Consider the following 288,358-nt stretch of genomic DNA (forward strand, 5'->3'; position numbering starts at 1 on the left):
ACTAACCTCCTTTGTTCTGGCTAATGCAGGTTCACATAAGAGGGGTCGCTTGGTCGAGTGGGTGGAGAAGGCTTCATTCGACCGCCTAAACAAGCTATTCAAGATTACTACCATCGAGAGACACCACCAGACGCTCCTTTCTGCCCGGAATCTATTGGCGGTTGTCCAGGAACCTCAGCCATACGTCCTCAACATCTTTCTTAGGCAGCTACCAAAGGTTGTGGTTCCTGGGGAACACTTCGTGTTGAAGGATCTCCCCTTTTACGAAAAGGCTCGTGAGGAGGATGCGAAGGCATGCCAAGAGCGCCTTGATCAATGGGAAGAGAAGAGGTAGGAGGGGACGTTGAGGAAAGCGCCTAGTGAGAAAGCACCTAGTGAGAAATGTCGCAGTTCGTCCCCAAGCGGCGAAGAAGAAAAAGAAGACCATTGCATAAGCACTCAAGACCGTGTCCCCAACTCCTGATCTTTCGTCTTCTTCCTCAGATTCAGCGTCCAGCCGATCAGGCAGCCCTGCCCAGGCACTCGAGGATAATTCTAGCTCATCTCAGCTTGACACTATCAATTTGGGGACTGGCCCTTCCCAGCCCCAACCGGAATTCATTGGCTTGAGAGTTGTAAACGATCCGAAGGAAGAAGAAGACATCAATGATTTAAGAACCAGGTTTTTGGAGAGGCATCGCAAGTGGTTGCATGAAGCTATTGACATTGTCCCTCCCCCAGCCAAAAGGGCTTGTCCGGAGAAGGCTCAGGAGGATCCGGCAGGAGGGGCTTCTCTATCGAATGTGCTCCACTCAGACGAAGCGGGTCCTAGCACAGTGGCTGCGATCCAGCCAGATGTAGCTACGCCTAGCAATGCTCCGACCGCAGAGGAGGAAGCCCACGGGACGAAGGCAGGTCAGGATGTCGCTGTTGCGAGGGAGCTCTGGATGAGAAGAGTAATCCAGCCCTTGCAGCTCCTCCAAGCTGGGAGGAACTCATGGAGATGTTGAAGGGAGTGTCATGTTTCACGGACGTTGAAGCTCCCTCCACGAAGATGTCTGACTTCTTTCCCCTCACCAAGCAGGTATCTGTAAATATGGGTGGCGATCCTCCTACCTTTGTTTCAGCCTGGCTCCCTTTTGGCACCCCCGAGTCCGTCGTGTCTTGTATCCAGCATCTGCAGGAATGGATGGTGCCAAAGACTGCAGAAGTGGTAATCCTTTTTCATCTTGCCTTTTTCTTCTTCTTTTTTAGTAACGCATACTTCATCACCTTGTACTATATTTGGTTGTTGTTGCCTTTTCTAGGTTGTAGTTGGCATCCGCTATATGATGCGTACTCATGCGCAGCTTTTCAAGCGGTTGGAAGTGGCAGAGGCTATGCGAGCCTTCATTTCCCACCACCCGGGCGACATTGAAGAAATGCGCTTGAAGTTAGAGATGGTGGAAAATGACTTGGCCGCCGCTTAGAAGGTTGTTGCGGATGGGACGGAGATGCTGAAACTGGCTAAGAGGGAGAATGAAGCTATTCGGGATGAAACGGACCAGTTGAAGGAGGAAAGGGAAGCCTTGGAGGCTAAGTACAAGGGGGTAGAGCAGGAGAACTCCCAACTGAAGAAGGATGTGGATGAACTCCGGGTCAGTCTTGTGGCCTAAAAGAAAGAGACGAAGAAGTTGCAAGTGAGCCTGCTTGCCCAAAGGAAAAAACTAGAGGCCAATTTTTCCGCTCAGAAGAAGGAATTGGAGACAGAATATCAGAGGCAGGTAGACGAGATGTTCTTCTTCGACTACCATTTTTGTACGAAGAAGAATGGTATTATGCACGATATTCCTTCCCTTCCTTCTGATGATGAAGATGCGATACCCGAAGGCCCTCCGCGATGAGATGTTTTTTACGTGTAGTTCTCTTTTATAGTTTTCTCTTTTACCGTACATGGTTCGGCCAACTTTGCAAAGACAATTTTTAGTGCTATTTATAAATGTTGCATTCCTTTGTTCTTTTCTCACCCCTTGTTTCTCTTTACTAATAATATTGCTTAAGGTTAGATACATTCCATGAATGGAGTAACGGGGTTCCGTCTAGCTTTTGTAAATGGTAACCCCTGTTTTGACCTGTTTTAGAGACAATGTAAGGGTCTTCCCAATTTGCTTGGAACTTCCCGACTCCCTTTTCGGCGGTGTTTTCGAAAACTTTCCTAATGACAAGTGTTCTGACCTTGAAGACTCGGGGCCGTGTCTTGCGATTGTAATAGCAACTGCCCTTTGCTGGTAGGCGGCTATCCGGATGTACGCATTTTCTCTCACTTCATCCGCCCAGTCTAGGTTCCTTTCAAGCTCTAGGTTTTCATCCTTCTAACCTCGTATGATAGTCCGGATCATGGGAAAACCTATTTCCGTGGGGATGACTGCATCCATGTCGTATGCAAGAGCGAAAGGAGTGTTACCCGTGGGTCGCCCGGGTGTGGTCTAGTAGGCCCATAAGACGTCGAGCAATTTCTCCACCCATTTTCCTTTGGCTTGCTCCAGCCTTTTCTTTAAGGATGTCTGTAGGGTTTTGTTCATTGCCTCTGCCTGTCCATTGCTTTGGGGATAGCGTGGTGTAGAGTACAAATTTTGGATTTTGAGTTCCGAGCAGATATTTCGGAAGGAGATGATATCAAACTACGGACCGTTGTCGGCTATGATTGCTTGAGGGATTCCAAACCGATAAATGATGTTCTTCAAAATGAATTTCGTGATATCTTTGTCCTTGATGCTAACATACGTCTTTGCTTCTACCCATTTACTGAAGTAATCAGTGGCAACGAGTAGGAATTTCTTCTAGGCAGCTGCAACGGGCAGGGGTCCCACTATGTCCATTCCCTATTGCACGAACGACCAAGGGCTTATTATTAGGTTCAACGTTTCACATGGCACATGCGGGACTGGTGCATGCCTTTGGCATTTGTCACATTTCTTGACATAAGCCACCGCATCCTTTTTCATAGTGGGCCAATAGTACCCTTGTGAGTAGACCTGATGCGCCAAAGATCATCCTCCGAGGTGGTTGCTGCATACACCCTCGTGTAACTCTGCTAATGTATTGGGCTTCCGAGTGGTCTAGGCACCTAAGGTAGGGGCCTGTGAAAGATCGCTTGTAAAGGCATTCTCCAATCAGGGCAAAACGGGCAGCCTGCACTCGGATCTTATGCACCTGCTTGGATTTTTCAGGTAGAGTGCCTGTCCGAAGGTACTCTTTTATAACTCTCATCCACTCCTGGCTTTCTTTAATAGCATTGCAAGCGGGCGCTTCTGTGATGGAGGGACTAGTCTGCACATATATGGGCAATAATATGGTTCTTTGATGGGAAGCGAGGCAACTATTCCTACTAAGGCGTCAGCACGTACGTTGTCAACCCGGGGGACTTTTTCGATAGTCCACTCGCCCAATCGTTGTAGGGTGTCTTTTACTTTTGTTAGGTATCGGGTCATGCGCTCGTCCCTGACTCTGTATTCCTCCTGTATGTGTCTCACAACGAGTTGAGAATCGCTATAGATTCTGAGCTTAAAGACAAATAGTGTGAGTACGAGGTCCAATCTGGACAGAAGGGCTTCGTACTCGGCTTCGTTGTTCAACACAGGGAATCCCAGCCAGATGGCTTGCTCCAGTTGTTCGCTAGTTGAAGATTGTAGCAGCAGTCCCACTCCGGATCCTGACGACCGAGAGGCTCCGTCGACTTGTAAGGTCCACCATTCCGCCTTGTCCAGTTCCCCGCCTCGAGCAGGTTGTTGGGGAGATTCTACCACAAAGTCAGCCATTACCTGCCCTTTCATGGACAACCTCGGTCGATATTCGATTCCATACTCACTCAACTCTATGGCCCATTGGAGCATTCTTCTGCATAGATCTGGTTTGTGCAGGATGGTATGGAGGGGGTAGTCGTTAAGTATGACTACTAGATGAGCTTGGAAGTATGGGCGGAGCTTCTGGGCGGCACTTCGCAAGGCTAAAGCAGTTTGCTCTATCTTTGAATACCTCGTCTCTGCATCGGCCATTGCTTTGCTAACATAATAAACAAGCTTCTGCTCCTTGTGTGTTGGACAACGAAACAAAATAGCGCTAACCACCCAATCTGATACTACTAAATACATGTACAACTGTTCTCCAGGCTAGGGGCTGCTCAGGATGGGTGGTTGTGTGAGGTAATGTTTGATTTTCTCGAAGGCACTTTGACAGTTATCCGTCCACCAAGTCGTGTCAGCTTTCCTTAGCACCAGGAAGAAGGGTTGTAATTTGTCAGTGAATCGGGCTATGAACCGTTCTAGTGCGACGAGTTTGTCAGTGAGGCGTTGCAACTCCTTTTTGTTCTTGGGGGCGGGTGCCTCCATGACTACCTTAATTTGATTAGGGCTAACTTTTGTTCCTTTTTGGGTGACCATGAATCCCAAGAATTTCCCTGCGCTTACGCCAAATACGCATTTGGATGGGTTTAGATTCATGTCGTATCTCCTTAGCAGGTGGAAAACTTTTTGCAGGTGGTGCGTATGATCTTCTCTAGTTTTGTTTTTAACCACTATGTCGTTAATGTATACTTCTACTGTGCGACCAACCAAGGGTCTGAAGATCTTTGTCATCAGTCTCTGATAGGTGGCGCCGGCATTTTTGAGTCCGAATGGCATGACTTTGTAACAATAAAGCTATACGAAGTTATAAAGGCAGTTTTTTCTTCGTCTACGAGGACCATAAGGATTTGATGGTATCCGAAGAAGGCATCTAGAAAGGATAGCATCCCCTGCTCGATAGTGGAGTCCACAATTTGATCTATCTGTGGTAGAGGGAAGTTGTCTTTTGGGCATGCATTGTTGAGATTGGAGTAATCAACACACACTCGTCACTCCCCTTCCTTTTTGGGGACCACCACCATATTTTCCAACCAATCGATGTACTCAACTTCCCTGATGAATCCGGCTTCCGATAACTTGTCCACCTTATCACGAATAATCTTTTGCCTGTTCAGGTGAAATCGCCTAATTACCGAACAAGTCTCAATGAGGGCTAGATGTTAAGTCGGTGAGAGGCAACTGATGGATGGATTCTGATCATATCGGAATGCGCTCATGCGAAAACGTCTTGGTTTTGTCGGAGCACTTCCTCGATACTTTGAGCCTCCCCAGGTGCCAAGAAGGAACTAATATAGGTGAGATGATTTTTCTTCTCCGAGATTTGGACAGTTCACAAGGGATCTGCCACCAGGGGATCTTTATCTGTCGAGTTCTGTAATTGCTATTGGTCAGGTGCATTTGCAGGCTCAGGGAGTGACTCATGATCTTTGTTGGGCCCGGCCTATCGTGCTATCTGATAGCACTGGTGGGCTGCTAACTGGCTGCCGTATAGATCGATCTGTACATCTTCGATGAGGAAGCTCACCATTTGATGGTATGTGGAAGGGATGGCTTTCATGTAATGCAACCAAGTGTGTCTCAAAATGGCGTTGAAGGAGGATAAATATTCTACTACTGAAAATTGTACATTAAGGATGACTGGGCTTGCTTGGACTGGTAGCACAACGTCTCAAAGGAAAGTGGTCGTCGCTCCATTGAATCCTGATAAAATTCACCCCGGGTTTTCTAGGCTAGAGGGCTCAAGTCCCATTTATTTGATTACTGATGCCTGCAAGAGGTCGGTCGAGCTACCTGGGTCGACTAGGATCCGTCTCACGTCGAAGTCTCCAATCCCAAGAGTCCTGTGTCACGGTATGGTTGCAATATTCAGGTAGGGTCTACTAGAGGGAAAATGATTGTCCCGTCTATTGGGTGGGTGCTCCCGCCGGTTAACCAGGGATGGATGGAATTGATACGTTCCCATATGGATGCTGCCCGCATCAGCCTTTGCCTCTTTCGTTTAGAGTCGTACTCCTCATCCAGGGGTCCTCCATGGATGTATTTCATTACAGCCTTGGGGGCGATTGAAGCCCTGGGGGTTCCGGAGGTTCGACTCCAGGAAGTCTCCCCTCCCCTGGCTTCTGAGCGGATGTACTATTTCAGGTGCCCCGCTTTTATGAGCCTTTCTACCAAGTAATGGAGACTCCTGCATTACTCCGTAGTATGCCCATGCTCTTTATGATAAGCACATTTCTTGTTGTGATCTCTCTTGGTTGGGTTCGCTTTGATGGGTTTGGGCCACCTGAAGTCGGACAGATCGCGGATCATTGGAAGAAGCTTCTCATATGACACGGTAAGGGGTGTTAGTAATGGCAACTCCAGGTGGCTTTGCTCGCTCGCCTTGTCTGCGTCCGGGCGGCCTCTGCTAGTTCGGAGGTTTGGAACTCCTTTCCGCGTCATTTCTGGCCTGTTGTCTGGTAACCAGGATTTGTTGGGTGGTTGCGCGTACATCAACTTCCAGCATTGAGTATTTGTTCGCGCACTAGAACAGGTCGTCCATAGTTGTGGGAGGCTTTTTAGCAAGTGATTCGAAGAATGGTGTGCCTGGGCATATGCTTCACTTGAAAATTTGGAGGACAAGATCCATGCTATAGGCTTCTACTTGCAATATAGCCTGACCAAACCGTTTTACGAATTCCCTCAAGGACTCATTTTCCTACATTTTTATGTTTTGCAGGGTGCTGATATTCTGTTTATGTCGCGTGGAACACAGGTATTGTCCCACAAAAGCTTTTGATAGATCCTGGAAGTTATCAACAGAATTCATAGGGAGTCGATGAAACCATGAAAAAGCATGGCCTTGTAAGCTAACGGGGAATACCTTGCACAACAGCGCGTCATTCCCTATATCAAGAGTCATGAGTTATCGGTAATGCATGATATGATCAAACGGATCATTAGACCAGTCATAAGTAGAAAATTTCGGAACGAGAAACCCTCTTGGAGGCTCGTAATTGATAATACGCGAGCTAAAAGGCGTGGAGAGCATGTCATCCAACCGCCTACTGATGGAGCCTAGGGGGTTCATTTGATGAATTCCCTTCAGTTTTTCGTATTGCTTGATGTGGGGGATTGCCTTGGGTGGTGGGAGTGACTGGGGGGTTGGGGTACACCTCCCAGGTCACGGCCGTAGGTGGCCTCTCTTTACCAGGTGCCTATGGTCCTAGCCTCGCACGCATTGCGTTTGACAACTGGGGTCTTTTGTCACGTTGTCTCTTTGATGAGACACGAGTGGAGTCTGAGCTTTCATCCTATGGAGCATGATACGTAGGTAAGGGTCATTCACCAGGCCGCTCATTACGCATATCAGGGGCGACCCCGGCGGTTCCAGGATACACTGCCCCTTGGTTATGCCTAGAGTTTACCCTTGACCTCTCGATCGCTGGTCGTGAGGAGGTCCCGAGGACGAAACCTGGATCTGTAACACATCATTTTATTCTCTAAGCCTCCTTGTTTCTTGGAGCATGGCTTGCATTTTCCGTTCACTTTCCAATTGTCGTCTTTCCATGGTTTCGCGCCAGTAAAAAATAGCCTTCATTTCCCATGGCTGACGAACGGCTTCTGGAAGGTGTGGACATCTTTGCCAATGCTAGTTTCCCACAAACTGCTCCAATGTTGAGGGTTATTTTTACCAGAACCACTGTCGTTGCTTACTGTACTCGCCTCCTCAACTGAAGATGATACTTCCTTCATTTGACCTACAAAAGATGTCTGGACAGGGGGTCCGAACATACCCTCCGATGCCTTTGTTAGTTTTGCTTTCTAACATCTTGATATTTTTATGGGACTCTTCTCCTTAGGAATGCTTACCTTCTCTAACTATGTGAGGGCCTTTTATAGTGCCAGGAGCATTGTCCTTTGGAATGGTGGGAAGACTTTTGGTTGTCATGATGGTGCTTAGAGGGTGGCAGAGCCATCATTATCCTACAGGCGGCTATCAGAGATTGTTGGAGGGATGATTTGTCATCATCCTTGTCTTTTCGCTCTACAGGCGGCGTAGGGCAGGTAGTGGTAGGTCGCCTGAATTGACCCAGGAAGGTCCTGTCGATCATGCTTTTGGTAAAATGAATAATGATTGGCCATAAAATACGGTCAAGACTCTTGTTTGAGACGTTAACCACTGAGTCCGGACAGGGGAGGTGTATATCGCATGCCAGTCCCATGATCGTCCGGATAGAGGGTTGAACGTGCCACATGTCAGTCCATGTGCACATCCGGACGGAGGGTTGGACGTGCCACGTGTCCAAAGGAGGAGTGCTTTGTGAGGCCGCCACGTGTACGCTTAGGGGTGGTCCCTATAGTTTTGGGAGAAAGTGATTCTCAGATTGAGAAGGAAAGAGGAAGAGGTAGAGAGAGGACTTCACCAGAGAGTTGTCGAAATCTAAAGTTCTTCCTGGTTGTTGTGGATCGAAACCAGGTGGAAGCATGGTGAAGAGATGGGGAGGTAGAAGGGTGGTGAGATAGGCAGCCTGGAAAAAGAAATAATGCAATTCGGGATTTTGAAAAAAAGAAAAAAGAAGTTGGAGGACCATCAGGTGGGTCTTCTTTGCATTGTGTATCTGGTTTGTTTGCAGAGAAGAGAGAGAGAGAGAGGGGGTGGTGAGATTTGTTGAGGCCTCATGTTCCTGATGATCCACGTAGTTGCCAAATGGATGGACGCACGATCTCAACCAATATAGATTCCTGGTTCAGCCATTCCTACAAAAGGCATCCGGACAGGGTGTCCGGACACACCCTCTGATGGTTTTGTCAGCCATGGAAAGAGAGATAAATCAGTTGGCCTTTTTCTAGGTATAGCAAGCTTACCTTTCTCTTTGTGTGAAGGTTCATATATATATATATATATATATATATATATATATATATATATATATATATATATATATATATATATATATATATATATCGTATCAGGAGCTTTGTTTCCCTCTTTAATGGTAGGGAGATATTTTGGTTTGTCATGATGCCACTAGGTGGTGGCAGGGCCATCATCACCCTATGGGCGGCTGACAGAGATCATGGGAGACGTCGTGGCTGTCAGAGATCGTAGGAAGTAACTTGTCGTCACTTCCTTCCTATCCTTTTACTTTGCAGGTGGCGGAACGTGGGTCATGGCAGGCTGTTATGATGACATGCAAGACTCGCTCACTTCAGTCAACGATCCGGACAAAACATATCCGGATAGTATATGTCGATCGTCCGGATGTGATGTGGCGGTCGTCCGGATGTTATGTTTGTGAGTGTCGTGTGCCTCTCCTTGAGGGAGTCCGGATAGGAGAAGTCGCGCCATATGTACTCTTGGGGAAATCCGGATGAGAATACGTGCCACATGTCATCAGGAAATGTGTGCCACGTGGCATCAGGGGGAGGGGTCCCTACAATGCCCCCTTTTTAACTTGCCGATTTTGCCCGAGCAAAATGGGCGGGTTAAAAAATGATTGTTTTTCTGAAACTGAAGTTGACTTTTTTTTCTTGATTGGGCCACGTGGCGAATAGGGGCGAAGAGGCAGAAAAGCATTTATGATGAGCTGCCGACTCTAGGTATTCCCAGGCACCGTGTCATTTCAATGATGGCGTAGCTGAACGGTTAGAATACCGAGAAGCTTGTCTCGCTATAAATGGCAGACTATTCCTTCCTCTTGCATTTTTTCCTTCTGCATTTTTTTCTGTTAATGCTTTATCTTCAGCCTTTTGCGTACCTTCGTTCTTGAGTGAAGCTCTAGGGTTTTCTTCCGGCAATACTCGCGCCGTGACGGTGACTGCAGTGTGGTTTTCAATCTTATTTTTCCAGTTTACACTCGGTACGTGCGCTTTATTTTTGTCTTTTCTTCGCTGTGTTTGCTTTGTAGTTTGTTGTTGGTTTGTTGGGCAAGTTGCTTTGCGACTGGGAGTTGGTATTTGGTTTCTAGGGCTTTTTCGGGGGGTATTGACTGTGTTTTGGGTGTGTCTAGGATTTCTGTTGCCCCCTTGTGCCTTTTGTGGGCCATCGATTCTTCTTTGGGGTAGAGTTTAAGGTTGTGGGGTTGGATTGTTGTGTTTGACTGTTGGCCTTCTTCCATGCAAATTCCATTTCAGCCCCAGGATAAAAAATGTATGCGAATAAGGAAGCTGCCTCATCTAGCTCGTCCAAAGATGCCCGTGCCGAGAAATCTGTGGATAAATTGAGTGTGAAGGAGTTCCGCGAACGTTTTTGTATTCCAAATGGCGTGCTCGTGGAATCGATGGACAGAGAGGTCGTGGCGACTGAGAAATCGAAGGACAATGCCATCTTTTTTACAAAGGAGCAATTCAACGCTGGGCTCTGGTTCCCCCTTCCGTCGCTGTTCAAGGAATTCCTTCACTTCACTCAGATTCCACCAGCTTACATCCACCCCAATATAGTCTGGGTGCTGATGGGATGCAGCATTCTTAGCCTGCTGTTCAACTTGGACCTCTCGCTGCTGGAGGTTCTTTTTGTCTACTCCCTCAAGAAGGGGAAGAATGACATTTTTAGCATGGCTGCCCACCTGTCCTCTCTTCAACTGGTGACTGAGCTATCGGATTCGACGAAGGGAGGAGCCAAGGGACATGTGTTGGTCCGGGGTGCCTGGGCTGGGCTATTGGAGCATCCGGAGATGCCATTTTCACCAAACCGATCGTTGGTGCTTCCGGGTAAGGCAGTTTGCGGGTTTTATCCGGCATTCATCTTGTTGTACTTCTAGCGGGGGTTATCATTTTGGCTTAATATATTTTGTTGTTGATAATGCAGGTCCGGACAAGAGGGGTCGCGTAGTCGAGTGGGTAGAAAAAGCGTCTTTCGCTCGACTGAACAAGCTATTTGAGATTGTTGCCACTGAGAGGCATTATGAGACGCTGCTCACTGCGCGAAACCTGTTGGCCGTTGTATGGGAGCCCCAAGCGTACGTCATCAATATTCTCCCCAGGAAGCTGCCAAAGAAGGTAGTGCCTGGGGAGCATTATGTTCTAAAAGACCTCCCTTTCTACAAGGAGGTGCGCAAGGCAGATGCTGAGAAACGCCAAGCACTCCTCAACGATCTGGAGGGGAGGAGAAAAGAGGGAACCCTGTGGAAGGCTCCTGGGAAAAAATGCTCCACATCCTCTCTTCTCGCTGGAGCCCCAGCGAAAAAGAAGAATAAGAGGAAGCCAGCTCTCAATAAGAGGAAAGAAATAAAACTTCCAACTCCCCCAAAGGAAGTGATAATTCCTCCTTCAACTTATGTGAAGGAAATAACAATAAGGGAGCCAGAGGTCCCCCCCCCCCCCTTGCCCTCTATCTCAAGCGGCTCCGAACGCCTCGCGGGGCTGAACCATTCGGGGCCTTCATTGTCAGTGGCTGGACATCTGGCTCTCCTGGCTGAGGAATCTACTTCAATAAATCAACTCGGCTCTCCTCATCCGGATGCGGATGCAGCCGGGGCTTCTTGTGCTGCCAAATTGTCTCCTTCGGCACCCTCAACAGAAGAAATGGGGGCAGATAGTCAGGGTTTGCCTCCTTGCGAGCTGAGCCCCCTTACCCTCGTACCGGTGAAGGGGCCAGCTACAAGGAGGTCGCGTCCGGTGCGTGACTTGAAGTCTGGCCTCATCGGGCGACTTCAGGATCGCTTTCTGGAAACCATTGAAGTCAGTTGTTCGTCCGTCCAGGAGGATCACCCAAAGGGTAGCGAGACGGAGATGGCAGAACAGAACCCAGCCACCCCAGTGCTGGTCCTGGATGGGGGTTCACCCAGAGAGACCCAGCCGGTCGAAAATGAGGGGGCCCCAGGCCCGAATGAGGAGTCACTTTCTAACGCCTCATCAGGGGGGAGTCCTGTTGATGATGCGGCTTGCATCTCCGCTAGCTCTTTCACCTACGCGGAGTTGGAAGAGAAGCTGAAATGGATTCCACCCGGCTCAGACGTTGCCATGCCTTCAGCAAAAATGTTCGATGCGGTGGAAACGGTATAGTTTACTTCTTGATTTTTCTTGCCATACTGATGTGTTTGTGGCATGGTTTGTAACTTTGCTCTTCTTGTTTATGTGTTTTTCTGCAGCTGGTGAGCGGTCTTCGCGGCATGGCCCAACAACATGATCTGTTTTCTGACCTGCTGCGGACTGCTGATTATACGAAGGCCTTCGTCTCTCAGCGCAAAAATAATGAAGAGAAGCTGCGCTTGAGACTAGAGCAGGCCGAAGCCAGTTTATCCGCCGCTCGAGGAGACAACGAGGCTCTCCGGGCAGAGCTAGCTGAGGCAAAGAGCCGGGAGAAATCTGTGGACGCCCGCCTGCATGAGGCGGAGGATGAGATGGCCCTTCTGAGGGGGGAGGTGAGGCAACTCCGGACGGAGGTATCTATCGAGAAAAAGCAGAGAGAAGATTTGCAGCTGCGTTTATCAGCGCAAAAAGAGGAGCTGGAGGCTGAGTTTGCTACGGAAATGGAGGAACTTGAAGCGGACTACCAGAAGCAGGTAGATGAAATGTACTTATTCGGCTATCATTGCTGTATGAAGAAACATGGTATCAAACGGGACGTCCCTTCAATTCCCCCGGGTGAGGAGGAGAAGCTGCGCGGCAAGCCTGCTCAATGAGAGCTTTTCTTTTTGTAATTTTTTACTGCTATCTTCTCTTTATATCTTGTAGTCCGAAGAACTCTTTGTATACAACTTCACAAATATCAATAAAACATACTTTTTCATATTTGTACTTGTCTTTTTCTTTCACTGGTAATATTGTTTTAAATTAGACACATTCCATGGTCTGAGTAATGGAGTTCCGTCTAGCTTTTGTAGATGATAAGATCCACTTCCACTTGACTTAGATACTATATAGGGTTCTTCCCAATTGGCTTGAAATTTTCCCGCTCCTATTTCAGTAGTATTTTCAAAAACTTTTCTAAGGACCAGCGTACCATTTTTGAAGCTTCTAGGCCTTGCTTTGCGATTGTAGTGAGCTGATGCCCTTTGTTGATAGTCTGCCATCCGGATGGATGCAGTTTCTCTTACTTCGTCTGCCCAGTCCAAATTTCTTCCTAACTGCTCATTTGCATTATCCTACGTTTATGCCTCGGTCCGAATAGTGGGTAGCCCTATTTCAGTAGGAATGATTGCGTCCATACCGTATGCAAGGGCAAAGGGAGTGTTTCCTGTAGGGCGTCCGGGTGTGGTTCGATAAGCCCATAAGACTCCGGGTAGCTCCTCCACCCACTTTCCTTTTGCTTGCTCGAGCCTTTTCTTTAAGGCAATGATTAACGTCTTGTTTGTGGCCTCTGCTTGGCCATTACTTTGAGGATAACGCGGTGTGGAGTATGAATTCCGGATGTTTAGTTCTGAACAGAAATTCCGAAATGCGATACTATCAAACTGCGGACCGTTGTCGAATATAATGATTTGGGGGATTCCGAAGCGGCAAATGTTTTTCCATACGAATTTGGTGACATCTTTGTCTTTGATGCTAGCGTATGCTTCAGCTTCCACCCATTTACTGAAGTAATCCGTGGCGACGAGCAGGAATTTCTTTTGAGCGAGTGCGGTTGGTAAGGGACCTACTATGTCCATGCCCCACTGTGTGAAGGGCCAGAGGCCTGAAATTGGTTTCAATGTCTCTGATGGCATATGCGGAATGGGGGCATGCCTTTGACATTTGTCACATTTTTTTACATAGGCTACCACATCTTTCTTCATTGTGGGCCAATAATATCCTTGCGAATGGGCCCTATGCGCCAGAGATCGTCCTCTAGAATGATTTCCACATACTCCTTCGTGCAACTCAGCTAATACGTACAGGGCCTCTGAATGGTTTAGACACTAAAGGTAGGGACCTATGAAGGATCGTTTGTACAAGTGCCCCCCAATCAGGGTGAAACGGGCGGCTTGCACCCGGATCTTGTGTGCCTATTTGGGATCCTCGGGTAGAGTGCCTGTCCGGAGGTACCCTATAATGTCGTTCGTCCACTCTTGGTCGTCTGCTTGTTTTGCCTCAATGGTGTTGCAAGTGAAAGCTTCCGCGATGGAAGGGTTGGTTTGCACATGTATAGGTAACAATATGGCTTCTTTGATGGGGAGGGAGGCAGCTATGCCTGCCAAGGCGTCGGCGCGCCCATTTTTAGTTCGTCTAATTTTTTCGATCGTCCACTCGGTGAATCGTTGTAAGGTGTCCCTTACTTTAGTTAGATATCGCGCCATGCGCGCATCCTTAGCTTTGTATTCGTTCTAGACATGTCTTACCATAAGTTGGGAATCACTATAAACCCGGAGCTTGGAGACGGATAGAGCCAGGGCGAGGTCCAATCCGGATAGGATGGCCTCATATTCCGCTTCATTGTTAGAGGCAGGGAACCCCAGCCGGATGGATTGCTCTAGATGTTCTCCTATTGGGGATTGCAGGAGGAGCCCTACCCCGGATCCTGACGATCGGGAGGCTCCATCGACTCGCAAAGTCCACCATTCTTCTTCGCTTGGTTCCTTGTGTTGGATGGGCCTTCGGGAGTATTCTAGCACGAAGTCAGCCATTACTTGGCCTTTCATGGACAATCTGGTTGGAACTCGATTCCAAATTCGCTCAATTCTATGGCCCATTGTAGCATTCTTCCGGTTAAGTCTGGTTTGTGCAGAATGTTGTGAAGGGGTTGGTCAGTTAGAACGACCATCGGGTGGACTTGGAAATAAGGGCGGAGCTTCTGGGCGGCACTTCGAAGAGCTAAGGCCGTTAGTTTCATCTTTGAATATCTGGTTTCTACGTCCGCCAATGCTCTGATGACGTAGTAGATAGGTTTCTGCTCCTTGGGTGAGGGGCAGCGGAATATAACAGCGCTGATCGCCCACTCTAACACAGCCAAATACGTGTACAATTTTTCTTCAGGGATGGGGCTGCTCAGGATAGGCGGTTGCATAAGGCAGTGTTTAATTTTATCAAAAGCACTTTGACAACTGTCTGTCCATCCGCTTGCTCCAGCTTTTCATATTACCAAGAAGAAGGGTCGCAGCTCATCAGTGAAGTGGGCTATAAAATGCCCTAACGCGATGAGCTTGCCTGTGAGGCGTTGTAATTCCTTCTTGTTCCTGGAAGGTGGTGTTTCCATGACTGCCTTGACTTGATCCGGGCTAACCTCTATCCCTCTTTGGCTGACCATGAATCCCAGGAATTTGCCAGCACTTATGCCAAAGACGCATTTAGAAGGATTCAGCTTCATGCCATACTTCCTCAAGAGGTGAAAAACTTCTTGCAAGTGGAGGACATGCTCCTCCCGGGTTTTGCTTTTAACCACGATATTGTCAATATATACCTCTACTGTGCGGCCGACTAGAGGTTTGAAGATCTTTGTCATCAGTCTCTGATAAGTGGCGCCAGCGTTTTTGAGTCCGAATGACATGACTCTGTAGCAATAGAGACCATGTGGTGTTATGAAGGCTGTTTTTTCTTCATCGGTTAGAGACATGGGGATTTGGTGGTATCCGGAGAAGGCATCCAAGAAAGAGAGCATCCATTGCCCAGTAGTGGAATCCACAATTTGATCTATTCGTGGCAAAGGGAAACTGTCTTTTGGGCATGCATTATTGAGGTTAGTATAATCGACGCATACCCGTCATTTGCCTTCTTTTTTGGGTACCACTACTACATTTGCCAACCAGTCCGGGTAATCCACTTCTCTGATGAATCCGACTTCTAGCAACTTGTCAATCTCATTCCGGATAATTTTTTGTTTGTCCGAGTAGAAACGTCTAACCCTCTGTCGGATGGGTCTGGCTGTTGGCAAGACATTAAGTCTATGAGAGGTAATGGAGGGATCAATTCCCTTCATATCAGAATGTGCCCATGCGAAGACGTCATGGTTTTGTCTGAGGGCGTTCTGCATGTTTTGGGTCTCTTCCGGTGTCAGGGGGGAACTGATATTCGTAAGATGAGTACCTTCTTCTGAAATTTGGATTGTTTGCAAGGGATCCGCTGCCGGGGGATCTTTGTCCACCGGACCCAATAATTGTTATTGGTCACATGTATGGCTGGACTCAGGGAGGAATGCATCCTCCTGGCTAGTCCCTGCTTCCCTTGCTATCTGGTAGCATTGGCGAGCGGCTAACTGGCTGCCATATAGGTCAATTTGCCCATCCTTGGTAAGGAAACTTACCATTTGATGATATGTAGAGGGGATGACTTTCATGTAATGTAGCCATGTGCGCCCCAAGATGACATTGAAGGGCGATAAATCTTATACCACCAAAAATTGTACGTTGAGAGTGACTGGGCCAGCTTGGACTGGCAGTATAATGTCTCCCAAGGAAGTAGTTGACGACCCGTTGAATCCGGATAGGATTCGCCCAGGGTTTTCGAGGCCTATAAGATTGTGGCCCATGTGGCTAACGACCGATGCTTGCACAAGATCGGCCGAGCTGCCCGAGTCAACTAGGATGCATCTCACGTCGAAGTCTCCTATTTCTAGGGACATGATGAGAGCGTCGCGGTGCGGCTGCAATATCCGAGTGGGGTCTACTGGTGGGAAAATGATTGTCCCATCTATGGGGCGGGGGGCCCCTCCAGTTATCCCAGGTCGGATGGAGTTGATACGGTCGCGTACTGATGCGGCCCGCAACAACTTTTGTCTCTTTCGTTTGGAGTCATACTCCTCGTCAGATGGGCCTCCGTTAATATAGTTTATAACGGCTTTGGGGGCGGCTGGGGCCTTGGGGGCTCCAGTGTTGTGGTTTTGAGAAGCGTTTCTACCTTCGACATCTGAGCGGAGGTATTGCTTTAAGTGTCCCGCCCTTATGAGCCTTTCGACCAAATAATGGAGGCACCTCCATTCTTCCGTTGTGTGACCATGCTCCTTGTGGAAGGCACATTTTTTGCTATGATCTCTTTTGGATGGGTCCGTTCCGAGAGGTCTAGGCCACCTGAAGTTGGACATGCCTTGGATCATAGGGAGAAGTTTCTCATATGATATGGAGAGAGGTGTGAGGGGCGGTCTTTTCGGGCGACCTGGCCCTTCCTGCCTTCGATCGGATGGCCTTGGCCGGTCCGGAAGTTTGGTATTTCTATCCGTGCCACTTCTAGATGCCTATCCAGCAACCAAGACTTGCTGGGTGGCTGCTCGTACGTCATCTTCGAGCATTGAGTATTTGTTTGCACGTCTGAACAAGTCGTCCATCGTTGTTGGAGGCTTTTTAGCGAGTGATTCGAAAAATGGGGTGCCTGGACAAATGCCTCGCTTGAAGATTTGCAGGACAGCATCCATACTGTAAGCCTCTACCTGAAGTACGGCTTGACCAAACCATTTCACAAACTCCCTTAAGGATTCGTTATCTTGCATTTTTATGTTTTGCTGAGTGCTGATGTTCTGCTTATGTCGAGCGGAGCATAAGTATTGTCCCACGAAAGCCTCCGATAATTCCCTGAAATTGTCAACAGAGTTGTGAGGTAGGCGATGAAACCATGAGAGGGCCTGCCTTTGTAGGCTGGTGGGAAATACTTTGCATAGCAGCGCGTCGTTGCCTATATCGAGAGTCATGAGCTGTCGATAATGCATGATATGATCGAAGGGGTCGCTGGACCCATCGTATGTGGAGAATTTGGGTACGAGGAATCCCCTTGGGGGCTCGTAATGAATGATATGAGAGCAGAAAGGCGTGGAGAGCATGTCGTCCAGCCTTTTGCTGATGGAGCCAATGGGTGGCTCATTTGGGAAGTTTTTCCCAGCTTGTCGTACCACTAGGTGCGGTTGAACGTTCTGCACCATAGGGGTGACCATAGGGTCACGGTGCGGGAAAACGTTCTGCACCCTAGGGTCAGGGTGCGCTCCCCAGGTTGTGGCTACTGGCGACCTTGGCCTCCTAAGCTCTTGTGGGCCTAGTCTCGCGCGAATTGAGTTTGACAACTGGGGTCTTTTATCGCGTTGTCTTTTTACTGAAAAATGAGTAAAGTCTGAGTCTTCCTCACGGGGAGCTTGGTGCATGGGAGTGTGTGGCTCATGTGGCCTAACATTGCTTGTTTCTGGGACGACTCCTGCTGTCCTAAGGTATATTGACTCTGGTTCTGGCCTCGAGTTTGCTATCTGGCCTCTTGAATGCTGACGACGGGGAGGCCCCATCGATGTAGCCTGGATGCGTAGCACCGCGTTTTCTTCTCTTAACTTTTCTGTCTCCTGGAGGAGAGCTTGCAGTTGTCATTCGCTTGCCAACTGTCTTCTTTCGATGGCTCGGCGCCATTCAGAATTATCTTCCTCTCCCTTCCCAGATGAACGGCTTCAGGAAGATGTGGCCATCTTTGTTGGTGACCAAATCAACGACCTTCCCACAGACGGCGCCAATGTTGAGGCCTCGCGTTCCTGATGATCCACGTAGTTGCCAAATGGATGGACGCACGATCTCAACCAATATAGATTCCTAGTTCAGCCATTCCTGCAAAAGGCATCTGGACAAGGTGTCCGAACACACCCTCCGATGGTTTTGTCAGCCATGGAAAGAGAGATAAATCAGTTGGCCTTTTTCTAGGTATAGCAAGCTTACCTTTTTCTTTGTGTGAAGGTTCATATATATATCGTATCAGGAGCTTTGTTTCCCTCTTTAATGGTAGGGAGATATTTTGGCTTGTCATGATGCCACTAGGTGGTGGCAGGGCCATCATCACCCTACGGACAGCTGACAGAGATTGTGGGAGGCGTCGTGGCTGTCAGAGATCATAGGAAGTGACTTGTCGTCACTTCCTTCCTGTCCTTTCACTCTGCAGGTGGCGGAACGTGGGCCATGGCAGGCTATTATGATGACGTGCAAGACTCGCTTACTTCAGTCAACGATCCGAACAAAACATATCCGGATAGTATATGTCGATCGTCCGAATGCGATGTGGCGGTCGTCCGAATGTTATGTTTGTGAGTGTCATGTGCCTCTCCTTGAGGGAGTCCAGATAGGAGAAGCGCGCCACGTGTACTCTTGGGGAAATCCGAATGGGGGTAATCCGGATGAGATCTCCTTGAGGGAGTCCGGATAGGAGAAGTCACGCCATGTGTACTCTTGGGGAAATCCGGATGAGAATACGTGCCACGTGTCATCAGGAAATGTGTGCCACGTGGCATCAGGGGGAGGGGTCCCTACATGATTTATTTTGGATCTTCGATTCATGCCACCTACGCTATTATCATCGAAATGGTGTAGGTTGTTTGCGCGTAAAACCGTCGTGAAGCAGTGGTGTAATACCACCACCCCTTCCCATTACCACCATATGAGCTGGTTTGATAAGCTGCATTGTTCTTCTCACTTCAGCCGCTTCATTGTCGACCTTCTCATCTTCATTCTTTACCATTCCTTCCAGTTAGTCTCCAACTTCTTGATTCCTATACAGCCTTAATTTCAGAAGTACTCGTTTCCATGGATTCCAAACAATCTCTTCAAGGTGCTTTTGTCTCATTCATTGAGAGGCGACGTAGGTCACTCTCTTCAATCCCTTCAGTCATTGTGATTGGTAGTGGTATTTCAGGGATAGTTGCTGCCTATACTTTTCATAATGTATCTTTTTAGGTGGTCTTGTTGGAATCACGGGATAGACTTGGTGGCCACATTCATACTGATTACTCATTTGGTTGTCCAGTATATATGGGAGCATCATGGCTTCATGGTGCTTGCAATGAGAATCCCTTAGCTCCATTGATATGTCGTCTAGGCCTTACATTATACCGTACTAGTGGGGATGATTCTGTGTTGTATGACCATGATTTGGAAAGTTGCACACTTTTTGATATGGATGGTCATCAAGTTCCTCAGAAGATGGTTATTGAAGTTGGAGAGACATTCAAGAAAATTCTGAAAGAAACAGAGAATGTAAGGATTGAACATCATGATGATATGTCTGTTCTACAAGCAATTTCTATTGTGCTGGATAGGCACCCAGAGTTGAGACAAGAAGGGCTTTCCAATGAAGTGTTGCAATGGTATATTTGTAGAATGGAATCTTGGTTTGTTGTTGATGCAGATATGATATCACTGAAAAGTTGGGATCAGGAGCATATACTTTCTGGTGGTCAAAGACTTATGATACAAGGTTACGACCTAATAATAAAGACCCTCTCTAAAGATCTCAATATACATTTGAATCATAGGGTTACAAATATATCATATGGGTGTAAAAAGGTGGTGGTCACTGTTGAGGGTGAAAGGAACTTTGTTGCAGATGCTGCCATTATAACTGTTCCCATTGGAATTCTTAAAGCCAATTTAATCGAGTCCAACATGATTCCAGCTAGTATGCGTGAATTGTGTGAATTGTTGATTTTAATAACAGTAGTCTATTGCAGTATTCACCTATGTACTTTTTCTTATTTCAATATCAATTTTTATGTACATTTTATTCCTAAAATGAATTAAATGTATGCAAGAGAGTAACATATCTTTGTTTTGTACAGTCTTCTATTCTAATCATTTTCTGACTTTTTTTATGTGAAATAACCCCTTTGTGAATAAATTTGTTATTGATTGGAGTATAATCGATTAACTTGGCCTATTGGATGTTAATCTAGACATGTTAAAGATGTTACTTAATTTTTATTTTGGTGAGATAACCTTTCTTGATACCTATTTGGAGTTTATTTTGGTGAATCGATATTCTACCCTTTTAATAATATTTCATTGGCTTTTGATAATTTAGTCACTTTTGATCATAATTGCAAACTTTCCTTGACTTGAAACATCATGCCATCCTATTGGCAATTGGCCACCCTCCAATACACCACACAGGAGCCACTTGTCATCCTATTAATTTTTTTTTTCTTCTTTTAATGTTAAATTTTTTTTTTTTTTAAATTTCTTCAATTCTCAAATAATTTTTCAAAATTCCAATTTCCTAATTTAATTTTTAAAGATTCCAATCTTTAAACAATTTTCCAAAGTTCAAATTTCCAAATTTAATTCCATTCTTAAATAATTCTCAAATTTAATTTTCCAAATTTCCGTTTTCAAATAATTTTCTAAAATCTTAATTCTCAAATTTAATTTTCAAAGCATCCATTTTCAAAATAATTTTTCAAAATTTAATTTTAAATTTAGTTTATGAAAATTTTAATTCAATTTTCAAAAATTGTAATTTCCAAATTTAATTTTTATTCTCCATTTTTTTAAACAATTTTCAAATAATTTTCCAAAATTCCAAATTTAATTATTTAAAATACCATTCTCAAATAATTTTCAAAATTTCCCAAAATTCCAATTTGCGAAATTTAATTTTCTGAAATTCCATTCTTGAAATAATTTTCCCAAAAATTCCAATATTTGAAATTTAATTTTCCGAAATTCTAATTCTCAAATTTAATTTTCAAAACTCTCATTTTCAATTTTTTTTTTAATATACAAATGAATAAGTTTTCATAATTCCAAAATGATGGAATTTATGAAAATTAATTCATATCAAAATAAATTGGGCTTTGGTGGGAGCCCAACATTTATAACATTTCTTTTAAAAATAATTCAAGTAAATTGTATAGGTGATTTTGTTTTATTTTGATTTGGTTTTGTGTGAGATTTTTTTACACTTGTCATTGTACACTAACATTGTTTTTTTTTTACACTTGTCATTGTACACTAACATTGTTTTCATGACAGTGCTTTATTACCTGCTACTAAGGTACACTCTCACTCTCACTTCGTTAATTATTTCATTATCATGACTTATTTTTGAACTATGATTATTTTGGTTAACTGTCATGTCTGTTTCACCTTATTTAGTAGAAACCCATTTTTTAAGGGCTTAGAGGGGTGTTATGGTTTTTACTGTACCTTCCCAATAAGTAACCTAATCCCCAGATCCAAACTCAGGTTTTTCGTAGATAGCTTTTCCAAAAAAAAAAAAAAAAAACCAATAGTCCTTTTAGGGGTTTTATTCTTACTTGTTTTTCCCTTTAAAAATAAATAAAAGTACGTGGAGACTCCAAGTCTTTTCTAAAAATCATATTTTTCACCAAATACATGAAAAGAGAGTCTTGCCAACCAAGTGGGAACGCATCGAAAAGAAAATATGGGGTCCACAACAAGATTAATAGGATATATGTAGGCCCAAGGCTTAGAGGATTGAATACCAAAATTTACCCTAAAAATAAAATCTTAATTTTCCAAAATGTGAACTGTCAGATCTGGTAACTCCAAGATCGAGTGCTTTAGCGGACTAAACCATTGTTTGAGCACTTGAATAAGCATTAGAGTGTTTGCTTCAGCACTTGAGCATTGGCTTCAACGCTCAAGCGCTAGCCAAAGCGCTTAAGCGCTTCAACATTTCCAAAACTACAATTTAAAACATTTAAGCTTAATTTTAAACTTTCAATCCAACCCGTACCTTTTCAAAACTAACCTAACTTTACCCAAACCTTCTCAAACTTACCTATGATGTTTTGATTGATCAATCGACAATCTCGAATATTCAATGGAGAGTAAGTTGAGAGTAAGTCACTATCTCATGCCAAAATGAAAGGAACAAAATTATCAACAAACAAAATACAATGCATAATGCACTAACATATTTGTTTTAAACATTCCTAATTCATTTTTGAAAAATAAATATACTTGATCTCTACCCCTTATTAGGCTTTCAAGCTAACTCCTTTTATTAAATGTTTTTAGGTACATTTGATTACAGGAAGAAGTGATATGGGTAGGAAGGGCTTGAAGAGTTTCTTTATTTCTTTAGCTATGAGACTAGTTTATTTGGATATTAGTGGTTTATTTTACTATTACTTTGGGAGAATTATCATAATTTTGATTTATGGATTTTTGCATGAAAAAACGAATTTCTAATGAAGAGTTTTTGGTTAGCTTAATTACTACTTTAGACATGTTTTAGGATTAGTATGTTGCTTACTCTCATGTCAAACCTCTTGGCTTCACATGTAAAATGACCATGATGTCCTAGCCTCTATGTTTGGGTCGTCATAGAGTGTAAGTTCTTAATGCTATATATGTATGTGTTCTTTTTAACCTTGTAGACATGTTTAAAGTTGTGAGAACCCTTTCAGGCATAGAGCGAACAATATCTACATGATTAAGAGCAAGATGTTTAAAAAACATCTATCAATTCTTAATTCAAGAATCACTTTGTAATTGTCTAGATTTTAAAACTTTATCAAACATATATGTTATGTTTGGTTTTCGAAAAGTACTATGAAAAAAAAAATGTTGATGAAAATGATTTTCTTATGTTTGATTGTATTATGGAACTTATAAAAAAATATAATATAATTAAAATTAATGTGAAAATGATTTATTTTTAAATTATTTAATATTTATATAGAATAGTTAAAATAAGTTAGACGTGTTTGAAGTAGTATATATAAATAATTTATTGACCATAAATCTATTTTTTATTTGCCTTCACTTTTTCTTTCATTTTACCTTTTCTTTCTATTTTCTTTTCCTTCTATTTTCCAGCATATCTTCCAAGAACCAAACATGGCGCTAATATTATAAGATAGCGCTTAAAAAAAAATAAAACAGAGCTTGACAAAAGTTCTCCTCAATGCGTGAAACGCATTCTGTTCAAAGCAAAATGATGAGACTTCATGCTCTGCAACCCAATCTTGCTTCAGAGAAATTGAACAATGAATTTCAAGCATTCCATCAAGCAAATATCAATATTCCAACCATCAGTACCCATTTTAAGTATTTAGAATCACTCCCCAAAGGCCTCTAATTCCATCATTCAAAAGGAATTCTAGCACCAGACTTGAAACCTTACAAAAGAGGATTAAAATTTAACCTCTCGGCCTATACAAAGCAAGAACAGGTAGATCCAGCAGTGCATACAAATCTAGAATGAATTTCTACTCTACTCGATTTATGTTGTCATTTTGTCATAATGTGTATGGAGTATCTAATAGAAGTGTTCATAGAATTTAATAAAAAAACTCCTAGTTTCCTACTACTATTACATACAAGATACAACATCATGTGTAGTATTAGTATACATGCAAACAATGAAGCTTACTACAAGCTGTTGAACTGGGTATTGGACGTGTTTGCACGGCTCAGACACTTCTTCCTGTATCTCCATACTACTTGAATCCGGGTTGCTGCAAAAGTTCTCCAGTAAGGGGATTGATACCTGCCATTAGTAAAATCAACATCACTACATGGGGTATGTGGATTATAGAAAAGAGCAATGTTTTCTCTATCTGATTAAAGACCTGAAACTACTGCCTATTTTTGAAAATAAGATATGGGGATCCATGATGTATGAATTGAAAGGATTGTAGCTTGCATACTATACAAAGAGAGGGACCAATAAGATAATAATTTATTGAAAGTACATTTTAGAGCATGGTATATATTATAGGCTCAAATCCTAACAACTTAAGCTTTTAGGAAAGCTGGTAACTCAACATGGTATCAGAATTCTGATTAAATGGAGGCCTCTCTCGGCTCCCAAGTCCTTTACCCATTGCAACATGTTTTAATTTTTATAGAATGGGAAACATTGGAGCCATCACAACTGAAGGCTTCCATCATGTAAGGTTTTGCTATCATTTGTGAAGCAGGCTGTCATTGCCCAAAAAAGATGGGTTTGTACATAATTAATTATATATAAAATGCAACATAGAAACTCAATTTCCATGGGAAATCTGAAAGTGCTATATTTTAACTTCAGGTTGAAACTGGGTAGGCAAGATAAAGGATAAGGTTTTCAGTAAGTAAAACCAATACAGCTACCTATATGAAAAAATGATAATAATAACGAGGATTCAATCTTTTCATATTTCAGGAGGGCTTGAGGAAGAACAGTATGCAGGACCTCAACTTTGCTCACCCATCAAGTTGAGACAAAGTATAACAACCCTGTATTTTAATTTTCAAGATGCTAAATAAAAACCCTATTAGAATGGTAGTACAAAGGAGGCAAAGGTACCACAATAAACATAAAACCATCTGTCTATGAGAAGATGAAACTAGAAAAAAAGATAAGGTCACAACACTAAAGAGCTTTGAAGAAAGCCACTGAAATCCAATCATTTTCAGATATCTGACATGGTGAAGATGGGATAGCATGCAGATCTGTCACCTTTGCCTATCCATCAATGGGTTAGGACAGACTTTTTATTATTTCAGTTTTCTAGGTGTTAAACACAGAAAGGTCAAGTAATTTAAGCTTAACTGTTTTATGAAGATCGTCAAGAAAATGGAGCTTTATTCTCCTCCAGCTTCCGTGTAGGAAGTCCATCAGTCAATATTATGCTCAAAGGAATTTTAAGTATGATTGCATTCAGTTTCCCAGTTGGATGAATCTGTGGTAGTTTCAAGGACATGTTTATGGAACAACCCAGTTAATGTATCATGGATGTTAATGAATCAGATTGGGTTGTTTCAAAGCTGCATGAGCCTTACGCCTTGGAGGTCAGTCTCAAGGAGACTGCTTCATGGCTCAGCACAAACCAAACAAAAGAGTAGATCTTACACTCAGAGGGCCGCTACGAACCACATGCCTAATGCATAACAAAATCAAACATTTTTGAAGGCTAAACCCAAGCCCAGGAATAGAATTCACTTAGAATGAAAACAGTTTTAAAAGAATTGTCCAGTATTAAGAAAAAAACGTCAAAATTTCTTTCAAAAATTTCACCCTTTAATTCTATTTTTACTATGCCCTAATTGTGCAATATAAATATTAAGAATCAGATCATATAAACCTGTCTGGAGCTTTCATTAAGCAGTTAACTAATGAAAAGAATAAAAAGCTAAAATAAAACCTTAAACATGCATTTTTAGTAAACAACTAACAGTCTAATTGGTATATCCATCCAAAGTATCCATCTTAAAGAATTGAGAAATTTGAGTTGTCACAGGAAAAACCTTATGGCTCCTTGAACCTTTGGATTCCGCAAAAATCTTGAGAAAATACCCGTGACTTCTTCAATATCTGCAGCTCGGAGAATAAATGCTTCTACATTTGTTAAACACACTACATCCCTGTTGCTCAGCAATCTCTGTCCTGGAAACCTGATTTTTTTACCATCTGCATAGGAAATCAATCTGACAAAATTATACTGTTCTGTTTATGCTAGCCTCCAAATTCATGGTCAGAAAATCTCAAATGAACTACAAAAGGACCCTAAATACCATAGAAATACATACAGGAAGAAAAAAAGAGATAACTTTGCCTCTTCTATCTATATAAAAAAAAAAAATTAAGTTATTAGGAACCCAGAATTGCAATGAACCTGAGTGGTGATGGTGTAGGAAGATGCTTTGGCCATCAGTGATGTGTTTCATTCAGGACCTGGTTGATGTTCAGTAACTAACCCAAATAGGTGCCCTATTTTTGGTTTCGGATTAATATAAGATTAGTAACTAATACTTTACATGCCATTTAATATGATGCAGTAACTTACCGGATTACATGATTCCAGCTAGTATGTGTGAATTGTGTGAATTGTTGATTTTAATAACAGTAGTCTATTGCAGTATTCACCTATGTACTTTTTCTTATTTCAATATCAATTTTTATGTACATTTTATTCCTAAAATGAATTAAATGTATGCAAGAGAGTAACATATCTTGGTTGTCCAACATACTCTATTAGTCTTGGCAAGCAATGAGAGTTCAATAACTGTTGACAGTCAATTTTAGACTGGAAATTTGGAATAACTGATACAGCTCATGCAGGCTAAAGGGTAGGATGTGACATTGTAAAATTCCCCTCATACCAAGTTGGTGCCAGAGGGAAAATGGCACCTGATCATGAACACCCACTTGAATGCATAGAGATATCTCACATGTCTACAAAAATGGGGGGTCACCATTTTGGTGCTTGCCTGGGGAGGATTCTGAATGCACAGCATACTGATCCTCAAATGCTTGTTTGTGTGAGAGCAGGGCTCAGGGAGTTTTGAATGAACTCAATTCATCACTGGAGTTTTTGGACAAACTAAATGCATCTCTAGCACAGGTTTGGCCTCTGACCCTTAGGTCTTGAGGTGTTTTGGGTTCTTGTTTTAACTGGGCAGCTTGAGTAGGAGACTTCCTGCAGTGGTTGTTATGAATGTGCATTCCAAATATAAAGCCTGCCACAGTCCATTCAAGAGAGGAGGATCCTCTCTCTGTGCTGTGTAGGTGTCAGCTTCACAGTATACAACTTTTGGTACTATTGCTGACAGATTATGCAACCTGGGATTGGCTGATGGGGCCTCATGCCACATGATAGCATTGGCAGGCAGTTTCTGAATCCTAGTCCATATGTGAGGCTGACATGGCCATAGTTCAATCAGTCCAGGAGTATTAGCTCACACAGGTATCTTACTAATTATTGAAATCATTAGAGATTGCAACCCCTGGGTTCCATTACCACTCTCTACCCTTGAACTTCATCTCAGACTGCTCCACTTTCCCTTTGAGTTGAGGCAACTGATTATCCATGTGGTTGATCTCCTCCTCCAATAAGAACCTTCATTAGCCTTCTGGCCATGTCAGAAGGATCCTTGCAAGATGGTGAACACCAGGAAGCAGTGTTGGGGTAGGGAAGATGCTAAGTACTTTGGTGAGCCTGGGGCAGTAAGGAATGGGGTAGCTGAGTAATTTGGTGAGTCCAACAAGCTGGCTGGTGCCCACTACTCTATGAAATTATACCTGCTCAACTATATTTTAACAGCTGAATACGAAAATAAGCAAGCTGAACCTACAGTCTGAATCTTTCTATTCCACGCAAGGTAATGGGTCAGGATAATATCCATTCTCCCATCACAATGGGTCGTATCAGAGTTGATGGTAGCTAAAGTAGCAGTCTTACTATAAAAGGAATGAACCAAACTCACTCCTCAACCTTCTCTCAAGTAGGACTTTGTCTGATGTACCTACCCTATAGACTTTGGCTAATAAGCCGACCTTACACCTCAAGGAACATTGCAACAACTTTTGTCCTCGTTAATGTGTGCACTGGAAGAGAGTATACATACTACCTTCTTGGATTCACTCGAGTTCATGCATAGCTACAACCCTCCAATAATGAGAATACTCCAAGTCTCTTACTGACAAGAGCTTGACCTGGTTTTCAATTGCTGCAGATGCAGTATAATCCAGGATAGGACCATAGGAGACTGTCCCTCTGTCATAGCAAACTTTCTAGTGTTGATGAATGCCTAACCTCCATCGCCTTAAATAAACAATGGTATTGTTTCACAGAAGATTCTGAGTGGACCATAGAGTTTAAGAAAACAGCACAAGAACCAAACTCTTATGGGCCTGCATGTTGGCCAGTATGCTTCTGAAAAATAAGAATCAACTTGATAACCTGATTATAAAATTTTCTCATACCTCTATGAAGCCATTTGATGCATGAGTTGAATTTGGGTACTAATAATGCTTAAAAAACTGGTAGCATGAACCTACAACTCCGATTTTGGCAACAGCCAAGAACCTTGAAAATGGCATCTGGGCACATTGCATTGGAGAGAAGGGAATGCAGAATTTACATCACCCTTTCACTTGATATGGAGAGTCGGGGAGGTGACCAATATCTTAGAAAAGTGGGTCTGGTATCAATTCAAAGCCAATCGATGGCCTGAGAAGTTGAGTGAAGGGAGTGGAATAAAAATTTCCTGTTAAGGTTTAGTTTGTTTGATCTTTTTAACCTAAAAATTCCACTTTCATAGCCACCAAACCCATTTCAACTTTTCTGTCACACCCTACTCAAAAGGATCCAGAGGCATCCACACATCTCCATCAATGGATAGAAATCCTTGGAGTCATGTGGAGTATTCTAAAGAGTCCTTGTAAGCTCTTGTAAATGATTTATACATAGCTTGTACAAAGAAGCTTTTAGAATTTTAAGGAACTATAAAAGGTTCCAAAGAGTTCCAATGATGCCTATAAATAGGTGATGGCACCATTTAGCTAGGCACTAAGCACTTAAGAGCTTCCAAGGCATTGTAAAGTGTTCTTTGAGTGATAAAGCCTCATTCTGTCAAACCCTTCAAGAGCTACTTTGCTCAATCTGGTTTTTGTGTTGTGTAGCATTGCTTAGCACAAGAAGGGAGGTTAGGGGAACACAGACTTAGTAACTTCAAGTGTCTTGAGTTGTCTAAGTGCCACACATTTTCTTAGCAAACACCAAGTCCATGACATTTAGCCCATCAACCAAAACACGCTAAAACTTAACATGGGCATTGCCCAAAGGTTGCTACAACTTGTGTCCTGGAATTCCATAAATATCTTCATAATTTTCTTTCAAATGCTAACTATTGGATTCCATATTCAAAAACACTCCTCCTAGACCTTGACTCATTAATGTACAAATTACAAATAGTTTTATGCAAGTTCTAAATTCCATCTAATGTTAAGAAGTTAATTGAATTAAAATTGAGTTACCTTTATTCACTGAAGAATTCTCAATACACCAAGCAAGAAGTTCCTCACCACAAACATCCCATTCACCTAAAGGAGTTGCAACTCCAATGCTCGACATCTGCCCGCGCACAATAAAAACCATCTTCTCAATTAGACCTCCATGACATAAAATTTTGCTTCCCATGATGTATGTTTTTTGTCTTAGCCTCTCACAAATGGCATCTAAGATCGTATCACCCATCTTGGAATCGCCCATCTTAGAAAAAATGTGGATCTACAAATTCAAAAGATTTGTAAATTATATGAACAAAGATGATAAATTTATACCAAGTATCACATAAAATCATCATTTAGATCAATAATGTTTATTACCTTTATGCATCACTTGATGGCCCATGGAGCTTGAATGAATCTACCATGTTACTTAGCATTTGTATTTAAAAGTCCATCCAAAATGGGAGACCACTCCAAAATGTATGGTTTTGGATCAATTTTAGGTTTTCTTGAATCTAATAGCATTTTATGTAATGAACCTATTAATCTACTAATTAGACCCAATGGCTTAAACTGTTAGATAATAGATCAACTATGTACATCATGCTAACTTATTTCGGCTAAATCCCTAAAACCCCACCTTAGAGGCAGCCTTCTTTTGACCTTGCTGATTAACACTCAAAATTGAGGTTTGCTTATACATAAAACAAGGATTTTAAATACATTTTGAGTGTTAATCAGGTCATCTTAGCTTGAATGTGTGCTGAGTTCACATTTGAGGACTAATGTTTATATCTAGCATAAAATGCAACAAAAAGAGGATGAATGGTGCAAATTAGGTGTAATTCAAGGTATTAAGTTGAGACCAAGGTTGATGGAAGCAACACCAAGAGCAAGAGAAAGACTTGGAGTTCCAATGAAACTGATTGAGTATGAAAAAGGCACGACGTCAAAATACAGAGTCCAAATTGATTTAAAAGTGTTTTGAAGAGCCAAAACAATTTTAGAGAAGATGGAGAATGGAGAAGATAGAATCTTAAATTGAAATTTTGATTTGAGAATGCTGAAACCAATTTCATTTTCGATTTGAAGGAGCAAGGAAGAGGAGGCAGTAGCTCCAATTGGAATTCCAATTTCAAACTGATTTGAAGGAGGCAAACTGATTTGGAGCTACAAGGGGAATGCATTGGCAGTGCCTAAAATCAGAATTCTAATTTCAAACCAATTTGAGAAGTTGATATCAGAATTTTGATTTCAAAAGGATTTTAAACCAATTTGATAAATGCCAAACCGACTTCAGCAGAAAATTCTGATTTCAGAGCCTATTCCCACTTGTAAACTTCTGAGGTGGGGTTTCCAAGGTTTTTTTATGGAATTTTGTAATAGTTTAGGGCTTTGCTATGTATGTGTATATATATATATGTATATAAATATATATTCTCATTGTTAGGGTTGGGATATATGGGTACATGGGGAGACATTATCATTCTCTTTAGTTCAATAAAGTTTTAGTTTTCTCTTATCCTTTTTTCTTCTATATTTTTTTAGCAACCAAACATTAGTTGTGAGAGCCACCATGTTTAGCTAATTGTATATGATTCAGAGAAAGAAACAAGCGAGATGGAGAATCCATATGAGAAATTGGGTAAGGGCGGTAATGTTCATATCTTTTTTTTTTTTCATTTAAATTATGATTAATTATATCCTCTACATAGTTCCTTTTTAATTAGGAGACGATTAATACTTAACTTGGTTTCAATGATACTTGATCACTGCTTGATCATTGAACAACTTATGTTGATTGATCGTGCATGAGATTGAGATGAATTAAAAGAACAAAAAAAGTTGGGATTAATTCAAAATACTATTGAGATCTAGACTTTATTTTCAAACCAAAGTTCAAATTTAAACCAATCTTAAGATCTATTTTAATCTTGGATTAACTCTTTGATCTTCAAGGTTGGTAAAATTCCACTTTCTTTTAATGGATTTGAAATCAAACTTGTGACATTATCTGGATGTCTTTTTTTTTCTTTTGTTAAATTTATTACATATCTTAGAAAATCTTCATTCATACTTTTATTCCTACTTATTTAGATATAGGGTTTTATTGAGATCCGAAAAACAATTGGTTCTTTTTGACTTAAATAACTAAACATATTAGTGCTAGTCCTTGATGACCACAATCCGGATACTACAAGCCATAATGATCCTATCTTTGGTTTCTTGACCATGATTACTATATACTTAGACTTTAGTATTTACACAATTGAGATTAATGGTAACTTTTTTTTTTGGTAGATTTAACGGTAACTTGCACATAAGCTTAATGAATAGAGAAAATAAACAAGCTATAAGGAAGGTTCAAACTTAAGGTTATGATATCATGTTAAGCTACCAAGATCATATAATGAGTATGAATATCATGCCTACTTAGTTAGGTTAAATCCCTAATAGAACCCATTCAAATGATGTCAATTAGGTTAAATTTGGTTCTACCTCAAATTATTCAATCTAAACCACCATATATGTTTAATTATGGAAATGCGACATTGATTATTAGATTAACTTGTCAACTCATATCTTATTAAAAGATTAAATTATATAATTAAATGATAAACTACACACTCAAATAATTATGAATCCACAAATTCCAATTTTATTACTTTTTCTAGGTTAGTAGTCTTTAGCTTACTAGTTATAAAGTCATCATGAACACATGAGCACCAAACAACATAAATGCATTATGTAAGAGAAACTTAATAGCAATTCTAGTAAGCTCCAAATAAACATATAAATTACTAAAAAAAGGTGAGAATTTACAATATCATTAGCATCAAAGATTCATCTGAGGATTTCTATGTTAAGTATTTTAAAGCTATGATACTTAAGATCCTCCAAAAGTGTTGACATGACACAAAATAAGTATAGGTATGGGATCCTTATAGGATATTTCTATTTTGCTTATGATCTAGCTATTTATTTTTTATTGAATTTTTTTTTTTTTTTTGTTCAACTTCCTTAACAAATAATTCCATTGAAAAAGGAGAGTTTGTTGAAAGTGAACTTTTATAAAAACATTTAGGATAGGAAAGAAAAGATAAGGATCAATAAGAAAAGAAGAATTCTTATAAAAAAATATCTTTATTTTCATTGATATTTAACTGATTTTTCATTCTTTTTTCGTTTTATTATGTTATATCCAAGTGTTTATACCCATTATTGAGATCCTTTTAAGTCAAATCCCTATATCCTAAAATATATAGGTGTAAAGGATCAAACACCTAGACACATAGTCGTACTCAACACTTGCACCCGAACTCATACAACATAGCTTTAAAGGAATAAAACATATTATCCAATGACATAAAATTTTCACATGCCAAACAAAACTAATCCCAATGTTAGTCTAGAATAGATTATAGGTCCATTTCCTAATAGCTTAAACTTTTGGATCAATTTTATATCTTAAGATGGTATCAGAGCTCTTGTTAACCAAAGTTCTCATGTTCAAGTATCTCTCAAGTCTTCTTGTTTTTTTTATTCTTCCATTTGCTTATCTATAATACACAATCTATAATTTGTCTCTCCATGTGTGGGTATAAGACTACATATGAGAGGAGGTGTTAGTGTGATATGCATTGTGGGTTCATTCTCTAAAAGTTTAAGCATTTCAATCAAATTGGTACCTTAACACCAAGGTTTAAGTAAACAATAGGAGTTTCTACAGGCCATTACTAAATTAATACAAGCTATAAAGCTGAATTAAAAGTCAAATATTAAAGATATTGTGATTTCACAAAGAAAAATCCATACTGGCATAATCAACATTGTTCAATAAGTGAGACAGACTATGCACAAAGGTGCATTTAACGCCCGTTTCATCAGATAACTGAATCTACACAAGCAAATAGATTCAAACACTTAGCAGCCAACAATTTCAATGAGGGAAGTAACAACAAAATCATTCATATCCACATGTAGGATTCCAGAAAGGGTAAGATATACTCCTCAATATTTTAACGGATAAAATATATAAAACCGTGAAAGGTTTTTTTAGATAAACTATTATTTTATTGCTCTATCTTTCAAAACATAGATAATTCCTAATCTGAATAAAACTTTGACTACGTACAAAAAAACAAAAATTCAAATAATTCCTCAAACCAAGGAACCTATCCATTCTAAAATTTGAGTCCAATCTGAACTAGTCTAACCAAACTAACTTTCCAACACTCCCCCTCAAGTTGGGGCATAGATGTCTATCACACCCAACTTGTCCACATAATTTTCAAAGTTTTCTCTTGGGATCCCTTTAGTTAAAACATCAGCAATCTAGCTTTTGGATGGCACATATGTCATGCATATTTCCCCTTGCTCAATTTTTTCCTTGATGAAATGTTGGTCCACCTCAACATGTTTTGTTCGATCGTGGTGGACTGGATTGTGGGAGATGCTTATAGCTGCCTTGTAGTCACAATACATCATAGCTGGGGGATGAATTGTAATCTTTAGTTATTCCATTGTAATCTTAAGTTATTCTAATACTCTCTTGATCCACAAGACTTTACAAATTCCATGAGCGAGCACTACTTCTTGCCACCACATTTTGTTTTTTACTTCTCCATGTGATGAGATTTCCAAACACAAATGTACAATAACTAGATGTTGACCTCCTATCTTCTATAGACCCTGCCCAATCTGCATTTGTAAGGGCCTCTATTTTGAATTGGTCATGCCTTCCAAAGTGAAGTGCTTTTCCTAGGATTTCTTTGAGATATTGCAGCATTTTATAGACAACATTCATGTGTGTTTCATATGGAGAATGCATGTACTGACTGATTGTGCTTACTGCAAAAGCAATATCCAACCTAGTGTGAGAGAGGTAGATGAGCTTTCCAACCAGCTGTTGGTATCTTTCTTTGTCAACTGGATCCCCTTTTTCAGCTAGGTCTATCTTGTGTCTTGAATCGATCGAAATGTCGTTGGGCTTGCAACCAAGCATCCACGTTTCCTTGAGTAAGTCTAAAGTGTACTTTCTTTGAGAAACAGAGATTCCATTTTTGTTTTTGGCAATCTCCATCCCTAGAAAATACCTTAGTGCACCAAGGTCCTTCACCTCAAACTCCTTAGCTAGGATCTTCTTCAAATCTTCAATTTCTACATGATCATTGCCCGTTAAAATCAGATCATCAACATAAACCATGAGAACAGTTATTTTACCCTCATTAGTAGATTTGAACCATGCCTGGGGTGATTGTTTGTGACCATAGAGAGCTTTCTTCAATTGACAAACTTTATTGGAGCTTCCTTGTTCAAGTCTTGGTGGTACATCCATGTAAACCTCCTCCTCTAATTCCCTATTGAGAAAAGCATTTTTTATGTCTAGCTGCTGAAGAGGCCAATCATAGTTTGCAGCCAAAGAAAGAAGAATTCAGATTGTGTTCAGTTTTGCCACCGGTGCAGAAGTCTCCTGGTAATCTATCCCATAAGTTTGAGTAAATCCCTTAGCAACCAATATTGCCTTGTACCGAGCCATCAAATTTGTATTTTATTGAAAAGGCCCATTTACATCCCATAGTTCTTTTACCTTTCGGTAGGGTAACAAGTTCCCACGTTCCATTTTTTTCCAAAGCTTTGACTTCCTCCACAACCGCTACTTTCCATCTTGGATCACCATATGCTTCCTTTACATTTTTTGGAATTTCTATGGAAGAAAGGTGAGAGGTAAAAGCAGAAAAAAGATGAGGATAATCTATGATAAGAGACAAAATTAGATATGGGATGAATGGCACAGGAATTAACACCTTTCCTAAGTGCTATCGGGAGATCTAAGTCACTAGGAACTAGGTCTACAGGAAGTGAGGAATGTGAGGGGGATGAAGAATTATCCAAACCTGATTCAGGCATTATCTCCGATGTGGCTTCATGGCAAGGCATGAGTGTATCAGGTACTCTACACCTCCTTGAGTAGACTTTGAACTGTGGTGTAGACTGGGCTATTGGTGGCAATGCTTTATCTCCCCCTGCATTTGACAATCTATCATGTATTGGAACTATTGTTGGGTTCGACTGAACGAAAGGAATGGATGGAGAGATTTGAGTAGACATTGGACTGGTTGCTGGTAGTAGACTGTTTTTCGGACTGGTTGCTGGGAGTGTGGGGACCAAAAAAGGAGATTGTGGAATTTCCAATGACAAAGCTTCACTAGAATTCTCCCCCTGAAGCGAAGTGTAATAGGGTTGTTGTTCAAAGAAGGTTACATCTTTAGAGATGTACAGTTTCTGATTAACAGGATCAAAACATCCATATCATCTTTTAGTTGTTGCATATCCTAAAATTAAGCATTTTATAGCACTAGGATCAAGTTTACCACGATTATGTGAATGAACATGTGCAAAAGCAGTGCACCCGAAAATTTTAATTGGTAAATCTTGGCAAATTTGGGAATTTGGGAATGAAGCAAGAAAAACAACAATGGGAGTTTTAAAATTAAGAATTTTTTAGGGCATCCTATTGATCAAATATGCTACTGTAAGAATGGCATCCCCCTAATGTAGTTTTCTAACATTCATTGAAAATAATAAGGACTGTGCAACTTCTAAGAGGTGTCTATTCTTTCTTTTGGCAACTTCATTCTGTTGTGGAGTATCTACACATGATTTTTGATGAATAATCCCATTAGATGATAAAAATTCTCCAAGAACAACATTTATATATTCACTACCATTGTCGATTCTAAGAATTTTAAAGGACGTTTGAAATTGATTTTTGATCATTAAATAGAACTTTTGAAGGTTTGAAAGACTTGAGATTTTTCTTTAAGGAGGTAAACCTAACAAATTCTTGAATGATCATCGATGAAGGTAATGAACCATTTTGCACCAATTAGATTTGTTACCTGAGATGGTCCCCAAAGATCACTATGTATGAGAGTAAAAGGTTTAGAGGACCTGTAAGGTTTAGCAGGAAATACTGATCCGGTAGGCTTTGCCATTTGACACACTTCACATTGAAAATTGGATAGCCTTTTATTTTTGAAAAGTTTTGGAAACAAGAACCTAAGATATGGAAAGCTAGGGTGGCCCAATCTATAGTGCCATAACATTATTTCATGATCAAAAGGAAAAGATAAAACATTGCTACAAGCACCAGCGGCTTGTCCTTGCACAACTTCACGGTCATCAAAGCGGTATAAACCTTCACACTCACATGCACTACCAATTGTCCTCCCCGAAGCTAAGACCTAAAAAACAACACCAGTAGAAGAAAATTTAGCTACACAATTGAGATCTCTAGTGAGTTTACTAATGGACAAGAAATTACACGACAAATTTGGGACATGTAAGATTGATTCAAGAGAAAAAGTTTTTGTCAAGGAGATGGTTCCTTTTCCAGCGACTGGGGTATATGACCCATCCACAATTCAGACTTTCATATTACCAACACATGGTACATATGTTGTAAATGAAGTAGATGACCCTGTCATGTGATCTGTAGCTCCGGAATCAATGATCCACGGTTTATAAGAATTGGCTAAGGCACTAAATGGGTATTGAGTTCTACCTGATTGTGCTAGAGAGCAAGATGGTGAGGGATCAACATTTGGTGAACTTGAGACAGAAGTGGATGCCATTTGTGGATTAAGGAGATGTTTCAAGACCTCTAACTGCTCCTTGGTGAATGGTGAAGTGGTTGTTTGGTTGTTAAGGTTCTTGGATTCACTATGGTAGGCTTTGGAATTGCGGTTGAGTCTCAGGTTTCTCCCAATAGGCGGCTTTCCGTGGATTTTCCAGCATGTATCTCTTGTGTGGCCTCATTTTCGACAGTGGTCACACCAAGGACGATCACCCCTTTTTCCTAGTCGCTGGTCATTTGGTTGAAAGGTCTCCCCACCATGAATAACCAGGGCAGAAATCTTAGATTGGCTGGATTGTTGTTCTCCCAACATCACTTTTTGCCTACTCTCTTCCCGTTGCACCTCAAAGAAGATCTCCCTTATAGATGGCAGCAACTCTTTTCCTAGGATTCAGCCTCGAACCTCATCGAGTTCCTTATTGAGTCCTGCCAAAAAATCAAATGCCCTTTCTTTTTCAAGAATCTTGCAATAATAGGCACTGTCTTCAACACACTTCCACTCCATATGAGAGAATAAATCAAGTTCTTGCCATGCATTTTGAAGGGTATTATAGTATTGTGTAACACTATAACTACCTTGTTTAATATCTTTCAACTTAGTCTTAATTTCAAACCTTTGAGCAGCATTACCTAGATCTGAATAAGTCTCTTGGACTGCATCCCACAGGTCCTTGGCAGTAGGAAAAAAGAGATAGGTCTGCACAACAGCTGCCTCCATGGATTTGATTAACCCAGCCATTACCATTGAGTTCTCAGAATCCCAGGTTTGGTACGCAGGATTTTTTGGATTGGGTGCTTTGTTAGCACTTGTGAGATAACCCAACTTTCCTTTTCCTCTGATGAACAACTTCACTGATTGCGACCATTGAAGAAAATTACGTCCATTTAATTTATGGATCGTAATTTGTAGGGTTGGATTCTTTGTACTACCCGGATTTGTTGTTGGAAATTGTAGCTGTGAAGTCCCAGGTGATCAGATTCCTCCCTATGAATTGCGCCAGTCATAGTAGTCTTCACCATCCTTCTACTCTCCATTTTTTTGTCTCTGGCTCTGATACCATAAAACCGTGAAAGGTTTTTTTGGATAAACTATTATTTTTTTGCTCTATCTTTCATAACATAGGCTACATCCGTTTAAATAACCAGCAGATAGATGATTCCTAGGCGAAAAATAAGGAAACTGAAAAACAAATCTGATTCTAATCCTAATCTGAATAAACTTTGACTATGTACAAAAAAACTAGAATTCAAATAATTCCTCAAATCAAGGAACCTATCCATTCTAAAATTTGAGTCCAATTTGAACTAGTCTAACCAAACTAAATTTCCAACAATATAAATATATTAATAATAAATCAATAATATGAAAATGTGAAGCTTGTACTAAATCTTCTTTTGGGATTAGTGCAGAGGAGGTTTGATTTTTATTATGTAAAATATTTTATCATTGTTCAAATGCTTTGTAAAAATTCCCCACTATTCAGCATGGAATAATAATGACATATAATTTTATTGTAAAGTATAACTAAAATATGTAGCATAAAGAGTTGCCCATTCCATCTACTCTATATATTAATTGATGTCTATTCAAGAAGGTTACATGAGTTGCCTACAGTAATAAACCATGATGACAAGGAGAAAAGAAAAATGATTAATTAATAGATTGCTATTGCCTTAGTGAAAAAAGGTGTTTTAAACTGGGATATTGAGCTTCATGGATGTAAACTACAAAGTATAAATTATGCAATCATTAAACATGTAATAATTTCAAAAAATAAAATAAAATAATTCTGATATTCATAATTGAAGCTCACATTCTTGATAAATTTGAAGAGATGGCGTCGTATTTCTCGTTGGAGATCTTCAGGCAAATTTTCCATTAGCATCTCTTCATTTACCCCTCTGGTGGCAGCCCAATTATAACGTTCTGCCTGACGTACTTGCCTACATAATATAACCACTTACCTAGGTTAATGCTAATCAATTTGAGCAAATTTTGAATATAATTTTGTATCTTCTCCAAACTGTACAATAGATCACTTATATACAATAGGAATGACATAAGGAAAATTTACATTTATAATATTCCTAAATTACAATCAGAAATTAAGAAGAAAAATTTGTACAAAACAATAACAAAAGGAAAAGGCAAACTTGGAAACTATCTAGATATAGTTGATCAATCAACCTAGAATCGAGGAAGTAAATCAAGTAAGAAATAAAAAAATAAAAATCTAAAGGTTGACTTTCCACACTCCTCAAGCTAGTTCAAAAAAGTCCATTATACCCAACTTGCTTACTAAAGAGTGAAACGCTTGTTTTGATGAGCCTTTTGTGAGAACATTTGCTAACTACTCTTGTGTTGTCACAAGTAGAATACAAATTAAACCACTTTCTAACTTTTCCTTGATGAAGTGTCTATCAATTTCAACATGTTTGGTACTATGTTCAGATCAAAAGATCAACAATTTTTCTAGGACTTATCTCTTTGAGAATACACCTACAACTCATATGGCTCTTTAATTTCAGTTTTGTTTTGTTGGGATAAACCCTTAAAAGTATGACATGATGTAATAATAAATGGATTTCTTTAATGATTTTAGTTCTCCTTTCATCATCCCATTTATGCATCATCTATGTTGAGTATTAAGTTCTACATCGCTTATATTATATATGGTTAGGATGCATTAAGAGTTGCGTGGAAGATCCAAATCATGAGTTCCTTACAAAAATAATGAGTTATTCAAAGTTGATTTGTAGACTTAGGCAATCCATTTGAGACTATACTGGACTACCTCCTAATTGGAGAGATGACTTGTCTTGGTTATCAAAATGAGTTTCCCACAGTAAGGGTATAAGTGTGTATGGTTACGTATTAGATAAGACCTATAGTGAATCATGACATTGATTATTTTTTTGATTGGAAACGCCACAAAGATATATTAATATAAAAAAGAAGTACAAGAAGAAGGATGAGAAATCCTCCCACCAAAGACAACTAAATTACAGGAAAATACACATAAAACAAACGACCTCCCACTAAGAACCAATCCCTATGGAGTACACACCGCTATCCAATCCAGTTGAATCACATTAAGGGGAATCCCCTTAAATGCTTTGGAACAGAAAGCCCAAAGGGAAGCAAGGAAAACAATAGAGTCCCAAAGAACCCTGAATTCCTTGCTTTATCCTCGAAAATCCTTGCGTTTCTTTCCCACCACACAACCCGAATTAGAGCTATGCTCGCAACTTGCCACAAAACTATCCCTCTCTTAGAATTACCGAAGCCTTTAAATTTGATGGACATCATGTCATATATGCTCCTTGGGGGAACCCAATCCATCTTAGCTAATTAAAATAACCTGTGCCACAACCCAATCATCAAGGAGCAATGAAGAAAAAGATGATCTGCTGATTCCCCATGCTTCATGCACAGGATACAAATATCAGGACTAAGGGCTTTGTAGGGTCTTCTCACTTGTAACATATCATTAGTATTCACCTTCTTGTGTGCCACTAACCAGACAAAGGACTTCACTTTGAAAGAAACTTGAGAATTCCACACGAACTTTGAAGGAAAGTTCTGAGGAGATCCAAAAGATTGAGATAATGTTAGAAAAAAGGATTTGACTGAAAAAAGCCCTGAAGAGGATAATGGCCATAATCTGGCATCTGGGACAGAAGGAGAGAGATACAAATCATCAAGAGACCGCATGAGGCCTTCTAAGTCCTCAATCTCAGAATCTGACAGGTTATGGCGGAAATTCAAATTCCACAAGAAAGGCCGAGATGGACCGAGAACTGAAGAAATAGAAATGTTTTTATCCACGACTACTCTAAATAGTCTTGGATATTGGGTTCCCAAAGGTTGGTCCCCCCACCACAAATCTTCCCAGAACCGAATTTTTTCCCCGTTTCCTACCACATACCGAGTAATCAAAGAAAACCCCTGAAAGACTTGAGCAATAGCCTTCCAAGGACAGCGATGTGACCATCTTACTAAAGTGTTAGCATCCCAACAATTAGAGTGTGAACCATAAATGCTTAAAATGACCTGATGCCAAAGAGCTGATCCCTCTCTAGGATACCTCCATAACCATTTCCCTAGAAGAGCGAGATTCCTCCAAGAAATATTCCCCAAACCCAAACCCCCTATTGTCTTCAGTTTGCACACAACATCCCACCTCACTAAATGATCCCTTTTGCCTTCCCCAACCCCTAACCATAAAAAATCCCTTTGCAACCTCTCTATTTTTGCAGCCACTGAAGCAGGAATTTTAAATAAGGATAGGAAGTAACTTGGCAAATGGGTAAGACAAGATTGGATAAGAGTTATCCTCCCCCCAAAGGATAAGTAGGTCTTTTGCCACCCATCTAATCTACTTGAGATTCTCTCAACCACTGGATCCCAAAATCCACACGCCTTAGGATTCCCGCCCAAAGGGAGACCCAGATAGAGAATAGGCCATCCAGACGCCTTACAATCAAGCATCTCAGCCAATCTTGAAAGATGAGCCTGATCAAGATTGATGCCATAAATACTACTCTTGTTAAGATTGACCTTGAGCCCAGAAATGTGCCCAAACACTGACAAAAGACTCTTCAGAGTAAGTAGCTCTTCCTCCCTTGAGTTAGAAAAGAATATGGTGTCATCAGCAAATTGCAAATGGGACACCCTAGTTCTATTTCTACCCACCCTGAAACCCTCCATCATATTTCTTTCCTCAACTCTCATAAGCATCCTGCTCAGTACATCTGCGACTAAAGTAAACAAAAAAGGGGATAAAGGGTCGCCTTGTCTTAATCCCCTTGATGCCTTAACCCACCCTTTAGCACTATCATTCACCAAGATTGCATAAGATACTAAAGATAAACATCCACTCATCCATTTCCTCCATCTAGGACTGAACCCCTTCTTTTCTAACACATGATCCAAAAAATCCCACTTCACGTGATCGTATGCCTTTTCAAAGTCTATTTTGAATACGACACCTTCCTCCCCTGACCTTCTTCTCTCGTCCACTATCTCATTCGCTATAAGAACCGCGTCCAATATTTGTCTCCCTTGAACAAAAGCGCCTTGAGTATAGTGGATGGTCTCATGTAGAACCCCTCTTAGACGCCCAGAGAGCACTTTGGCTATTATCTTATAGAGACTAGTGATCAAACTAATGGGTCTAAAGTCTGATATTCTCTTTGACAAACTCTTTTTGGGTATTAGAACAATGAAAGAGGCATTAGTGCTTTGATTGATAATTCCGCTCCTATGAAATTCAGCGAACACTCTCACCAAATCCTCCTTAATCACATCCCAACACTCTTGGAATACGGAAATAGTAAAGCCATCTGGCCCCGGAGCCTTATCCCTATCCAACTGAAAAATGGCCTTAGAAATCTCTTCTTCGGTGAAAGGGGAGTCTAACCTTAACGCGCTCTCTTCCAAAATAGGGGACCAATCTAATCCTTCAACACCCCAAGACTCTCCTATAGGATTTGTGTAAAGCTTCTCAAAGTAATGTAAGATCTCCTCTGTGATACTCTCGGCATTCTTCAGCACTAAGCCCCTCTCATTCTCCAACTCCTTGATATATTTCCTATTTCGCCTGCCATTAGCCACTTTATGATAAAACTTAGAGTTGCAATCCCCTTCCTTGACCCATTTCACTTTGGCTTTTTGTCTCCAATGAATTTCCTCCCTCAATATTAATTCCTCTAGCTCCCCTTTTCTTGAGGCTCTTTGGCTTAACAAATCAGGATTGAGACCCCCTTCCTGCTCAATGGAGTCAAAGTTAGCTAAATCATTGAGAATACTTTTTTTCTTTTCTTTAAGCTCTCCAAAAGAAAACTTATTCCACTCCTTCAATTTAGCTTTAACATATTGAAGCCTCCTCATGAACTTATGACCTTCCCATCCGTTTCCTTGAAACCCACTCCACCAATCTCTAAAGTTCTCCTTGAAATTAGTCTGTTGTAACCACATATTCTCAAACCTAAAAGGTGTTGGCCCCCACATAAACGCGTTGGTATCCATAACAATTGGCCAGTGATCCAATGTCCTTCTAATTAAGGCTTCTTGAAGGCCTTGGGGAAAGAGCAGCCCCCACTCATTTGAGTAGAGAAAACGGTCCAATCTCTTACACACGAGAGACTCTTGCATATTTGACCAAGTGAATGAAGCATTCTGAAGAGGTGGGTCAAGTAATTCACATTCTCTAATAAAACTATCAAAGTCCCTCATGCTTGGAGTTAGGCTAGAACCCCCCATTTTTTCTGAGCTTCTCCTTATGACATTAAAATCACCGTCCACACACCATAGCGGATAAGTTAATCCATAAATGTCAAAAAGTTCCACCCAAAAATCCTTCCTAAGTGAGGGACTGTTTGGACCATAAACAGCAGAAATCCAAAGAGGTCCACAACCATCCAAAGAGAACTTGACTGAGACCGAGAAAGATCCTATTACCACCTCCTCTCTACGCAGATTTTTTGAATCCCAGATGATCAAAATCCCACCTGATGCCCCAGACGCCGGAAGAGCAACCCAATCCTTATTTCTGACCGTCCAGACACTACCCACAAACCTTCTATCACAATTCTCCTTTTTTGTTTCCTGAATCATCACAACATCCGGATTCTCTGACCTAAGAAAATCTTTAACCATCCTACGCTTATTCCTTGAACCCAAACCCCTAACGTTCTAGCTAATAATTTTCATGGGAAAACACAAAGACCCTAACCTTCCGAGCCAAAACCAACATGTCTCAATGCCCTGTGGGGCCTCTGCTCTTCCTCCTAGAATACACCTTAATGTCAAGAGAGCATAATACCTCTCGCACTTTGGCCATTTTCCCGGGGGACAGACCATCAATAAGGAAATCACCCGAAACCTCCTTATGCGACCTGACAATAGAATCCTTAGGGTTACAGCTCTCTGTCATCTGGTTAGATAAAGCACACTGGTTCTCCTCCTCAACATGATCAGGTATGTCACCATGATTTAAATAGTCAACACCACCTTTTTCATAAAAAAATTTTGAGATGCCTTGGTTTTCCGTAGGAGACTGAGGAAGAGGGACTGAATTGGGAAGAATTGGACCAGATGGATTCGTCAAAGGAGAATCCGGACTATAGGAAGGAAAAGAAGGTGACTCGGGAGGCTTAGAAGAAGAGGGCTGACATGCCTCCAAGTTTTTGGCTCTCGGAATTTTGCAAAACCCCTCAAAGATGAGTCCTTTACCTCTGATTATTGAATTAGAAGGTGAACCCATGACTGAATAGCCACGAGGATCAAACCCCACTCGTCCCGTTAGCCCTCCTTTGACTTCAACGCGGCTCGCCGAGGTGTCCTCCTTCGAAAGATTACCAAAAAGAGGACATTTGGAGAGAGGATTCACTCTGATTCCTCGCTCCATCTGAAAGCCTCGCTCCATCTGAAAGCCCATCCCAAACTCCTCTTCCATGTTGCGGTCTTCACTTGACGACGACGAACCCCGTGTGAAAATAGGCTCACTGCAGCACCGATGTCCCTGTTGTCGATTGGCGCTTGGAGGGAAGAGGGTAGACCACATCTTCTTTGAAATTGCCGTCTCTTCCTCCTGCGTAGCATCTCTCATGTGAACCGCGGGGGCTTTCCCCTTCCTCGCTTCGATTTCTTCCCTTCGCGACCAGGCTTCCATACCAGAGGGCTTCGTTCCTCCTAAGTTTTGGCCCAACCCCGATGGGCCTTTAAACTTACAGCCCACGGTGTTGTCTGACAATGGCCTAGGGTTGGGAAAGGACTGGGCCTTTAGCTCAACGGCCCGACCTTCTTCTCCAAAGAAAACCTCGGCGTCGGCCCTTGCACCGTCTGGACAGAGCGTCGCGATCGCCTTTGTAGAAGAAGTAGCTCGCTGGGGAGAAAGGGACGAAGCCGGTGCAGACTAGTCGGCTTGAGGGGCATCTGGGCCATCATGAAGCCCACGATGCCTCATCCCACTTTGGGCCCTAACCTTGAGGGCTTTAAAAGAGGACTCATGCTCGGGCCCAATAAAATTTGCTTCAGCTTGGCCCGATCTGCTCCATCCCCCTCCTATCTTCCCTTTATCCGCCAAACACGTCCTTGATTGCCGATAACATGCCCGGGGAAGACGCCTCTTTCTGTAGCACTCAATGTCCCTAACGCTACCTTGTAGCCCTTCTGCAGCTTTTGACAACTGAGAGACGCAACCTCCCACTCTCACCCACTCGTTCCTGCTACGGTTTATCTCAGACGTGACAGCGTCGGCATCTTCGTCTTCTCCGGTGACTGAAACTGCTACTGTATAGGACCATTCCCCATCTTCCACCTCAAGCAACGCTGGTAACACGACGTTTGGAAGCATCTCCACCCACAGCTTCGCCCTCGTCAAGTCCACCAGCTTCAAAGTTTCCTTTGCCACCTTCGTTACCCTTCCCCATTTCTTCAAAATGAAATTCAACTAAACTTCATCCCACAAATGGAAAGGGAGACCTTTCAATACTAGCCAACCTCTCCTGAACTTTCCTTAAACCACCATATTTTCCTTGGGCGACCATTTCCTTAGCAGAATCGTCCTTCCTTTCACTGAAAGTCTTCCTTGATCATGAACTCTTTCCACTCTCCTTGTTGAACTCACAAAGAAGCATCCTTTGAAAGCGGAAATGGGGTTTATGGACACCATTCCTTTCATCCCCATCATCCTCACAATGGCTCTTCCTTCGTGAGTCCAGTCTTGGACTTTTTCTTGGCTTTCACATATTACAGCTCTGGCCCATTTTCCAGCTGACAACGTACCTCCAGTCCTCAAACCAGCCTCTGCCACCACTTCTGCATATGACCTTCCTCCTCTGAAAGTGTCCCTATTCATCCGGATATCACCATTCTTCTCCTTCGAAGCTCCTCCATCTCGTTCAGAATACTCTTGCACTGATAGGATCGCCTTCCTAAGATCTTCCCATCCTTTCCCTTTGACGCCCTCGGGGACGACAAGAAATAAAGGTTTCCTTTTTGTAACAAATTCTGTAATTTTCATGAACCTCCCTCTGTTATTAAAGCATATCTCCATCAAGAGGGTCTTAGTCTTGCCCCTGATTTTCTTACAAAACCCCTGGAAGCCTCCACCTCCACAGCTTTCTTCAAATGCTCCATCAACCAATCTAGCTCCTCCATGTCAAATCCTATTGAAACTACGAAACCTCGGCTCCTCTCTGTTACCGATACCCAAGTTCCACCATTCAAACCTTCAAACTCTACCTGAAAATACTTTTTCTCCACAATAATCCTTTCAACTTTGCACTTCATCTTTTTTACTTCTTTTGTACACAAATCCCAATATCATGTAAACTATCATGTAAACTATATTTTCATTTCCCACTGGAAAAACCAAAAAAGAATGAAGCTTTGGAATTCAGAAGTACTGCAAGATGAATGCATATGCATGACATTGATTATTGGGTAGTCATTATTCATTAAGCTACTATATCGCATGGGCTCTCAACCATGAGAGACTGTCAAGCTAATGCTGAGGTCTTCAATGACTTTGACTTACAAGTGAGACCCTAAGGTGGTTATATATTCCATATGGATTGGGTTACTATTGATTAAAGCATGTGATAATAGGTATTATTAAGATAGACACCATAATATCTCATAAGTTTAAGATAATATGTCCCTTTGGGTGATCCTAAGGACATGTAATCATAAAATCTATGATTGTAGTAATTTCTTAACTAGAATTTGACATATGTTCTTATAGAGTTATAGTATATCAATTGATTACATAATAAAAGGATCTAAGACTTAAGGATTGCAGAAGTAAACATTATCAACCTCTCAAAATTCCCTCTACAACCAGACAAATCATCATTCTAGGACCAATGGGGCAACATTTCCTGTTAGGTAATTTGTTCAATTCTGTTGAAATAATGCCAAAGTTAGGATTTTAATTTAGGAAAGTATTTTAGGAATAAAAAAGGATAGATCATTTAGGATATTTCCTTATGATTCAGTTTCCTAATTTTAGGAGAAAATTAAGCTAGATTGATTTTTTCTTATTAAGTCATTTGTGTATATATATGTGTATGGTGTGTACCGAATATAATCAATAAAGGAGTTCAGAAATTCTTCATGGTATCAGAGCCAGTTTTCTGAAACCCTAATCCCTTCTGGCCACCTCTTATTCAGGCCATCATTCATTCCGGCCAAATCTCTCTGGCCATCTCTCAATCCGACCATCTCTCTCTCTGGCCATCTCTCATTCCGGTCATCAGTCCCTATTCTCAGAGTCAAGGGAGAAAACGCTTTCCGGTCGGTCGAATCGTCGTCAGAAAACATTCACCGCCGGCAACTTTTCCGGCGAACTTTTCGGTGAACTTTTCCGACGACGGTTTTTTTTCTACACCGCAAGGAGCGCCTGGAGGAGATCTCCAATTTGTCCCAAAGCACCGGAACCAGAAACCCATCAACGAGCCGTCCACGCGCGTTTTTTTCCGGCCGGCGACTGCATCTCACGCGCCGGCACGTGAGGGCACGTGAGACACTTTCCGGCGACGCGCTTCCTTCTCCAAGCTCGCCTGACGCCGACCAGCCACCCTTCTTACCTGTTTTTGCCATCCGAGCCCTGCACGTGCCTCTTTTGGGGTTCTTTTGCTTCCGTGGGCCCTTCGATTAGTTTTTCCGGCGTCCTCCGGCTATTTTTTCTCAACTCCAATCCCTGCACGTGCCTTGGGAAGTGTTCTTCTACCTTTCCGGTCCATGACAAAATACGGAATGGCATCATCACAAGTATCCAGCGTCACGTCACCAGAATCAGGGGGCAGATCTGAAATTCCAAACCTTGGTGGCAATGATTCCTCTCCTATTCTCATCACAGGACACAAATTAAATGGCCATAACTATTTACAGTGGTCACAATCTGTGTTGCTGTTCATTTGCGGTAAAGGAAAGGATGAGTACCTCACTGGAGAAGCAGTCATGCCAGAAACTACAGAACCGGGTTTCAGGAAGTGGAAGATTGAAAACAGCATGATCATGTCATGGCTTATCAATTCCATGAACAACGACATAGGAGAAAATTTCTTGCTGTTTGGGACTGCAAAGGACATATGGGATGCAGCCAAAGAAACTTACTCAAGTTCTGAAAATATTTCAGAACTTTTTCAGGTTGAATCAGCCCTACATGACTTCCGCCAAGGAGAGCAGTCAGTTACTCAGTATTATAACACACTCACAAGGTATTGGCAGCAACTTGACTTATTCGAGACTCACTCATGGAAATGTTCGGATGATGCAGCAACATACAGGCAAATTGTGGAACAAAAGAGACTGTTCAAGTTCTTCCTAGGACTAAACAGGGAATTGGATGATGTTAGAGGCCGAATCATGGGCATTAAACCCCTTCCAAGTCTCAGGGAGGCTTTTTCAGAGGTTAGGCGTGAAGAAAGTAGAAAGAAAGTGATGATGGGATCCAAAGAGCAACCTGCCCCAACATTGGATGGCTCTGACCTTGTTGCTCGGTCATTTAATAGTAGTGGTGGAGATCGTCAGAAACGAGATAGGCCTTGGTGTGATTATTGTAAGAAACCAGGCCATTATAAGGAGGCTTGCTGGAAGCTTCATGGCAAACCGGCTGATTGGAAACCAAAGCCACGGTCTGACAGAGATGGCAAAGCACACGTGGCTGCCAACTCTGAGAGCACATCTGTTCCCGAGCCGAGTCCATTCAACAAAGAGCAGATGGAGATGCTACAGAAACTATTAAGCCAAGTTGGCAGTGGCAGTACTACCGGGATAGCCCTCACTGCTAGTCGAGGAGGAATGAAGCCGTGGATAGTGGACACAGGTGCTTCTGATCACATGACAGGAGATGCTGCCATTCTTCAAAATTACAAGCCAAGTAATGGTCATTCATCCGTCCATATTGCTGATGGTTCAAAGTCAAAAATTGCCGGGACAGGTTCTATAAAACTTACTAAAGACTTATATCTTGACTCTGTCCTCCATGTTCCAAACTTGGATTGTAATCTTTTGTCCATTAGCAAATTGGCTCGTGATCTCCAATGTGTTACTAAATTCTATCCAAACTCGTGTGTTTTTCAGGACTTGAAATCGGGGAAGATGATTGGCAGTGCTGAACTGTGTTCCGGGCTCTACCTCCTCTCATGTGGCCAATTCTCAAACCAAGTCTCTCAAGCAAGTTGCGTACAGTCTCAGAGTATGTTAGAGTCTTTCAATTCTGTGTCAAATTCTAAGGTCAATAAAGATAGTGAGATTATAATGTTACACTATCGCCTTGGTCATCCTAGCTTTGTTTACCTTGCAAAATTGTTTCCCAAATTATTTATCAATAAAAATCCAGCATCTTATCACTGTGAAATTTGTCAGTTTGCAAAGCATACTCGAACAGTATATCCTCAAATCCCATACAAACCTTCGACTGTTTTCTCTCTAGTTCATAGTGATGTGTGGGGTCCCTCCCGGATAAAAAATATTTCTGGCACTCGATGGTTTGTGACATTCGTTGATGATCATACTCGGGTAACATGGGTTTTCCTTATGAAAGAAAAGTCAAAGGTCGGGCACATTTTTCAAACCTTCAATCTTATGGTTCAAAACCAATTCAATTCCAAAATTCAAGTCCTCAAGTCAGATAATGCAAAGGAATACTTTACTAGTAGTCTCAGTACTTATCTTCAAAATCACGGCATTATCCACATAAGTTCTTGCGTTGACACCCCACAACAAAATGGGGTGGCTGAACGCAAGAATAGACATCTCTTGGACGTTGCCCGGTGCCTTATGTTTTCCTCTAATGTTCCAAACTATTTCTGGGGGGAAGCTATTCTCACAGCTACCTATTTGATTAACCGTATGCCATCCAGAGTGCTTACCTTTCAATCCCCACGTCAACTTTTCTTAAAACAATTTCCTCACACCCGTGCCGCCTCTTCTGATTTACCACTCAAAGTATTTGGTTGCACGGCATTCGTTCATGTGTATCCTCAAAATCGTAGCAAATTTGCTCCTCGAGCAAATAAGTGCATTTTCCTAGGGTATTCTCCAACCCAAAAAGGGTACAAATGCTATTCTCCAACCAACAAAAGATTTTACACCACCATGGACGTCTCTTTCTTTGAACATGTCTTCTTCTATCCCAAATTTCATGTTCAGGGGGAGAGCATGAATGAACATCAAGTTTGGGAGTCTCGTCTTGAGGGTGTACCTTCTTTTCACTCAGAGTCACCAAATCCTTCCCAATTCGCGCCCATTGAGTTGTCCACACCCATGCCGTCATCAGTCCAGCCAGCCCAGCACACAAATGTTCCTTCTCCCGTGACCATCCAGTCTCCCATGCCTATTCAACCTATAGCCCCACAACTTGCTAATGAGAACTTACAAGTTTACATCAGGAGGAGGAAAAGACAGGAATTAGAGCACGGATCACAGTCAACATGTGGCCAATATATTGACTCCAATTCAAGTCTTCCTGAAGAGAACATAGGTGAGGATAGGGCTGGAGAGGTGTTAATTCCCAGCATTGATGATTCTACTCTGCCGATTGCATTGAGGAAGGGTGTTAGGAGATGTACAGATCATCCAATTGGGAATTATGTTACGTATGAAGGGCTATCACCATCTTACAGAGCATTTGCTACTTCTCTTGATGATACTCAGGTTCCCAACACAATACAAGAGGCATTAAAAATTTCAGAATGGAAGAAGGCAGTACAAGATGAGATTGATGCACTTGAGAAGAATGGGACGTGGACTATCACAGATTTGCCGGTTGGGAAGAGGCCTGTGGGGTGCAAGTGGATTTTCACCATAAAATACAAAGCAGATGGATCAGTCGAGAGATTCAAGGCTCGTTTGGTAGCTAGAGGGTTTACACAATTCTATGGGATAGACTATCAGGAGACTTTTGCTCCTGTTGCAAAACTGAACACTATCAGGATTCTTCTCTCATTGGCTGTCAATCAAGATTGGTGCTTGCAACAACTGGACATAAAAAATGCGTTTCTAAATGGTGACCTAGAAGAGGAAGTCTACATGGAAATACCACCTGGTTTCGAAGAAAGTATGGCAAAGAATCAGGTTTGCAAACTCCAAAAATCCTTGTACGGCCTTAAACAATCTCCCCGAGCCTGGTTTGATAGATTCACAAAAGCAGTCCTAAAGCTGGGTTACAAACAAGGTCAGGCTGATCATACTCTATTTGTCAAGAAGTCTCATGCCGGGAAAATGGCCATATTGATAGTCTATGTCGATGATATTATTCTATCTGGGAATGATATGGAGGAATTACAAAATTTGAAGAAGTATTTGTCAGAAGAGTTTGAAGTTAAAGACCTTGGAAATTTGAAATATTTCCTTGGTATGGAAGTGGCTAGATCAAGGAAGGGAATTGTAGTCTCTCAAACAAAATACATACTCGATCTTCTTAAGGAGACCGGTATGCTTGGATGCAAACCAATTGATACTCCTATGGATAGTCAAAAGAAACTTGGTATCGAGAAAGAAAGTACACCGGTAGACAGGGGGAGATATCAGCGGCTTGTCGGGCGCTTGATTTATCTCTCACATACTCGGCCAGATATTGGCTTTGCAGTGAGTGCTGTAAGTCAATTCATGCACAGCCCCACTGAGGAACACATGGAAGCAGTCTACAGGATTCTTAGATATTTAAAAATGACACCAGGGAAAAGTCTATTCTTCAGAAAGACAGAGAACCGTGACACTGAAGTATACTCAGATGCGGATTGGGCAGGAAACATCATTGACAGGCGGTCCACTTCTGGATATTGTTCTTTTGTCTGGGGAAATCTTGTTACCTGGAGGAGTAAGAAGCAATCAGTTGTAGCCAGAAGTAGTGCAGAAGCTGAGTACAGAGCTCTTGCACAGGGAATCTGTGAAGGGGTTTGGATAAAAAGGGTTCTTAGTGAACTGGGACAAACGAGTTCATCTCCAATTCTGATGATGTGTGATAATCAGGCAACTATAAGCATAGCAAAGAACCCCGTGCATCATGACAGGACCAAGCATGTTGAGATTGACAGACACTTCATCACAGAGAAGGTGACTAGTGAGACGGTTAAATTGAACTATGTTCCTACCAAGCACCAAACCGCAGACATCCTCACCAAAGCTTTACCTAGGCCTAACTTCGAAGACTTAACTTGCAAGCTGGGATTATATGATATATATTCTCCAGCTTGAGGGGGAGTGTTGAAATAATGCCAAAGTTAGGATTTTAATTTAGGAAAGTATTTTAGGAATAAAAAAGGATAGATCATTTAGGATATTTCCTTATGATTCAGTTTCCTAATTTTAGGAGAAAATTAAGCTAGATTGATTTTTTCTTATTCAGTCATTTGTGTATATATATGTGTATGGTGTGTACCGAATATAATCAATAAAGGAGTTCAGAAATTCTTCAAATTCACTTGAAGAATCAAGCATTTATATAAATGGAGTTGGTGGCAGAAATATCACTGGATTTGTAATCAAGAGATGAATGCGGCAGCCTTGAAATCAGCAAATGTTCATAACTTTGGGGCACAGGGAATAGCACAAAGAAGGTCCTCTCCTCGTGCATGTGATCCATGCATGCATGGCCACCCGAAGCCTTTGCCCCATTCAAATCCCTCTTCCACCAACATGTGAATCCCGACAAACCCACATAGAAAGGGAACTTGTACAAAAGAGCTTGGTTTGAACCTCAAAAGGGTAAAAGCAGTTTCTCATATGGGCATGGTTCATGCCTCGTTTACCTTATTGCCCATTATATTTCTGAAAAGTCATTAGCAACAAGCATGTGAGCTAATCCCCGACTTCAATGAACTCGAAGATCATTTGGGTTTTATTTTGGGTTCAGTTTCATCTGTTATAGAGTTATTCTATTCTTTAAATGCTGATCCAGGTTGGGAATTTTTTGAAGGCAACAAGCCAAATGACACCACCGCTCGAAAACCCCATCAAATAATTGTGGACTGGAATGAGTTCAGAGTGACTCACTTTGCTCCAAAATGAGGCTTTAGTTGTGGTGCAACAATTGGAAATTGATGACCTAGACGGAAGTTTCTCTATTATCCGGATTAGACAGATCAAAGTTTGAGAAACGAAAGGAGTCTTATGAAGTTTATGGCAGAATGGGCTAACAGTAATTCCAAAATTGCAGTTTTGCAAGCTAAAGATGCTAGCTTGGACATAAATTATGCACTGGAAGGTTTGGGGTTTCTTCTTTTCTGGTGAACCATATCCTGTCTCGTCAAATATCCCTTCTCCCGAGATGAAGCAAGGACTTGAATATTGGTATCCATTTGATCTTCGTGTCTTTACTTGAAGGCCATATCCAGAATTCACTTTCTGTACCTATCCACTCCCTTACCATGTGCCTTTCCGCATAGGCCATGCACGACCATTGATTAAATTGCCCAAATGCATAAATGCATAGGTTCAGATACGCAAAGGGGTATAGCAGTGGGGAATTTGATTACATTGCATGAACAAAAACTTGATGGAACCCCTACATAAGAAAATTTTTCAAAACTTTTCCTTGCTGCCAGTTTTCACTCAACCACTGACCCTTTAGATTTAAAATTCGTTTCAGCAACTTCAAAATATTTTTAAAAAATTTCCAAAAGTTGTATGATTTTCCTCACTTCTTGAACTTGAATTTAAAATTTCTTTTGAGTTAGAAAGCAATTCTAGAATAGAAGATATAAATGAGTCTTTAGGGGGGGGGCTCTACTTTCACCTAGTTCTGGACGCTCGAGATTTTTTTGTAAAAATGAAATAACACATGACTTTTTAAATTTGATTCGATATTTTTCTTTAATTTTTGACTTCTTGAAATTGATCTTAGACAAAATATTAAAAATTATGCATTTTTGAGGGAGATATGATTTTTCAAAGTTGTACCTATTGTACATGATGGATTCTAAACATCTGATTAGCTAGAGTGTTTTAAAAATACTTTTGAGTACTACCTGACCTTGGATTCATTTTTTTTATGATATAGACACTTTAAACGATGTGTGCTATTTTTTGTACAATTTTTTGTGATCTCTTATTATTTTAAAAAAATTTGTTTATGCATGTCACTATTTTTTACCAAATCTAGACTTTCTGGAACTTTTGGGTGTCTTTGCTGCAATTTGTCATTTGAATGAGTGTTTGGCTTTTGGTATCTTGTTCTAGATGTGTAGGAGTTGTTTCCTAAATTTTTTTGTAATTAAATTCCACTCCAAGATATTTTTTTAGAAATTGTTTCATGATGCTCCCTTTTCTAATTGCATGTTGATGATCTCGTACTTGGCTTGAATTTGTTATTTAATTTTGGAGTCATTTCACTTATCTTGACTCAATTTTGGCTTTGGTACTGTATATTAGACATAATAAAGATGTTATATAATTTATACTTGTCCTAATTTTTGGTGTCGAGCCAATTGGATTCAGGTTCGTCCAACTTCATTGGAGTCAAGCGGACTTCTTCCTTGCACAGAAGGATGTCCAGACAGGTGGTCCGGGCATGCTCCTCCAAAGCTGAGGTAAAAAATCACTGAGGATAACTTTAACTATTTTTGTGGGAGAGAATGAGCATGTGTACCTTGTTCGTGCTTCTTAAGGGGTTTATATAAAGCTGATGACACCGTCATTATAGCGCTGGTTATGCACTCTAGCCTTTCTTGTAATGATGATTGCGTGGACTGTCAATGTCGTCACTACTGCGTGGATTGGGCAATCACATCAAGTAAGGGTTGCTGACCGGTGCCATTTGCTGACTATCGTGCCAAAATCTCGAACCATGTAGCTGACTGTCCATTTAGTTTGCCAATGTCTGGGATTGTGTATAACAATTAATTGACATTGACTTTTGGGTGCAAATGGCGTCTAGTCCGACGCTCAAACATTAGGCGTTTAGGCCGGCACTTAGACATCAAGCGTCTAAGCCGTCGCTCGGACATCAGATGTGGTTAACCACGCATGTTAGAAATCCTGAGGACTTGACTGGATTGATTTGCCCGTCTAAAAGGTCCAGCCGGCTTGGTCTGTCCATTCCGTCTAGCATTGTGGGCCCATCTGAAAGGTTAGCCAACTTGGTCTGTCCATTCTGTCTAGCATTGTGGAAAAAGGAAAACTTCTCACTTCTGGTGCCAAACGAAGCTTATCTTGGTCCAGACGGAGTGATCTTAGACGGGTTATATGTCTACCCTGGTCGGCCAAAGGGTCTTGAGTCTAGGAAGGACATGTGGAGGGAAGCCCCTCCACAATACCCCCTAATATGTTTGCCTTTATCCGATAAGGTAGCTATCGGGTTGAGGCAGGACGAATTATCTGTTTTCAAGTTTTTGAGCGCCAAGGGGTGTGTGCCACTTCGGCATGGCTTTCGTACGCTACTCCGGATATTGCTATTGCTTGTATTCTCCATATGTAGGACTACACAACTTTTGATATAGCAAAAGTGGGAGTCCGTATCCCCCTTTTTCGCTTATTTTGCCTTAGTCTCTCGTTTTATAATGATCTCTCTATTGCCCCCCAGGTGGTAGCTAGAGTCCGAAACCTTATGCGACAGCGCGCTCACCTTTTCCACCGGCTGGAAGCAACCGAGACCATGAGGGCATAGGTTGCCCATAATGTGGATGGGAATAAGAATTTTCTTGCCAACTTGGAGACGACAAAGAGTGAGACTGTTGCTGCCCAGGAGCTAGCTGAAGAAGGTGCCAGTTTGCTGAGGAAGGCCAAGGAGGAGAAGGAGGCATCTCAAGCTGAAGCTCGCCAACTGGCTGAGGAAAATGCAGTTATGGTGGCCAAGAAAGAGCAGACTGAAGAAGAAGTTGTCCGGTTGAGGCAGGAACTGCAAGATCCCCAGACAAGGTTTGATTCTTTGTATTTCTTTACTATGGCCGGCTGAAGCCTAGTCTTTCATACTTGTAATAAGCAATTTGACTGATAATATAGCTTTAGGTTGGTCACATTCCATGGGTGGAGCAAGGGTACTCCATCTAGAGTCTGGAGGTGGTATGCCCCCGAGTCTCCTGCCTTAGTTATAGCATATGACCTTTCCCAATTAGATTGTAGCTTTCTAACTCCTACTTCAGCTGGATTCTCGAAGACTCTTCTGAGAACTAAAGATCTTGGCAAAAAAAACCGTGGTCATGACCTTTTGTTGTACTGAGAAATTGCCCTCTGATGGTATGATGCTATTCGGATAGCTGCGTCTCCTCGTAATGCATAAGCAGGGAGCTGGTATAGGTGATTTGATCTGTGCCATATGAGAGACACAATGGCTAGAGTGGATCAACTATAGATGGATCTTTTTCTACCAGGCTCAGTAATTACTATTGATCCCTTGTATTTGATGATTTTGGACGTGCCTCCTTACCGTTTGGGTGTTTGGAGTCTAGCGCCACTTGATAGCATTGGCGCGCGACTAGTTGGCTACCAAGGAGATCGACTTGTCCCTCCTCCATGTGGTAGCTTACCATCCGATGGTATGTAGAGGGAATGACTTTCATTTTGTGAAGCCATGCACGTCCCATATTGGCATTGTACGAGGACAAATCGTCGACCACTGAGAATTGTACGTTCAGGGTGATTGGGCCAGCTTGGACGAGTAGCACAACGTCACCCAGAGAAGTCGTCATAGCTCCATTGAACCCGGACAACAAACGCCCTAGGTTCTCTAGGGAAGATGGTGAGTAGCTCATCTGCTTGTAGGCTAACATTTGCAAGAGGTCAACTGAGCCACCTGGATTAACCAAAACCCTTCTCACGTCGAATCCGCTTACCCCTAGTGTTAGGATTAGGGCATTTTCATGCGTTTGCAATACTCGGTTATCACCCATTGGAGGAAAGGAAATTGTGTCGTCAATGGAGCGCACACTCCCTTCCGAAAAGTTGCACTGAACTGAGTTAACCCGCTCTCTTACAGAGGCTGCATGGAGCAACCTTTGCCTTTGCCACTTAGAACTGTGTCTATCGTCTACAGGGCCTCCATCTATGTAGTTGATGAAAACTTTGAGAGCTGTCGGAGATGTGGGGACTTAGATGGCTAGCTCTTGCGCAGTCTCTCTTTGCCCGCTAGTTGTGCTGACATACTATTTTAGGTGCCTGACTTTGATTAGTTTCTCCACCAAGTAATGGAGACTCTTGCATTGCTCGATGGTATGGTCGTGATCCTTGTGATAAGAGTACCTTCTGTTTCGATCCCGTCTAGTTGAATCTATCTTGATCGGCTCTGTCCATCTGAAGTCAGACAGATCGCGGATCATTGGGAGGAGTCTCTCATATGAGATACTGAGAGGAGTCAGTCTCGCTTGATTCTGTTGCTGTTGGCCAACCCGCTTCTTACTAGCTTGCCTCGATTGGTTCGAGGGCTTAGAACTTCCTGCCTTGTCGTCCTTGGTCGGACGATTGGTGACTAAGACCTACTGAATAGCTACCCAAACATCGTCTTCGAGCATGGAGTATTTGTCTGCTCGTCTGAACAGGTCATTCATTGTTGCAGACGACTTCTTTGCGAGAGACTCAAAAAATGGCGTGCTCGAGCCGATGCTTCGCTTGAAAATTTGCAGGATGACATCCATACTATAAGACTCCACTTGGAGCACGGCTTGCTCGAACCGCTTTATGAAGTCTCTGAGCGATTCGTTCTCCTGCAGCTTGATGTTCTGCAGGGTGCTTATATTCTCCTTATGGCAAGCAGAACATAAGCAGTGCCCCACAAAGGCTTTCGATATATCCCGAAAAGTGTTCATGGAATTCTGAGGGAGACGGTAGAACCAATTAAAATCTTGGTTGTAGACCTTTCACAAAAGTGCATCATTCCTTATATCGAGGGTCATAAGCTACCTGAAGTGCATGATGTGATCGAATGGATCGCTTGTTTTGTTATATGTCGTGAATTTTGGCACTATGAACCCCTTAGACGGCTCATAGTTAATAATATGAGGGTCGAATGACGTGAAGAGCATGTCATCCAACCGTCGGCTGACAGAGTCGGGCGGAGCTCAAATCGTCGGGGCCTCAGCTTACTGCTGCCTTGGTGGCTGAGAGGGCTATTCCGACATAACTACTGTGGGTAAGGCACCTAGACGGGCCTTCAGGGTTTCTAATATGCATGGTTGCTCCTCCACACCTGGTGCCTGAGGTCCCAATTGGGCTTGCATCGCATTTGACAAATCTGACCTTCTACCACGCCTCCTTTTCATTGATGCCTAGGTAGAGTCGATGCCTTTGTCCAGCTGCGTTTGGCGAGCTGGCAAAACCTCCTCCTCAAACCGTCTCGGTAGCTGCCAGACAAGAACTCTGTGTTCTCGGGGAAAAATGCCTCATCGGTCCATCTTGAGGCTATTTGTTGGCTTTGAGGGTGCCGACTTTGAGAAGGGCCCGATGCTGACATTTGTGCTCGCAACTTCATTCTCTTGTTTGAGTCGCTTCATTTGGCGGAGCAGAGACTACATCTGCTGATCATTCTCTTGTTGGTGTCTCTCCATCCTTTCACGCTAAACAAAGTAGTCTTCACCACCCATAGCTGATGATTGGTTTCTGGAGGGTGTTGACATCCTTAGTCGTTCCCACAAACGGCGCCAATGTTGGTGTCGAGGCAATTGAATTCAGGTTCGTCCAGCTTCGCTAGAGTCAGGCGGACTTCTTCTCTGCACAGAAGGATGTCCGAACAGGTGGTCCGGGCACGCCCCTCTAAAGCTCAAGTCAAAAATCACTGAGGTTAGCTCTAACTATTTTTGTGGGAGAGAATGAGCGTGTTTACCTTGTTCGTGCTTCTTGAGGGGTTTATATAGAGCTAATGGCAATATCATTATAGCGCTGGTTGTGCACTCTAGCCTTTCTTGTAATGATGATTGTGTGGACTGTCAATGTCATCACTGTTGCATGGACTGGGCGATCACATCAAGTAAGGGTTGCTGACTGGTGCCATTTGCTAACTGTCATGCCAAAATCTCGAACCGTGTAGCTAACTGTCCATTTAGCTTGCCAATGTCTGGGATTGTGTGTAACAATTCATTGACATTGACTTTTGGGTGTAAATGGCGTCTAGTCCGGCGCTCAGACATCAGGCATTTAGGTCGGCGCTCAAACATCAAATGTCTAGGTCGGCGCTCAGACATCAGGCGTGGTTAACCACGCATGTCAGAAATCCTGAGGACTTGACTGGATTGATTTGCTCGTCTAAAAGGTCCAACCGGCATTGTGGAAGAAGGAAAACTTCTCACTTCTAATGCCAGATGGAGCTTATCTTGGTCTAGACGGAGTGATCCCAAACAGGTTACTTCTGTCTGCCCTGGTCGGCCAAAGGTCTTGAGTCTGGGAAGGACACGTGGAGGGAAGCCCCCCACACTAACCACTGTAGCATTTTTTGAGGAATCTTATAAATTATGCATGCTATCTTGGTACGCTCTCTATCACTTACTTTTTGGAATTTCATGAACATGCATGTTGTTACGAGCCTTATCTATGTTTGATTCCATCCTTAGGTGCTTAGATGTCTGTTCGATTTGCTCTAATTAAATACATGTCGTGTGCCAGTAGAGACCTCTTTTAAGGCTTAGAGGGGTGCTACCTATTTGAAGTACCTTCCCAATAAGTAACCTAATTCCTGGACCTAGATTTAGGTTTTCAAAGACGCGCTTTTCCAAAACTATGGAGTCACTTCTTTAGGACTTTCTTTCTTATTTTATTTTTCCTTTTAAAATAAATTAAAATAAGTGACGACTCCAACTCTTCCAAACTAATTTTTCACCATTAAAAAAAAAAAAGCAAGTTTTGCCATTGAGTGAGAACGCATATGAAAAACGCGAGTCCACATACTCTCTAGATTTTTATTTTTCAAATTTCCTTACTACATTAAAAGGTTGTGGTTTTCGATAATTTTTAATGGAATAAATTATTATGAAAATAAGATTCCATATCTAAGAATATTTAATAAATTGGAAAGGATAGAAATAAGGAAAATTAAATATTATGAGGAATTTTGAATTCTAAAGCTAAAGTTCATTTTTCTAGATTTATTCTTCTGGATTTTAAAGAATTTTTCTTTAAATTTATTTTTTGGAAACCTTAAAGAATTAAATATTTTCTAATCGGATAAAGTGCTCTCAAAGTTTCAAAACTTTCATAAATTGGAAGTTTCCTTATCACATTAGAGTCTCCAATTTTGAGAATAAATATTTTGAAAATTTTCATAAAATATAATTTATCATTAAAGGACAATACTAAAATGGTTTAAGGAAATAGTAATTTGATGGAAATGAATTTCTTTGAGAACATTTTCAAGATACAATATTGATTAAATCATAATTATGTAAAGAAAGAGAATTTTTTATGAAAAATAGATTTTAAAATTTGAGAATGAAGATTTTTCTCAAGTCAATTTTGGACAAACTACTCACAAAAATTTTAAATTTTTTAAGATTACATTATCTTATTACACTAGGCTTCCAATTAGGAAATAAATATTTTTAAAAATTTTCATAGAAAATTTATTCAATGAGGAAATTTCTGAAGTTTTAAAAGCTTTGATTATTTCAAAATATAAGTGAGAGATGGCCTTTGGCAAGCCCATAACTTCAAAGATTGAGCCCATATTGATTTGGGTCATCACTATCCTAAAGATGGGTTGACCAAGGAATCAAGGGATATAGGCTTTCATCATCCTCTTAAAACCCAACAGTGGGTTAGGCCAAAGAATTAAAGAATGTGGATTTTCTTAAGGATAAGACTCGATATGTTAGAAATGGGAATGATCAATCCTAAAAAATGGAACTTTTCACTTGGTAACAATGATATCAAGGATTTTAGTTACACACTTAACTTAGATATGAAGAAGTAGAATCACTTAAAGTGGTCCCACTAGAATAGTTTAAGAGTTAAACATAAAAGATATGTTAATCTTAGGAAACTTTCTAAGATTAAAGCAAAGAGATTAATTAGAGAGGGTCTCCACCTAATAATACGATCATGATTTTCCTAAAGTAAACTGGATTCTTATGATACTAGGATATCTTGCATAAATGAATATAGTAATTAAAGAGCACAATATTATTTCTAAATTTACCAATTGCCATGAATGCTCATTGATTAACGCATGGGGTTATTTATTGTTATGGATATCATATCTTTCTATTATTATTGTTGTCGCCTCGCGTATCCGGTGATCCACGTTGCTGCTAGAGGGATGGACACGTGATTCTCAACACACAAGGGGTTCTTGATTCAGTGATTACACCTGCAAAAGGCATCCGGACAGGGTGTCCGGACGCACCCTCCGATGGTTTTGTTAGCCATGGCGAAAGAGAGATATATAAATCAGTTGGCCTTTTACTAGGTATCAAGAGGTTACCAGGGGATCCCCCCTTCTTCTTCGTGCGAAGGTATATATATCCAGCTTCAGGGGTACTGTTCCTCTCATTAATGGTGAGGAGATCTTTTCTGTTGTGATGATGACAATAGGTGTTAGTAGGAGCACTATCATCCTACGAATGGCTGTCAGAGACCATGGTAGGTGATGCGGCTGTCAGAGATCGTGGGAAGCGATTATGCAGAATGATCGTGGGAAGTGACTTGCTGTCACTTCCTCTTGTCTTCTCATTCTGCAGGTGATGGGATGTGGGCCATGGCTGCTTGTTGTGATTGCGTGTAAGACTCGCTTTACTTTAATTGACCATCCAGAAGATTTATATCCGGATGGCTCATGCTGATTATCCGGATGTGTTGTGGAGACTATCCGGATGTGTACGCTCTGCCAGCGTCGTTTGCTCTTCCTTGGATAGGAGAAGATGAAACGTCGTTTGCCTTTCCTTGAGGCGGTCCGGATAGGATAACTGCACCATGCATATCCTTAGGGGAATCCGGATGATGATGGTCCGGCTGATAACACGTGCCACGCGTCACTATGAGCTGCGTGCCACGTGTTTCCCAAGGGGAGGGGTCCCTACATTGCCCCCCTTTTTAACTTGCCTATTTTGCCCAAAAAATGGGCGGGTTAAAAATAACTGGCTTTTGAAAACTGAAGAAGTCCCTTCGTCTGACTGGGCCACGTGGCGAGTGGGGGTGCGGAAGCCAAAAAGGCATTTATGACGAGCCGCCGACCCTGCGTATCCCCAGACAATATGTCGTTTCAATGATAACATGGCTGTTGGTTTGGCTTTCCGAGGGGCTGTCCTGCTATAAATAGGGCACTGTACCTCTTTTTGTATTTTTTCCTACTGCATTCTCTTGAGAGCCTTCCTTCTTCTTACTTTTTCCTGCGTCCTTTGCTTTTCTGAGAAAAACTTCGAACGACCTCGCTTGTTTGTTGCCGGTGATTTTATACCGAGAGAGTAACCGTTCTTCTTCTTCAGAGCTCTATTTGGTACGTACCTCTTTGCTACTGACATTCCTTTGGTTGCATTTGCTGGCTCTTTAAATTTGTTTTCTGGCTTGCTTGGGCGTTGTTTTGGACGAGTCGTTTCCAATTGTTGTTGAATGTTGGTACTTTGTTGTTGTTTGGAGGGGTTTTTTAGGGGGTTTTTCTAACTGTTTTGAGTTAGGGTTTGTGTATTTTCTGACTGCTTGGTTTGATTCGTTGTATTGCTTTTGTATGTAGATTTTGATTTAGCTTTGTGGTGAAAAATGGCTCCAAAAAAGGCTGTTTCATCTGTCCGGGTTAGCGAAGCTAGCGAAAAGGCGATAGACAAATTAAATGCGAAGGAGTTCCGGGAGCGATTCCTGATCCCCCATGACGTATTGAATGACCTGGTGAACGAGGAGGCGGCTATGCCCACTGAGAAAGGTGGAAAAAACGCTATCCTCTTCACAAAGGAACAATTCAACGCGGGGCTCCGGTTCCCTCTGCCAGCCTTGTTCAAGGAATTCCTCCACTTCTCTCAGATTCCACCCATCTTCATTCATCCCAACCTTGTCCGGGTGCTGATGGGATGCAGCATTATCAACATGCTGTACAGCCTCGACCTTACGCTACTGGAATTGTTCTTTGTCTATTCCCTGAAGAAAGCAAAGAATGATATCTTCAGTGTGTCCGCTCACCTGCCCTCCCTTCAAATGGTGACAGAACTGCCAGATTCGACAAAGGGAGGGGCGAAGGGGCTGGTGGCAGTCTGGGGTGGATGGGCGGGGCTATCGCAGCATCCGTCGAGGCCTTTTTCTCCGAATTATACCTTAAAAATTCCGGGTAATCTTGTTTTGCGATTTTTTTATCCGGATTTTGCTTTGCTGATTTTTTCTGATTTTTCCGGACGGAATTCTCACCTTTTGTTGCTGACAATGCAGGTTTGGAATTGAGGGGCCACCTTGTGGATTGGGTGGAAAAGGCGTCCTTTGCCTGTGTCTGCAAATTATTTGAAATAGATCCCAAGGAGAGGGCCTACAAAACATTGCTTTCCGCACGGAACTTGACAGAGGTCGTCCGGGAGCCCCAGGAATATGTTATCAATATTCTTCCTAGGAAACTGGCAAAGGATGAGATAGTGCCTGGGGAGCATTATACTGTGAAGGAGCTCCCCCTCTATCAGGAAGCTAAAGAGGCTGACGCTGAAAGGCGGCGAAAGCTCCTGGAGGATAGAGATCAGAAAAAGACTGAAGGCACTATCCGGAAGGCTCCCGGACAGAAGCGGGGTCCGGACTCTCCTCCGAAGAAAACTTCAGGAAAAAGGGGGAAGCTGGTGAAGAAGCATGGGAAGGATGCGAAGGAACCCACTCCTCCCAAGGAGTTTCCTCCTCCACAAACTACCTATGAGGGGGAAGTAATGATAGAGGAGCCAGTAAATGCTGCTCCGCACTCTATCTCAAGCGGCCCCGGACGCATGTCGGGGTTGAATCACTCAGGTCCCTCCTTAGTCGCGGTTGCGCGTCTGGCCAACGTGGCTGAGGAAGCTGCATCTATCAACCATCCGAGCAACCTTAATCCGGATGATGATGCAGCTGAAACGGCCCCGTTGGAGGAAGCGGGGGCAGAAAGCCAAAGTCAGCCTTCCGACGACCCGGATCGCTTGGCCATAGTCCTGGTGAAAGGGCCTCCCCTCAAGAAGCCGCGTTTGACGCGCGATCTACAGTCCGGACTCTTTGAGCGGCTTCAAGAGCGGCAGCAAGAGATTGAAATTAGCTGCGCTTCTGCCCATGACGCTCATCCGGATGGAGGCGAGGTGGAGATGGCTACTGAGACCTCAGCCGCTCCGGCAATAATTCCGGCTGAGGATGCATCCGGACCTATGTGCCCGGACGAAAATATGGGGGCTCCGATTCCGGGACACGAGCTACCCTCTCCTTCCTCATCCGAGGAGGAATCTGCTGACGATGCCGCTCCCGCTAGCCCTTTCAGCTACGCGGAGTTGGAAGTTAAGTTAAAGCAGATTACTCCTGACTGGAAAGCCATCAAGCCCTCTGCTAAGATGTTTGATATGATAGAAACGGTACACCATTGTCTTGTGTTTTTGTTTTTTGACTTTTTGTTGCATTGATGTGTTTGTTGTAGTATGATTTATGTTTTTGCTTTTCTTGTTTGTGTGTCAGCTGGTGAGGGGCCTCCGCAGCATGTCTCAACAACACGATCTTTTTACTCAGCTGCTGCAGACTGCAGACTATATGAGGACCTTCTCCTCTCGGCGCCAAGAGATTGAAAATCAGCTGCGTCTGAGAATGGAGGAGGCTGAGGCCAATTTATCCACCATGCGAGAGGAAAATGAAGCCCTCCGAGCGGAGCTGGCTGAGGCGAAGAATCGCGAAGAATCGACTGCGGGTCGCCTATATGAGGCGGAGGGTGAGGCAGCCCGGCTGAGGGATGAAGTGAGTCAACTCCGGACCGAGGTTTCGAATGAAAAGAAACAGAAGGAAGACTTGCAGCTGCGTCTAGAAGTGCAAAAAGAGGAACTTGAACGGGAGTTTGCTGTGGAAAGAGAGGAACTTGCAGCGGATTACCAGCAACAAGTGGATGATACGTTTATTTTTGGGTATCGCTGCTGCATGAAGAAGAACGGCATTAAGCGAGATACCCCTTCAATTCCTCCGGGTGAAGAAAAGAAGCTCCATGAGAAGCCCGCTCCCTGATAGTTTATCCCTTTTTGCAACTTTTCTGCTGTAATTTTTCCTTCTGTATTTTTTTTGTGGTCCGGAGATCTCTTTGTAATTACATTTATTCATATCAATAAAACATACTTCTTTCTCATTTGCACTTGTGTATACTTTTTACTGATAGTACTACTTTAAATTGGACACATTCCATGGTCTGAGTAACGGAGTGCCATCTAACTTTTGTAAATGATAGGATCCATTTTCGTTTGCCTTAGACACTATGTAAGGTCCTTCCCAATTGGCTTGGAACTTTCCCGCGCCTACTTCAGCAGTATTTTCAAAAACTTTTCTAAGTACTAGCGTACCATTTTTGAAGTTTCTGGGCCTGACTTTTCGATTGTAATGCGCTGATGCCCTTTGTTGATAATCTGCCATCCGGATGGACGCGCTTTCTCTGACTTCATCTGCCCAGTCCAAATTTCTTCCTAGTTCCGTGTTGGCGTCTTTTTGCTTTGCTGCATCAGTCCGGATAGTAGGAAGACCTATTTCGGTGGGAATGACTGCATCCATTCCATATGTGAGGGCAAAAGGAGTATTTCCTGTTGGTCGTCCGGGTGTGGTTCGATAGGCCCACAGGACGCCGGGTAGTTCCTCCACCCACTTCCCTTTGGCTTGCTCCAGCCTTTTCTTTAAGGCATTGACTAGAGTTTTGTTTGTGGCTTCCGCCTGGCCATTGCTTTGAGGATAACGTGGCGTGGAGTATGAATTCCGGATATTCAATTCCGAACAGAAATTCCTGAATGCAATGCTGTCAAATTGTGGACTATTGTCAGCTATGATGATTTGGGGAATCCCAAAGCGGCAAACAATGTTCTTCCATACGAACTTGGTAACATCTTTATCTTTGATGCTTGCATATGCTTCAGCTTCTACCCATTTACTGAAGTAATCAGTGGCGACAAGAAGGAATTTCTTTTGGGCAGGTGCTGCTGGGAGGGGTCCCACTATGTCCATGCCCCACTGCGCGAAAGGCCATGGGCCTGAGACCGATTTTAATGCGGCTGATGGCATATGTGGAATGGGAGCGTATCTTTGACATTTATCACATTTTTGGACATATGCTGCCGCGTCTTTCTTCATTGTTGGCCAATAGTATCCTTGTGAATGAGCTCTATGTGCTAGGGATCGTCCTCCCGTATGATTTCCGCATATTCCTTCATGTAACTCAGCTAGCACATACTGGGCCTCTGAATGCCCAAGACAGCGAAGATAAGGCCCTGTGAAGGATCGCTTGTACAGGTGCCCCCCAATCAGGGTGAAACGGGCAGCTTGCACCCGGATTTTGTGCGCTCGTTTAGGATCTTCGGGTAAAGTTCCTGTCCGGAGATATTCTGCAATATCATGCGTCCATTCTTGATCATCCGCTTGGTCTGCCTCAATGGTGTTGCAAGTGGAATTTTCTGCGACAGAGGGATTGGCTTGTACATGGATAGGCAATAGAATGGCTTCTCTGATGGGGAGGGAAGCAGCTATACCGGCCAAGGCGTCAGCGCGCCCGTTGTCAGCTCGCTTAATTTTTTCAATTGTCCACTCGGTGAATTGCTGTAAGGTGCTTCTTACTTTGGCCAAGTATCGCGCCATGCGTGAGTCCTTAGCCTCATATTCTTTCTGGACATGCCTTACCACTAGTTGCGAGTCGCTATAGATTCGGAGTTTGGAGACGGATAGCGCAAGAGCGAGGTCCAATCCGGACAGGATGGCCTCGTATTCTGCTTCATTGTTAGACGCGGAGAATCCCAGCCGGATGGCCTGCTCCAGATGTTCCCCAGTTGGGGACTGCAATAAGAGCCCAACTCCAGAGCCTGATGAGCGTGAGGCTCCGTCAACTCGTAGAGTCCACCACTCCTGTTCACCTGATTCGTGGTGCTGGTCGGGTCTTCGTGAATATTCGAGCACGAAGTCGGCCATTACTTGGCCTTTTTTGGATAATCTGGGTTGGAATTCGATTCCAAATTCGCTCAATTCGATGGCCCATTGTAGCATTCGCCCAGTTAAATCTGGTTTGTGCAGAATGCTACGAAGGGGCTGGTCGGTCAGTACAATCACTGGGTGGGCTTGAAAATAGGGGCGGAGCTTTTGAGCAGCACTTCGAAGAGCTAAGGCTGTTAGCTCCATTTTTGAATACCTGGTTTCTACATCTGCCAAAGCTCTACTGACATAGTAGACAGGTTTCTGCTCCTTTGGCGAAGGGCAGCGGAATAGAACTGCGCTGATTGCCCATTCTGAGACAGCTAAATACATATATAGCTTCTCCTTTGGGATGGGGCTGCTCAAGATGGGCGGATGCATAAGACAATGTTTAATTCTTTCCAACGCGTTTTGGCAATTGTCCGTCCATCCCTGCGTTCCAGCTTTTCGTATCGCTAAGAAGAAGGGTCGCAACTCATCAGTGAAGCGGGCTATAAAACGTCCTAACGCAACGAGCTTGCCTGTGAGGCGTTGTAACTCCTTTTTGTTCCTGGGAGGAGGTGTCTCCATGACTGCTTTGACTTGATCCGGGCTGACTTCTATGCCTCTTTGGCTGACCATAAATCCCAGAAACTTGCCAGCACTCACGCCAAAGGCACATTTGGAAGGATTTAGCTTCATGTCATACTTTCGCAAGAGGTAAAATACTTCTTGTAAATGGAGGATATGCTGCTCTCGAGTTTTGCTTTTAACCACGATATCGTCAATGTATACCTCGACCGAGCGGCCTATCAGAGGTTTGAAGATTTTAGTCATCAATCTTTGATACGTGGCGCCAGCGTTTTTGAGTCCGAATGGCATGACTTTGTAGCAATAGAGGTCGTGTGGCGTTATGAATGCTGTTTTTTCTTCGTCATTCGGAGACATGGGAATTTGGTGATATCCGGAGAAGGCATCCAAGAAAGAGAGCATCCCTTGCCCGGAAGTGGAATCCACAATTTGATCTATCCGTGGTAAGGGAAAACTGTCTTTTGGACATGCATTATTGAGATTGGTGTAATCAACACAGACTCGCCATTTGCCCTCTTTCTTTGGTACCACTACTACATTTGCCAACCAATCCGGATAAGATACCTCTCTGATGAATCCGGCTTCCAACAATTTGTTAATTTCATCTTGGATAACTCTTTGTCTATCCGGGTGAAAGCGTCTAATCTTCTGTCGAATGGGTCTGGCTGCTGGAAAGACGTTAAGCTTGTGAGAGGCGATAAAGGGATGAATTCCCTTCATATCCGAATGTGTCCATGCGAAGATGTCATGGTTGCTTCGAAGGATATTTTGTATGCTCTGGGTTTCTTCTTGTGTCATGAGGGAACTGATGTTTGTGAGGTGATCATTCTCTTCTGAGATTTGGATTGTTTGTAAGGGATCTGCTACCGGGGGATCCTTGTCCACCGGACCCAATAATTGCTATTGGTCGCGCGCAATGCTAGGTTCAGGGGGAGATGCATCCTCCTGGTTAGCGACTGCTTCACGTGCTATTTGGTAGCACTGGCGAGCGGCTAACTGGCTGCCATACAAGTCAGTTTGCCCTTCATTGGTGAGGAAACTCACCATTTGATGATATGTGGAAGGGATGGCTTTCATGTAGTGAAGCCATGTGCGTCCCAAGATGACATTGAAGGGTGACAATTCTTGCACCACCGAGAATTGCACGTTGAGAGTGACTGGTCCAGCTCGAACCGGCAGTATAATGTCTCCTAAGGATGTTGTTGATGATCCGTTGAATCCGGATAAGATTCGTCCGGGGTTTTCGAGACCCGCGAGACTATGTCCCATATGGCCAATGACTGATGCTTGTACTAGATCGGCTGAACTGCCTGGATCAACCAAGATACGTCTTACATCAAAATCTCCTATTTCTAGAGAGAGGATGAAGGCGTCGCGATGTGGCTGTAGCGTCCGGGTGGGATCTACTGGTGGGAAAATGATTGTCCCATCTATGGGGCGAGGGCCCTCTCCAGTAAGACCCGGCCGGATGGAATTAATGCGCTCGCGTATTGACGCGGCCCGCAGCAATTTCTGCCTTTTACGCCTGGAATCGTATTCCTCGTCAGACGGGCCCCCATTGATATAGTTTATGACAGCCTTGGGGGCGACTGGGGCCCTCGGGGCCTCAGAGTTATGATGCTGAGATACGTCCCTTCCTCCAGTATCTGAGCGGAGGTACTATTTTAAATGTCCTGCTTTGATGAGCCTTTCAACTAGATACTGGAGGGATCGACATGTCTCTGTTGTATGACCATGGTCTTTGTGGAAGGCGCATTTCTTGCTGCGGTCTCTTATGGATGGGTCCGTTTCGAGGGGTCTAGGCCACCTGAAGTCGGACAACCCTTGGATCATTGGGAGAAGTTTTTCGTATGATACGGATAGGGGTGTGACGGGCGGCCTATTCGGACGACTCGGCCCGTCCTGTCTCCGGTCAACTGGTTTTGGACGGTCCGGAGGCTTGGCATGTCTGTCCGCGTTATCTCTAGAAGCCCGTCCGGCAACCAAAACTTGCTGAGTGGCTGCACGCACGTCATCTTCGAGCATTGAATATTTGTTAGCACGTCTGAACAAATCGTCCATCGTTGTAGGAGGCTTTTTTGCCAGTGATTCAAAAAATGGAGTGCCTGGACAAATGCTTCTCTTGAAGATTTGTAGGACAGCATTCATGCTGCAAACCTCTATTTGGAGTACGGCTTGGCCAAATCGTTTCACAAATTCCCTCAAGGATTCGTTGTCTCTCATTTTTATGTTCTGGAGGGTGCTGATATTCTGCTTGTGTCGAGCAGAGCACAAGTACTGTCCCACGAATGCTTCAGAGAGGTCCCTGAAATTGTCAATAGAGTTAGGAGGTAGGCGATGAAACCATGAGAGGGCCTGCCCTTGAAGGCTGGCGGGGAATACTTTGCATAACAATGCATCGTTGCCAATATCGAGCGTCATAAGTTGTCGATAGTGCATGATGTGATCGAAGGGGTCGTTGGTCCCATCATATGTGGAAAACTTTGGTACGAGGAATCCCCTTGGGGGTTCGTAATGAGTGATATGAGAGCAAAAGGGCGTGGAGAGCATGTCATCCAGCCTTTTGCTGATGGAGCCAATGGGTGGCTCGTTTGGGAGGTTTCTCCCAGCTGGTCGTTCCGCTAGGTGTGAGTGAACGTTCCGCATCGCTGGGGTGACCATGGGGTCACGATGCGGAGGTACGTTCTGCACCATGGGAGCGATCATAGGATCGGGGCGTGGCGCCCGGGTTGTGGCTGCTGGTGGCCTCGATCTCCCAGGCTCTTGTGGGCCTAGTCTTGCGCGCATAGAACTTGACAACTGTGATTTTCTATCACGTTGTCTTTTTGCTGAGAAATGAGTGGAATCTGAGCTTTCCTCACGGGGAGCTCGAGGCATGGGTGTGCGTGGCTCATGGGGCCTTGCGTTGTACGTTCCTGGGACAGCTCCTGTTGACCCAGGATATATTGATTCTGGCTCTGGCCTTGAGTTTGCCACCTGGCCTTTTGAGCACTGACGACGAGGAGGTCCTGATGTTGAGGCTTGAATGCGTAACACAGCGTTTTCTTCCCTTAACCTCTCCGTCTCCTGGAGGAGAGCTTTTAGCTGTTTTTCGCTCGCCAACTGTCTTTTTTCGATGGCTTGACGCCATTCGTGATTATCTTCTTCCTCTCTACCAGATGATCGACTTTGGGAAGGTGTGGCCATCTTTGCTAGTGACTGAATCAAAATAAAAAGTAAAAGTTTCCCACAGACGGCGCCAATGTTGTCGTCTCGCGTATCCGGTGATCCACGTTGCTGCTAGAGGGATGGACACGTGATTCTCAACACACAAGGGGTTCTTGATTCAGTGATTACACCTGCAAAAGGCATCCGGACAGGGTGTCCGGACGCACCCTCCGATGGTTTTGTTAGCCATGGCGAAAGAGAGATATATAAATCAGTTGGCCTTTTACTAGGTATCAAGAGGTTACCAGGGGATCCCCCCTTCTTCTTCGTGCGAAGGTATATATATCCAGCTTCAGGGGTACTGTTCCTCTCATTAATGGTGAGGAGATCTTTTCTGTTGTGATGATGACAATAGGTGTTAGTAGGAGCACTATCATCCTACGAATGGCTGTCAGAGACCATGGTAGGTGATGCAGCTGTCAGAGATCGTGGGAAGCGATTATGCAGAATGATCGTGGGAAGTGACTTGCTGTCACTTCCTCTTGTCTTCTCATTCTGCAGGTGATGGGATGTGGGCCATGGCTGCTTGTTGTGATTGCGTGTAAGACTCGCTTTACTTTAATTGACCATCCAGAAGATTTATATCCGGATGGCTCATGCTGATTATCCGGATGTGTTGTGGAGACTATCCGGATGTGTACGCTCTGCCAGCGTCGTTTGCTCTTCCTTGGATAGGAGAAGATGAAACGTCGTTTGCCTTTCCTTGAGGCGGTCCGGATAGGATAACTGCACCATGCATATCCTTAGGGGAATCCGGATGATGATGGTCCGGCTGATAACACGTGCCACGCGTCACTATGAGCTGCGTGCCACGTGTTTCCCAAGGGGAGGGGTCCCTACAATTATCACCTCTACTCTCACAAATTAATTGGACCTAATCATATGGACTAGAGAAATAATATGGATATGGTAACTAATAACGCAAAAGCTAAAATAGGTAACATTTAGAGCTAGCCATTCCTTATTAATAAACCTACAATAGTCATAATAGGTAACTAATAGAACTATACATACGATTTATGCCAGAAAAAAAAAAAAAATCAAAACTAAAACAAAAATAATAAGAGAATCCTTGAGAGAATACCTAGAAACTCTAATATAGCTTTGATACGATGTGCAAAATTTGAATATAATTTTACATCTTCTCAAACTTGTACAACAGGTCATTTATATACAATAGGAACTGTGGAAATCAAGAAGATACAATTGTATTGTCGACTGTACTGCCAGTTATACCACACAGCTATATCGCACAACTATATTGCATACAATTGTTTCATATTCCAATTTTATTTCCTAATTTTATGAAAACCTTCTCTTAAAATCAAGGATTTGATTTATTTTTATTTTTTTTAAGGTAGATGACCTTAGTCATTTATGTATAAATATTGATGCAAAAATCAGTTTGTACGTAGAAAGTGAAAAATAAAAGAAGTATTTTTTTTTTCTTTTTCTCCCTCAAATTTCTTCATGGAATCAGAGCTACCTCTGAACCATTCAATTCATCTATGACAAAATACAGAATGACCACTAAGGACTCCTCAACCTTAGAAGTCACCTCTACTCAAGAACCTCCTATTCCAATCAACAATGGAGGATCAGATGGGCTCTTCTCATTACTGGACACAAACTGAATAGACAAAACCATCTTCAATGGTCCCATGCAGTCAAGATGTTCATATGTGGCAGAGGAAAGGATGATTACCTCACTAGTGCAATACCTTGGCCTACGAAAGAAGATCCGAAATTCAAAGGATGGAAGGCTAAGAATAATATGGTTATGTCTTGATTAATTAACTCAATTTACAATGACAGAAGGGAAAATTTTATACTCTATGAAATGGTGCAAGAAATCTAGAAAGTAGCAAGGGAGACTTATTCCGATACAAAAGACATAGTAGAGGCATTTGAAATAGAAGCGATCCTCCATGATTTACACCAAGGTGAGTTGTCTGTCACTCAATATTTCAGTCTTTTAACTCGACATTGGCAACAATTGGACATGTTTGAAACTACCAAATGGGATTGTCGAGGTGTGTTCAGGACTCTATATCTTCAATGCGACTGATTATATTAAAAGATAACCTCAACCAACAGTTGGTGAAAAACGATCTTTTTCTATCTTTAATTCTAATAAAGAGAGTGATGTTATGTTATGGCACTATCATATAAGACATCCTAGTTTATTTTATCTCAAAAAACTCTTTCCATCATTATTTACTAAAAGTTCGGATGGTTTTTAGTGTGAAATTTGTCAATTATCCAAGCATGTTCACAAGCCTTATTCAATTCAACCATACAAACCATCTCATCCTTTTTCCATGATACTTAGTGATGTTTGGGGGCCACCTAAGATAAAGAGTATAACAGGGAGTAGATGGTTTGTGTCCTTTGTAGATGATCATATTAGAATTTCTTGAATATTCCTGATGAAAGAAAAATCAGAAGTGGATCAAATTTTCAAAAATTTTTATAACATCATCCAGACCCAATTCCATGAAAAAATACAAGTGTTGAAAATTGACAATGCAAGAGATTATTTCAATTCTATCATAGGGGAATTCTTATTAAAAGAAGGTATAGTTCATCAAAGTTCTTGCATTGATACTCCTCAATAAAATGGGGTAGTCTAGAGAAAGAATAGACACTTGTTAGAAGTTGCAAAGGCCCTTATGCTCTCCTCCTATGTCCCAAAGAATTTTTGGGGAGAAGTTGTAATTACTATAGCTTATCTCATTAATAGAATGTCTTCTTGGGTCTTGAGTTTCAAACACCATGCAAAGTCTTTCTCAAATCTTACCCTAAGACTTGACTTATTTCCTCCATTCCACCGAAGGTATTTGGTTACTCAATCTTTGTTGACATTCCCCAACACCATCAAAGTAAGTTTGATCCCAGGGCCACTAATTGCATTTTCCTAGGATACTCTCCAAACTAGAAGGGCTACAAGTGTTACTTTCTCATAAAAAAAAAGTTCTACAACTCCATGGATGTAACTTTTTTAAAAATCAGTCTTATTATTCCAAAATCGATATTCAAGGGGAGAATAGAAACCAAGAATACCAATTTTGGGAAACAGAGACCATGATTGAACCTCAAATACTTGAGTTTGTTAGTGTTCACAACTTTAATCCTATTTCTCCTACTCTAGGTATGCCTCTCCAATTTATTGAATCCGTAGACACTAAGCCAAGTACTCCTCTTCACCCAAACCAATCTTAAATTGTCAATAATAGTGAGTTCATTGTCTAATTAAGGAAAAAGAAAAAGTCTTAAGAAGATATAGAGCAATGAACACATCTTGGACCAGTATATGAAATTGAACTGAATTCAAAGGGTATACCGTTGCTATTCTCCTGAGAAAAGAAAATATTATGTCACTATGGATGTCACCTTCTTCGAAAATCAACCTTCTCAGCTTTAGTCCACAATAGCAATCGAACCTTCTCAGCTTCAGTCCACAACAGCAATTGAACTTGTAGTGCCCACAACAGACCACAATATTAGGCCGGGGGGAGCTCAACAACATCAACAGGAGCTTCGTGTTTATTCTTGATGTATCCAACCAAGAGAAGTAGAGTCCACCATGGTTTTTCAGCCCTGTCAAGAGTCGGATACTACAGTTCTTCCTGAGGTAAATGATCTTAATCTTCCAATTGCAGTAAGAAAAGGGACCAGGTCCTATACACAGCATCCTATCACTAATTATGTTTGTTACAATCATCTTTCACCTTCATTTCAAACTTTTATATCAAGACTTGTAAAAACAAAGACTCCAAAGAATATTTATAAGGCCTTGAACAAGTCAGAATGGAAGAAAGTAGTCTTAAAAGAAATGGTTGCTCTTGAGAAGAACCATACATGGGATATTGTTAACAAACTAGAAGGGAAAACACCAGTTGGATGCAAATGGGTGTTTGCTATAAAATACAAATCAGATGGATCCATAGACAGGTACAAGGCGAGATTGGTAGCAAAGGGATTCACACAAACTTATGGAATTGATTATCAAGAAACATTCGCCCTGGTTGCCAAACTCAATACCGTAAGAGTTCTACTATCCATAGCAGCGAATCTAGACTGACAACTTCAACAACTAGACATAAAGAATGCTTTTCTCAATAGAGACCTGGAAGAAGAAGTCTACATAGACTTACCACCTGGTTTTGGTAAGGAGCGGAAAGAAGGAAAAGTCTGTAAACTAAAAAAATCTCTTTATGGACTAAAAACAATCGCCTCAACATGGTTTGAAAGATTCACGAATGCCATTTTACAACAAGGATATAAGCAAGCTCAAACTAATCACACCTTGTTTTTCCGCCAAAAAGATGGTAAAATTATTATATAATTGTATATGTGGATGATATTACACCGACAGGAAATGATTATGCTGAAATGGTAGAATTGAAAAAAAGGCTAGCTGTTGAGTTTGAGGTTAAAGATCTTGAATCTTTGAGGTATTTCTTAGGAATGGAAGTAGCAAGAAACAAGAGTGGCATTTCAGTCTCTCAAAGAAAGTATATCTTAGACTTATTAAAAGAGACTGGGATGCTTAGTTGCAAGCCAGTCGATACTCCAATGGATCCATTGAAAAAGATCGGGGAATCAGAAAAAAAGTACTCCCATTAATATTGGAAGATATCAACAATTGGTGGGAAAATTAATCTATCTTTCCCATACAAGACCTGATATTGCTTTTTCCGTAAGCGTGGTAAGGCAGTACATGCATGCTCCATGTGAGGAGCATTTGGAAGTTGTACACAGAATCCTAAAATACCTTAAAGGGTCTCTGGGAAAAGGGTTATTTTTTAAGAAGGGTGAAACTCGAACCATAGAAGGCTATATAGATACAGACTGGGCAGGTTCTGTGGAAGATAGGCGGTCTACTTCTAGCTATTGTACATTTGTTTGGGGGAACTTAGTAACTTGGAGGAGCAAAAAACAAACTGTAGTTGCAAGAAGTAGTGCTAAGGTGGAACTTCGGGCGATTGCTCATGGCATATGTGAACTCTTATGGTTGAGACGTTTGTTAGAAGAGTTAGGTGTAACAAGAATTATGCCAATAAAGATGTATTGTGATAATAAAGCTACCATAAACATATCTCACAATCCGGTTCATCACGACCGAACTAAACACATGGAGGTTGATTGTCATTTAATAAAAAAGAAGATTGAAGATGGAACTGTCTGCATGATCTATGTGCCACAAGTGAGCAAGTTGCTGATTTACTTACAGAAGCTCTCATAAGAAGACCGCTTGAACAACAAATTACCAAGTTGGGCATGTTCAACCTATATAGCCCAAATTGAGGGGGAGTGTTGGAAGTTAGAGTCAAATATCATTTGAATTCCTTTAGTTTCATATAAGTTATTTAAATTAATCTTTGTAGTTTAAATTTTATGCTTACCAGATTAGGAGTCGTATCTAAGTTTGAAACTAAAGATGGCTATCTATTTGATAGTTATCCTTTTTTTTTTCTTTTTTTTTTAGTTTAAATTCTGGTTTCCTAGATTTTGAGGATTCTATTGAAGAGTCCTAGTATAAATTAAGGTTGTATGTTATTCTTTGAAGTAATGAAGATTTAATTACGGTGCATACTATTTTTTCTTCTTTCCTGGTGACAAAAATAAATAGCAGCAAAACCTAATAAATCTGTCATTTTAAAGTGCATCTTTTAACGTATCTAACAGAGAAAAGTTATGAAGACCAAACCAACTCAAGGCTAGAAGTTTGAGCCTAGCCCAATATAAATCAATCAAGACAAGGATCAATTTTATGAAATTTTGGATCTAACAATGGTCCAAATGTTTTGATGACAGATCTATGCAGAAGAAAAGTATATTCCAAAGAATAAATAGAAGATATAAAAATTTCTCCTACAAAAATATGCCAAGTTTTAGAGAACTAAGGTAATTAATAAAGAGAAAAATCATAAGATAAAAGTATGAGAAGCTAAAAATGGATTAAAATCCTACCTTCTAAGATATTCAGGCAACCGTCGATGGCTCATCCACTGCTCAACATCACGACGTCGTAGTGACATTTCTAACCTTCTGAAGAAAGAGAACAAATGACACAATTAGTAAAACTTTCCAATTAGAGAATTAAACAGGTGCAACTAAAACTTCAATAAGAATGTTGAACCACAATATTGAAAACATAGACTTGTTGTATCTTAACAATGGTATTGAGCTTGTAAAGAAAGGTTTTACTTCCCAAGCAATCACAGTGAAATTGAAAGGTCCAAAACCTTCTATTTGTTTTTCATGTTATGAAATCATCATTCTAATATGTGGTACATTACTACAATGGAAGTACATCATTTACCAGAAGTAACTTCTAATGCTGAAGACTTAAACATACATGTGAGAACTTTCATAACTTGATATTAGTCTCATATTACCCCTACAAACCATTTTAAATACCTACATTGTTGGTTTTAGTTGCCAAACAAAATTAAAGATTGGAATGATGTAATGAGCCCAATAACTGGAGGACACTTTAGAAAATAAAAATCATGATCAGGGTTAACAGTGTTATAGCTAAGGACTTAAGGATTTAATTTAAGCTTTTACTTTTGGAAACAAAAGGAAATTACCATAACAGAAAACAACTCCAAAATTTCTATCAAAATTTGAGTAAATAATGCCCAATAAAACTTATAGATCAAATAAAAAATATCTATACTTTTCCTTATTTCTTTTTCCACCATAAAAAAAAAAAAAAAAAAAATCATTTGGAAACATGCTATGAACAATTGGCTTTCATTTTTTTCTTGTTATCCATGATCCATCACATGAAAGTGTCAATGTGATCAAGACAAGGTTTCCAATGCATGGATGAGATGGTATAAGAACAAATTTACACTTCAGAATCAACTTCTCCAGTTCCTCTTCCAAAATTTGACTCCATACTTATTTGGCGCAAAGGAAGACTCCATAGGCTAGTTCCTAGAACCAAACAAATGTTATTTGGTTAAAATCAAGCATATTTTTCTAGAATCAGATCTTTGAACATTTCAATGGAATGGTTACAGCTGTGTTGGAATATTAGAGAACTCCACTTAACTCCATCCTACACCACCAAAGCAAAGAACTGGCCAATCTTCTTTACTTTTTCCTTAAAACCAAACATCAACAAAGAAGCAAAACTTCCCTCCATTTTAACAAAATTTAGGTGGATCTTCTCTTAACATAGACCTAATGACAATTTATTTGTCTTGCCTTCCTCAACTTATTAACAACAAAGTATAAAAAAATTTTTGAATAAAAAAATGCAAGGCAACAAAATCTTGTTACCTCCATTAATCTATTGTTTCTTATCATACTTTGAACTACCTTTCGGGGTATAATTTTCAGCTTCATTTCCATCTATAATAATTTCAACAGTGGTTTCATATCTTACAATAGTGCCTAAAGCTTTGCATGATCTCCACAATTTTAAAATTTAACTCCTATAAGATATTGCATTTTACTTGTGGAAGAATATAATTAGGAAAGATTATAATTGTATAATTTTTTAATTAAGGAGAGAATTAGGACAATCCCGTAATTAAAGGGATATAGTATAATTAGGTTAGGAAGGTTTTTATTTTTTTGTGTTAGGAATTTTTGTATCAATATGTGGGTCTATATAGGTTGAAATCAAGGATGAAATTTATTCTCTTACTTTCCAATTCTTCATATTCTACATGGTATTAGAGCTTTAGGCTTGTAAATCTGGGAAGAGAAGAAAATTTCAGCCTTCATTGCCGAGTTGAAGATTGTAATCAACCATCATTGTCGACCTTAAGGTTTCCCTCTCACCTGAGTCGCACCATTATTTGTGTTGCAAACATAGCTTTGCACTAAAGCAACAGACCTAGATTGTGAACTCAACATGAAAGCAAGCAGAGACCTCAGCCATTGTCCTTGCGTCATCGCCTTCACAGAAGGAGGGGATGAGTGGAAGACGACTTTTAAGACTAAAGGTGGTCTTTATGAATGGCTAGTGATGCCATTTGGGCTATCAAGTGCGCCAAGCACATTCATGTAGTTAATGAACCTAGTTCTTTGTCCATTTATTGGAAAAAATTTGGTAGTTTATTTTGATGATATTCTCATCTATAGTAAGAATAAGGAGGAACACTTATCACATCTCAAGATTGGTGGTTTATTGGAAGATTGGTGATAATGCTTACAAGATTGATCTTTCAGCTAATACAAATATTTCCAATACTTTCAACGTTGTTGATATCTTTGAATACTTTCCTCTGGATTGGTTTTCTTTACAACCACAAAACTCATGGATGAGTTTTCTTCAACTGGAGGGGATTGATGCAGCACAAGATCATCATTAGTTTCTATTTTAAGTTCTTCATTAGTTTCCTTTTTAAGTTCATCATTAGTTTCCTATTTCTTTCCTAGTTTTCCTAGTTTCTAATTATCTTCGTTTCATATTTGTAGTTTCCTATTTAAGTTATTTCCTTTATTTTTGCATTGCAAACATTATTTAAAAGCTTATTGTAATTGTTAGGAGTTTAATAAAAAATTTCAGAATTATACCCTAATTTTCATATCCTATTGTGATCTTTGTATTTGTTCTTGAATGTTTTTTTGTTTCGTTTCAAAACAAACCTTCTGTTGCTCCAAAATATTTGAAATCTTTTAAATATTTTATTAATTGGATTAGATTTTGGATCATAGTTTATAAAATTGATATGCATTCTAAGTCAAGTTTCATTTCACTTAGGCATGTGTCCTAGATGAGCCTTACACCTTTTAAAACTATGCCTACAGTGTGTTGAAATGCCATGACCTAGTTCTTTACCTCAAAAATTTCCAACATGGTGTGTTGAGTAAAAGATAAATTTGTAACCACAAAAAACAATGTGAAAGAAAAAAATGATGAGAATTGTTATTCATCATTGGCAATGAAGATTGATAGACACATAACTCTTTGAAACCAAGAAATAACCAAAGAATGAAAGAGTCTAAAGATTTGATACGATGAAGTTGAATATACCTATTAGTGTATTTTGGATAATGATTCAATACAATCTGATAGGCATCTATATAGAACTACAAAGAAAAAAAAAACTAACATCCTAAAATCAAAGAATTTGACATGGAAAATATTGGGAAAAAAAAGAAGTAATTTCCTATATTTGAAAACCAGCTAATAATCAGCCTTTGACTTCCCTATTCTATAAGGATTCTTAACTGATGTGTCAACACTTTGATAGGTGCTCTTTGGGTACCTAGGACAATTACACATAAGTGGCATGCTTACAAACCATCAGGTGCAATGTTAAGAGGTTACTTTAAACTTGCTAAAGAGGGTTTGGCCACTAAGAAAGGGGATGTTAATTCTTAGGCCTTTCAAACCTAAGTGTCAAGAGAGATTCTACCATTATTAATTTTTGGGCGTCTAAGCGGAAGAGAGGTTAGTTGAAGTTTAATGGATGACTTGACTAGATATTTCTAGAAAGTTGGGATGTTCTTTTACTTGTGTTCTATGCTCAACTAGTCAAGTTTTGAACCATCTAGCCAAACAAGAGTAAAGTAGTTGGCCTCTTTTCTAGGAGATTTTTTACCTCGTTGAATGTGTAGTGTTTTCTGCACATGGACTATTTTTCTCGCCTAAACCTATGCCTTTATTTTTTATTTTTTTGCTGCAATTTAGGCATAGTTTTAGCTTTTTGATCCGTCATTGTATGGTTTAGAAAGCTTTCTTGTCATTCGTTGTGCTTAACATTTCAATATAATGGAGTTGTTTCTAATAGAAATAAATAAGTTTTACTACATAATGGGGCCCCAAAAAGTATTTAATATTGCAAGTTAAGCATTCAATAGATACATATGGAAAAAAGGCAATTACATTGGGAACTAAAATGGTTTTAAGTGAAACTAACATTGCAAACTTTGCATCATATAGTCTATTCTTGCAGTTTTAAAGGTCTACATATACATAAGTTTAGAATGCATACATTTCCCTTCCAAGCTTTACAGCTCGCACTTTGTAAATTCAAATATTTAGAATTGAAGAAAAGTGTTAAATCTTACAATTCAATGTGAAACAACATGCTCTTTAATGAATAATTACAAGTGGGATACGCACATGCCATTAGTTCTTTATTATCAAAAAGTATTCCATACAATTCATTCTTTTCATAATGGTGATCAAAAATCACAAAAGAAAAAGGAAAAAAAAAAACAAAGAAAAAGCTCTAAGGAAAAGATAACATTACAAACAACGTTGCGCATGTAAGGATTAGCATGTCCCAATCAAGATCTATACAGGTACAAACATTTAAACAAGCAACTGTTATGGTGAAAGTTGTACCTCCGTCCAAGAGCCTGTAGGAAGTTCTGCATATTTCCAATTAGAAGAGCAAAGAGCAACAGGCCTAGACCAATAATGGCCATAGTAAAAATGACTTCCCAAAGAAAATAGCTTGGAGTTTGATTCCCAGCCAAAGTACTGATTTGCTTTAAAAATCACCATATTCAGAGAATATTGTCATGAGAGTTATAGATAGCATATGCAATTCATAATGTATCTATCTGAATCAACAATGCAAGTAATCTCTTATCACTCCAATAATATAATGGCGCAAGAAGTAATATTTTACTAAACAGAAATGGCTGCAGCAATACAAAAAGGCATAGCTATAAAATTTGGGATATAAACATTATACAATTTTACGCAATCTTTTAGGGATAGAAACATTCTTAAGGCGCTTCTCTCAATTACTACTAAATTTTAGTTAGCATGTAACAAGAGGTCATTAAATTGTATTGGAAGCTATTCTAGCTTGAAGATGTTAACTATTGAATTTGGTGGTGAAGTTGTAGGATGATCTCATTTGGGAAGTGAACCATCACAAAAATTGGACAAATTTGAAAGGGCAATACAATATTTTACATTATAAAAGGCACAACAAGAATGTGTGTATAGATGTATATGAACTATCTTGAAAGAAGCAGTCTGAATTAAGGTGTAATACTAAGGTATTAAGCACATGCCTCAAGCTTCCTCTCTCCTTGGAACATGATAGGCCTCCTATACATTATGTGTATGCTAGAAAAGGGAAGAGAAATGTACTGCCACCTGGCAGTTAGTTGTAACAGTCTTAGTATAGGTTAGGTAACAATCTTCATACAAGCTAGAATGGTTTAAATAGGAAAAAGAGGGAATTAGTTAGGGCTGGTTGTTCTATGAATCTGGTAGGAGAGTGACAGCCTCTCGAATAGCTATCTTAGTATCAGTTTGGTCTTTTTTTTTCTTGTAATTCTTGAAATTCAATAACAATTCTCCATTATATACCTATCAATTTGGTATCAAAGCATCGATCCAGATGGCTCAAAAAAAGAATGAAGGTCGAGTGGATTCTCTAGAGAAGGAAGTTGGAGAAATCAGAGAGGAGATGTAGCGCTTACCGAGAATGGAAAAGACAGTGATGGACCTTGCCCAGAACGTAATGCAAGTTCTGCAGTCGTTGGAAGAGACACAGAAGGAGATGGCAGCATTGCCATTGGGGCAGGTCACGACGACTGCTGCTCAACGAGAAGACCATGCAAAATGGATCCCTGGAGTTGGGGGAACCAGTGGGGATTGGATAATGGCGGATGAGATGAGGTGAGGTGGAAACGGGGAATGGCGTGGCAGACGGCGATTGGAGATGCTTGTATTTACGGGAGAAAACCCGGACGGCTGGACCTTCCTAGCTGATCAATACTTCGCGATGTATGGACTCACGAAAGAGGAGAAATTAGTCGTCGTTGCAATGAGTTTAGATGAGGACGCACTCTCTTGGTACCAATGCACTAATTCGAGGGAGGCGTTTGGGAGTTGGGAAATTATGAAGAGGTGACTGTTGCTTTGCTTCCGTCCGACTCAAGAAGGGAGCCTTTGTGAGTAGTTTCTGGCAGTGCAACAATAAGGGATAGTGGTAGCATACCAGCGGGAATTCGAGATTCTAGCGACTCCCTTGAAAGGGATTTCTAAGGAGGTAATGGAAAGCACGTTTATGAATGGGCTGCTTCCTAAGATTCGGGCTAAGATAGGTCTTCGACAACCATATGGGCTGGGCCACTTGATGGAAATGGCCTAACGGGTTGAAGATAGGAATTTAACCCTGAGGGCGGCCTGTGAACCAAAGGACCCAAAGAGCACCAAAATGTTGTCATCTGCAAATTGAGGTGATTGGAAGATTGGGGAAAATTTTCAAACTAAGGCAATGGCTGTTAGCGAGAAGACGATGAACCAGCGATGTGAGATTCCAATAAAGAGATTGACGGAATCAGAGCTTCGAGCCTGTAGAGAGAAGGGGCTCTGTTTTAAGTGTGATGAGAAGTTCTCACCTGGTCATTGTGTAAGAAAGAATTAAGGGTTTTATTGGTGCACGAAGATGAGGAGGAGGAGGATATTCAGTTTGACGACAGAGCAATTGAAGAACCTTCACTCATCGAGCTGAAAGACGCTGTGGAATTATCTCCAAATTCCATGGTTGGTTTAACTATGTCGGGGATTATGAAAATCAAAGGGATGATCGGATCAAAAGAGGTAATCATCCTTGTAAACAGTGGGGCTACCCACAATTTTTTATCCCTTGATTTGGTTCAACAATGAGCACTTCCATTAACTACAACAACTAGTTACGGGGTGATGATGGGAACCGGGATATCTGTGAAAGGGAAGGGCATCTGTAGGGGAGTTTGTATTTCGATGCAAGGGCTCACTGTAGTGGAAGACTTTCTTCCACTTGAATTAGGCAACATTGATGTAATTCTGGGAATGCTTTGGTTAGGGACTTTAGGAGACGTGAAAGTAAACTGGAAGATGCTAACAATGAAGATCAAAATGGGGAAGGCAATGATAGTGTTAAGGGGAGACCCAAGCCTTAGTCGAACTGAGGTGTCTCTTTAAGGAAATGGCTAGAGCATTGCAGCACCATAGCCAAGGGGTATGGGTGGAACTCTGTCAGACTTCCACCACTTCGGGTTTGAGTGAAGGAGTACAAGAGGTCCCAAAAACAGTCAAAGAAGTGTTAGCTCAACATCAACTAGTTTTTGGGCCAATGATGGGGTTACCACCAAGTCGTGATATTGACCACGCCATTCAATTAATTCCGTGAGCATCTCAAATTCAAGTGCATTGGTGAGACATGTCTATGATAACGCTGCATATTGCAGCGTGATGGACTAACCTAATGGAATTTAAGTCAAAGTGAAGATTGTTCAAAAGTTATCTCAAATTCCTGTTTGGTACATATTCCTTATAGTAAAGAATATTGCACAAAATATATCATATATTAATACTTTTTTTGTAAAAATATGTTTCCTTTCTGGAATAAGAAGAAAGCGTTAGAAATATCTCTAAAAATATTCCAAGTCATGAGACGGAAATATAAATATAGAGTTGATATAGAATAGGTAGAGATATGAGGAAAAGTAAAAGGCAACTGGTAGAGCAAGGCTGCATTTAGGGTGCAGATGCTAAAAGCAGGGAAAATGGGATTGTTCAAGGGCTTGGCATTTAGAATTTTTTTTTTTTAATTGTAATTTCTCTTTGTATTGTAGATTAATTATCTCCCATCCTTGAATGTAAGCATGATTACTCGAACCACACTATGTATCTTTGTTTGGGTTGCTTTGTTTTCATCTATATTGTATAACACATGGTGTAAAAGCTTCTGCTGTAACAGCACACCATCTTTCATGAAATTACTGGATTTTAAGCTTCTAAACCTGCACTTTGGTGCGCTTTCTTGATCTTTGTCTCTAAGTAAATAAGAGTTTCAAAAAGACCTATTGGAACTAACTTCGGATAAAGATGTAAACAAAGTACATAAATCAATAAGCATAAATGAGTCTTTGCTAAAATAAATATCCAAAACAAAGAAGTTATAGAACGAATACCTGGAACCCCCAAAACAATGAATATGTATATCTTGTCACAATGCTATGTTTTGTGGTAAGATTGACAGCTTGAGTGTAGATCCCATATGGGAAACCATCATCACTGAAACAAGCACTAGCATTTTCATTGCTTTTCCAGAGCGGCCATCCTGGAAGTGGCATAAAATCTCCGATTTTGTCCCCATGACCACAATCAATGAAATCCATACACTTATCGATTTTGGAGTCATGGCAGGCATCTCGAAGACACTGATTTACTCTCTGGGCCAAGAAATAGTAAATAGAAAAAGAAAGTGAGTACTTAGAAACCAAATCATCAACTATGTTCTAACAAACCAAGGGCAAAAAATATGTAAGTTACTGACAAAGAGAGCAAATATATTATACTGTCAAATTGAAATATCCAGATTCTATTATTCTTGACAAACTATTATCTAACAAGAAATTAAATCCAAAAATAATGAAATTTTGTTATAAGTATATCAAATAAAATAAGGAATCTATTTTGATCAACTTCAAGTAGTTAAATATGTTGCATAAATTCACATGCAGTATAAATTTATGATGGTAAAAGAAGTTGACTGATAACATGTTTACGAGCACAAAGTTTTACAGGTAATTAGAGCTATAAACAGAGGCATATGCAAGAATGCTATTACATAAAGAAACATATAGGAAGCAGGAAAGGACTACATACACAGATAAAGGCCTATTACATGTGGGATATTTCTCTAAATAAATAATTGGTGCATTGGACAGTTTCATATTATACTCATCCTCCCCTAAGTCTGCTGACAGTAGAAACATTTGAAACTCACTCTACTGTTATTTATTTTAAAAATTTGAACAAGAACAAGGGAATTATGCTCTTCCACTGAAAGAGCAATTACTTTCTTTGTCATTCATTCTTTGAGGTTCTAATACGTACGAATGCAAACTCTATTAAAAATAACTCTCTATGTTTAGCTTAGAAAATGTACATTCACACATGTACCTGTGCATGAGCCTAGATTTTTTAAATTACTATATCCATGTCAGAACAGCAGACAAATTTTGGCATACACAGATAACAGATATAAAGATCCCCTACAATTCTTCTCCTTAAGTTGGAGAACAATTGTCCATGACAAGCAGCCATCCTAATATTAGTAATAATCAAGTTGCCCTAACTCTTTTAGTGAAACATCTACCAATGTTTAGTTGTAGCCAAAAGAGGAAAAACCTGCACAGCATTCACTACTACTTTGATTAAATGGAGAATTGCCAAGAAAATGAAAAAAATAAGGAGAGAAGATTTGAACCATGGGACAAAAAATTTTGAAATCAAGGAAAAAGATGGGTGTGGAAGAACATGGCTAGTGGTTATGAAATGGGGCAATGACCCACTGATAACACAGGGATTGAAACAACAAAGAATTCATCATAGTTTAGAAGCAGAAGGTTAGGACTGCTACTGGTGGGATTCACTTGAATCTTCTACAAAAGCTCTCATGTTGTTTTGTATCATCACCATCTTCATGGACTATATCCCTATACAGTTACCAAAATGCTTACTTGAGATATTTTTTTGTAGGAAAAGGTCAGCCACATTGATGTTTGACGTGTCCAAGTTTTTCATAGGAAAAGGTCAACTGTTAGCCCCTCAACATGGAGCATGGGGCACCAAGGCTTCATGGGGCAGCACCTTAGCCTCATGAGTAACCTATGACAAAGGCAAGGTGGCACAAGGGTGCAATGCCTTGTGCAATAAGACAGCTTGGTGAGCCATGGGTGCAATGTCTTGGCCTGTTGCAGCACCAAGATAGACTTAGATGAGGCATAGCAATGCAGCAACAATGAAGCTGACTCAGATGGGATGCTTGATGCTTGGCACAAGGGCGCAATACCTTGTGCACGAAGATGAGGAGTCATGGGCACAATGCTATGACCAGTTACTGCATCAAGAAGAGGGCATGGGCAAGGTAAGGAGTTGTAGTAGAAACAAGATGGATGCAAGAGCAGGTTGCCTCAACACGGACATGATCTAGATGTAATGGGAACACTTGAGCATGGCTGGCCGGTATGCTTAAGAAGCAACAAGGGCCTACAAATGCACACAACAGGCTTATGGGGGCATGTTGTGAGGTGTGCGGGCCAAAAGAGGGCTTGACACACACACAAGCTGCATAGGGAGTGTGCAGCAGGTTGCCTAGAGGCACTACAACAAGCTGGTGAGGCATGTTGTGAGGTGTGCATGCCAAGAGAGGGCTTGGTACGCACACGGGCTGCAAAGATAGCATGCGGCAGGTTCCCTAAAGATGCTACAATAGGTTGGTGAGGCATGTTGCGAGAGGTGGAGGCCAAGAGAAGACCTGACACACACATGAGTTGCATAGAGATGCATGTAGTGGGTTGACTAGAGATGCAATGGCAAGGTGATCGGATGCATGGCCGATTCAAGCGCATGAGTAGGCTGACTCAAAGTACAAAAATGAGCAGATTTGATGCAGAACACAAGAGAGACGTCTTGAGATTAGGGCAAGCCCAAGGAAGACATGTTGCACCACAAACTAAGGACTTGAAGGGTTAACATGTGGACTGATGTAAGCAGCAGTAGCAGCATGAGGAGTTTCAAATGGATGAGGAATGGGTAGAAGACATTTGAAATCTTAGAGTTGGATTCAAAGTGTGATTGCAATTTGAGTTTGAGTAGGAGTTCAGATTCTTATTGTGATTGTAGTTTGAGCAGGACTAAGATTGTTTGTCCTTAGTTCAAATAGGACTAGTTGATGTCATAGCCTATGAATAAGAGTTTGGGTAGGACTAGGATTATTGATTCCTAGTCAAAATAGGACTGGTTGGTGTCACACTTATAAAAAGAGGGATGAAGTACCTTTCGAAGGATCATGAGAGGGATCACGAATGAGATAGCATGAACTAACCAACGAGAATGTGGGAATCTTGCTAAGCTAAGTCTTGTATTGTTATTTAGAGAAGAAATAAAATATAAGCTGGGGGGGGGGGGGGGGGGTTGAGCCCAGTGACCTTGTGTTTCTTATGGATTTTCTTCATTGCAACCTTGTATGGGTTTCAGTAGCCTGGCTTAAAGGGCTTCTAAACATCGCACAAACATGGACAACTTGTGGGAAAGTCCGTGCCCGTGGCATCAACCACAATGATGTTCAGGTGTCTAAGTTTGAGGACAAAGCAAAGCAAACTCAAAGATGGAAAAGAGATGGCAAGTATGAAGCAGTTGCCTAAATGATCAATCAAGTCTTAGAGAATTTTGCAATTAATCTTCTGAGTGAGTTTTAAATTGATCAAAATATCTTTTTAAGTGTGACGAATTTACTTATAAGAGTTATCACAATGAGAGCTAGTTAGGCTGCTATAGCACCACACAAGTAACTAACTGACCTAAGTGGAAAATCCAATGTTAGCAATATGTGATTCAGGATGATGGTGGTTTCCCTCTTCCTCTTAATCCTGTCAAAAAGGATTTGGCTATTCTCAAGCTCTTCCTATCTATGCAGGCTTCGAAGTCTTATCACCTAAAAACGAATGTCAAATCACCTAAGACTATCAAATCATCCATATGGTCAATGGAAGGATAGGCCAAGCTCACTACAAAACTACAAGTGATATCAACCTCTTTAAGCCCTACTCCTTAAGCAAGCGTAAAGCATGTGCTTTTTATATTGTGAGGCACTTTTAAGGGAAGTGTAGGAGATGCTCTGGATGCAATAGAGATATCCTCATGAAAGCCAACTCTCCATCCCTTACAGAGGTTAGAAGGTAGTACTAGTAATTCAAAATACCCCCTCAATGGGGTGAGGAAAGGCAAGTAAAGCCATCAAGTGAAGATAGGAATTGATCTCCAAGCTTAGCAAACTGGAGATTGACCACCTATCTAGGGTGCAACTTGGTGAAGTTAGCCTGGTACAGCTGAAACCTAATCTGACCTTCAAATGGACTTAGGAAACTAAATTTGTATTCAGGTTGGTTTTGTTTTGAAAAATATTTTCTGATTTTATAATTTATTTTTCATTTAATAATTAGTATTATTACTATTTATATTATATTTTAAAATTCTTAAAGAAAAACATGTTGAAACCAATCCAACATACAACCTCAACATGATCAAACCTAAATCTAACATTTGTAACCCAAGGATAGCCTAAGCAACACCAATTCAAGTCAAGCTTAATCCAAGTTTTGAAAATGATGTTGAATTGAGCTTGAGGTGTACCTCAACCTAGAGCTTAGCTTGCATTAGGCTGTGGTTGCTAACCTAAGGCAACTTGTTGAGTTGAAGCCTCCTCCCAGTCTCCCACCTTAGCATGTTGCAGGTGACCTTTCTTTCATCCACTTTACAAGGTGACTTCTTCCATCCTAAGACGGTGAGACTACAAACCGGCATTTACGGAGCTTGACTATTCACTCAAGCAATGGGCACCCACACCAAGTTTCCACCATGTCCTACTGTAGGGAAATCCAAAAAATATGGTTGTAGGAGCAACATGGGGATGGAATGCACGTGATGGTTTTGTTAGAACCTCCACATGGAATGAGATCACTAATAACGAGGCTACTCAAGGTGCTTGTGTCACTTGTTGTACATTTTAGAATGAATACATGGTGCAGACTTTTAGATCTATGTTGTGTCAGCAGGAAGTTGGAAACGAACAATAACTAAAATTGAACCTCATATCTTGATTAAGGGAAACCAATTTTTCTATGCATTTTTAGTGACTTGAAATGAGAGGCATTTCCTTGCATTATTAATTTAAACTGGATGGAACAAGTAAACAGTAAGCCAGTTCTCAAGCTTTATGATGGGAACAAGTATAAGCTACTTCCCCTTAAATTGTTGTATCCCACACCCTAAAACAACTGTAAGCTTATTTTTAAACCAACAAACTTAAGAAGGTTACAAATCCCTATTTTTTTTTTTTTTTTCCATTCTATACTGGAACAAAGGCTTCAAAGAACAAAACTAAGCAAGACTTAGCCAAGGAAAAGAAAAAGTAAGCAATAAAGCATCTCGTTGCAGATTTTATGTTCTTCACCACTGAAGGTAGCGAAGATGTACAAAAATCAATTTTCCTAAAAGTTTAAGCTTGCAAGATTTGGTCCCACAATATATATCATGCTCTCAAACACCCTCCTTTACATGTAGTTTCCATTTTTGAGCTTACATGATGGGCTTAATAAATTAGGGAAATAAACATGTGGTGGTGAGGTTAAAACACTTGACCTTCTGCCAAACGAGGCTCTAATATATCAATTTTCCTAAAAGCTTAAACTTATAAGATTTGGGCACACACTGTATGTCATGCTCTCCAAGAGAATATTCTATATACAACTAGCCCTAAGTAATGGTTGACACCAATTTTTTTAAGTGTCCACTTAGATAAATACTCTTGATCTATTAAAAAAAAAAATCCAGATGTGAGGTTTCCCACACGAAATGAAAACAACAAGTTGTTTCCCCTAATGATGTTGATAAATCTCTTTTAAAACTGATCAACAAAAACCGAACAGGATCCATCTCTAATTTCCAATGCCACTCCTCTCACCACTTCTCATGATCTTATCTCTTCATCTTCACCAACAACCTCTATGCAGAACAATTTGTCTTCCCTAGGTTTGATCTGGTCTTCAAGAAAACCTTTTAAACATGAATCAAGAAAGCTAAGATTTGGATGGAAGAAGGAAACCAAGATAAAATTGAAATTTGTGAAGGATTGCTTAGATGAAAGGAGAAAATCCATAGAGTTGTAAAGATGTGAAAATAGAAGAAGGAAATGAAGAGGTGATATGAGCATAGGTTTAGATGTAAGAACGAAAGTAAGACAATGATTGGAACATGAGGATTGAAGAAGGTAAAGAATATAGCAATAGAAGCATCAGGTGAGCTTGGCAAAGAACTGGAAATCTTTTTGGCATTTCTTGTTACATGGTCTAATGGCAACAGTGTTGCCATTAACTTCTCAAGCAACAAAAATGAGGTGCTAAAATGATTTCATAAGATGACTTAGATTATTTACTCTTAGTTATTGTGGCCTTGCCAAACACTAGAGGACAATTGGGTCTTTTTGCACTTGAAGTGAGGTAAACCCTATATTGAAGGTCTTCTAGCAACCTTCAAAGCAAGGGAAAAGGCAAAGCAAACCCTCCACATCATGTTGTGGGCCCTGGAAAAAGCTATAGCTGATATTACAACCATGAGTTAGTCAACCCTAATCACAGTGGCCAAAGACTCTCCAGGTTGCTGAAACAAATCAAAAAGATAAAAATCCACTTCTACAGTTGACATTATGTAAAGATCAGAGAACATAGGACAATGTGGAGTTGAAGATTTGGGAGCTTAGAGTTTGAAGATCAATTTTCCATGTAAGATTTTAACCCCTACTTTAGATCTGTTAGATATTTTGGAATACATTAAAAATTCTTTGGAAAATCTCAATCTAGATTAGGGCTTGTTTAATTAATTTTTAGATTAAAAAGATTGAAAATTTATAAACATAAGTAGAGTTACTAATAAAGCTTGAAAAATTTTCGAATATTTGAATTAATAGATCTAGAAAAAAAAATATAGAAGAAAATAAACTATAGTTTTGGATGTGGAAAATAATAATAATAAATAAATAAATAAATTAAACTTGTGAGTATGGAGGTTGAAAGATTTGAAAGTTGAAAACAAAAAATAAAAAGGTTTTGTGGTTGTACATGCCTCCATAGTAGGAAAAAAAATATTAAATTAAAAATATTACAAAAGTTGCTTGCAACAAGATATTGCAGGAAAAAAATGCTTTGGATGTTGATTTTTGTGAGAAAAAAAAAACGAAAACAAATAAAATTTGGACTAATGCAAGAGAGAATAGGTAGCAGTGGCGGAGTTTGTGGAGTTGTTTTAAAAGCAATTGAGGATAATTGTTGGGTAACAGTAAGTTATGGGATAATTGTTGGGTAACAGTAGGTTATGGGGTAACTGTTAGGTAACAATAGGTTATAGTATGATATTGGAAATAATAATAATAATTGTTTTTAGTAAAAGTTTTAATTAAGTTGAAGTATATAAAAGAAATAAATGGTTAGAATAAGATTTGGAAGAAAAATGAGTTTTACAAAAATTTGGAAATTCACTAATTTAAATTATTATTATTATTTAGGAAGTTGAATATAATATAAGGGATAACAATATTAACATAGAATTTTTTTTTTAAGATTATAAAACTTAAATTTTTTTTAGATAAATGGTAATAACTATTTTTTTTGTTATGTTAGGTTCTTTAAGGTTTGAGTGCTTATTTGAGGTAAGGGAAATTAATTTGATTTTGTAAAAGAAAATAATTTTCTTTTTATATGTTATTTTGAAATGTGTAAAATGTTATTTTTGTTTATTTGCATGGATAAAACATATTTTGTATGGAACATATGTTAGGACATTTTTTTCATTTTGTTTATAACAAAAAAAAAAAAATTGAAGATATTATGTTTTATAAGTTTGAATAAATGAAACAAAATATTTGACTATGATTTCTTTTGCCCTAGTCAACGGGATATAACAGTTGACCTTTATATTTCATGGTAGGGAATGTAATTGATTTAGACCCTACCCTCTAAGGGTTTGATTAGAAGTTACTAGTACTAATAGTGTTTGCTTCGGTCCACCTTAAAAGGAACAAATTTGAGGCTAACCATCCATTTGTAAAGTCCCACCTAACTGGGCACCATTTGTTATATGATAATCAGAGTAAAAATGTTTTAAATGCATTTGATTTGAATTTGATATGAAATTGTTTTGACATAAATGTAACATCCCTAGTTTTCAATATTAATACTTTTGAAGTTTCCTTTTAACCACCTTCTTACTAAGCAAGCAAAAGCATCACTCTCTTGTCTATCCCTTACCAAGCTTAACGTATGCATGCCAACTAAGGATGGGGTGTTGGAAGGCACGCAACCAACCATTAAGTGTCAATAAGGATGCAACCAAGCACGAGGTTTCGAAGAGAATGCAACCAAGTATAAGGTGTCAAAAGCATGCAATCAAGCATGAGGTGTCCAAGTATGCAACCAAGCACGAGGTGTCCAAGGCATGCAACCAAGCATGAGGTATCCATGCATGCAACCAAGCATGAGGTGTTGCAATGAATGCAAACAAGCATGAGGTGTCGAAATGCATGCAACCTAGAGGACACTAAGCCACCTTCATTGCTTGACACCTAGTATGGCATGGTGACTTAGCAAGCTACTGCACCTGCCAAGTAGCTGCAAGGATTAAGCACATGCCACATGTCGTCTCCACCAAGTTGCTGGACCTACTAAGCAGTTATGAGGATTAAGTACATGCCATGTGTCATCTCCAACAAGCTATTGCACCTACCAAGCAGCTATAAGGATTAAGCATGTGCTACATGTTGTCTCCGGTAAGCTGCTGCACTTGCCAAGCAATTGCAAAGATTAAGCATGTGCCACATATCATTTCCATGCAATAAGGGAGACACTAATCCCTTCCCTTTGATTGACACCTAGTAATGAGTCACCTATGTGTTTACTTACCTTAGGTCTCTATAAATAGGGTGTTCACCAACTAAGAAAGAAAAGGAAAGAGGTAATGGAAAGCCTCCTATGGTGGTGCTATTCTAGAGATTGGATATTTGAGTCGTCATAACGGATATAGTGCAACAGTTTCAGTCTAAAAGGTGAATGATCTTATAATACATGATTTTACATAGTTTTAGAATTATATATCTCATGTTTAAAATGTTATATGTATTCATTAATTTTTTAATATCATGAGATATGCTTTGAAAATGTGTTGGTAAAATGTTATGTTTATATTAAATATATGTTCCTTGGATCCTTGATATACATGCATATAAATAGTTAAGATGATTCAATGATCATGAAGGGATGGGTACAGTTTAGGGAAGCTCTGTTTAAGGAGGCTGGGTTTTAAGTGGGACCATTGTGACCACTCCAGTCTTTCTTAGGAGCTTACCTAGTACATACTATTCATTGAAAATCATTGGTATTATCATTATGGTACTTTACATTAATTGCTTTGGATGTGATTATAATATACCCTAGACCTATATCGTGTCATAGAGATGGAGGGGTACACTATAGCCAATTGACCTAGTGATCTTTTGTGTCAAGAGATGAAGGGGCACTGGAGCAGTTTGTATGAGAAACATGCCAAGAGATGTAAGGGCATTGTGTCTATAAGGCATAATGATATGTGAGACATATGTCGCTTACGGATGCATATGTGATATATGCCGATGGAAGAAGGGGCATTGTAGCAGTTATATTGCATGATATTGGGATGTGTCGAGAGTTAGAGTAGCACTATTCTCGTGGATTATGCATGTGTTTGATTGATAATACATCGGGTTGTCCGATGTTGTACACTTACTTGATTGATATACTATATATTATCTATGTTGAGTGTTACATGCATGATGAAACATTTTTTTCTATTTTGGACCGATTATCCTAAAAAGTGCATTATATGATCATTCACTAAGTTATACTCACTTTGAAGTTCCCAAAATTTTTCAAATGAGAACCTAGTAGAATCATATACCAAGCAAGTTCCAAAGGACAAACAACAAGGCATATAGCCATTGTTGTCCTTTTCTTTTTACTTCTCTTTGAATAGATCATTGGCATGTAGCCATTTCCTTAGGTATGTACAAGTTTTTGGTCCCTTAAGGCCAACTTTTATGTACTAAAAACTTTGTATCTCGGAAGAGTAATGATTATAAAGTTCCTTTAATAGGTTTCTTTGTATTACTCTTAACACAGTTTTTTGATCACAAATTAATTTCCCTTCGTAGGATAGTATCTTCATCTCAGTCTTTAGACTAAAGAGGCATTGTCTTGCGGGGATGGTGCCTGCAAGGGCCGAGTCATCACAATAAATATCAAAATGTTTGGTTGAAATTTTTTTAATGTATTAACATGTTGAACCTAAAAGTTTTTATGAAAAGGTTTATGCGTTATATCTCATATTTGCATTTATAATTAAAAATGTTTGATCCATGAAAATGTATTAATATTCCTTATTGGGCTTTGAGTTCATTCATTTTCGTCGATAGTTTTTTCGGTACACTCAATTCGGGCGAAAAGTGACAGTTAGGATGAGATTTTGGTATTATTAGCACTTTTGGTTTAAACTTTTTTTTTTTTTTTTTTTAGCATTGTTTAAAAGTTAGAATTTAATGACTAGTTGAATTGTTAAGTTTGAAGTTGTCTGGACAATAACACTTTAGTTAATGTGTTAATTTTAAAGTTGAGATTTGAAGATTATAGAATTTTATTCTACTACTCTAAACAAGAATTTGGTAATTGGTAACCTCCAATTACAAGATGAATATTTGTGTCATTTCCACTTTGAGCCTTTAGGCTTGAAATGTGAAAGCACCGTCACACCTTTGGGGTGGGTCTTGGGGCTTGACACACTAAATGAGTTAAAAACCCTTAAATAAGTCACAAATCAACATCAAAAAGCCCTAGTAGATAAAATGGAGAAGTTAGGATTACATGGAAGCGTCAAAACCTCAAGACATCAATTGTCAAGTTCAACTACTTTAAGGGTCCTCTCGTCTTATCACATTGAATCCTAGATTGTACTGGCTCTATACCAAGCTGATATAGGATTCAAAAAAATTAGCTCAAAGGGAAAAGAAAGAGGAGGGTAAAAGAAGAATGACATAAACAAACAAGAGAAACTTGGTTCTTTTTGGTTGGATATTGTATTGATTCAAGGGCTGCAAAAATCTTATATGCTTAGAAATTTAGCACCAATCTAATAATTTAGGTAATTTTAAAAATTTTAGGAAATTGCAGAATATTCCAGAAAAATTCTTTTAAATTCTTGTTTCCACGCCTTCAGGCTATACCATGGCCCAAGTAGTGGATTTGAAGACAAAAATTAGATGAATGCATCAGTCTCAAGAGCATGGATTTCATTTTAATGAAAGATCCTTGAATGCAGGCATCTGTGTGTGTATGTAGATAGGAGAGTTTCTTGGGAGATTCAGTTAATCATTGATCACAATAGAGCCACATACTTCCCTTTGTATGAGGAAGTTTTGGAGTCAACAACTTTTCTGCTACCATTTTTGTTTGTTCTTTAAGACCTCTTGAAATCTTGACTTCCCCTTTAGGATGAAGAGGGCTAGTTTTAAACTTTTAACTTAGCTTTTGGAAAACTCTTGACAATATTTATGCTTTTCGTATTAATCAAAGTGAAATTCTCAGTTAAACATAAGGTGCCTTTGATAGGAAGCTTTTGTGATGCTGATTTCAATTTTTCTATAAGAAAATTTCTTCATATCATAAGAGAAAAGTATATTACTATGCACACACACACACACACACAACAATTATTGTTGCCTTTCCATAAAAAGGATATGAATCAAACCACAAAACTAGGTTTGCAAAATGGTGGTAAGAGATATGCACCTTTCTAGCTTAGCAATTTCTGGTTTTTCAAGCAACACAGCAATCAAAATTCATGAACTCAAACCTAAAAAGTTCATGAATTCACTAATAGTCTGGACGAACCTCCATCTACCCTATTATATCTGGTAGTGTTTGCTTGGAGATCTATCTTTTCGCTACATATTTAGTTAAATTTACTCTTTTAAAATCATACAATGTAATAAAAAAAGTGAAACATTTTTAATGGTCAAAATGCACCTCCTAAATTACTGAATCAACTTTGGCAACAATATGGGATAGGGATGTTCCCAGACAAGAGTTGTGGGAAAACATAGTCATACTTTGTTTAGATTAACTCACATAAATTGTTTGTTAAGTAATGAATTATGCTTGCATTCCCTCCTTTATAGAAGGTAATAACTCTTGTTGAAGAGGTAGTGTTCAACAACTAAACATTTGTAGAGATGCATAACATAACAAGTATGATATAATCTAGAGGAACTTCCAGAAACAGAAAGAAATGGAAAACAGAGGAAAAGAAAGAAAAGCTCAATAAAAAGCTTTCTATGTAATAATGACCTCCACCCACCTGTAAACCAAAGAGGTACCAGCATGATCCCACGACATGACCAGACAACACAAAAGTGAGAAGATTTATAACAAAATTCGTCCATGCTGACTCAAATATGAAACCACTTGAAGACTGGCCAGCGAGGAAAGGGAGAAACCTGTACAACCTGGGAATGTACTGAACAAGAACTGCTGTGCGCAAAAGATTCTTTGCATAATTTGCGCCAGATGATCCCAAGGACATGGGTAGGACCAGCAAAATCATGATCTGCAGTCAATTGAAGGAAATTATTTATGATGAGCTTGTTCTTGCTACTATCAGTATATGATAATATATCAATGCAGTGCTACAGATAACTATTCCACGAAATATTATACAAAACTAAGTTGAAGATGCATATTCCATGCAATGTTATACAAGCAATTATATGTTAAAGAATAAGTTGATCAAGAATGTTATAAAATACACTTCCAAGCAATAAGTAAATCTAGAACATTATAACATACACTTTCACAGGCACTTGCACATACACAACTAGATAAGTCATTTTCTGGCCTCCACTACACAAACGGAATATAATAATAAACCTTCTTCCAATAACTCCTTTACATGGTTAGGAATGTCAGAAATCTCCATGGGCCTGCTCCTGCTTCTATCAAAGCTCTTTGATCTTATTGAACTCAACCAACATTTTTAATAAACTCTATGGTATTACTTCTAAAGTAAAGCTAATGTTAACAAAAAAAAGGGGGGCCTAAATTTCCAAAAGATATTGAAAGAAATTTCAGTAGTCCAAGAATTTGAATTTTCCACTCCTATGTCAAAGAATCTAGCCCGTGGGACTGTTTGTCCATGGTGAAGATTTTAGGGATTAATGCCTTCTTGTGGAAGGGGATGCACCCAATCTCATATCTTATGGAAGAAGAGTGCTTGTAAATAGGGTCCTTGGATTTGCAAAATCTTTGATATCTTAATACAGATGGGATGCTTGCAGCACTGATGCCCCAAGTAAACAACCAAGTAACGGATGTATTGGCAGAGCATGAAGCATGAAGCCTCTTTGTTCCAACTAGGTAACAAATAGGGTTTCTGAACTTATTAAATTTCAAACTCTTTTTGCCTTTGGTTTGTGATTTCTCATTCTTTTTTCTTTAAAAATAGCTCATCCTCCATTTTTGTTTTTTTTTTTTTTCAGTAACACAATTCTTGTTTCCTATTTAACACAATAATTTTAATTCCTAAATGCCAATGGTTATTCTCAATAGTTTTTCTAGCAGTTTTTCCTTCTATCCTCTCTACTTTTTTTTCTTCTTTTTTTTTGCAAAGAGAATAGTATCAACAGTTGTAGTCAATTTCAAGCTGCTCGAGAGTTGAATTCATTTGAGGTATGTCTGTATTGGAAGTATTGTGGCAAGTTCAATGGCTATGGAAAATCAGAGAAAAAAAATCATGAACATGTGGAAAAATGAAGCAAAAAGGGGTAGACATTCAAACATTCTGTTAGGGGCATTCACTCCTGAGGGAGGCTCAAACGTCCTGCTGACGGAGGTTCAAACATCCTCTTGAAACGCCCCCTTGCGAGCAGTTTGAACCCTCTAAATAATTTTTTTTAAATGATTTTAAGGTTTTTATCAGATTTTTTGGTAAATTAGCTTTGAGAAAACCTTCTCCAAACAACCAATTAGGGTTTTAACATAAAAACCAAATCTTTAGACTATGACGGTATGCACGTAATCTCATAGCCATTGTTTTACCCTAGCACTCCTAACTCTGAAGAGCTTGCAAAAACTTTTCTTAGAAGTCCTTTCGATAGAATGGCATAGTGCATCGAACCACTAGCCTAAGCATGGGATTCAAGTAATCTATTAAGGAACATAAGGAGTCAAATCATGCAAGTGAAAGACAAGTGCAGATGTTGATCAATATAAGAACCATGGGAGTAGGTGTGTTCAAATTAGGTAAAATTATATACCTTCTTTTTATATTTAGTATATTATAACACTTGTAAAGTTCTAGGAGACTTTGTAAGTGATTTTTTCATGTATATCCGATGTTACTTTGTGCCAACTGTTTTTCTATTATCTCTTATTTATTTAATTGATAATTTAGAAATTTTGAATATAACTTAAAAATTGGTTAAATTAAAAAAAAAAAAAAAATTGCGATTCCTACTATTTGATTCTTGAATTATAAAATTACAAAGAGTTAGATCCTTCATCAATTATCCTCTATTTGAGTTAGATCTTCCATCAATTATCCTATACTTTTTTATGGGAATAAACTACCTTCACTAGCGGGTTAGGTCAGAATGGCATTTTTCCTAATAATGCAAGGAAAGAGTGTTTGGAACATGTTAGCTGTATCTATCTATACTTACCATAATTAAGTTGTTTCCTTTCTTGTAGGCTGATTCTTAAGGATAATACCTTCCTAATTTAGGACTCTTAATTGTATATATATGTGTATTATTCCTCTAATAAACATACAGTAATTTCTCCAAATACCTTTGTTGAATTACATGGTATCAGTGCCTCCTGCGACTGGAAGCTGAACACGTGAGTCTCACATGCCTTGAGAGTGACCTGGTAGTGTCACTGCCTTCGGAGAGGAAAGTGCGGTATCAGGATCGGCCGGTACCCAAAGTCCGGCAACTGGAAGCTGAATGCGTGAAACTCACGTGCCCTGAGAAGTAGGACGTGTCAACTCACGCGTCGGCACGCGTCGGCACGTGGAGGAGCGTGGCAGCTTCTTTTGACCTTCGACCAATTCCATTGGCGTCGCAATCCCGTTTTCCAACCAGTGTGTGGTGCGGTGATCTCGTTCTTGAGGTTCCAAGTCTTATTCTTGTTGGAATCTCTGTCACCCTGATCATCAAGGCGAGCTCTCATCCGACCCTTGAAAGCTTTTGAACAACCCAACCCTTTGCTGCTGATCTTGCATTCCAATCTTGCCACAAGTATTGCTCTTCATCGATTGATCCATCTCTATCCCTCTCCACTGACTTTGGCGTCTCAATCCAAGACTCGTCTTGCAACTAATCCATCTTTTCCTTCATAGACCAATCACCATTTGGCTTATGAATACGATCGTGATCGCAGTTCAGGCATCACGAAACCACAGGCGTATAAAGTCGTTCGACGATGCTATCTCTTCGGCCCTTGAATTCTTCGTTGTAATCCACAGACGCTACAGATACTGCTCTTCTACCTTTCCCATCATCACCTTCGTCGCTACCTCCCATCGGACTATTGATTGGCTTCAAAGAAAGCCTATTTTCCCATAAACCACTGGAGCCTAAACCTTGCCTCTCTTCGCCCTCACAAGGTACAAATTCAACCATCAAACCCTTGACAAAAAAAAACAAAGAGCACCCCACCCCTGCAGTTGTGAGATTCTGTTATTGGGATTTCAAGTATTTTTGTTACTATTTTTGTTTGGTCTACAAGAGGCACTTGTCTCTTTCTTTCTTCTTGCTGTGGTGAATTGCAATTTCTGGTCTGGGCTGCTCTTATCTGGGGGTAAAATTACTTTGGAGATTAAATTTTATTGCCATGGAAGAGAATAAGAATCTTGTTGCTGATATAGTGTCTGTTGTGTCAAAAATAACTGAACACAAATTAAATGGGTCTAATTATATTGAATGGAGCAAGACGATCAAATTTTATCTGAGAAGTGTTGCTAAAGATGACCACTTGACTAAGGAACCTCCTAATGATAACACTAGAAAACTTTGGATGCAAGTTGATATACGGTTATTTCTGCAGATTAAAAACTCTATTAATAGTGATATTGTTGGTCTGCTAAGTCATTGTGAATTTGATAAAGAACTAATGGATTATCTAGATTTTCTTTACTCTGGAAAAGGAAATGTATCTCGGATGTATGATGTATGGAATGTCTTCCATTGTCCTCAGAAGGGAGTTAAATCCCTCACTACATACTTTATGGACTTCAAGAAGGTATATGAGGAATTGAATGCACTTATGCCTTTTAGTCCGGATGTTAGAGTACAACAGGCTCAAAGGGAACAAATGGTTGTTATGAGTTTCTTATCCGGTCTCCCATCTGAGTTTGAGACTGCAAAATCTCATATTCTTTGTGGTTCTGACATTGGTTCCCTTTCAGGAAGTGTTCAGTAGAGTTCTACGAACTGAGAATGTCCCGTCTTCTCAGCACACCAATGTTCTTGCTGCAAAAGGAGGAAATGCAGAGAATGCAAGGAGGGTGAATAACAGGGGCAGAAACAGGGCATTTGAAAATCGTGGCAATGATTCAAGTACCATTGTGTGTTTTTACTGCCATGAGGCTGGCCTTACCAAGAAGAACTGCAAGAAATTGCGGAATCGAAATCGGAGAAATCAAACTACCAATGTTGCTACATCTGATACTGCTACATCTTTAGACTCCTTAGACAAGATCGTCACAATGATAGCAAAAGAGTTTGCTAAATATTCACAGTATCAAGAAGCACTGAAAGCATCTACTCCTGTTAGTGCTCTGGCAGAGTCAGGTAAAACATGTCTTGTCTCCTCCTCAAACAAATGGATAATTGATTCAGGTGTCACAGATCATATGACAAGTAATCATAAAACTTTCTCTACCTTCAGAACACATTCTGCTCCACCTGTTACTGTTGCTGATGGTTCTACTTATGAGATTAAAGGGTCTAGGACTGTGAAACCAACATCTTCTATTACTTTATCTTCTGTGTTAAACTTACCAAATTTGGCCTTTAACTTAATCTCTGTCAGTAAACTTACTAAAAATCTGAATTGTAGTGTCTCATTTTTCCCTAATCATTGTGTGTTTCAGGATCTTATGATGAAACGGACATTTGGTAAAGGACATGTATCTGATGGGCTCTATATTCTTGATGAGTGGGTACCTCGACCAGTTGCGTGTGTCAGTACTGCCTCTCCTGTTGAAGCTCATTGTCGGTTAGGACATCCTTCTCTACCGGTGTTGAAGAAATTATGTCCTCAATTTGATAATTTACCTTCATTAGATTGTGAGTCGTGTCATTTTGCGAAGCATCATCGTAGTTCTTTAGGCCCAAGGATTAATAAACGGGTTGAGTCTTGGTTTGAGTTAGTACATTCTGATGTTTGGGGTCCTTGTTCTGTTACTTCTAAAACTGGGTTTCGATATTTTGTTACCTTTATGGATGATTTTTCTTGAATGACTTGGATTTATTTTATGAAGAATCGTTTAGAAGTATTTTCACATTTTTGTGCATTATCTACTGAGATTAAAACCCAATATGATGTGTTTGTGAAAATATTAAGGAGTGATAATGGAAAAGAATGTGTCTAACTCATTTCAGAACTACATGAGTCACAATGGGATTCTTCATCAAACATCTTGTGTTGATACTCCTTCTCAAAATGGGGTTGCTGAAAGAAAAAACAGGCATTTACTTGAGACGGCTCATGCACTCATGTTTCAGATGCAGGTTCCAAAACAATTTTGGGCTGATGCAGTTTCCATGGCTTGTTTTCTGATCAACCGTATGCCCGTTGTAGTGCTTAAAGGTGATATTCTGTACAAAGTAATACATCCACAGAAATCACTCTTTCCAATTGAACCAAGAATTTTTGGATGTACATGCTATGTTAGAGATACAAGGCTTTCTGTTACTAAACTTGATCCTAGGGCGTTAAAGTGTGTTTTCTTAGGGTACTCAAGACTGCAAAAGGGCTATAGATGTTTTTCGATTGATCTCAATAAGTATCTAGTATCAACGGATGTTGTGTTTTCAGAAGACACATCATTTTTCTCTTCTCCCACAAGTTCTGCAAGTGAGGAGGAGGATGAAGAATGGCTTGTGTATCAAGTGGTTAATTCAAGACCAATTGTTGGGCAATCAAGTATGGTTGATTCTAATGCATCTCTTGCTCATTTGGGTACTGTTGTTGATGTTCCTCCTACTCCAGTCAAACCACCAATTGTACAGGTGTACTCTCGTCACCCAGTGACAATAGATACATGTCCTGCACCAGCTCCTTCGTCATCTGATCCTTCCAGTGATCTCGACCTTCCCATTAGCCTTAGAAAAGGTAAACGACAATGCAAATCTACCTATTCCATTGCTAACTTTTTGTCTTATGATCCCCTATCATCTTCCTCAAGTGTTTTTTTAGCCTCTATAGATTCTATTTCAGCACCTTAAACTGTTACAAAGGCCCTGAATCATCCTGGTTGGAAGAATGCAATGCTTGAAGAAATCCGTGCATTGGAAGACAATCATACATGGAAACTTGTTGATTTGCCTCAAGGAAAGAAAGTTGTTGGCTCCAAGTGGGTCTTTGTGGTAAAAGTTAATCCTGATGGCTCTGTAGCAAGACTGAAAGCTAGGCTTGTAGCTAGAGGATATGCTCAGACATATGGAGTAGACTATTCTGATACTTTCTCTCCAGTTGCCAAACTGAATTTAGTTCAACTATTTATTTCTATTGCTGCTTCCCATCAGTGGATGATACATCAGTTAGACATCAAGAATGCTTTTATTCATGGTGATCTAGAAGAAGTCTATATGGAGCAACCTCCTGGGTTTGTTGCTCAGGGGGGGTATGGGAAGGTTTGTTGTCTGAAAAAGCTCTCTATGGATTGAAACAGAGTCCTCATGCTTGGTTTGGAAAATTCAATAAGGAGACTCAAGCATTTGGCATGAACAAGAGCAAGAAAGATCATTCCATTGTCTACAAGAAATCGGCTGCTAGTATCATACTTCTTGTGGTTTATGTTGATGATATAGTTATTACAGGAAATGATCATGCAGGAATCTCTGATCTTAAGGCATTCATGCATTCCATGTTTCATACAAAGGACTTGGGTGAACTGAAGTATTTCTTGGGAATAGAAGTATCAAGGAGCAAGAAAGGGATGTTCTTATCACAGAGGAAGTATGTGCTTGATCTGCTTGAAGAGACTGGTAAGATAAAAGCAAAGCCATGTATTACCTCGATGGTTCCTAATGTACAGCTTATGCCAAATGATGGAGATCCCTTCTACAATCCTGAGAGGTATTGGAAGGTGATTGGGAAGCTGAATTATCTCACCGTGATGCGACCAGATATTGCATATGCAGTAAGTGTTGTTAGTCAGTTCACATCTACGCCTACAGTAAAGCATTGGGCAGCTTTAGAGCAGATTTTGTGCTATCTGAAGAGGGCTCCTAGTCTAGGCATACTATACAGTAGTCAGGGACACACTCACATTGAGTGTTTTTCTGATGCGGATTAGACAGGTTCTAAGTTTGATAGAAGATCCACTACAGGTTATTGTGTGTTCTTTGGTGGGAATCTAGTGGCTTGCAAAAGTAAGAAGCGAAGTGTTGTATCCCATTCGAGTGCAGAATTTGAGTATAGGGCCATGGCACAAGCTACTTGTGAAATCATATGGATACATCAACTCTTATGTGAAGTGGGAATGAAGTGCACAATGCCAGCGAAGCTTTGGTGTGACAATCAAGTCGCTCTTCTTATTGTTGCGAACCCAGTCTATCATGAAAGAACCAAACACATTGAGGTCGATTGTCACTTCATTCGTGAAAAGATTGAGGAAAATCTAGTCTCTACTAGCTATGTGAAGACTGGAGAGCAACTTGGGGATATTTTTACAAAAGCTCTAAATGGAACTCGAGTTGAGTACTTTTGTAACAAGCTGGGCATGATCAACATCTATGCTCCAGCTTGAGGGGGAGTGTTAGCTGTATATATCTGTACTTACCATAATTAAGTTGTTTCCTTTCTTATAGGCTGATTCTTAGGGATAATACCTTCCTAATTTAGGACTCTCAATTGTATATATATGTGTATTATTCCTCTAATAAACATACAGTAATTTCTCCAAATACCTTTGTTGAATTACAGAACACAATTGAATATGGATGGTTACCTCTCGTATCCATGGACAAGAATGAAAAATCAATTGGCGAAACTAAGCCTAAGCACAACGAGAGCTTGTTTGGAACACGATGGAATATGAATGGTTACCTCCTACTTTTGTGGATAAGGATGGAAGATCAACTAGTGAAACTAAGCCGAGTAAGAGTGGGATAAGATTAACAACAAAGGTAATGAAACTAATGCCAAGGTACTTTATTGCATTTTAAATGATGTAAATCATGAAGAATTGAGACGGATAGTGACATGTAAATATGCTAAGTAGGTCTGCGATATATTGGTCGTAACACATTAACACACTTGTACAATGAAGTTATCTAAGCTCTAAATGTTAATTGCTAGAGAATAAATGATGATGAAACTTTTTCTAAATTCTATACTAAACTAAGCGATATTATGAATTCATGTTTTAAGTTTGGTGATTTTTTTTTATATTTTATTCTAAGGTGGTTAGGAAAAAAGTTGAGAACTTTTATTGAGAGATTGAGGCCTAAAGTAACTACTATAAAAGAAAGTAAAAAACTATAGATAACTTGGGAGTCAATGAGTTGATACTTTCCCTATGAACTTATAAGATGACTCTTCCCTCATCAAACAGATCTAAAGGATCAATCTTAAATGCTTCTTCTAAAGAAAAAGTCAGAGTCTAAAGATGAGAGTGAACCAGTTCTTGGTCAAACTAAAATAACTATATTTATTAATAAATCTAAAATTTATATGAAACTTCAGAGAGAAAAAAAAACGCAAACAAGGGAGGATTAAAGAAAGGAAAAAGGAATGTCACCAATAATAAAAAGCAAAAAAATAATTCATCTAAGTCAAACCCTTAGTTGCATAATCAATAACAAACTTTCAAGAATGTCCACTAAGGATATTATGAATGCTTATGTTTCCATGTGCTACTCAAATGAGACAATGAGAATTTGTTGATTTAAAATTTGTTTATTATGTGGAGAATTTTCTATTGCTTCTTTTTGTGATTAATGTTGCAATTCTTTAAAGGGTTTTCCTAAATTTGAAAAACTAGTGGGAAAGGGGGATTGTCATTTTAATTTGTTGCATATATTTTTCTTATTGTTTTCTTAAAGCATTTCTTACTTGAGGGGGTAGTTGTTTAAAATAGTTTCTTCTAGCAATATTATAAGGAGAAAAATAATCTAATTTAATCTATTCTACATCAAGAACAAAAGGATGTGTTTTTCTCTTAATGTTTCGTTTTCTAATAATATTTATGTTTAAAGAAGGATTATCAAAATGAGCAGGAAGTGTTGACTCAGATTCTTCTTCAAAAATAGGAATTTTTGGAACGAAGTTTGACAAATTTGAAAAAAAATTCAATTGATTTTCAATTTGAGTCATTTCTATGCCTAGTTTTGAGTTATTAAACTTTATGTGATGGGATGATGACTCTAAATTTTTATCATGTTGATTGTATGATGCAGCTAATGAATCTTCAATATTTTTAGGATTTTCTAATATAGATGAAGAACTATCTAATTTTGCAAATTCATCTAACTTACATGAGTAACTGGCTAGATTATATGCACTGTCTAAATTGAATGCATAATTATAAGATGCATAACTTTCTATCCTAAGAGATCTGGATGAACTAGCTCTGCTTAATTCCTTCATAACACTACTCATTGTCACAAAAATTAATTACAATCTTACCCTTTATTAATTCAAAAAATCTTATGAACAGGGATCACCATAAGCAGATCAACACAGGACTTACACTCCTTTTGTCCTTCAAACACCGCTATCTAGGTTGATCAAGCCGTTCACAAAAAATTTAATTTGAACTTAGGACTAAACCAGTGATTACAGACTGTTCCAAGTTGTAATATCACTCAGTTCTTAAGTAGAACTTGGCTCTGATATTATTTCAACTCAGGATATAAAACAGTTCATAAATCAAAAGATAAATTCTACAAACAAAATTTAAAGCATAAAATGAACAGAGAAATTGAACACTGGAAAGGTTTTTAAAAGGAGAGGGATTACAAAAAATCTAAGAGAATTTTTTGAAACACTCATGCTAGCTCTAATTGTCTCTTGTTCATCTCTGCCTTATGATGAACTTAATGACTTTATTTATAGAGAAATTTGATGAACTTGAAACTTGTTGAAGTCTACAGAATTGAAACTTGTTGAAATCCACTAATTTATTGGAGTACACAACTTATTGCAACTCTTACATCTTGAAGCTTATCCGGGTTCTTGAACAATTCTTGGAAGGATTTGATTTTTTATCTTATTCACATCACCTTTCTACTATTCACATCTTGTAACTTTTGTCTCACGTTTTTTTTTATCCATAGGATATATACAAGGTTTACATGGATTATGAAAATAATTATATGGATTGACCCATAGGTCCACCATAAAGGATTAATTCTAGGTCTGCGTATGAATCATCTGAAAAGGCTATGTCTTTATTTTCTTCACTATTATGATTATCACTGAACTACTTGAGAGTTTGAATAAGTCCTTGTTGATATTGTTCTAGATTTGTAGCAACTGCTAATGAAACTTGACATTTGCTTTTCATAGTTAGAAATTCTGTTTGAGTTGGCCCTTGCGAGGAACTTGCTAAATTTTTTGAATTTGATGATCCTGGTCTTGAAATTATTTGTAAAATCTTTTGTTGACACACGAACTCTTGATTAAAGTTGTCCCACCATTTGATGTTGAATTCTCTGGAGAGAGAAAGGGGGAAGGGAAGTGGTTGCTCTTGTTTCTTGATAAAATTCCAACTAAGAATCCATACAATTCTTAATCCGGAGCAAAAAGTCAGGAGTCTCAGTTGAGTAACAGACTGAGTTGAAGTCTTACTCTTGTAGAAGTTGAATTTTTCTTGAATCTCTAAAGGAAATAATGTCTCAAGTAGACCAAAGAAATTCCACTATTTTTTAAACCAAGCAAGAAATTTGGCATTACGACCTCTTGAAAATTGCATAAACCATGAATGCTGATAACTATGTAAATAAATCATATTGTACCAAACATCCATATAGTCTATATAGTTGAAGCTCATGGGATGGAAAGGTTAACGAAAAACTTTGTAAGTGAAGGGCTTTTTATTCCAATCAGCAATGGTCATAACTCTTAAGAATTTGACATTTGGAGAATGTAATTCTCTAAGGATTGTTTCTATTAATACTATGAGTAATCTTGATTGAATTAGTATCAACCAAGATAAACTCATAAAATTGACAGGTTTTCAAATGATCATTTGAATTGAAGTTGACTCCTTGAGGAAAGTTATAAGGAAGCATTCTATGAATTTCTTCAAAATTGAACTCAGGCTCAATGAAAGCAATTTCTAATGTTTTGGGTTTTTTGAAATATTGATTGTTTGGAAAAAAAAAGAGGAAGAAGGAAGTGTTGAAATAGTACTAGGACTGGATTGACTTTGAACAAGAAAGCTCTTGTAAGTTGATTTTGAAGCTTGAATAAAGCTTTTTGAAGGCTGAAGAAGAGGAAAGTCTGAACTCGGGACTTGAAAGGAATTTGAGGTTTCTAAAGGAAAAGAAGGATGGATATTTTAGAGATTTGAAGTCATGACGTAAGAAACTTTTGTTTTCTTAGATGATGAAAGAAGTTAGTTCCTAACAAGAGTACCCATTAGGGTGGAGAATCCTTACCTTGCAAAAACTCCTGAGTAAGGAAGTCAAGAAAGGAACTCAACTCTCCTTTGATAAATTCAATTTCAAAATCAAAGTTTGAAAGTAAAGTTTGCCATCTTGCAAAAATTTGTTTTGAAACCAATTTTTTAACTCTCCTTTGATAAATTCAATTTCAAAATCAAAGTTTGAAAGTAAAGCTTGCCATCTTGCAAAAATTTGTTTTGAAACCAATTTTTTAACATCCTTTTGTAAGATATCTTTTGCAACTTTGCAATAAATTTTTAAAAGAAAATTTTTGTTTATCAAATTACTTTGAAATGCATAAAACTATTGATAAAACTCCTTTTTTGACAATTGAATAGTTTATTTTAGCACCCAACCAAATTCTTGAATGATTCCTATCTATATGTACTTGACTATTATATTCTTGTTTTAATATGCCTCCATAACCTATATTAGAGGCATCTGATTCTACAATGAGTAATGCATTAGGATAAGGGATGCTTATGCATGGTAAATGTTTGACTCTTTGTTTAATTTTTTTGACTAACTCAGTATGAGACTCGATCTATGCAGGTGCATTTTTCCTAAGTCTTTTGTATAAAGGTTCACAAATGATTCTTAAATCTTTGAAATAATAAGAAACATAATTTAAACAACCTAAAAATCTTTACAATTGTTTTTTGTCTTTTATTTCATTAGGAAACTTATCAGCAAATTCTATTGATCTTTGAATCAATTTTGTCATTCATTGATTAATCTCATGACCTAAAAATCTAATTTTTGTTTGAAACAATTTCATTTTTGGTGCAAAACATGTCATTTCATTTGCTTTGATTACCTTGAAAAACGTTTTAAATGCACAAAATGTTTCTCTAATGAGTTAGAAAATACTAAAACATCGTCAATGCATACCAATAATGAATTGAAAATGAAGATTGAAAATATCATTAATAATATTTTGAAATTCAAAAAGGGCATTTTAAAGACCAAGAGGCATAACATTCCATTTATAATGATCAAAAGCGATTGTAAAAGCAGTTTTGTATATCTATCTTGTTCTTTAATTTGTAGTTGCAAAAATCCTGATTTCATATCAAATTTTGAATAAATTACTGCACTATGAAGCCTTTTGAGTAAATCTTGTATATTAGGAATAGGGTATCTTATCCATTGTAATACTTTGTTTATAGGCTTATAATTAATGACTAATCTACGTGCACCTCTCTTTAGCTCAACAGTATTTTGAACATAAAAAGCGGCATAACTCTAAAGAGATTTTAAAGATCAAATTAATTTCTTCTTTAATAATGAATCAATTTCTTGTTTACAATATTCTGGAAGTTTTTCATTCATTTGTATAGGTCTAGCTTTAGTGGGTATTTTGGACTCATCAAAATTTTGACTATATGGTAAACTCACTTCATGTTTCTTTCTTGACCAAAAAGCATTTGGAAGATTAGAACAAATTTCTTTTTGAAAAAGATCTTGAATTTCTTTTTTTTCTCTTTTCGACTTTATCTTCTAAAAGTTGTTCTTCTATTTTCTTATATTGAATTTCTTTTAAAAAAAAACTTGTGTGAGCTTACTTTCTTTGAATTAAATTTATCTTTTTGTTTATTGAATCACTTTAGACTTGATGTATCTCTTTTTTAGTTAATGGATATATAAAAGGGAAAAATATAGTGTTACACCTTCATCACTTACTTGAAAAGGGTAAAGTAATGTAATAAAAGGGATTCTTAAAGTTAAAGGTTCAGTCATATTTTGTACAAACATAAATTGAGTTCTAAAACAACATTTATTTTAACATATGTGAACATTTTGAAATTTATATTCTATTTCCAATTTACCTTTACTTGCGGCAAAAGTTTGTCCTATTTTTTCATATTATTGAGTAGGGATTATTCCTTTTTGTATACAATTCATATCAGCTCCTAAATCTACTAGTGCTACCATTTCTATTTCAAAGTCTTCAACTATTAATCTTAAATTTGTATACCATCTTTGAAAATTTATTTTAGATATTATATTTATCAATGCTTCTATTGGAGTTTGTTTATCTGGGATTATGATTCCTGGATCAGATGTTTCAACAAAATTTTATTGTATTAAATTTCTTATTTGTTCGGTTTCTTGTTTCATTTGTTTGTTTTCTTGTTTTAGTTGATCTATTTCCTTTTTCATTTCTTATATTTCCTCATTCAAATCTTCAATAGTTATGAGTTTTTGAATTTTTTTAAATCCATTAAATATTTCGTCGTAGAGTATTGAGTTGGTCTAATTTCTTGAGTTTTATTTGTGTTTTCCGTGAAAATTAAATTTGTTAAGTTTTGTAAATATTTTTTGTCTCTTCATCATCTATTTTGCCTATAACATCAAAAAAATATTTGTTTATCCACTTTTGAAGAAATCATGTTCATTGTTTTGTTTTTATTTTGAATTTATTTATTTCTATTGAGTTGTTGTTTTCTATTTTGTTTGTTTCTTTTTTTTTCAATTTTTTCAATTCAACTATCTCATCTTTCTCAATCTTTTCAACCTTTTGAATCATTTTGTCTATTGATGTTGATGTTTCTCCTACCACACTTATATCCTTATCTTTTTGTTTTATATGTGTGTGTAGTAGATTCTTTTGGTACTTCATCATTTATTTCACATGTTTCAACTTTTTGAATTTTTTCACTACTTGTTTCACCTTTAATTATTTCACTTGATGTTTCTACTTTTTCCAATTTTTATGTTTTTTGTATTTCTTCCACAACAGTTCATAAATAAAAAGGATATAAAACAGTTTATAAATCAAAAGATAAATTCTGAAAATGAAATTTAAAACATAATATGAACGCAAAAATTGAACATAGAAACACAAAAATTGAATCTGAAAATTGAACTTTATATTGAAAATTATGTCTTGATATAAAGATGTTGAATCTTTGATTACAAGTTTGTTGACAATAAAGAGTTTGATTACAAAGGAAAGGTTTTTGAAATGAGAGAGATTACAAAAATGCAAAGAGAATTTTTTGAAACACTCTTGCTAGCTCTGATTGTCTCTCGTTCACCTCTGCCTTGTGATGAACTTGATAACTCTATTTATAGAGAAATTGACAGGCTTGAACTTGTTGAAATCCACGGAATTGAAGCTTGTTGAAATTTAAAAAATTATTGGAGTAGACAATTGACTACTTCTTGATTCAGAAGGACGGTGAAAATTTTTCCCAGGTCAGAAAGCCTTTAGGTAAGCTTCAAAAGGAATAAATTCCTTTTACACCTTTTCTCCATGTCTTCTTGAGATAATTGAGTTACTTTTTTAAAGTGAATTCTACTATTTGAAGACTTGATTTTTTTTTTTTTTTCAAATTTACATCCATATGTATCTATGCTTTTTTTTTTTTTTTTTGTTAATACTAGATAAATATAAGATGTGTAAAAAACTATACTAACATTTAATTTTTTTTTTCTTACAGATGGAGCAAGAATGGATTAATTTTAGAAAATTTACTTTTCCAGTATTTGCTAAAAGTAATGTCATTTCGGATTCATAAAGATGTGAAAAATTTAGACAGATCACAAAAATGCATTTTGGACAAACTCTGTAATGCACAAAGTGATATTCAAAATTTAGAAGTTTTAAATGCATTATCTTTTTGTTTTAAACAGATGAATGATAATTTAGACAAATCTTTTAATGCTTCAAGTTTTGATAGACATTGCACCCCAATGGATATAGATCTTGAAATTTTCAATTGCAAGAAACAAAGAAAAATTTGTGAAGAAGAGTCAAAAGCTATATTTTTAAAAAATCCTCATTCAAAAAGTCTTCAACACTTTCGAAATGATTTTTAAAATGAATTTCCAGAACTTTCAAAAGAGAGTCAAAAATTTTAAAAAGCAAGATTTTTTTTTTATCAACAAATATTTTTAAATCTTCCTCAAGACCTTAGACATATGATAAGTTTAAAGGCCCAAGCTGCAGGAGAAGCAAAGCAAAGCAAGAACACAAAATGCAATTTCTTGCTGACTATAGCACTTTTGGAATTCTTATTCAAGGAATGAGTTTTATTTGACACTCTCATTATGGCAACACCAAAAATGAGTGTCCAAAGCTCAATCCCTTGTGTAGAAAAGTTTTATTAGAAAGGCAAGATTGTAAGTGTGCCTTCACTTATGGTATTTGCAAGGTCAACATTGACCTAGATAGCTATCACCCAATAGTCTTCAGGTTTAACAATAAGCCAATAAAGTTAACCCTTGCTCTCCTCATGGATTATGGGGTAATTCATCAATTAGTTTTCTCCAATCCTAAGTAAACCAATGGATTTGGAAGAAAACTAGTAGTATATATTAAAATTCCTTTATCTAAGGATTTAAATTAGTTGAACTCATCATTGAAAGCAAACCTCTTGAGTGGTCAAACGATGGAGGAGTTTACCCTACTCAACATATCATCTTCCTCAAAGCCCGTTCAAGAAAACATCATTTGTTTGGTACAGAGACCCCTTGGCCCTGTAAATTCAATCTCAAAAAACAAATCCATTGTTGTAGATAAAAATTGATTGCAAGAGATTTAGATTATGAGATTTATAGTTCTTTTAACCATAAACTCCTTGCTGAAGACAATATTCAAAAAACCATCTCTACAAATGACTTCCCTGAAGTCGCTTTCCTTTTCCAAACTCAATTCTCTTATCTTGTAGATATGCACAAAAGAGAATACATTAAAAAAAAAAAAAAAGCAAGCTAGAAGAGAATTTGAAAAACCTCTCTTAGAAATGATGAGATAAAAGATTTGAAGAATCTTTTTATACAATTGTATCTTTCAAATCTTTATACCCTTGTCTTCTTGTATTTATCCAGTAAAAAAAAATAAAATTAAGTATTCAAATAATAGAATTCATTTTAAAAAAGTAACTCTCATTTATTCTCACAAGAAGACAACGTGGAGAAAAGGTGTAAAAGGAATTTATTCCTTCTTAAGCTTACCTGAAGGCTTTCTAACATGGGAAAAATTTTCTCTGTCCTTCTGAATCAAGAAGCAACTAGTTGTCTACTCCAATAATTTTGTAAATTTCAACAAGCTTCAATTCTGTGGATTTCCACAAGTTTCAAGCTCATCAAATTTCTCTATAAATAGTAAGAGTCATCAAGTTCATCACAAGGCAGAGGCAAACGAGAGACAATCTGAGCTAGCAAGAGTGTTTCAAAAAATTCTCTTTGCTTTTTTTGTAATCCCTCTCATTTCAAAAACTTTTCCGTTGTAATCAAAACTCTCTATTTTCAACAAGCTTGTAATCAAAGATTCAACATCTCTGTATCAAGGTATAATTTTCAATATAAAGTTCTATTTTCAGATTCAATTTCTGTGTTTCTATGTTCAATTTTTGCGTTCATTTTATGCTTTAAATTTCATTTGCAGAATTTATCTTTTGATTTATGAACAGTTTTATGTCCTTTTTTATTTATGAACTATTGTGGAAGAAATACAAAATGTATTAAAATTGGAGAAAGTAGAAGCATCAAGTGAAATAATTAAGGGTGAAACAAGTGGTGACAAAAGTCAAAAAGTTGAAACATGTGAAATAAATGATGAAGTACCAAAAGAATCTACTACACACACACAAAACAAAAAGATAAGGATACAAGTGTGGTAGGAGAAACATCAACATCAATAGACAAAATAATTCAAAAGGTTGAAAAGATTGAGAAAGTTGAGATAGGTGAATTGACAAATTGAAAAAAAAGAAACAAACAAAACAGAAAACAACAACCCAACGTAAATAAATAAATTCAAAATAAAAACAAAACAACGAACATGATTTCTTCAAAAGTGGATAAACAAATATTTTTTTGATGTTATAGACAAAATAGATGATGAAGAGACAAAGAAAATATTTACAAAACTTAACAAATTTAATTTTCACGGAAAATACAAATAAAACTCAAGAAATTAGACCAACTCAATACTCTATGATGAAACATTTAATAGATTTAAAAAAATTAAAAAACTCATAACTATTGAAGATTTGAAAGAGGAAATATAAGAAATAAAAAAGGAAATAGATCAACTAAAACAAGAAAACAAACAAATAAAACAAGAAAATGAACAAATAAGAAATGTAATACAATACAAACAAGTAAATTTTGCTGAAACATTTGATCCAGGAATCATAATCCTAGATAAAGAAACTCAGATAGAAGCATTTATAAATACAATATCTAAAATAAATTTTCAAAGATATACAAATGTAAGATTAATAGTTGAAGACTTCAAAGTAAAAATAATAGTACTAGTAATTCAGGAGTTGATATGAATTGTATACAAGAAAGAATAATCCTACTCAATATTATGAAAAAACGGGACAAGAACTTTTCGCCGTAAATAAAGGTAAATTAAAATAGAATATAAACTTCAAAATGTCAAGTTTCATTAACCGTTGCTACAGATCTGGAACAATATCGACAAGGACTTATTCAAACTCTCAAGTAGATCAGTGATAATCAAAATAATGAATTATCATTGATTTCCTTGAGATAATCAAAATAATGAAGAAAAATTATGGTCACACAGATGTCCTTGGAAGACTATTGCTCAAATTTTCCAGGATTTCTCCCCTTTTGTCCGCTTAGTGGTGGGGAACGGGGAGAGAATCCGTTTTTGGGAAGATCTTTGGTGGGGTATCCAGACTTTGTGCTCTCAATTTTTTGGTCTTTATAAAGTTATTTCTGTGAAAAACCTCACTGTCTCAAATGTCCTTGGCAATTCCTTTCCACTGTCTTGGAATTTTAATTTTCGTCGTAATCTTACTAATACAGAAATTGATCTACTTTAGAGAATCATGTCCTCCCTTAGTTCAATGCTTTTCTCTCCTTCTTTGGTAGATTCAAGAGTTTGGTCTTTGTCATCATCAAGCTTGTTTTCGGTGAAATCTTTTTCCTTGGCCTTGTCAAAAGTCTCAAATCCTATCTTGTTCCTTCCGGCCAAGTTTTTGTGGAGTTCAAAAGCCCCCTCAAAGGTTAAGGCCCTCACTTGGTTAGTAGTACATGGGAAGGTAAACACCAATGACAAGTTGCAATTGAAAAGACCCTAGAAATCCCTCTGTCCTCAATGGTGCATTCTTTGCAAAGGAAATGGAGAATTGATCGACCACCTTTTTCTTCATTGTCCCATTACCATTGGACTCTGGCACAAGCTGTTCAATCTAGCAGGGTTGGCTTGGGTCCCTCCAAGGAGTATTGGGGACATGATGGTTATTGTTTTTAAAGGTATGAGGAATTCATTAAGAGGCAAGACACTTTGGCAAATCGCTTGCCTTACTTTGTTATGGATGGTGTGGTAAGAGAGAAACAATAGGATTTTTTAGGATAAGGGGAGAACGGAAGAGATGTTATGGGACTTGCTTCTTTTCTATTCCTCTCTTTGAGCCTCTTGTACTGCAGCTTTTAGCGGAGTTCCTCTTAGTGTTTTACAACTCAACTAGACTACGGTTTGCGTTTCAAAAGTTTGAGAGTGTTGGGGTTTTTCTTTGTATTTAGTTTTCTAAAGTTGAGTGATTTCTCTTTTGTTCAGTTTTTTTTTTTTGGTCGGAAGAACCTCTCATCCTTCTATTGTTTCTTCTCTTTCTCTTGTATCTCTTCTTTCTTTTGTATCTTTTCTTCTTTTAATATATTTTTCTTCGTTTCTGATAAAAAAATAATAATAATAATGAAGAAAATGAAGACAACTCTTTCAGATGATTCATATGTAGGCCCAAAATTAATCCTATATGGTGGACCTATGGGTGAATCTAGATAATTATTTTCATAGCCCATGTAAACCTTATATATATCCTATGGATAAAATAAAAAAATATATAAAAAAAAAAAAACCGTGAGACAAAATTTACAAGATGTGAATAGTAGAAAGGTGATGTGAATGAGATAAAAGATCAAATCATTCCAAGAACTGTTCAGGATTCCTTATAAGCTTCAAGATGTAAGAGCTACAACAACACAAGTTGTCTACTTCATTAATTCAATGGATTTAAACAAGTTTCAATTCCGTGGACTTCAACAAGTTTCCAGTCCATCAAATTTCTCTATAATTAGAGTCATCAAGTTCATCACAAGGTAAAGGCAAACAAAAGACAATTAGAGCTAGCAAGAGTGTTCCAAAAAATTCTCTTAGCTTTTTGTAATCCCTCTCCTTTCAAAAAGCTTTCCTTTGTAATCAAAACCCTTTGTTGTCAATAGCTTGTAATCAAAGATTCAACATCTTTGTATCAAGGCATAATTTCAATATAAAGTTTTATTTTCAGATTCAATTTTTGTATTTCTATGTTCAATTTATGTGTTCATTTTATGCTTTAAATTTCATTTGCAGAATTTATCTTTTAATTTATGAATTGTTTTATGTTCTAGGTTGAAATGGCATCAAAGCAGTGGAACATCATTTGTTAGAGTGGGAACTTAGATGGCTTAAATATAGATTGCACATTGAGGTATCTATCTCCAAAGTCTCTTCCAAGCTTGGATGGAAATATATTTATGATACCAAGGGCTATGTAAGTTCAACTATCAGATTATGTTGTAGAATTGTGGGAATACGAATGAACACTCAATTTCAACCTCCTAATTCTAATTCTGAAAATTAACCTAAATATATTATTTCAACCGATATTAGAGTTAATTCTTATTCCAAGCTTAAAAAAAAAAATACCAATAATAACTTCATAAGGATTAAGAGGCCATGGATTGCCCTTTCTCCAAGCATTTAATTTTGCTTCTCTAATAATTGATAACAGAGGATAGCATCTTCCTTCAATGTTCTGTTTCTTTGGAGTGAAGGCAAAAAAATTGAGGTAAAACCAACAGTAGTTTTGCTCTCTATCAACCATAGTCCACTCCAGCCTGCTGGAGAGCTTTATGGCTCTCAGGTCTATTTCCTCAATTTTGCTTGCTGCTGAACCAAATATGATTGGGTTTCAAATAGCAAGTCTTTAGACCTTTGTTTAAAGATGTATTGCTTTGGCATCCATATGAACAAGAAGAATTTAATGAGAAAACCCTAGGAAGGGAGGAGTGACTCCAAGCCTCCATCTCATCCAAATCCCTAGATGTTTCAAAGATTAAAATCCTAATCTCCATCATCCCCAAACATTAAGGGTTGATATTGAACCTTGAATCTCAATATTTACTGGGTATGGAAATTAGCATAAACCTTCAAACAAGCATTGAGTTGATAAATAAGCCAGGATGGCTTGAAGACAAAGAACAGAGGATTTGACTGCCTAAGGGCAGTAATCAATATTACCAAATGTAAGTCGTTCTTATTTTTTAGATTAGGCACTTGATTTGATTATTCTTTTGCCTAATACAGCAAAATGTATGACCAGTACAATTCTAATTTTTTTGTGTCATTTCATGTTTTATTCAGATTGATTCTTTGATAAAAAGTAAAGTTTCACTCTCCATGCTTGACATTGATATCTTATTTGCATTTTGTTTAAAGCTTGTGTGTTTATATATGAAGTTCGTTCCTTGACCTGTATTTCACAGAAAACCAGTAACTTTACAAGTAGATTAGGAAACTGTTTTCATCATGCATCTTTGAAGTACAATTCTTATTTTTTTTTTTATTCTTTTATCAAAGATGGTTCCACTGCATATGAGTTGGGTAAAATTCACAAATCTGGAGGTTATTTCCATCTTTTGTGCTGGTGTTTTAAACAACCTTAAGAACACTATTCAAAAGTATTTTAAAGTCCCAAATAGAGCCGTGTATTTTCTTTGAAGTTTGGTCATTTGTTTCATCTTTTCTGAGCCACTTTTTAAGCATACCTACAGTACTTTTCCTACTACAAGAAAACGTTCTAGAACACCAACATATATATTGGAAAAGTATCATAGGAAGGTTTAAAAGAGACGGATCCAAGGGAATATGGTTTTCCTTACTGGTCAACTGTACCAGTATCAACTTCAGCATCTTTACAGATGTAATCAGTGAGTTTTCTAACCTCCTGTAGCCCCTGATTAGGATTCTTTGATTCAACTCCATAATAACATTGACCCATGACTAGTAGTAAAATTAGCAGGATCTAGGAATGGAAAATGGAAGGAAGAAGAAGAAGAGAAAAAGGTGAGTGCAACTTCATGAGTCAACCTTGACCCCTCTCTCAACCCTATTTTTCCTTACAGCAAGCAAAGACACTAGATAGCTGCTCATCCCAAAAACTCTCACAGAATTTTAAAAACATCAAATATCAAGTTCTTGATTCTCTAAAGAAAATGCCCTACACCTGGAAACTATATTTAAAGTTCATGAATACCAGAAAAGTATAAAATCAAGGGAAAAGGAACTCATCGGATTCTTTTCGCAAGCAATGGAAGTCCAATCTTACTTGATTTTAATTTAGATCAAGACAACTTCTAAGATTCAGAGATGGAGAAAAAAAATTTAGAAAACAGATTCCCAACCATGAACACAATCAAAAGATACAAAATGTTTTTGCATGACAGCCATGACAAGCTTGTCTCTTAACTCTCAGTAGAAGATTTTTAACATCAATGACAAAATAAACAAAAGTACCAAGTTGTGTGAGAAAAATTAAGACAAACAATTTCTCACAAAACCTTCTTGTTCAGTCTATCAATAAATGGTCCATCAAAAACTCGAAGACATTTATTAATGTGAAGTAAAAGAAAGATAAATTTGAAATAAAAAACTAAAAGTTACATGTACATCCTTCAATTTAGTAATTAATGTTTCAATCTCTCAAAATGAATTAAAAGTTATCTGAAAAATAAACATCAGCATAGATCCTCATTAAAAAACCAAAGTCAATTTCAAGATTTCTATTTATTTATAACAATGTGAAAATATTGAGCATATGGATCTTAAAACTTCAAGCAAAAGGATGTCAAGGAAAAAACATCATCGTTCACAAAGAAACAATCAATTGACTTAAAGCAAAAGCAAAAGGAGGTCAAGAAGAAAACGTCAGCATGAAAGAGAGAAGACTTACTTGAGGAAGCGGTAAAACAATAAATAAATCAATTAAAAAATATCCATGAAGGTAATGGATAGCAATTTTTTTTGGATGGTCAACTAAGTCGCCGGCACCAACCACTCTAGACTCTGGAGCAACATAGGCCAGCCTAAACTGCAGAATACAAATTGGATACATCAGTCATGCTTAAGTTTACAGAATTCCATTTGAAGATATTGAAATAGACAATAATACCATAATAAACACCAATTGATAATAATGATTTCAGACATTTGAGTTTTCACAAGCAGTTGAAATCCATTTCCTGCATAGTCCTGTTTCCAGGGTTTTCAGAGGATACACTGGTAACGGCCCTAAGCTTTGGCATTTTTGCATGAATTGAACATGCATAATATTTAAAAGAAGAAAGAAGCTAATGCACTGTTCCATAATGTGTTGATTAGCCTAAAATGAGTATGATATTCTTATTCTGAAGAAAATATTGATCTTTCTTCAACTTGTACCATGTTTTCAGAACTGTGAATAGGTCTCAGCATAAGAGGAATTCCTACAATATGCAGTATATGACAATATTACAGCAGTAGGAAAAAGAAATTCATATCACAAGGATCAAAATTAGTGTCATAATCATAACATTTTCTTTCATTACTCCAAGTCCCAGTGTTAATGGCCAACCATGTCACTGATATCATCAACATAGCAACAAGGGACAGTAAATAAAAATCCATTTTGTTTCTGAAATTTAAAAATAAAAAATGAAAATGAAAAATAAAATCATTGCATAAATCTTTAAAAAAAAATGTCAAAAATTATTAGTGTTCATCTTGTTGCTAAAGTACTGTTTTACATGGGTGAGCTTGGTTTTGGAATCCCAAGGTCCATCATTTGGTGCATCAGGTAACTTCCATAACAATTTGAAAAACAGGTTTGGAGGCTTCAAATCCCCTCTTCAACTTAACCTAAATAGGTGTCATTGCAAAATCCGTGACAACAGGGATTGATCAGAAGCCTAACATTGTTGATAACAAAAAGACTGATTGATCAAGGGCTTCAAACCGTGACAACAGGGATAACTTATGGTGCATTTACTGCCAAAAACCTAGACATAAACGGGAGAAATGTTAGAAACTTCATGGTAAGCTAACCACATCTAACAAAGAATGGGGTTACAATGGAGGGTAACAAAGGTATAATGGGCAAGCAAACTTGTCTTCTATTCAACAAATTAAAGAAAAATCCTTGGAATAAGGTAGATTCAATCAAGAGGAGATTGAAAATTTGAGAGCTTTGTTGGGAACTCTTGAGAAACCTTCAAGTAAGAAATCTTCAGGTACCTGTTCACTGGCACTTTTAGTTAAGTTTCTTATTTTCATTGGAGTAAAAGTCTCAGATAAAACTTTTGCAAATTCTTGGGTTTTAGATTCAGGTGCTACAGATCACATGACTCATTCATCACACCAATTTAACAACTATAACCCTTGTCCAAGCCAAAGGAAAATAGCCATAGTAAATGGTTCATTTACCACTATCACAGGTGTAGCAAATGTCCAAATTAGCCCTACGCTCACACTTAGAAATGCACTTCATGTTTCTAAGTTGTCCACTAATCTTGTCTCTATACAAAAGCTTACACAAGATCTAGGTTGCAACGTGACTTTTTACCCTACTCACTATGCATTTTAGGTTAGGGAAGATGATTGGATTGCCTAAGGAACAAAACAAGCTATACTACCTTGAGACACCAAGCGAGTCATCTGTATCTCTTCCTTCTGAGCACTACCTTGTCAATAAACAAAAAATTTGGCTTCATCATCGTAGACTTAGACATCCGTCATTTAGAACTCTTAAATTGTGTTTCCTTCTTTATTTAGGAAATTAGATGTTGAGAGTTTCCATTGAGATGTATGTGAACTTGCCAAACACAAACATTCAACCTTCCCCACCAATAATAATAAAAAAAGTCCAAAGCCCTTTCATCTAATTCATAGTAATATTTGGGGCTCTACCTTATTCCTAATATATCTAAGGAATGTTGGTTTGTGTCTTTTATCGATGATTGTATTAGGGTCTCTTGGATTTTCTTACTTAAACACAAATCCGATGTGAGTTTTGTTCATCCAAACTTTCATAACATGATAAAAAATCAATTTGGTGTCACTATCAAGAGGTTTCAGTCCATCAATGCCAGAAATTATTTCAATCAAGTCCTAACTCTATACTTTCAACACGAGGGAATAATTCATGAGTCAACACCCTATAGCAAAATGGAGTTACTGAGAGGAAAAATGGTCACCTTCTTGATACAACATGAGCTTTTTTGTTTAAAAAACATATGCCTAAATCTTATTGGGGGGAAGCCGTCCTAACCACCACACATCTCATAAACGGATTACCTTATAGAGTTTTAGGTTTCAAAACTCCCATGGATATACTTTCATCGTTTTATTCTAATATGAGAACCACAAACCATCTCATTCCTAAGATATTTGGCGTGTGTGTCCTTTGTACATGCTCACAATCCAAACAAGGGAAAATTGGACCTAATAGCGGTTAAATATATTTTTGTGGGATATTCCTCAACTTAAAAGGAGTATAAGTGTTACCATCCACTATCCAAAAATTCTTTTGTCTCAACAAATGTTACTTTCAACGATTGTGAGTCCTATTTTCCTGCTCCTTATCTTCAGGGGGAGAATTCCATCAAGGAAGACAAGGATCAGGATTCCTATCTCATTGACCCTTCTGCAGTCTCTAGTCCAGTGTTTGATCCAGTATTTGTACCCTACTTCTCTAAACCAGAGTCATTGCCACTTAAGCCTACTCCTAAAAATCGAATGACTAGCAAAGTGTACTTAAGGAAGAAAGTTACAATCCCTAAACTTATACAAGCCCAAAAATCTGAACCACCTTCTAGAAATGAGGTAATAGTTTCTCATCCTTCCTCACAAACCGAGTCAAAACTTCAGTCTAAAAAATCTATAGATCAAAATCACCCTATTGCCATCAGGAAGGGAATGAAGGAATGCACTAAATGTCCTTTATATCCACTTTCACATGTGGTGTCATTTAAAAAGTTGTCTCCATCCCATAGAGTTTTCTCACAAGTTCGAACAATATTCATATTCCTACTACTCTATCCAAGGCTTTATCTAATGAAAATTGGAGACAAGTCGTGAATGCATAAATGCAGGCCCTAGAAAAGAATAAAACTTGGGAGATGGTAAATTTCCCTGTAAGAAAAAAACCAATAGGATGTAAGTGGGTCTATACCGTTAAGCATAGAGCAAATGGGACACTAAAAATGTACAATACAATACTAGTAGCTAAAGGATTCACTCAAACATATGGTGCGGACTATTTAGAAACATTTGCTCCGATTGCCAAGATGAACACAGTCAGAATTTTGTTATCATTGGTAGCAAATTATAATTGGGATCTACAACAATTTGCTGTAAAAAAATGCATTTATGAATGAAGATATGGAAAAAGAGATTTATATAGAAGTCCCTCCTAGATTTAGTAGTGACCCAACCACTAAAAAGGTGTGTAAACTGAAGAAAGCTTTATATGGGCTAAAACAGTCTCCAAGGGTGTGGTTTAAAAGGTTTGCAAAAGTAATGAAAAACATGAGACATAAACAAAGTCAAGGAGATCATATGTTGTTCATCAAGCATTTGGATTCAAGAAGAGTTCCAGCTCTTTTGGTATGTATATGTAGACATCATCATAACGGAAAATGATGAACTAGAGAGGTAGACTTTGAGACAATACTTGGCCAAGGAATTTGAAATTAAATAGTTAGAAATGTTGAAATACTTCCTAGGAAATGAGGTGCACATTTTAAGCAGAGAATTTTTACTTCTCAACACAAATATGTAACAGACCTTCTTAAGGAAATAGGGAAGTTGGCGTGTAAACCAACAAGCACACCAATAGATCCTAATCATAAACTTGGAGAGGCTGAGGAAGATACTATGGTAGATAGGGGGGATGTATCAACACCCGATGGGAAGACTCATTTATCTCTCTCACACAAGACCCGATATAGCATATGTTGTGTGTGATTAGTCAATTCATGCACAATCCAAAAGAGGTTCATCTGCAAGCTGTTAACCGAGTGCTACAATACCTTTAGGGGTCTCTGGGAAAAGGCATCATATTTTAACGAATCCCAGGACTAGTACTTGAAGCATACATTGATTATGTTGGATTTTTGGTTGATAGAAGATCAACTACTGGGTATTGCACCTTTCTTAGTGGGAATCTGGTGACATAGAGAAGTAAGAAACAAAGTTGGGTGGCAAGGTTCATTGCAAAAGTAGAATTTTGAGCAATGGGCCAAGGAGTTTGTGAACTACTATGGTTAAAGATTATTTTGGAGGATTTGAAAATTAAATAGGATAGGCCAATGAGACTTTATAGCAACAAAAAATCTAAAATCAACATTGCATATAATCTAGTGCGACAAGATCAAATGAAACATATAGAAATTGACAAGCATTTTATCAAGAAGAAACTAGGTAGTGGATTCTATTTACTGCCAACTTGCAAGCATACTCATAAAAGGTTTAAGCAGTACAAAGTTTTAAGCAAGTGTATCCAAACCGAAAATGGAAAACATCCATTCACCAACTTGAGGGGGAGTGTGAAAGAATGAAATTATGGAAGTTGTGATTTTGTAGAGAGAATTAGGTAATCCTGTGATCAAAGGGATTTGTTGTAATTGAGTTAGGAAAGTTCTTAATTTAGGTACTAGGATTTTTTGTATATAAATATGTGAGTCTCTGTATAGAAAAGAGTTAAGGAAAAGAATTTTTACCTTGTATTCTTTCCATCTCTCTTCTACAAGTTTAAATCCTTTCCTTTCAATTTCCTTCCAAAAACTCAAATGTCTTCTTCTCACATTTATTTCTCGCTAGTTTGGCACCTTGACAGAGAGTATCAGAATGCTTTCTAGTCCTAATCCTCATCAGTAATCGATAAATAACCTTGCCTATGAGTAATAAATTAGAATCCAGCTGCTGCTATAACTGTACAGATAATAAAGCCTTAAAGATTAGTTTTAGAATGACTATGCTCGGATTTTTGGTGCTCAACTGACTAGTTGTGACCCTTCTTTAACACAGAGTTGCAACTGGATATCTGAACCAAAGCCACCCAATCACTACCATTCTTGCAACAGGAAACTTTCAGACAAAAAGGGATCAGATTATCAATCTTTCAGTGAGTATCAGTCAAGAAAAACAATGAAAAGAAATTAACAACATAGAAGGAGCTTCTGTATATATGATCCAGATGACATAAACATAAGAATGATAATAATAACAATAAAGAGCTTCAAAAGAATGAAATGAAATTAACAACATAGAAGGAGCTTCTGTATATATGATCCAGATGACATAAACATAAGAATGATAATAATAACAATAAAGAGCTTCAAAAGAAAGAAGCAAAAGACTAGTGCACCTGTAGAAGCATGTTCAACAAGTAAATGAAATCAGTCATGCTTCTGAAAGCCACAATTGTTTTTGTCAGGGACAAGTCAATAATTATGCACTTATTTTCCTGTTTTCAAAGACCAACAAACAAATATAATTAAATAGAAAATAAATATGCGTAGCAAATCAAACAAGAATAACATCTATAAAAGAATCTCCTGTTCATTAATGATAGAAAAAGAAATGCCATCCCTCTCATGGATCTATGAATATGTAAAGGACTTAGACCAATATGCCTTTTACAGCCAAACATAAGAAACAAAGAATATAGAAGAATATAGAATCAGTTTGTAAACCAATAAAATTATGTCTAAAATTTATTAAAAACAAGATCTGAAGTGTTTAAACCCATGAATAAGACCCACAGACCAACACATAGAAATTTAGGAAAACTCTATACTAATACAAAAGAAAAGGAACATGTAAAATGTTGAACAATCAATTTTCCTAAAATCTTAAGCTATTAGGATTTGAGCCAACAATACATATTACACTCCAATACCCTCCCTCTTGCATGGCCCCATAACCACTCTGAGTGGGGCATAGACCGTATAGTGGCAAAAAAAAATCACATTTTTGTGATAAAAAAATTTAGATAGAGTAGAAAAATTATTCTTTGACTTTCGAAAATTAAGGCCAAGATTTTTTGCTAATTTAAACATAATATTTTTGGGCAGTTAAGGATAGGATTATGATTAGAAAAATAAAGATTATTCTTTAATGTATTTCCATGTATATTACAAATGATTTCTAAGAGTTCTAGTTGTACATATTTTTTTTCTTTTTCCTATATATTTTGTATCTATTCATATTGTAAAGTATCAAAAAAAGTCTTCCTCAATAAAATCTTTTATTCAAGTTGTTAGATAGTGTACAATTATTTAGGTTATTTACTTTTCTTTTCCTTTTCTTTCCTTATTGTATTGTGGGTCCTACTAACATGTATATATATACCCAAGTCCAATGTGTATTATTAACAGTTTTTCAATAACAAGAATTAGGGATTCTCCCTTTTCTCTCTTTTCACATGGTATCAGAGCCTAGGGAGAAAAAAACCCTAATTATTTCCGGTTTATCCGTGAATCAATTCTGGGAAATCTTTCAGTGACCGTGTTTCATTCCGGTCACCTTTCCCATCTCCTAAAGCTTTCCGATCAACCGTATCGCCGTCAAAAAACCCTCACCACCGGCGACTTTTCTGGCAACCTTTTTCTGACGAAGTCTTTTCCGACACCAACCATACCATCAGGTGCGCAAGGAGGAGATCTTCAAGTTTTCTCAAAGCACCGGAGGGAGATTCTCACCCACGCGCCGCCCAGCGCGTTTCTTCTCCGGCGGCCTGAATCTCACGTGCCGGCGCATGAGGGCGCGTGGAGCACTTTCCGGCCACGCACTTCCACCTCCAGCCTTGCCTGACGCCGTCTAGCCACCCTCCATCTATGTTTGTGCCATCCGAGCCCTGAAAGTGCATTTTTTGGGGTTTTTTGGTCTCTGCCGGCCCTCTAAACAGCCTTTCCGGCAACCTCTGGTGACTTCCTTTCCACCCCGAGCCCTGCATGTGTCTTAGGAAGTGTTCTTCTACCCTTCCAACAGTGCCACATTTGTTTTTCTTTACTATTTGGTCTCTCACAGCCGCAGATCCTCGGATTTTTCTTCTTTCAGCCGCGATCTGAATCCGTATTAGGGCTCTCTTTAATCCAAACATATTTCGTTTTCCAGATAAGTAGATATGGCTACTAAAAGTTCCACTTTTTCCTCTGTCATATCTGGATCTCCTATGATTACTTTGGAGAAATTGGTTGGCAGTGAAAATTATTTGTCCTAGTCTACCTCTGTGGAGCTTTGGTTTATGGGTCAAGGTTATGAGGATCACCTTGTTAAGTAGGAGGCGGATATCCCTGAGGTTGACAGAGTACAATGGAGGAAGATAGATGCACAGTTATGTAGTGTGTTATGGCAATCAAGTGATCCTAAGATTTTGCTTCATCTTCGGGCCTCCAAAACATGCTTTAAATTTTGGAATCGGGCGAAAGGGCTATACACAAATGATATCCAACGTCTTTATAAGGTGGCTTCTTCTATTGTCAATGTCAGACAACAAGACATGGATTTATCTACTTATATTGGCCAGATTGCCTCTCTTAAGGAGGAATTCTTGACCGTGATGCCTCTTACTACTGATGTTGGGGATCAACGAACACAGATTGACAAGTTCTTCATGGTTCTTACGCTTATTGGCCTCTGTCCAGATCTCGAGACCGTCCGATATCAGATTCTTGGCAATTCCTCTGTTCCATCCTTGGATGATATGTTTGCTCGCCTCCTCCGTATCTCCTCCACTCGGCCTTTGCCATCTGATAACACTCCAGATTCTTCTGTGTTAGTTTCTCAAACTAACTCTCGAGGAGGACGCAGTGGTAACCGAGGTAGAGGCCAACGTCCTCATTGCACCTATTGCAATAAGCTTGGCCACACTCGTGATCGGTGTTATCAGTTACATGGGCGGCCTCCCCGCACTGCCCACATGGCCCAGTCATCTGATCCTCAGTCGCCTCAGCCTCCCAGTTCCTCCACATTTCAGGGTATTTTCCTCACTGACAATGAGTATGATGACTATCTCCGCTATCAAGCCACCAAGTCAGCTTCTGTTGCCCAGACTGGTAATGTTTCTGCTTGTCTTACCCACACATCTTTTCTTGGACCTTGGATTCTAGATTCTGGCGCTTCTGATCACATATCTGGTAATAAGGATTTTTTCTCTTCTATTACTACTACCTCTGCCTTACCTACTGTTACTTTAGCTAATGGTTCCCAAACTATGGCTAAAGGTTTTGGTTTCGCTCATCCTCTCCATTCTGTCCTTTATGCCCCTGAGTGTCCTTTTAATCTTATTTCCATCAGCAAAATAACTCGCACTCTTAACTGTTCTATCATTTTCTCTGATAAATTTGTGACCTTGCAGGACCGGAGTACGGGGAAGACGATTGGCATAGGACGTGAGTCTCAAGGCCTCTATCACCTCACCTCGCCTTCAACTCCTGCAATTTGCATTTCCACTGATGCTCCCCTCCTCATCCACAGTCGCCTGTGCCACCCTAGTCTATCCAAGTTCCAGAAAATGGTCCCTCGTTTTTCATCTTTGTCGTCGCTTGCGTGTGAGTCCTGTCAGCTTGGGAAACATACTCGTGTCTCATTCCCAAAGCGTTTGAATAATCGGGCAAAGTCTCCTTTTGAACTTGTCCACACTGATGTTTGGGGTCCTTGTCGGACCGCATCTACTTTAGGATTTCAGTATTTTGTCACTTTCATTGATGACTATTCTCGATGTACTTGGTTATTTTTAATGAAAAATCGAGCTGAGTAATTATTCTCTATTTTCCAGAAATTTTATGCTGAAATCCAAACCCAGTTCAATATTTCTATTCGTGTGTTGCGCAATGACAATGCCAGGGAATATTTTTCTGTACCATTTACTTCATTTATGTCCCAACATGGGATCATTCATCAGTCTTCTTGTGCTCATACTCCTCAACAAAATGGGGTAGCTGAACGTAAGAATCGACATCTTGTTGAGACAACTCGTACTCTCCTTCTCCATTGTCATGTTCCTTTTCGTTTTTGGGGGGATGCTGTTCTTACAGCATGTTATTTGATTAATCGTATGCCCTCATTTGTATTACATGATCAGATTCCTCATTCCCTTCTTTTCCCTAACCAACCACTTTGGGCCTGTTTGTTTAGTGTTTTCAAGAACTGTTTTCTGTTCTTGAAAACAAAAAACACCAAAAACTTGTTTGGTTGAAAGAGTCATTTTTGTTTTTGTTGTTCCCCGTGTTCTCAAAATGGCACTATTTAGAGAACAACAAAATGTTGTTTTCCCCGTTTTTGTACTGTTTATAGAACAAAATTAAAGAACAAAAAACACATCTGTTCTCCGTGTTTTTCTTTTTCTTCCCGTTCTCATCTCTCTCCAGCACAGTCGCGGCGCCTCTTCTCCAGCACAGTCGCGACATCTCCAGCAAGAAACAAAGGTAATTTCCACAGATGTTGAAGTTATTTTTTATAGATCTAATAAAATAGGTTTTTTTTGGCAATATTTGTTGAGGGAAATGTTAGATCTGATAAAGAGATATCAGTTATGTTATTCGAATTTTTTTTTTATCACCTGCTGTTAGTTTCTTTTTTTCCAGTTTATATTTTCCTGTTTGGATGCTGAGAAAAGTAGGAAACGAGAATGAAAATAGAATGAGATCTGAGATTTTTTTGATCACCTGTTAGTTTTTTTTTTTTTCGTTTATATTTTCCTGTTTGGATGCTGAGAAAAGTGGGGAACGAGAATGAAAATAAGCCCAAAAATTCCTGATTTTTTCCCGTTTTGATTTTTGTTGAGTTGTTCTGTTAAAAAAAAACAAAAACCTTACTTAAAGACATGGAAATCAAACGGGAAAATCCAAGCTTGAGTCTTGACGGATGAAATACCTCAAGGAAAATGGAAAAAATAAAGAGAATCAGAAGAGGATGAGGTGTTGAATCACCAAGAACCTTTTCTCTCTGTAGATCTGCTCTTCCTCTCTCTCATCCAGACTCCAAAGCCCGGTTAACCTCTACTCTTTGGGCCTGTTTGGATGCTGCACTAAACAAACAGACCTTAAGAGTTGGGGGTTGAATGCAGCGTGAAGCAACATACCCTCCACATGTTTGAACTTTGAACCTGCCCTTTATAAATTCCAAATTCCCACAGCTCACCAAACATCCTTCATAAATTCCAAATTGTTGTTGCATGTTGTACCCTTCATAATTGGATTCGTCTATCAACTCGAAATGATCAATTGTTTAGAGAATATGAGGTAGAAGACCTTTCAATCGAAGGTGAAGAAGAGAGCACAAGTAGCAGAAACCATTCAATTGATTTATCAGATGAGAGTGCAGCAGCTATGGCAGCTTGAAGAGATCAAATTGCTGAAGTGATGTGGGCAAATTATATTAATGTCAATCCATGACTTGTCTTATTTTTAATTTTAAATATTTGTCAACACTTTAGTGTTTTGTTAGAATTTATATATATTTGTTAACTTAACTAGTTCTCATTAGTGTTATGTGATGTTTGTTTTAATTTCTAATGATTAAATATTGCTTATAAATTTAATTTATAATTGTAAAAGTAGGATGGACAAAAGACCCATGTGAAATACATACATCATATTTTATTTTATTTTTAATAATTTATCAACTTATATAAAAAATTTAAAATTAAATAATTTTTTAAATTTAAATGAAATGTGTATTTAAAAATATTTATAAATTTATAATATAAAGTTACTTGAAGAAAATATTTTATTAATTGAAAAAGAAAAAAAAACATCTTTCAAACATGTTTTTTTATTAACTAAGCCAAACATGTTTTTTTTTTGTTTTTGAGAACAAAAACTGTTTTTCAAAATTCAGTTCCCAAACACAATTTTTTTTCTAAAAACACTAAAAACTGTTCTTAAAAACTGTTCTCAAAAACTGTTTTCCAGAACAATTTTTAAAAACAGCAACCAAACAGGCCCTTTATTTCCTTCCTCCTCGTGTTTTTGGTTGTACTTGCTTTGTTCATATTCTCACTCCTGGACAAGACAAACTTTCTGCCAAAGCCATAAAATGCATATTCTTGGGATATTCCAGACTTCAAAAGGGTTATCGTTGCTATTCCTCTGAGACTCATCGCTACTTTTCTCCGCTGATGTCACTTTCTTTGAGGACTCACCGTTTTTCTCCACATCTGAGTCTCTTCTTGTTTCTGAAGTCTTACCATTCTCTCCCCACCTGATCCAGTGCCTTCTCGTCCACTTCAAGTTTATCATCGCCGTCATCGTGTCGCTGTTCCTCCTTCTTTGGCCGAGGTACCTGCTGACTCACTTCCTATCCCTTCGGCTTCTCGTGCCCCGGCTCTGCCTCCTTCTGCTGACTTACTCATTGCTCTTAAGAAAGTAATCGATCTACTCGTAATCCTCATCCCATTTACAATTTTTTGAGTTATCATCGATTATCTTCACCCTATTCTGCATTTGTTTCTGCTATATCTTCTGTTTCTCTTCCCAAGAGCACCTCTGAGGCTCTTTCCCATCCAGGCTGGCGACAGGCAATGGTAGATGAAATGGCTGCTTTACACTCCAATGACACTTGGGATCTTGTTGTTTTACCCTCTGGTAAATCTACAGTTGGTTGTCGTTGGGTCTACACAGTTAAGGTTAGCCTTGATGGTCAGGTTGATCGCCTTAAGGCCCGCTTAGTTGCTAAAGGCTATACTCAGGTTTATGGTTCTGATTATGGTGACACTTTCTCTTTTGTTGCCAAGATAACTTCTATTCGTCTATTGCTCTCCATGGCTGCTATGCGTTCTTGGCCTCTTTATCAGTTAGATATTAAAAATGATTTCCTTCATGGGGATCTTGTTGAGGAAGTTTATATGGAGCAACCACCTGATTTTGTTGCTCAAGGGGAGTCTGGTTTAGTGTGCAGGTTACGCCGTTCTCTATATGGCTTGAAACAATTTCCTCGAGCATGGTTTAGCCGTTTTAGTTCTGTTGTTCAGGAGTTTGGCATGTTCCGCAGTACAGCTAACCATTCCGTTTTCGATCATCATAACTCTTCGGGGCAGTGTATTTCTCTGATAGTTTATGTGGACGACATCGTCATTACAGGTAGTGATCAGAATGGTATTCAGAAACTAAAGCAACACCTTTTCACCCACTTTCAGACTAAAGACTTTGGGAAACTCAAGTATTTCTTAGGGATTGAGATAGCTCAATCCAGTTCCGGTGTGGTTCTTTCCCAAAGGAAGTATGCTTTAGACATCTTGGAAGAAACCGGTATGTTTGACTGTAAACCGGTAGACACTCCTATGGATCCAAATGTCAAACTTATACCAGGACAGGGGGAGCCTTTAGGAGATCCTAGGAGATATCGGCGACTTGTAGGTAAACTGAACTACCTCACCATTACTCGTCCAGACATTTCTTTTCCTGTAAGTGTTGTTAGTCAATTCCTACAATCACCATGTGATAGCCATTAGGATGTCGTAATCCGCATTCTTCGATATATCAAAAGCACACCAGGCTAGGGTGTGTTGTACGAGAACAGAGGTCATACCCAGGTTGTTGGTTACACAGATGCAGATTAGGTTGGCTCACCTACAGATAGATGTTCCACTTCCGGGTATTGTGTTTTTATTGGAGGTAACCTAATATCCTGAAAGAGTAAGAAACAAGATGTAGTGGCCAGATCTAGTGCTGAAGCCGAGTATCGAGCTATGGCTTTGGCAACATGTGAACTCATATGGCTGAAACATCTTCTTCGAGAGTTGAGATTTGGAAAGGATGAACAGATGAAGCTCATCTGTGACAACCAAGCCGCTTTGCATATTGCATCCAATCCAGTCTTCCATAAAAGGACCAAACACATTGAAGTTGACCGTCACTTCATTAGAGAGAATATCGCATCAGGATGTGTGGCTACTAGTTTTGTCAATTCAAATGATCAACTAGCAGATATTTTTACTAAATCTCTCAAAGGTCCTAGAATTAAATACATTTGTAATAAGTTTGGTGCATATAACATATATGCTCCAGCTTGAGGGGGAGTGTTAGATAGTGTACAGTTATTTAGGTTATTTACTTTTCTTTTCCTTTTCTTTCCTTATTGTATTGTGGGTCCCACTAACATGTATATATATACCTAAGTCCAATGTGTATTATTAACAGTTTTTCAATAACAAGAATTAGGGATTCTCCCTTTTCTCTCTTTTCACACAAGTTTCTCCAAGGCTACACACATTTTTGAGATAAAAAAAAATAAAAAATAAAAAATAAAAAATAAAAAATAAAAAATAAAAAATAAAAAATAAACCCAATTAGATAGATAGTTGATGAGAGGACTTGAACCCGGGACTTCCAGTTAACAATGCATATCATGCTCCAAAATGAAAAATCCAAAGTTTCTTCGTCTTCCGTAGAAATTGATTCATATCTTTCCCTCCCTCTCACATGATGTTAAACTAGCATTGTTTTAGTTATTTGAGAGAAAAAGGTTTCCATCTTAATAAGAAAATAATACAAAACATAAATGTAGCTTTTAAATAACATAAAAGACTAAACAAGCACTTCTTAATTAAAATCTTCCTAAAGCTTTAATAAAAACATCTTCCAACTGATCCTGAAACTTAATGTAGTGAACTTATCACTTTCTTGCTCATTACTATTTCTCCGATAAAATCATAGCTATTTAAAAACAACAAAGAAAAAACTAAAGAAAAGAAGAAAAGAATGAGTAAACAAACATGAGGACTCTGCCTATTGCTAGACACCTTATCTTTATATATTTATAAAATGCAATATAAAAATTCCTTCATATTCACAAATATATATACACATGGATATAACTTATCTGCATAGTGACCAATTCAGGAATTTAATCAAATGGGGATTAAATGGGCCCCTCTACCATATCTATACTACGTTCATACAATACAATATGAGATTAAGTTGAATTCTTGTTGAGGATTTATATTGAATTTGAATGTGTCTTACTCAAACATTGGATTGAGGCATTTTCTCTACCCCTTCTTACCCTGAAAAAGAAGGGTCAAGGATCAGACTAATGGTGTATACAATACTTGAATTCTAGATATAGATGCTACATAGTTGGTTCTCATCTTTCAGAGACTACGGGGAGTGAAATAGAACATGAAACCGTAAGTTCTAAAGTTACCCTTTAACTGATATAAGACATAAATACCTTCAATATTATACTTTAACTCCTACTCTAGTAGATAGAGCAAAGATATTTCAAACACCTAGCTTAGAACACACATTAGAGAGATTAATTTTCCTGAGGCTTTAGCAAATATATCTCCAACTTGATCTTTTCACTTGATATAAGGGTCACCATCTTCTTACTCATAACAATGTTCTAATGGCAATGTGCTTCAATATCCTTAGTTCTATAATGAAACTGGGTTTACTAGTTACATCAATGGTAGCTTGATGATCACAGCAGTGAGGCTTGTCAGGTGAGAAACAAGCTCCTGCAGAAGATTCTTGAACCATATGAGCCATAGCTCTATGTACTAGACCTTGTCACTGCATTTTGTTTTTGACTTGTCCATGTAATCAAGTTTCCACCAACAAATGCATAACACTCACTAGTAGTAGAGCTTTTATCAATAGTAGAGTTTGTCTGATTATTATCTGAAAAGCTAATAACATCCAACTTTAGATGTTTTAATCTACAGAAAATCTAAACCTATTGCACCTTTTAAGTACCTCAAGATTCTGCACCTAGCCTGCTGATGAATCCACTTAGGATTCATAAATTGACTTATAGCACTCACAAAGAAACAGAAATCAGGCCTGATATTGTCAATAAATTAGTTTTGCACCAAATCACCTTCAAGTTTGACATTATTTCTGAAGGAATTCCTGCAGGTTTAGAGCTTAACATACAGGTTTCAGTGAGTAAATAATGTATATACTTCCTCCAAGGAAAATCAATATCATCTTTCCACGAGCAACTTCAATCAGAGAAACACCACAAAAGTAAAAGATCCTTAGTTTGAAATTTTCCTTGTAATACTATTTTAGCTGCTCAATATGTGCACAGTCAATTCCAGAATACACTGTCATCCACATAGACAGGAAGAACTATAGTATTAGCTTTTCTCTTCAATAGAATGACAACTCTAAGATACAAAGGATTAGAAAATTTTTCAACTTATCAAACCAGGGGGCATAAATTGCCTTTTTTTAAGTTTGTAAACCCTGACAGAAGCCTACCCCAAAGCAACAACCCAGTTGGCTATTTCATATACATTTATTCAAATCTTCATACAAGAATGCATTTTTCACATCCAGCTGATATAGTTTCCTACCAAATTTACATGAGCCCTACAGGAGAGTCTTGGGGTGTTGAAGGATTAGATTGGTCCCCTATTTCGGAAGAGAGCGTGTTAAGGTTGGATTCCCCTTTCACTGAAGAAGAGATTTCTAAGGCCATTTTTCAGCTGGATAGGGACAAGGCTTCGGGGCCTGGGCCTAATGGTTTTACTATTGCAGTATTCCAAAACTGTTGGGATGTGTTTAAGGAGGATTTGGTGAGAGTGTTCGCAGAATTTCATAGGAGTGGAATTATCAATCAAAGCACTAATGCCTCTTTCATTGTTCTATTACCCAAAAAGAGTTTGACAAAGAAAATATCAGATTTTAGACCCATTAGTTTGATCACTAGTCTCTACAAGATAGTAGCCAAAGTGCTCTCAGGGCGTCTAAGAGGGGTTCTACATGAGACCATCCACTATACTCAAGGCACTTTTGTTCAAGAGAGACAAATATTGGATGCGTTTCTCATAGCGAATGAGATAGTAGACGAGAGAAGACGATCAGGGGAGGAAGGCGTCATCTTCAAAATAGACTTTGAAGAGGAATACGATCACGTGAAGTGGGATTTTTTGGATCATGTGTTAGAGAAGAAGGGGTTCAGTCCTAGATGGAGTAAATGGATGAGTAGATGTTTATCCTCGGTATCTTATGCAATCTTGGTGAATGGTAGCGCTAAAGGGTGGGTTAAGGCATCGAGAGGTTTAAGATAAGGCGACCCTTTATCCCCTTTTTTGTTTACTTTAGTCGCAGATGTACTGAGTAGGATGCTTATGAGAGCAGAGGAAAGAAATATGTTGGAGGGTTTCAGAGTGGGTACAAACAGAACTAGGGTGTCCCATTTGCAATTTGCTAATGATACCATCTTCTTTTCTAACACAAGGGAGGAAGAGCTGCAGACTCTCAAGAGTCTTTTGTTAGTGTTTGGGCACATTTCTGGGCTCAAGGTCAACCTTGACAAGAGCAGTATTTATGGCATCAATCTTGATCAGGCTCATCTTTCAAGATTTGGCTGTGATGCTTGATTGCAAGGCGTCCGGATGGCCTATACTCTATCTAAGTCTTCCTTTGGGTGGGAACCCTAAGGCGTGTGCCTTTTGGGATCCAGTGATTGAGAGAATCTCAAGTAGATTAAATGGGTGGCAAAAGGCCTACTTATCCTTCGGGGGGAGGATAACTCTTATCCAATCTTGCCTTACCCATATGCCATGTTACTTCCTTTCCTTATTTAAGCTACCCGCTTCAGTGGCTGCAAAAATCGAGAGGTTGCAAAGGGATTTGTTATGGTCAGGGATTGGGGAAGGCAAAAGAGATCATTTAGTGAGGTGGGATGTTGTGTGCAAACCGAAGGCAATAGGGGGTTTGGGTTTTGGGAATATTTCTTTGAGGAATCTCGCTCTTCTAGGGTAAATGGTTATGGAGGTATCCTAGAGAGGGTTCAGCTCTTTGGCATCAGGTCATTTTAAGCATTTATGGTTCACACTCCACTAGTTGGGATGCTAACACTTTAATCAGATGGTCACATCGCTGTCCTTGGAAGGCTATTGCACAAGTCTTTCAGGAGTTTTCCTTGTTTACTCGGTATGTGGTAGGAAACGGGGAAATAATTCGTTTCTGAGAAGATTTGTGGTGAGGGGACCAACCTTTGGGAACCCAATATCCAAGACTATTTAGAGTAGTCGTGGATAAAAACATTCCTATTTCTTCAATTCTCGGTCCTACTCGTCCTTTCTCTTGGAATTTAAATTTCCACCGTAACCTGTCAAATTCTGAGATAGAGGACTTAGAAGGCCTCATGCGGTCACTTGATGCATTGCATCTATCTCCTTCGGTCCTAGATGCCAGATTCTGGCCATTATCCCCTTCAGGGCTTTTTTCAGTCAAATCCTTCTTTCTAGCATTATCTCAATTTTCTAGATCTCCTCAGGACTTCCCTTCAAAGTTCGTTTGGAATTCTCAAGTTCCTTTCAAAGTGAAGTCCTTTGTTTGGTTAGTGGTACACAAGAAGGTGAATACTAATGACATGCTACAAGTGAGAAGACCTTACAAAGCCCTTAGTCCTGATATTTGTATTCTGTGCATGAAGCTTGGGGAATCAGCAGATCATCTTTTTCTTCATTGTTCCTTGACGATTGGATTATGGCACAGGTTATTTCAATTACTAAGATGGATTGGGTTCTGAGGAGCATATCTGACATGATGTCCATCAAATTTAAAGGTTTTGGTACTTCTAAGAGGGGGATAGTTTTGTGGCAAGCTGCGAGCATTGCTCTAATTCGGGTTGTATGGTGGGAAAGGAACGCGAGGATTTTCGAGGATAAAGCAAGGAATTTAGAGTTTCTTTGGGACTCTATTGTTTTCCTTGCTTCTCTGTGGGCTTTCTGTTCCAAGGCATTTAAGGGGACTCCCCTTAATGTGATTCAACTTGATTGGTTAGCAGTGTGTACTCCATAAGGATTGGTCCTTTATAGAGAGTTCGTTTGTTTTCTGTGTATTTTCCTGTATTTTAGTTGTCTTTGGCGGGAGGATTTCTCATCCTTCTTATTGTACTTCTTTTTCTATCAATATATCTTTGTGTCGTTTCCAATCAAAAAAAAAATCTACCCCATATTGAATATGTCCTTTGCCACTAATTTAGCCTCAAGTCTTTCAATGGTTCCATCAAGATGGTACTGTATAACATAGACCCCACCAGGAACTAAAAGTGTTTTTAGCTTGTAGCAAATCAATGAGCTCTCACATACCTCCACTGATGAGGACACTCATCTGTTCTTTCATAGCTTACTTGCAGCCAGGGTGAAGAGAGCTTCTTGATAAGTTTCAGGGATAGAGACAAAATAAAGCTAGAGTGAAGGATTTCAATGAAGAAGAGAATCTTTAACCTCCACATATTTCAAGATTAAGGTTACAAACAAAATTTAGCAACCTAAAACACTTCCCTTTTCCTTTTCTAAATATCAATACCAACAAACAACGGTTGATCCACACTCAATTCTTCCCACAACCCTTTAAGGGATGCACGATGTTCACTTAGAGGTTTCCTGGTCTGCTTCACACTAAAAATATCCTTATGCAACCGATAGATTCTAGAAATAATTTTTTCATTGGAGAATGCCTCTCTAATTGTTTCCCACATCTCCTTTACGGTTTAAAAACATTAAGTTAGAACTAATATATGGATCCATATTATTCCACAACCATATTATTGTCATGAAGTCATCCTCTTGCCACTCATCAAAACTCATAGATTATGGAGATGAGAATCTTCAACGAGATGCTTTCGTTTCCCCTTTTCCCTAACTTACATCTTCATGGCTTTAGCCCACAGCAAATAAGTAGGTCCTTTTAGTTTCACAAGAGCAACATGAATTCCAACACCATCTCCAGATTTCTCATCACTTCTAAACACTTTTAATTATTAAAGGAAGAAAACAAGAACTATTGAAGCAAACAGATGTTAAGCAACTTCAACATTGATAAAAACTTGTCCCGTACTTGCATAACACAGCACAACCACTGATACATCTGAAAACACATCTCACATACCAGCAATCATGGAGAAGGATTGTTGTACTACAGATGTAGGGATGCTACTTGCATCACACAGGCACAAGGAGTGACTTAATACTTGGACCACAAACTTCATAGCATGGGTATTGTAGCATGGGAAGAAGAAAATGCAGCTATCCACCATTAGAACTTCAGCATATTATCTTAATGCTAAGCATAAGTTTCCTTGTAATTATACTTCCATGTTAACATTCTCTGTATTCCAGAAATCTTGAAGGATGGAGCAGTTTGAACTTAGTTAAACTTCAGAATATATTAGAAGAGGACTTAAAGCAATCAGAACTTATTAACATTTTTCTCCTCTGGTTTTCCATTGGTTCAAGTTGTACAGGACATGAGGCTTTTGATAGTTGTTTGATAGTTGCTACTTAACAGATAGGGTAACAGTTCTTCCACTTTTCCCTATTCTCCTATCCTTAAAGAGGAAGCCACTCGCTCCCTACGCATTTCATCCTTCATCTTCCTTTGAACTTTCAATAACTTTCTTTATTTTCCAAGAAAAGAAAGCAAATTTGAGCACACTTTTGGAAGCACGGATGTTATTAAGGACTTCTAAGATATCATGCGTTATGTACTTTCCAATTTCAATAATTGAAGAATAACAATCCCAATACTAGCAAAAATATAAACCTTGTCAAAGCCATTTTTAACATTTAAAGTTCAATTCAAGTGCAGTGCCCCTAATCCTTAAAAGCCAATCCACATAATACTTCCATATCAAGAAAGAAGCAAAACCATACCTGTTGCACAGACAGCAAGAGGAAAAATAAAGGGTCTACAAAAATTGCCAACAAGCAAGAAATGACAAAAAATCTATTCCATTGTTGAACAACTTTAGTATGAGGGTTCATGATTCCAGGAACATATGATTGTAGAGAAGAAAAAAATCTCCTTGCCCATCCTCTAGCATCTCCATAGAAAGCATTATGAAACTGTAGACAAACATAATAATTCAGAACGCATGAGTATGCTTTATCAAGATATGTCAAAGTTAATCTATCAAAATATAAAAGTAAATCTTCTCATACTTGAAATGTTCATACTTATCCCCTCTATTCTAGCATCTTTCATGCATTAAAATAACTCCATTTTACTAGTACAAAGGAAAAAACATTTTTTAATAAGAAACTATGGTTGTATTGAATTTAATAAAAATAAGAACTTGTACAAAAGAACAAAGGATGAGGGGGGTTTGTTTTCTTTTTGGCAGTTTGGGGGGTGGGGTGGCAGGTGGTGGGGGAGACAAAGCTCCTTTCTTGACCAGCCTATTAGCTCTTTCTTATTAGCCAATCTAGGCTTCCACAAGAAAAAGCAACCCAGCCCACTACCATTGTCCACAATCCTCTGCATCCAATAGTCATATCTCCAACATCCTATGTTACCATTAACAACTCAAACAAATTGTCATTAGATTCCCCTCCACTAGTAAATTGGTGACAATAAACTCTCTTGTAACTTTGAGATCATCAAGAAAATCCATTGAAATTAAACTTAAAATACAAATTGACAAACCATGCAACTTGTATGTTTGCATTCTCCTAATTGGAATGCAGACTAGATTTCAATCTCATAAAATGATGCTAAAGGGAATGTTCAAGAACTTTTTGCTAACTAACCATTGGTTGGAAAAACCAATTCATTCTTTGATTTAAAAATAGTTCACATATGTATAATAGTGTCTAAGAGTATAACACACGATTTACAGCTGTTTTAATCACTGATTTACAACCATCCTAGTCAATTGTTGATTGTTACAATTATCCTAATTTTTACATTGACTGAACAACTCTACCAGCTTATATACACCAACTATAGCTCCTTTAGAACTAATTGGGACATAAGATTAGGGGATTCTATTGATTTCCTACACTCCCCTCAAGTTGGTTCGAAGATATTCTTCATTTCTGGCTTGCACGGCACCAAGTTGAAGCTTGGATTAGACACTCCTTTGGTGAATATATCAACCAACTGCAGTTTAGATGAAACAAAAGGAGTGCAAAAGAAACCGTTATCAATCTTTTCTTTGATGAAGTGTCTATCCATTTCAACATGTTTAGTTTAGTTGTGTTGAACTAGATTATGTAAGATGCTTATGGCCACCTTATTGTCGTAATATAGCCTCATAGGCTCTTCAACATCTACTTGTAATTCCTTTAATAGAGTTTTGATCCACATAAGTCACAAATACCTAGGGTCATAGCTTAGTAATTAGCCTCAGCACGATCTAGCAACTATCGGTTATTTTTTACTCCTCTAAGTCACCAAGTTGCCCCCTAGAAAGGTGCAATACTCCTAACTAGATCTCCTATATATTATAGATCCGGCATTAGTGTAAGCTCTACTTGCATGTAACTATTTTTAGAGAATAACAATCCCATGCTTGAAGTAGCTTTTAGATATCTCAATATCCTCATTATAGCTGCTGGCAAATTCTAAATAATTTTGTATTTATTTATTTCCTTTTCTTTCTTTGGTAAAATATGATTTATGTGAGAGATTATAGGATAATAGATGGTAGGTGAAAAAGATCCCTGATTTATTGGAGAGATTTTAGGAGAATCTCATCCCCGATTGTGTATAAATAGGATGTACATATTATATTCTAAAACAAATTTAAGGAGAGCAGAATTTGTTTCAAATTTATTTCATGGTATCAGAGTTAGAGCTCTCTTTTGCACCTTAAGTCTTTTCTATTCTTAGCCTTAATTGCTGAGAATTTTGCTACACTTGTACAGCCTTATCATTGCTAGCATCAGTAATTGTTCATGCCCATCTCCTTCCTCTGAACTTTTTGGTCTACATAGCCTCATAAAATTTTCCCCTCTCAGATTTACAAAAATTATTTCTAATTTGCACCAATATGTGCGACAGATCAGAAATCATCCATATCTCCAAACTTTGCTCCCAACCTGACTAGCAATAGCCCTTATACAGAATATCAAAATTTGCAAAATCCATTCAAACTCAATGGCTACAATTAGTTGATGTGGTCTCAATTGTTGCAAACATTTTTTAAAGGAAAAGGAAAACTGAGTCTTCTAATTGGACCTGTTCCAAGTGGAGACAATCCAATGTTCATTACATGGGATGAAGATGACTCAATGATTATGCCATGGTTGTGGAATTCAATGCAACTAGAGATCAGTGGGATGTGCATGTTCTTGACTATAGCTAGAGATATTTAGGAGACTATTCGACAAGCATACTCTAAAGTGAGGGATGTTGTCCACATCTACGAAATAAAGACTAAGATTAGTGCTACCAAGCAAGGTACTTCTTCTGTTATCAAATATTATAATATCATGAAAAGCTTGTAGATGGAATTAGATTACTATCAGAATATTAAGATGAAGTGCAACAAAGATACGACCATGATGCTCAAATTTGTTAAAAGGGAAAGGATATTTGATTTCTTGACGGGTCTTAATGTGGAATATGATAAAGTCAAGGTTCAAGTCCTTGGAAAGGAAGATCTCCCTCCCCTAAATGAAGTCTTCTCCATTATAAGAGCAGAGGAAGGAAGGAGGAGTGTTATGCTTGACACTCCAACAACAGAAGGTTCAGCTCTTGTCACTATGAAGCCAAACTCCACGCTGCCAAACAACAATTATGGAGGAAGTGAAGTGTTCAGATCACCAGTCAACAAAGATGCCTTGTGGTATGTCTAATGTAAAAAACCGAGGCATACCAAAGAGACTTGTTGGAAACCCCATGGAAAGCCACAATCATTTAGTAGAAGAAATGGAAATCAATATGCACAATCTGGACAGCGGAATGGTTAAGCCCATATTACCCAATCTGAAGAGAATTCCCAACCAGAAATCTCAGCCTCTAATGATTCAAATGATGGTAGATTGAATAAAGAAGAGATTGAGAGACTCCGTAGCCTTTTAACTTCAATGGATAACTCTATTGCTTCATGCTCTCTCGCCTAAGCAGGTAAGTATCCCATTTCTCATGTTCTTGGTGTTTCAAAGTACTATTTTCCAAGTACTTTGGTCCTTGACTCAGATGCTACTGACTATATGACCTTTTCTTCATACCGTTTTTCTTCTTATAATCCATGTTCTGGGGATTAAAAAAATACACATAAAGTTGTTGATGGCACACTAGCAACTATGGCCGCCCAAGGGAAAATTGCTTTGACTTCAGATCTCACGTTAAAATCCGTGTTATATGTTCCAAAACTTTCAGCTAACCTCTTGTCAATACATCAAATTACTAAAGATTTGAATTGTACAATCACCTTTTTCCCATCTCATTGTGTGATCCAAGACCAAGCCATGGGGAGGACAATTGGGCATGTTAAGGAACAAGAGGGTTTGTATCTACTTGGATCCAGTTTTGGCAATGGTGATCGTATGCCACTCTCTCATTTTCCAGAAAAATTCTCATTGATCAAAACCCAAATATGATTGCATCACCTTCGTTTAGGACATCCATATTTTTCTTTGCTGAAAAAAAAAAATGTTTCCTTTATTATTCAATAAATAGGATGTTAACAGTTTTCATTATGAGGTTTGTTAATTAGCTGAACATCATCGTGTTCTGTTTCCTTTAAGTAATACCAAATCAACATTCCCTTTCTTATTAATTTATACTAATGTTTGAGGTTCCTCTCAAATCCCGAGTCTTTCTAGAGAAATGTGGTGTATGTCGTTTATCGATGATTGTACTAGGGTGAATTGGTTATACCTCATGAAAAACAAATCAAACATTAGTTTTGTGTTTTCCATCCTTCACAAAATGGTTAGCACACAGTTCGGAGTTAAAATAAAAGTCATTAGATCTAATAATAGGAAAGAGTATTTTAATCAAGTGTTATCTCCTTTTCTTGGAAAAGATGGGATTATACACCAATCTTCATGCACCAAATTCCCTACAACAAAATGGTGTGGCTACTAGGATTAAGAAGAAACTAGACAAAGAATTCGAGAAAAAAAAATTGAATTCTTGGTTGAAACTAGCTTAAGGAGATGACTTTGAAAAGATAGAAAGACTTAAGAGAAACTAGCTAAAGAATTTGAGATAAAAGACATGGGAAGACTCAAGTATTTTTTGGGGATTGAAGTGGCTCATTCAAGGAAGGGTATTTTTATCTCTCAGCAGAAGTACATTTTGGATCTTCTTAAGGAAACAGGCATGCTTGGTTGTAAGCCTACTGACACCCCTATTAAATAAAATCATACGCTAGGGGAAGCTTGAGAAAATGTAGCAGTAGAATGTCGAATGTATCAACGTCTAGTTGGAAAGTTAATCTACTTATCATACACTAGGCCAAATATAGCCTATGTTGTCAGCGTTATAAGCAAATTCATGCATTCTCCTAGGGAAGTTCGTACATTTTGGATCTTCTTAAGGAAACTGGCATGCTTGGTTCTAAGGCTATTGACACCCCTATTGAAAAAAATCATAAGCTAGGGGAAGCTCGAGAAAATGCAATAGTAGAATGTCGAATGTATCAATGTCTAGTTGGAAAGTTAATCTACTTATCATACACCAAGCCAAATATAGTCGATGATGTCAGTGTTATAAGTCAATTCATGCATTCTCCCAGTGAAGTTCATCTAGAGGCGATATACAAGATTCTATGTTACTTAAAGTCTACTCCAAGAAAGGGAATTTTCTTTAAGAAAAATGAAGAGTTAAGCCTAAAGGCGTACACCAATGCAAATTGGGCAAGATCAGTGGTAGATCAACGTTCTACCTTTGGTTACTGAACATTCTTAGGTGGCAACTTAGTGACATGCAAAAGTAAGAAGCAATTTGTGGTAGCTCAATCAAGTGCAAAAGTAGAGTTCAGAGCTATGGCACATGAAATTTATGAATTATTATGAATAAAAAAATGTCCTTGATAATCTAGGAATCAAGTGGGAAATGACAATCAAGTTATATTGTGACAACAAATCAGCAATCAATATTGCTCACAATCTAATACAACATGATCAAACGAAACATGTAGAAGTAGATCAACACTTCATCAAGGAGAAACTCAATAGTGTTTTCATATGCACACCCTATGTTTCAACAAAAGGGTAACTTGCAGATGTGTTGACCAAAGGATTGACCAGTCACCAATTTCAAATAATTACATGCAAGCTGAGAATGGACAACATCTGTTCTCCAGCTTAAGGAGAGTGCTAGCAAATTCTAAATAATTTTGTATTTATTTCTTTCCTTTTCTTTCTTTGGTAAAGTATGATTTATGTGAAAGATTATAGGATAATAGATAGTAGGTGAATAAGATCTCTGATTTATGGGAGAAATTTTAAGGGAATCCAGTCCCCAATTGTGTATAAATAAGATGTATGTATTTGTAGAGAATCGGTCAAGAATCTTTTTTCCTTAATTAGAGTTTTGGTTATAATTGTATATTAGCTGGCTGATTTGATTTTTAGTCAGGATATTATAGGAAATTAGGTGTATTAGCTGTAGATATACATTAGTCCTCATAGTCTAGCTGGTAGTCTCAATTTCCCTTTTTTATTCTTAACAATACTGTGTATATATTCAGCCCTGTCTACCAATTTTAATATATGAAAATTTGGAAATCTTTTCCTAAGAAAACCACATGGTATCAGAGCCAAATATTTGGCCAAAGAGTGAGCGATATCGTCATCTTCCTGAAAGAGAGATGGCAGAGAAAGGATCTGAGGTAGGAGAGAAGCTGGTGACCAGTTCCAATCCCTCTTCGACTGAAAACCCAACAATTCAGATAACAGCCCTTAAACTGAACGGAGAAAATTTTCTCCAATGGGCATAATCAGTAAGATTCTTCATAAGTGGTAGAGGCAAGATGGGGTATTTGGATGACACACACAAGCCTGTTTTGCCCGAAAAAGCTGGGTATCAAACCTGGTTTGTTGAAAACTCAATGGTGATGGCTGGGTTGATCAATTCTATGGAGCCAGAAATCAGCCAAGGGTATATACTTTACAACACAACAAAGGATATTTGGGATGCAGCTAATCTAATGTACTCAAATCTGGGAAACGACTCCAAACTCTATGAGTTGAGTGAGAAGGCAAGGACAATTCAGCAAGGAGACTTGTTGGTAATGGCCTATTTCAATTCTTTAAATATTCTGTATCAAGAAATTGATTTGTACCAGGATATTGTGTGGAAAAACCTGGAGGATCATGCCACTTATCTAAAGTTGATTGAAAAGGAAAGAGTCTTTAAATTTCTTTCTGGTTTGAGATATGAATTTGATCAAGAAAGGGGCAGGATTTTGAGTAGCTCGCCCATTCCATCTCTTCGGGAGGTTTTCAACTTGATAAGGAGAGAAGAGAGTCGCATAGGCTTTATGATGAGTGGACTGAAATCAACAACAGCTGAAACATCTGCATTATCAACAGCAAATCAGCCAACTGCAGGAAACAAAAATATTGGAGCAAATTCGGTCTACGTTGCAGGGAAAAATGCGGGGAAGAAGGATGACAAAGATAGTCTATGGTGCGACCATTGCCAAAAACCACGACACACGAGATAGCTGCCTGAAAATTCATGGGAGACCAGCGAATTTACCCCAAAACTTTGGAAAAGGTCGTGGATGGAATAATGGTGGTGGAGGACGAGGCTGGAACCCAGCATCAGGTGGGGGCCGCGGCTTCCAAGCAGTAGCAGATTTTTCAAAACAACCCAAGCAAGGAGATACTGGAGTTCCAAAGCCTACCAAGGAGCAACTTGAGCAATTCTATAAGTTTATATTCCAAAATTCCCAAAATCTTACCTCTGCAAATTTGGCCCAGTCAGGTAATTTTAGTACAGCCCTTTCTACTAAGTACTTGAAATCTGACTCCTGGATCTTGGATTCAGGAGCAACCGATCATATGACTGGGAATTCAAGTCTGTTTTGTTCTTAACACTCCTTGTAATGGGACTCAAATGGTAAAAATTGCTGATGGTTCCTTAACTAAAGTAAAAGGAATAGGCATTGTTCAAATTTCTGAGAGCTTGAGTCTTCAATCTGTATCACATGTGCCTAACTTGTCTTGCAATTTGTATCACATGTGCTTAACTTGTCTTGCAATCTTGTTTCCATTAGCAAACTTACCAAAGACTTGAACTGCATTGCTAATTTTCACCCAAACCATTGTGTTTTTCAGGATCAGTGTACGGGGAAGAAGATTGGCAGTGCTAAGGAGGTTGATCGACTATTTCTCTTAGAAGAAAAAATGCAAGGTGATGAAATAAAAAAAGTGTATCAAGCTGAAAGTAGTATAGCAGAGAATAAAGAAGTCTGGTTGTGGCATTGTAGACTAGGACACCCTTGTTTCTCTTATCTAAAATTGTTGTTTCCTAGTTTATTCAAGAATAAAGAATTCTCAATTTAAATGTGAGAATTATGAGTACGCCAAACACCATAAGGCTTCTTTTCCCATTCAAATTTTGTCCTTTCATGTTAATTCATAGCAATATTTGGGGACCCTCTCATGTTAAAACTAATACCGAAGTTCATTGGTTCATAACATTCATTGATGATCACACAAGACTATGTTGGGTATATTTGTTGAAAGAAAAGTCTGAAGCTGCTGGTGTGTTTAAACAATTTCACAAGATGATCTTAAATCAATTTAAAACCAGTATTAAGATCCTTCGCACAGATAATGGGAGAGAGTATTACTCAAATATTCTAGGAGAGTATCTACAAAAAGAAGGAATCATTCATCATTCATCATGTATTGACACTCCACAACAAAATGGAGTGTCAGAAAGAAAAATCGTCACCTTCTTGAAGTTGCCCGTGCCATGATGTTCCAAATGAACATTCCAAAATTGTTCTAGGGAGGAGCTGTTTTGACAGCATCATATTTGATCAATAGAATGTCAACTCGTGTCCTAAAATATGAAACTCCCATAAATACCCTAAAACAATGTTTTCCAGCCTCTCATCATTTGTTTTCATCCCTAACTCCTAAGGTTTTTGGTTGCACAGTTTTGTCTATATCCATGGCCACAATCGTAGCAAGTTTGATCCTAGGGCAAATATATGCATTTTCCTTGGATATCACCCAACCCATAAAAGGCTATAAATGTTATCACCCACAATCACAAAAGTATTTTACGTCTATGGATGTATCTTTCTGTTGAAATTTGGCATTCAAAGTTAGGATTTTAATTTAGGAAATTATTTTAGGAATAAAAAAGGAGAGATCATTTAGGATATTTCCTTAGGATTCAGTTTCCTATTTTTAGGAGAGAATCAAGATAGATTGATATTTTCTTATTCAGTCATTTGTGTATATATATGTGTATGGTGTGTACTGAATTATTATCAATAAAAAGGAATTCAGAAATTCTTCATGGTATCAGAGCCAGTTTTCTGAAACCCTAATCCCTTCTGGCCGCCTCTTATTCAGACCATCATTCATTTCGGCCATCTCTCTCTCTGGCCATCTCTCATTCTGGCCATCAGTCCCTGTTCTTAGAGCCAAGGGAGAAAACCTAATTCTTTCCAGTTTCCCCGTGTCATCAATTCCGGGAAACGACTTTCCGGTCGGTCAAATCGTCGTAAAAAAAATTCACCGCCGGCGACTTTTCCGGCAAACTTTTCCGGCGACGTCTTTTTCCCCCACCGCAAGGAGTGCCTGGAGGAGATCTTCAATTTTTCCCAAAGCACCGGAGCCAGAAAACCACCCACGCGCCGGCCACGCGCGTTTTTCCGGCCGGCAACTGCATCTCACGCGCCGGCGCATGAGGGCGCGTGAGCCACTTTCTGGCGACGCGCTTCCTCCTCCAACCTCGCCTGACACCGACTAGCCACCCTTCATACCTGTTTCTACCATCCGAGCCCTGCACGTGCCTCTTTTGGGGTTCTTTTGCCTCCGCGGGCCCTCCGAATAGTTTTTTCGGCGTCCTCCGGCTATTTTTTCTCAACCCCAACCCCTGCACGTGCCTTGGGAAGTGTTCTTCTACCTTTCCAGTGGTGCCACGGTTGTTTTTCTTTTCCATTAGGCCGGTATCTCTGGTTTCGGCTGTCTTCCTCATTTCCATGACAGAATATGGAATGGCATCATCACAAGTATCCAGCGTCACGGCACCAGAATCAGGGGGCAGTTCTGAAATTCCAAACCTTGGTGGCAGTGATTCCTCTCCTATTCTCATCACAGGACACAAATTAAATGGCCATAACTATTTACAGTGGTCACAATCTGTGTTGTTGTTCATTTGCGGTAAAGGAAAGGATGAGTACCTCACTAGAGAAGCAGCCATGCCAGAAACTACAGAACCGGGTTTCAGGAAGTAGAAGATTGAAAACAGCAGGATCATGTCATGGCTTATCAATAAAAGATGATTCGAAATCAGTCGGTTGTAGTGGAGAGAAAGATTTTCCAGGTGAAGTCTGAAGATTACAATGGAGGAAAATGGCTTTCAATAACAGAGAGAAGCCGAGGTTTTGTGGTTTCTTTAGATTTTGGAGAGGAGGAGACGGGTTGGCTAGTGGAGCAGTTAGAGAAAGCTGTGGAGTTGGAGGATTCGAGGGGTTACATTCGAAAAATGAGGGGCAAGACCAGGACTCATATGATGGAGATATGTTTTAATAGAAGAGGGTGTTATATGAAAATTACAGAATACAGTGCAAAGAGAAAACCTTTGGTCTTAGTTGTTCCAAGAGGTGTTAATGGCTGTGGGTGGGAAAACCTCAGGAAGGTGATTGCTTCAGTCCAAGAGATCTCTGTTCAAGTTGGGAGAGAATCGCAGGAGACGCAAAACAAGCTTCAAGAGAGCAAAGGAATGTACAGAGGTGAGAGGACCTACGCTGAGGTGGTTGCAGAGAAAGGAACAAGGAATGGTGCAGGGATGCCAGTTGGAAAATGGGCAAGAGCGGTGGTTTGTGAAGGCAAAGGAGAAATACGAGACTGGTGTGAGGTTGGAAAAGCTATAGCGAGAAGGGTGGGGATGAAAGGAATGGTATCTGTAACACCCATTTCTGCTTACAAAGGGTGTTTTTTTGTGGAAAATGCAAGGAAAGCTCAGTGGTTTCAAGAAAGAGGTAGTTTCACAGTGAGAGGAGAGGTTTTTGCTCTGAGGAGATGGTCGCCAGAAGAGAACTCAGTGGTTAGGGGAAAATTTAGACGGGGGTGGCTGGAACTAAGAGGTCTCCCTTTCCACCTGTGGGATGAGGTGCAGTTGACTCACGTTTTGCAGCAGTGGGGGAGGGTAACGAAGGTGGCAAGAAACTCCTTGAAGTTTGTTGATTTGTCGAAAGTAACATTGCGGGTGGAAATGCTTCCAAAGGTCGTGCTTCCAGCGCTATTAGAGGTAGAAGATGGAGATCGGACATACACGGTTGCAGTTACAGTCACCGGAGAAGATGACGGAGAAGACGACGGAGGAGACTCTATAAAGCCTGAGTCGAGTCGTAGCAAGGACGAGCTGAGGTCAGCCGGGGGTTGCGTCTTGCAGAAGCCACAGATGGTTGAGGGGCTACGAGCTATTGACAGGACTAGTGACTGCCAAAGATGGATGCCCCGTCATCGTCTCCATTTTAGCTCTTCAGATTCAAAATCGGCTAAGGGGGAGAAAGGAAAGGGAAGATGGGTGTTGGGCCCAATGGCGGGAAGTAATTTCGGGCCAACACCAGACGTCCTTGAAGCCCATTCTGTTTAGGCCCAAGTTGGGGCGAAGGATTTTGGGCCAATAGCGGGTCCAGCCCATAAAGGATCTTCAAATGGTGGCCCAGTTGTTTCTTCGTCTTCAAAGCTCCAAAGACCAGGGCTCTCTGCAAAGAATAAAGCGTCGGAAGGTCTTCCTCAAGTGTCGTCAAAGACGAAGGGGGCGCAGAGCAAGAAGTGGGCCGCCGAGATTTGACGAGGCGTTTTCTTCCCCGAAGCGTAGCTTTGAAGGAGGTGGCTCACTGGAGACAAATCGAGACATTTCTCGAGGCAAATCTCACTCCAGAAAGAGCGATTTCTCCACTGGTTTGGAAACATCCAAAGTTTCCACCGGCGAGACAGAGGGAGAAGAGGGGATTTTGCAATGCAAATTGATCAATGAGGTGCGTAATCCTATCTCAGCTGTTTCTGAGCGAGATCTTCCTCTGTCTGGGGCTTTTGAGCCAAATCCTATTCCCGAAACCTCGGTTTCTTTGTTTCATCCTTTTTGTGTTCACTCTTCTTCTTCGTATCCGTTGGAGTCAAGCCACGCTTTTCAGCGTGGGTCTGTTTCTATCTCTCCTGTGGTGTATGATAACCATCGTGGTGGTGCGTCCTGTTCGAACGGTGTGGTGGTACCCCTAGAAACCTCTAACCAAAAATCTAAAGACCGACCTTTCCTTAGGGAAACTCTTAGCAACCTTGAGGTGCATGGTGTCTCAGGTGAGGCTTCGTTCCCAGTGCAAGAACCTTCCACTCTCCCACTGGAAGGTTTTCAGGTTGAGGGGCTTACGCCTCGGAAGATGGTCAAGGTTCAGTCGGTTCTGGAGAGATTGAGGGTTAGAATTGTCAGGGATAATGGGAAAGGTGTGGAAGGAGAGAACAGGAATCCTCTCTCTGCGGACAAGGTTTATTCCAGAAGAAAGAAGAAAAAGGATTCTGGAACTCGATGAGAGGATTAGTCCTGGGTGCGGGTTGTGTTGGGTTGTGATTGTTCTCATGAAGATTTTAAGCTGGAATACAAGAGGTTTAGGTTCTAGGAAGAAAAGGAGGACTGTGAGAAGGTTTTTAAGTACTCAAAACCCAGATGTGGTGATGCTTCAGGAAACAAAGCGTGAAATTTGGGATAGGAGGTTAGTGAGTAGTATTTGGAAAGGTAAAAGTCTGGATTGGGTTGCTCTTCCTGCTTATGGGGCATCGGGGGGGATTGTGATCTTGTGGGATTCAGTTAAGTTCAATTGTTCAGAGAAGGTGTTAGGATCCTTCTCTGTTACTGTAAAATTGAACTCTGATGAGGAAGAGTCTTTTTGGTTAACCTCGGTGTATGGCCCGAATAAGGCAATGTGGAGGGAGGACTTTTGGTTGGAGCTTCAAGATCTACATGGTCTGACTTTCCCAAGGTGGTGTGTAGGAGGGGATTTTAATGTGATCAGGAGGATATCTGAGAAGATGGGTGATTCTAGGCTAACAGTCAACATGAGGCACTTTGACGAGTTTATAAGGGAAAGTGGTTTGTTGGACCCCCCTCTTAGGAATGCGGCTTTTACATGGTCAAACATGCAAGTCGATCCTATTTGCAAGAGGTTAGATAGGTTTTTGTTCTCTTCTGAGTGGGATTCTTTTTTCTCTCAAAATATTCAAGAGGCCCTTCCTAGATGGACCTCTGACCATAGCCCAATTTGCTTGGAAACTAATCCTTTTATGTGGGGGCCGACTCCTTTTAGGTTTGAGAATATGTGGTTGCTCCATCCTGAGTTTAAAGAGAAGTTTAGAGATTGGTGGCAAGAGTGTACGGTTGAAGGTTGGGAAGGTCACAAATTTATGAGGAAACTAAAGTTTATTAAATCAAAGTTGAAAGAGTGGAACACAAGGGTCTTTGGAGATTTAAGAGAGAGGAAAAAGCATATTCTTACGGACTTAGGCAGAATTGATAGAATTGAACAAGAAGGGAATTTAAATCTTGAGTTGGTCTCGGAAAGGATCTTAAGAAGGAAGGAGTTAGAGGATTTGTTATTGAAGGAAGAGGTACAATGGAGACAAAAATCTAGGGTTAAGTGGATTAAAGAAGGGGATTGCAACTCTAAGTTTTTTCACAGAGTGGCCACTGGAAGAAGAAGCAGGAAGTTTATAAAGTCTCTGATTTCTGAGAGGGGGGAGACTTTAAATAACATTGAGGTTATTTCTGAGGAGATTGTAAATTTCTTTGGGAATCTTTATTCCAAACCTGAAGGTGATTCTTGGAAGATTGAAGGGATTGATTGGGCCCTTATTTCTGAAGAGAGAGCAATTTGGTTGGATAGGCCATTTTCGGAAGAGGAGGTTCGAATGGCAGTTTTCCAATTGAATAGGGAAAAGGCCCCTGGCCCTGATGGCTTTACCTTAGCAGTTTATCAAGAGTGTTGGGATGTGATGAAAGAGGATCTCATGAGGGTGTTTTTTGAGTTCCACACTATAGGGGTAATAAATCAAAGCACAAATGCGACTTTCATTGCTATGGTGCCTAAGAAAAGCCAAACTTTCAAAATCTCAGATTATAGACCTATTAGTTTGGTTACAAGTTTACATAAGATAATTGCTAAGGTCTTATCAGGGCGTTTAAGCAAAGTTCTTCATGAAACAATCTTTGGCTCGCAAGGAGCCTTTGTGGAAGGGAGACAAATATTGGATGCTGTATTGATAGCCAATGAAGTGGTGGATGAGAAAAGAAGGTCAGGAGAGGAAGGGGTAGTTTTCAAAATTGATTTTGAGAAGGCCTATGATCATGTGAAGTGGGGCTTTTTAGATCATGTGCTTCAAAGGAAGGGGTTCAGCCAGAAATGGAGATCTTGGATGAGGGGTTGTTTATCTTCTTCTAGTTTTGCTATCCTAGTTAATGGGAATGCAAAGGGTTGGGTTAAAGCCTCTAGAGGATTGAGACAGGGAGATCCTCTCTCTCCTTTCCTTTTTACTCTAGTAGCAGATGTTCTAAGTAGGTTAATGATTAGAGCTGAGGAAACTGGGATAACTGAGGGTTTCCTTGTGGGGAGGGATAGGACTAGAGTGTCCTTGTTACAGTTTGCTGATGATACTATATTTTTCTCTAAAGCCTCTTTGGATCTTCTTCAAAACCTTAAGATTATCCTTTTGGTTTTTGGGCAAGTATTTGGTTTAAAAATCAACTTAGAAAAAAGCACCATTTCAGGTATTAACACTAGGCAGGAAATGTTGTCTAGTTTGGCTTTGGTTTTGGAGTGCAGAGTGTCAGAGTGGCCTTTGTCTTATTTAGGCCTTCCTTTAGGAGGGAACCCAAAGACAATAGGATTTTGGAATCCAGTGGTTGAGAGAATTTCGAGGAGGTTGGATGGGTGGAAAAAGGCCTATTTGTCTTTGGAAGAGAGGATTACTCTAATTCAATCTTGTCTGTCTCACATCCCTAGCTACTTCCTTTCCCTCTTCAAAATCCCTGTATCTATAGCTTCAAAGATTGAGAAGATGCAAAGGGATTTTCTTTGGTCTGGGGCCGGGGAAGGGAAGAGAGATCACCTAATCAGATGAGAGGTTGTCAGTAGACCAAGGGAGATGGGAGGTTTGGGCTTTGGGAAGACTTCTATGAGAAATAGTGCCCTCTTAGGGAAATGGCTTTGGAGGTTTCCTAGAGAAAGGAGCGGTCTTTGGCATAAGGTTATTGCGAGTATATATGGGACACATCCTAATGGATGGGACGCCAACATGGTGGTTAGATGGTCTCACAGATGTCCTTGGAAGGCTATTGCTCAAGTTTTCCAAGAGTTCTCCCCTTTTGTTCGCCTAGTGGTGGGCAATGGGGAGAGAATTCGGTTTTGGGAAGATCTTTGGTGGGGAAACCAAACTTTGTGTGCTCAATTTGCTGAACTCTACAGAGTTATTTCTGTGAGAAACCTTACTGTCTCAAACGTCCTTGGCAATTCCTTTTCATTGTCTTGGAATTTTAACTTTCGTCGCAATCTAACGGATTCAAAAATTGATCTCCTTCAGAGATTAATGTCCTCTCTTCATTCTGTGCTTCTTTCCCCTTCCTCATCAGACTCAAGAGCGTGGTCTTTGTCTTCGTCAGGCTCGTTTTCAGTGAAATCTTTTTTCTATGCATTGTCAAGAGATTCAAATCCTTTAATGTTCCTTCCGGCCAAGTTTTTATGGAGCTCAAAAGTCCCTTCAAAGGTTAAGGCCCTCGCTTGGTTAGTAGCACATGGGAAGGTAAACACTAATGACAAGTTGCAATTGAGAAGACCCTACAAAGCCCTCTGTCCTCAATGGTGCATTCTTTGCAAAGGAAATGGAGAGTCGATTGACCACCTTTTTCTTCATTGTCCTGTCACCATAAGACTTTGGCACAGGTTGTTCAATCTAGTAGGTGTGATTTGGGTTCCTCCAAGGAGCATTGAGGATATGTTGGTTATTTCCTTTAAAGGCTTGGGGAACTCAGTAAGAGGCAAGATTCTTTGGCAAATTGCTTGCCTTACTTTGATTTGGATGGTGTGGCAAGAAAGGAATAATAGAATCTTTGAGGATAAAGGGAGAACGGAAGAGGTGGTTTGGGATTTGATTCGGTTTTACTCTTCTCTATGGGCTTCTTGTACTGAAGCTTTTAGAGTAGTTCCTCTAAGCATTCTACAAATCAATTGGATTGGGGTTTGCGTTTCAAGAGTTTGAAGTTTGTTGGGTTTTCTTTTGTTTTTAGATTTCTATTGTTGGGTGTTTTCCTTGGTTCTTGTGTAGGAAGGACCTCTCATCCTTCCCTTGGTTTTTTTCTCTTTCTTTTGTTTCTTTTTTCTCTTCTGTATTTGTTCTTTTATTAATATAATCTTTTTCGTTTCTGATAAAAAAAAATGTCATGGCTTATCAATTCCATGAACAATGACATAGATGAAAATTTCTTGCTGTTTGGGACTGCAAAGGACATATGGGATGCAGCCAAAGAAACTTACTCAAGTTCTGAAAATACTTCAGAACTTTTTCAGGTTGAATCAGCCCTACATGACTTTCGCCAAGGAGAGCAGTCAATTACTCAGTATTACAACACACTCACAAGGTATTGGCAGCAACTTGACTTATTCAAGACTCACTCATGGAAATGATCGGATGATGCAACAACATACAGGCAAATTGTGGAACAAAAAAGACTGTTCAAGTTTTTCCTAGGACTAAACAGGGAATTGGATGATGTTAGAGGCCAAATCATGGGCATTAAACCCCTGCCAAGTCTCAGGGAGGCTTTTTCAGAGGTTAAGCGTGAAGAAAGTAGAAAGAAAGTGATGATGGGATCCAAAGAGCAACCTGCCCCAACATTGGATGCCTCTGCCCTTACTGCTCGATCATTTAATAGTAGTGGTGGAGATCGTCAGAAACGAGATAGGCCTTGGTGTGATTATTGTAAGAAACTAGGCCATTATAAGGAGGCTTGTTGGAAGCTTCATGGAAAACCGGCTAATTGGAAACCAAAGCCACGGTTTGACAGAGATAGCAGAGCACACGTGGCTGCCAACTCTGAGAGCACATCTGTTCCCGAGCCGAGTCCATTCAACAAAGAGCAGATGGAGATGCTACAGAAACTATTAAGCCAAGTTGGCAGTGGCAGTACTACCGGGATAGCCTTCACTGCTAATCGAGGAGGAATGAAGCCGTGGATAGTGGACACAGGTGCTTCTGATCACATGACAGGAGATGCTGCCATTCTTCGAAATTACAAGCCAAGTAATGGTCATTCATCCATCCATATTGCCGATGGTTCAAAGTAAAAAATTGTCGAGATAGGTTCCATAAAACTTACTAAAGACTTGTATCTTGACTTTGTTCTCCATGTTCCAAACTTGGATTGTAATCTTTTATCCATTAGCAAATTGGCCTGTGATCTCCAATGTGTTACTAAATTTTATCCAAACTCGTGTGTTTTTCAGGACTTCAAATCGGGGAAGATGATTGGCAGTGTTGAACTGTGTTCCGGGCTCTACCTCCTCCCATGTGGCCAATTCTCAAACCAAGTCTCTCAAGCAAGTTGCGTACAGTCTCAGAGTATGTTAGTGTCTTTCAATTCTGTGTCAAATTCTAAGGTCAATAAAGATAGTGAGATTATAATGTTACACTATCGCCTTGGTCATCCTAGCTTTGTTTACCTTGCAAAATTGTTTCCCAAATTATTTATCAATAAAAATTCAGCATCTTATCACCGTGAAATTTGTCAATTTGCAAAGCATACTCGAACAGTGTATCCTCAAATCCCATATAAACCTTCGACTGTTTTCTCTTTAGTACATAGTGATGTGTGGGGTCCCTCACGGATAAAAAATATTTCTGGCACTCGATGGTTTGTGACATTCGTTGATGATCATACATGGGTAACATGGGTTTTCCTTATGAAAGAAAAGTCAGAGGTCGGACACATTTTTCAAACCTTCAATCTTATGGTTCAAAATCAATTCAATTCCAAAATTCAAGTCCTCAAGTCAGATAATGCAAAGGAATACTTTACTAGTAGTCTCAGTACTTATCTTCAAAATCACGACATTATCCACATAAGTTCTTGCGTTGACACCCCACAACAAAATGGGATGGCTGAACGCAAGAATAGACATCTCTTGGAGGTTGCCCAGTGTCTTATGTTTTCCTCTAATGTTCCAAACTATTTCTGGGGGGAAGCCATTCTCACAGCTACCTATTTGATTAACCGTATGTCATCCAGAGTGCTTACCTTTCAATCCCCACGTCAACTTCTCTTAAAAAAATTCCCTCACACCCGTCCAGCCTCTTCTGATTTACCACTCAAAGTATTTGGTTGCACAACATTCGTTCATGTGTATCATCAAAATCGTAGCAAATTTGCTCCTCGAGCCAATAAGTGCATTTTCCTAGGGTATTCTCCAACCCAAAAAGGGTACAAATGCTATTCTCTAACCAACAAAAGATTTTACACCACCATGGACGTCTTTTTCTTTGAACATGTCTTCTTCTATCCCAAATCTCATGTTCAGGGGGAGAGCATGAATGAACATCAAGTTTGGGAGTCTCTTCTTGAGGCTGTACCTTTTTCTCACTCAGAGTCACCAAATCCTTCCCAATCCGCGCCCACTGAGTTGTCCACACCCATGCCGTCATCAGTCCAGCCAGCCCAGCCCACAAATGTTCCTTCTCCCGTGACCATCCAGTCTCCCATGCCTATTCAACCTATAGCCCCACAACTTGCTAATGAGAACTTACAAGTTTACATCAGGAGGAGGAAAAGACAGGAATTAGAGCACGGATCACAGCCAACTTGTGGCCAATATATTGACTCCATTTCAAGTCTTCCTGAAGAGAACATAGGTGAGTATAGGGCTGAAGAGGTGTTAATTCCTAGCATTGATGATTCTACTCTGCCGATTGCATTGAGGAAGGGTGTTAGGAGATGTACAGATCATCCAATTGGGAATTATGTTACGTATGAAGGGCTATCACCATCTTACAGAGCATTTGCTCCTTCTCTTGATGATACTCAGGTTCCCAACACAATACAACAGACATTCAAAATTTCAGAATGGAAGAAAGCAGTACAAGATGATATTGATGCACTTGAGAAGAATGGGACATGGACTATCACAGATTTGCCGATTGGGAAGAGGCCTGTGGGGTGCAAGTGGATTTTCACCATAAAATACAAAGCAGATGGATTAGTCGAGAGATTCAAGGCTCGTTTGGTAGCTAAAGGGTTTACACAATCCTATGGGATAGACTATCAGGAGACTTTTGCTCCTGTTGCAAAACTGAACACTATCAGGATTCTTCTCTCATTGGCTGTCAATCAAGATTGGTGCTTGCAACATTTGGACATAAAAAATGTGTTTCTAAATGGTGATCTAGAAGAGGAAGTCTACATTGAAATACCACCTGGTTTCGAAGGAAGTATGGCAAAGAATCAGGTTTGCAAACTCCAAAAATCCTTGTACGGCCTTAAACAATCTCCCCGAGCCTGATTTGATAGATTCACAAAGGCAGTCTTGAAGCTGGGTTACAAACAAGGTCAAGCTGATCATACTCTATTTGTCAAGAAGTCTCATGCCGGGAAAATGACCATATTGATAGTCTATGTCGATGATATTATTCTATCTGGGAATGATATGGAGGAATTACAGAATTTGAAGAAGTATTTGTCAAAAGAGTTTGAAGTTAAAGACCTTGGAAATTTGAAATATTTCCTTGGTATGGAAGTGGCTAGATCAAGGAAGGGAATTGTAGTCTCTCAAAGAAAATACATACTCGATCTTCTTAAGGAGACCGGTATGCTTGGATGCAAACCAATTGATACTCCTATGGATAGTCAGAAGAAACTTGGTATCGAGAAAGAGAGTACATCGGTAGACAGGGGGAGATATCAGCGACTCGTCGGGAACTTGATTTATCTCTCACACACTCGACCAGATATTGGCTTTGCAGTGAGTGCTGTAAGTCAATTCATGCACAGCCCTACTGAGGAACACATGGAAGCAGTCTACAGGATTCTTAGATATTTAAAAATGACACCAGGGAAAGGTCTATTCTTCAGAAAGACAGAGAATCGTGACACTGAAGTATACTCAGATGTGGATTGGGCAGGAAACATCATTGACAGGCGGTCCACTTCTGGATACTGTTCTTTTGTCTGGGAAAATCTTGTTACCTGGAGGAGTAAGAAGCAATTAGTTGTAGCCAGAAGTAGTGCAGAAGCTGAGTACAAAGCTCTAACACAGGGAATCTGTGAAGGGATTTGGATAAAAAGGGTTCTTAGTGAACTGGGACAAACGAGTTCATCTCCGATTCTGATGATGTGTGATAATCAGGCAACTATAAGCATAGCAAAGAACCCCGTGCATCATGATAAGACCAAGCACGTTGAGATTGACGGACACTTCATCACAGAGAAGGTGACTAGTGATACGCTTAAATTGAACTATGTTCCTACCAAGCACCAAACCGCAGACATCCTCACCAAAGCTTTACCTAGGCCTAACTTCGAAGACTTAACTTGCAAGCTGGGATTATATGATATATATTCTCCACCTTGAGGGGGAGTGTTGAAATTTGGCATTCAAAGTTAGATTTTAATTTAGGAAAGCATTTTAGGAATAAAAGAGGAGAGATCATTTAGGATATTTCCTTAGGATTCAGTTTCCTATTTTTAGGAGAGAATCAAGCTAGATTGATATTTTCTTATTCAGTCATTTGTGTATATATATGTGTATGGTGTGTACCGAATTATTATCAATAAAAAGGAATTCAGAAATTCTTCACTTTCTTTGAAAATCAGCCTTACAACACCCAAAATTCTCTTCAGGGGGAGATTAGAGGAGAAGAGAATTTTTGGGAAGTATCCCAAGGAAAGGAGTTGGGGGAAGAGATAGGAGAAATTGGAGGAATTCTTGAAAATATTTCAGTTAAAGAAGAAAAAAGGAAGGAAGAGAGCCAGAAGAAAAAATTGAGAAGGAGAAGGAATGCATTACATATTCTAGGAGAAGAGGAAGAAATCCATCTCCTCCTATAGAGGGGTCAATCTTCAACTCCGAAGACAGAGCCGAACACTCAGGTAAATCCAACTCCTCAACCCTTGTTTGATGATCTAGATTTACCTATTGCTCTCAGAAAATCTAGTCTATCTTGCACACAACATCCTATTGCTCAATTTGTTTCCTATGGTGCTCTAAAAGGCTCATTTAGAGCATTTACCACTAATTTGTCTCGTGTTAGTATTCCTCATGATATTCATGAAGCACTTCAGGTTCCAGAATGGCAGGAAGCAGTTAATGAAGAGATGAAAGCTCTCTTCAAAAATCATACTTGGGAAGTTATTGATCTTCCAATAAGAAAGAAACCAGTAGGGAGAAAGTGGTTGTTCACAGTCAAGTTCAAAGCAGATGGAAGCATGGAAAGACATAAAGCAAGACTGGTGGCTAAAGGTTATACCCAAACATTTGGTATTGACTACCAAGAGACCTTTGTCCTAGTAGCAAAGATGAATACAATGAGAGTTCTACTGTCCATTGCAGCAAAGATGGATTGGGCTCTACAACAACTTGATGTAAAAAATGCCTTCTTACATGGCGACTTGGAAGAAAAGATGTTCATGGAGTTGCCGCCAGGTTTTGAAGATCAATTGGGTAGAGGAAAAGTGTGTAGGCTAAAGAAATCTTTGTATGGTTTGAAGCAATCACCAAGGGCTTGGTTCGAAAAGTTCACTCAATGGGTGAAAAACATGGGATAAACTAAGGGGCAGACCGACCACACAATGTTTTACAAACATTCTTGTAATGGTAAAATAACCATTTTGATAGTTTATGTTGATGACATTATCCTCACAGGAAGTGATGAAGGAGAGATGCTAAGATTGAAGAAAGCTTTGGCATAGTCATTTCAAATCAAAGACTTAGGAAACTTGCGATATTTCTAAGGTATTGAGGTAGCTCGGTCAAGAAAGCGAATTGTCCTGTCTCAAAGGAAGTATGTTCTAGATCTTCTTAAAAAGACAGGCATGTTAGGATGCAAACCTATTGACACCCCAATAGATGTGAACATCAAGATGAGTACTCATATAGGAGGTAAGGAGGTTGATAGAGAAGGATATCAAAGACTAGTGGGAAAGTTAATTTACCTCTCACACACTCGTCCAGACATTGCCTTTGCTGTCAGTTTAGTAAGCCAATTTATGCACAATCCCAAAGAAGATCATCTACAAGCAATATTTAGAATCTTGAGATATCCCAAAGGGTCTCCTGAAAGAGGACTCTTATTCTCTAAACAAGACAAGAGTTTAGATGTGGAAGCTTTTACTGATGCTGATTGGGCAAGTTCTATAGATGATAGAAGGTCTACCTCAGGTTATTGTACATTCCTAGGAGAAAATCTAATAATGTGGAGAAGTAAGAAGTAAGCAATTGTTGCAAGGTCTAGTGCGGAAGCTGAATTTAGAGCATTGTGTCACAGGATGCTTTAAATGACCCTCCCCATGAGCTTATATAGGAGGAGGGAAGCTTCTGGAGACTCCTGGAGCCATCTACACTAAGCCATCGGTGGGAAGAGTGTGGAAGGTTCTAGAGATGCTTAGAGATGTCCACACATCTCTACACTATGGTGGAAGGCATGAGAGGAGTCCAAAGCTTTCTAGAGATCTCTTGTACATAGGGTTGTACATAGAATTGTGTAGGGTATTCTAGAATCTTCTTGATTTGTAAGGAACCCTCCAAGGTTCCAGAGAGTTCCATTGGTGCCTATAAATAGGTGAGGGCCTCATTTGGCCAAGGCACCACCCAAATCACTTCCTAACCAAGCAAGTGAGTTCCTAAAGCACTTGTAAAGGCTTCCTTGAGTAATAAAAGCTTCCATTCCTTAAGAGTTGCCTACTACGACTTCTTAAGCTTTTGAGTTGTAAGCATCCTAGCCTAGCAAGCTAAGTGTTGGGAGTAAGGCTGACTTAGCAAGATCAAGCGTCTTGACTTGTTTAAGTGTCGCACGAGCTTAGGAAACAACTAGGTCCGTGACAATTGGCTCTTGGAATCTGTGAGCTTATTTGGATAAATTCATTGATGAGTGAATTGAGAATGCCCTTGATGATACCAATGAAGCTCTATTGTGATAATAAAGCAGCCATTAGTATTGCACATAACCCAGTTCAACATGATAGAACCAAGCACGTGGAGATTGATCAACATTTCATCAAAGAGAAGATAGAAGTTGGGCTTATAAACTTGTCTCATGTTTCTTCAAGTCAGACGACAATGGTGCTTTATGTCAAGAGTCTGTTGGCAATCCTAACCTAGAGGTTGTGGATTCCAAGTTAGCTTATCTAAACCAAATGCCCGAGGGTATTAACCCCCTTAGGACCATGCCCAGCAGGCCTAATGAGGCCCCCAACCTGATTACAGTGAGCTAAGGTGAAGCTGAGTTCTCCTCATTGGGCGAGTTCCAAATAGAAGGCATTTCCCCCAGCAAAATGGCTAAAGTTTGTGAGGTCTTAAGTTCTCTAGATATTAAGGTGTATTCTAGGCGAAAAAACAAATTCTCCACAGGTATTTGAGACCTGTTGGAATTGGTTTAGAGGTTTAAGGATAGATTTTTTGCGGCTTGAGAATCCGGATGTTATGATGTTTCAGGAAATAAAAAGGAAGGTGTGTGACACAAGGTTTGTTGGTAGTATCTGGACGGTTAGAAATAAGGAGTGGGCTACTCTTCCGGCATCCAGGGCTTTAGGTGGGATTTTGATTATTTGGGACTCTAAGAAACTGTGCAGTGAGGAGGTGGTAATAGGCTCATTTTCTGTATCAGTCAAGTTTGTGATGGATGGATGCAGACCATTGTGGTTGTTCGTAGTTTATGGCCCAAACAGTCCCATACTTAGGAAGGATTTTTGGGTGGAGCTTTTAGACATTTTTGGCCTTTCTTTTCCTTTATGGTGTGCGGGTGGTGATCTTCATGTTATAAGGAGAAGTTCAAAAAAATTGGGAGGCTCTAGTTTAACTTCTAGCATGAGGGACTTTGATGGTTTTATAAAAGATTGTGAATTACTTGACCCCCCTTTACAGAATGCCCCATTCACTTGGTCAAACATGCAAGAGTCACCTGTGTGTAAGAGATTGGATCAGTTTCTTTACTCAAATGAGTGGGAGCATTTCTTCCCTCAAAGCCTTCAAGAAGTTTTTCCTAGATAGACATCAGATCATTGGCCGATAGTTTTAGATACCAATCCTTTCAAGAGGGGCCCAACACCCTTTAGGTTTGAGAATATGCGGTTGCAACATCCTAGTTTCAAAGAGTGCTTCAGTAGTTGGCGGAGAGGTTTTCAAGGAAATGGTTGGGAAGGTCACAAGTTTATGAGGAAGTTACAATTTGTTAAGGCCAAATTGAAAGGTTGGAATAAGGATTCTTTTGGAGACCTAAAGGAAAGGAAAAAAAGCATCCTGAATGAAATAGCTAAGATTGATGCCGTTGAGCAAGAAGGGGTTCTCTCTTTTGAACTTTCAGCTCAAAGAGCTTTAAGAAAATGGGAGCTAGAGGAATTAATTTTGAGGGAAGAAATTCATTGGAGACAAAAAGCTAGGGTGAAATAGGTTAAAGAAGGGGATTGCAATTCAAAGTTTTTCCACAAAGTGGCTAATGGCAGACGAAATAGGAAATTCATCAAGTTTTTGGAGAACGGAAGAGGTTTAGTGTTGAATAATTCTGAGAGCATCACAGAGGAGATTTTACTTTATTTTGAAAAGCTCTACTCGAGTCCTCCTGGAGAGTCTTGGAGAGTAGAAGGCTTAGATTGGTCTCCTATCTCAGAAGAGAGTACTTCTAGGTTGGATTCCCTTTTTACTAAAGAAGAGATTTATAAAACCATTTTTCAGTTACATAGGGATAAGGCGCCGGGGTCTGATGGATTTACCATTGCAGTGTTTCAAGATTGTTGGGATGTGATCAAGGAGGACTTAGTTAGGGTGTTCGCAGAGTTTCACAAAAGCGAGATTATCAATCAAAGCACCAATGCCTCCTTTACTGTACTTTTGCCCAAAAAAATCCAGACAAAGAAAATCCTAGACTTTAAACCTATTAACTTGATCACTTGTCTCTATAAGATAATAGCCAAAGTTCTATCAGGGCGATTAAGAGGGGTACTACATGAAACTATCCATTATACTCAAAGTGCATTTGTTCAAGGGAGACAAATTTTGGACACATATCTTATAGCCAATGAGATAGTGGATGAGAAAAGACGATCAGGGGAGGAAGGAGTTGTCTTCAAAATTGACTTTGAAAAGGCTTACGACCATGTGAGTTGTGATTTTTTGGATCATGTGTTGGAGAAGAAGGGGTTTAGTCCTAGATGGAGGACTTGGATGAGAGGTTGTTTGTCTATGGTCTCTTTTGCAGTTCTAATGAATGGAAACGTTAAAGGGTGGGTCAAGGCAACTAAAGGATTAAGACAAGGTGACCCTCTATCCCCTTTTCTGTTTACTATCGTCGCAAATGTGTTGAGTAGGATGTTGTTGAGAGCAGAGGAAAGAAGTTTGTTGGAGGGTTTCAGGGTAGGTAGGAATAGAACAAGGGTGTCCCATCTGCAATTCGCAGATGATAACATTTTCTTTTCTAACACTTGTGTGGAAGATCTGCAAACTCTCAAGAGTTTATTGTTAGTGTTTGGACAAATTTCTGGGCTTAAGGTCAATCTTGACAAGAGTAATCTTTTTGGCATCAACCTTGATCAAAATCATCTTTCTAGGTTGGCCTTAATGCTTGATTGCAAGGCTTCTAATTGGCCTATACTCTACCTAGGTCTTCCTTTGGGAGGGAATCCAAAGGCTAGTGGCTCTTGGGATCCAGTGATTGAGAGAATCTCACGGAGATTAGATGGGTGGCAAAAGGCTTACTTATCTTTTGGAGGTAGGATAACTCTTATCCATTCATGTCTTTCCCACATTCCTAACTACTTTCTTTCCTTATTTAAGATTCCCGCTTCAGTGGCTACAAAAATTGAGAGATTTGCAAAGGGATTTCCTATGGTCAGGGGTTGGGGAAGGTAAAAGAGATCATCTTGTTAGTTGGGATGTAGTGTGTAAACCAAAGGTAAAAGGGGGATTGGGATTTGGAAAATTTTCTTTAAGGAATCTCGCTCTTTTAGGGAAATGGTTGTGGAGGTATCATAGGGAGAATTCAGCTCTGTGGCATCAAGTCATTTTAAGCATTTATGGGACACATTCCAAAGGTTGGGATGCCAACACTGTAGTCAAATGGTCACATCATTGTCCTTGGAAGGCTATTGCACAAGTCTTTCAGGATTTTTCTAAGTATACTCGGTTCGTGGTAGGAGATGGGGAAATAATTTGCTTTTGGGAAGACTTGTGGTGAGGGGACCAACCTTTGGGATTCCAATATCCAAGATTATTTGGAGTAGTCACGGATAAAAATATTCTTATATCTTCAATTCTCGGTTCTACTCGTCCTTTCTCTTTGAACTTTAATTTCCGTTGTAACCTTTCTGATTCTGAGATAGAAGATTTAGAAAGTCTCATGCGATCACTTGATTGTTTGCATTTATCCCCATCGGTTTTAGATGCGAGAACTAGGTCTTTATCTTCTTCAGGGCTATTTACAGTCAAGTTTTTCTTTCTAGCCTTGTCCCACCTTTCCGATTCATCTCCAATTTTCCCTACTAAGTTTGTATGGAATTTTCAAGGCCCTTTTAAAGTCAAGTCCTTCGTCTAGTTAGTGGCACATAAGAAGGTAAATACTAATGACTTGCTACAATTGAGAAGACCCTACAAAGCTCTTAGTCCAGACATTTGTAAGTTATGCATGAAGCATGAAGAATCAGCAGATCACATTTTCCTACATTGTTCGCTGATGATGGGGTTGTGGCACAGGTTATTTCAGTTAGCCAAGATGGATTAGCTTCCCCCAAGAAACATCTCTAACATGATGTCCATCAATTATAAAGGATTTGGATTATCCAAGAGAGGGTTAGTTTTGTGGCAATCCGCGTGCATTGCTTTAATTTGGGTTGTGTGGCGGGAAAGAAATGCGAGGATATTTGAGGATAAAGCAAGGAATTCAAAGAATTTTTGGGATTCCATTCACTTCCTTGCTTCTCTTTGGGCTTTATGCTCCATGGTTTTTAAGGGCATTCCGCTTAATGTGTTACAACTAGATTGGCTAGCAGTGTATAGCTCCAACGGGATGGACTAGCCTAGAGAGTTTGATTGTTTTTACATTGTAGCTTCTTGTTTTTGTATTCTTGTTGTTTAGTTTTTCTTTAGTGGGAGGATTTCTCATCCTTCTCTTGTACTTCTCATCTCTATCAATATATCTCCTTGTCGTTTCCTATAAAAAAAAAACCTCCAAGTGTGTCTTCCTGGTGTAGGACACTGAGTGGTCTTGATCCCTATCACTTCCTATTTTACAGCCACTCTCGCAAAGCATATAGGTGTCTACATTCATTTGAAAAAATTTACATTGCAAAAAATGTGGGTTTTGAAGAGTCAAAACCCCCATTGCAAAGGTTTCATGTCATCTTCAAATAAAGTCATTCCTTCCATTCTCAATACTAATGCCTAAGTATTATTCAAATAATCCTTCAATCACCTCACTTAATCCCAATCCAAATTGCAATCCAAATATTGTCGATGATCTTAGTGATAAAACTTCATGAAGGAAGAGCACCAACTTCAAGCCCTACAACAGTACCCTGCCAAACAGATTCTCCTCAACTTATTGCACCATAATTGTGTAAACTTCCTCACTATTAGGATATAGCCCTTAAAAGCATGACATGATATAACATATTTGGAATTCATTACTTATTTAATAATAGTTCAATTTCACTTTATCTATCCTTATTCCATACATTGCACTTTATGAACATTCTCGCCTAACATCTCTTACATTGTACATGACTTGGTACATTAAGAGTTGCACAAAAGATCCAAGTCATGAGTTCCTTGCAAGTAGATGATTTGTTTGTAGCCAATTCATGAACTTAAGCAATCCATTTGAGGTTTACCTCCTAATTGGAGGGATGACTGGTCTTGGCCATCGAAATAGGTTTCCCATGGTGAGTGCACTAGTGGTTGTGGTTATATATTGAACAGGACCTATGGTAAGTCTTAATATGACAACCCGCCCTTGCAGGCGCTACCCCAGTAAAATAGTGTCTCCTATCTAGTTTAAAGACTAAGATGGAGATACTATTCTACAAAGGGAAATTAACTTGTAACCAAATATACTATGTCAAAGTAGCACAAGGAAGCATATTAAAGGAACTATATATTCATTACCCTTCCAAGATACAAAGTTTTAAGTACTTAAAAATTAGCCTTAGGGATGAAAGTACATGCCTAAGGAAATGACTACATGCCAATAGTCTATCCAAAAGAAGCAAAAAGAAAAAGGGAACAATGGCTATATGCATTGTTGTTTGTCCTCCGAAACTTGCTTAGTATCTGGTTCTACTAGGTCCTTATTTGAAAAATTTAGGAAACTAATAAGTGAGTATAACTCAGTGGATGATCATATAACACAGGTTTTAGGATGGTCAATCCAAAACAAAAAATGAGTTTCATCATGCATGTAATACTCAACGTAAATAATATAAAGTATAACAATCAAGTAGGCATACAACATTGGACAATCCAACATATAATCAATCAAACACAAGCATAATCCACGGCTACAGTGACACTCCAACTCTTGGCACATCCCAACATCATGCAATATAACTGCTACAATGCCCCTTCATTCATTGGTATATATCACATATGCATCTGCAAATGACACATGTTTCACATATCATGGTGCCTTATAGACACAATGCCCCTACATCTCTTGGCACACTTCTCATACAAACTACCCTAGTGCCTCTTCATCTCTTGATGCAAAAGATAGGTCCAGGGTATATCACAATCACATCCAAAGCAATTAATATAAAGCACCATAATGATAGTATCGGTGATTTTCAATGAATAGTATGTACTAGGTAAGCTCCCAGGAAAAGACTAAAGGGGTCACAATGGTTCCGCTTAAAACCTAACCTCCTTAGACAAAGCTTCCCTAAACCGTACTCATCCTTTCATGATCACTGAACCATCTTAGTTATTTATATAAATATATATCAAGAATACAAGGAACACATATTTATTATAAACATAGCATTTGACCAACACATTTTCAAAGCATATCTCATGATATTTAAAAATTAATGAATACATATATAACCCTTGAAACATGAGATATATAATTCTAAAACCATATAAAATCATGCATTATAAGATCACTCACCTTTTAGACTGTAATTGTCGCACTACCTCTATTACAACGACTCAAGATCCAACCTTTGGAATAGCACCATCATAAGAGTTTTTTCATACATCTCTACTTTCCTTTCTTGGTAAGTGAACACCCTATTAATAGGGACCCAAAGCAAGTAAACACATAGGTGACTCGTCGCTAGGTGTCGATCAAAGGGAAGTGATTAGTGTCTCCTTTATTGCATGGAGACGACACGTGACATGTGCTTAATCCTTGCAACTGCTTGGCAGGTGCAATAGCTTGCTAAGTCACCATGCTATACTAGGTGTCAAGCGATGAAGGTGGTCTTCTAGGTTGCATGCATTTCAGCATCTCGTGCTTGGTTGCATGTCTTAGACACCTCATGCTTGGACACCCCGTGCTTGGTTGCATGCTTGGACGCCTCCTACTTGGTTGCATGCTTGGACGCCTCTTGCTTGGTTGCATGCCTTAAGACTTCTCGTGCTTGGTTGCATGTTTGGATACCTCATGATTGGTCACATGCTCTCAACACCTCATACTTGGTTACATGCCTTCGACACCTTATACCTGGTTGCATGCTTTCGACACTTCATACTTGGTTGGATGTTTATTGATACCTCATACTTGGTTGTGTGCTTATTGAGACTTCATGCTTGGTTGCATGCCTTCCAACACCTCATCCTTGGTTGCATGCATTGTGATACCTCAAGTTTGGTAAAGAATAGACAAGAAGGTGATGCTTTTGTTTGCTTAGAAAGAAGGTGGTTAAAAGGAAACTTTAAAAGTATTATTATTAAAACTATGGTTGTTACACATGATGTAAGGCTATCAAGTAGTCACAAATTCACCAAGTTGTTTCATTGTATTGTCTCTCAACCTTTTGAGAATATTGCGCTTATACTAAAGTTAGCAGTGGTCTTGACCTATAGGAAAGATCCTAAAGTGATCATATATTCCCTATGGATTGGGTCACTATTAATAGAAGTTGGTAACAATATGTATTTTCAATAGAGATACAATGATATCTCATAGGATTAAGACAAAGTGTTCCCTTAGCTGATCCTAAGGAGGTATGTTCATGTAAATTATGGTCATAGTAGTTCCTTAAATGGAACTTGATATAAACTCTTTATGAGCTAAGATATGTCAATTGATCAAGGATAGTAGATGTAGTTTTGAGGGGCCGATAGCTTTCACTTTATTAGACTATAAACAACAATTCATGGGGAGATTAAACGCAATGGATAGCAAGTTACGGATTCGAACACTTTGTGTCTCCTTGTCATTCACATAGGGTATTGGAGTGCAGTTGATTCTCTATAATGCAATGTTGAATCAACTTCAAAATTAGATTTTGAGGAAGCTATTAGCAGCCGAGTTTTTCCAGTTTTCAAGTCAAGCGAGAAAGCAAGTGGATCAGATTCTTTCTGGTTGTCTCACAAAAGAGTACAGCGTGGCGGTATACCTGTTTGTTTGTAAAAGGTGGTTATTGTCCTATGGGTCCCAATGGTCCCACTCAAGCTCGTATGCCTTGTTGGCACGGCTTATGAAGGTTAGATCGACCATTGGTTCACTTATGTGCATTAGGACATTTTGGTAATTATGCAAACTTGCACATGGGTTAGTGAATGACATCTAGATTAGGCTAATCGATTGATTAGACGGCCCTATGAGGTTAATTAATCAATTAAGACCCAATTTGGGCTAGCTTAAGTGAGTCAAGCCCCATATAAGTTCAAATTACTTAAGCCCAGTTAGGAATCCTATAAATATCCCCCAATGATTAGGATTTTCATCACTTTTGACTTCCACAATCTAGATAAAAGAGAAAGCCCTAGCCTCCACTCTCCCAAACTACCAACGTTTGTGTACTAAGAAACAAGGTTGAGTCATCGGGTGAAAGATCATGGATCTACAAGACTTCCAAGGACATTGATTTGATTCTTCAATACTTAGAATTTAAGGTTTGGGAACATCCAAAGCTAAAGGTTAGTTTTTTAACTCTAAATATCATTTTTTTTATTAAAATTGCTATTGCTTCCATTGCATAGATATAAGATACCAACAATCAGTACACTCCATAACCATTACCACTCTAGAAATACCCATTATTCATGCACCAGCCCAACAACCATCTAACTCAACTCATCCCAAAGTCGCCAACTAAGGCAAGTATTTTTCAACATAAATTATACATCACAATCAAACATCCTCTTGAAAGAATTAATCACCTTCCAAGCCTACCGTTGTCAAACATGCTCAATAGAGTCCGAAATGAAGGGAAGCAATGTTGCAAGAATACACAATTCTCATGAAAAACAAAACCTAGGATCTTGTCCTCAACTCTTCACAACTAACAATGATTAGGTGAAATTGGGTGTTCAAAGTCAATTACAACCCAGATGGTACAATGCAAAGCCATAAAACATGATTGATTATATGATATCCCACATCGGATAGGGGAGAAAGTTCATGACACTATATAAGTATAGACTTTTCTTAACCATGTACACACGTTTTAAAGTTGTGAAGGTCTCTTTGGGCTTAGAGTGGACAATATCTACACGGTTGAGAGTGGGTCGTTACAAATGGTATTAGAGTTGATCCCCGACCTCAGTGTGGAAGTCTGTTTAGCCTCATAGGGGGTATTTTTCTGTTTGGTCCCGCAATCTTGTGGGATACATCAAGGACATTATGTATGCATAGGAGGGCGTTTGTGATATCTCATATTCGATAAGGGAGAAAATTCTTAACGTTATATAAATATAAACTCCTCTTAATCATATAGACACATTTTAAAGTCGTGAGGGTCTCTTTATGCTCAGAGTAGACAATATCTACACGGTTAAGAGTGGGTTGTTACATAATACTAAAGGGTTTCATCAAGCCCCAGATACTGACTTCTTAGAAACTTTCAGTCCAGTAATAAAACCTGCAACAATCTAAGTGGAGTCATGTTGCCAGTGAATAAAAGATGGTCCATCAAACATCTATAAGTGCAGGATGCTTTTTTAAGTGGTACACTATAAGTAGTTCACATGGAATAACCTCCAAGATTCATAGAGTCCCACAAATAAAGACATGTGGGCAAATTACATGCGGTATTGTACGAACTAAAACTGTCACCCAAGGCCTCATTTGAGAAACTTAGATTAGCCTTATTGAATTAGGTTTCACAAATTCCCACTAAAACACTTCACTTTTCATCTTCAAATCCAATAAGCAACTAATACTGGTGCTAATCCATGTTAATCATATCTCACTGAAAGGAAACAATAAAGAGCCTAATCAAAGCTTGTCAATTGTCACTACCTCCACAAGGCATTTGCACTTAAAAAGCCTAGTTGAGCTTCAGCATCTCCTAGCAGTTGAAGCATTCCAAAACTCAATAGGTCTACACCTTTCCAAATCCAAATATATCATTGATCTTCTCAAGAAAATCAAAATGAATGGATCAAAAGGAAAATCATTCAATAAAGTGAAAATCAACATTCTCTGGATCAATCCATACATGCCATCATATTCTCAAGATGTTCTATGAGATATTACAAGTGCAATAATTAATTATTAATGCATATACTTTATAGAGTAATGCAATATAAACTAAATCAAAGGACTTAAAATTCATTTAGCGAGGAAGCCATAATTTGGAGCATTGATATGCAATTAGGCTCATATTTTACTTGCATTCAGTGGAAGCCAAATGAGCAAATATAATTAAAATTCCATCATGAAACTTACACAACATGATACCTATCCAGATTGAAGATTCCACATTCAATGCAACTAAGAATCTGAAATTCTTTTAGCGTAAAAAGAAGGTGACATGAAAATATAGCATAGGCAGCCAGAAGCTTAGCAAAGAAAGAGACCTTTGAGTTCCTTTGCTGTCTGGAGTCAATGAAATGTGTTGGGCATATTGTGCAGTAAGGATCATTACATACTCCCAACTGTCCAGACCTCAGAAGATGTTCATTTTTTCCAGCATAGTTGTTATGGGGCCAATTATTCCATTCCATTCCATTAAATGAAGGAAATTTTTCTGCCCTTGGCTCTGCCTTTCTGTGGCCCCGTACACCAGGAGTAGGTGGGAAAAAACCCTCAGATTTTAACAGTGGGCCACTCATTGGTATGAACGGAGTTTTCTTTTCATTCCTCAAGGGACCAGTATGATTTACAAGGTTGCTTTCAGTTTGATAGGACTCCATGGAGTTCATAGGAATGGAACTGGATGCACTCCGATTTCTAGAGGTAAGTCTATCCGAGTGAGAAACCCTAGGTTTATCCAAATATTGTGAATAAGCGTCTGAAAGCATTGGCGTCTCATCTTTTTCAAGATCACTCATTTCTAATACTTTTGACCTACAAAACAAAAATAAAAATAAAACAATCTACAAGCACAAATGCATATTAGAAGTACTTGAAAGCTTAATAAAATAAGAAAATTAAGAAAAAATTCAAGCTCATAAATTAGTTACAAGTCCAGATAAGCTAAGCATTGTAAAGCCCACATCATTCACGCTACCATTCGTCTTAAAATTATTGCTAATACTACAGAACACTTGCCTTGAGGCAAGGAAAGTCCATTCTATAAAAGCAAGTGTGACACGTGTACAGATCAAAACCTATAATTCAAGTTGAAAAATGGAAATAGAAACCTATTTACAAAGACATAATGAGATAAAAGATACAAATTGAAGAAAGAAAACAAGGAAATGTCAATGTTTCTTGAAAGGGGAAAAAGAACAAAACACACTGTTTTCCATACTACTGAATGACGCTAGAAAGCAGCGACCCAGACATGGAAATCCACAAGTTCTTTTTCTTTGCTCTGAAATTTGTTTGGAAGAAGTGCATGCTGAGCTGACAGAAAATTCACATTTCATAATGCTTCAAAAGCAATTATAACATCTATATATATCGACCCCATAATTCACAATACTTAAAAGCAATTACCATATAAATAGAGATCAAACCAATAATTCACCACACTTTTTACCAGCAATTAAAATTGGAATACGAATCAAACCCATAAACTATGCTTTAGAAGCAATTATCATGGATGTATAAATCAACCCCATAATCAAAATGGGTTCGATTTTACTACTGCTCCTGTTCAGAAGGAAAAAGAAAATGAGACAAAAGTATCTGAAAAATGAAACCCCTAATTCAGACAAAAAAAACATATAGACACAAGCAAATTCCACATTTTAGAAGCAATAATAATATATATAGAGATCAAATCCAGAATTCACTGTGCTTCAGAAGCATCAAGGCATATACAGACCAAACCCATAATTCAGGTTGAAAATAGAATAGGTTAGATTTTACTATAAACTGATAGGAGAAAAATGATGAAAAACTAACCCGCAAAAGTTGGAAAGCATCATTTGTAGAAGAATGGAACAAAATATCTAAACATAAGCAAACTCCATGCTCTAAAAGCAATTATAATGTATATAGAGATCAAACCCATAATTCACTTGACTTCAAAAGCAATTATAGAGCATACACAGACAAAATTCATAATCAAGAACCATAATTGAACTAAAAAAACACCTGGAAATGGGTTGATTTTAGTATAAAATCAGAAGAGAGGAAGAAAGAAAAGAAGCTGAAAATTGAAGGAGGAAAACATGCAGCCTAGAAAAGCATGAATTCAGACATGGAGACCACAGGACCTAAGCTCTTCTTCTTCTCTGCTGTGAAATTTGCTAAGAAGAAGAAATACGTAATGGGTCCATAGCTCTCAAAATGAATGTAGAGATCAAACCCATAATTCAAGTTGAAAAAAAGAAAAAAAGAAAAAACTGGTAGCAAACCTGTTGTCCATCGAAGTGAATGCAGGCTACAAAAGCAGCAGCAACCCAGAGATGGAAATCCCACTGAATAAGCTCTGCTTCTTCTTCTGATGGGGTTTTTAAATTGTTGAGAAGAAGAAGGAGATGAAGACGAGGATAATGAAGTGTGAAAGAGAATAATTTGTGAAAGAAGAGGGGAAAAGGGAGTTTACATTTGGAGGCTTTTGCCTGGAAGCTGACCCGGGGGCAGATGATGAGCGACTACAAGTCGACAACACTGCAATAACATTAAATATCGTTTACTTTTAGTTTTTCTTTCTTGTTATCTCATTTATGAATTCAAATCCCCCCTTCTTTCTTGGTCACTCGGCTCTCCTGCTCTGGATTCATCCTCCGCAGTGTCTGATTGGATGCTAAAAGAAAAGATTTTTTTTTTTTAAAGCATATTTATTAAAGACCTTTTAATAAATTTCATATTTATTAAAGATTAATATATACTTGTGTCAGTGTAACCACCACTTTTTGTACATATATTTAAAAAAAAAAAGAAATTTAAATATGAAAATTATATAAACCACCCTTGGTCTTCCTCTCCCTCCGCCAAAGCCAATTTTGAAAAATAAAAATAAATACTTAAATATTAAAATAATCGTAATACTTTTTTATACGTCATAATTATAATAATAATAATTATTATTATTATTATTTTGACAAAGAAAATTCACTGCCACGTAGGCTCTGTCAACTTCATGGACTCATAACTACTAGCAGAATTAAATATTTTTGTTCTAAATAGTACAGACTTGATTGTCATTTACTTGAACTGGTCAAGGGTGCAGTTGGCACTGTCTTAAATAAGCCCCTTCTTGAAACCGCCATTCAATTGTAAATACTAATTAATTAAGTATTTATTATTATTATTATCATACCTGCATGCATAATAAATAATAATCTATTTCAATAAAGAAATTGCTTCCTCTCCTCTCAATCAGACTTAAGACTGGCTGGGTAGGACTTGGGTTTAAGAATTAAGATTCACTAACCTTATTGTTTTTACACTAAATAGATATCAATTTGTTACATTCATACTAATTGGTAAATTGGATATGCTCTCTATTGTTTGTTTTTTAAATAAAAATTAATAACATTTCTTAAATGAAATAAGAAAATGTTAAAAACTTATATTGAAATTTTTAAAAGAATTTATTATTTCAAATTAATTTTTTTTTTAAGGATATATTATAATTTATTTTTTATTTTTGCATGAGAAGTTTAAAGTTTTTCTTTTTTTTTTATACAAAATTTATCATTATATCTATTTTTAAAAACGATAAATGAAAAGTATATCTAAACCAACTTTCTATTTTTAAAAACAATAATGAAAAGTGTCAAAAAGCACACTAAATAATCCAAACTTTTATGGTGACGAATATATTTTTCAGGATTATTCAAGATGTTAAAAAAAAAAAAATAGTGTAGACCCCTATTTTTCGTCACTTTTTGCCACTTGTAGGAGACACACTTGGGCAGGCTAGGCGAGCTCACCTTGAAAGCATTTTTATTTTCTGGTTGCAGTTTGTTGAGAAAAGGGGGGTAGTTTTTTAGCAGCTGGTATGAGACAGCTTCTCCTGGGAAAGTGGAGGAACAACACTTTTTGGGCCAACTCTGAGAATGAGACACGTTTGAGGAGGTACAGCCTTTCGCTGCTAGTCACCTGAGAGTAAGTTTTCGTTTTGAGAGAGGAAAGAGCTTCAGGTCAATTGAACAAGAGAGGAGCTGGCGCTGGAGCTGGTGAATCTTACTTGAGCTGAAGGAAGAGAAGGTTTACTTACAGTCAAACCAACATTGCCCATAAGGAGCACCCTCAGATATGACTGCCATGGCTCTGTCACATGATTTCTTTCTCTTTTCTTACTATATCTGGGGATTATTTGTTTGACTGAGCATGAATACCAGATTATATGCTTGTTTTTGTTGGATTTTTGAGCTGTTCACGGATGTGTTGTCATTGATTTACCTTGATTTTGGCTCCAAAATAATCTTTATAAGTTTTAGCTTCATTTTATGCCTTTGTGATCATATTTTTGTTCTCTTCTTTTAAATCTAGTCTTGGTTTCTTTCCACCCGCCCTTTTAAGCACATGGATTATTCATGAAATGGTGCTTGGTTTGAAGGGCTTCTTTTGTTTTGTTTTGTTTTTTTGTTAACCATACCTTTCGTTCTACTCTTTGTTTCTGGGAAATGAGTTTGGGAGACTGCATCAGGGGATGGCTGTTAGTGATATGGCTGGTAGGGTGCTATTAGTGGTAGTGGTAGTCATTGCTCTACTATGAGGAATGAGTAGTCAGTGGTGCCTTCAAAAAGCTCAGACCGAGAAAGAAATGACATTAGGAGATGCACTTCCTATGAATCGGGTCAAAGATACAGCTCTTGCTTCTATTGAGAAGCCCAAGAATCCAGCAGGTGCTGTTGACATCAAGAGTCTAGAGGTTGTTCTTGATAAGGTTGTGCATCTTAAGGATGGAAAAAGGGTGAAAGACAGGTGTCTCAGAGAAGGATGTTACCGGTTCCAAAAAATGTCACAACCCAAATTCCAGGCAACCTAAAACTTGACCCGTGACCCCACGTCAAAGGTTTGATCCTAAGAGTTTCTCCGAATCCAAGCTGTCAACCAAAGCACCCTGATTTTTTTATTTTTTTATTTATAAATAAATCACATAAGTCTTCTTCCAACTAAGGTTCCAATTCACCAATGTAATAATCAATACTAAAGTGCAACTTGAGAAAGGAAATATCAACAAAGTCTCTAATCCAAGTCTAGAAAAATAATACATCAGCTTAAGCAAGTTTAATCAAAGTAAAGTCCTGGTACAAATATATAATTTAATAGTCTCACTAGTACAAGTCCCAAATAAACAAAACATAAATACTAAAAGCCTTCTAAGCTGCTCCAAAACCTCCCAAGGCATCCTGAAGCCCTCCATGCTCTACCTGCTGGTCCTCAAGAGTAATATTTGCATCTAAAAAGTTGTAAGAAAGAATAGATAAGCATTTTCACATTGCTTAGTAGGGTGTCTTACACCTAAAAGGGTTAATTGGTATCACTATAGTTCAAGAATTCACAACATAAACATTCACCCATAAAATTAACATCCCAAATATTTTATTTGATCTAATCATACCACTTCAATAATTCTTAACAATTAAATAAAATGCATGTGAGAATGTAACACACAGTTATACAATGCCTTCTTGTTACCGAGTTTTCACTGAAGGATACGCGTTCATACTCAAATACACTTCTCATTTGGAGTCTTCTTGAGGTAAACTTTGTGTCTTTCACACTAGGAATCTCACTCTCTTCTTAATTTGCCTCTCACATGCCTTTACTTTTCATTATCATTTTTCATTTTTTTTTTCTTTTTCCATTTCATGCAACCTTTCAACAATTTTTATTTTCCTTTACATAATCCTGATGCATATGAAATGCAACAACTTTACATATAATCATTCACAATTTTTCCAAGACAGAATTTTTATTTAATCCAAACATGCTCAAAAATTCCAAAACCCAACACAACAATTTTTCTACAATTAAATCACCACAAATGTCATGAATAGTTCTCAATAACCTATATGTCAACAGATACATAATTTATACCCTAATAATATAAATTTTGTTTATTCCCAACAAGCTAAAAAATTTCTAACACTCAACACAATTCTACATTTAAATTATCCCAAACATTACAAAAATTCCAAAAGAATTCGTAAATCACAAAGAAAAATATCCATAACAATAATCATATTTCAAATAACACAAATAACATCTATTTATCTCCCAACAACACAATATATAATTTTTTTTTCCCAAGAAAAATACTAAATCAAAGTTTTAGGGTTAAACCATCCTATTATAAATCGGAAAATCCAATTGTTGAAATCAAAATTCGGCTTTGTACAAATGTTCCTTGTATTGAATAGTGTCCTAAAATTTCACGCGAAATGGAGGTCGTTTGATGGGTTAAATGACCGGTCGAAGGCGAGCGACGTTCTCCCCACTTCCAAAGCCCTGCAACGTCTCCCCTTTTGTTTTTTTCTCTTTTCCCCCATTTCTTCTTCTTCTTCTTCTTCTTCTTCTTTTTTAAACAACAAAGCCACTTACAATGGTTGGATGAACATTAGTGTGTGTATATATATATATATATATATAGTCTTATTTTTAGGTAAATTTCGATTTCTACAATCCTAAGAAATTTCCTAGGTTAAAGTTGACATGATACAAAATTCAACTCCTTTGGTTGACTACTAAGATTCTTCAAATTTCATCAATCCAAATTTGACACATGTTCTCAAATTTATTTATTTTTAACTTTTTAATCATCACTAATTAGAAGTGTTTTGAAACTTGAAATTTCGACGTGGCCTAAATTACCCCATAATTACATCCTACCCTCCTAAAAGAAATTTCATCCCAAAATTTAAATGAACTTACCTAAAAAATTATAGAAGAGTTGCAAATAGTGTTCCCTCATTTCTTCCTCGGGTTTTGAAGTGGCTTCTCATATCCCATGGTGTTGCCACCACACTTTGACTGTGGGGACCACCTTGTTCTTGAACCTATGTTTCTCAACTTCCAAAATTTGAAAAGGTTCCCTTCAAATAAGATGTATATTCATTAAAGTGTGGTCTGAACTTGAAATTCTAAACATCTTACAAGTCAACTACCCAAGTCAGATTTGGAGTACACTTCCTTAGCATTGATACATGGAAGACATCATGTACGTGAGACAGCTATTGAGGTAATATTAACTTGCATGCTACCAGGCTAACTCTTTTATCAATCTGAAATGGTCCCACAAATTTAGGGGCTAGCTTCTGTTGAATATAATAAATTTATAGTGTACAATCTTTCCTTTTTAGTATAGGTCACATGTATGGTAGTTAGGACTCCTAGCCTTGTATATATATATTTTCTTAATTGTAAGTAGACACAATGAATGAGAATCAAGGTTTTCTTCTCTCTCTCACTTAACATGGTATCAGAGCCAAGGGAGAAAACCTAATTCTTTCCAGTTTCCCCGAGTCATCAATTCCGGGAAACCTTCCTGTGACCGTGTTTCATTCCGGTCACCTTCCCCAAACCCCAAAGCTTTCCGATCGGTCGAATCGTCGTCAGAAAACGCTTTCCGGTCAGTCGAATCGTCTTCAGAAAACATTCACCGCTGGTGACTTTTCCGGCGAACTTTTTCGGTGACGTCTTTTTCCCACACCGCAAGGAGCGCCTGGAGGAGATCTCCAATTTTTCCCAAAGCACCGGAGCCAGAAAACCACCCACGCGCCGGCCACGCGCGTCTTTCCGGCCGGCCGGCGCATTAGGGTCACGCGCCAGCGCGTGAGCGCGCGTGAGCCACTTTCCGGCGACGCGCTTCCTCCTCCAGCCTCGCCTGACGCCGACTAGCCACCCTTCATACCTGTTTCTACCATCCGAGCCCTGCACGTGCCTCTTTTGGGGTTCTTTTGCCTCCGCAGGCCCTTCGAACAATTTTTTCGGCGTCCTCCGGCTATTTTTTCTCAACCCCAATCCCCGCACGTGCCTTGGGAAGTGTTCTTCTACCTTTCCGGTGGTGCCACGGTTGTTTTTCTTTTCCATTTGGTCTCTCACACAGGCGATTCTTTGATTTTTCCTTCTTCAGCCGCATCTGAAGCCGTATTAGGGCTCTCTTCGATCCAAATATACTTCATTCTCCAAATAAGTGGATATGGCTACTAAAACTTCCATTTTTTCCTCTGTCATATCTGGATCTCCTATGATTACTTCGGAGAAATTGGTTGGCAGTGAAAATTATCTTTCTTGGTTTGTCTCTGTTGAACTTTGGTTTATGGGACAAGGATATGAGGATCACTTGGTTACACAGGAGACAGATATCCCTGAGGTTGAGCGCGTATAGTGGAGAAAGATAGATGCCCAGTTATGTAGTGTATTATGGCAATCCGTTGATCTTAAGATCCTTCTTCATCTTCGAGCCTACAAAACTTGTTTTAAATTTTAGACTCAGGCCAAAGGATTATACACGAATAATATCCAGCATCTTTATAAGGTGGCTTCTGCTATTGTCCATATCAGCCAACAGGACTTGGATCTATCTACTTATATTAGCCAGATTGCCTCTCTTAAGGAGGAGTTCTTGACTGTGATGCCTCTTACTCCTGATGTTGGGGCTCAACAAACACAGCTTGATAAGTTCTTCATGGTCCTTACTCTTATTGGCCTCCGTCCGGATCTTGAGCCTGTCCGCGATCAAATTCTTGGTAGTTCATCAATTCTGTCCTTGGATGATGTGTTTGCTCGCCTCCTTCGTATCTCGTCCACTCAGACTTTGCCATCTGATAGCATTTCAGATTCTTCTGTGTTAGTTTCTCACACTACCTCTCGAGGAGGACGCAGTGGTAACCGAGGTAGAGGCCAACGTCCTCATTGCACCTATTGCAATAAACATGGCCATACTCGCGATCATTGCTATCAGTTACATGGACGGCCTCCTCGCACTGCCCATGTGGCCCAGTCCTTTGATTCTCAGCTGCCTCAGCCTCCGAGCTCCTCCGCATCTCAGGCTTCTGTTGCCTCTGTTGCCCAGCCTGGTAATGTTTCTACCTGCCTTATCCACACATCTTCTCTTGGACCTTGGATTCTAGATTCTGGAGCTTCTGATCACCTATCTGGTAATAAGGATCTTTTCTCCTCTATTACTACTACTCTGATTTACCTACTATTACCTTAGCTAATGGTTCTCAAACTGTAGCTAAAGGTATTGGTTTGGCCCTTCCTCTGCCTTCTCTACCTCTCACTTCTATCCTTTATACTCCTGAATGTCCTTTTAATCTTATTTCCATCAGCAAAATCACTCGTACTCTTAATTGCTCTATTACCTTTTTTGATAAATTTGTGACCTTGTAGGACCGGAGTACGGGGAAAACGGTTGGCATAGGACGTGAGTCTCAAGGCCTCTATCACCTCACCTCGGATTCATCTCCTACAGTTTGCATTTCCACTGATGCTCCTCTCCTCATTCACAATCGTTTGGGCCACCCTAGTCTCTCCAAGTTCCAGAAGATGGTCCCTCGTTTTTCCACTTTGTCGTCGCTTTCGTGTGAGTCATGTCAGCTTGGGAAACAGACTCGTGTCTCGTTCCCAAAGCGTTTGAATAATCGGGCAAAGTCTCCTTTTGAGCTTGTCCACACTGATGTTTGGGGTCCTTGTCGGACTGCGTTTACTTTAAGATTTCAGTATTTTGTCACTTTCATTGATGACTATTCTCGATGTACTTGGTTATTTTTAATGAAAAATCGAGCTGAGTTATTCTCTATTTTCCAGAAATTTTATGCTGAAATCCAGACCCAGTTCAATATTTCTATTCGTGTGTTACGTAGTGATAATGCCAGGGAATATTTTTCAGCTCCATTTACTTTATTTATGTCTCATAATGGGATTCTTCATCAGTCTTCTTGTGCTCATACTCCTCAACAAAATGGGGTAGCTGAATGCAAGAATCGACATCTTGTTGAGACAGCTCGTACTATCCTCCTCCATAGTAATGTTCCTTTTCGTTTTTGGGGAGATGTTGTTCTTACCGCTTGTTATTTAATTAATCGTATGCCCTCCTCTGTTTTACATGATCAGATTCCTCATTTCCTTCTCTTCCCTGACCAACCACTTTATTTCCTTCCTCCTCGTGTCTTTGGTTGTACTTGTTTTGTTCATATTCTCACTCCTGGACAGGACAAGCTTTCCGCCAAAGCCATGAAGTGCCTCTTCTTGGGATATTCCAGACTTCAGAAAGGTTATCGCTGTTATTCCCTTGAGACTCATCGATACTTTATCTCCGCTGATGTCACTTTCTTTGAGGACTCACCATTCTTTTCCACCACTTCTGAGTCTCTTCCTGTTTCTGAAGTCTTGCCCCTTCCCATTGTCTCCCCATCTGATGTTGTGCCTTCTCGACCACTTCAGGTTTATCATCGTCGCCCTCGTGTTGCTGCTCCTCTCCCTTTTGCTGAGGCACCTGCTGACTCACTTCCTATCCCTTCGGCTTCTCCTGCCCCGGCTCTGCCTTCTCCTGATGATTTACCCATTGCTATTCAGAAAGGTACTCACTCTACTCGTAATCCTCATCCTATTTATAATTTTTTGAGTTATCATCGATTATCTTCACCATATTCTGCTTTTGTTTCTGCTATATCCTCTGTTTCTCTTCCAAAGAGCACCCATGAAGCTCTTTCCCAACCAGGCTGGTGACAGGCAATGGTGGATGAAATGGATGCTCTGCACTCTAATGGCACTTGGGATCTTATTGTTTTACCCTCTGGTAAATTTACAGTTGGCTGTCGTTGGGTCTATGCAGTTAAGGTTGGTCCTGATGGTCAGGTTGATCGCCTTAAGGCCCGCTTAGTTGCTAAAGGCTATACTCAGGTTTATGGTTTTGATTATGGTGACACATTCTCCCCTGTTGCCAAGATTGCTTCTGTTCGCTTGCTTCTCTCCATGGCTGCTATGTGTTCTTGGCCTCTTTATCAGTTGGATATTAAAAATGTCTTCCTTCATAGTGATCTTGCTGAGGAAGTTTATATGGAACCACCTCCTGGTTTTGTTGCTCAGGGGGAGTCTGGTTTAGTGTGCAGGTTACGCCGTTCTTTATATGGCTTGAAACAATCTCCTCGAGCATGGTTTGACCGTTTTAGTTCTGTTGTTCAAGAGTTTGGCATGCTTCACAGTACAGCAGACCATTCAGTTTTCTATCATCATAACTCCTTGGGGTAGTGTATTTATCTAGTTGTTTATGTGGACGACATCGTCATTACAGGCAGTGATCAAGATGGTATTCAGAAACTAAAGCAACATCTTTTTACCCACTTTCAGACCAAAGACTTGGGGAAACTCAAGTATTTCTTGGGAATTGAGATAGTTCAATCTAGTTCCGGTGTGGTCCTTTCCCAAAGGAAGTATGCTTTAGGCATCCTGGAAGAAACTGGTATGTTAGACTGTAAACCGATAGACACACCTATGGATCCGAATGTCAAACTTGTACCAAGACAGGGGGAGCCTTTAGGAGACCTTGGGAGATATCGATGGCTCGTAGGTAAATTGAACTATCTCACCATCACTCGTCCAGACATTTCTTTTCCTGTGAGTGTTGTTAGTCAATTCCTACAGTCACCATGTGATAGCCATTGGGATGTCGTAATCCGCATTCTTCGATATATTAAAAGTACACCAGGCCAAGGTGTGTTGTACGAGAACAGAGGTCATACTCAGGTTGTTGATTACACAGATGCAGATTGGGCTGATTCACCCACAGATAGACGTTCCACTTCAGGGTACTATGTTTTTATTGGAGGTAATCTAATATCTTGGAAGAGTAAGAAACAAGATGTAGTAGCCAGATCTAGTGCTGAAACTGAGTATCGAGCTATGACTTTGGCAACATGTGAACTCATATAGTTGAGACATCTTCTTCGAGAGTTGAGATTTGGAAAGGATGAACAGATGAAACTCATCTGTGATAACCAGGCCGCATTACATATTGCATCCAATCCAGTCTTTCATGAAAGGACCAAACATATTGAAGTTGACTGTCACTTCATTAGAGAGAAGATCGCATCAGGATGTGTTGTTACAAGTTTTGTTAATTCAAATGATCAACTAGCAGACATCTTCACTAAATCTCTCAGAGGTCCTAAGATTAAATACATTTGTAACAAGCTTGGTGTATATGACGTATATGCTCCAGCTTGAGGGGGAGTGTTGAATATAATGAATTTATAGTGTACAATCTTTCCTTTTTAGTATAGGTCACATGTATGGTAGTTAGGACTCCTAGCCTTGTATATATATATTTTCTTAATTGTAAGTAGACACAATGAATGAGAATCAAGGTTTTCTTCTCTCTCTCTCTTAACAACTTCTTTTTTTTTTTTTCCAAATCGAAATACACTTCTTCGAGGTGACACCTTTACAAAAACCTAAGCCTCTTCTTCAAACTCCAAGGGCCTTCTCATTTGGTCTGCATAACTTTTTTGTCTATCTTGGGCAGTCTTGAGTTTTTCTTTGATGAGTTGCATCTTTTTTGAAGTCTCTTTGACAATTTCAGGTTCTAACAAACGACTCTCAGCCAACTCTATCCAACACAAGGGTGATCTACAAGGTCTCCCATAGAGTGCTTCATAAGGTGTCATGTCAATGCTAGATTGGTAATTGTTGTTATAAGCAAACTTTGCCAAAGGTAAATAGTTTGGTCAATTCCCTCTAAAGTCCAAGACACAAGCCCTTAACATCTAAAATTTGGATTACTCTCTCTCACTGACCATCTATTTGGTGGTGAAATGCAGTCTAAAATTCAACTGGGTGCTCATGGCCTTTTGTAAACTCTACCAAAACTAAGAAGTAAACTTAGGGTCCCTGTTCGACACTATAGACAATGGTATTCCATGCAACCTCACAATCTCCTGTAGTCTTCATGGCTAGAAAATGAGTTGACTTAGTAAGGCGGTTTACAATCACCCAAACTCCATTTTTCTTACTTCTAGTTTTTGGCAACCCTATCACAAAGTCCATAGTGACATGATCCCACTTCCACTCAAGTATAAGTACTGGTTGCAACAACTCTACAGGCTTCTAGTGCTCATCTTTCACATGCTGACAAATTTGACAATTAGCTACATACTGAGCAATGTCTTTCTTCATCCCACTCCACCAGAATTGTCTCTTTAAGTCTTGGTACATTTTGGTACTCTCAGGGTAAATGGTATACCTTGCTTTATGAGCATCTGCTAAAAGTTAATTCCTCAATTCCACATCCCTTGGAACCAAAGTTTTCAAAGGCGTTTGTGAGGCGCGCCTTGAGGCGCGCACTGAGGCGAGGCGCGGCGAAAACGCCCTGAGGCGTTAAAAATAAAACGAAATGCTTGAAAGGCGTACGCTTTTCCGGTGAGGCGTGATTGAGGCGCGCTTTGATCGCGCCTTTCACGCTCCAAGAAGAAGGCGTACGCTTCGTCGGATCTGACGTGGCAATGAACAGAGAGTTAAAAAAAGCCCTAAGTAATCCCTAAAACCCGACTCTCGACTGAAAACAAGCCCAAAACGAAACCCTACCTCCAACGACTCAAGCGGCGACGGAGTGCTCACCCCTCGGCGGCGACCAATCGCAGTGCGTCTTCTCCGGCGGCCGTCGGCGATCACTCTCGTACATCTCCAGGTATGTTGCGAACACCCTCTGGTTTCTCCCTCTTCGTTTCCCTCTCCGCAATCCACACGGGCTTCATCTCGGGTTTTCATCCAATTTTTTTTTTTTATTTCTTTATTTTATCAAATCAGTTATATATATGTATATCTATCTCCTATTTAAATTTTAAAACCCCCCCTTCTCTCTCTCTTCGGGCAGTCCACACTTCCGGCAGTCCACATTTTTCTCTCTCTCACAGTAGGCTTTTCATTTTTTTTTTTTTTTTTTTTTTTTTTTTTTTTAATAAAGATAATTATTTGTTAATTTTGAATTTTTTATTTGTGGTTTAATTTTAATTTTCACCTCGATTTTCTGTGTATAATTTTTAAATTCCTTTAAAAAAATTTGGTTTTTTTTTTAATTTAAACCAATTAAATTTTGTATTTCATTTTTAAATTCCTTTAAAAAAAATTGGTTTTTTTTAATTTAAACCAATTAAATTTTGTATTTCATTTTTAAATTCATTTCAATTATGCTTTGTTATTATTTTTTAGTCAATTATATTGTTATATGGAAATTTGAATATTATTATTGTTGATTTTTTTTTAGAATGAGTTCCTCCGATTCGAAAAATTCGAGAAAAGATTTTGTGTGGAAGTATGTCATTGAAGTTTCTGGAGAGCAATATTTAAGATGTAAATTTTGTAATCAAAGATGTCCGGGAGAGGTGAATAGATTAAAGCATCACTTAGCCGGAACTCATCATGGTATGAAACCATGCAGCAAAGTTAGTGAAGATGCTAGATTGGAATGCAAAGAGGCATTGGCCAATTTTAAGGATCAAAAAACAAAGAGAAATGAATTGCTCCAAGAAATTGGTATGGGTCCAACTTCAATGCATGAGAGTGCCTTGTCTAAAACAATAGGGACATTAGGGAGTGGGAGTGGGAGTGGGAGTGGGAGTGGGAGTGTAAGTGGGAGTGGGGAACCTATTCCTAGGGGACCCATGGATAAATTTACCACTTCACAACCTAGACAAAGTACTTTGAATTCAAAGTGGAAGCAAGAAGAAAGGAAGGAAGTGTGTAGAAAAATTGGTAGATTTATATATTCAAAAGGTCTCCCATTCAACACTGTGAATGATCCTTATTGGTTTCCTATGATAGATGCTGTTGCAAACTTTGGGCCCGGGTTTAAGCCTCCATCTATGCACGAATTGAGGACATGGATTCTTAAAGAAGAGGTGAATGACCTAAGTATCATTATGGAAGATCACAAAAAAGCTTGGAAACAATATGGATGTTCAATTATGTCAGATGGTTGGACAGATGGAAAAAGTAGGTGTCTTATCAATTTTTTGGTGAATAGTCCTGCTGGCACTTGGTTTATGAAATCAATTGATGCTTCTGATACAATAAAAAATGGGGAATTGATGTTCAAATATCTTGATGAGGTGGTTGAAGAAATTGGAGAGGAGAATGTTGTGCAAGTCATCACTGATAATGCCTCTAATTATGTGAATGCTGGAATGAGGCTTATGGAAAAAAGGAGTAGATTGTGGTGGACTCCTTGTGCTGCTCATTGCATTGATTTGATGTTGGAGGATATTGGAAAGCTAAATGTTCATGCTACTACACTTTCTCGAGCTAGGCAAGTTGTGAAGTTTATATATGGGCATACTTGGGTTCTTAGCTTGATGAGAACATTTACAAAAAATCATGAACTTATTCGTCCAGCAATTACACGGTTTGCTACTGCATTTCTTACTCTCCAAAGTATTTATAAGCAAAAGCAAGCTCTTATAGCAATGTTCTCCTCAGAAAAATGGTGTTCAAGCACATGGGCTAAAAAGGTAGAAGGTGTGAAAACTCGAAGTACAGTGTTGTTTGATCCAAATTTTTGGCCTCATGTTGCTTTTTGCATAAAGACCACTGTTCCATTAGTTAGTGTCTTGAGAGAGGTTGATTCAGAGGAAAGACCAACCATGGGTTATATTTATGAGTTGATGGATTCAGCTAAGGAGAAGATTGCATTTAATTGTGGGGGCATGGAGAGAAAATATGGCCCAATTTGGAGAAAAATTGATGCAAGATGGACTCCGCAACTTCATCGACCTTTACATGCAGTAGGCTATTATCTTAATCCTCAATTGCGGTATGGAGATAAGTTCTCTAATGTTGATGAGGTGAGGAAGGGATTATTTGAATGCATGGATAGGATGTTGGATTATCAAGAACGTTTAAAAGCTGACATTCAGTTGGACTCATATGACCAAGCAATGGGTGAATTTGGGAGTCGTATTGCAATTGATTCTCGAACATTAAGAAGTCCTACAAGTTGGTGGATGCGTTTTGGGGGTTCTACACCGGAGTTGCAAAAGTTTGCTATTCGAGTCCTTAGCCTTACTTGTAGTGCTTCGGGATGTGAAAGAAATTGGAGCACATTTGAATCGGTAATACTTCTATTTTTGCAAATTTTTATACATATATTTCTATTTCAATGTTAGAGAACTTTATTTCATTTTAACACATAAAATTGTTTCTTTTATTATTTGTAGATCCATACAAAAAAAAGAAATAGACTTGAACATCAAAGGTTGAATGCTCTAGTGTATGTAAGGTACAACACTAGATTGAGAGAGCGAAGTCTACAAAGGAAACAAAATGTTGATCCAATCTTGGTAGAGGAGATTGATTCTGATGATGAATGGATTGCGGAGAAAGAAGATCCCCTCCTCCCCCTTGATCTTTGTTGGCTTCAAGATAATGAATTATTCAATGTTGATGCCATTAGAGTTGTGTCATCCAACTCCCAAGAGACGCAAGCATCATCGGATCATATGGTTTCTTCACATTCCTACAAAAGGAAACATAATGAAGTACCAAGTAAGTACCCAAAAATTGAAATCATAAATTTGATTAAATTTAATAAAAAAACTTTTAATATTTACACATAATTAATACTTTATGTTAGGTACAAGTGGAGGCAAAGGCAAAGAGAAGGAATTGAATTTGACACCAATTGATGAAGATGAAGATTTAGATGAAATGGGGATACATGATAGTGGACATTTTCCTACTATTGATACATTGGATGAGGATGATGATGACCTTGGAGAGGAGGATTTAAGTTGAAACAATTTACTCTAGTTGTTATTTCATGACTTAGTTATGGATTTTTTGTAAAAGTTTAGAACTATTATTATGGTTGACTCTATTTTCTATTTCATGACTTAGTTTTGGCTTTTTGTTAAAGTTTGAAACTATTAGTATAGTTGAATCTATAATCTATTTTATGAATTTGTTATGGCTTTTTGTGAAAGTAGGGAACTAGTATGTTTTTTTTTATGATTCTAATGAATTGTTTTCATGTTTTTATTTATGCTATTTTATTTTATATATTTTAAAATATTAATTAATTATATATAGTAAGGCTCAAAAAGCTTACGCCTCAACGCCTCGAGGCTTACGCCTCGCCTCACGAACACAAAAACGCCTCGCCTTACGCTTTCGCCTTTAAAAACTTTGCTTGGAACACACAATCTTCCTTTAAATCTCACACTCCCATCTACATGCATAGACCAATTTTCATCTACTTCACCTTCTACCAACTGGGCTTTAACCTTCTCTAAAAGCTCATTATGAACTTAAGCCTCCACTATTCTTTGGATAATCATTGGTCTAGCTGGCATACTATACAAGCATGGGCCTTATCCTTCCCAACCAAGACATAACTTAAAATCTTCAATAACTGCATAAATCTCGAACTCTCTCAATCATAAGCTAGACAACTGGCCATAGTTCTTTCTACTCGGGGCGTCTGCTACAACATTCACCTTTCCAAGATGGTAGTGAAGAGCAAAATCATAATCTTCTAACGCCTCCATCCATCTTCTTTGCCTAGAGTTCAAATCCTTTTGAGTGAAGATGAATTTCAAACTCTTATAATCATAATACACCTTAAACTTCTCTCCATACAAATAGTGTCTCCAAGTCTTGAGGGCAAACACCATTGCTGCAAGCTCCAAATCATGTGTTGGATAGTTCCGTTCATGCAGCCTTAATTACCTTGAGGCATAAGCCATCACCTTGCCTTGCTGCATTAGCACGCACCTTAGCCCAACTATAGAAGCATCACAATAAATCGTAAACTCTCCATTAATGGGGGTCGTTAACACTAGAGCAGTGGTCAATTTTTGTTTCAACTCCTGGAAAGAATTGTCACACTCCTCATTCCATTTGAATTTGACTTCTTTCCTAGTCAATTGAATCATCGATGCTACAATTCTAGAGAAACCATCCACAAACCTCTTATAGTATCCAACCAAACCCAAGAAACTCTTAACCTCAAATAGATTAGTAGGCCTCTATCAATCCTGCATAGCTTCCACCTTGGAATGGTCCACTGCTATTCTTGCCTCAGGAACCACATGGCCTAAGAAATTCACTTTAGTGAGACAAAATTCACTTTTGTCTAGCTTTCCATACAACTAGTGTCTTCTCAAAGTTCTAAGAGTGGTCACCAAATGTTGCTTATGCTCCTCCAAACTCCTCGAGTAAATCAAGATGTCATCCACAAAGACAATCACAAATTGATCCAAGTAAGCATGAAATATTTTATTCACTAAATCCATAAAAGCAATGGGGGCATTAATTAATCCAAAAGGCATGACTAAAAATTTGTAATGTCCATATCTCATTCTAAAAGCATTCTTGGGACATCTTCTTCTCTCTAACCCTCAGTTGATGATACCTAGTTTTCAAGTTAATCTTACTAAAATACTTTGCACCCTTCAACTGATCAAACAAATCATCTATCCTTGAAAGAGCATACTTATTCTTCATAGTGACTCTATTCAACTTCCTATAGTCAATACACAACCTCAACATGCCATCTTTCTTCTTCACAAACAACATTGGGGCTTCCCATGGCGATGTACTAGGACAAATAAATCCCTTGCTCAACAAGTCCTCCAACTGAGATTTCAACTCCTTCAACTCAAGCGGGGTCATCCTATAGGGGGCCACTGAAATAGGATCCGTTCTTGGATATACTTCAATAGAGAAATCAAACTCTCTATGTGATGGTAAACCTAGTAGCTCATTTGGAAATACATCCTGAAACTTTCTCACCACTGGAATTTCTACATCTTTTTGGTCTTTTTCCGCACTGTGGAGGCAAATTAAGAAATTTATTAATCCCTTCCTCAACACATACTGATAGCACAAATTGGACTTGCGTAAATGGCAAACTAACACACTTCCCCCCAACAAAACAAATCTCAAATCCATCTAACAAACAGATTTCAAACAGTTTTGACCACATATAACTCTTTCACATTATACTAGTAGTTACTGCCCCCCAACAATAGATAATTTGCATATGGAGATTTGTTTATGCTAACAGGGCTCAAAAACCATGGATCTTGATGTTTTCCTTTTTTGCAATGTTGGCCTGAATGAGGAAGAAAAGCGTAAGTGTGTCCACATAGTTTCCTAATCTTGCAGTTGTTGGAAACAATTCAGTCAACCTTTCTTTCCCATTTCTCCAAGGTACCAAAATAGGATGTACTATCATAATAACTGCAACATTACAATAAAATGTTAACCTTGATGTTGTTTCCACTTAAGAGCCTGACCAATAAGAGCCATTAATCATGATGGTGGAACTACAGAAACTTCTGCAGCAAGGGTTGACAAATGAAAGAAAGGAAAAATCATGAAGAAAATGAAAGTCATGAAGTATAACTACAGAAATTAAAGAAATCACAATATACAACTAGAAATGCATTATGCATTGATCAATCCCATTGCATGTTCAAACAAAGTATAGGATGTGAAAGTGGGGTTTCAGCAAACCCTACCATCAATTGACTTCCTGCATTGTTTCCATGCAATTCCATCAATATCCAAATATGGGGTTATGACATGTGATTCTCACCAATTGTGTGGGGGCTCTTTCTCCAGACTGAAAGCTGAGGCATTCCCCCCCCACCCCACACTTTCCTGTATTATTTTCAGACCAATCCTGATTTGGTTTTTTTACCAGAATCTATCCAACTGTGTTTTCCCATATTGATCTGGGTGATTTCTCTATTGGATTTTCACCCTACTTCTTAAGAGTTCACTTATTGAAAGAATAAGTGAATAGCTATCCTTCATTCTCTTCTCCAACTATTACTATTATTTCTTTTTGGAAAACTTTTCAAAGACAGTATTCATCTTCTCTCTATTCTTCCAACCTCTAATTAGAAGCAAAGATATGCATAAATGCAAATGAATATCCCAGAAGCATCATTGGATCATCGGACAAAGTCTCATACTTGTTTTCATTTTAGTAAAAGAAAAAATATACTTCCCAGCTGGTGATTTTCATGGAAATTTCATGAATTGGGGTAGCTTAATGACAGAACGATCACGCTGAACAACCTAAATTCTTGTTAGTGACAAAAAAAAAAGATAAGACTATTCAATTTTACCGTTGATAAGGTTGGCCAATTCCTGTTATTATATGCACCACCAATTGACCTTGGTTTAAAGGAATTCCATTATAGCAGTCATCATGGTCTTTAGGAGTTAAAGGGTCCCCTATAAATATTTTCAAGAATAAATTGGGCATTGCACTAGTGACTCCACCAGACTATTTGAAAAGAGCTCAAGCAAACCAGAACCAGTTCAGAGAATATATTTTGAACAAAATAAATGTGAAGATCAATTCATGATTCTGGTTTCTGGATGCAAGGAATTCTGGCAATCCTGAGGATTCTAAAGTTTAATATCACCAGTGTTGCCTCTTGTCAATATTATATTTTACTTCATTACAGGATAATTAATGCAAGACTTATGCAGTAACAAAGCATATGAAGGAATTGAGGGACTAATATGAGGAACAGCATAAAGAGAAGTTTTGTGTTACGTGTCAAACACATGAGATGCAGAATTCAGAAGATATTTGGTGGTAAACCCAAACATGATAAGGATTCTCAATCAAATTTCTTAGCATACCAACACCTAAAAAGGAAAATGGCGCTTTTTCGGTTGACCATCCAAAAACAAAGTTTAAAGAGATCCCACAAACCAGAAATCTTTCCGTTAGAAACACTAACCTTTCAGGTGACTCTGCCTGTTTTATCATGTCTTTTTATCAGGAGACAGGCACCTCAACTTTTATTGGCTTTGTGAACTGCAAGAGGCACCAACACACATAGAATGGGTTTTAGCATCCATTATTGTTGTTCATCATAAACATGAATGACGTAAAGCGATCAATTCTTCACACCCTTTTACATTTTGCATATGATTGTGTTTTATAAACTATAAGATAGAGTTCCATTCACATGCATACATGTATATCTAAATAGAAGAGGAAAAAGGGACCTGAGATACACATGCCTACATGCACATCTTTAAATTTTCTTTTCTTTAAAAAACAAAAAATGAACATGATGTAGGACAACCCTAGGATGGTTGCCTACACTCAAGGGTAGGTGGGCTAGGGTTTTATTTTTAGGGTGTAAGGAGAGGAACAAGGAATAAATTTTATGGTAGAGAAAATTATAAGATAAGAAATAGAGAAAAAGAAGAAACAATGAAGAAAAGATGAAAAACCTTAGAGTCTCACTAAGGCCTTCTAGGAGTCTCACCTAGAAGAAAATCAATGGAGTCTCACCATTGAGGGTTGCAACCTTGCAATGAAAGAAAGTATAATATTATTCATCAAATTCACTCCTTTGATTTACATTGATTAGTCTATTTATAGGCTTCTCTAAGAAATCCAAAGTCTACTAGGACTTTAATAACCTATTATGATTCTAATTCTAATTATAACATCCAAAGTCTACTAGGACTCTAATAACTTATCATGACTCAAATTCTAATTATATTATAACTCAACTAGCTAATCCTAATTAGACTCCAACAAATACCAATCCCTATTCAATTCTAATTAATATTAATCCTACTTAAAGTTTACTTAGGTCTTCCCTTTCTTCCTTGAATAAACTTTAAAAGGCTTTCCCCCATCAGAACACCTGAGATATCTTGAGCTCCAGCTCCTCCCAGTCTAAAGATGAATTGCTTCCTCTAACTATCCCAGTTCCAGCACATGTGCTTCTTGTTTGATATACATATATTATGGTCATTAACCACCAATATGCGCCTCTTGTTTAAAAAACATTGTCTATCTGTCAGATATTACTCCATTGGAGAACATCAACTGAAAAGACAATTGTGAAGAACATGCTAATCCTTATCCCCCAAGGAACAACTCTGTAACTTGTCTACTTGAAAATATACTCTGCTAGAAAAGATTCCAAGTATAGAGATTCTCATAAAAAAAGAAGACAACAAATGTCCATATCTCTTTGAGCAACCAAACAGAGCATTATCATCACAGGTTCAATCATCATCTATCTCTTTCCTAATTCTTACCAAAAGAAGGAAAAGATACAGGTTGGTGGTAGATAACAGCACCCTGGCCCTGTGCTTCTGCTCCTCTTACAGAGCAATTTAAGTTTTATAGCCTAAAAAATGTCTGTCCATGTTAGATGGTCTATTAGTCATGTGCAGATTGCAGGGAAGCAGAGAAAATGATCTGCACAAACTGTTAGCACTGAGAAAGCATGATTTCAGTTGTTATTACAGGACCTTGAGTTTAGTCCTTCATAGTTTTAGTCAGGGTTTTTGTAATTGTGGGAAGGATTCCTCGTTCTCCCTTCATACTTTTTATTAACAATTAATACATCTTTGGTTTCTTATCAAAAAGAAAAGGAAAAAAAAAAAAACAACAATAATCCACACCTTCATTGATTCAAAACAACTAGCTAGCTTACTTGAGGTGATTTTTTTACTATTGAAAGCCCTATGCTACATAAGATCTGCTACTTGAAGGTGGGCGAAGTTCAAATTATTGGACAAGCTGACATTTATCTGGTGAGTTTCAATAAGAAGTCCCAAAAAAAAAAAGGAAAAAAAAAATTCCCACCATCATACGCTACCTAGAAGGTATCAATTTGGAACTCCACTAACATTAGTGGCCTAAATTTGAATGTTCAGTGGTGCTTATCCCCACTGAGATGGATGTTTTATCCCTCACCTCTTAGAAGCTGGTAACAAACAGGTTCTAATCGTCCTGGTGGCAACAATGATATATTCCCCCCTAAGCTTAAGGTCATGGTCACAAAGTCTAGATGCCAAGACGCCTCAGCCCTTCCCCTGTCAATGGAAAAACCAAGGCAAATGGACATGAACCTACCATGTAAGCATAGGTAACACACAGCTTACCCAGTCCTAGTGAGGCAGCCTTGCACTCCAGACACATGGCAGGCCCTTCCTGAGATTCATGGCATTGGCTGCTGGCTGGGAAGTGCCATAGTTGGGGTACCAACATGCACTTGACCAGCCATGACCTGGGTTGCCCCCATGGACTGGGCAGTCTTGCCATGTTCAAAATGCTACATATTGACTCCTTAGTGGCTTGGTGCCTAGTATCACATCCTATCAAGCTCCAAATCCACCAAACAAAAAATAAGTAGCATCTGCCTATTACCATTTGCCTCCTTCAGATAGAAAGGTTACAAGAATGGAAAAAAAAAACTGTTTAACTATTATTTCTCTGTATCAACTCAAAAAGTTAAGCATCATATCTCCATCTCATTGAGCAATGAGCTAGCTCCAAAATACCATTTTCAAGAGAACAGAATAATTGACACTGAATGCATCTAATATTGGCAAAAGATATTCCAACAAGCACTTAAATTTAATACAACAGAAATTTGATATATGTAATGAACCAACCAGATACAAGATGAACATTCAAAAAGAGCATAATGCATGTAGAAGTCCTGCAAGAACAGTTAGACTGAAAATATAAATTTTAGCAACGAGATCATGTGGCCATTTGCACATATTTTCCAACTCATTTGAGCATTCAAAGTATGAACAAATTTGGCTTAGTTCAGCAATAAAGGTACAAACATCAAATTGTTATCAAGTCACCTTTATATGGAATATTCAATGTCGAATACAACACCATCTGAAGCACAAATTGGTCTAAAAAGAAAAGGAAAACACGTTAATAATAACATACTTACATCCTTTACCTCTTCATTTCTTGATCACAAAATTCAGCCCCAAAACATCATTCATTCAAAAATAATAGTTTAATTACCTAATACTTGTGAGATTCAAGTTGACCGCATTATATTCTAATTTCCAGCAATAAGAAATATAGAGGCATAACTTACTATCTTATGCAAAATGTTAAAATAAGACCTAATTATATGTATGATCTTCAATATATGAAAATTATTTTTTAAAGATAGACATTATCTTATGTTGATGTTATTTTAATTTCTTAAAAGGTTATTATAATAATAATAATAACAAAAATAAAAATAGAGTCTTTTTGTTAATGATTTTCTTATCCTTTATATAATATACTAACTAGCTTACAATTGTGATAGTAGCCATGATTCATGGTATACTTAGGCCCAATTTTTTCAAATTATATCTCTAAAACTTTGTTAATCCAGCCTATGAAACTACTTCTCCACCACAATTCAGTAAAAACATGTGCCTTTCTACTATGGCTGCCTCAGTTGACAAATGCAGAATAGTCAATCAAGCCCATTCCAATGCATTTAATGTGAATGAATATGGAAAAGAGATGTATCCAATTGGCTTGTCCTCATCCAAAATCATGAGCCACCAATCCCCATTAATAATAATGAATGCAGAATAGTGCTCAATAATAATAATAATAATAATAATAATGACATTTTAATGATAACAATAAAAGTATTAAGTATAGTGGATAACACATGATGGGGTTGACTTTCTTTAGGTTTCCATTTGCATAAAGCTGTGCCACTTCATATCGCTCCATTCTCTTTCAAAAAAAATAAATTTTCCTTCATAATATACCTAACATAAACTTATAGGTAATGCGAAACTCAAAATCTAAGGGAACCTATACGTAAAGTTAAAGCATAAAATCCTTATCTTAAATATTAAATAAATAATAAACCAAGTGTTTCATGTTACCAAAAGATTTTTTCTTTCTTCAATGAGAATGAACATGGAGATGTCTAAATTAATCCACATTCCAAAGGCCTTTTTGAGTCCGGTCATAGACTTTGGTGGGTTTTTAGATAAATCCTTCACATCCCATGAAATGTTTTAAATAATTGTCCAATCAATTTAATTCTTCCATCATTGAATTTATAAAGTTTCCAAGGAATAATTTTGATGATGGCTTAACAGTTCCTGTGAGCCCAGAAACCAATTATATAGAGGAACCTAATTCTAAAATGATTTGGCATCTAAAATGTTTGGTTTTATATGAGCAATAATTTTTTATCCAATATCCACTCAGTCCGCTGAGAACTTAATTTGTTACCAAGAAACAATGAGGTTTCGATTCTTAAAGATGGATCAAAGGCATGAGCCTAAAACAGAGCATCTCTTCATGGGGCTAAAACAGAGCATCTCCTCCCATCCTTTTCTTCTTAAAGCCCAATGCCCATTTTGGAACTTTTAACATATGTCATTATCAATATCAGATAGATTATTAGGTTTCCAAAGTAATCTTCTGTCATATGCTGCCCCTTCCCCTTCCATATCCCAAATTATATTCTTTTGTTCTGATTATACAAAACTAATACATCAATATTTTCTAATCCACAAGATTAAAATAGCTTTGGAGGAAAATTATATTAATTGATTAAAAAAATCCACTATGATGATTAAAAATATAGAGTAAAAATGACTTCAAAACTACGCCAACTATAACAATTCAATTTAAATTTGTCTGATTCTAATCATTATTCACTTCCAGCAACAGCAAAAAGTAAATATTGTCAACACAAAGATAAAACAACCTGAGGGGCATATTCTTTTGCAAACAAAAACCAAGACGAGGCAATAAAAATTACTTCAACTAGAGCAGTGGTCCAAAAATCAGAAAGCAAATTTTTTCCAACACATGAATAAAGTAAAAAATCCTGCATCAGTTTTTTACCAACCAAAAACTAAGACAAACCAATAGATATTTGCAACCAAAAACACATAGCAATCAAGTTTTTTTCCAAAAATAGAGAGGCAAAAAATGTTTCCTACCAGAAACAGGTATTGCCTTTTAAAGGTCTTTGTTCCAAGTGATTCGCAGAAACTTAAGTACATATTTCATCCTATTAGGTATATATATTAATTACACTCAATGGAGCAGAACAAATATGTGATGTTGGGAACCTAGTTCCATGAAAGCACAGGAAACAAGAGAGTCGATCCAACTCCCAAAACAAGTATGATCAGCACACGTTACAAATAGAGGTGAACTGAAAATAAAGAAATCCCAAAATAAGTTTGAAAAATATGCCTAATTGCAAGATGATCGGTTCTGACAAAAGCCATATTTGGTTGATAGATAAGTCATACCTGAAAACCATAATCCTTTGCTCGAAACCCTAGAACACCATATGGTAGGTGAGAAGCGCGAAACCAGAGAGTGAAATAAAAATAAATAAAATACAAAGCAATGAGTGAATCAAAGAGAAATACCAAGTAAGCAGAAATGTAGGGTTCTTAATCTCGTATTGGCACCGACAATGGATTTGGCAAGGAAGCAGAAATGGTTTTGCAATGAGGGTGAGCAAAAATGGGTTTGGCAGTGAGGTGAGCGGCAGAAAAACGTGGGGAAGCATACGTAGTGATATTATGGCAGTGGGTCCACTGAGCCATATATAGTAGCGGCCACCTTTGTCCCACCTCAAAAGGGATTTTAAGCTGTTTATAATCACTCCCGCAACCATAGGCCCGGCAGGAAATTCCTTCCCATGCGGCTCAATTAATCTCACAAGTATGGGTCTCGTGGGAAATTCTTGTTGTAGGACCCCTCCCCCTAATGACACGTGGCACGCGTTTCTATCCGGATTACCCCATCCGGATTTCCCCACGAGGACACGTGACGCGCTTCTCCTATCCGGACTTTCCTCAGGGAGAGGCACATGACACTCGCGAACATTACATCCGGACGATCGTCATATCGCATCCGGATGACCGATGTATCCTATCCGGATATGTTTGTCCGGATCGTTGACTGAAGTAAGCAAGTCTTGCACGTCATTCTGACAACCTGCCACGCCCCACGTTCTGCCACCTACAGAGTGAAAAGAGAGGAATGAAGTGACGGCAAGTCACTTCCCACGATCTCTGACAGCCGCAGCGCCTCCCACGATCTTTGTCAGCCGCCCGTAGGGTGATGATGGCTCTGCCACCACCTAGAGGCATCATGACAAAGCCAAAATATCTCCCTACCATTAAAGAGGGAAACAAAGTTCCTAACACTATATATATGGACCTTCATACAAGGAGGAAGGTAAGTTTGCTATACTTAATAAAAGACCAACTGATTATTCTCTCTAACCATGACTGACAAAACCATCGGAGGGTGTGTCCGGACACCCTATCCGGACGCCTTTTGCAGGAACGACTGAACCAGGAATCTATATTGGTTGAGATCGTGCGTCCATCCATTTGGAAACTACGTGGATCACAGGGATGCGAGGCCTCAATATTGACGCCGTTTGTGGGAATCTCGCTGATTCAATCACCGGCAAAGATGGTCACACCTTCCCGAAGCCGTTCATCTGGTAGGGGAGAGGAAGATAATTCTAAATGGTGCCAAGCTATCGAAAGAAGACAGTTGGAAAGCGAACAACAACTGCAAGCTCTCCTCCAGGAGACAGAAAAGTTAAGAGAAGAAAACGCGGTGCTGCGCATCCAGGCTTCATCGACGGGGCCTCCCCGTCGTCAGCGTTCAAGAGGCCAGGTAGCAAACTCAAGGCCAGAACCAAAGTCAATATACCCTGGGACAGCAGGAGCCATCCCAGAAGCATGCAACGTTAGGCCACATGAGCCACACACTCCCATGCATCGAGCTCCCCATGAGGAAATCTCAGATCTACTCATTTTTCAGCAAAAAGATAACGCGATAAAAGGCCCCAGTTGTCAAACTCAATGCGCGCGAGACTAGGCCCACAAGAGCTTAGGAGGCCAAGGCCGCCAGTAGCCACAACCTGGGGAGCGCACCCTAACCCTATGGTCACCCCTATGGTGCAGAACGTTCAACCGCACCTAGTGGTATGACAAGCAGGGAAAAACTTCCCAAATGAGCCACTCATTGGCTCCATTAGCCAAAGGCTGGACGACATGCTCTCCACGCCTTTCTGCTCTCATATCATTCATTACGAGCCCCCAAGGGGATTCCTCGTGCCCAAATTCTTCACATACGATGGGTCCAACGACCCCTTCGATCATATCATGCATTATCGACAACTCATGACTCTCAATATAGGCAACGATGCGCTTCTATGAAAAGTATTTCTCGCCAGCCTACAAGGGCAGGCCCTCTCATGGTTTCATCACCTACCTCCCAACTCTGTTGGTAATTTCAGAGACCTATCAGAGGCCTTCGTGGGACAATACTTGTGCTCCGCTCGACATAAGCAAAACATCAGCACTCTACAAAACATAAAAATGCAGGATAACGAATCCTTAAGGGAGTTTGTGAAGCGATTTGGTCAGGCCATACTACAGGTAAAGGCTTACAGCATGGATGCTGTCCTGCAGATTTTCAAGCGAAGCATCTGTCCAGTCACCCCATTTTTTGAATCGCTTGCTAAAAAGCCTCCTGCGACGATGGACGACTTGTTCCGGCGTGCGAACAAATACTCAATGCTCAAAGATGACGTGCGAGCAGCCACCCAGCAAGTCTTGGTTGCGGGGCAGACATCCAGAAGTGGCGCGGGAATTAGTGCCAAACTTCCGGACCGGCCAAAGCCGTCTGATCGAAGGCAGGAAGGGCCAAGTCGCCCGGAAAGGCCACCACTCACACCCCTTTCCATATCCTATGAGAAGCTTCTCCCTATGATCCAAGACATGGCCGACTTCAAGTGGCCTAGACCCCTCGAAACAGACCCATCCAGAAGAGATCATAGTAAAAAATGTGTCTTCCATAAGGAGCATGGTCACACAACGGAGACATGCAGATGCCTCCATTATTTGGTCGAAAGGCTCATAAAGGCGGGACATTTAAAGCAATACCTCCGCTCAGATGCTGGAGGTAGAGACGCTTCCCGAAATCACAACTCTGGAGCCCCCAGGGCCCCAGTCGTCCCCAAAGTCGTTATAAACTATATTAACGGAGGCCCATCTGACGAAGAGTACGACTCCAAACGAAAGAGACAAAAGTTGTTATGGGCAGCATCGGTGCGCAAGCGTGTCAACTCCATCCGTCCTAGGATGACCGAGGGGGGCCCTCGCCCCATAAATGGGACAATCATTTTCCTACCAGTAGACCCCACCTGGATATTGCACCCGCACTGCGATGCCCTCATCCTGTCCTTAGAGATAGGAGACTTCGACGTCAGACGCATCCTGGTTGACCCGGGCAGCTCGACCGATCTTGTGCAAGCATCGGTCATTAGCCACATGGGGCACAGTCTCACAGGCCTCGAAAATCCAGGGCGAATCTTGTCCGGATTCAATGGGTCATCAACTACTTCCTTAGGAGATATTGTACTGCCGGTCCAAGCTGGCCCAGTCACTCTCAACGTACAATTTTCGATGGTACAAGATTTATCACCCTTCAATGTCATCTTGGGGCGCACATGGCTGTACTACATGAAATCCATCCCCTCTACGTATCATCAAATGGTAAGCTTCCTTACCAAAGATGGGCAAATAGACTTATATGGCAGCCAGTTAGCCACTCGCCAATGCTACCAGATAACACGAGAGGCAGGAACCAGTCAGGAGGACGAACCCCTCCCTGAATCCTCCAACGCGCGGGACCAATAACAATCACTGAGTTCGGCGGACAAAGACCCCCCGGTAGCGGATCCATTACAGACGGTCCAAATTTCGGAAGAAGGTACTCACCTTATGAATATCAGTTCCCTTCTGACACCAGAAGAGACCCGGAACATGCAGAACGCCCTCAGACAAAACCATGACGTCTTTGCATGGGCACATTATGATATGAAGGGAATTCATCCCTCCATTACCTCTCATAGGCTCAACGTCTTCCCAACAGCCAGACCCATCCAGCAGAAGGTCAGACGTTTTCACTCGGACAGACAAAAAATTATCCAGAACGAGATTGACAAGTTGCTAGAAGCCGGATTCATCAGCGAAGTAGATTACCCAGACTGGTTGGCAAATGTAGTGGTGGTACCCAAAAAAGAAGGCAAATGGCGGGTGTGCGTCGATTACACCAACCTCAATAATGCATGCCCAAAAGACAGTTTTCCTTTGCCACGAATAGATCAAATTGTGGATTCCACTGCTGGGCAAGGGATGCTCTCCTTCTTGGACGCCTTCTCCGAATACCACCAAATCCCCATGTCTCCGGCTGACGAAGAAAAGACAGCTTTCATAACACCACATGGTCTCTATTGCTACAAAGTCATGTCATTCGGACTCAAAAACGCTGGTGCCACTTATCAAAGACTGATAACGAAAATCTTCAAACCTCTGGTCAGCCGCACAGTAGAGGTATATATTGATGATATCGTGGTTAAAAGCAAAACCCGAGAGGAACATGTCCTCCACTTGCAAGAAGTCTTCCAATTCTTAAGAAAGTATGGCATGAAGCTAAATCCTTCCAAATGCGCCTTTGGTGTAAGTGCTGGCAAATTCTTGGGATTTATGGTCAGTCAAAGGGGGATAGAGGTTAGCCCGGATCAAGTCAAGGCAATCATGGAAACACCACCCCCCAGGAGCAAAAAGGAATTACAGCGCCTCACAGGCAAACTCGTCGCGTTAGGACGTTTTATAGCCCGCTTCACTGATGAACTGCGACCCTTCTTCTTGGCAATACGAAAAGCTGGAGCAAACGGATGGACGAACAGCTGTCAAAGCGCTCTTGAAAAAATTAAACACTGCCTCATGCAACCGCCCATCCTGAGCAGTCCCCTCCCTGAAGAAAAACTGTATATGTATCTGGCTGTATCGGAGTGGGCAATTAGCGCTGTTCTATTCCGCTACCCCTCACCTAAGGAGTAGAAACCTATCTACTACGTCAGCAGAGCATTGGCGGACGTAGAAACCAGGTATTCAAAGATGGAGCTAACGACCTTAGCTCTTCGAAGTGCTGCTCAGAAGCTCCGCCCCTACTTCCAAGCCCACCCGGTGGTTGTCCTAACAGACCAGCCCCTTCGCAACATTCTGCACAAGCCGGACCTAACCGGAAGAATGCTTCAATGGGCCATAGAGTTAAGCGAATATGGAATTGAGTTCCAACCCAGGTTGTCCATGAAAGGCCAAGTGATGGCTGACTTCGTGCTGGAATACTCCCGAAAGCCTATCTAGCACAAGGAACTAAGTGAAAAAGAATGGTGGACTTTGCGAGTCGATGGAGCCTCCCGATCATCAGGATCCGGGGTAGGGCTCTTGCTGCAATCCCCAACAGGAGAACATCTGGAGCAATCCATCCGGTTGGGGTTCCTCGCCTCTAACAATGAAGCGGAATATAAGGCCATCCTATCCGGATTGGACCTCGCCCTGGCTCTATCCGTCTCCAAACTCCAGGTCTATAGTGATTCTCAACTCGTGGTAAGACACGTCCAGAAGGAATACGAAGCTAAGGATGCGCGCATGGCGCGATATCTAACTAAAGTAAGGGACACCTTACAACAATTCACCGAATGGACGATCGAAAAAATTAGACGAACTGAAAATGGGCGCGCCGACGCCTTGGCAGGCATAGTTGCCTCCCTCCCCATCAAAGAAGCCATATTGTTGCCTATACATGTGCAAGCCAACCCTTTCGTTGCGGAAGCTTCCACTTGCAATACCATTGAGGCAAACCAAGCAAACATCCAAGAGTGTACGAACGACATTATAGGGTACCTCTAGACAGGCACTCTGCCCGAGGATCCCAAGCAGGCACACAAGATCCGGGTGCAAGCCTCCCGTTTCACCTTGATTGGGGGCCACTTGTACAAGCGGTCCTTCACAGGCCCCTATCTCCGGTGCCTAAACCATTCAGAGGCCCTGTATGTATTAGCTAAATTGCACGAGGGAGTATGTAGAAATCATTCTGGAGGACGATCTCTAGCGCACAAGGCCAATTCGCAAGGATATTATTGGCCCACGATGAAGAAGGATGCGGTAGCCTACGTTAAAAAATGCGACAAATGTCAAAGACATGCCCCCATACCACATATGCCGTTGGAGACGCTGAAACCAATTTCAAGCCCCTGGCCCTTCGCGCAGTGGGGTATGGACATAGTAGGACCTCTACTAGCCGCACCCGCCCAAAAGAAATTCCTGCTCGTCGCCACGGATTACTTCAGTAAATGGGTGGAAGCTGAAGCATACGCTAGCATCAAAGACAAGGATGTCACCAAGTTCGTGTGGAAAAACATCATCTGTCGCTTCGGAATCCCCCAAACCATTATAGCCGACAACGGTCCACAATTTGATAGCATCGCTTTCCGAAATTTCTGTTCAGAACTAAACATCCGGAATTCATACTACACACCACGTTATCCTCAAAGTAATGGGCAAGCAGAGGCCACAAACAAGACTCTAATCACTGCCTTAAAGAAAAGGCTCGAGCAAGCCAAAGGAAAATGGGTGGAAGAGCTACCCGACGTCCTATGGGCTTATCGAACCACACCCGGACGTCCAACAGGAAACACTCCCTTCGCCCTCGCATACGGTATGGACGCAAGCATTCCTACTGAAATAGGGCTACTCACTATCCGGACCGAGGCAGGAAGGCAGGATGATGCAAATGCGGAGTTAGGAAGAAACTTGGACTGGGCAGACGAAGTAAGAGAAACTGCATCCATCCGGATGGCTGACTATCAACAAAGGGCAGCCGCTCACTACAATCGCAAGGCGAGACCCAAAAGTTTTAAAAATGGTACGCTGGTCCTTAGAAAAGTTTTCGAAAATACTGCTGAAACAAGAGTAGAAAAGTTCCAAGCCAACTGGGAAGGCCCCTACATAGTGTCTAAGACAAGTCAAAGTGGAGCCTATCATCTACAGAAGCTAGACGGAACCTCATTGCTTCGATCATGGAATGTATCTAATCTAAAGCAGTATTACCAATGAAAGAGAGATCGAAACACAATTTGAATAAATATGTTTTATTAATACTTGTGAAATTGTATACAAAAAGTCTCCGGACTACAAATATAGAGAGAAAATAAGCAGTAAAAATTACAAAAATAAAAGCTCTCATTGGGAAGGCTTGCCGCGCAGTTTTGCCTCCTCACTCGGGGGAATCGAAGGGACGTCCCATTTGATGTCATGTTTCTTCATACAGCAGCGATAGACGAAGAAGTACATTTCGTCTACCTGCTTTTGGTCGTCCGCTTCGAGTTCCTCCCTCTTCGCAGCAAACTCAACCTCCAACTCTTCTTTTTTTGCTGATAGGCGCAACTGCAAATCCTCTCTCTATTTTTTCTCAATAGACACCTCTGTCCGGAGTTGCCTCACTTCCCCTTTTAGTTGAGCCATTGATTCGACTCATGGTAGCTTAGCTTTAAAGGCGTATCGACAAAATTTATACCTTAAATACTATTACTAAAGTAGCCAAGCTACTATAGCATAGTGGTTCTAGGATCGTTCACTGGGAAGGGTTTTCGCAAACACTAGTGATATTCAAATTAGGAAAATAGGTGATTTTCTTATGGATGTTAGCTTTAAAAGAAGATGTAAATGTTTTAGAAAGATTTAAACTAATCTAAGCTAACATTAAAGACTAAAATGAAAGGGTGTAAAAACAAGTTTCTCAAAGATAGGATAGCTATGCTCTGGCTCTTATGCAAATTGGAAATCTTAGGATAAGCTCCTCGCGTTGGGGTTGCAACTATGGTGATGCTTGCTTCCCGAACCGGTATGGATTTAGCAAATCAAATTTTAATCCTTAAAAATGACAAAACAGATGGTAGTGAATTTCATCAATGGTTATTCACCTTAGACTTCCTTTGAATGGCTCGTAAGAGATAACTAATGGTCTAAAGCCAAAAGCTTACCAAATATTAGCAACTCAAAGTCATTCTAGGTGATAAACTCACCTTTCAATGACCATTGAAATTGGTTCTAATGGATTAATACAAAACTTGGAATTGAAAACCTCACCTTCCAATAGCTCGTAGGAGATAACTAATGGATAGAAATCCAAAAGCTTATCAAGTATTGGCCGTTGGAAGTTGTCCAAAGGAAATAAAAAACCAAACTTTGCATTAATGAACCTTTAATGAAAAACGTCTACTTTACTTTCCGGGTGCGAGAAATTTCCATGGGATTGCATCCAAGCCATCACATAACATCCATACTTTGAGAAACTAAAAGTTTTAGCCAATCATCCTCTGAGGAAAAGCCCTCAGAGGCTGTTTGGCTTCCAAGAAAATAAAATAGTAAAGAGAAAAGAGAGACGAGAGAGCTCTGTATATATTCTAAGTGTAAAACGTAACCTATGTTCTATATTCCAAGAGGTGATTTCCACCCTTTATATAGTCTTTACAAAAGCAAAAGCTTGTGATTGGTTAGTTACAAGGATAAGAAAGGAAATTACATCACAAAATACAAAGGAAAATATCTAAAGTGGAGTCGGCAAAAACAGAGGAAAATTCGCACCACGGATGGGTTATGCGAATTTTGAAGGTGTTATGCGAAATTCGCATAACACCTTGTGTCGTGCGAAATTTTCGCACAACCTGGAGCAGTTGGATTCCGAAGGCCATATCTTCCTCATTTCAGCTCCAAATCGTACACGGTTTGAAGCATTGGATTCTTGACTTCCAGATCTTTGAAATGGTATATGGCATGTAAAAAATGGACTTCGGGAAGTGCTCCAAAAGTGCAAAAGAAGACTGCAGCTCTTTGCTTCTCTTCACTTTGCTTGCTTTTCCTCTTTTCCATTGTTCTTTCCTTGCATACTTTGAACGACTTTGGCAAAGGGCTATGGAGCTCCAAAGCTTGGTTCTTCATGAATTTGAGCTTCCAAAAGCTTTGCCATAACTTGTCCAAGTAGCTCCTCCATCATTTGGCATGCTTGAATTGATTCATAAGCTGATAAAAACATGTAAACTTGCCACAAAATGGTTAAAACCAATTACTAAGGACCTTAATGAATTAATTGGGTTAAATGAATATGATTACTACTCAAAGGTGCTTAAAACCATTATAATTAGGTCTACAAAATAGCACTTTTTGGTAGTAATCAGCCATCTCATCCTCTGCCTCATGCAGGCGGGCGTCTAAAGATTCCTCCCGACTCTTTGCCTCAGCAAGCTCTATGCGGAGAGCCTCGTTGTCCTCTCAAGTAGCGGATAAACTAGCTTCGGCCTGCTCTAGTCTCAAGCGCAACTCCTCTTCACTGTTTTTGCGCTGAGAGACGAAGGCCTTCATATAATCAGCAGTCCGCAGCAGGTCAGAAAAAAGATCACGTTGTTGAGCCATGCCGCGAATACCGCTCACCAGCTGTAGAAAAACCCACAAGCAAGAAGTGCAAAAGTTACAACCCATGTAACAAACACATCAGTATGACGAGAAAAATCAAGAAATAAATTATACCATTTCCGCCGCTTCGAACATTTTTGCTGAAGGCACAACAACATCTGAGCCGGATGGAATCCGTTTCAGCATCTCTCCCAACTCCGCGTAGCTGAAAGGGCTAGCAGAGATGCAAGCTGCATCATCAACAAGACTCTCCCCTAACAAGGCATTAGGGAGTGACTCCTCCCCCGAGTCTGGGGCCCCTTCATTCTCGGCCGGCTGGGCCTCTCCAAGTGAACCCCCATCCGGGACCAGCGCTGGGGCGGTTGGATTCTCTTCTGCCATCTCCGTCTCACTACCCTCCGGATGATCATCCTGGACGGATGAGCAGCTGACTTCGATGGTTTCCAAGAAACGATCCTGAAGCCGCCCGATGAGGCCAACCTTCAAGTCGCGGGCCGGACGAGACCTCTTTGTAGCTGGCCCCTTCACCGGTACAAAGGTAAGGGGGCTTGGCTCGCAAGGAGGCAAACCCTAACTTTCTGCCCCCATTTCTTCCATTGGGGGTGCCATAGGAGGCAATGCTTCAGCGCGAGAGGCCTCGACTGCATCCGCGTCCAGATGGGGAGAGTCGGGCTGGTTCACTGAAGTCGCCTCCTCAGCCAGAAGGGTCAGCCATCCAGCCACTGGTATCGAAGGCCCCGAATGGTTGAGACCCGCAAGCCGTCCGGAACCGCTTGAAACAGAGGACAAGATAGGGGGATCCGACGTTCTTATTATTATTCCTCCCCTTATGAAAGTTGGAGCTGGTATCACAACTTCCTTTGGGGGAGTTAGGAGTTTTATTTCTTTTCCCTTATTAAGAACCAACTTCTTCTTCTTCTTCTTCGCTGGGGCACCAGCAGGTGGAGAGGACGCGGGGCGTTTATCCCCAGGAGCCTTCTGCAAAGTTCCCTCTTTCCTCCTTCCCTCCCGATCGTCGAGGCGTGCTTGGCGTTTCTGAGCATCTGCCTTGCACACCTCCTTGTAGAAAGAGAGGTCTTTTAGAACGTAATGCTCCCCAGGCACTACCTTCTTTGGCAGCTTCCTGGGGAGAATATTGACAACGTACGCTTGGGGCTCCCGGACAACAACCAGCAAGTTTCGCGTAGTGAGCAGCGTCTCATGATGCCTCTCAGCTGCAGTAATCTCAAATAACTTGTTCAGTCGAGCGAACAATGCTTTTTCTACCCACTCGACTACGCGACCCCTCTTGTCCGGACCTGCATTATCAGCAACCAAAGATATTAAGCCATCTGATAACCAAAGCAAGAAGAACAACAAGACGAATGTCGAACAAACCCCGCAAGCTGCCTTACCCGGAAGCACCAATGAACGGTTTGGGGAAAACGACCTCTCCGGATGCTCTAGTAGCCCAGCCCAGGCACCCCGGACCAACACATGTCCCTTGGCTCTTCCCTTCGTCGAATCCGGTAGCTCAGTCACAAGTTGAAGAGAAGGCAGGTGGGCAACCATGCTAAAAATGTCGTTTTTCCCCTTCTTGAGGGAGTAGACGAAAAAAACCTCCAGCAGCGAGAGGTTCAGGTTGAACAACATGCTTAGAATGCTGCATCCCATCAGCACCCGGACCATGTTGGGATGGATGTAAGCCGGAGGAATCTGGGTGAAGTGAAGAAATTCCTTGAACAGCGACGGGAGGGGGAATCGGAGCCCAACATTGAATTGCTCCTTTGTAAAAATGATGGCATTGTCCTCAGATTTCTCAGTCGTCATGACCTCTCCGTCCATAAGTTCCACAAGCACGCCATTTGGGATGCAGAAGCGTTCGCGAAACTCCCTCACATTCAGCTTATCCAAGGATTTCTCAGCATGAGCATCTCCAGACGAGGTAGATGAAGTAGTTTCCTTGTTCGCAGACATTTTTTAAGCTGGGGCTGAAATGGAATCTGCATGGAGAAATTCCAACAGTCAAACATAGCAATCCGACCCCACAACCCTAAACTCTACCCCAAAGAAGGATCGACAACCCACAAAAAGTGCAGGGGAGCAACAGAAACCCTAAACACACCCAAAACACAGTAAAAAACCCCCCGGAAAAAGCCCTAGAAACCAATATCAACACCCAGTCGCAAAGAAACTTGCCCATCAAACCAAAAACAACCAAACAAAGCAAACACAACAAGGAGAAGACAGAAATAGAAAACGTACCGAGTGTAAACTGGAAAAATAGGGTTGAAAACCGCAATGCAGTCACCAACATGACACGAGTATTGCTGGCAGAAAACCCTAGAGCTTCACTCGAAAAACAAAGATACGCAAAAGATAGAAGAGAAAGCACTACCAGGAAAAAAAACGCAAAAGGAAAAATGCAAGAGGAAGGCACAATTTGCTATTTATAGAGAGACAACCCCTTGGTATTCCAAACATTCAACCGTGCCATCATTGAAACGACACGCTGCCTAGGAATACCCAGAGACGACGGCTCATCATAAATGCTCTCCTCTCTCTTCGCCCCCGCTCGCCATGTGGCCCAATGAGCGCAAAAAAGTAACCTCAGTTTCAAAAAACAAATTATTTTTAACTCGCCCATTCTGCTCAGGCAAAATCGGCAAGTTAAAAAGGGGGGCATTGTAGGGACCCCTCTCCCTAATGACACGTGGCGCACATCTCCTAATGACACGTGGCACGCGTTTCTATCCGGATTACCCCATCCGGATTTCCCCACGAGGACACGTGACGCGCTTCTCCTATCCGGACTTTCCTCAGGGAGAGGCACACGACACTCGCGAACATTACATCCGGACGACCGTCATATCGCATCCGGATGACCGACGTATCCTATCCGGATATGTTTGTTCGGATCGTTGACTGAAGTAAGCAAGTCTTGCACATCATTCCAACAACCTGCCACGATCTCTAACAGCCGCAGCGCCTCCCACGATCTCTGTCAGCCGACCGTAGGGTGATGATGGCCCTGCCACCACCTAGAGGCATCATGACAAAGCCAAAATATCTCCCTACCATTAAAGAGGGAAACAAAGTTCCTAACACTATATATATGGACCTTCATACAAGGAGGAAGGTAAGCTTGCTATACCTAATAAAAGACCAACTGATTATTCTCTCTAACCATGGCTGACAAAACCATCGGAGGGTGTGTCCGGACACCCTGTCCGGACGCCTTTTGCAAGAACGACTGATAACCCGACTCTTGGTAGCTTGGCATGTAAGGGTATCAACAAAATTTATACCTAACGTCCTTACACTAAAGTAGCAAAGCTACTATAGCATAGTGGCTCTAGGATCGAACACTGGGAAGGGTTTTTACTTTAACTGGTGAAGTTCGGAGGATGGAGTGAACTTTTCTTAATAAAAATTAGGTTAAGATGAAAACATAAAAAGATGAAGGTGTTGTACTAAACTAACATGAAAATAGGTTAAAAGATGGAAAAAGAAGTTTCTCAAAGCTTTGGATAGCCATGCTTAACTCACTGTGTAAAAATGGAGATTTTGGAACTTTTCACCTCGAGTTGGGGAAGCAACTAAGGTGATGCTTACTTCCCGAACCGGTATGTGTTTAACAACTGAGTTTTAGTCCTTCAAAACTTACAAAAAGGGTAGCTGAACCTCATAAATGCTCTTTTAATGATATAGGTCATCTCCTCGACTTGCAATACAATGGCTCGTAGGAGATAACTAATGAACGTCAGTGGATCTAACAATAAGAATCCACTGAGACCAAAAGGTTATCAAGTATTGGCCATTCAAAGCAAGTCAGAGGGATTAAAAGCTTTACTTTGAATGAAAACATTTATGATGCTCAGCTACTTACATTCATGGCTTGGAAATCTCCATCCTGACACGGGAGCTTCACATGGCATCCATTACTTCAAGAAACTAAAAGGTTTTAGCCTCTCATCCTTGGGGATTTCATCCTCCAAGGATGTTTGGCTACTAAGAAAATAGAAGAGAGAAAAAGAAAGCAAAAGATACTCTGTATTTAGCTAAGTGTAAAATTTACAAAAGTTGGTCTCCTGGGGAAAGTTCCCCGACGTTTTTAAAATGAAAAATACAATACAATATATAACAGGTTGATTACCCCTGTATTCTTGCTTAACAACTAAGGAATCATCTAATTGGTGGATTACAAGGAGAGAATTGGGATTTAGACAACAAATATCTGAAGCAAAATATCAAAAAACGTTGGTCGCAAATATCTGGAAGCACTCAGGAGAATTTCGCAGGCGCACAAAATGGCTGCGAAATCATTTCGCAGCCGAAGGCTGATTTCGCAGCCAAAGGCTGATTACGCAGCCCTGCGAAATTGGCCTTCAGCTTGGAGTGATCTGCTTCCATTGGCTCTAACTTCTTCATTTCAACTCTGATTTGTGAACCGTTTAAAGCATTGGATTGTTGACTTCCCGATCTTCGAAACGACATAAAGCATGCGTAAATTGGACTTCAGAAAGTACTCCAAAAGTGGCTGAAATGACTGTCATCAAGAATGCTTCAAGGTAGATTCTCTCTTTACTTCTCCTCCTTGCATTCCGGATTGGTTATGGCAAAGGACTTTAAGGCTTCAAAGCTCTGATTCTTCATGTTCCTGAGCTTTCCATTGCTTTACCATGGATTCCAAATAACTCTCTTCCATCTTGGATTGCTTTGGTGATCAAATTACTAACAAAAACACCAAAACTTACACAAAGTGATTAGAAGTGATTGCAAAGGTCCTTAATATGTTAATTGGGTTAAAGGGCGATAATTACTACTCAAAAGTGTTTAAAAGAGTTAATTACAAGCTATCAAATAGCCCTTTTTGAGTAGTAATCACTCCCCCCAACCGACATATTGCTAGTCCCTTAGCAATGAAGGAGAGAAAAATAAAAATAAACATTACTATAATTTACAACATCATGCTGATCAAAAAACAATTCTCAAGTGGCATGATGATCTAACTCTCACATGGAACATTAAAGAAATAAAACTCAAACTTCAACAAGAGTTATCAAATAACTTGTCTAATCACAATTCATAAAGAGAAGGCATTATGCAAATTTAAGCTTTTGAAAGAGTTTCCATTCCCAAAGGGTCAAACCTTACTCTTCCACAAAAATCTAAGTGTTATTTATTAGTTTCCGAATATAGTATGTTGAACTAATCTCTCCCCCCTAACCTAGTTCTTTTTCAAAGCTTAGCAAACTGATCAACCTCCAATAGGTTAAGAACGCACCTCTTTTTTCACAATTTTTTTCATTGTAGGAGTACAAGGCTTAAAGGTATTCTTTTTTAAATTGTCCATGTAACGGGGGTCCATCGATGACTCCCAACCAATTAAGGTTTAGGGCATCAAGCTTTAAGGATCTTTCAACCACTAACTCCTCGGATTTTACCCCGGACTTTTGAGAATGAATTTTAATACCCAAGCACCTACAGTATGTTAAACTTCACTTATTCACCCTTGTAACGAGCATTGAGGTCGGTGACTCCCAACCAATTAAGGCTTAGGGCACCAGGTTTTAAAGATTTTCACCATATACCCCTCAGACCTTGCTCGGGTTTCAAGGCAAGCAAACATTTTTCTTTCTTTCTTTCTTTCTTTTTCCAAAGACTCATTGGCCTTTTACAAGGTGTCCCAACACTATTAAATGAGGTCAAAGGTACCAAGTCTAAAATTTTCCTAAGTCAAGAGGGAAATAGTTTTTCATCTTATAATCGGAACCTATTGTGCATAGTGTGTGAATAGCTTAAAGTGGAAGAACTAAGGTTGAATTCAATAGAAACTTCAACAATTCATCAACTTTAATAAACATAATACAAACTCTAAGTCAAGTAAAAAGACAAAAATTCAATTTCTCCCATTTCATTTTTTGAGAATTTTTCCTTAATAACCATGGAGAGTAGAGAAAAAAACTTAAAAAATTTAAAAAATAAGCGAAAAGCAACTAAATTACCAAAATAACTTAGCATTATTAACAATACTTACTTCCTCAACTCTCCCCCCAACCAAGCTGAACATTGTCCTCAATGTGACAAAAGCGATTGAAAAATAGGGAGGAAGTGGTACCTCCTGAGTGACATGGAGTTTGAGTGGTATAGGAGAAACCACATGTTTCAAAGAAAACATAAGAGTTAGTGAGTAGAGGAAATAGAAAAATGCTAAGTTTAAACAAAAATGATGTCTATATATGATGTATCATCAGTAATACATCCAATCCCAGAATATAAGACATCAAAATATGAAATTATTTACACTAATATAATATGTAAATACAAAAAATAAAAAGATGATCAAGTAGTGGTAGGGTCATGTGGAGCTGATGCGTCTGTGGTGGCCTCTTGAATGGGTTGGATCAGGACTTTGTCCTCTGTTCTAGTAGTCTCCTTAGGTGGCATAGTCTCTTCAGCTGGAGCTATGGGCTCTGATGGTTTAAGGAGGTCAGAAATGGAGTGAGAGGCTTTGTGTGTGATCTCAGTGAAAGGGTTCTCCTCTTTAGATGCATGGTTGCGGGGCTCTCTTCGCATTTTCACAACTTCCCTTGGCTTTGCAAAGTGTTTTTGCAAACCTCTCTTTATTTTGCAAGTCATTTTTATAGCCTGAAGGTCATTTCGTAGCTTGGAGATCATTTTGCAGCCAAAGGGAAAAAAGAAAAACATTTTCGCAGCCCATGGAAAAAAAATAGAAACATTTTGGCAGCCCATTTTGAAGCTTGAAAATCATTTCGTAGCCATTTGGAAGCTTGGAGATCATTTCATAGCCATTTGGAAGTTTGAAAATCATTTGGTAGCAAAAGGCCATTTTTGCAGCACATGGAGGATTTGGCAGGGGGTAGCTATGGGGCTGCGAAATTATTTCGCAGCCAAATGGGATTTTCGCAGCCGGGTGCCATTTTCGCAGCCCATTTCGCAGCTGCGAAATGAGGGTACTGTGCTGCGAAATGGCACTCGTGTGCCAAAGGGGTGTTTCGCAGCTGCGAAACACCCTGCGAAATTGGGTTATGGCTGCGAAAATTGGAGATTTCATGCTTTGGGGATTTCGCAGCCATTTCGCAGCTGCGAAATGGAGTTACTGTGCTGCGAAATGGCACACGAGTGCCAAGAGGTGGTTTCGCAGCTGCGAAAATTTTCGCAGAGGAGGGTGTTGGGCTGCGAAATTTATTTCGCAGCGGAGGACCATTTTCGCAGCCAAACCTTGATTTCGCAGAGGCCATGTAAGGGCTGCGAAATTTCGCAGACCATTGAAATTTCTTGGTTTTGAGCTCCTTTTTGCTCCCTAGGACCTTCCTTCATTTTCTTTGCAATTCCTCCTACAAAAGATCATTCAAAAAGAGGAAGTTACTTATAATTAACAAAACTTTATACCAAAATTAAAATCAAAGGAGTTAATAAAGCTTCTAAATTAATAAAATTAAACAAAAAATATGGACTTTGGTGAAACCAAGCTCATCTAACCCTTTTCTGATTAGGCTTGCTGAGGCTCAAGGAGATTGATTTCCTCCTTCTCTTGCTTGAATGGCTCAATGAATGGCTTGAGACGATGGCCATTGACCTTGAAGGTCTTTGCACTATTTGAGTTGAGTAACTCAATTACTCCATGTGAGTGTACTTGGTGGATGACAAAAGGCCCTACCCACCTTGATTTGAGCTTTCCCGAAAATAGGTGAAGCTTAGAGTCATATAGCAAGACTCTTTGTCCCTTGAAAAATTCTTTCTTGGTCACCAACTGATCATGCCATCTTTTTAGCTTTTCCTTAGCTATTTTTGAGTTGAGATAGGCATCATTTCTCAATTCCTCAAGCTCATTTAAATCCAAACTCCTCTTTAGCCCAGCCTTAGTTAAATCCATGTTGAGCTTTTTAATGGCCCACCATGCCTTGAACTCAATCTCAACGGGAAGATGGCAAGCTTTGCCATAAACAAGACGGTACGGTGACATCCCAAGGATAGTCTTATAAGCCGTCCTATATGCCCATAGGGAATCAAGGAGCTTAACAGACCAATCTTTCCTATTGGTGTTCACCACCTTCATCAAGATGTTCTTAATTTCCCGGTTGCCTAGCTCTACTTGGCCACTCGTCTGAGGATGATAAGGTGTAGCTACCTTATGCTTGACTCCGTACTTGGCCAAAAGAGCTTCAAAGGGCTTGTTGCAAAAGTGAGTGCCTCCATCACTGATGATTGCTTTAGGCACTCCAAACCTCGAGAAGATGTTTTCTTTTAGGAATTTGAGAACCACTTTGTGATCATTGGTTCTACAGGGTATAGCTTCAACCCACTTTGAAACATAATCAACTCCTACCAAGATGTAGGAGTGGCCAAAAGACATAGGGAAAGGTCTCATGAAGTCTATGCCCCAAACATAAAAAAGATCCACTATCAAGATGGGGTTCAAAGGCATCATGTTTCTCCTTGAAAGCTTGCTTAGTCTTTGGCACTTATCACATCCTTTACTTACCTCATGGGCATCCTTAAAAAGTGAGGGCCACCAAAAACCCAATTGAAGAACTCTCATTGCCGTCTTTTGAGAGGCAAAGTGGCCTCCACATGCATTCTCATGGCAATGAGATAGGATCCCATGCTTCTCTTGTTCAGGCACACACTTCCTTATAATTTGGTCCGCACAATACTTGAAGAGAAAAGGCTCCTCCCAATAATATGCATGGACCTTAGCAAAGAAATGCCTCTTGTCTTGGGCACTCCACTCACTTGGTACTTCTCCAGTAACCAAAAAAAATTGCAATGTGAGAATACCATGGAGCTACATCTATTGAAGCTAATAGCATGTACCCTAAAAAGAAGATGAACTATTTAGCTCATTGATGCGACTCTTGGTAGCTTAGCTTTAAAGGCGTATCAACAAAATTTATACCTTAAATACTATTACTAAAGTAGCCAAGCTACTATAGCATAGTGGTTCTAGGATCGTTCACTAGGAAGGGTTTTCGCAAACACAAGTGATATTCAAATTAGGAAAATAGGTGATTTTCTTATAGATGTTAGCTTTAAAAGAAAATGCAAATGTTTTTAGAAAGATTTAAACTAATCTAAGCTAACATTAAAGACTAAAATGAAAGGGTGTAAAAACAAGTTTCTCAAAGATAGGATAGCTATGCTCTGGCTCTTATGCAAATTGGAAATCTCAGGATAGGCTCCTCGCGTTGGGGTTGCAACTATGGTGATGCTTGCTTCCCGAACCGGTATGGATTTAGCAAATCAAGTTTTAATCCTTTAAAATGGCAAAACAGATGGTAGTGAATTTCATCAATGGTTATTCACCTTAGACTTCCTTTGAATGGCTTGTAAGAGATAACTAATGGTCTAAAGCCAAAAGCTTACCAAATATTGGCAACTCAAAGTCATTCCAAGTGATAAACTCACCTTTCAATGGCCATTGAAATTGGTTCTAATGGATTAATGCAAAACTTGGAATTGAAAACCTCACCTTCCAATAGCTCGTAGGAGATAACTAATGGATAGAAATCCAAAAGCTTATCAAGTATTGGCCGTTGGAAGTTGTCCAAAGGAAATAAAAACCAAACTTTGCATTAAGGAACCATTAATGAAAAACGACTACCTTACCTTCCAGGTGCGAGAAATTTCCATGGGATTGCATCCAAGCCATCACATAACATCCATACTTTGAGAAACTAAAAGTTTTAGCCAATCATCCTTTGAGGAAAAGCCCTCAGAGGCTGTTTGGCTACTAAGAAAATAGAAATGGGGAAGAACAGGAGAAGAGAGAAAAACAAAGCTTTATATATTCTAAGTTAATGTACAGAGGATCGATCCCCCAATCATCCCCCCTTTTTTTCATCCCCCTTTTGGAGGTGTTGTGCACCTCTATATATAGCAAAATTACAAGATAAAGCTTTATGTCGGCTGAATACAAGGTTACAAAAGGAATTTACATGAGAAAATATCAAGCTAAAAATATTTGGGAAGTCGGTGGTGCGTGCGTGGAGAAACAGAGGATTCAAAGGAATTTCGCAATGTAAAAGGCACATTGCGAAATTTTCGCAAGGTGAATTACTCATGATGCGAAGTGCCATATTTTCGCATCATGAGTTAATTCACCTTGCGAAATTTTCGCAATGTGAAATTCACATTGCGAAATGGCAAAATTTCGCACCATGAAGAAAATCACATTGCGAAATTTTCGCAATGTGAAATTCACCTTGCGAAATTGGTCATTTGGCATGATGCAGTTGCCTTCTGAAGGCCATATCTTCCTCATTTCAGCTCCAAATCATACACGGTTTGAAGCGTTGGATTCTTGACTTCCTAAGCTTTCAAATGGTATATAGCATGTAGAAAATGGACTTCGGGAAGTGCTCCAAAAGTGCGAAATAAGACTGCAGCTGTTTTCTTCACTCTGTTTTCCTCTTCTCCATTGCTTGTGCTCGTGTTTCCACTTGAAATTCAAGCCTGTAATCATCCAAAATCCTTGCTTAACTCGCCCAAATAGCTCCTCCATCAATTGGCATGCTTGAATTGGTTCATAAGCTGATAAAAACATGTAAACTTGCCACAAAATGGTTAAAACCAATTACTAAGGACCTTAATGAATTAATTGGGTTAAATGAATATGATTACTACTCAAAGGTGATTAAAACCATTATTATTAGGTCTACAAAATAGCACTTTTTGGTAGTAATCACTCATCCTCACTCACACACCCACTTCATGCTAAATTCCCCCTGGATCCCAAACAAAATTGGCATCCTTTCCATTTGGTCCAAGGGAATTCGTTTCTCTTCTCTTCCCTGGAGAAGTGGATGCTTTAAAGGGTTCAGGTAACCCTTTATCATCTTGAACCTTATGATTTTCAATGGAAGGTTGGTCCATAGAGTTGTCATAGCAATCCCCCACCAAAGTGTCGATCTTCAACACTTTCCTTGACCTTTTTGCATTGGTTCCTTGAAGGTTATGGTGGGGTTGAGGAGAAAGCTTCCTTTTCCCCCTTGCTATGTCGAGATTGGTGAGCTTCTCAATGGAGTCTTGAACTTTTTCTATCCTTAGTGATAGATCATTATAAACCCCCTCCATTCTTACATTCATTGAACTCTCCAAATTATCAATCTTTTGATTAAGATGAGAGTTTATCTTTTGTTGCTCACCTACAAAGTCCTCCATGACTTTGCTTATCTTCAAAATGGCTTGCTCCAATGAAGATGTACTCATTGATGGTTGAGGTTGAGGTTGGGTTGCAAGGTTGGGATGGTTTATATACTCAAATGAAGTTGGCATGGCTTGTGGTTGTGCTTCAGTATGCACATTCCTCAATTCAAACTCTTCTATCCTTCTAGCCATAGATGCTAGCTTTGCCTTCATGCTCATGTCTTCATTCAAAGCATACTTACTACCCCATTGGCTTTGTTGAACTTGCCTTTTCCCTAATTCAATCCGATCCCTCATGGATAAGTATGCAAATTTGTCCTTCTCATGATCATAATGAGAGCTTTGATCTTCATGTGGAATTTCCATTTCTAAAAAAAATGATATTCAACTAAGGCTCTTTTCTTCAACATGTACCAGGGTTCCCTCTTGGTCTCGAATCCAATAGGGCATGCATGGATTCAGTTGGAACAAAACAAATAAACAAAACAAAGAAAAAGAGAAAAAAAAAACAGAGCATACGGAAGGAAAAACAGAGTATGAAAAATAAACTAAAAATGAAAGTTAAAAGCTAAAAGAAACTTATCTAAACTAAGTTAAAAATGTTCTAAAATTAAAATAAAAAGTTAGTAAATAAAATAAAAAATGAGATAGAATTCACCTTACTCATGAGAAGTCTCACAAGTTACCTCCGGCTGATATATTCATAGTGAAGTAGCACCTTCCCCGGCAACGGCGCCATTTGATAACCCGACTCTTGGTAGCTTGGCATGTAAGGGTATCAACAAAATTTATACCTAACGTCCTTACACTAAAGTAGCAAAGCTACTATAGCATAGTGGCTCTAGGATCGAACACTGGGAAGGGTTTTTACTTTAACTGGTGAAGTTCGGAGGATGGAGTGAACTTTTCTTAATAAAAATTAGGTTAAGATGAAAACATAAAAAGATGAAGGTGTTGTACTAAACTAACATGAAAATAGGTTAAAAGATGGAAAAAGAAGTTTCTCAAAGCTTTGGATAGCCATGCTTAACTCACTGTGTAAAAATGGAGATTTTGGAACTTTTCACCTCGAGTTGGGGAAGCAACTAAGGTGATGCTTACTTCCCGAACCGGTATGTGTTTAACAACTGAGTTTTAGTCCTTCAAAACTTACAAAAAGGGTAGCTGAACCTCATAAATGCTCTTTTAATGATATAGGTCATCTCCTCGACTTGCAATACAATGGCTCGTAGGAGATAACTAATGAACGTCAGTGGATCTAACAATAAGAATCCACTGAGACCAAAAGGTTATCAAGTATTGGCCATTCAAAGCAAGTCAGAGGGATTAAAAGCTTTACTTTGAATGAAAACATTTATGATGCTCAGCTACTTACATTCATGGCTTGGAAATCTCCATCCTGACACGGGAGCTTCACATGGCATCCATTACTTCAAGAAACTAAAAGGTTTTAGCCTCTCATCCTTGGGGATTTCATCCTCCAAGGATGTTTGGCTACTAAGAAAATAGAAGAGAGAAAAAGAAAGCAAAAGATACTCTGTATTTAGCTAAGTGTAAAATTTACAAAAGTTGGTCTCCTAGGGAAAGTTCCCCGACGTTTTTAAAATGAAAAATACAATACAATATATAACAGGTTGATTACCCCTGTATTCTTGCTTAACAACTAAGGAATCATCTAATTGGTGGATTACAAGGAGAGAATTGGGATTTAGACAACAAATATCTGAAGCAAAATATCAAAAAACGTTGGTCGCAAATATCTGGAAGCACTCAGGAGAATTTCGCAGGCGCACAAAATGGCTGCGAAATCATTTCGCAGCCGAAGGCTGATTTCGCAGCCAAAGGCTGATTACGCAGCCCTGCGAAATTGGCCTTCAGCTTGGAGTGATCTGCTTCCATTGGCTCTAACTTCTTCATTTCAACTCTGATTTGTGAACCGTTTAAAGCATTGGATTGTTGACTTCCCGATCTTCGAAACGACATAAAGCATGCGTAAATTGGACTTCAGAAAGTACTCCAAAAGTGGCTGAAATGACTGTCATCAAGAATACTTCAAGGTAGATTCTCTCTTTACTTCTCCTCCTTGCATTCCGGATTGGTTATGGCAAAGGACTTTAAGGCTTCAAAGCTCTGATTCTTCATGTTCCTGAGCTTTCCATTGCTTTACCATGGATTCCAAATAACTCTCCTCCATCTTGGATTGCTTTGGTGATCAAATTACTAACAAAAACACCAAAACTTACACAAAGTGATTAGAAGTGATTGCAAAGGTCCTTAATATGTTAATTGGGTTAAAGGGCGATAATTACTACTCAAAAGTGTTTAAAAGAGTTAATTACAAGCTATCAAATAGCCCTTTTTGAGTAGTAATCAACGACTGAACCAGGAATCTATATTGGTTGAGATCGTGCGTCCATCCATTTGGCAACTACGTGGATCACAGGGACGCGAGGCCTCAACACTTGTCACTGTGACTTAATTATTCTCACAACTAAAGCATTAGTTGCGGCTCAAATTGTTATGCAACTATATATACTCTTTCGCTGTGGATTTTACATGACCGTATCTCACTTTTCTTGTAATAGAGATAGATTGTTTCCCCGCATGGTTCAACTGAAAAGCTCTTTAATGCTTCTGAGTAGAAGGAAGAGCACATTGGTATGCTGAATAATCGGTTAAAGCCCATAGTCTTTTCCATGGTAAGGCTTGATCGAGTGAAAAACATTACTAGGATTATTGCGTGTTGCGCTAAGAATGCCAAAAAGGGGTTTCTCCATTTCTGTTTTGGCTACTGACAGTAGGAGCACTTTTGCCTTTGTGAGATGGTAGGTCATGTATACGGATAAACCTCCCCAAGGAAAGCACTCTACAAAAGAATTTGTGTTGGTTATGAGCCAACTGGAGTTGGATTCGTCTAGCTCAGTGGAAGTTGGACAGTCTTTCTCCCTTTTTTGTGCCTCTCAAAGTATCCACCCGACAGTAGTGAGACTGGGTGGACTCCTTTTCCACACAAAAAGATGTCCGGCCATATGGTTCGGGCACGTCCCTTCGAAGCTTAAGTCAGGCAAAGATAACTCAAGGTATATTCGTGGGAGAGAGTGAGTAGTTGTATCTATGCGTACCTTGTTTGTGCTTTTGGAAGGTTTTTATAGTGCTGAAGAGAATGTCATTGTAGTTGTAGACCCTCCATTTTGTCCTACTAGCACATGTCCTATCACGTGCTTGTTTGGTACTTTACAACAATTCTCTAGTGCCTCATTACTACTCATGTAACTTATCTTTTTTAAGCCACCTTGAAGACTTTGGTTGAGGGACTCATCTAACCTCATTGCGACTTTTGACAACCTTAATTCAGACCTAGGTTTTTTCTTCCTTATTAGGATAACTTTTAGGTGCACTTTTAGGATAGCACACTTAGGCATGTTTAGGTCACTTAGACATTGTCCAAAACACCCTGGACCCATTTAGATGCACTTGGTCCACTTAGGCTCATTTAGGTAAACTTGACCCATTAGAAACCACCTCAGACCCATTTAAACACACTGTGCCCATTTAGATGCATTAGGCACTACCTTAAGTCCACTTAGGCACACTGAGCCCATTTAGATGCATTTGCCCCACTTAGGCTCATCTAGGCACACTCTATCCCACTTAAGTCGCCTTTCAGGTAATATTTGCATGTTTGCATGACCGGAATGGATTGCATTTTTGTGTGGTTTGCATAGTTACATGACATTCTTGCATGGCTTACATGATACTGCTTTTTTTTTTTTTTTTTACTTTATTTATTTATTTATTTTTAATTTTTTAATTTATTGATTTTTATTTTATAATTTTATAAAATGCCTTTTATTCATTTATTAAATCTAATAATTTTATGTTTTTGTAGGAAACTTACCAAAGAGACGACTAATGGAGAAAAGGAATAGGAAAATTTGGATTCTTTGGAAAACATGGAAGGTCTACACGACTTGAAATTTAGTATTCACACAAGAGAGGATTTGAGGATATCTTTGAAGGAAGTTTAGAGCAGGTCTGGAAGGAAGGATTTTCAGCGAATTCTTGAGGAACCGATTAGGAGGGATGTGATTTTTTTTTTTTTTTTTTTGGGAAAGGTGAATTACCAAAGCGGTTTGGCATAGAAAAAAAGGAAAATGTAGCATGTATGTGGATGGAATGAGAGCTTTGTTCAAAGGGGAAAATTCTGATCGTGCTTGACTGTGGCCGATGACATTGCTAGCTCTCTCCGGACTAGTGATGTGTCCTTTCCATGTTGGTGGAGTCAACAAGAGGGGAGATGAGGAAATTGAAGAGGAAGATTGTGATTCGATCAAAAGGGGAGCTAAGGGATCAACCAAAGAGGCATGGCTGACGAGGCTCGAGAGAAGGATAAATCAACAGAGCCTGTTCTATGAATGGATGAGGAAGAACGAGGAAAAGTTGGGTTTTTTAGGAGACAAGCAGGGGTCTAATTTCTCTGGGGAGAAATGCCAGAGATGCGTTGATTGACTAGACCTGTAGCTACTGGCGTTCTTTGTCCGAAATGGTGGCAAAAGCTCCCTAAGACCCTTGAATGGGAGGGGTTGACACAATTTTTTTTTTTTCTGAAGTGAGTGAAGTTCATCAATCGTCTGTGCCTTTACCGGCAGAGTACTATCGTTGTGACAGATCTCGCTCTGTTTCTTGTGCGTCTGGATCTTCGCCAGTCCGTTACGCCCGACGACGACTCCGTTAGTGATGTTGAATCCTTCGTTTCCATTTCCTGCCATTTTCAGAAGTGGAGAGCGAACAGGAGACTGAGCGAAGGGGGGTCAGTGGCCACCATTCTGCTCTCCCCAGCTGGAACACGTGATCGCCCACTGCCAATGCCGCCGCTGCACCCTGTGCCACATCCGCATCTCTGGCGATCACCAAGCTGCTAACTCAGCTTCCTTGCTGTCGACGTTCCCTCTCTCTGATTCTGCACCTCTTCCTTTCTTTCTCTTCTCTTCCTCCACACCTCACCACAACACCACCACTCTCACCCCACTACTGCCTCCACGTCAGGCCATGCCCGCACTCATTTTCCACCCTTGCCGTTCATAGCCAACACAATTGTCGCCACTCCTCCTCCATTACCAGCCCTTGCGCTACCATATTCTCTCACGCTGTGACCAATCACCACTTCACATTCTATCCGGCAGCATCATTTCCATCTCTAGAAGGAGAACACACCACCACCATTGAAGATCTACACCAACATGCCAGTTCCATCGTCTGAACACTACACCCACATCTTCATGTCGTTGTTTTTTTTAAACAACCATCTCCATGTTGCAACCTGTTGCCACCTGCCCCCAAACACCATAGCAGCCACGCACCATTCGATTTGCTTTGTAGCACCATAGCTGGCTAGGTAAGCTAATCCTTTTATATGGGGGTTTTTTTGGAAAAGTTAAAGTTTGGTTTCATTTCAGTTTGGATTCATTATATCAGGTTGAGTGGCTTTGATTTTTTTTTTTTTTAACTAGTTTCAGTTTAGATTTGTTTTATCAAAGTGTGGAAGCATGAATTTCATTTATGTTTAACTTTGATCCATTACATAAAGGTTGAACTTTGTTTAATTTTAGTTTTGATTTATCATATTAAATTAAGAAAATTCAATTTTGTAGAGGGAATGACCTTCATGCTGTGAAGCCATTCGCGTCCCATGATGGCGTTAAAAGGGGATAAGTCCTCTACCACCGAGAATCGCACATTTAGGGTGATCGGGCCAGCTTGGACGAGTAATACAACGTCGCCTAGAGAAGTCGTTGTGGCTCAATTGAATCTAGATACTATCCGCCCTGGGTTTTCTAGGGCAAAGGATGGGAAACCCATTTGCCTGTAGGCTGATATTTGTAAGAGGTTAGCTGAGCTACTCGGATCAATTAAAACTCTTCTCACATTGAACCCGCTTATTCCCAAGGTTAAGATCAGGGTGTCTTTGTGTGGTTGCAATACCCAGTTAGCATTTATCATAAAGAAGGTAATTGTGTCGTCAACAGGGCGCATACTTCCATCTGGCAAGTTGTGTTGAATGGAGTTGATTCGTTCCCTTACGAAGGCCACGCGGAGCAACCTTTGCCTTTTCTGCTTGGAGTTGTATTTTTCGTCAGCGGGGCCTTTGTGAATGTAGTTAATAACAACTTTGGGAGTTGTTGAAGTTATGGGGGTTTGGACGACCAAATCTTGGGTCGTCTCTCTTTGCCCACCAACTGTGCGAACATTTTGTTTCAGATGCCCAACCCTGATTAGTCTTTCCACTAAATAGTGGAGACTTCTGCACTACTTCATGCTATATCCATGATATTCGTGATAGGCACACCTTCGGCTTCGATCCCGTTTAGCCGGATCTATCTTGATCGGCTCTGGTCACCTGAAATCAAACAGATCGCGAATCATTGGGAGAAGTTTTTCATAAGATACTGAGGGGTCAGGCTAGCTTGATTTAGTTGTTGTTGGTCGTCTTGCCCCTTATTAGCTTGCCTCAATTGGTTTAAGGACTTCGAGCTTCTTGCATGGTTGTTTCTGGTCGGACGATTGGTGACCAGGACCTCTTGAGTAGCCGCGCGAATGTCGTCTTCGAGCATAGAGTACTTGTTTGCTCGCTTGAATAGGTCATCCATCGTTGTTGGCAGCTTTTTTGCGAGAAACTTAAAGAACGGCGTTCCCGAACTGATGCTTTTCTTGAAGATCTATAAGATGGTGTCCCTGCTGCAGGACTCCACTTGGAGCACTGCTTGTCCGAACCACTTCATGAAATCCTTGAAGGATTTGTTTTCTTGTATTTTGATGTTTTGCAAGGTGCTTATATTCTATTTGTGACGAGCTGAACATAGGTAGTGTCTCATAAAGGTCTTAGATAGATCCTGAAAATTGTTCACAAAATTCTTCGGGAGGCGATGGAACCACAAGAGAGCCTGACGATGTAGGCTAGCTGGAAAGACTTTGCACAGTAGTGCATCATTCCCTGCGTCAAGGGTCATGAATTGCCTGTAGTGCATGATATGATCGAATGGATCACTTGTTCCATCGTACGTTGTGAATTTTGGTACTATGAACCCCATTGAGGGCCCATAGTTGATGATGTGAAGGTCGAACAACGTGGAGAACATGACATCCAATCATCGGCTGATAGAGCCAGGTGGAGCCTGATTCGTTGAGGTCCCGACTTGTCGCTATTTTGGAGGATGGGAAGGCCATTCTAACATGATTGTTGTGGCTAAGGGACCTAAACGGGCCTTTAGAGTTTTTGCTACGCAAGGATTTTCCCCATGCCAGGTGACTGAGGTCCCAATTGGGCTCGCATTGCGTCGTACAAACGTGATCTTCTATTGCGCCTCCTCCTTGTTGACACCTGGGTGGAGTCGGAGCTTTCGTCCAACTACACCTGGCGGGTTGGTGAAAGCTCTTCCTCATATTGTAGCGTGCAACTGCCCAAGGGGAACTATGCGTTCCCAGGGAAGGATGCCTTGTCAGTAGGTCTTGAGGCTACCTGCTAGCTTCGGGGTTGCTAACTTTGAGAAGGGCCTACCGATGACATTTGGGCACGCAACTCTTGATTTTCCTCCTTGAGTCGCCTTGTTTGGCGGATCAAAGATTACATGTATCTGTCATTTTCGCGTCGACGTCTCTCCATGCTTTCACACCAGTCAAAGTAGCCTTCGCTACCCATAACTGATGATTGTTTTCTAGAGAGTGTTGACATCCTCAATCATTCCCACAGACGACACCAATGTTGGTTTTGAGCCAACTGGAGTCGGATTCGTCCAACTTAGTGGAGGTTGGACAGTCTTCCTCCATTCGCTGTGCCTCTCAGAGTATCTGCCCCGTAGTAGTGAGACTGGGTGAACTCCTTTCCTGCACAAAAGGATGTTCGGACATGTGGTGCGAGTACGCCCCTCTGAAGCTTAAGTCAAGTGGAGATAACTAAAGGTATATTCGTGGGAGAGAGTGAGTAGACGTATCTATGCGTACCTTGTTCGTGCTTTTGAAGGGTTTTTATAGTGCTGAAGAGAATGCCACTATAGTGCTGACTAAGCATTTTGACTTTCTCTACAATGATAAGTGTTTTGCAGGCAGCGAGGCAACCATCACAGTTAATGGCGGCTAGCAGGTGCCATCAACAAACGTGTCATGATGTTTGACTGTGCAGCCGCCTGTCCCTTCAACCTGTTGATGGTCTAGGGTTTTGTGTAGCAGTTAATTGACATGGAATTGAGGGTTAGAAGAGGTTCTATAAGTCATTTCCATGTCAGACGTCAATGATTACACATGCCAGTGGGTCTTATAGGCTTGGCTGAACGATCTAGCCTGTTTGGGGAGTCCAGTCTCCCCTTGCCGTCTGGCCCTGTAGGAAAATGACTTCTTTATGCCTAGTTCCAGATGGAACTGGTCGTGGTCCGGATGGAATGATCCGAATGGTCACAAGTCCCCGCTAACCGACCAAGGTACCCAGATTGGAAAGGGACACGTGGAGGAGAGTCCCCCACAATTTGGCAAGAAGAAACCTCAGGAATTAGAGTATGTCAAGATAAGTAGGATAAGAGCAATATCCAAATTCCACCCTCCACTTCAATTGTGGCTCCATTTTCATTGGATGATCAAGAAGAAAATGATTTTGTATCCCAACCTTCTATTCTGAACCAATAGTTCTCCAGTTGAAAGCACCTATTAAAGTATTTGACGATTTTCATTGATAATTTGGCGATTTGATGTGTCTGTTCAATGATATGGATTTCCATCCAGCTTTAGGCCAAGTGCTCTACAGATTCAAGGTGGAAAATGCACTAGGAGTGACTGAGATCCTTTTCTCATCTCTGATTTTCTAATTCCAGAGTGTATCAATGGACAATCAAACTTCCTCATCAGCAACCTTGTTGAAGAGCAATCTTCTAGTTATTGAAAATAGAATGCATAATGACATGCTAAAAGAACCTTGTAAGGAGGAGATCATTGAAAGAATTGTGGGGTTCTTTTAGGCATCAGATAATGGATCATTGCCAGTGTGAGTTCTTCTAGAAGTTGTAGTTGGAAGTGGAGATGAGCTTGATGGAGTTGAGCACAGTGAAGTTGATGTTAATCACTCACTGAGTCTACATTCTGGTGGTGGTTATGGTGGATTCCAGAACAAGGCCTTTCATTATAATGAACCAGTCTTTTGAGAAAGTTACATGATTTGTGTCTCCCATCCTCAATCGTCATGGGTTTTGATGCAGACATGGAAGATTATGGATTTGAGTACTCAGAAGAGGAGCTTGAGGAGCAAGATGTCGATATTGGGAATCAATGTTTCAATTATAAAGGTTATGTTGAGATTGATCCAGAAGGTGCATTTGTTGGCTTTGCTGAAGTAGTTCACATGGAATCAGAGAAGGCAGAGTAGGGGTTTAAAGCTCCAAAACAAACAATCAAGCTTTATTATGGGTTAGGGAAGCTGAACATCTTGATGCAATATTAAAGAAGGTCAATATGGCAGACATAATTGAGAGCATGAAAGTAGGCATTGTACCACCATTATGTAGAGGTGCTATCACTCGTCATTTTTACCATGTTGGATATACACGTTATCTAGAAAGTGACTGGTTCTGGAAAATTGTTCTTCTAGTACTAAAATAAGTATTCAAAATGACCTCATAAGAGGTATGTTGGCAGTCCCAATCCAATGGCAGCAAAGCGCCCAAACCTTAGAATCAAGCTTACTTGAAAATGTACTATGCTAATACTACTATACTCCAAGCTACCTGTTTTGAGTGTTATTTTTCTCTTTACTTTGAAAACTAAAATCTTAGGCATAATACCTCCAATTGAGGTCTTGAATGGATCCCATGCTTAAGCCCTAACATCCAAAAAATATGGGCTCTAAGACCCTTCCTGGTCCACTTTTAGAGAATTGTGATTAGTCTTGCTAGCCAAGATGTATTAAGTCTATACAAAAAGATGAATCACCTCAACAAAGAGGTCTCACTCATAGTTTGACCTTTCCCCTTGCCTAAGGAAGAGGATCAAAAGCTTACAATAATGCAACATAAAATCTTGTAACAATGCAACATAAAAGCCTACAATAATGCAACATGAAAGCTTGCAGCAATACAATAACTTGCAATCACTTTCCTAACCTCATTAAACATGCATAAATTACCATATCAGATCTTGATAAAACAAAAAAGCAAATTCAAATTTCAAAGTGTCATCCAAACCTGGGTTGCATAACCAATCATAAGTAAGATCCCATCATGATAGGCTCAACTAAAAACAAAGTAGACACCACCATCATTGTGAAGACTTCCACAAAGGAGTCATAGCAAGCGTAAAACAACTCATGACCTTTGCCCTCAGTATCAGAAGGCTCAACATTGTTTATATCAAAACACGTCAACCTCACACCAGGAAGTGATGTAAGAAAATATGCATCACCATTTGATTCACTTAATTTCCAACATGCGAAGCTTCCAAATCACTCTTGGAACTCACCTTGACCATATCATCAAACATGGTAAGCTAACCATTGACAATTCCTAATAATAGCAAATAAGAAAAAAGACAATTAAGTTTGATCAAACAAACATCACATCTTTGGCAAGCCTGCAGACATCTTGCAATCCTTCAAAAGCTTGACCTCCTCACATAAAAAAAAACTCAAAAAGGTTGCATCATCACCATCTAAGCCCTTGATAGCTATGTGATGCAAGCAATTTCAACAACATTCAAAACCACCTCGACACCAACTTAACTTTTTTTGTCCCTTCCATCATATCAACATTAAGAACCTAAGTGAAGAAGAAAACAACCGAATACAACTTAAGAAGTTAAGTGAGGCCAGCAAACAAAGTAACTCTAGAGATCAAATCTAGATAAGCCATCATCCTTAACCTATATTAAATCCCTCGGGAACTATCTAATAAAACTCATGACATGACAACAAGAACCAAACTCAAAGCAAAGGCCTTCATGCCTACTCTCAATCAAGCTAAAACAAACCTCTCACTGAAGTAACTCTAAACTAGACTCAGACAAGCTCAACATCACTAGAAACTTACTTGACCAAGGATAATTCATAAAAAAACAAGTAAACTTAGTCTTTCAAGTCTACCCCTTCAAAGGGAGGAGTAACATAATAAGCAACTGCTCGAATAACCATCATTTCTTGGTGCTATTCTCCTAAGAAATAGCCTCCACTCTTCAAAGTCCATATTAAGTGGAGACTAGGGGCATTGATACTGCCAAAAATAAACATCCCTAAAATGTATTTCATTTAAAATACATCCAGTTATAATCAAACACCTAAAACACGTTTACTTAAAAAAAAAAGTACCTATGATTAAGGTCCTCTACAAGAGATAACCTTTAATCAACACCAACCCACTTTCCTACCTGCCATTAAAAGCAAATATGCTACCACTTTTTTGGTAGCTAGTGGTAAAAAAGGTTGGTCGGATACTAAAAAAGGTAGTCAACTATATGGAAGAAAGAGGGAAGAAACCCTCTAGAAGTTTCATGCAGAAGGAGCATATAAGTAGCTCTTCCCTAATCAAAGAGAGGTCAACTCCCCCTTGGGAAAACTCTCTCAAATCCCTGAAACTCATTTCTGTATCAAGAAATCTCCCTTGAATCAAGAAATGGTAGAACCAAAATTGTGAATTATTTATGAAGATTTTCAAGCATTTTCAATTTGTATATTTATTACAAAGCCAATTTTTCAATGGTTAATAGAATTGAGAAGGTTCAAAGTGAACCCTTTTGGTCAAATTACATTTATTACTATTGTTTATAGATGGTTACAAAATGGTTATGCAAGAATGTCTCAATTAATTTGGTAAAGCTTTTTACTCTTTCAATCTATGTATTTATTTGAAAATGTTGTGCAAGACTCATGATTTTTACAAAAGTTCTTTGTTTGCAATAATGTCACTTTGCCTAAAATTATAGCTTACAAATTAAATTGGGTTTCCTTGCATGTCAATTGGTTTTAGTAAAAAATATTCTATTTCTATATTCATGGGTAAATTAAGTTATTACAAGATTTTTTTTTTTTAAGAGAACACAATGATTACAATAGAACTCACACCATGGTGGAATGGTTAATATGATTGGTACATTGTTACTTGGAAGGGCATAAAGCAACCGATTCTTCTTACAAGTTCTTCTACCTTAAGAATATGCATGAAGATAATTTATTGACTCTCAAATCTTAATTTATTTTTTGAAATATAAAACCATTTAAAATATATATATATAGTGTGCCTAGGAGCGCGAGCCCTGCCAGTTGAGCCGTTGTTAGCCGTGGATAGGCGTTTGTTAGGCTGTAAGAGGGTTGGGGTGACGTCTCATAAGGTTTGTCAATCTGCTATTAGGCTCTAGTTCAAAAACCCTAAAATGAGTTCAATTTTCAGAACCATGTCTAGGAGATCCAGTGATTCTCAAGATACTGTTGTAAACAGTGAAGAGATCAATTATCCTAAGATCCAAAATGATTTAGATGATTGGAAGTTATCCAAGGTGTCTAATCAAGAAATTTATAAGAAAGGAACCTTTAAGTTCTTCACAGATTATACCATTAAGACCTCTGAAATGTCAGTCAGCTTAGAACAAGATGACCAAGTCATAAGACTTCTAGATAACAGATCCATTGATAAGCATAAGAAAGATGGCTATAATTTCATACACTTTGGTATGATTCAAGTAGCAGCTAAGCCTTTGACAAGATTAGGTTTAAACACTTCTATTGTCATGTGTTTAAGAGATAATAGGCATCTCGAATATCGAGATTCTATTATAGGCGCAGTCCAAGCTCGACTGAATGATGACCCAGTTTATTTCCAGTGCTATCCTAACTTCACAGTTAGAATAAGGGATGCAGACATCTTAGATTCCGTTGTCCTGCATATTAAGACCCATGGCTTTAAGATCAAACCAGGAACCAGTCCTGTTTCAATCATAACCAGGTTTGCCTATAAGAGCATGAACACAAGCGTTGGATCTGGGGCTCTTTGCACCAGTCCTAAAGGTGAGACCACTTACTTTCATTCAGATATGCTAGATAAGTTAGATTTCATCATCCCCAAGAAGATCTTGTGGAAAGATGTTAAGTTTCTTGAAAATTGGCATTTTGCTAATGCTGTTCCAGCCATTGCACAACGTTCTGAAAGTATTGAACAAATTGTTCAATATCCTGATGGAGGAGGAGAACTAGTTTTCTCCAACTCTTTCAGACATTCCAACAGCCCTAGAGTTTCTGTTTATGAACCCTCTAGAGCTTCAAGCTCTTCCATCCTAGTTAGAACCACTAGGGAAGAAGAAGGATCCAGCTCAGGAAATCCTAAGAATATTAAGCTAATAGGTGTTAGAAGTCACACCAACGTGGCTAGACCATTTTACTCTGAGGAAAATGAGTCTACGCATGAATCCCAACAGGATGAGTCTCCTGTTATGTCTCCTACCTATTCCCAGATGATTAACATAATAAGCCTAAGTGATGAGGACTTTGATATCAACAAGGATCTCTTAAGAAAGGACTTCTATTCTGAAGTCAATAAGCAAAGAAATGATTGGTTCTTTAGCACTGTCCCTAAGGTCATTAGAACCATTTACCAAAAAGAATTCTATCCCTACTTAAGACAGGAAAAGAAAAATATTAAGTTTTGGATTTGGTTTGAACTCTTCAAACAAGAGGAATATCCAGATTATCCTTATAAGCGTAAGAGCACTGATAAAATTAAGTCCTTTGAATTTTCTAAGGAATTCCAGGAAAATCCCCAAATCAACCAGGTTTTTGTTAATAGGATTAATCAGAGGATTAAGGATAATCTTGTTGCCACTTTGACTGTTCAGCCTGATAAGAGAATCAATATGGTTAAAGGTGATATTAGTTCAGAAGAAGAAGCTGATGAACTAATTAAAATGTTTGAGGAACCCCATAATCAAATTATTTCAAAAGATATTAACAATTTAGAAACCTTTAAGACTAGGAATTACTATCCTAGACCTACATTTCGTGATATGCAGTTTGAGGAAAGAAATCAGTATACTCAAACCTCATACACCAGTGGTACTATCTATGAATGGAACATAGACGGTATGACCGAGTATAACATACTCACTAAGCTTCAAGAAATGACCATGGTAAGTACAACTTATAAATTAAACAATAGACTGCCAGATCATGCTGTAGCTCAGACCATTGTTGCTTGGTTTACAGGTCAGCTTAAGGGTTGGTGGGATAATTATCTCACTTTTGATGATAGGAATAGTATCCTTAAAGCCTATAGGATTAATGAGAATAATGAAGTTGTTAAGGACGAAGATGGCCAAGATATTGAGGATGCAGTGGCTACTTTAATCTACTCAATATCCAAGCACTTCATTGGAGATCCTGCAAAAATTAAGGATAAAACTGCAGATCTCTTAACCAACCTTAAGTGTCCCAAGCTTCATGATTTTAGGTGGTATAAGGAAGTCTTCCTAACCAAAGTCATGCTAAGGTCAAATTGTAACCAGTCTTTTTGGAAAGAAAAATTCATCTCAGGATTACCCAAGCTTTTCTCTGAGAGAATTACGATCAAGATAAGGGAACAATATAATGGTCAAATCCCTTATGATAAGCTAACCTATGGTGAGATTATAAGCATTGTCACAGCTGAAGGGATTAAGTTGTGCAATGACTTCAAGCTTAAGCAACAAATGAAGAATGAACAAAAAATCTACAAGAATGAATTTGGATCATTCTGTAGCCAGTTTGGTTTCAGCCAAAAAGAAACTATGCCTCCCTCTAAGCAAAAACCAAGCAGGAAGCCTAGCAAAGATAAGTTTTACCACAGTAAGAGAGGTACCTATGACAACTATAGGATGAATGATACTAAGCAGTCAAGGCACGTCCAAAGAAGGGTCAACAAAGATACCCAGAAAAAGGTAGAAACTCCTTTAGATGTCAAGCCAATTATCTGTTTTAAATGTGGCAAAGTTGGCCATTATAAAAAAGATTGTAGAGTTAAGCAAAAGATTAATAATTTAAGTGTCTTAGATGACCTAAAAAATATGCTTTGTAAGGTCATGTTAAACTCCATAGATTCTGAATCAAGGACTGATTCAGATAATGAAGATGACATTAATCAACTAGACAGTAGTGGTGAAGTTTCTAGCCAATCTTCTAGTGACCAAGCAGAATGTATTAAAGGAAATTGTAATTGTCGTCCTAAAACTATAAATGTCATAAGCCAAGATCAGGAATTTATCCTAGATACTTTAAGAAAAGTTGAAGATGAAAAGACTAAGCAAAATCTTTATGAAGTTTTTAAGAAATCTGTTGTTAAGGTGGAAGCCAAGAAGACTGTTAATGCTTATAAAAAGGAACTTCATGAAGAAGTTAAGCAGCATAAAAAGGAGATTAAAGAGTTAAGACAATTCATAAGTTTAGGTCTCTCTGATCTCCAAGATCAAATCAATAGAATTGTCAACCAAGGAAACCTTATGGATATTCTAGAATCTTCTCATGTTAATGATAATGAGACAGATACTTTTTTGAATACTATGAGTAGGGTTATCTTCCAAAGGTGGGAAGTCTCCCTTACTATAGTAATCAAAGATAAATTTGTCTTTGATATTATTACTTTGATTGATTCAGGAGCAGCTGAAAATTGCCTTCAAGAAGGTCTTGTACCTATTCCTTTATGCGAAGAGATTAGTCAGTCTCTATTTGGAGCCAATGGCAAAAGACTTGCCATTAAGTATAAATTAACAGATGTTCATATCCGTAACCATGACATCTGTATTAAGCAAACCTTTATCCTTGTTAAGGATCTTAATGAAAAAGCCCTTCTAGGAATACCCTTCTTAAGCTCTATTTATCCCTTGTGGGTAGATAACCAAGGTATAAGAACAAAGCTTTTTGATAAGGAAATTCTTTTTGAATTTGCTAATCCTGTTGAAAACATCACTCGTTGTGATCAAGAAATTAATCTTGTTAGAATAGATGATCCACCTAAGATATTAGGTACCCAATTCATTCATAATCTCATTATAAATGATATTTTAAGCATTCCTTTATGCATTTCAAAATTTCAAACTGATATTTTGAACCAATGAATTTTAAAAGTTGTTTTCACATCTGATAAAACAATTAAGTATATAGCTTTTAAGTATAATTTAATTGATTGGATTATTTTAAACCCTAATTTTCAAATCAAGTTTATTAAAGGAGAAAGTTCCATTCCTAATCACTCAACTCATGAAATTTGCAGGGTTCACGAGACCATGGCCCCTAAAAAGAATACCCAAGCTCCTAGCCAGAAAACCCAACCCAGTCAAGCTCCTTCTCCCCATAAAATGCTATGGAGCCAACAAGTTGAAGAAGAAGAAGCAAGGCTTCATTCTTCTAAACCTATGCCTAACAAGATGATGACCTTGTACTATGATCATTCCGATCCAGCTAATCCAGTTAAGGCCACTCAGTATCCAGCCATTTCAGGGTCTCAGACCTTCAAGCAAGTCATTAAGGCTAATCCCTCTCAAAAGGAATTAGCATCAAGCTCCTCTTTTTCAAACAAGCAAATTGTGGTGGCTGCCAACCCCACACCTCTTTCAACAAAATCAAGATATTGGCAAAATGATTTAAATCAACCTCTTTTGGTTATAGAAAGAGAATTTTCTCTGAAAACCCCAGAGAAATTGCTGCAAAAGCTTTTCAAGAAAATTTTCATTATCCCTCTGGTGATATTTTAAGAACAAGAGAGTTTTATGAAGCAGTCTTTACAGAAACTGGTTCTGTTAAAATTAAGCATAATGCAGACAAATTCATCAATATGGGTTTGGCATTCTCCACCTGCCATATCTATAAGATTCTTACTGTCAAGCAATGGGGAGGAAATCCTAATCTTTCAAGGGAATTTTCTGAACCATCAAAGCCAAGGTTTTTTAATTATTGGGATTATCAGAGAGCATAGTTTAATGCTTTTCTGATCCATAATAGGGACTTCCATCATTCATGGATGTTCTATTTTCCATCTAAGAATTAGCTTTCCTCTTTCCCATTTTGGTTCTACAGTTGGTGGAATTATTATGGTCCGACTATTAAGATTCTTCCCAAGTCCATCCTGGATGGCTTTGAGCTATTCAGAAGTTCTTTTGATATCCCCAGAGAACTTTCAGCTTTTCCCCTTTTACTATTCTTTTTTAGCAAATTTGGCCTTGCTTGGATAGTCCAATGGGACTATATTATCATTACAGATGAATCAGTAGCCTTTCCATCTCTGGGAAGGACCTTTAAAACAAAATGGTGGGATGCCTTAAAAAACGATGCATCTATTGATACAGTTAAACAGTATTTCCTCCATAACCCCACACAAGTCTCAACCAGTGATGATATGTCTCAGTTTCTCCTTAAAAAGCAACAGTTACAAGTCATGCTCGTAGCAGCTAAGACCCCTCAAGATTTCCAGAAAATCCTTGAAGAAGGAAGCTAAAGTTTCTCCCAAGAAAATTCTTATGCAGAGTCTGATGATTCAACAAGCTACCTTCCAGACAATGGTGATGGCTGTGAAGGAATCCTTCCTCCAATAAGAAGATCTAAGTAATCATCAGCCTTTTGTCTTCCATCAAGAATATTTTACAAGCTTTGCAGTTTCGGTTCCAAAAGCAGCAAGCATGTGTCTACACAGTATAAAGCAGCCTGCCAGAAGTCTTCTCAGCCGAAAGAGGGTTTTTCGGGGGATTTCGGTATAAAAGTGAATCTTACTATTCACTATTCAAGCACGGGTCTACTGTTCATGGTTACTATTCAAGATTCCTTTTTTGCCTATTTAAGGAGGCTCGGTCCTCATTTGTAAGCACACTTGAATTTTCTCTCCCAAGCTGATGCTCTCCCTTCTCTCTTCTTTCTCTCTCATCATGAAAATATTGTAAGAAACATGAAAATAATTATTTCATGCTAGTTTTGAAAAAGTATTTTGGGAGTGAATTTAATTCAAAGATTCTTCAATAATTACAAATAATATTATAATAAATTTCAATTTATATTGATTTTGATTTTTTTTTATGAGAAATTCTATCTTTATCCTAAGTTTTTATATATTTTATAAAATATTTTAGCATATTCCCATGAATATAACATTTTTTACATAATTAATTTTTATGGCTTAGGTATCCTTTAATTATAGAACTAACATACTATTGAATTTTAAATTTTATAAATTTTAAAAAGGGTTTAATATACTTTACTCCTCGACATATTATGTGTTTTGCATATTATTTTTTTAAATTTAAAATTGAATAAATTGTCTTTCAAATTTCTTAAAAACTAGCATTATGCTTTTTTTTTATTGAACGATATTAATTTGATTGAACAGAAATATCATGTGTTGTGCTCGTAACTTAACAAGGGAGGGATGAAGTCTATTAAACCCTTTTTAAGGGATCAGTTATTTATTCAACTCGAACAGCTGGAAAGCTACCCCACCAAATTGACTGGCCGTTGATCGAAAATCAAAGGTCCGGAACGAGGTTGAGTTAGCTTCAAGTTCGGCCAACCGACTGAGTTGACTCAAACGAGCCGGACCACACTAACTCTTTGGATCCGAAATCCAGAATCCCCCAGAAAACCATCGCCGTCGTGTTTCTTTCTTAGGCGGCAAGTTATTATTATTAGAAAACTGCTTGGAGGGAAAGAAAAAAAGACAGAAAGAAAATTTCATCTCTCTGTTTTTGCAAGTCTGTGGGTTTCTATATTTCTTCCATTGTTACTTGCTTTCTCTGCAACCAAACGTAGCATTCTAGTTTCTTTGAAAGAAACAGAATAAGAAGCTGGTGTTTTGATTCTCCACGATCCGAATATGTAAGTTTGGGATTTCGGTTATCTAGTTCTCTCCCTGATTGTGTGGTTTTCCGGAAAGTTGCTTGGAGGAAAGGAAAAGAAAAGAAAAGAAAATTCTATTTTCTCTATTTTGACGTACCTTTTGGATTTATTTTTTTCTGGTGTTTTCCTCTGTTTTCTCAGCAACCAAACGAAGCATTAGGGCTTGTTAAAAGAGAAAAGAAATGAAGAAATTGTTTATTTTGAATCTTGGGGTTGCCATGTTGTAAGTTTCTTCTCGTTTGTGTGGTTTTTGCTGACAATAATTAAATTTTTTTTATGCAGTGGAGATAATTGGTATTGGAATTCAGAGCTCTGCCATTTTGCAATGGTAAGATGACCGCTTCACCTACTCAAGGCATTGCTTTTATTCTTCATATGTTTTGTTTTAGTTTTCATTGTTCAAATCGGGTAGCTTAGACTGAGAAATTATGGATACCATGTTGTAGATGCTTGCATTTGCTGTTGATAATGTTCTCATGTTTTGGTTTGAGCTTCTGTTTGCACCAATAAATTTCAGTTGCAAATAGGGGGAAGTTTTCCTTTCGATAAAAAAAAAATTTATGCCCCTAACTTCAATTAATTATGTAAGAAGAGTCTTTGCTATTACTTATAACTCTAACTTCAATTATATTCTACATATTGCACAGAATAGTTAATTACTTAGCACAAAAGAAAATAGAAAATCAATGGCTAATGAGGTCCTTCCTTTCTTGTGAATACTCGGGTTGCACTGTCTGTCTGTGGGGCAAGTGCAGGGGTGGATGGTAGATGCCTCCCTCATAATGGATGAGTGAAGCAATCTCTTCATCTCTTCAACACTTGCATGCAAGTTGTCAAAAGACTGAGAATCACCCTAGTTGGATAGCTCTATGAGAAATCTCCAGTTTGTGAAGGCATCTCATACAATTGACTGTCTGAATGCATTTCTGAGACTCCTACTGCAAATGGGGCTATGGTGCTGATTTAGAAGTGGGTTCTGTTTGTACATGTGTGAAACCCACCTATAACAATTCATATAATCAGTTGTACATACAAGTGCAAAACATGCACATATAAGTGACATTTCATGCTAACAAACAGTAAACAACTCATGAAACCCTACTATTGCCCATTTTTATTCAGAGTCACTAGAATATGTACCTCTGCCTTACAAGAGGCTTACCTTTACCTTACAAAAGATTTGATGTATCCTTTCTACTCTGATACTACTTCCTTGTCTTGCTTTCTTTATGTAGTTATTTATTGTTGCCCTCAAGTCTCCTACTGTCAGAAGTAAACTTTTATTGAGTTATGGTCATTCTAGCTGAAAATTCTCACATGCTAGGTTGACATAGGGCAAACCACAAAGGTGCTCGACATTGAAGGTATTAGAATGTTGGTATCACTTGGTGCTGTTTCATGGTGGGCTTACTTTCTTTTGGTTGATATAATTAGCATTTCAGTAGAGTTAATGTTGCATTTTTGTTGTATTAATCTGGGAGCTACAAGTAAGGGATCTTAATTTGTAACATGAGACCTACTAAGGAAGGGTGCTATGTTGAGCCTGCTCATATAGGATGTATAAAATTTTAGATACATGATGGAAAAAGTAGCTTGCTGAGAATTCATGAGAGGAATTTGTCAGGACTAATATGATTCCTCAAATCAGGGTGATGTTTCCTCTTGCAACTCCACTAAAGGTTGTAATAGCTCTTCATGGAAGGTGAAACTAGGTAATTTTGAGAACAAAAATTGCTGTTTTAAAATAGCCTTTTAACTATTGCATATTCCCCTGTTGTCTAATTGTGTTATTGCTTGTGTCCAGTGCTTTGCATATTTACTTGATTAAGGGTTTTAACTTTATGGCTATTTTCAAGTGCTGCATAGTTTACACTTAACATTTGGAAAACTAGTTGAGCATGATTCAAGGCTTAGCTTGCTAGCTGGTGGTAAGTGCTGGACAGTCTACTATTAGAAAATTGGTTGGGCTGTGATTGTATCTAACTGGAAAATACTTGATCTTAAAAGTGGTGGGAAGCTGTGCCTCCATGCAAACTCACCAACAAGGAACACCTCCAAGACCTAGTGTTTGCAACTTCTCAACTGAATAGCAACATTCAGGGCATTTCCACACTGTATGATGGGATGGAAATAGTTTGAGTTGGAGAACATTAGTAGCACCTTCTAGAGGCTTGGAGAAGACATTTGTGCTATGGGTTCAAGCCTTGAGGAGATAAATTCAGGTAATTGAATGTGCTCACTGTAGGTGTGGCCAGCAGCTTTGGGTCCATGAGCTTACCAAAAAAGGGCAAAAGGTCCAAGGCATGAACTTAAGGTGGTACACATGATGCAAAGGGGACATTTCAGCACAATATGATGCAGTATCTTTTTTTGCAGTGTTAAATCAAACCTGGGACCAAGTTCTCTAATAATCATTGCAGTACTTTTAGTATGCTAAATTGTGGTACACAAAGTAAGTGAATATCTTGGAAAATTATTGTGCAATTACCACCCGGAAGGATATTATGCAGGAAAATTACAGCCCAATTCTTTCTTGAGGAAGTTCTGTATCAGTGAGAGAATATATGAAACAATTCTGCACTCCTATATTAGCATATGAGATCTATCATGTTTGTGGAGGGCTGGAAGTCATAGGCTGAAGTCAACCTTGCTTGAGCATGATGTTAGAGGATGCTTCAAATGACCCTCCCCATGGGCTTATATAGGAAGAGGGAAGCTTCTGGAGGCTCCTGGAACCATCTACACTAAGCCATTGGTGGGAAGAGTGTGGAAGGTTCTAGAAATGCCTAGAGATGTCCACACATCTCTACACTATGGTGGAAGGCATGGGAGGAGTCCAAGGCTTTCTAGAGACTTCTAGGAATCTCTTGTATATTCTTGTACATAGGGTTGTACATAGAATAGGGTAGGATGTTCTAGAATATTCTTGATTTGTAAGGAACCCTCCAAGGTTCCAGAGAGTTCCCTTGGTGCCTATAAATAGGTGAGGGCCTCATTTGGCCAAGGCACCACCCAAATCACTTCTTAACCAAGCAAGTGAGCATCCAAGCACTTGTAAAAGTTTCCTTGAGTTAGTGAAAGTTTCCATTCTTTCAAGAGTTGCCTACCAAGCTTCTTAAGCTTTTGAGTCGTGAGTATCTTAGCCCGAGCAAGTTAAGCATTGGGGAGCAAGGCTGACTTAGCAAGATCAAGCGTCTTGGCTTGTCTAAGTGCCGCACGAGCTTAGTGAACGACTATGTCCGTGACAATGAGCCTTACACAGGTTGGGGGTGGAATATGAAATTCGATTAGATGGTGGTGTGAAGTCTATTTACCACCCTGTCAATGACAACCATGGGAATGCATGTGGCAAAAGGATAGACAAGGGAAATGTGAGAATTATCATAATCAAAAGATTGAACTTCCATGATTTGTGACAAGCAATTGGTCTCCTTGCTTTACAGCAGGTCACATGCTAGTGTGTAGTTGACTGCCAAGGCAGCCCACAATGCCTTAGCTACACTATTAGATTTGGATTGAATTAGTTGCAGAAGAGGATGAAGATCTGAATTGGATGGGTGCTTTACATATGCTTGGCGGGTGGTGAAAGGTAAGTTGAAGAAACCAAGGATCTTCTGCAGTGCCTAATATATGTGGATTTGCTAATTTTTAAAGGTGACCCCTGCTATGATAGATGCTAGCACCATATAACTATGTAAAGGGTGCTAGGCAGAGTTCCTTGGGCTACAGCTGTGCAAGACTGTAAATTGAAAGCTGTCAATCTTGTGGCCCAACTTATCTACAAGGTAGCTCAAAATTTTCCACTTTAAGGCTGAAGCACAAACAAATTTGATTGTGACAGTTGCAGGATGACTTTGTGGTGAAACTTTACATTGGGTTCTTTGCGAGGTAAGGCCATGCTAATACCCTTCAGATGCACCATCTAACAAAGGCCTGTCCATACTAACATCGTCTCCAACCATCAATAAAATAAAAAACTGTGATGCCAAATCTCTAATGAATCCTATGCTAATTAGAAAAAGATTTTTAGCAAGAACTTTCAATGATTGGTCAGTGCAACTGCAATTACTGTGGTCAATCCCAAGGAAAAATGAATTTTGCTCCTACAAGGAAAAAGGGTTTGAAATGGATGAGATAACTTGTTATGCCACATTAAAGGAGACTAAGATGGAAGAACTACCCTGTTCAGTCCTTGGGTGTTTTGAAAATTTAGTAAGGTTTCCAAAATGTAATGCTAAAGGATATTGTTTCAGGACTCATTTGATTTGGGAGTTAGCTCGATTATTAGTGTTAAGGTGCATTATTAAGATAACAAATTCTCATTATAGTAGTGATTATTCAGCCATTCTATAGAGGTCCCCAGAAAGTGTGAGGACATATATCTTGAGGATGAGCAGGGCAAAATTAAGGGAGTATAATTTTTTTTGATCAGAAACGAAGAGAAAAGTATTAATAGAACAAAAGATACAAGAGAAGGATGAGAGGTACTTCCCACAAAAAGAAAATTTGATCAAAAGAGAAAACACCCAACTTTAGAAAACTATATACAAAGAAAAAACCCCAACTATCTCAAACTTTTGAATCACAAACTTCAGTCCAGTTGAGTTGTAAAACGCTAAGAGGAACTCCTCTAAAAGCTGCAGTACAAGAGGCCCAAAGAGAGGAATAGAAATGAAGTAAATCCCATAACATCTCTTCCATTCTCCCCTGATCCTCAAAAATCCTAATCTTGCCACACCATCCATACTAAAGTTAGGCAAGCGATTTGCCAAAGTGTCTTGCCTCTAATTGAATTTCCCAAACCTTTAAATGCAATAATCATCAAAGACGCTGTGGACTTAGTTTGAAGGTTCATGGAAAATTTCTTCAGGTTCTTGTCACCAAGGTGCATGTGGCTTCGGTTTTTTTTTTTTTATATATTATTTTAAGAATATATTTAAATATTTAATATTTAGAATTTAGTGAGGCACCTTGGAATTTACAGATATTTAGGTTATCTTGTCTTTTTTAATTGATTAGTAGCTAGACATATTTACTCTTTACTAGTTGTTTAGTGAGGGATATTTGAAGTGTTTTGATTTTAGTAGACTCTGATTAAAGCCAAATAACAAAGCAAAATTTTAGAGAAGATGTTTTTAAAGAACAGTTTCTTTTTAATATTCCTTTTTGGAAAAAATAATCAGGCTTTTGAGGCTTGTTGAGTACTAAATATTCAGTCTGAAGTGATGGGTGCAAGTAGTACCACCTTTTCTCTTGTCGTCTTCTATCCTCTCTTCTTTTCTCCTTCATCCTAGGCCTCTTTCTCTCTCTGTGCTTGTAATTTTTAAAATGTAAAATCAATGAAGAGGGGGGTTGCCCTTTTCTCTTAATTACCAGATTCATACCTTGAAGCCACAGTTGTAATTCCCAATATAAAGTTGTGTAATATAAAATGTATGTTCAGATAAACATTATGTTTGGATTCCCAAAGATAAACTTTTAAAAAATGACCCCAAGTAAAAATGTCTTTCATATACTGTTGGCCTTTGGTGCGCACGGGGAAAACTTTGATTTAGCTCTGTATTTGCCACAATAATCCAGTGAGTTATGAGAACTTTGATGAGGTGCTGTCATTTTCCAAGTTTTGCATGGTTGGAAAATACAAGCTTGTGCCTCACATTGGATTGTTATGAGAACTAAGGTGCTAATTTTCTCTATAAGTTTATCTCATCTTTCATCCTATCCTAGAAGCAAGATGTATTAGATACATTTAAAGCAACATTATAATAGTTTTCAAAATATAGATGCCAAGTGGGGTCTGCCTAGCATTGGATTCCTTTGCAGCAAAGGGTTTTTACATTATTAGGCAGAGTTGACAATATACTCATGGGGAGAACCTGTGTGAGGATGGAAATGTAGGGCTTTAAAAGAATTCAGGTTGCATGAGATTTGATTTGGATCTAAGGTGAGAAAAAGACTAATAAGAACTAGGATGCAGGTGTCATGTGTAAGAAAAGACAGCAACTTTTAAAGAGGATGACATGACCATGAAAGAGCTCAAGTACGACAGACGTTTAACTTATGTTGGAAAATCTAAATTGTATAAATGTAAGGCTTCATTGTTGTTTTTGACTTATTGTTGTATTGATTTCAATGTTTCTCCTAACCATTTAAAAAAGCTGTATAACCCATGGCAGACAGTCACAAATCAAAAAAAAAAAAGAAAAAAAGATAAAAGAAAGCATTTCTTAGATGGTTGGCTTGGAGTTGAATTCAATAATCTATGACAGCAGAATGATTTTGCAAATCTTTTAAGTCTTGCATGCAGTCAAGAGGATAATCGGTTTAGGGTGTATTTCAATTTTATTGAAGTCTTATCTTCAATTGTTCATCTTTCCCTGGCCAGGAGTCTCCTTTAGTTCTAGGTGTTACTGTGGCAACTGCTGCCTTGGGAGGTAGATATATGATTAGAGCGTGGCAAGCATTCAAAGCTCGCCCTTCAGTTCCTCATATTCGAAGATTTTATGAGGGTGGTTTTCAGCATTCCATGACGAGGCGTGAGGCAGCATTAATTCTCGGTGTCAGGTATTTGCTCAGTTTACTCCTTAAGTCTTTTCTGGGTTACTTGCATCGGGGTCAGATAATTGTAACAAGTCATTGCACTTTGCATTCCTTGCCTTAGGTTGGGATCAATCTGCCAGTCCAAATTGACCAGTTGGGTGATCCCAACACTTATTTTGGTATACATGCTAAATTGTTTAAATGAAAAGCTCATTTTTCTTGTTTATTCATGCCGTTTACTGTTTTCATTCAGTGGCTTCACACATTAAATCTGTCCGCTCCTAATGGACCTAGTCTCTGACCTCAACCATGTTTATTATAGTGAATTTTTCCTTTGGGGTTGCTTTTATACTTTTTTTGAGTTATGATGCAATGAAATCTTTGTTCTGATTAAAAACCTGCAGTAGAAAGTCATCAACTCTTTGATTATCCTCTTCTTTTTGCACATGTATACTGAGTTGTGGAAAACCCTTTAATTTTATTACTTATCAGAGAACATGCTGTGGTGGAGAAGATCAAGGAGGCTCACAGGAGAGTGATGGTGGCAAACCACCCTGATAGCGGTGGAAGCCATTATCTGGCTTCCAAGATAAATGAAGCCAAGGATGTCTTAATGGGGAGAGCTAAGGGAACTGGTTCTGCATTCTAAGCTATACATCTGATACAACCAAAAGAACTATGGTCTCCAAAACTATTTGTTATACCAAGCGATCTATATTCTTTACAATAAAGCTGATTTGGATATTTTTTATCACTATATGAGTACCGATGAAAGGTATATTATGAGCATTCAATGCCATTACATGATAGGGAGTAATGCCTTGGGTGTTTTGAATTTTTCCTTCCTTTAGTGTTGCTTCAGAGATTTTAAATATACGAGGCATCCTATGAATTCTTTGTTTGTCTGAAGTTTAAATTATTGACAAACGAGTGGATAAATAACACCTTAGTTTGGATTATAAGTTTAATAGAGCTTTTAGTATTTTTATATTAGCTTATCCCCTAATCTCTCTCTCTCTCTCTCTGTCTCTCTCTCTCTCTTATATTTTATACATCTTGTTTATCCTTGATTTTTATAAGATATTTTGCATTTCCCTTTTGGGAATTTCGGGGTTAGAAGACAGAAAGGTGAAATTCAAATAAAATCCTCTTAATAAATTTTTATATTACTGAGAGTGCGTCCAATTATATTTCTTCCTATGAAGTTCAAAATGGCTTGTTTTTTTACTACTTTCTTTTTCTAATAATATTTTGATAAAGGTGGTAAAAGTAAAAACAGTAAAATTCTATAATAGTCATCATAATCTGTTGAATAAAAGCTGATCCCAAGTTAGTATTTACTATCAAGGGTTCAAAAAAATCTTATGGATAGAAATGCGAATAACGCCCGAAGAGCTTGTGATGATATGATTACATACCAAAAAACTTCAACCCCCCCATTACCAAGTCGTCCTCCATAAAAAAAAGCCGGATGCTACTCCACAGAGCACAAAACCCAGCCCTCAAAAAGTCAAGACCTGGTATCAGAGGAGCAGATTAACACATGAAGACAGGAATTGAATTACATACTAATTCCATGTAAACAACTAAGGGGACGAAAACCATAGCCAGAGCAAACAGTCATCTAAAAATGAAAAAGACCAAGGTCAAGACCCTGCTCATTATATGACTATGCTACCAAGCGGCAACGTAAAACACTTCCTTGTTCCAGCTACTTACTACTTTCTGGAAGCAGAGAACAGTTCTTACTTGAGGTAATAAACAGATCCTTTATACATGCTGAACATTCTACATGGAATGGTTGTCAAGTATCTCTCTTTTCTTTTTCTTTCTCCCAAAGGATTATGTGATGATAACAGTGATGGTGCGAAAGTATTAAAAGCGTGAACAATCTGTTCATACTTCAATACATGTCTTTTGAGCCTTATTTATTTATTTTTGAGCAATCCTACTCGTTCATTCTCTCTGTTGTGGCTTCACTCTTCATACTGTCAATTTTGTTTCTCTCATCCTCATTTCCTTCTATTGGTGCTTGGTGGAATTTCAAGACTCCAACACTAGATGATATTGAATATAGTTACAAGGTAGCATAGATGTCTAACCTAGAAGTTGGAGTCCTCTCCATTAAACTGTGCCCCATACATGCTTTTATAACACTGTTCCAAGACCAAGCAAGCTTTATCCTTCAATGGAACTTCTACTAATTCTCAGACCAACTCCAGCCTTCAGTTCATAAAGCTGATTCCAACGTATCAAATGATTAAACTGGTCAAAGGTCTTCTCATTAAATTCCTTTGATGCCTTGTGATTCTTTCATGAATTTATAACCTTCCCATCCTACAACTTGGACCTCCACCATGTACCAATACACTCCTTGAAATAAGGGTGAAGGAAACACATATTTTCCAAACTAAATGAGGCCAGTTCCCACTTGAATGGCTTGGTATCTAAAACTATTGGGCAATGATAAGGGGGTAGAACTAGGTAAGGTCTCTTGAAGATTGTGGGGGAAGCTAATATCCCAATGCAAAGAGTGCAAGAAAGAGTCCAATCCTCTCAAAATGTCAACAATTTTTTGGATGTGACTGTTCAGTTTCTAAAAGGATCTCTTTCCTTCAGACACCTTGTAGATAACAATGACCAAGTCCCTTCCACTTCAAGATTGCTAGGCCCTAAAGAACATGCATTTTTCAAGCCTTCTAACACTGCTGAACTCTTGATCTCAATGGCTAGGTTAGTCGAATTCCACTAACTTGGAGAAGGCTCTCAGTACACTGCCACAACAATCTCTAATTACACTCCTAATTCCTAGTTGTTGTAGATTACCTAGGCACAACCATCAAAGGTGAGATAGCGGATAGGGTTTCACAAAGACTGAAAAGCTCCACTAGTCCTTAATGTTCCTGACATCCCTTTCCAAACAAATCACCTGAACAATGGCAGGCATAGTGCCATACACCTCTCTTTCCAAAATGCACCCTACCTCTGACCCACAAATCCCCTTAAAAGCATGATTTGTAGGCTTAAGATATCTGTTTTGATGAACCTAAGCAATACCAGCTAACCCAAATAAGTTGGGCCATAATCCTCATTGCAATTGAACAATGAAGAGAGAAGTGATCCATGGTCTCCATGCTATCTAAACATATTATATGGCATGGGGTAAAGGGCCTTGAAAGGCCTTATCCTCTCAAGTTGTCATTAATATTTACCTTTTTATTGGCCACTAGTCAAGCCAAGGCCCTTAGGTGGAGCTTTAGATTTCTAGATAGGAGTAGTCAGAAGGAAACTAATTGGAAATCACATTTAGTCAAAGATTTTTTAGAAGGTTATTGATGAGTTAGAACTTGAAATAGGTATGGATAAAACCCTCATATTGGGAAAGAAAGGCAAAATATATACATGAAGCTGAGATAGTAGGAGCGAGGAGAGGTAATTGATTTTTGGTTATAATAAATCATTCTGGAAGTGGAAATTCTAGGATGGGTATGTGGAAATTCCATGTAGATCTCTTCCATGAAATCATTTCTCGCTGCAAGCAACATGCAAAACATATCAGATTTTATGTAGGTCAAAGAACTTAGGTTCAAGAAATTCTGTTCCCTTTAGTTGTGAAAGTGATTGTGCAAGGGAGGAGATTAACTTTAATCCCTAACAAGCATGGCTTACTAAAATCTATGTTCTTGGAATTAAAAAATTTAGCAATGCATGTAGGTAACTTCACAAATACACGTATACATATCAAAAAAGAGAATACTGTTATATATGAGAAAACATCATGCTTCAAAACAAAACTCATCTGTTTAATCTTACCGAGTCTCCACCTTTGGTTGAATGCTAGAAGGTCCCCTTCCATTAACTAAATCTTCAATGATGGTTCTATCTTCACAATCCAAGTCCATCCATGCTGTGTCACCATTTTGAGACGAACTCTCTTTTGCTTCTTCAACAATCCAATCATCCATTGGGTCAATCTCTTCAAGCACAATGTCTGCGTTTAATCTTGACTTAAAACCCTGCAAGTGCAGATTATAGTGAAGAAATATCAGATCACTCAATCGTTGTTGCTCTATAGGATTCCTTCCTTTCATCAGCAGCTTCTCAGCCAAACTCTTTTTCAGCTCATATCTCGAGGCACCATCGCATGTCTGGCTTAGAATCCGAGTGGCAAATCTTTGGAACTCAGGATGTTGTCGGCCATAATGAGACCACCATAAGACTATAATTAAATTGATAGCAAATACAAATCATAAGAATCGGTTTGTAGTTAAATCAAACTAATGGAATATGCAAAGAATCAGAAGGAAATGCATTTTTCTAACCTGGAGGAATATTAGTTCTTTGGTCAAAGGCACTTCCTTGGGCAAAAGCACCTTCAGTCCATAAGTACTTATCAAGCTGTAGACCTATCACGTCTTGAACATGCAGATCTGGTACCATACGGACGATACAACACAGGATACCACTGGCAACCTCTGCATCACAATGGAAGTCACTTGAATAGAAGAAATGCGGGTTTAAATAGTAACCTGTAGAATGGAGAGGGCTATATAGATGTTTGTTCCAAATCTCATCAATCACTTCCCAGAATGGCATGTACTGAGATTTCTTATCTTTAAATTCCTTTGCAATAGCTTCTTTTGCTTGGTCCATCGTGTCGTATATGTAACCCATTTGGGGTTTATCACTCCCATTGATCCAACTCAAAACTCGCACCAGAGGAATAGTTGCCTTTAAGACCATTATGGCCCCAGTCCAGAAAGCGGGATCCACCACTAAGTCAGCTACCCTCTTCCCCTCTTCCCTAGATGCCCAGATCAAGGAGTTCCACCCAGATGAGACAAACATATTTTGCAGGTTGTCTTTCTCTGAGACTATATTCTCTAAAGTCAAGAAGGGTTTTGCCAATTTAATTTTTGATGGTTTTACCAGGGTATTAGCAGAAGTATAATTTCTCATGAGCTTCAAAACTGTTGCATGACTGTGAATGAACTTTGTAATGGCCTTGGCCTTATCCAATATTCCTCTAATGGGATCCATCATCCCAATCTTTTCTAACATGAGCTCTATGCAATAAGATGCACTAACTGTCCAAAACACTGTCCGGAACTTCTCCATTAATCTCTGGCCTGCAGCTGCCATACAGTCTGAGATTGAATATGTGATAATTTGAACAACATTTTCAACCCCAACCTCCTCAATAATTTGTTCAATAAAAAACTGTAAGGCATCAACATCAGCAATAAAGGCTGAAATATCACATGACCGGATATAAATTGTGCCCTTTGGGCAATCTGCTAGAACATTAATAAGGTTCCTGCCCTTTTCATCCATCCACCCATCCAATAAGATACTACACCCTGTGTTTGCCCATGAGTTTCTAACATCCTTCACATACTGTTGCATCTCTTTCACTTCCTCTTTTAGGATCCAGCCTTTTAATTCCTGACAGCTAGGAAGCTTATACCCAATCTGACCACAACCGAGAGCAGCAGTTATCATTCTTTGGAAGCTAGGAGATGTTGCAGCACTGAGATCAGTACCCAATTCATAAAAAAATCTACCAATGCATTTCTTGGCTTGCCTTGATGATGAATCCTCTCTTTCTTTATGATCTTCAACTTTTTGTGAACCTCTTCTTCCATTGGGTAATGAAACCTCTTTGGTCACTCCATTTTCTGACACTGTGTCCTTCTGTACATCCTTTCTGCTATCTGAACCAGCTTTTTGGGTGGTTTGGAGCTTTCTATGCTCAATGGCACTTGGGCTAGGATACCATTTCCTCTTCCAAGGAAGATCTGGGTATTCCAAGGTCCCCACTTCCTTGCCGAGACTGCCTCTTTTCAGTTCAAGCAACTTGGTTTTCATCAGTTCCTTCACATTTTCAGGTACTTCTCCACAAGGGGTTACATCCCCTTTTACACATCCTAAGTGGTATCTAAGCCGGCTGAACCCACTCATCAATTTAGCACAGTAGTTACATTGAACTCTATTCTTTTGTTGATCGACAACCTTACCATGATCATGAACATTAGCAGAAACTTCATTTGCATTCATTTTGACCTGCAAATCCACAACAATAAGCTCAGGACATTTCTTGGAAAAGGGTAAAAAATTCAATTATAATAAATAAGCATAAAATTTTACCATGGTTATAGAATAAACTGTGTGACAGTTTGAATGATTGGATTTGTCAATCCAGTACAGCCAGTATACATCTGATGGGGTAATACCACATTTAACTAAAAAACTGTGAATAGTACACACAAAAAGAAGAGGTATAACTAAATTAAATTTTATGATGCCTTTATGGTTAAAACACAGCTAAAATGTCACATGAGTTGTACTCATCATGGGCTCACAGAATGTACAATTTGTAGTTGCAATCCAATTAAAGAGCTAAAAACAAAATGCATTAGTGATTGAAATAAGATGATCAAAAGGAACTCAAAAAGCAATGCCACCCTATTTACATGGGGATATACAAGCAACAGTCAAGAGGAAAAAGAAAAAGAGAAAAAAAAAAACTTGAATAAATGGCACTAAACCTCCCCAAAACTACCTATGAGTTCCATAAAGGACAATCTTCCTCCCTCACCCACTCCACCCAGATGCACACCAAAGAATCCAATGACCAAATATATAAAATGATTTAGAAGACATACTTTAATCTCATCACTAAATGGCATGGGATTTGGCAATCCCTCACTCCTTAGTTATCCAGATAGAGAAACAGCGGCCATCATCCATACTTTCCTTCTTTCCTTTATAAAATTCCCATTCGAATCAGCCAATGTTTGCATACTAAAGCAAAAGCAAAACAACCCCAAACAAGGCAAACATTGAAGAGCACAAAATGGATAAGCAGGCAGTTGGATATCTCTGTTCTCATTTTACACATGCAACATCAATTCACTCATTTCTTTCCCTGCTATGGTTAAGGTGTTTCTCCCCATAGCTGTGAAAATGAAGAAATAAACTTTCGAGGGTACATTATAACCCCAAACTTCCACTGCTAAAAAAAGGGTAATTACACTTCTAGAAAGTGCCTTGCAATAGGATTTAAGAGAAAAATGAAAACAGCCCCCATACCCCTAGTCTCTAAATCAGTTTCATCCTCCTCATTCTCTCTAGCCTTTGCTAAGGTTGCTCTCCATGAAAGAATCCACCATTTCCAACTCCCTATCATGAAGTTCTAATGATCCTCTTTGGTGGTTCTTTATTCTTTCCAATTTTTCCTTTCCTTCTTTATTTTTCCTGAAGAAACTTCATATTTTTGCAGTGTCTATTGATTTAGGGAAGCTTGCTAGAGCATCTTTGCTTGTAGACAGCCTTTTTGTGGGATGAACCATACAAAAATTCTAGTATATTACCCTGTTTCCTATTGCATTCAGTTTTTTGTTCTAATTCCTTTTCACTTATCAATACAATCCAAGATACCACTATTACAACCCCAATGGTGACATCAGAGCTTGGGAGGTCCAATCAATCTATGTCTTGATGGTTGGCATAATCCAAAGGAATAATCTGATATTTTTGAAACCATCATACCATTTATTGAAATCTTGAGTGATAATTTCGATTTTTTCCAAGTAAGGAATTAGATTAAACATCACAAATAAACGGTAGTCAGTGGTGTGCTGATGTTGCAATGGATAGAACTGCCTTATCCTATTTCCTCAATGTGGCCATTTTAAATAAAAAGGCATTATAAGTTAATGTTTCTTTTTATATCCATAAATCAAGAACTTCATGTTTGGTGTTTCTTTTTCCACTGTAAAACCAGTAAGTGCAAAGCTTTCTATGGATCAAGCAAAGAATGTTTAGAATGCAAAATAAAATGTGACGTAATGAAAGTTTATTCATACTCCATTTGGATTTCAGAAACAAATAGGCAAAAGCAAAAAAATCATAAGGACTTTCATGTTCTCTTGTTTGGTTGAGATGGAAAATATAACATAAATGGAATCTAACAAGCATAAAAATTTATAACGTTTTCAAACTCTTCATTCCTTATTTAAAAGATTTAATTAGCTCACACTTCGTCTTTTATTTTCATTTCCTTTTCTGTCCTTTCCCTTTTTCCTTTGCTACATCAAAATGGCATACTAAAACTTAGTTCATTTCTCAAGCAATTTTCAGTAATTGTCCTTGTCCCCAAATGCCTAGGACAGGAGAAAAAAAAATCATCTATATTTAATTTAAATTTAAACAGTAGACAAAAAGGAAATGACCCACAAGAAGAAACCCTCTTTTGGGATTACCCCAGCTATACACTCTTCACGATCTAAGGTAAAAGCAAGAGAGCAAACAAGAAGCAAAATGTTTCGACAGGCAGCAAAACACATACAAGAAAGAAAGAAAGAAAACAAAATAAAGGGGGGCGGTGGGGTCAATTTACATGTACATATCTGGCCACAGTTTTCTACATGCATGAGATCGAGCAAGCAGAAAATCATAATAATGAATACTAGTAGTTTAAACAAAGGATCACCTTGAGAATGAAGAAGCAGAGAAGAGAAGAGAAGACCAGCAGGCTGAATGGGAGAGTAGAAGAAAATGTGGTGAAGGCTGGCGATGGTAGAGATGATCGATGCGCTGTGGTGGTGGAGATGGGTGACGGGTGGTGGTGGTGGTGGAGTCTAATCTCAAGTGGCGGTGGCCTTAGTGGGTGGTGGTTTGATGGGCGGTCGAAGTAGTGGTGGGGGTGGGTTATGGCCTTATGGGTGGTGGGTGGTGTTGGCTCAAGCGTCAAACAACTCCCATGGAGTGGTGGAGCTGGCAGGGGCGGAGGAGGATTTCAAAGAGGCAGAGATCGGTGGGGTGGTGTTGGTGATGGAGGGTTTTAGAGAAGCGGAGAGTGGTGGGTTAGTGTGCATTTTGGGAATTGGGTGGTGGGTTTGAATGGAACTAAAATGCCAGAAAATTACTTTTTTAGTACATGCAGACAAGCGCCTTTTCCTTCCGATGACCACCTCGCACCCTTTTCGCTCGCTGGCTGGAATACTGCTGCCTTGCCTTGGGGTCCAGCTACACTACCCAAGTGGACCGTGCCGTTACTAAGGTCCGTTTACCTGTCTCATTCTTCTTTATACTTTTATCCCATCTCATTATTCATTAATATTCATTTATTTGTCTCTTGATGTGATTTGCTTATACCTTGATTCATTTGTTTATAGCCCACTCCATATGTTTATAATTTTATTCTATAACCCAAATTTTAACGTGACTCAAATTCATAGCTTATGTAAATTTAACTAAATTTTAGGATATTAGGTTACAACAACATAAATTTGAATCAAACATAAATATTTGATGTGCATAAATGGAAGTGAAAAGTGGATCCTTTGTGTGTTTCCTTCTTAAGATGTTGATATTCAAGAGAGTAGTGCTATGAGAGCAACCACCCAATTCCACATCCTAGAACCTGTAAAACTCTAAAGACTAATATAAAAGAAAGGGAGAGAAAGACACCTTCATATAAATACTATTAACCACTCCGAATCTATTGATACATTGAGAGATGAAGGGTGAATTCTAGTTATAGAACCAATGGGATAAGTGATTATACTTTGATAAGTCTAATTACCTTATTATCACATGAGATAATTATTAGAAATGTAAATTTTTCATAACTATCTCATCCCTTATGAGACTCTCATCAAGTCTATGTTGACATCTTAGATCTATGTATAAAGGAAACAATTCCAATTTTAAAAATTGATTATTCAGAGTTAAAATGCTAACTTTTAGATTTTGATGTTCCCAATTAAGTTCCAAGTATTGAAGATGACCTTGAAGACCTAGAGATCTTTTGTCTAATATTTCTTCCTTGGATCTTGACAATTGAGAAGGGTGAACTTCTCTCTAAAATGATGGAGGGTAGGCTTCCTCTCTTTAGAAGAGTAAATGACAAAAACAACAAGCCCTAAACCCTTAAAGGGGTTTATATAAGCTTAGTTGTGGGCTTAAGTGACTTGAACCCATCTTTGATTTAAGTCACTTAATCTAACTCATTGGGTTCTAATTAATTAATTAACTTCATTAAACTCAAATGAATTAATTGGTCCAATATAAAAAAACCATTCATAAGCTCTTATGCAATCTTTCATATTTACCAAAATACTTATATGAATAAAGAACCCAACTATCCCTCAAATAATGTGCCACCAAGAAATATAAGCTCAAATGGAAACCATTGGGACTCATAAGAAAACATTGGTTCCCTCAAAAATTTATTTTGAAGTTAAATCAATATTCTACTATACAGAGTCAATTGCACTTCAATATCCTATAATATTAGATTGAGATAGAAAACTTGAGTTTGTGACCTACTAATGATTGCATGCAAGTTTCCTATGAACTAGTATTTGTAATCTAACAAGGTGAATGCCATCAACCTCTCAAGATTACTACTACAATCTTTGAGTCTTAGATTCTCCTATGATGTGATCAATTGACATACTTTATTTCTCTAAGAGCATATCTACGCCAAATTCTACTAAAAGAATCACTACGACCATAGATTTCATAATCACATATCCTTATAATCACTTAAGGGGAGACACTATCTCAAACTCATGAGATATCATAGTACCTATCTTGAGAATACCTGTTGCTATATACCCTGATTAATAGTGACCCAATCCTTAGGGAATATATAATCACTTTAGGATCTCACTTATAGGTCAAAGCCATTGAAAACCTGAGCACTAACTCAATATTCACTCAAGTTTGAGAGCTCATGAAACATAGTAAGTTGGTAAAGTCATGACTACTCAATAAGCCAATGTCATGATGCAAACTTCCCATGAACTGGTGTCTATAATATAATAAGGTAATGTTATCACCTTTCAAGATTACCTCTCCAATCCTTAATTTACATATGCCACTTATTATATGATCAATTAACATACCCTAGCTCTAAGGAGCATATGTCAAGTTTCCATTAAAGCAAAGGCTATAGCCATAGTCTTCTAAATCGCATGTCCTTTGGATCACCCAAGGAGACACATTGTCTCAATCACATAAGATAGGTGCCTTTATTGAGAATACCTATCATCACCAGCCTCCATCAATAGTGACCCAATCTTTAAGGATATGTGACCACCTTAGGGTCTCACCCATAAGTCAAAGTCTCTTGTTTTTTAATTTGACATAAGCTTAATATCTTCTCAAGGTTGAGAGTTTATGCAATATAGTAGCCTAGTGAATCATGACAATCGATAGCCTTACGTCATGATTCACCGAAGGTCTTATTCAGTATACATCACATATGCTAGTGCACTCACCACGAGAAAACCATCCCGACGCCCAAGATAAGCTATCTCTCTAATTAGAAAGTAGTGCACTACAGTCTTTACTACATTGCATAAATCCATGAATGACTATGGACAACTTATCTTCTTACAAGGAACCTATGACTTATATCCTATGTATAACTCATAATGCCCCTAAGTGATGTATAATGTAAGCAATAAGGGCATGCATACTTAGACAACCAATTAATGCAAATAGGATAATAAATGGGAAACTAAGAAATATAGAAAAAAAATAATTGATAATTGAATCTTAATCTGTTACATCATGTTATGCCTTCAAATGTTTAATCCCAACAAATTCCCATTAGCCCTAAAACATGCTTAGAACATATTTGACACCTAAGTTATCCCTATAACCATTAAAGACACTAGAAGACAAAGTCTTCATGATGAGATCTACCAAGTTCTCCACAAAATCGATATTTTCCACAACCATAGCTCATCTAAATACTATCTCACGTATCAAGTGATACTTCCTCTCAATGTGTTTACCCTTCTGATGGTTTCTTTGTTTTTTAGACTATGCCACTGCCTTATGGTTGTCACAAAAATGTACCAAGGGTGATACATCCAAGGGTACTACCTCAAGTTCCATCAGGAACTTCCAAAGTCAAATGACTTCCTTTGCTACTTCAGAAGCAACACCATATTCAACTTTTGTAGTTGAGTTAACAATATAGAATTGCTTCACACTCCTCCAACTAATAGCCTCACCACCTAGAGTAAATGCAAATTCAAAGATAGATTTGTAAGAGTCTCTATCAGACTAAAAGTCTTAATCCATGTACCCAAGGGGTAACAACTCATTACAATGATACATCAACATATAATATCTCATTCTCTGAAGACACTTGAGTGTATGCTTGACAATCATTCAATGTTCCATGCTTATATTGGACTAATATTTACTCACAATCCCTATAGTAAAGCAAATATCCAATCTAGTGCATAACATCATATACATAAGGCTACCCACTATTGCAGCATAGAGTACTACCTTTATACGATCTTTTTCCTTAACTGTCTTAGGACACTAATACTGAGAAGAGACACTCCATGCTTGAAGGGTAGTAGACTCTTCTTAGAGTTCTGCATCACATAGTTGACTAAAAGCTTGTTAATGTAGGTAGCTTATGTCAACACAATCTTCCTATTCTTGTGATCCTGAAGGACTTTAATCCCAAAAATGCATTGCGTCTTACCCCAATTTTTCATTTGGAACTGAGTAGATAGCCAGATCATGACTAATGACAATAACCCTACATCATTCCCAATGAGTAGAATGCCATTAATGTATAAGACCAAAAACACAACCATGCTTCTTTGCGTTTTCTTGTATACACAAGGCTCATCCTTGTTTTGGTCAAAACCAAGAGTCTTGATAACTTGATCAAAACCTCTATTCTATGAGCGAAATGCTTGCTTTAATCCATAAATGAATTTAAGCAACTTGCACACAAGTTGCTCTCAATGATGAAAATATCGGTAATCACGGATATATCAATACTTGAATTTTACGAATATATGGGAGATATGTTGACGAATATTTTGACATAAAATATTGGTGGACAAAAAATTAATCAAAACTCATGGAAATGTAAGAAAATACTCTTAAAAATGAAATTAGAAGTATAACAGATATTTTAAAATTGTTTTGTTGACGAAATTGATATGTGTATGATATGATTTGTGATATTAAATTTAATTATATCATATCGGTTGATAAGAAATATGAATTTTGTAAGTGTACACTCATTATAAAGCTAAATTATTACAAATGTACTAATTATGTGATTCAAATGTATTACTAATGCTAAGTTAATTTCCTTACATCTATTGAAAATATATTAATTAATTATAAAAATGTAATAATTTAAATTCAATTTAAAAATGTACTAAGTTCATTTATTCTCAATAGGCTATTATTACACTTGAATATCAAAATAAAATTAAATCATTAATTTAAAACTAAATTATTGCAAATGTACTAATTATGTGATTCAAATGTATTTATGATTTTTATTTAAAAATATTGGTACATTTTGAAACAAAATATTTTTATTTAAAAATATTGATAATTTTATTTATGATTTTATATTTGTCCTATATTTAATTAGTATACAAAATAGATTATAAGATAATTAAAATTAAATTATTTATAATAATTTTATTTTAATTAATTTATAAAATATATTATAATATATAAAAATATACGTATAATAATCATATATATAAACAATTCTAAGCACATATATACTAAAAAATAAGTTTGGCTTAATGACATAACCCATCTATTTTAAACCTTATCTTATATGTGATTTTTTCATTTTGTGTAAATAAGAGCATAAGATGTTGCCTTATACAACAGTTGGCCACAATAGACAGGTAGGTTAGGCCTAAGTCTGCATTTGGCCAATACTAAAGTTAAAAATTTACATATATTAAGTCGTTAGATCTCATCCATCTTTTGGCCCATTAGAGAATATTAAAAAGTCATCATATACAGACTAGTTGGGTTGATCCAACATTAACCCATTGGATAAAATTAAAAAGTTTGGGCATTAGACATCACCATTTTTTCATTGATATATCTCTGATATATCATAAAAAATTTATACAATTTTTTTCCATTCAAGGGTGATTTTTTTTCTTATATCATCGATATATTAGAAAGCATTGGTATATCATTGATATATAGTCGATATTTTTTTATATTTCCATTAGTCGATATATCTTACATATATATCATATTCATATTCTTCAATACACAATATATCAGTGATACATCGTCGATATATCGCCAATATATCTATATATTTTTTGTCCTTGGTTGCTCTTGGCCTTTTGCTATGAATTCGTCTAGTTGCATCATATAGATGTAGACCCTCCTTTTTTTCCCCTCGGCACATGTCCTATTGAGTGCTTTTTTAGTGCTCCATAATAGTTCCCTGGTGGTACATTGCTAATGTCCTTTTTTAGTGGTTTTTTTGAGCCACCTTGGAGACTATGGTTGAGAGATTTATCTGGCCCCTTATTATGACCCTTGGCAACTCTGAGTTAGATCTAGAATTTTCCTTTTTTCTTTTTAGGATAGTTCATTTAGGTATACTTCTAGGCACATTTGGCCCATTTAGACATATGTTAGCCCATGTAAACACATTTGGCCCATTTAGACACACCTCGACCCATCTAGGGACATATGGCCTATTTAGACACACTTGGCCCATATGAGAGTTCGGGTGGGTTTATGTAACGATGTTTTGTCACAAAATTGCCAAAATAAGATATTATTGGGACAGTAAGTCTTATATAGTTGTTAGCAATTTTGTTCCTTCTTATATTTGATCATATAAGTCTTTTTAGATAGTGGCTTGCTTTCCGTTGAAGATCAAAGGTTGTTGTTCATCCAATTGGGAAGTCACAATTACGTCTAAAGAGGTTTGGCTTGTGGAAAATTGGGCTATGTTGAGGTATTAAAAGGACAATTTTTGTTTTGAACTTAAAATGATTTAAATTTGGTTTTTAAAAAATAGCAGGACCACTTAATCATCCTAAAGCTCTCAAGAGCTTAGGATCACTTAAGCAAGCCATGTCGCTCAAGCACCCGATGTGCTCAAGCAATCCATGAGTTGGCTCAAGTGATCATGCAATTTCTACCAAGTTTTTCACAATCTCAATTGAGAAACCTTCCAAAACCAAAACTCTTTAGGTTTTTGCTTATAAATACCTCCCTAATTACCCTTAGAGGGTCAGAGATCTTAATGTGATTGGAGATAGATTGTTGAGAGACCTTTCCTTCTTTATAGAAGGTCTCCTAGAGAGAAAACCAAAAGTGTCACACCATTCTTGATCTCTCATTCAAGGATTATTCTTTGAATCTTAGGTTGAAGACCATCGCCCCTTTAGAGTGGCTGAAGGATTTACTTGAGAGCAACAAGAGGTTGTTATTATTGGGATTGAACCCTTAAAAGCAAGACATGATGTAACAAAGTTAGACTAAACTATCCCCCTACTATCATTTTGGTGTATTGACATTGATTTGAGCATCCAGTCCATGTCTTTTACATTGTACATGACTTGGGTGCATTAGGAGTTACACAAATGATACAAGTCATGAGTTCCTTATAATTGATAAGTTGTCAACAGTTAGTTCATGGATTTGGGCAATCCAGTAGAGATTGTAGTGCACCACCTCCTAATTGGAGGGATGACTTGTCTTGGTCGTCGAGATGGGTTTCCCATGGTGGGTGCACTAGTGTATGTGATGCACACTGGACAAGAGCTATGGTGAATCATGCCACAAGGCTATCAATTGTCATGATTCACCAAGCTACTATATTGCATGGACTCTCAACCTTGAGAGAATATTGAACGTGTGTCAAAATCAATAGAAGACTTTAACCTTTGGGTGAGACCTTAAAGTGGTCATATATTCTTATGAATTGGGTCACTATTCATGGAGACTAGTGACAATAGATATTCTCAATATAGGTACCATGATATCTCATAGGATTGAGATAGTGTGTCCCTTTGGGTGATCCAAAGGACATGTGATCATGAAATTTGTGGCCACAGTAATTCCTTTAATGGAACTTGACATAGGTGAGATCTATAACTCAATGATTTGGGAGGTAATTTTGATAGGTGATAGTACTACCTTGTTAGATTACAGACACCAATTCATAGGGGGTTTACATGCAGTGGATAGTAGGTCACGAACTAAACTACTTAGTGTCTCGTTGTTATTTATATAAGATACTGGAGTTCTATTGATTCTTTGTAGTGAGATGTTGAATCAACTTCAAAATTGGATTATGAGGAAGCCAATACTCCAATGGGTCCCAATGATCTCCACTCTAAGCTCATATACCTTGTTAGCATGAATTATGAGGGTTGGATTAGCTCTACGTTTACTTTTGTGCATAAGGGCATTTTGATAATTATGCAAGGTTGCATAGGGGTAAGTGAACAAAGTCTTTAGATTGGGCTAATTGATTAATTAGTATACCATATTATATTAATTAATCAATTATGACCCATTTTAAGGTAGATTAAGTGACCTAAGCCCATATGGGCTCAAGTCACTTAAGCTCAGTTAGGGTTTTTTTAACTTTTGTCTTCTGCCATCTAGAGAGAAAGAGAATCATAACGTCCACCTTTTTTTCCTTCCCATCGGAAGTGTGCTAAGAACAAGATTGAGTCATTAGGCGGAAGATTGTAGGTTTACGAGACTTCCAACAACTTCAAGGTTGTCTTCAACACTTGGAATTTAAGGTTTGGGAACATCCAAACCTAAAGGTTACTACTTTAACCATAAAAGATCATTTTTTTTAAAAATGGTGTTGTTTCCATTGCTTAGATCTAATATGCTAACAGTTGCATTGCGAACGTGAATCAAGTTGTAGGTATTGGAGAGTAAGTCTTTAAATAAAAACAACGCTAGGGTAAATCTATGTAACTTGATTTCGAATAGTGGATTTAGATTAGTACGTCTTAGACCTCATGGTTTTTTATCTCCATGGTTAGTGTGGGGGTTTTCCATGTAAAAAATCTTGTGCCTCATTGTCTATATCTTTTATGTTTGATATTATGTTTGAATTGCCTATAATTAATTGAACAAATTATCTCTAACATCTCGTAGGGTAAAAGAATTGGTTATAACATATAAATTTTTATTGAAATTTTTAAATCACCCATTAACCACCCCTCCCCATCCCCATCCCCTTCCAAGTGTTCTTTATTGGACTTTCGCTTTTTCAGGAATCGAGGTCAAAAGATTTTGTAGGTTATCTAAAAGGAACAAGGGGTTACCAGTTTTATAATCAGATGTAAAAGGTGTTTATCAATACAAATGTCATATTTGTGAAAGATAACTATATGATAAGTAATAAGGTTAGGGGTAATATCGATTGAAACATACTAATTGACACTCTCATCATAGCATATGATACTATGGGTCCAATACTAACCATTCTTAACTATTCTAGTACATAAATGCCTCGTTGTAATGGGAAGATTGTGTAACTAAACTGGTTCATGTATTTGGAAGAGTTTTTTTTTTTTTTTTAAAAAAAAAAAAAAGACAATTCCATAGGAAAATAAGATCAATCTCATGTATTTCGATGAAGCAATGAGCAATGTCAATGCACATCTTCAACAAGAAGTTATAGAGGTAGAGTTAGAATCTATGCATTCCAACAAAGTTTGGGAGCTTGTAGAAGTACCTAAAAGGATCAAATCCATAGGGTGCAAGTGAGTATAGAAGAGGAAGAGTGGAACAAATAGAAAGGTTGAGACATAGAAGGCTAGGTTGTAGTGAAGGGTTATAGTAAAAAACTTGGCTTTGACTATGAGGAGACCTTACCCATAGCTATGCTCCTATCCATTATGATACATCTCGATTATGAGATATGGTAAATGGATATCAAGATAATATTCTTGAATGCCAATTTTGACGAGAGCATCCACATGATGTAATTGGATGGTTTCATAATAAAAGGCTAATAACATTTGGTATGAAAATTGCATAAATCCATTTATAGATTAAAGCAAGTATCTCGCTCATGGAATAGATGTTTTGATCATGTAGTCAAGATCTTTGAATTTAATTAAAATCGAGGATGAACATTGTGTACAAGAAAGAGTAGCGAAACATGGTGGTCTTCATGGTCTTATATGTTGATGACATTCTATTGACTGTGAATGATGTAAAGTTATTGTTATTAGTCAAGATATGATTTTCTACTCAATTCCAAATGAAAGATTTGGGAGAAATGCAATATATTCTTGGGATTAAGGTCTTAAGGGACCACAAGAATAGGAAAATTGTACTATTTCAAGCTACCTACGTTGACTAGCTTTTGGTTAAGCATGTGATTTAGGATTCTAAGAAGGGTTTCCTATCCTTCCAACATGGAGTTCCTCTTTCTTAAGATTAGGCACATGAGAAGAAAGAGCGCATGCAATTAGTACCTTATGTATTAGTAGTGGGTAGCCTCATTATGCGATGTTATATACTAGACTGGACATTTTCTTTGTGGTAGGTATGGTGAGTAGATATTGATCTAGTTTAGGCTTAGAAAATTGGATGGTTGTCAAGAATATACTCAAGTATCTTAGGAAAACTAGATATTATATGCATGGGTTCCAAAGTGACGAGTTAGTATCCATTAGGTACACAAATTCAGACTTTCAAACTAATAAGGATTCTCATTAGTCTACCTCTGGTTTTATATTTACTTTAGGTGGTGTGACTATTAGTTAGAGGAGTGTGAAACAATCTTGCATTATTGACTCTACTATGGAAGTTGAGTACGTTGCAACTTCTAAAGTAGCAAAGGAAGTCGTTTGACTTATGAAGCTCCTCATAGGACTTAAGGTAGTATACTTGGTTTTATCGCCCATAACATTGTTTTATGACAATAGTGGAATAGTGGCATAGTCTAAAGAACTAAGAAAACATCAAAAGGGTGAACATAATGTGGGAAAGTACCATTTGATTCATGAGATAGTGTATTGGAGTGATATACTACCTTCTGTAGTGAACTTGATAAATCCCTTCACTAAGACTTTGTCAAGCAAAACATTTGATGGCCATAGGAATAACATAGGTGTCAAATGTGTTTCTAGCATGCTTTGATGGTGATATGCTTTGAGGGCTGGTGGGAGATTGTTAGGATATAACTCTAAAAGCATGATATGATATAGCATTTTATGGATTTATTATTTATTTAGTAAAGATTTTGGTTTTCCTTTCTATTTATTTGTTTCATGAATTATACCTTATTAGCATTTTGGCCTAGAATTTTTTATATTGTACATGACTTTAGTGCATCAAGAGTTGCATGAAAGAACCAAGTTATGATTTCCTTGCAAGTAGATGATTAGTTCATAGTTGGTTCAAATGGACTTAGGTAATCCATTTGAAGTTATAGTCCATTACCTCCTTATTAGAAGGATAACTGGTCTTGGTCATCGGGATAGGTTTCCTATGGTGAGTATACTAATGTGTATATAATCACACATTAGACAAGACCTACTGTGAGTCATGACATTTGGCTATTTGGTAGTCATGACATCACCAAGTTATTATACTATATGATTTGTCAACCTTGAGAGAATACTGAGTTTATGCTAAAGTTTACAATGGTTTTGACCTATGACTAAGACCTTGAGGTGGCCATATATTCTTTATAAATTGAGTCACTATTAATAGAGGTCAATAGCAACAAGTCTTCTTAATAGAGGCACCATGATATCTCATAGAGATTGAGAAAATGTGTCCCCTAGGGTGATCCTAAGAAAGTGTGTTTAAGTAATATATGGTCATAGTGGTTCCTTAACTGGAACTTGGCATTTGCTCTTTTTGAGATAAAGTATGTCAATTGATCACATAATAAGAGAATTTGAGACTTAAGGATTATATAAATAATCTTGAAAGGTTGATAACATTCATTTTTATTGGATTACAAACATTAGTTCATAAGGAGTCTGCATACAATAAATAGTAGGTCACAGAGTCGAGCACTTGTGTCTTGTTGTAATATACATGGGATACTAGATTATAGTTGACTTTCTATAGTGAGATGTTGAGTTAACTTCAAAATTAGGTTATGACAGAGCCAAGATTTTCCTATGGGTCCCAATAGTCCCCACTTGAGCTTATACTTTTTGATAGTATGGTTTGTGAGGGTTGTTTGACTCTTTATTCACTTGTGTGTATAAGGGTGTTTTGCTAAATACGTAAGGTTACATAGGAGCTTGTGAATGGTCTCTCTAAGCTGGGTTAATTGACTAATTTGAGTTTAATTAGGTTTATTAATCAATTTGGACCCAGGTAAGCTAATTTAAGTGACCCCAGCTCAAAGATGGGCTTAAGTCACTTAAGCCCACTAGAAGCTTATAAATATCCTCCTTAAGGGTTAGGGCTTTAGTCTTGCTTCCTATTTACCTTAGAGAAAGAGAACTCTAATCACCACCCTTATGAGATTTCCACCATCTTTGTGCTTAGATTTGAGGAAGAGTCACCACGGTAGAAGATCATTTGGTCTATGAGATCTACACCATCTACAATGTCTTTGAGAAACTCTTCACCTAACATGATCTAATATGGGAACATCCAGGTTTAATGTATGACATTAAACACTAGATCCTAAAAGCTTTTTATTTCTCTATTGCTTTTGTTGTTAGAATCTAGAGGCCTGGGAAGAACATAATGCACCCTAATTGGTCCAGGGACAAGAATTGAGTAATCCAAGATTTCCCTATATAACCTATATCATTCTCAATGAGTAGATTATCATCTTCATTTAAGATCTAAAACACCACCATGTTTTGTTATGTTTTCTTGTACACATAATATTTATCCTAGTTTTGATCAAAATCAAGAGTCTTGATTACTTGATCAAAATCAAGAGTCTTGATTACTTGATCAAAACACTTGTCCTGCGAACAAGATGTTAGCATTATTCCAAATCATGTAACTTGAATACTAGATGGTTTTGACCCTTTGCTATGAAAATGCCTGATTGCACCATATAGATGTTGTCATCAAGATAACCATGCTCAAATCCATCAAAGTACTTTTGTCCATTCATCTTGATTGTGAGAAATGGTAAATGGATATCAAGAACATTAGTCTTGGAGCTGACAACCCCAAGACGCTAAAAAAATGATCCTCCTTGCCCTATATGTGTTAGATCAGAGGAGGGAAATCCTCCAGAGCATCGATTGTTTCCAAGTTGAGGAATGGTTTCCTAAAGCTTAAACCATGTTGTGAAGAAGGGGTGTCAAGGACGTGGAGCTGTGCTCAGGCAAGAGATTATGTTGAAGGGGCTTCGAATGCACCCCGTCGGAACGCTATGTTGTTACTTAACCGGAATCGCATTAAGAAGAACCTTTCTTTGGAGGGAAATTCAAGCGGGAAGTTGAAGAAAAGCGGGTCAAATTCTTCGCAGCTCATGAGTGAATGATCAATTAAGCAGGGAGCAAGACAAAGAAGGCCCCGGTATCAAGAGATTATGATTCTGGATCACATACAGGACATGAAAACCTTGCAAGGTAGGGGTTGATTGATCATTTTCTTGTACTTATGTTATCAATTCAAAATCTCAAGTGAGTTGGAGATTTTATGGGATAGGTAGTGTGAGGTCTGCGTTGCTGTATACACTTGAATCTTGTGAGAATTGTGGGTTGAAATTAAGGTTGGAATGAGACAAGCGCATGTTTACATACTTGTCGAACGAACACTTGGTTTTTTATGGGATGAAAGGACATAAATTTCCAATTGTACATATTGCCCGAATATCACAGCCATGCAATTACCAACAGGAATTGGGATTTTTGTTCAATGTGCGAACCACCCAAGAAGGGATGCGGGACATGAGATATTGCCTTGATGGAATCTCTGACAAAATTTATGCTATTAACATATTTTGAAAGAGACAAGAAGGGCAAGGTAGAAGCAGAGGAACATTCAAATGATATTTGTTGAAGCCAAATCACCAGACACTGTCAAACCATTTGGTGAATTAGTCCAGACTCCCGAGTGAATACCGAAGAAAACAGCTAGGGTTGTGGCCTGTGGGGTTGAAGAGAATTAAATGCACGTCGCAATCTAAGGGAACACCAACAAAATTAAAATTTAATGGGGCTGAGTAGAGGACGAGGTATGTTTTCAATTTGAAGATTTGGCAGCAGGAGATGGGGGCTAGGTCCCCAACTACTGTTTCTCTACTTTGTTGCCCTAAGTTGCTACACTCAACATTATGATTTGATTTGGCATTTTGACACCCAAGTAATCAAAAATCAAGTGAAGGAAAAGGCAATTTTCTTAGGTGGGAGGATCTTAAAATTCAAGTGCAAGTGCAACACCGAGACTGGGAAGGATGACAGGAGCTACTTCTTAGATGAAGAGGGTCCAAATATTCTCTACTGTTCGATTTTCAGGTATGAGTATGACTTGTCAGAATATATCTTCATGACTAGGGATTAAAATATCGCAGTATTTTGGCCGACCTCGACACAATATATGGGATAAAAATATTGGTATCCCGATATTTCGGCAATATATTAGTAATTTAGTCGATTTTTCGGAATTTATTGATTTATCATCGATATTTCAAGATATTTTGGGCCACTCAATGCAGGGCAAGCAATATTATGGGACGGTCAACACAAGTTAGACGATCAAAGTTCCAAAATGTGTTGATTTTTTTACCACTGAAGGGACCAAAAGATTCAACATGCTGCCGGCCAACCACCGGAGCAAACTTGCCCTAGAGCACCAAATATATATAATCTAAAATTCATAATATAAACATAATATTAAAATAATATTTTAATTAACAAATTAATAATTATTATTTTATAATTAAATGAAATTTTTTTTTGATTACCAAAAATATAAAAACTATGAGAATAATTTTCTTTATAATATTTTTAATATCAATAATATATTAATTAAATATATACATATATATATATATATATATATATATATATATATATATATATATATATATATATATATATATATCATTATTTATTTTATATCATTTCATACCATTGAATTAAATGAATTATAATTTTAATATTAATTATATTTTTAAATTAGACATATTATAGTCAAATATCATAATCGAATAATATTTGATATAATTTAATAATAAATATATATTTATGAAATTTATATTTTTTATTATAACATACAATATTATTATAAAATATAATAAATTATATCATACAACTTCAACAAAACAATTTTAAAATATTTATAATATTTCTAATTTTATTTTTAAGAATTTTTTTTTACGTTCTATAAGTTCTTATTAATTTTATCGATATTTTGTATCAAATATCCATACATCCATAAAATCAAAATACGTGAATATTTTACTATGTCTCACGGAATGCCTTCTAACAAGAATTTGGAAGTCATTCGTTCCCAAGTCACGGGTCTGTTGTGCTGGGTTTGAAGTTAGCTTAAAGCGGGCAAACAGCGTGGCCCTACACACACTTCCTTTTGCATATTTTACCGGTCACTCAAAACAAAGTCAATAATATGTAACACACAAGGATGGTAAATAGTATTTGGCGCTTCACATATTTTCCACTTAATGTCCACGTTCCCCCTTCCGTGGATTTTATGTTGAGTGGGAAAAAGTAGAAAGTTTCTAAGCAGGGTGCGCTAGTGGTTCAGATTTCAACCAGGGCATAATTGCATACAACATCCATAGTGCCATTCAATTTAAAATTGAACCAAGTTCTAGTTTTTTATGCGGACATTCGACTGAAAAGGGTCAGTCAAAATTGGGGGGTGTGCCTCCCAAAAACTAGGCTTGGCCTACAAAATGAGTAAATCAAGAAACGGACGTAAGCCTGAAGTAGGAGCCATAAATGCTTAAAATAGATTAGCACTCTCTTTTCATTACTAATAAAACTCAGAATTTACACTCAAGTCTCATACACTTGAAGAAAACACCATCTAAGGGCATATTCAGCCAGAGCCGATTACAATGACCTTACAAGCAAAATTTTCAAAATAAAGCAAATTACAACTCAGATACTAGTGGCGGGTGGTAAAAGACCACCTCTGCCATGAAAAAGGGCCTCAAGAATAAGGGTCTCTGAATAGGGTACCCCTACCCCTACAAGGCCACATTGACAAATGCAAATTTAAATGATCAGGGCTATTTCAAAAAAAGCCCTTCCTCCCTTTTCTTTTCTTTACCCAAGAAAAGGGCAAGACTGACCCCCAAGGACAACAGTATATCCTCTAACAAGCTAAATTGGCCATACTAATTCCTAAACTTAGTATATATATATGATTTATCACCTAGCAAACTATAGGTATTATAGGAGTAGGAGCTCCAAAGCGTTTAGCGAAACTGTGCTCCACTGAAGGTCTGGCCAAAGGACCAGTGAGCAGGGACACAATTGTAGGAGACAATAGTGTGGCCATTACTGGTGGTGACCTTGAATGAGAGGCTCTGTCCATTAAGATAGGTGTTGCTCTGCCAGTTTTGGCCCCAGTTCCTGGACATAGACTGCCAGCCAGTCCTTGACCCTTTGATGGCCACAGCATGAACATCACCAGCTCCACCAACGTTTGTGATGAGGACTAGGTTGAAGTAGGAGTGGCCATTGATGGTAAACCTGATGCCTCCCCTCCTCCTGCAGGGTACCCTGCAAAACCCCAACAACAAATGAGATTACTCCACCCACCCCCTTCACTATATAAAACAAAATAAATACATCAGCTCGGTTTGCCCTGACAAGGGAAAATTAATCGATACCCATGCATTAAATCAGCGGCAAAAAGAAAAGTTACCCTCACAAAGGGCAAGATGTTAACACAAGGACCAATGTTTGTATTATTGGATTCAATTTTCTCAAGGGTAGCTTAGTGGGTAGCTTAGTACCCCTTTACCCAAAATGAAAAAGGAGTTCCGCCACCGCTTGTGAAAGAATAGAAAAGAAAAGAAAAAATGCCAACAAAATAGCTCAAGTATTGACCTGATGGCGTCAAAGAAGCAGTAGCAAGCATACCTTCTGTAAGAGACAGGGACAATCCCAGCTCTGTATTGGGCAATGTGTTGGAAGACAGGCTGAGAGAGATCAAAGTGATGCAGAGGAGGGTTGCACCACCCTCCTGCATTGTTTGGAAGGGCATTGTTTGGTGGGCAGAAATTGGTGGCTGTGATCACAATGGAGCCAGGCAGGCACCATTTTCCGTCATTTACGCACTTAATCTCATAGCAAGAGCCACAGCTCAACCCATTGTTGAACAGAGCTGTGCTCAAAGCTGCTGTGTTCGTCCCATACCCCTCGCTGTACAAGTTTCCATACCCACAAGCACCGCCTACAAAATCACCAAAGAAAGTGAAACAAAGAAAAAACCAGTCAATCGGCTCTTTTTAAGATGAGCCATAGGAGAAACAAAAAGGAAGAAAGCCTTTTCACTACTGCATACCCATTGTCCCCGAAGCATCACCCCCGCCATAGAAGGTGGCATGAGCATTGATCCATCCTTGACCATGAACACTTGACACCATTGAAAGAAAACCCACCAAGAAAAGACCAACTAGTGTCATTTTCCTGCATACACAGAGGTGAATATTTTCAGCCTATTTTTGGTTTCACGATAAAAGAAAAGAGTAGCTAAGCTTGCAGCATTTTCCCTTATAAAAAAGGAAAAGGTAGAGGGATGATTACACAAAGGATGAAGCTTAATTCCAAGCAAGAGCAGGAGTCAGGAGAGAGAGGGAGTGAGATGCAGAGGAGTGAAGAAAATGGGAAGGGGGTGAGGGGGAATATATAGGACTTCAGGGAGTGGTGGACATTGTGAGGGAGGACAGTGCCACTTTTGGCCTCTAATTAACAGTATATCTGTGGGTTCAAAGCGCGTAGTTTTGGAGGTTTCCCAATCCAAAATCCCCAAAATCCAAGTGGGGTATACATGTTCTCATCGGACGGTTATAATGCCTCTGCACGCACATGCAAAGCTTCTCCCATTAGCCGCAACTATCCCTTTTACCAACTGTGAATTTACTCAAGCATCAAATATTAGGTTGTTGTGGATGTAAATTAAATGACACTGTCGGCCTCACACATTTCACGTTTGACATTTCTAGTTGCGGTTCTTGAGCCGTTTATTGAGACCCATGGATTTCAAATGGAGAAAGGAATTTAATACAAGGATTGACAACTCCCTGACATAAACAAAAGAAAGTAGAGGGTTGCAGCACATGGGACCTGGGGCCTGGGGCCTGGCATTGTCAGCTGCTGCCTTGCAGTTGAAGAAGAGCACATTCTCATTCAATTCCCACTATCTTCTTTTTCTCCATCCCATCGAGATTCAAGTGGGTCGTCAGTGGTCGTAGTGGGAAATCCTAAAAGCCAGCTGAGATGATAGTAAATAATAGTCCATTTATTTTACACCACTTAAGGCTTAAGAGGGGTTGTTAGTTAGGTTTTGTAATTACATGTATACAAAAGATCTGCATGGAAAAGGAGATTTGGATTCTAAAATTGATTGGCGAAATAACAGGACCGGGATTCTCGGGCGAGATAGTATTAGTTTTTAACAATCCCTCGACGCCTCGACACGTGCATCTTCCTCTGAGGTTGTGGTGGGACACAAGAAAGGAATTATACTTATGTCGAGAGTTGGAGGCTTTGGGGATGCTTTGTTGCTTGGCTAACTATAATTCATGTGAATCACAAATGGACGTACCCTCATTTTCCATTTTATAATTTATTTTAAACTTGTGAAATTTTCTAAAGACTCAAAACACTTTGATTGCAGAGTTTTAAGGTCCCGTTTGTCTTTTTTCTATTACAATAATAAACAATTTCACAAGGACATGATTTAATTTTTAATTTTTTTTTCTTGATGGCTTGTGCCAATTTTTATTTTCTGTTGATAACGATTTGAAGCGTTTCAGGGCAATAACTTCGCCTCTGCACATTCACTCTCTTTGGCTTTTCCTCTCCCACTTTCCTTTTGAATTTTCTTTGCAGACATATCCAAACGCATCCTGTTGATCCGTAATTTTCATCTGGGCCCCACCTGGATTTTGTAGCCCTTGAGCGTATTCTCATTTCTCATCTCAAATTACTAATTTGACCCGATAAATTCCGGGTGATGCGGCTGTTGACTTGTGGCGTCCCTTCACCCTTCCTTCATATCAACACCTGAATGACTTAGGGTTGGCTTAAACCTTTAAAGGCAAACCCACATGCCACATGCCATCTTATTAATTTATCTAATTAATTTCTCACACTTTTTCAATGTGACCTGCCACGTTTCTTTTATTTTTTTATTTTTTCCTTTCTTTTCATATTTATTCATTTTAATGATTTTTTTAGACCCATTAACACACGATAAAAATATATAATAAATAATTAATGCTGATAAATTAAATAAAAATAACCTTTTCTTCACACTCCCATCTTTCCATATTTATTCATTTTAATGATTTGTTGGATGCATTAACACATAATAAAAATATATAATAAATAGATAATGATAACAACTTAAATACAAATATAAATATATAATAGACAAAAATAAAAATATCATCTCATAAATAATATACTTGATAATTTAAAATATTAATTATAATATATTTGATAATTTAGGGTTTTATAATTTAGAGGTTTATGACATAAATCCTTTTCTATTAATGTTAAATAAAATATTTATTTATTTTGTATTAGTTGTTAAAGGGTTCCAACAAAAGGAGGGCATTGACTACACAGAGATATTTTCTCTAGTTGTGAAGATGTCAACAATCAGACTTGTACTGGGAATGGTGGCTGTAGAAAACTTACATCTTGAGCAGTTAGATGTGAAGACAACATTCCTTCATGGTGACTTGGAGGAAGACCTTTACATGATTCAGTCAGAAGGGTTCATTGTTAAGGGACGAGAACCTAGTCTGCAAACTGAGAAAGAGCTTGTATGGACTTAAACAAGCTCCTAGATAGTGGTACAAAAAGTTTGACAGTTTTATGCATAGAATTGGGTTCAAGAGATGTGAAGCTGATCATTGTTACTATGTTAAGTCTTTTGACAATTCTTACATCATATTATTGTTGTATGTGGATGATATGCTTATTGCAGGGTCTGGCATTGAGAAGATTAATAATCTGAAGAAGCAATTGTCCAAACAGTTTGCAATGAAGGATTTGGGAGCTGCAAAGCAAATCCTTGGTACGAAAATCATTAGAGACAAGGCTAATGGTACATTGAAGCTTTCACAGTCAGAGTATGTGAAGAAAGTTCTCAACAGGTTCAACATGAATGAAGCTAAACCAATGAACACACTTTTGGGTAGTCATTTCAAACTAAGGAAAGTACAGTCATCAAAGACAGAAGAAGAAAGAGACCATATGAGCAAGGTGCCCTATGCCTCAGCTATTGGCAGCTTAATGTATGCTATGGTGTGTACAAGGCCAGACATTGCACATGTAGTGGGAGTTGTGAGTAGATTCATGAGTAGGCCTGGAAAGCAGCATTGGGAGGCAGTCAAGTGGATTCTAAGATATCTGAAGGGTTTATTAGATACATGTCTTTGCTTCACAAGTGCAAGTTTGAAACTGTAGGGTTATGTAGATGCTGATTTTGCTGGTGATATTGATAGTAGAAAGAGTACTACTAGGTTTGTTTTTCTCTAGGTGGTACAACTATATCATGGGCTTCAAATCTACAGAAGATTGTTGCTTTGTTTACTACAGAAGTTGAGTATGTTGCAGCAACTGAAGTTGGAAAGGAGATGATTTGGCTACATGGTTTTTTTAGATGAATTGGGTAAGAAGTGGGAGATGGGCATTCTAAACAGTGACAGTCATAGTGCAATTTTTCTTGCCAAAAATTCGACTTTTCATTCAAAGTCGAAGCATATACAAACAAAATACCACTTTATCCGTTACCTTGTTGAAGATAAACTGGTAATACTTGAGAAGATTTATGGATCTAAGAACCCGGCAAACATGTTGACTAAGGGTGTCACTATTGAGAAGTTGAAGTTGTACGCAACTTCAATTGGTCTTCTAGCTTGAGGACAGGAGGATTAGTTGCAGGGATGAGGGATTGTTTCTTGGAGGATAGCGATTTGATATTGGTGATTGAACTAGTCTCCAAGTGGGAGATTTGTTGGGCTTTGTGGAGCATAGTTTTGTTTGATCCAGTTTGACGACCCGACTTGAATAATATTGCATGGTTTTTTAATGGGAGACTTACTGAGGCTTAGTCCATGGAGTAAAGGCTTGGGCCGATAGGCCTGTTTAGCCCATTGTGGAATCGCCTTTTGTAATTAGGGTTTTTTTAGTGTGGTGTGGTCGTTGTGTTTTATAGAGAGAGAAAATATTGTAGCCGATTGTAGTACTCTGTATTCTTCCTTGATAATAGTGATATCCCTGCAACTCTGTGGACGTAGGCAAATTGCCGAACCACGTAAATACTGTCTTGTGCATGTGATTGTTTTTCTTTGACGTGTGTTTTCTCTATTTTTTTTTGTTTATCACAAGTTGGGAATTCGACTTAATTCCCTTCACCCATGGCACGAGGATTTGAGATTGGGTAGGACCCAGAGTCTTACTTAATGTGGCATATGTTGAGCTTGAGTCAAAGTCGGACTTGGACTCAAACACTATTTCCCTAGTAGGATTGGATTGCTTAGTGTAACTTGTGTAAAAGAGGGTCTACATGCCTTTAGAAAGTAAGTGAACTACTTGGTGCTTATTATCGGAGTCCTTACCAAAGAACCTCTTGTATTCTGTTGTGTGATCAATAAAATATGGGTTGGAGAGAACCTCGTAACCTTTGTGTGTACCTTATGGCTTAGAGAAAGGCTGGCCTAGAGTGTGTTTAGGCGCCACACATACGCAGTGTGTTTAGGCGCCACACATACGCAAAAACTTGAGACTTGGAATTGTGTGTGTGACAATTTATCCTAATATTATATATATATATATATATATATATAATTTTTTAGAATATTAAATTAATAAAAAAAAGTTTGAAGAGGAAGCTAGTTAAAAAAACTTATCTACAAATTAGAAGTGCATATTTGTTGTATTTTTTTTAAAATTAATTTCATTATTTTATAATGGTTTTCGTATTATAAGCATTAAATCTTAATGGCTGACCTTTTTTCTTAACAATAACTCAATCAATTATTTGATGAAATATATATTTTTTTTCAAGTATTGGTGAAACAAAATTGTGTTACTAAATCTTTTATTTGTATCTTTTAAAAGTAAAAAAAAATGTAAAAATACTTTTAAATTAAGAGAAAAATAATATAAAATATTCAACATAATTTTGTTTATGGAAAAATATATTTTCTATTTTATTTTATATTATCAAAAAATTAAAAATTTTAACTAAGCAAAAATCTAAAACTATGGTGGAGCTGGAACCATATTCAATGACTAGTTTTAAGCAAAAACCTGAAACTACTAGTATAATTTTGATTAAAAATAAATAAAAATAAAGAAAAAGTGTGAAAGGAGGAGTGGAGAAAGCGGGAGAGGGGGAGAGAGAGAGAGAGAGAGAGAGAGAGAGAGAGAGAGGGTGGGAGGTGAGATTTTCATGATAAGTTATCTTAAAGCTTAAAAGAAAAAGGTAAAGCCCTCGTGACATGTTAAAGTTTAAAAGAGTAGTATTCATGTGCAAGAGAAGACAACAATTTTATGTTTTGTGAAATATAAAAGTTAGATTCCTAAAAGATCCAAACTTTTTTTTTTCTTTTTTTTTTTTAATAATATTGGTTTATGGTTACATCCACTCTAGCGTGCTCCACCCGAATTCCATTTTAGAGGTGTGCCAACTGCCAAATAACCTAATTTCATAATGACAAAATCTGATTCGATGACTTTAACGCAATATGTTTTTTGTGAGTTTGAAGTTAAGTATAATTTTCTTGGATCAAATCATTTAAATAAATTATTTAATAAATATGTAGTTTTTGAATAACTTGTATAACACAAATTTGATTCGAATTAACTTATTTAATAATTATGTTGATTAATTTGATTATAACATTAAATTATTTAACTTGTTTAAAATTTATTTTTAAATAAATAAGTGATTTGAGTCATAAAGTTTCTAATTGAGACATTAATCATATATATAAAATTTATTTCATTCTTATTATTAAATAGGAAAATACTTAAGTTTTGATACGACATGAATATGACTCACCAACACGAATTGTGACCCTTATATAAGACTAAATATTGAATTTTTGTCAAATTTGACTTAAAATATAACTCTAAAAACTCTTTTTCAAATTTAATAATACTTTGTATAAGTTTTAGAGGAACTAATTATTAAAAAATAGAAAACTAATTACACATTTATACATTTTTTGCTTTCAATTTTTAAAATCAAAACAAACAAGACTTTCCTCGAAAAGGTAATGATTTTAAAAATTTAAGGTGTAAAATTTTTTTTTTACCTCAAATTTAAAAATTTTAAAAGCCATTTTTAAAGATATAAGATAAACATATAGTTATTTTTTTATTTTAAAAGCAAAAAAGGTATTAGAAAATATTAGTAATTTTTATATAAAATAGAAGAATTCTTAGAAATGAAAAAGTAATGGTTTTAAAAACCCTTAAAAAAAATTAAGATACTATCTTAAATTTTAAAATGTCCGAAAAGTGATTTTTAAAAATATAAAATAAATCAATAACTTTTATTTTTATATAGAAGTTTTTAATTTAAAAAAAAAAAAAAAGAAATGTATTTAAAGGAAAACAAATACGTCACTTTTTAAGTGCATTGGATAAAATAATTTTTAATGGCTTAGCATTAAATTTAATAAAAATTAAAGTATTAAACTATGATATGAATTTTAAAATTTTGGAACTTTTAATTTTTTTTATTTATCATTTTTATAAAATAAAGTTTATTTTTAAATCATTTTATATTTGAGTGGGAAAAACAAAGCTCTTTCTTAAGATTCAAAGGAAAAAATATCTTAAATTATCAACCATCTTATATTGATGTGCATGGCATATAAAGATTTATGATATGATATTTAGAATAAATTTTGATAAAAAAAAAAAAGAAAAATCTATTTCAGTGTCATGTTTGGCCTTGAAATGTTATTAAAAAAAGAAAAAAAGAAAAAGTTGCGAATACAAATTATGAGAGAGAAGGAAGAAGGACGAAGGACATATCTGTAATTTGAAAAAATAAAATATAATAAGTGTTATCGAGGAAGCAGTTGAGCCGCTTGCTTTATGTTAACTGTTATCGAGGAAGCAGAGTTGTGTCGAGTTGTGTGCAACTACGAGTCAAAGACGTAAATCATGAGTGTGGTTGACTACTGAGCCACACCATGCTTTCCTGTCTAACTCCCCGGTTCACATCGGAGAGTATAGCTAATTAAGGCACATAAGTGCGAAAACCCCACTTGCTTATGGGGCTGATGCCTTGGTCAAGCCCTAGAAATAGACTTTGGTTGACCATTTGGAGAACAAAATTCAAAATTTCTGCACGGAAATCGGCAAAAAAATCTCAATTCTCAAGTCATATTAACTCTTGACTGGCCTGCACATGAATGGGAGAGAGTGAGTGGCCTAGAAAAAAGAGAAAGTTAGAATCTTTGTTGATAGATTTGCTGTGTCCTTTTTGAAGATTTTAACTGCCATAGGTAGTTAACCTAGGCGATGCTTTACTCTAGAAAGTAGAAAGACTAGAATTGAAAATTCAAACAATGAAACTTCCAGGTCCAACCACCTCTCGTCTTTGGATTTTGTGGAGAGTGGAGAGCGGTTGAGGGCCGGGCACTTGAAGATTGACATGATTGATTGCCCAATAAGGATTCTCTGGCCTCTGATGTTGGTTTTCTTTTAAGCAACTTTGGAAGCGAAAGCAAATTAAGAAGATTTTTGAATAAAGTTTTGGAAGATTCTGGCTTTTCCAATTAGACTGGTGACATGATGAAAAGATTTGGATGAATCAATTACCGATTACCAATTACACACCCCATGAAAAGTTTTGAGTCAAATCCCTTGTTTTAAGAAAAATATGGAACTTGCTTTGTGGCATGCATGTTACAATTTGTGCGAGTGGTGAGATCAACCAGTACTATAGTTGCAACTTTACCCAATTTTCAGGGTTCTTCTTGGAGACCAAATGGGCTATCTAGATTTTATTGTAATGGTTGGTGGCTACAGGCCACAGGCTACATGCTCCCTCGGACCCTCCCCAAAAGAAGTTGCAGGGAAAGGTAAATTGGCTAGTGCAATTGGAGCCCTGTAGATGCAACTTTTGTTTGGACTTTGGACAAACATATCAAATGAATAAAGAGCTTAAATTCCCTTGTCCCCCATGATTAGCCGAGGGGCATGGAGTACTAATGATAAAGGCGGAGAACGTGTGCATGTGTTCACGGGCGCCCACCCACATGATCCAACACTTTTCCACCAACATAAATTATTACATATGCCAAATGCATCATCATCCTTTGTCTTGTTTATTTTGGCTAATTAATTGCATTTGGCCTTTCAAAATTTCAATATTAAGGGACGCAATAGTATTTTCCAATACTACGTGTTTAATTAATTGGAGTACTGATGGGTCCAAATTAAACTCCGATTCACAGTCTGATGAACACTGAGAGGCCAGTGCCCTTATTTATTACTAAGGATTGGTAAATGCCGTTGTTGTCCTCAAGGCCCAAGGATAGCACGTGACCCACAAGATGGTCCCTTCTACGGTAGAATAGTGACAACCACCCAAATGGTACAGCACATGGGGAAGAAAGCTGAAGGCAGGCGTGATGTCGCCCTTCATTAACCACACATTTCTGTCCTGCTAATGATGCTGCTTTGCTTCTTTTTTCAATAAAGCATCGCGCCTAGCCACTATTCAAGGACACTTCTCTCCCAGAGACATGGGCAAAGGGGAAAGGAGTTGTTTACTCACCATCACATCACTTCTTCCCTGAGTTCCCTCAACGGGCTCACTCACAGAAAATATCATCAAATACCCATTCAAAATGAGTTTTATAAAATTCTAGTGAACACGTACAATTTAGAAATGTTTTAGTTATTTTAATTATTTTTAAATTATAGGACATTGACATGTTATGATACATGGACAAAGTAAGAATTATTTTTCCAAATCTTCAAATTCAAGTGCATGTGAGCATGAGGTGTGTGTGTGTGTGTGAGAGAGAGAGAGAGAGAGAGAGAGATAGATAGGAGGACAAGGGTAAAGGAATAGAAGGAAAAGGCCTTCTTTTGTGGTCGATTGAATCCAGCCTACACAACAATATGGGGTCACCCACTTACATATGAATTTAGAAATTCCTCCGTGAAAAGGCCATGAGGTGGGGTGCACTAACAAAAAGCAACTCTTCACTTCCCTTTACTGCCCAATCATCTCTTCTAAAGTAAACGTAGAATGTGTTGGCAAAACCCACACCAATTGTTAAGAAGTAGGGACTTTTTCCTTTAACCTAGTCTGGTGGCAGCTTCACATGCGAGAGCCCAACATGTTTTGAAGTCCTTGGAATTTGATTGGGTCCTTTCCTTTGATTGTGCCATAAAAGGCATTTGATGGACCCCCCCACCACATGGAGCTCACATGGTTACTCGAGATCTTTGAGTCAAGGCCCTAAACACCATTATGCATAACAGGAACAGGTAGAGCAAATGCAGCTCAATTTTCATTCCAAGCAGGAGTGCACCGTCATTAGGTCATTGAGATATACATGGTTTCCCGTGTACTCCACCCCAACTCTGGAACTTGTGCTAACTGCTATCCTCCTTTTTTATCCCCCTAAAAGAAGCGAGTGTATTGTTGCTATCAAAATTGGATGTAGATGGTTTATTTGCATGAGATGCTATGAAAGCATAAGAAAAGAGGTTGCGTACGCACCAAGCGATCACCAGCTAAGCAGTCAATTGCAGGCAAATTCCAAATGTACACATTACCAACTGAATGAATATACCAAAGTGTTTAAATGATTAACCCTTTTTTTTTGGGGGGCACTTTGCTTAGTGAGCTGACCATGACGTGGAATTTGCGTTAACAAATGTTGCAGTAGCTTTGATGATAAGGTCATCGATATCCACCGTGATAGACGTTGGGGATCACATTCTGCCCGGGAATCCGATTTAAACAAAATCCAGCCTCAGCCGTCATGTAATTTCACTGTGGGAAATTGGCCTAATGACGGGTGCTTACAGTCGTAATCCAATTGGGTCCAATTGTAAATGAAAACAGTCATGGTGGAGGGCCATCCCGCCCTTAAGGATCCAAGTTGGTGACAATACTGAACGTACAATGTGCGACTGCCCGAATAATGCCACCAAAGCACGTCAGGGTGGTCCTAATGTAGCCCCTTTGTTAATACCGGGTCAACTGATGATGGATTCCTCCATTCGGTAGTGATAGCAAAAGCTCTTGTTCAGATGCTGGAATCTGGGCTCTTTGCTTTCTTGCACGAAGATGTCCGGACGGGTTGTTCGGACACACCCTCCGAAGCCTAAGTCAAACTTTGGAATGAATAGAAACCCTTAGAGAGAGAGAGAGAGAGAGTAGGTGAGAGAACTCACAATGTTGCCCCTCCTTTGGTATGTTTCAGTAGGGTTTTTATAGTGCTCAAAGGGGGAGGACATAATAGTGTGGAGCTGGCATTTGTAATGATGACTATGCAGTAGTGAAAGGGCAATCATCACAACTGCAAGGCGGTTGGGGGCTATGTCAAATGACACATCATGATACAACTTGTTGTCCCTTCAACTTGTTGAAGGTATGAGACTAGTCATGATAGTCCGTTGATATAGACTTAAGGATGGGAAGGGTCCCATCAATCATTCCAATGTTAGACAACCAAATCCTTACACACTCAAGAGGATTTGGGGCTGTTAGGGAAGTGTGGCCCACTTGGTGGCAGAAATGGTCCGGATAGGATGTTTCTAGATGCCTTGAAGGTTGTCCGAATAGTGATGAAAGGAGTGACACGTGGTCCAGTTAGGACGATGCCATGTGGATAGACGTGTGGAGGTACACGTGGGAAGACACGTGGGAGAAGGCCCCCACAATGCCCTCTTCAGCACTTGCACTTGTGTCCGGGCAGAGGTGGATGGGCTGAAAATGTCCCTTGGAGTTCCCCAGTGTGGGTGAGACACGTGTCAATTGTTTAAAGGGGGGTTACTTCCACCAAGGCGTTTTGTTAGGCGGCGTGTCGCTTCGGGGTGTGTTTCCTGACGACATGTCTTTTGGGATCCCTAGGGTTTTGGTCCCCTATAAATAGGGGACCTAGACCTTTTAGGATTCATTTGGACGTTTCTTGCACCTAAAGTTTTCTTTTCTCCTGCCATTATCTCCTCTGCATTCTGCATCCTTCAATTCCAGTTACTGCCTTCCCATCGTCCCCACCATTTACCTTCTCCGACGACACTTGCATTCTGCCTCACTGCAACTCCGGTGGCCGTCTATCTTCCCGGTGGTCCCGTTGACTGTTACAGTTCTGCTTTGGGGTGTACTTTCGTTTATGGCAGTGGTGCTTCCCTGGTCTTAGGTAAGCCATTAATCCCTCGTACTAGTTTCTTTGCTTTCAATGCTGCGCTTAATTGCTTTTTAGGATTGTTTGTGGCTTTTCTAGAACACAATATGGGTGTTGCGGCGTGTAGAACGTAGGATTTTTTAGTACTTTTTGTGGGTAGGGGAACAACCGTCGGTGGCAAGTTCGATAAGGTCTATTAGAACCAGGGCTTTTGTGGTTTGGTTTCTATTAGGTTTAACACCCCTGTGGGGTATGGTTAAGGGGGAGAACCTCGGTTGGGGCTTGCCTTGTAGGCCGAGTTAAGGTCTCCGCCCAAGTATAGGCTTTAGGCCTGTGTTGGTTGACCGTTGTGCATCTGAGGAGCTTTCTATTGGCAGAAGGGTCAGGTGACTGCTTTTTGATAATCGGTCGTTGTGCCGTCCAGGTCTTACTCAGCCCGTTGCTTTAGCATGTTAGCATGAGGGGGTGTGGCTTCCACCAGTGTGGCTGGTAAGGGTGATAAAGGTGGCCGACCAAAAGTAGGTGATGTCGGAACTTCTTCGAAGGAGCCTATCGAACTCCTTTCTGAATGGGAGTTTAGGGAGTGCTTCCACATTCTGCATGGGGTTTCTATTCGCTTGATGGATGGTGGCCCTGTGCCAACCGAAAAGGAGCTCTTCAATGCCACCATTTTTAGTAAGGAGCAATTCAATGCCGGGCTCCGTTTCCTCTTCCTTCACTCTTTAAGTAGTTTCTTCACTTTACAAAGATTCCCCTAGCCTTCCTCCATCTGAACGCAGTTAGGGTACTAATGGGCTGTAGCATTTTGGATATGTTATTCTACTTGGACCTTTCTTTTCTAAAGGTCCTACTTGTTTATACTATTAAGATGAGTAAGAAAGGGATTTTCAGCTTATCCGCTCATATTCCATTCCTTTAGTTGGTGACCAGACTTCCAGATTCTACCAAGGGTGCGATAAATGGACACATTGTTATTTCGGGCCCTTGGGTTGGCTCATATGAGCATCCGGGTCAAAAATTCGAACCACGTCGTTCATTGCCCATTTTGGGTAGAGTAAACCATAGTTCTCTTGTCCTCTCTGTTTTAATTATGGGATTGTTGCTGATGCACATTACTTGGTGTATTACAGGAAAGAAGAATAGAGATCAACTGGTAGAGTGGGTGGAGAAGGCTTCTTTTGACCGTCTGAACAAGTTATTTGTGATTTTTTCTAGTGAGCGGCATCATCAGACCCTGCTAATTGATTGGAACTTGTTGGTCGTGGTTCGGGAGTCACAGCTTTACATTCTTCCCAGTCTTGCGCCCAAAGTTTTGGAGCTCGATGAACATCACACATTGAATGATCTGCCTTTTTACGAAGAGGGGTGGGCAGCAAACGCACAGGAATGGCAAGATTGGATTGATCAGAAAGAAAAGAAACGCTAGGAGGGGACGTTGAGACAAGCTCCGAGCAAGAGTTGCCCAGCCACTAGCTCTATTGCTCACCCTCAAACTAAGGGGAAGTCCATATCTTGATCCTCCGAGAAGGCGTTGGACTTTTCTCATCTGCCTCTTCTCTTACGTCTTTCTCCGAGGTTGGTACCAATTAAGGCTTGACCAGCTCGCCCTACCTAGGGACCTGTCTAGACTAGGAGGTTGAGTTAGTGGTGCCTTGCATCATTCTTGAGCTAGAAGAAGAAGAAAAAGAAGAAGAAGAAGAAGAAGAAGAAGAAGAAGAAGAAGAAGAAGAAGAGATGACTCCAAACCTGAGGGCCGGTTTTAAGGAGAGGCAGTGTAAACGCCTTTTTGAAGCACTTTTGACTGCACCTCCGCCTGTTAAGAGGACGCGCCGGGAGGTTTCTCATGAGGAGTCGATCTTGGATGCTCTTACTGCACAGGTGGCCCCTTCTAATACTGTTAGGTCCAGGTAGGAACTGGTTGTGAGTTCTTCTATTGAGAAGGACGCTTACCCGACGGAAGACGGGACCCTCGTAGGTCATACTCCAAGTGGTGACCTTAATGACAAAGATGCCTCGATCAGCTCTCCTAGCTAGGAGGAGATAGCGGCATTATTGAGGCAAGTTCCTTGTTTTACTGCACTTGAGCCCCCTACACTAAGCATAGATGCCCTCTTTCCGCTCACTCATCGATACTTTGTTGACTTGCATGGCGACCTTCCCATAACTATCATGCCTCGCCTCTCCCACGACACTCCGAAGTCTGTACTTCAGTGTATTTATCCGATGCAGCAGTACACTGTCATTGAGACGACGGAAGTGGTAAGGTTTGCTCCTTTTTTGCCCAAGTTTACTTGCTGTCCGACTTCTGACACCTGATTCAATGTTGTTTCAGGGGGTGGCTGCTATCCGCAACTTGATGCAGCAACGAAGCTCACTCTTCAAACAACTGGAGGTTGCGGAGTCCATGAGGGCATTTTTTACCTAACAATTGGACAATAACGAAGACCTCCATGCCTAGCTTAAGTGAACAGAGAGTGATCTGGATGGCGCTTAGAAAGCCATCTCAGACGGGGGAAGGCTGTTGAAGGAGATAGAGGAGGAAAGAGAGGTGGCGAAGGCCAAGGCTCGCCGGATGGGAGAGGAAAAGGAGGTCGCCGAAGCTAAGTGCAAGGACATGGAGTAGGAAAAAGATCATTTGAGGAAAGATTTGGAGGAGCTCCGGGCGGGGTTTGTTGCTGAGAAAGAGGAGCTAAAGGAGGATTATCAAAAGCAAGTAGATGAGATGTTCTTCTTTGGTTACCAATGCTGTATAAGGAAGAGCGACATTACTTATGATATCCCCAACTACCTTTATGATGAGGAAGATGCAACTGTTAGCGGCCTCGCCCAGGGAGATAAGGATTCAGATGCTGTTGGGCCCTTCGACGGGTAGTGACTGTACTCTTGCACTTTCTTTTTCCCCTTTGTTTCTTTATTTTTGTACCTAGGCATGTCCTTGTAATAAAAAAATTCTATCAATGCACATTTGTTCCTTTTTACTTGCGTCTCCTATTGAATCTTTTTAAAGTCGAATTTACTGGTAATATTGCTTCAAGTTAGATACATTCTAGGGGCAGAGCAGGGGTGTTCCATCTAGCATTTGCAGGTGGTAAGCCCTTGAATCTCCGACCTTAGATACAATGTAGGGTCCTTCCCAATTTGCCTGGAGTTTCCTGATTCCCTTTTCGGTTGTGTTTTCAAAGACCCTTCTGAGGACTAGAGTCCTAATCTTAAAGGCACATGGCTGGGCTTTCCGATTGTAGTAGGCAATAACTCTTTGTTGGTAGGATGCCATCTGGATGGCTGTACTTTCTCTTGCCTCGTTTGCCTAATCCAAATGTTTTTCAAGTTCTTGAATTTCATCTCTCTGGCCCTAGACGACTGTTTGGGCTATGGGCATGCCTATTTCCGTTGGGATAACTGCATCCATCCCATAGGTGAGAGCAAAGGGAGTAGTTCCTGTTAGTCGTCTTGGTGTCGTTCGATAGGCCCACAGGACTCCGGGTAGTTCATCAACCCACATTCCTTTGGCTTTTTCTAGCATTTTCTTTAGCGTAAAGAGTAGGGTTTTGTTCGTTGCTTCTTCTTGCCCATTGCTTTGAGGGTAACGTGGCGTGGAGTATAGATTTTTGATCTTTAGCTCCGAAAAAAAGGTTCTGAAGGCAATATTATCAAATTGTGGCACATTATCAACTACAATTGCCTACAGGATTCCGAACTGACAGACGATGTTTTTCCAAATGAATTTGGAGACGTCTTTATCCTTGATGCTAGCATAAACCTCTGCTTTTACCCATTTGCTAAAGTAGTCAGTGGCTACAAGCAAAAACTTCTTCTGTGTGGCTGCGATGGGTAGGGGGCCAACTATGTCCATTCCCCAAAGTGCGAATGGCCAAGGGCTTGTGATCGGATTGAGGACTTCAGAGGGCATGCGAGGAATGGGGGTGTACCTTTGGCATCGATCACACCTTTTGACATAGTTCTCAATGTCTTGTTTCATGGTGGGCTAATAGTACCCTTGCGAATGAGCATGATGCGTTAAGGTACGCCCCCTTATGTGATTGCCACACACACCTTCATGTAGTTCAACCAATACGTACTATGCCTCCACGTCATTTAAGCATCTAAGGTATGGTCTCCCAAAAGATCGCCTATAAAGGCTGTCCCCGATCAAAGTAAAGTGGGCAGATTGCACCCGTATCTTGTGAGCTTACTTGCTATCTTCAGGCAGTTCCCTTGTCCGGATATATGCCTCAATCTCATTCATCCAGTTGACGCTTGTCTTGTTGGTGCTGTATACAGGGGAAGTTGCTATCGATGATGTGGCTTGGAAGTAGACGGACAGTAATACAACTTCCTTTATCGGGAGAGTAGTAGTTATTCTTGCTAAGGCATCGGTCTGTACTTTTTCTATCCGATGGATTTGTTTGATAGCCCACTCGCTTAGTCTGTCTAAGTCGACTTGCATTTTCGAGAAGTATCGCACCATGCGTTCATCCTTGACTTCATACTCCCTCTGGATCTGCCCGACGATCAGTTGGGAATCATTGCATATTTCCAATTTAGTTGTTGACAGGGTGAGCGCAAGATCAAATCTGACCAGTATTGCCTCATATTAAGTTTCATTGTTAGAAGCAGGGAACCCAAGCCAGATAACTTGTTCTATTTGTTCCCCGTTGGGTGATTGTAAGAGAAGACCTATTCTGGACCCTGAAACTGTGGATTCTCCATCAACATGGAGCATCCACCATTTTTGTTTAAGAGAATCTGCAAGCTGTGAGGGCTTATGAGGAACCTCAACTATAAAGTTAGCCATGACCTGTCATTTCATCGCCAGTTTGGGCTGATATTTGATTCCATACTCACTTAGCTCTATGACCTATCTTAACATTCTTCCAAACAGGTTTGGTTTATGCAAAATACTTCTGAATGGTTGGTTTGTGAGCACGGTTACCTAATAGGCTTGAAAATAAGGGCAGAGCTTTTGCACAACACTTTTTAAGGCTAAAGCCATTTGTTCCATCTTAGAGTATCGGGTTTCCGCATCAACCATGACTTTACTTACATAGTAGATGGGCCTTTGTTCTTTATCTCTCTTATGGAGAAAGAGTACAACGTTGACTGCATAATCAGACATTGCTAGATATATATACAGTTGTTCACCAGGTTGAGGACTGCTCAAGATGGGTGGCTGCTTGAGATAGCGTTTGACTTCTCCAAATGCTTGTCAACAGTCGCTTGTCCATTTGGTTGTGTTGGCTCATTTTAGTGTAAGGAAAAAGGGCCTTAGCTTGTCCGTGAAACGGGTTATGAAACGTCCAAGCGCAGCTAGACAGCCTATGAGGCGCTACAGTTCTTTTTTAGCACTTGGGGCGAATGTCTCCATGACGACTTTGATTTGGTCCGGATTGAATTCTATTCCCCTTTGTGTAACCATAAATCTCAGGAACTTGCCTGCGCTGACCCTAAAGACACATTTGGAAGGGGTTAAGCTTCATGTTGTAATTCCTTATTAAGCGAAAGGTCTTTTCTAAATGTTGGGCATGTTCGGATCTGATTTTGCTTTTTACCACAATGTCATCAATGTATACTTCCACCGTGTGTCTAATTAGTGGCTTTAAGATCTTCATCATCAGCCTTTGGGAGGTGGTCCCAGCATTCTTGAGCCCAAACGACATGACCCTATAGTAGTATAATCTGTGAGGCATTATGAAGGCGGTTTTTTCTTCATTTGGGTGGAACATTAGAATCTGATGATAACTGGAGAAAACATCTATGAAAGAAAGCATCCCATGTCTAGTAGTGGAATCGACTATCTGATCTATCCGGGGCAACGGGAAACTATCTTTTGGGTAGGCGTCATTTAGGTTGGTATAATCGACACAAACTCGCCATTTACCCCATTTTTTCGAGACCACCACCACGTTTGCTAGCCATTCCGGATACTCTACTTCCCTTATAAACCCAATCGTAAGCAACTTCTTTATTTCGCCCTGGATAATCCTTTGCCTATCCGGATGAAAACGTCGGACTTTCTATTGGATAGGCCGTGAGGAAAACATAACATTGAGCTTATGAGAGGCTACCAATGGATGGATTCCGAGCATATCAGAATGAGTCCATACGAAAACTTCTTCGTTCTACTGAAGCACTCCTTGGACCACTTTTAGCTCTTCGAGTGCTAGTAAGGAGCTAACATAGGTAACACGGTCACTATCTTGAGAGAGAACCAAGGCTAGGAGTGGGTCAATTGACGATAGATCTCTTTTCGTCGGGCTTTGTAATTTCTATTGTCCTCCATGTCAGCCGGTTCTGTAGGTGTCTCAGAAGCACTTATGGATTAGGATTCTCGCGCCACCTGATAACATTGTTGTGCTATTAGCTGGCTTCCAAAGAGGTTGATATGTTTGTCCTCAGTTAAGTAGCTTACCATTTGGTGATATGTAGAGGGGATGACCTTCATGCTGTGTAGCCACGTGTGTCCCATGATGGCGTTGAAATGGGAAAAGTCTTCCACTATTGAGAATTGCACATTCTAGACAACTGGCCCGACTTGGACGGGTAGCATGACGTCTCCCAAAGAAGTCGTTGAGGCCCCATTAAAACCTGACAGTATCCGCCTGGGATTCTCTAAGGTGGATGATGGGAATCCCATCTATTTGAACGTGGACAGTTGTAATAGGTCAGCTGAATTGCCCGGGTCAACTACAATCCACCTTACATCGAAATCATTGATCCCCAATGTCAGGATGAGGGCATCTTCATGCGGTTGTAACACCCGGTTGGGGTCCATTAAGGAAAAGGTGATTACCCCATCTATTGGGCGCGTTCCCCCATCTAGCAAGCCGGGTTGGATGAAGTTAACCTACTCTCTTACTGAGACAACTCGAAGTAACCTTTGCCTCTTCTGTTTAGAGTTGTATTTTTCATCAATGGACCCCCCATTAATGTAGTTGATTATAACTTTAGGAGCCGCTGAAGTTGTGGGGACTTGGGTGGCAAGGTCTTGGGCCGTCTCCCCACGCCTTCCCTCTGAGCGAACATACTGTTTTAGGTGTCCAACCCTTAGTAGTTTTTCTATTAGGTAGTGGAGACTTCTGCATTGCTCCATGGTGTGGCCATGGTCCTTGTGATAGGTACACTTTTTGCTCCAGTCTCGATTCGTTGAATCTGTCTTAATTAGTTCTGGCCATCTAAAATCAGACAGATCTCAAATCATGGGGAAGAGCTTCTCATATGAAATGTTGAGGGGGGTGAGGTCGGCTTGGTTTGACTGGTGTTGTCCGCCTTGCCCCTTACTTGTCTGCCTTCGTTGGCTCGTGGTCTTGGAGCTCCTAACAGAGTGGTTCCTGGTAGGTCAACTGGTGACCAGGACCTACTAAGTAGCCGCGCGGACGTCATCCTCGAGTATAGAGTATTTGTTTGCTTGCTTGAAAAAATCATCCATAGTCGTTGGAGGCTTCTAGGCGAGAGATTCAAAGAAGGGTGTACCCGGGCAGATACTCATTTTAAAGATTTGTAGGACGACGTCCATGCTGTAAGATTCCACTTGGAGTACAGCCTAACCGAACCACTTCACAAATTCCTTTAGTGATTCATTTTCCTGCATTTTTATGTTTTGTAGGGTATTGATGTTTTTCTTATGCCGTGTTGAGCACAAATATTGTCCCATAAAGGCCTCCAAAAAATCTTGAAAATTATTCACAGAATTCATCGGGAGGTGGTGAAACCATGAAAAAGCCTGGCCATGAAGGCTGGCTGGAAAGACCTTGCACAACAACACGTCATTCCCTATGTCAAGGGTCATAAGTTGCTTATAGTGCATGATATGGTCAAATGGATTGTTGGTTCCATTGTACGTAGAGAATTTCGGAACCATGAACCCCCTTAAGGGCTCATAGTTGATGATATAAGGGATGAAAGGCGTGGAGAGCATGTCATCCAATCGCCTACTGAGGGAGTCGGGGGGACCCCTACTTACCAGATCCCCTATTGGTTGCTATGCTGGCAGATGGGGGAGTCAATTTTTTATGACTGGTGCAGTTGAGGGACCAGGGCATGCCTCCTAGGCCATCACTACATGCGGTTTCCCCCCAAATTGGACATCTGAGGCCCTAATCTTGCGCGCATTACATCCGATAGTTGAGACCTCCTATTATGTCTCGTTTTCGCTGAGATGCTAGTGGAGTCGGAGTTTTCATCCTGCTGCGCGTGACACACTAGTGGGGGTCTTTCCTCAGGTTGTATTTCTTGTTCATTAGAGAGGAACTTTGCCTTCCCAGGATATGTTGCCTTCTCGTTTTTCCTAGGGTTCGTTCACTAACTTCTAGGTTGTCGGTTGTGAGGAGGGCTTGATGAAGACACCTGAATACGTAACTCTTCATTCTTTTTCCTAAGTCTCCTCATTTCATGGAGCAGGGCTTGCACTTATCGCTTACTCTCTCGCTGGTGTCTTTCCATATTTTCACTCCAATCGAAGTAGCCCTCGCTACCCATGGCCGACGATCGACTTCTTGAGGGTGTTACATTTGTATTTTGCTTCCCACAGACCGCGCCAATGTTGATATCGGGTCAACTGAGGATGGATTCCTCCCTTTGGCAGTGATAGCGAAAGCACCTGTTTAGATAGTGGAATCTGGGCTCTCTGCTTCCCTGCAGGAGGATGTCCGGACAGGTTTTTAGGACACACCTTCCGAAGCCCAAGTCAGACTTTGGAATGAATAGAAACCCTTAGAGAGAGAGAGTAGGTGAGAGAACTCACAGTGTTGCCGCCCTCCCCCCTTTTGTTTTGTTTTAGTAGGGTTTTTATAGTACTCAAAAGGGGAGGGCATAGTAGTGTTGAGCTGGCCCTTGTAATGATGACTACGTAGTAGTGATAGGGCAATCATCACAACTACAAGATGGTTGGGGGTTGTGTCAGACGACGCATCATGATACAACTTGTCGCCCCTTCAACTTGTTGAAGGTATGAGACTGGTTGTGATAGTCCGTTGATATAGACTTAAGGATGGGAAGGGTCCCATCAGTTATTGAAGTGTCAGATAACCAAATCCTTACATACCGGAGAGGATTTGGGGCTGTTAGGAAAGTGTGGCCCACTTATTGGCACAAATGGTCCGGATAGGATGTTTTTGGATGCCTTGAAGGTTGTCCGAATAGTGATGAAAGGAGTGACACGTGGTCCAACTAAGACGATGCCATGTGGACAGACGCGTGGAGGTACACGTGGGAGAAGGCCCTCACACCCTTGACACAAATTTCAAAATTTCATTCATATGCCTTCTTGTGAAATTTTAATGAATGGCTAGAGAAATTAGTTCAAGAGTGAAGAAAGAGGGCCTCACGCCACAAGTGGAATGTGCCTTAACGCCACAAGTGGAATGTGCCTTAACGCAAACCCTTTGTTACCCCCATGTTTACATTTTTTTTTCCTTTTAATTCTTTTATATTTTAGTTTTTGTTAAGGTCTATGGAGGACAAATCTTGATATTGGGGCTTTGTTACATTTATGGCTACTCCATTTTATGACCAAGTTTGTGTCCTGTCTAGAACTTGCATGCAGTTGATTGTATTTCTCTTAATACTAATTAATTTTTCATTATAATCCATTCACTATGTACGGATTTTGGG

The 288,358-nt window shown here is 39.0% G+C and overlaps 6 protein-coding genes, 1 long non-coding RNA gene and 1 pseudogene across 14 annotated transcripts; 4 read left to right on the forward strand and 4 right to left on the reverse strand.

The window, feature by feature from the left end:
• The first annotated feature begins 19,117 nt into the window (after positions 1-19,117).
• LOC100853688 (polyamine oxidase 5-like) lies at positions 19,118-22,488 on the forward strand (annotated as a pseudogene).
• Positions 22,489-23,470: 982 nt separating this feature from the next.
• LOC100257953 (probable cyclic nucleotide-gated ion channel 20, chloroplastic) lies at positions 23,471-197,186 on the reverse strand. Of its 5 annotated transcripts, XM_059734165.1 has the most exons (16): positions 196,917-197,186; positions 196,794-196,822; positions 194,355-194,408; positions 191,465-191,541; positions 171,212-171,701; positions 138,726-138,917; positions 124,470-124,568; positions 119,019-119,156; positions 96,501-96,749; positions 84,473-84,733; positions 80,895-81,040; positions 76,547-76,624; positions 38,619-38,748; positions 29,193-29,445; positions 25,682-25,844; positions 23,471-23,939 (listed from the first exon to the last, which is right to left on the reverse strand). In XM_059734165.1, exons 4-16 carry the CDS (start codon positions 191,491-191,493, stop codon positions 23,822-23,824), a joined length of 2,346 nt encoding a protein of 781 aa, XP_059590148.1. In that variant the 5' UTR covers positions 191,494-191,541; positions 194,355-194,408; positions 196,794-196,822; positions 196,917-197,186; the 3' UTR covers positions 23,471-23,821. The 5 variants fall into 5 exon arrangements, with proteins under 5 accessions (XP_059590148.1, XP_059590147.1, XP_010663942.1 ...); XM_059734164.1 differs by lacking the exon at positions 194,355-194,408; XM_010665640.3 differs by lacking the exons at positions 191,465-191,541; positions 194,355-194,408; positions 196,794-196,822; positions 196,917-197,186 and adding exons at positions 173,162-173,247; positions 173,353-173,550.
• LOC132252801 (uncharacterized) lies at positions 63,622-64,979 on the forward strand. Its single transcript, XM_059734068.1, has 2 exons — positions 63,622-64,227; positions 64,328-64,979. The coding sequence occupies exons 1-2, from the start codon at positions 63,622-63,624 to the stop codon at positions 64,859-64,861; spliced, it is 1,140 nt and encodes a 379-aa protein (XP_059590051.1). The 3' UTR covers positions 64,862-64,979.
• LOC104882433 (uncharacterized) lies at positions 184,010-187,658 on the forward strand. The gene is made up of 4 exons (XM_010665641.3): positions 184,010-184,392; positions 184,969-186,811; positions 186,917-187,244; positions 187,333-187,658. Exons 2-4 carry the CDS (start codon positions 184,970-184,972, stop codon positions 187,491-187,493), a joined length of 2,331 nt encoding a protein of 776 aa, XP_010663943.1. The 5' UTR covers positions 184,010-184,392; position 184,969; the 3' UTR covers positions 187,494-187,658.
• LOC132252829 (uncharacterized) lies at positions 186,871-189,958 on the reverse strand. The gene is made up of 2 exons (XR_009464634.1): positions 187,807-189,958; positions 186,871-187,215 (listed from the first exon to the last, which is right to left on the reverse strand). It is a non-coding gene; the product is annotated as an uncharacterized LOC132252829 (long non-coding RNA).
• A 38,178-nt stretch (positions 197,187-235,364) lies between the features above and the next one.
• LOC100256333 (mitochondrial import inner membrane translocase subunit TIM14-3) lies at positions 235,365-243,228 on the forward strand. Of its 3 annotated transcripts, none has more exons than XM_010665643.3 (5): positions 235,452-235,830; positions 236,134-236,179; positions 237,500-237,553; positions 242,237-242,415; positions 242,884-243,228. In XM_010665643.3, the coding sequence occupies exons 2-5, from the start codon at positions 236,177-236,179 to the stop codon at positions 243,038-243,040; spliced, it is 393 nt and encodes a 130-aa protein (XP_010663945.1). In that variant the 5' UTR covers positions 235,452-235,830; positions 236,134-236,176; the 3' UTR covers positions 243,041-243,228. The 3 variants fall into 3 exon arrangements, with proteins under 3 accessions (XP_002269777.1, XP_010663945.1, XP_010663946.1); XM_010665644.3 differs by lacking the exon at positions 237,500-237,553 and adding an exon at positions 241,829-241,938 and having other exon boundaries at positions 235,453-235,830; XM_002269741.5 differs by lacking the exon at positions 237,500-237,553 and having other exon boundaries at positions 235,365-235,830.
• A 427-nt stretch (positions 243,229-243,655) lies between these two features.
• On the reverse strand, positions 243,656-251,432 carry LOC100264734 (uncharacterized). Of its 2 annotated transcripts, none has more exons than XM_059734136.1 (4): positions 250,886-251,432; positions 246,714-248,454; positions 246,216-246,610; positions 243,656-243,908 (listed from the first exon to the last, which is right to left on the reverse strand). In XM_059734136.1, the coding sequence occupies exons 2-4, from the start codon at positions 248,446-248,448 to the stop codon at positions 243,894-243,896; spliced, it is 2,145 nt and encodes a 714-aa protein (XP_059590119.1). In that variant the 5' UTR covers positions 248,449-248,454; positions 250,886-251,432; the 3' UTR covers positions 243,656-243,893. The 2 variants fall into 2 exon arrangements, with proteins under 2 accessions (XP_059590119.1, XP_002269161.2); XM_002269125.4 differs by having other exon boundaries at positions 246,205-246,610; positions 250,886-251,431.
• Positions 251,433-266,109: 14,677 nt separating this feature from the next.
• Positions 266,110-268,156, reverse strand: LOC100261426 (expansin-like). The gene is made up of 4 exons (XM_002269481.4): positions 267,927-268,156; positions 267,685-267,809; positions 267,261-267,573; positions 266,110-266,897 (listed from the first exon to the last, which is right to left on the reverse strand). Exons 2-4 carry the CDS (start codon positions 267,803-267,805, stop codon positions 266,591-266,593), a joined length of 741 nt encoding a protein of 246 aa, XP_002269517.1. The 5' UTR covers positions 267,806-267,809; positions 267,927-268,156; the 3' UTR covers positions 266,110-266,590.
• Between the last annotated feature and the right edge of the window lie 20,202 nt (positions 268,157-288,358).

The sequence above is a fragment of the Vitis vinifera genome, chromosome 17 (assembly GCF_030704535.1).
Source record: "Vitis vinifera cultivar Pinot Noir 40024 chromosome 17, ASM3070453v1".
NCBI lineage: Eukaryota > Viridiplantae > Streptophyta > Magnoliopsida > Vitales > Vitaceae > Vitis > Vitis vinifera.

Coding starts and splice junctions, on each gene's coding strand:
- LOC132252801 (XM_059734068.1), top strand. CDS start 63,622: ATGTCGGGGTTGAATCACTCAGGTCCCTCCTTAGTCGCGGTTGCGCGT. Junction 64,228..64,327: donor TGTTTGATATGATAGAAACG/GTACACCATTGT, acceptor TTTGTGTGTCAG/CTGGTGAGGGGCCTCCGCAG.
- LOC104882433 (XM_010665641.3), top strand. CDS start 184,970: ATGAGTTCCTCCGATTCGAAAAATTCGAGAAAAGATTTTGTGTGGAAG. Junction 186,812..186,916: donor ATTGGAGCACATTTGAATCG/GTAATACTTCTA, acceptor TATTATTTGTAG/ATCCATACAAAAAAAAGAAA. Junction 187,245..187,332: donor GAAACATAATGAAGTACCAA/GTAAGTACCCAA, acceptor ACTTTATGTTAG/GTACAAGTGGAGGCAAAGGC.
- LOC100257953 (XM_059734164.1), bottom strand. CDS start 191,493: ATGATAAAACAGGCAGAGTCACCTGAAAG. Junction 138,918..171,211: donor GACAGCAAAGGAACTCAAAG/GTCTCTTTCTTT, acceptor GTTTGTCTACAG/TTTCATAATGCTTTCTATGG. Junction 84,734..96,500: donor GGTACCTCTTTGGTTTACAG/GTGGGTGGAGGT, acceptor TTCTTGGCCCAG/AGAGTAAATCAGTGTCTTCG.
- LOC100256333 (XM_010665643.3), top strand. Junction 237,554..242,236: donor GTAATAGCTCTTCATGGAAG/GTGAAACTAGGT, acceptor TTCCCTGGCCAG/GAGTCTCCTTTAGTTCTAGG. Junction 242,416..242,883: donor GCATTAATTCTCGGTGTCAG/GTATTTGCTCAG, acceptor ATTACTTATCAG/AGAACATGCTGTGGTGGAGA.
- LOC100264734 (XM_002269125.4), bottom strand. CDS start 248,448: ATGAATGCAAATGAAGTTTCTGCTAATGTTCATGATCATGGTAAGGTT. Junction 246,611..246,713: donor AAGAACTAATATTCCTCCAG/GTTAGAAAAATG, acceptor ATTTAATTATAG/TCTTATGGTGGTCTCATTAT.
- LOC100261426 (XM_002269481.4), bottom strand. CDS start 267,805: ATGACACTAGTTGGTCTTTTCTTGGTGGGTTTTCTTTCAATGGTGTCA. Junction 267,574..267,684: donor TGATGCTTCGGGGACAATGG/GTATGCAGTAGT, acceptor GTGATTTTGTAG/GCGGTGCTTGTGGGTATGGA. Junction 266,898..267,260: donor GTCCCTGTCTCTTACAGAAG/GTATGCTTGCTA, acceptor GGGGTTTTGCAG/GGTACCCTGCAGGAGGAGGG.